The 288,358-nt window shown below is 38.6% G+C and overlaps 3 protein-coding genes, 1 long non-coding RNA gene and 1 pseudogene across 6 annotated transcripts; 4 read left to right on the top strand and 1 right to left on the bottom strand.

Moving 5' to 3' along the window:
* The first annotated feature begins 68,310 nt into the window (after positions 1 to 68,310).
* Positions 68,311 to 68,582, top strand: LOC131825637 (non-histone chromosomal protein HMG-17-like; annotated as a pseudogene).
* A 23,207-nt stretch (positions 68,583 to 91,789) lies between these two features.
* LOC131825211 (uncharacterized) lies at positions 91,790 to 122,818 on the bottom strand. The gene is made up of 3 exons (XR_009351161.1): positions 122,733 to 122,818; positions 100,198 to 100,288; positions 91,790 to 92,825 (listed from the first exon to the last, which is right to left on the bottom strand). It is a non-coding gene; the product is annotated as an uncharacterized LOC131825211 (long non-coding RNA).
* On the top strand, positions 122,606 to 285,209 carry COL8A1 (collagen type VIII alpha 1 chain). 3 transcript variants are annotated; one of them, XM_059164368.1, is made up of 5 exons: positions 122,606 to 122,812; positions 199,190 to 199,364; positions 223,449 to 223,569; positions 277,526 to 277,856; positions 280,530 to 285,209. In XM_059164368.1, exons 4-5 carry the CDS (start codon positions 277,529 to 277,531, stop codon positions 282,437 to 282,439), a joined length of 2,238 nt encoding a protein of 745 aa, XP_059020351.1. In that variant the 5' UTR covers positions 122,606 to 122,812; positions 199,190 to 199,364; positions 223,449 to 223,569; positions 277,526 to 277,528; the 3' UTR covers positions 282,440 to 285,209. The 3 variants fall into 3 exon arrangements, with proteins under 3 accessions (XP_059020351.1, XP_059020350.1, XP_059020352.1); XM_059164367.1 differs by lacking the exon at positions 199,190 to 199,364; XM_059164369.1 differs by lacking the exon at positions 199,190 to 199,364 and having other exon boundaries at positions 122,607 to 122,812; positions 280,533 to 285,209.
* Positions 225,427 to 226,158, top strand: LOC131825208 (large ribosomal subunit protein uL6-like). Its single transcript, XM_059164371.1, has one exon. The coding sequence runs from the start codon at positions 225,480 to 225,482 to the stop codon at positions 226,056 to 226,058; it is 579 nt and encodes a 192-aa protein (XP_059020354.1). The 5' UTR covers positions 225,427 to 225,479; the 3' UTR covers positions 226,059 to 226,158.
* A 35-nt stretch (positions 285,210 to 285,244) lies between the features above and the next one.
* Positions 285,245 to 287,001, top strand: LOC131825205 (keratin, type II cytoskeletal 8-like). Its single transcript, XM_059164370.1, has one exon. The coding sequence runs from the start codon at positions 285,306 to 285,308 to the stop codon at positions 286,773 to 286,775; it is 1,470 nt and encodes a 489-aa protein (XP_059020353.1). The 5' UTR covers positions 285,245 to 285,305; the 3' UTR covers positions 286,776 to 287,001.
* Positions 287,002 to 288,358: the final 1,357 nt, after the last annotated feature.

Raw genomic sequence — 288,358 nt, 5'->3', positions numbered from 1 at the left:
ATAATATCCTGTTTTTTAATTCTTATGACAAACACTGTGAAGAGAAGAGGTAGCATTTATAACCTCATATATAGACAATAAAATTGAATAAATAAAATTAGGCAATCTGCCTAAAGTCACCCAGCTTATGAATAATAAGTTGAGACTTATTATTAAGTATCTCTCTTCATACTTAGTTTGCTATTTCTTCCACGCACCATTGCGCATCTCCTTAGCGGGAGAATCTCCCCAAAGAAAGGTCTAATTTTCCCCTAAGGGATCAGGAAACACGCATTTCAGAACTCCAGATAACTAAGCTGATGCTAGGATAGTTGGGAATTTAAAAAGATAAAGCTAGATACCCTATTCTAGTATATTCTGCATACTACTGCCTGCCAGGTTGGACACTTCTTCCCTAGTATTCTTTTTTACACTAATAGAAACTCTGAATTTTATCTGGATGCCTGGCCTCTCCACTCCTGTTTTCTGCAGCAGACTTGGCGAAGTGGAGGAAAGCTGTCATGGATCATGTGGACTGTACCTAGGACAAGTTTTAGGGATGGTGAAGCAGCAGGATAGAAGGGTCATGGAGCTCTCACTCTATGAAATCAACCTACCAGTAAAGATTGTTTTAAGCCTAGCCTGTCAATAGACTAAGAAATAAAATTTAATCTTCTTTAAGCCATTGTAATTGTTGGTTCGCTTCCACCAGCTAAATCTGCACTTTCACTAATATGCTTGTTTTCCAAAATCACTCTTTAGCATATGTTCATATTTAACCATTAACAGTTCTCTATTTCTTACAGAATGAAATCTGAACCTGGCATTCAAGGGCTTTTACAATTTGGCCCCCACTTACCTTCCCCACATTATTTTCACTATTTCTTTTCATTCCAGCCATATTGATGGACTCACTGTTTCTTGAACATTCTTCCACTATCCCTCCTCCCCAAAGACTCTTCAAAGAACTCTAATTTCTAAAACTCATCTTGTTCTTTCAATGCATTGTGTATAGCCTTTGAACCACAGTATCTTTATGCCTAGAAAATGCTTAATAAAGACTCTTGTTGAAAAAGAGAAGGCAGAGAAGGAGAGCTGAGGAAGGAGAAAGAAAAGTAAAAGGGGGAGTAGAAGAACATAATAATAAAGAAGAGAAACAAAAACAATTGGAAATGGGTGAATCTTTTTTTTGTTAATGTCGATAGTAATGGATATGATTGGTTCACACCTGTAAAAACTATGAAAGCACGGAAGGAAACCCTGTGGCCATGACCATGTCTTGTACCTTTCATGAACTTTTTATTTGATTGTTTATTATTTAGTCCTTGGGAAAACAATTAGGCGAATGAGAAACATTAAGAAATTGGTTTCCATTCATTTACAGAGCTATTTTCTCTTCATGCCGAGTAATTTGAATAAACCACAAATTAATTTTCTATCGATGGTGCCAAAATGTCTCAGAGCATTTTAGGATATTCAGAGTGGTTATTTGAAACTGTATTTATTTTTCAGGGCAGTCTTATTGAAAGTAAAAGCCCCAGCATATTGGTATATTTGAAAGGAATGCTATTCTGTTTTCACTTAGGACTCTGTGTTGTTTTCCCTGACATAAAATAACAGCTGTATCTAGGCAGCATCCTAAATAACCCCTATTATGAAGGAAAGTTTATATGAAATATTGAAAAGGAGAATATTGGTAAGGAGAACTAGCAGAAGGTTCCCATGAGAAAGAGTAAGTTCAATTAAAGGAAGACTTTGAAGTGATTGTTAACAAAATGCTATGAACTTCATCCACAGTGTAAATAAGACTGAACCTTTGCAATTTTTTTTTCTAACTTCAAGTTTCCAAGTCCTTATCCCTAGCTTTTATTTCTAAGTATTTTCAATGTTCTTGAAGAGTGTGAGAGTGTACCTTCATGGTGATTCCTATAGGGAAAGAAGTTTCCTCCCATAACCCCCAATAATGTCTCTCTCCTATGATAGCTGGAAGAATTAAGTACTATCTGTCTCTCTACATGAAGAACAGCTTCTCTTGTGAAGCACTGGACTGAAAGCAACTGCTTGTGCAGTCTCCTTTGTACCAGATTTAGCCCAAGGATAAATTTAGCCAGAAGATATGTAAGCCAACTTGGGGCAGAGCCAGGGAGATCCTCTTGCTCTCAGTGACCAGGAAATGCCCAAGCCCTCTAAAGAGCAAGACTTAAACCATGCATTTTACTGTGTAGATAACAAAGTCTGTCACAATACCTTTAAATTAGGTTGCCTGCATTCCAAGTTTGCTCTAGATTTGTTTTCCAGGCCCACTACATTCTACCATGATTTACTGAGATATAAATCAGAGATACAAATACCTGACACTCCCTACTTCACAAGACTAAAATTATGATTCATGATTTAATACCAACAACTCTTGCTATGTTACAGAGGATTCTTTTAGAATAACATCTTACATTTGTATCACATTTTACAGTTTCACATTCATTATTTCAAAATGCAGTGTGTTATTCCTTTGTGATTGCCTTGTTAAACTTTTGGGAAATGTGTCATTTTGTGTTGCCAATATTTTTATTTAATACACATTTAATTGAACAAGCACTAATTGAGCACCTACTATTTTCCAAGCCTATGTCATACTCTAAACACATTTACTAAAGTTAACCAAACTATTTTTCCATTACAACCTTAGATATGTGGATCCATTATATCATCAATCTCATGTCTACCTCATTAACAAACTATGCTTCCCTATATAACTTTCCAGTCAGAGAAAGGAGGTTAAGAACATTATCAAGAACAATTAAGCTTTGGATGACTTTTTTTTTTTTTAAATATGGTTCTATAAACTGGGGTAAGTTTATAGGCTCTTTCTGCTTGAAGCAGCTACCCATTTCCAGTCACCAAATACATCATAGAAGAGCTCTGATGTCATGTTCAACGTAGATTACCAAAAACTGTATTGCAATAAGGCAAAAGCAACATTGTTTTCTTTTACACAGGGAGTGTTTTCCTCTGATACTTTGGGTTAGCATAAATCTCTGGATGGTTCTCACAGCCGGAAGCTATCCTTATGTACCCTCAGTTTTTGTAACTACTTACTACCCACTGTTCTTGTTCCACAGTCACGCCTTCAGGTCTTTTAGCCAATTTTTGTCTCCCAGTTGACCCCTTCCCTGGAATACACCCTAGTCTCGTCTTTTGCTCCCAGATAATCTGCTCTTCTCCATAGACAGTATGTCCAAACAACTCCAATTTGTATTCCATGACCTTTCCAACAACCCACACACCCTCTTAAATGAATGTTTTACTCATATAATCATGATGCTTTTGTTTCCCTAGGATTTTCTATATTAGATAGTTTAGAGAGCAGTGTCCTGGTTTTTAAATCATAGGCTTAAGGGCTAAGATTTATTGGATGCTTGCATTGTGCTAGGTGCCATGATAGAAATCTCATTTAAGTTCTATTACAATTTTGGAAGTATGAATTCACAATATGAATGAGAAAACATCCTCAGAGACTTAAATGACTTGCCCAGGCAGATTGCTCATGATGGGTCAAAAGTAGACTTTAACTTACATTTCTCAGATTCAGCATCATTCATGGTACAGCCAGAGGACAAATTCCTGTTCCTGGTAATTTTTTTTTTTTAAGATTTTATTTATTTATTTGACAGGCAGAGATCACAAGTAGGCGGAGAGGCAAGCAGAGAGAGAGGAGGAAGCAAGCTCCCTGCTGAGCAGAGAGTCTGATGCCGGGGCTCCATCCCAGGACCCTGGGATTGTGACCTGAGCCAAAGGCAGAGGCTTTAACCCACTGAGCCACCCAGGCACCCCATGTTCCTGGTAATTTAATAGAGGGAGTTTTCTAAGGAATATTTGTTACAGAATAATTAGAAGAGCCCAAACAGAAAACACTGAAGGGGAGGCAACCAGGAATTTCTAACTACAAGAGGCTGCAATTATCCCCAGAGTTGGATGGGTAAAGGGACGTGGCGATATCACCAGAACTCAGGGGCTGAAGACATGCAGAAGCTGGAACCTAACAGGCTCGGAAAATGGGAGTTGGGGCCATAGACGAACAAGCTGTCTGGCAGGAGCTGAAGCTTCAGAAGAAAGAGTCCCTATTAAAGATATCCCTGAAGCAGAGAGAGGTGAAGACAAGTATCTTTTGGATTATCCCTTGCTCTATCCCTCCTATTTCTTGCCAGTGCCTACCAGTGCCACCCCTAGGGAGGAGCTGAATGGCAAAGTTTGGGAAATAACAAGGACAGCTTCTCCGTAATACAGAGGGGGAAGCAGGGGAAGGACAGGAAATGGATTTGAGGATAAACAGGCAACTGATTCCAAAGTCCATTCTAACTTCACTAAGACACAACTGGGGCCCTCTATCATTTGCATCCAATACTGGTAACAGAGTACAGCCTACAGCTGAGACAATCATCCATTAATGACCATTTCTCATCGTAAGCACTGTCAAGCCACTCACACAGCCGCTAGAACATAGTGGGCACTCAGTGACAGTCTGTTTTCTTCTCTCTCTCAAAAGTGGACTAAGACAATCAAATAATCTACAGCTATCATACTGTAAACATAAGACTTGGATCTTGAGAGCAACTAAAAAGAGAGGTAATTCTCATGATTCAAGGAAGATAAGAGAACAGAATATTTTTTTCCCCATTTTTGGCCTTAAGTGACATTATTTTATTAACTTATTGCTAAATCAATTCCATGGCTCAGGTGACTAGGAGTTCACCATGCAACCCAAAAAGCTATCTAGGTAGCCTGGGAGGCCTTCAGAAAGTTAATTGTCACTTACTAGCTAACCCCAACTTCTCTCCTCTGAAGAGAAGAAAACACCAATTTAAGCTGACAAAAGTCACTTGCTCAGCTTCTTCCTTCCACCAGTTGATATTATTGTTGGAATACATTACTTCTCAAGTGTCCCCTCTTTAATCTATTTCACATTCATAAGAAGTATGTAATCCAAAACCAACACAGATTCAAATATACTCATTACTTGATCTTAAATGTAATTCCCAAACATATGGAAGAAGGAATATTTGGGGAAAATGTCAATGAGTCTGGAGCATCAGAGTGACAGAGTTCCCAATGTTGCATACTCATCCAAACATATTTAATCCCCTTCATTATAAAAATTACAAGAGAAATTTCATAAGAACCATCTTACTAGCAGAATTCTAGGTATTTCCTGTTCCCAAGGGCAGAGAAATATTGCAAAATCAACATTTTTTAAATGACATTTCAGTACTGTCTCTCTTGGCTGAAAACAGAAAAAGCAAGAGACACATGAAAAAGGGAAAAAAAGGTTAATTTAAAAATTTCAGTCCTTAAATAGCTGATTTTTATCTTAAACCTTTAGGCCAATTTGTATTTTATCCAAACGAGCTTGCCTCTCTGTGGTGACAACATCATGAATAAATAAAAATAAACATATATGCCTCCTCTAAGTCTAATTCTTCCATGATAACTATAGTAAGACATGAATATTACTATTTCAGTGTGAAGACTGAGCACCACTTGATTGAATTATTTGGTTACTTGTACACCTTAGAACAAAACTCTATCTGTTACTACTCATTTGGAATACAGTCTTAGATTAGCTCATTTGAACTGGTGGCAAAATCTAATGTTTTATTAAAGTCTGTGAAATAAATTCATTGTTGAATATGATCCTTTGGTCTGAAAACCGACTATCAAGCCAGCATAAACTTCAACTCTTCTGGCAAGAAAGTTAAGAATTTCTCTCAACTTCAGACTATCCGCCACCCCCCATCCCTACCCTACAACACACACACACACACACACACACACACACACACACACACACACACACACCTTTCCTCCATCGTATTACCCAGAAGGCTACTACTGCAGGGAGTGTGTTGAGCCTTGGTCTGTTGGTCTCAAATCCATTCATCTCCTTTCCTCTGCACCTTTCTGTAACAAGGAGGTGCTGCCCACTGCAGGTTACATTCCCTGAATTTTCAGCTCCCTCTGGCGTCAGCTAAGGAGAGGCAGCTTGTGGGAACATTGGAAAGCAGAAGAAAATGAAAATCCTGGGCATTTCTACCTCTTTTTTTTGCCTCAGGCTGCTTCTCCCACATGGCTTCATGGCAAGAAAAGTCAGTTGCAGTTCTAAATTCCACTTCATGACGGCAACCCTTAGGATTCAGCAAAAATCATATTGCAATACATAAATGTATCAAATCAACCCTTGTATGTATACCTTACACTTATACAATGTTATATGTCAGTTATATCTCATTAAAAAAAAAAAAACTCTCCCTTTTTTTCTCCTATTGTTGCTTTCTATTTTGCTGCTAATCTCTGGCTTGCCACTCTATCTCCTATTTAGCTTCTCAGATCTTCCATCTTATCTTCAACCAATTCGTCATATTAAATTCCTACTATTTTAAATACTTCTGGTGATTTGTATTTTCCTGGTTTAATATTGACTGATGGGAGCAGTTTAAATTAAAGTTTATAGGGGTTATAACCCACTGTTTTCTATTATCCCTCTCATAGGCTTCATAGAAACCAAAACCCTGAGTGAGAGGAAGAATAGAGGAGAAAACAGGGCTGGACAGGAAGAGAAAAGGGAAAGAGAGGAGAAAAGAAGGGAAAATGGAAGAGGAGAGAAGAGAGGAGAGAAGGGGATGAAAGGAGTTAACTCTCTTCCCATGTGACTCCATAAAATTCAGTGTTGTTCTATGGAGAGATTACTATCTGGCTCTTTTTGTTTCTTCATCACTTATTCCAAAATGGAAACAAGTCTGGCTAATACTGGCCCTAACATCCCCTACCACCACTGTATATTTTCTTTTTTCTTCCTATAATCAAAAAAGTCCAGCCTTCAACACAGTTCCCACAAAATTTCACTTCTCACAGCAAAGAAAGGGACATGGCTGGCTGGTCCATCTGAGGTTTTGTGCTAGAAGCCATGTAGCAAGAATCTTCCATGAATTTCAAGGGAAAGTTCAACTCCATAAAGCTATAGCGTGATATCCTGGGAAGTATACCCCCAGGCCTGAGAAGCCCCACTTCTGGCACTGCTAACTCTAAGAACTCCAATATGCCTGCCAAGAGAGCTGCCCCCTGCTTTCTGTCTGCAGGTACAAGACCATTCCTACCTAATTCTGCATCTCACTTTCTACCTGGGTTCCAAGAAATTTCTGCCAGCCAGAATCTTCAAAACTCTCTTAAATAGCCAGTTCTTTGGCACTCCTGTAATAGGAATTGCAAGTAATCCCTGAACCAAATAGAAGCAGACGATCATCCCCTCTGTTCCCCCACTTTACTTGCTTAGCCCTGGGCCAACATGGAAGAATCCAGGCCAGCGGTGGGGGCAGAGAGAGTGGGCCTCTGTTCTTACCCTTTTGCCAGATCACTTATAGTAAACACTGGGGATTCAGAGAATATTAGAATATCTGGAGGCAGGGGTTTCAAGATGAAGGGGTAGAAAGATAGGAGAAACTTATAGCTACATATAGAATAATTTTCCTCTGAAAAGGATCTGAGAACTAGATAAATAGCATTCCCACAACAGAAGAGATGCAGAGACACAGTCTCCCCAGGCTCCCACCCCAGAGGTGGTGATCCCATAATCAGAAATAATCCCCCAAATATGGAACTCTTCCTTGAGAAGCAAAGGGATTGTGCCACATATCAGACACTCTGACCCTGGGAGCCAGCACTGGAAAGAGAATCCCCCCAAAATGTTTATTTTTGCAAATCAATAGGGATTAAGACCAGGAGAATCCTAGGACTTGAGGGAATAGACATCCCACTCTTAAAAGAGTTTGAGAGAAAACCCACTCACTCTGAGATCAAGGTAAAATGCAAGATTGAAAACCATCTAGACCATAAGCAAGGAAGACCCACTTACTATTTTTATACCAACTGCTAGAGAGGGAGGGACTTATAGGGAATTTATCCAGTGAAAAAGCACTATTGGAGTCCATTTTTACATTCTCATCCTAAGTAGCTGGTGACCAAGCCCATGAGCACCATGTTTGGTCCTCTCTTTCTAGCCTGCTAGCACCAGAGAGCATGATCTCCCTACCCCACAACATAGCCAGGATGGGCAAGTGTCCCAAGGCTTATGAACCTACCTATCCCTCAATAGGGCCAGGTAAGATCAAAGTCCCACCCAGCCCACCCAGAGACTGAACTGCAACTGGGACAAGCAAGCATCCTGAGCCTCATCCACTCCAGGCAATAGAAAGACAAAAATGAGTGACGATCCCACAACCAGGACAGGTGAACACCCCAAGCCCTGCTATCCCCACACAGCAGTCATCTCAAAACTAGACTGGATACACAATCTGAGCACCACCCAACCTATACAGAAAATGAGCCCCATCCCTCACTGCACAGACAGTGAGCTGCAACCCAGATGGGCAAGTAACTTGAACCCAGTTCTACCAACAATGACAAACCATAACCAGGCCTGAGAACTGCTTTGCCCAAAACTCCACATATAGCAGACATGGCCCTATCATAACTGGCAAGTATATGCCGCCACATAAGGGGTGAACATAGAGCGGTGGACAGGAGAGATTGTACTGCTGTCACAGACTACAACTGCTATACAAGACCACTTCTTCAAGAGAGGAAGGTGGCTAATTAATCTAACACATATAGACAAACACAGAAAGAGAAGCAAAATGAGGAGACAGAGGAATATAAGCAAACTACCAGATAAAGACTTCAAAATAATGGTCATAGTAAAGCCCACCAGTTTTGGGAGAAGAATGGGTGAACTTTCCCAAAGATAGAAATTATAAGAAAGAACCAAACAGAAGTTATAACAAAACTGAAAAATAAGCTAAAAGGGTTTCAATGTCAGAATGTATTAAATAGAATCAGCAAGCTAGAAGACAAGGCAACAGAAAATAACCAGACAGTGCAACAAAACTAAAAAAAAAAAAAAAAAAGGAGTTAAAATAAGTGAGATTATTTTAAGGGACCCCTGGGACATGATTAAGCAGAATAGCATTTGCATTTTAGGGGTCCCAGAAAGAGAAAAGAGAGATAAAGGATAAGAAAAATGACTTGAAGTAATAATAGCCAAAAACTTTCCTAATATGGAAAGGAAACAGACATCCAAGACTAGGAAGCCCAGAGAATTCTAAATAAGATGAACCCAAAGACAAACACACTGAGATACATTATAATTAAAATGGTAGAAGAATATTCCATCCAAAAACAGCAGAATAGACATTCTTTTCCAGTGCACATGAAACATTCTCCAGCATTGATCACACGCTATGCCACAAAACAAGTTTCAATAAGTTCACAAAAATCTTTTGACCACAAGAATGACACAGAAATCAATTAAAAGAAGAGAAATAGAAAAAACACAAAGAACCTAAATAACATGCTATTAATGAACCAATGAATCAATAAGGAAATTAAAAAGAAAATTTTAAAAAATACCTTGAGAAAAATGAAAATGGAAACACAAAGTTTCAAAAATCTTTGGGATGAAGTAAAAGCAGTTCTAAGAGGAAAATTCACAGCAACACAGGTAAATCTCAGGAAACAAAAATCCCAAGTAAGCAATTTAACTTTATATTTAAAGGATCTAGAGAAAACCAAAGCCTTACATTAGTAAAAGGAAGGAAGTAAGAAAGACCAGAGCAGAAATAAATGAAATGGAATCTAAAAAGACAGTGGAAAAGATCATTGAAACTATGAGCTGATTCTTTGAAAAATAAACAACTTGACCAAGCTTTATCCAGACTCATCAAGAAAAAAAGGAACCCAAATAAATAAAATCAGAAAGAGGAAAATTACTATTGGTATCACAAGAAAAAAATCATAAGAGAATACTATAAATAATTATATGCCAACAAATTAGATGACCTAGAAGAAATGAAAATATTCCAAAAACACAATCTTCCAAGACTGAATCATGAAGAAATAGAAATCTGAATAGGCCAATTACTACTCATGAAAGAATCAGTAATCAAAAAAACTGCCAACAAGGGATGCCTGAGTGACATAGTTAGTTATGCATCCAGATGGTGGTTTCGGCTCTGGTCAGTGATCTCAGGATGTGGGACTGACCTCAATGTCTGACTCCACGCTCACCATGGAGTCTGCTTGGGATTCTCTCTCCCTCCTTCCTACTCCTTCTGTCTCTCTCTTTCTTTCTCTCTCTCTCTCTCTTGATCCCAAATAAATAATCTTTAAAATTAAACAACAAACTGCCAACAAACAAAAGTCCAAGTCCAGATGACTTCACAGGTGAATTCAGCAAACATTTAAAGAAGGGTTAATAACTATTCTCTTCAAATTATTAACAAAATTCTAGAGTAAGGAACACTTTTTTTTTAAATTTCTTTTCAGTGTAACAGTATTCATTGTTTTTGCACCACACCCAGTGCTCCATGCAATCCATGCCCTCTCTAATCCACACCACCTGGTTCCTCCAACCTCCCATCCCCCACCCCTTCAAAACCCTCAGATTGTTTTTCAGAGTCCATAGTCTCTCATGGTTCATCTCCCCCTCCAATTTCCCTCAACTCCCTTCTCCTCTCCACTCCCCTTGTCCTCCATGCTATTTGTTATGCTCCACAAATAAGTGAAACCATATAATAATTAACTCTCTCTGCTTGACTTATTTCACTCAGCATAATCTCTTCCAGTCCCGTCCATGTTGCTACAAAAGTTGGGCATTCATCCTTTCTGATGGAGGCATAATACTCCATAGTGTATATGGACCACATCTTCCTTATCCATGAGTAAGGAACACTTTCATACTCATTTACTGAGCCCAACATTATGCTGATACCAAAATCAGACAAAAACACTAAAAAGGGGGGGGGGATTAAAGGTCAATATCCTTGATGAAATAATGCAAAAATCCTCAACAGAAGATTAGCAAACCAAATCCAAGATTACATGAAGAGCATCATACAACTTGACCAAGTGGTATTCATTTCAGGAATGCAAGGACAGTTTAATATTTGCAAATCCATCAACAAGATAGATCACATTAACAAAATGAAGGATAAAAATCATACAGTCATCTGCACGGAGAACAAGCATTTGACAAAATTCAACATTCATTTATGATTTAAAAAAAAATCTCAACAAAGTAGGTATAGATGAAAGCTACCTAAACATAATAAAGGCAATATACAAAAAGTCAGTACTTAACAACATATTCATTGGTGAGAAAATTAAAGCTTTTCTTCTAAGATCAGAAACAAGACCAAGATGTCCACTTTAACCTTTGTTACTCAGCATAATATTGAAAATTCTAACCAGAGCAATTAGGCAAGAAAAAGAAACAAAAGGAATCCAAATTGGAAGGGACAACTGTCCAATTGGAAAGGTACAACTATCATGATGTGCAGATGATATGATAGTATGTGGAGAAAACCCTAAAGATTCCCATCAAAACCTGTTAGGACTAATACATGAATTCAGTAAATTTACAGGATATGAATTAAATATACACATCAGTTGCATTTCTATACACTAATCACAAACTACTAGAAAGAGAAATTAAGAAATTGATGCTATTTACAATTGCATCAAAACGAATAAAATACTTAGGAATAAATCTAACCACAGAGGTGAAAGACCTATATATTAAAATCTTTAAGACGTTAATGACAGAAATTAAAGTTGGCACAAATAAATGAAAGACTTACTATACACATAAACTGGAAGAATTAATATTATTAAAATGTCCATACTACTCAAAGCAGTGTATGGAGTCAATGCAATCCCTACCCAAATACTAATGGCATTTTTCACAGAACTAGAACAAGAATCCTAAAATTTGCATGGAACCACACAAGACCCTGAATAGCCAAAGCAATCTTGAGAAGGAATGAAGTTGGAGGTATCACAATCCTAGAATTAAAGACATATTACAAAGCTATAGTAATCAAACAGTATAGCACAAGCACAAAAAGAGACATGTAGATCAATGGAAAAGAATAGAAGGCCCAGAAATACATGCATGCTTATAAGGTCAATTAATCTATGACAAAGGAGGCAAGAATATTCAATGGGGAAAGACAATCTCTTCAATAAAGGGTGCTGGGAAACCTGGGTATGTCCAAAAGAATGAAACTGGACCCTTTCTTACTCTATACACAAAATTTTTAAAGTCCAAATAGATTAAAGACTTAAATGTAAGACCTGCCATTAAACTGTTAGAAGAAAACGTAGTATGCTCTTTGACATTGGTCTTATCAATATATTTTTGGGTCTATCTCCCAAGGAAGAGCAACAAAAGCAAAACTAAACAAATGAGATCACATCAAACTTAAAAGTATTTGCACAGCAAAGGAAACCATCAACAAAATGAAAGGCAACTTACTAAATAGAAGATCCTTGCCAACAATATATTTTATAAGGGGTTAACATCCAAAAAATATAAAGAACTCATACAACTCAATGACAATAACAGAAAAAAAAAAAAAAACCTCAATAAAATATATGTGGAGGACCTGAACAGACACTATTCCAAAGATGACATACAGATGGCCAACAGGCATGTGAAAAGATTTTCAATAGCATCAGAGATATGCAAATCAAAGTCACAGTGAGATATCACTTCACACTTAACAGAATGGTTATTATCAAGAGGGCAAGAAATAACAAGTGTAAGCAAGGATATGGAGAAAAGGGAACCCTCATACACTGATGGTGGAAATGTATTGATGTAGCCATCATGGAAAACAGTATGGAGATTCCTCAAAAAGTTAAGAGAAAACTACCATACAATCCAGCAATTTTACTTCTGGTATTTGTCTGAAGAAAATAAAAACACTAATTCAAAAATCTGTATGTACCCCTGGGTTCACTACAGCATTATTTACAATAGCCAAGATATAAATGTTCTCAGTGTCTACTGAAAGATGAATACACACACACAGACACATGTGTACACATGCATGTGCATACACACACACACACACACACAGAGGAATATTACTCAGCCATAGAAAAGAATAAAATCTTGCCATTTGTGACATCATGGACAAACACACAGTATATTATGCTAAGTGAAATAAGCCAAACAAAGAAACACATAAACTTTATTATTTTAGTTGTATCTGGAATCTAAAAATCAAAAACATACTCAGAACAAACTGGTGACTGACAAAGAGGAGGAGGGGAGATGGGCAAAATAGGTAAAGGGGATTAAAAGGTATAAACTTCCAGTTAGAAGGTAAATAAGTTATGGGGATATTCTGTACAGCACAGGGAACATAGCTAATAATATGGTAATAAATTTGTATGGTGACAAATGGTAATGAGACCTCTGGAAGTAATCATTTAATAATGTATCAAAATATCAAATCAATATCTTATGTATCTGAAACCAATATAATATTGTATGCCAATTATAATTCAAAAAAATTGTTATAGCTATTAAAAAAAAAAAAGCAAGTCTGACATTTATTTAAAAATCTCATTTACTGGGCACCTGGGTGGCTCAGTTAGTTAAGCATCTGCCTTTGGCTCCAGTCATGATCCCAGAGGCCTGGGATTGAGTCCTGCGTCAGGCTCCCAGCTCTGCAGGGAGTCTGCTTCTCCCTCAGCCCCTCTTTCCACTTATTCTCTCAATCTCTCTCTCTCTCTCTCTCTCTCTCAAATAAATATATAAAATATATTTTTTTTTAAATCTCATCTACTTTAGCCATAGGAATTAAAAGAATTCAATTACTCTTTTATGTTTCTCAGTTCCCTTGGGGTTTTTATTGTCATTATTTTTATTTATTTTTCATAAAACTTGAATTCTATGGGAAAATTCTAAGTGTATTTACTGCACACAGATGTTCTTATTGCCAAAATTTCTTGCTGTGAGAAATACTACAAAGTAGAAGAATCTGGTAAAAGACAAACTAATTCTGGGTTCATGGACCTGATTATATATTTCTAATTTGAGAGGCTTTAATGAAATTCTCTGATTTCCTTTCTTCTGGTGGGTTTTCCTCTATTTTTAATAATAAAGGTGTCAATATTTATAACTTATTCATGACTGTGTTAATTAAATATAATAGCATGGACATTCAGGTCTTGAATATCCAGTTGATCCCAGTTTTTGACTAGTCAGTTGATTATTAGATTTAGCACTCACAAACTCCCACCTGTTCTCATCCAATGAATTCTTTCTTGTTATTATTGTTCCCACTGATGCTGTAAAATTCCAATGAAGGCATAATCTTTAACAAACACATAGTTAGAATGCTTTATTCCTTAGCTGCATGAACATTTAGCTTATGAAAAAGAACGATACTCACAGTAATGTGAGGAACTTCCGGAAGGGTCTCTATGAGCCTAGATTTCCATATTAGTCCTTTTTGGGGGGGAAAAAAACAAGTCTAGGTTGCATACTTGAAATGTTTTCAATCGGCAGCTTCACATGCCAAGCTAAATCCGCTTTCTACTTCCCTGGTCAAATCTCTGAGATTTGTAAGGACAGTAGACTTTTTCAACTGGTCAGTCCCTTTATGGAGTCAGATGTTCTTATCCTAAGCTCTCAGTCAGTTTACTAGGACAAAACTGGCCACTTAGACCGTGGACAGCTTTCTGTCTGGTGGGTTTATGTGGGCTCAATCTCTAGCATATAAACTTGGATTGGGGTATTTGAAAAATCATACCAGGGCCTTCTCTGGAACTCTAAGTAAGTCCATTTTTTCATATTAGGACCTGTACTGCAAAAATTATTATGAAAGCTAAAGATTTTAAAAACTAAGACTGACAGTTGCTATTATTAGTAGTAGCAGTATGGCATTTTAAATGGAAAAAAATAAATAGATTTCTATTAAATAATAGTACAACTGATAAAATATGCAGATGGGAACATAGAGCAGACAGATCTCTAGGCCCAGGCTTCACCTAGGTACCAGCAGAAATTCTGTGTCCATGTTCTGGAAAGTCTATATAGCCTTCCCTGAAAATGCAAAGAACACACTGTTGGAATGATATACCAAGAATGATCTGCAGTTGAAGATGGTATGAATAACATAACACTTTCAGCCCCCAATCTGATGGAGTACAATAGCAGCTTTTCACTGAATAAGAGAGAAAAGAGTCTTTTCTATTTTAGTGATGGACAGTGTGATGTCTGGCTAGGGTTGGGAAAAGTCCACGGCAGGAAACACAGTGGCGTTCACACTCCAGACTACCTCAAATTCCATGAGTCGGGTTTCACAAGAACAATATTTTGGAAGAACAGTTGTCATCTTGTTATTTAAACAATATTTTGTTTTTATTTGTTTTGGCTGATTTTTAAAGCAACCTTCCTAACTTTACTCATAATTTTTCTTTTCTTATTGATCTTAATGAGTATTCCTATAAACAACTTAACAATTATATGCATAGTCATGGATGCGTCTATTAGATAAGGATTATAAGTAAGGGAAACACATGTGAAAGTGCTACAACATCCTTGCTCTTTTGGCTCTTCTGACAACTATGCTTATCTTCAAATAGCTTTCCCAGGCACATGGCTCTGAACTCAGTTTAAACTCAATAAAATATTCTGGAACCTCTGCTGAAATTAAGGACACACTCTGCCCTTTTCTAACTGACAACATTACAGTTGTTTTGGAAATTATATTATTTTCCAGTCATCAAATCTTCCCATTATTACAGACCAGACAGGTATATACTAACAAATGCTAGAACCATCCTTCAGCTCCCGGTGTAGGTTCATGTTTGAACACTGTCCGTATAACAGCTTATAATTTGTAGGCAGCAAAAATGACACCATTGAGAAAGATAACCGTAGGCCACAAATAAAACAGTAAATTATTACCCCAGATGTTCCTTCTGAGTTTTCAAGTTTTAAATGAGTCATTTACCCAAGGCTATAAGGTTTATTACAACTACAAAGGTTTCATTTTTAATATATAATGAAAATATTTTTTATGTCTATCAAACCTATAGTATCCTCCAGATGATCCTGAATCATCAAGTTTTCAATGTGTTTGGGCATTTTGCCACATGAACGTGGCATTTACTGGGCCAATCTCTGTCCTATACCAGGAAAGGGAGGGAGGTTGAAATAGAGTTGAAAAAGCCACCAAAATGTCAAACTAAAAATATAATGGCCAGAGTAAAAAACATTCAGGTAGAATATTTTTACCTACATGGTAAAGATCAGTTTAATATTTCAGATATCTACTGAGTAGTTCAGAGCTAAAAACTATGGATAGAAATTCAGGGCCAAGAAATGTCTGTTTATGTATAATGTGACACTTAAGGTCATACCTTAATTACACTTAGAAAACTTAAGGCCAACTGGAAAATGAGCTAGCCTAATTTTGAGTAAAATTGAATGGATGTTTTAGGGGAAAATAATGAACAAAACTGTCCCCACTGAATCACTAGCTGTAAACATTTTTACTGAATATTCAGAAGTCTTTATGTAGCTACCAAACATATATCTATTTCCATTTTTACATAAAGAATTTAGAAAAATTCACCTAACATGACATTCATGACTTGGGACTCAAATCTGTCTCTTATTAAGGTAAGCCCAGAGGAGACTCTACTATTAAATAAGTAGCTTACACCTGCAGTTCTGGAAGTTTGATCCATGGTCTTGCAGCATCAGCATCTCCTGGGAACTAGTTAGAAATGCAAACTCTAGGGTCCCACATTGGACCCATTAACATGTAGTTTCATGTTTCAGAAGCTCTGGGGGTGGACTTAACATACTGTGTTAAAAACAACTTAACAGAGGAGCCTGGGTGGCTCAGTGGGTTAAGCCTCTGGTTTCAGCTTGGGCCATGATCTCAGGGTCCTGGGATCCCCAGATTGGGCTCTCTGCTAGCGGGAAGCCTGCTTCTGCCTCTCTACCTGCTTCTGCCTCTCTACCTGCTTGTGTCAAATAAATGAATTTTTTTTAAAGCAGTTTAACAACCAGTGGTTTGCAGACAGTTAAGATTGCAAAGTAAGTGTACTTCTACTTCTATTTTCTTCTCTGAAACTAGCTGAAAAGAACAATAAGGAAGAAAAAGAAGGAAATTCCATCTTAAATGATAATAGGTACTATAATAACAAACCAAAAACTATGAGGAATACAGTAAGATTTGAATTCAATTGAGCATAATAGATGCATACCTTAACAGACCTAAGGCAGAGCATGGAATTCTACAAAGGAAGGAGACAAAGCCCTGAGGCACCTGACCAGTGATTTCTTGTTTGAATCAGCAAGTGGTGGAAAGTGACAGGCAATGTGGAACCAAATGAAGAATGAGGTAGACCTATCATCTTTGCAACTAGTAGTTTGGCAATACAGCAAAGAGATGGGGACTGACAATCAGTTGCTATTTTTATAGTTGCTATTCAAAACTGGAAAAGTAAAATTAATAAATATTACATGAATTCAACTTAAAATTTACACAATATCCCAACACATTGCTTCATTGCAAGATAAACAAACTGAATGGGCATATCCTTACAGAAGTGGACAAAATTCTGTCATCTACCAAAAATTTTAGAAAGAGAACCGAGATAGCTTAAGTATAATAAAACTGTCTTCTACCCAGCTTACTCCCCAGTCCTTTCTCAAACTGCTGTTCAGCAAATGGCTAGCCCTGAAGGAGTGACCCCATTTAAAGATGAGAAAAATAGCAGAAAGAGAATATTATAAAGCCCACATATAAGGATATATGAAAAAAATGAAAAATACAAAAACACAAAAATCACACATAGCAATTATTGAAAAAGAGATGATTCCCCCCAAATACTTCTCAGTGACTTTTTAAAAATAAAATAAAACAGTCTTTTTGAGGAAAAAATATTTAGAACAAGAAAGAATGGCTCCAAAAAGAAAAGATAAGCCAATAGAGGGATATTAAAAGTGACCTGGCATAATTCAGCAAGGAAATAGAATACATAAATATGACCTTTAGTCATAAAATCCATTTTAGAAGAGAAATTTTTAAAATGGATACCACCAAAAATACAGACGATCAGACTTGAGAAAATGAAGTAAAATGAACAGTACAAGAATAAAGATTTATAAAGTATTAGAGAAAATAATTAAGAGCCATTTAAAAGGGTATGGAAGACAAAGAAGTTCCCACATGTACCTATATTATATTCTCCATGAAAAAAAAGAAAACAAATAACAACAAAAAAAAAGTTATATTAGAGCAAAACATTTCAAGGTCATATTACTAAATAATAACGTTTGAATTCAGGGCAAAAAGCATGAAATTAGCCTAAGAAAAGGATTTCATAATGAAGAAGTATACAGTCTATAATGAAGATCTAACTATCCTGAATTTATTTTAAAAAACATAGAGGGGTGCCTGGGTGGCTCAATCAGTTAAGCAGCTGCCTTCGCCCTGGGGTCATGCTCCCAAAGTCCTGGGATTGAGCCCTGCTTCAGGCTCCTTACACAATGGAGAGCCTGCTTCTCCCTCACCCTCTGCCCACCACTCTGCCTACTTGTGCTCTCTCTCTCTCTCTCTGTGTCAAATAAATAAATAAAATCTTTAAAAAAAATACATAAAGCAAAAACTTCTAAAAATTCAAGACCTGTGTACTGTACCCACTTCCCAGACGTCCTTGTATCTGCCACTTTCTCTGGAATTGTATTTTCTAATAAATGACATTTTAGAAAAATGAAAAAAAAATTCAAGGAATATACATAAATGAATAGTAATAGAAAACATATATAGTCTCTGACAGATGGTATACATTAAAAATTAGTACCAACACAGAAAACTAAAAGCCATAATAATGTGAATGTGTCACACACACACACACCCCTAAATAAAATTTACAAGGCAATATTTAAGGATTCATGGAAAATAAAGTTGGCAGTTTAACAAGCCCTAAATAATATCTCAAGCTTTCCAAAGTGAAATACTTAGGCAATATTTTCTGACTAAAATGCCTTGACATTAGAAATGTATAATAAAAATTAATCAATATATTGTATACCTACACCTTACACAATGATATATGTAAATTCTATCTCAATATAATAATAATAAAATTAAGGCTACTACATCCATAAATGAAACATTCTCTAACAACTCTTGAATCAAACAGGAAATTAAACTGAAATAGCCAGATAAGGAGACCCGAGACCTCAAGGATCCTTAGCTCTATTTCCCAGGAAAGGCCACCAGGTAAAAGCCTGGAAATAATTTCAAAAAGAAAATAAGGAAATAAATGAGATTAGAAATAATAATGTTCATATATAAAATTAATTGCTGTCCCATAATAACAATGAACTTTAAAATACAAGAAAATTTCATTTTCAATAGCAATTTTGTCAGGGCCTAAGTAGCAAAATAGAGTCCTGACATAATTAAATATAGAGAATAAAAGAACTAATTGTGAAGGTATTAGAATTGCTTAAAGAGCAACATGGAAAAGTGTTGCCAAAACATCAGTAACAGCACAAAGCTGCTAATGTCCCTAGTCTGGAAGGCCAATGGGAGGGGATGATATTCCTGGAGTCTAGGTCCGTGCCAAGGAAACTGAACTTGACAGGACTGCCTGTTGGAAGCTATGTCTATGGAAGGAGCTAGAGTCACAGAGGAGACTCAACCAGAGAAATTATCAGGAGTATATGGTTGAGGAGAGCTACCCTAGCCTTTTTCCTGCTTCTTCTTTCCATTGTCTTTCCTATGCCTTCCACTAGTGAAATAGAAGACAACTGTTAAGGGAACATAGGAATGTAGTTTATATGGTGACCTACTCCATAAATGCAAATTCAGTAGAAAGGAGAGAAATGGATCTGAAAGCAATGGATAAAAAACCAAGCACAGCAACCGAAAGAAAGAAAGAAAGAAAGAAAGAAAGAAAGAAAGAAAATAAATTAGGAGAGAAAGTGGAAATTAGCTCTATTTCCCATACTTAAAGGCCCTCAATAGGATATATGGGATAGACACTACACGTTTATTTAGTTATTTTTAAATATGAAAAAAGCACATTGTATAAAAATGGTATATATAAGAAGTGAGTTTTTCTTTCACCCCATACCTTCAGTATCTATCCACAGAGGTGGCCACTGTTAATTATTTTGTGCATACTTGTGGAAAATTTCCATATATATGTGAATATTTGTAAATGTCCTCAAGCACAATATACATATTATTTTTCCTCAGGTTTCTTTTTCACTTAACAGTTTACATTGGAAACCTCATAATAATTCATTTTTCAAAGTCTCCATTTGATGAATGTTTCTAGTTTTTTGTTATTGTGAACAATATATCATAAGGGTGAGGGAATACTGATAAAACTGTTCAGCTTTTGACTTTACATGTCAGGTCCCTGAACTGATTCAGTGAGCATGTGTTGGGCCAGAGGCAATACAACTGAAAGTAGAACGTAAGTGGAATATGGGATTTAAAATTAAGTCACTGCAGCATGGAGCTCATTTCATATATATCACACAATAAGTGTTACTTATGAGTCATACCCATATGTAAGAGAGTATTTAGAAGGATATGCAGATGTAACCAATATGTGCATCTTTACCCCCAAGGCATTTACACATACCAATGCTCTTATGCCTCTGAAACTAAATAAAACCTGATCCCCTCTGTATTGACCACATCAATGCGATTGCCTCTGAAAATTTTCAGGTTTTTGAGATTGCTTGGCTGGACGACCATGGACAAGGCTTTAATTTCTGTGGTCCTGTTTCCTCATGATTATAACAAGGCTGTCTATTCCAACTCCTAAAATTTCAACAATTCTGCTTTTCTCAGCTCTCACTGTTAACATTTTTAAGAGTAAAGAAGAAATGAAATGCCCTCTCCTTTCTTTTCCCCACTTTTTTTTTTTTTTTTTGGATTAAGTTTTAAAGTTAAGGAGAAGTCATCTTGGGAACTGATTCCCTAATATTTTGGGATTTTTACACTGGCCTCTAACTGCAATCCCTGTATTCTCTCCCTGATCCTTGTGAAGCATTAGAGGTTCTTTAAATCTCCTCTCAGGAAGTAAATTAAAAGAATAAAATGTTGGAGAAAGAGACCATGAGGGTGAAACTCGAACATTACCATAATTTTCTATTGCTGTTGTTTTACAGTCTTCAAAAATTATAATGCAGCCTTAAATAAAAGCTCTATATGCAGTCAACTGCAGTCACATGACAGGTCATGCTGAATTAAGGCAGAAGAAATTGCCAAATTTCAGAAAATATCATAGAAGATGCAAAGTTAAGAGTTTAAGGGAATATATAGGTCTCAACATATTATCAGGCAAATTCTAAGCATCTGGTCATTTAAAGCTCTTAGGAAGTTGTTTAATTTCCAGTGACTTGTAACTCAATTAAGAAAAAAAGCAAAAGGGGCACCTGGGTGGCTCAGTGGGTTAAAACCTCTGCCTTCGGCTCTCAGGTCATAATCCCAAGGGTCCTGGGATCAAGTCCCACATCAGGCTCTCTGCTCAGCAGGGAGCCTGCTTCCTCCTTTCTCTTTGCCTGCCTCTCTGTCTACCTGTGATCTCTGTCAAATAAATAAATAAAAATCTTAAAAAAAAAAAAAGAAAAGAAAAAAGCAAAAATTTGAGTTTAACCAAAGAGAAAATTAAAATACAATTCTAGAAGCCCTCAACACATTTCAAAATCACTCAATCAATTCTAAAGGTATAACTGCCTAAATTACCAGTATGGATTATGAAAAACCATATCATGACTGCAAGTACCACTACCAAAGATAATCCTATAGAATCTTTAGGAATATGAAAAAAAGCATAGAACAAATTTTAAAATGTTAAAGAAAAGTGGTATGTAGATTTTCCTTTAACAGTTAAATATTCTTAATTTAAAAGTTGTGTGTGCATTAACTATAATGTTTTCCCTAGAAAGATTGTATTAAATAAATATTTAAGTTTAGAAGAAATGACAGTTGGCTGAGATATGTTTCAGTGGCATATTACTGAGCTAAAAAATCTAAAGAAATACAGTAAGGACATAGAATTGGCAATCTCAAAGGAGTGATTCATTAATTCAGCTCAGGAGAGTCAAGAAAGTTTCAATATAATATGCCAAATTTTAAATACATTTGGAAGGATAATACATAGATTCCCAGTCATAGAAGAGGGGAAGGGCATTTCAGGAAGAGAAAATGGAAGGTACAAATGCACTGAGAACTGCTTGGAAAAGAAGGGAAAAATTTAGTATAATTTCTACAACATAGTATATGTGTATAACAGGAAGAGGCAAGGCAAGAATATATGGTAGGACCACAATGTATGGTGGAGTTTGACACATGCTCAAACACCCTGACTTCTTTAATAACAAGCATCCATGCTAAACTATAGACCCATGTGTTTTATCATAGCATTTAATGACCACATGTTAAAAAGGAAGCTGAAAAATAACCATTGGCTATGGCAATGACTCAAACATTCTCTATTTCAGTCTTCAGAGCACCAGCATGCAAGATGACATTTGGGAATATAATCTCTCTCTCGCTCTCTCTTTCTCTGTCTCTCTTTTCTTTTTAATTTGAATGTAGTTAGTTAACATGCAGTGCAATATTGGTTTTTGGAGTAGAATTCAGTGGTTCATCACTTACATACAACATCCAGTGCTCATCAGAACAAGTACCCTCCTTAATCCCCATCACCTCTCTGGCCCATCTCCCATCCACCTCTCTCCATCAACCCTTAGTTTGTTCTCTATCATTAAAAGTCCCTTATGGCTTGTTTCCCTCTCTCTTTTTTTACCTTTCCCACTTCCCATATGTTCATTCACTCTCTTACTTAAATTCCACTTATGAGTGAGATTGTATGGTATTTGTCTTTCTCCGATTGACTTGTTTCACTTAGTGTAATATATTTTTATCTCCAACCATGTCATTGAAAATGACAAGATTTCATTCTTTTTGATGGTTGAGTAATATTCCATTGTGTGCGTATGTGTATGACCACACACACACACACACACATTCCCACATCTTCTTTATCCATTCATCAATCAATGGATACTTGGGTTTTCTCCATAGTTTGGCTATTATTGATAACACTGCTATAAACATCAGGGTGCATGTACCCCTTCAAATCTGTATTTTTATAGCATTTGGGTAAATACCTAGTAGTGCAATTGCTGGATTGTAAGGTAGTTCTATTTTTAACTTTTTGAGAAACCTCCAAACTTTCTCTAGAGTGGCTGTACCAATTTATATTTCCACCAACAGTGCAAAAGTGTTCCCTTTCTCCCCATCCTTGCCAACACCTATTGTTTCTTGTGTTGTTAATTTTAGCCATTCTGACAGGTGTGAGGTAGTATCTCACTGTGGTTTTGATTTGTATTTCCCTGATAATGAGTGATGTTGAGAATCTTTTCATGTGTCTGTTAGCCATCTCTATGCCTTCATTGGAAAAATGTCTACTCCTGTCGTCTGCCCATTTCTTAACTGGATTATTTGGTTTTGGGGTGATGAATTTGATAAGCTCTTTATACATTTTGGATACAAGCCCTCTATCAGATATGTCATTTGCAAATATCTTCTGGGAGTATACTTTCTTTACATCATATTAAAATAAGCAAAAGTCCAGCTATTCTAACAAAAGTTAGATTGTAGATTTCCACATCTTTACAATGACTACTGGAACTGCATCCATGAGGTATGTAGATAACACAGTAGTAAAAAATCCCAAAGAAATTAAAATCCTAAAAGAAATTAAAAATAGAGCTTCCCTATGACCCTGCAATTGCACTACTGGGTATTTACCCCAAAGATACAGATGTCGTGAAAAGAAGGGCCATCTGTACCCCAATGTTTATAGCAGTAATGGCCATGGTCGCCAAACTGTGGAAAGAACCAAGATGACCTTCAACAGATGAATGGATAAGGAAGATGTGATCCATATACACTATGGAGTATTATGCCTCCATCAGAAAGGATGAATATCCAACTTTTGTAGCAACATGGACAGGACTGGAGGAGATTATGCTGAGTGAAATAAGTCAAGCAGAGAGAGTCAATTATCATATGGTTTCACTTATTTGTGGAGCATAACAAATAGCATGGAGAACAAGGGGAGATGGAGAGAAGGGAGTAGGGAAATTGGCAGGGGAGGTGAACCATGAGAGACTATGGACTCTGAAAAACAACCTGAGGGTTGTGAAGGGGTGGGGGGTGGGAGATTGGGGGAACCAGGTGGTGGGTTTTAGCAAGGGCACGGATTGCATGGAGCACTGGGTGTGGTGCAAAAACAATGAATACTGTTATGCTGAAAAGAAATAAAAAATTAAAAAAAAGACAAAAAAAAAATCCCCAAATACTCATGGTCTCAAGACTTTGTAGCTTTAAAAGTTAAAGTAGCTTTAACTTTTTTTAAGACTCTATGTGTTTTCTCCAGCTATATTCCCCCTTTCCCTAGCCTATTGGTATATTTACTCTTACCCATACATAACCTGGGTTTTGCCAAATTCTGTGTTCATACTATTCTCAAAATCTTCTTTGCCTAATCTATCTGCTCAAATTCTACTGATTCCTCTCCCCTTAGCTTGAACATTACTGAGCATATACAGGAAGCAAGAAATGTGTTTGATGGCATGCGGTGATGGTTAAAAAAAAAAAAAGGAATGGAACAAATATATACTGAATGCCTAGAACACACCTATCACTGGAGAGAGTTTCAGATCATTAATTTTATGTAATCCTGTGCTAAGAACTATCAGTGCTCTGGAGTCTAGAGCCAAATGCCTGCCAATTTCCCCTTCACTGTTTTAGTCTTATGCAACTCTATCCTCTCCCTCATATCCCTTCTATGATGCTTTCACTAGATTTATTAATATTCTTGTGTTCCCTACTTCCTTGATAGCAATTTTTTCTTCAAACACTCCTTATCCTTTAGTGAACTCAAACTTTTCCATGGTAACCTCAAAGCCCTAAAAATATATATCTAAAATTAAGGATTTTTTTTGAAAAAGCATTATTGCTACCATTACAAAAGGTTCCTATGATTCATTTCTGTCAGCTAACAAAAGAAAAAATTTTCAGGATCATTTCACTAGCCTTTCTTGGATATTTGGTAGTAAATAAGAATTTTTGGCAAGACAAAGAAATAAAAGGCGTCCAAAACAGAAAGGAATAAAGTTATCACTGTTTGCAGATTATATGATTTTGTGTATAGAAAATCCCAAAGACGTAACCAAGAACAGTTGGAACTTATCAACAATTTCAGTAAATTTGTAGGATGCAAAATCAACATATAGTAGTCAGCTGCATATCTACATACTAACAATGAAACTTCTAAAAACGAAATAAAGAAAACTAGCCCATATGCAATAGCATCAAAAAAAAAAAAAAAAAAAAGACTCAGGAATGTAACCAAGTGAAAAATCTGTACAATGAAAGCCATAAGATTTTGCTGAAAGAAATCAAAGGTACAAACAAATGGAAAGACATCTCATATTCATGAATCAGAATTAATGTGGCTAAAATGTCCAAACTACACAAAGCTATCTATAGATTCGATATAATTCCATCAAAATACTAATGGCATTCTTCACAGAAATAGAAAAAACTATCCTAAAATTTGTGTGAAAACACAAAACCCAAATAGCCAATGCAATCCTGAGGATAAAGAACAAAGTTAGAGATATTACACTTCCTGATTTCAAACTATGCTACAAAACTATAGAAATAAAAACAGTATGGTATTGGGCGCCTGGGTGGCTCAGTGGGTTAAGCCGCTGCCTTCGGCTCAGGTCATGATCTCAGGGTCCTAGGATCGAGTCCGGCATCGGGCTCTCTGTTCAGCAGGGAGCCTGATTCCCTCTCTCTCTCTGCCTGCCTCTCTGTGTACTTGTGATCTCTCTCTGTCAAATAAATAAATAAAATCTTAAAAAAAAAAAAAAACACAGCATGGTATTGGCATGAAAATAGACAGGGACCAATGGAACCGTATAGAAAGCCCAGAATTAAATCCCAGAAAATATGATCAACTATTATCAGACAAAAGAACCAAGAATACCCAAAGGGGAAAGGATAGTCTTATCAAAAAATGGTGCTACAGGGACGCCTGGGTGGCTCAGTTGGTTAAGCAGCTGCCTTCAGCTCAGGTCATGATCCCAGCGTCCTGGGATCGAGTCCCACATCAGGATCCTTGCTCCGCAGGGAACCTGCTTCTCCCTCTGACTCTGCCTTCCACTCTGTCTGCCTGTGCTCGCTCTCGCTCACTCTCTCTCTGACAAATAAATAAATAAAATCTTTAAAAAAAAAAATGGTGCTACAGAACTGGAAAAAGACATGTAGAGCAATAAAACTGGATCTCTATCTCACACTACTCACAAAAATTAACTTGAAATGGTTTAAAGGCTTAAACATAAAACCTGATACTGAACTACTCCTAGAAGAGAATGCAGGGAAGAAACTCTTTGCAATTGGATATGACATCAAAAACACAAAGAACAAAAGCAAAAATCAGCAAATGGAACTACATCAAACTTTAAAGCTTTTGCACAGTAAAATAAACAATAAAATGAAAGGCAACCAACAAAATGGGAGAAAAATTTTACAAACCATAGACCAAATAAGGAGTTAACATCCGAAATACATAAAAAAATTCATTCAGCCCAGTAACAACGAAAAAAAAAAAAATCTGATTAAAAAATAAGCAGAGGAACTAGACATTATTCTAAAGAAGATAAAATGGCCAACAGGTATATGAAAATATACGCAATATCATTAAGCATGAGCAAAATGCAAATCAAAACCACAATAAGACATCACATCACATCTGTTAGAATGTCTACCACCAAAAAGACAATAGAGAACAAGTGCTGGTGAGGCTGGAGAGAAAAGGGAAGCCCTGTGCACTATTGGTGAAAAGGTAAATTGGTTCAGACACTATGACATGGAGGTTCATCAAAAAATTAAAAATAAATCTATGATATGATCCAACAATTCCACTTCTGGGGATATACTCAAAAGAAATTAGAATACTAAAGAGATATATGCGCTTCTGTGTTTGTTATAATTTTCACAGTAGCCAAGATACGAAAATAATCTAAGGGTTTAGCAATGGATGAATAGAAAAAGAAGATTCTGTATATATCTATACAATTCAATATTACTCACCCATGAGAAAGGAAGACACTCTGCCATTTGTGACAATATGAATAGATCTGGAGCACATTACACTTAATGAAATATCAGATGGAGGAAGACAAATACTGTATGTTATCACTTATATGTGGAATCTAAAAAGACCAAAAAAAAAAAAAAAAACTTTAAAAGCATAAGCTGGTGGTTACCAAGAGATGGGGTTGCAGGAGATAGCAAAGATGTTTAAGAGTACAACTTGCAAGGTATAGAACATAAGCCCTAGAGATCTAATGCACAGTGTGGTGAATATAAACAATGATATTATATTATAATCATCCAACTTGCTACGAGACTAGACCTAGTTACTCCAAACACTAAAAAGAAAGGTTCATTATGTAATAGGATAGAGGTGCTTATTATCACTACAATGACAATCATATTAATATATATAATTATATCATATTAACATGCCGTACATCTCAAATTTGCAAGCTATATGTCAAGTATATTTCAATTAAAAAATTAAAAGAGTTCCGCTAAAGTTCCGTGTAATCAATACATTATGGTCCTGATTTCTTAGAAATGATGACTCAATTACTTCTTAATGAATTCTGGAAGAGAACACTAGGTATGGAAAGGTTGAGGGCACTCTAATCATGATATTATACTCCAAGGCCAAGATAATCATTCATTCAAGTGTTTCAGACTCCAAGTATTTTCCCTGCTGGGTAAGTCGACAAGCCACAGGGACTCATTCAAATGACAAGTGGGACCCAAAGATATTAAAACTGACATCAAAGATCAGATGGTTAGGGTCAACGGCCTATTGAGTATGAACTTCTGCATTTTGATGATGAAACTGGGCCATTTTGAATTTCAAAATCTGGTGAAGTTAGGTTTTTTTTTTTTTTTTTTTTTTAAATTTTTTATTTTTTATAAACATATATTTTTTATAAACATATATTTTTATCCCCAGGTCTGTGAATCACCAGGTTTACACACTTCACAGCACTCACCAAATCACATACCCTCCCCAATGTCCATAATCCCACCCCCTTCTCCCCAACCCCCTCCCCCCGGCAACCCTCAGTTTGTTTTGTGAGATTAAGAGTCACTTATGGTTTGTCTCCCTCCCAATCCCATCTTGTTTCATTTATTCTTCTACCCACTTAAGCCTCCATGTTGCATCACCACTTCCTCATATCAGGGAGATCATATGATAGTTGTCTTTCTCTGCTTGACTTATTTCGCTAAGCATGATACGCTCTAGTTCCATCCACGTTGTTGCAAATGGCAAGATTTCATTTCTTTTGATGGCTGCATAGTATTCCATTGTGTATATATACCACATCTTCTTGATCCATTCATCTGTTGATGGACATCTAGGTTCTTTCCATAGTTTGGCTATTGTGGACATTGCTGCTATAAACATTCGGGTGCATGTGTCCCTTTGGATCACTACATTTGTATCTTTAGGGTAAATACCCAATAGTGCAATTGCTGGGTCATAGGGCAGTTCTATTTTCAACATTTTGAGGAACCTCCATGCTGTTTTCCAGAGTGGCTACTATGAGCAACTCTACGGCAATAAATTTGACAATCTGGAAGAAATGGATGCATTCCTAGAAACATATAAACTACCACAACTGAACCAGGAAGAAATAGAAAGCCTGAACAGACCCATAACCAGTAAGGAGATTGAAACAGTCATTAAAAATCTCCAAACAAACAAAAGCCCAGGGCCAGACGGCTTCCCGGGGGAATTCTACCAAACATTTAAAGAAGAACTAATTCCTATTCTCCTGAAACTGTTCCAAAAAATAGAAATGGAAGGAAAACTTCCAAACTCATTTTATGAGGCCAGCATCACCTTGATCCCAAAACCAGACAAGGATCCCACCAAAAAAGAGAGCTATAGACCGATATCCTTGATGAACACAGATGCGAAAATACTCAACAAAATACTAGCCAATAGGATTCAACAGTACATTAAAAGGATTATTCACCACGACCAAGTGGGATTTATTCCAGGGCTACAAGGTTGGTTCAACATCCGCAAATCAGTCAATGTGATACAACACATCAATAAAAGTAAGAACAAGAACCATATGATACTCTCAATAGATGCTGAAAAAGCATTTGACAAAGTACAACATCCCTTCCTGATCAAAACTCTTCAAAGTGTAGGGATAGAGGGCACATACCTCAATATCATCAAAGCCATCTATGAAAAACCCACCGCAAATATCATTCTCAATGGAGAAAAACTGAAGTTAGGTTTTTAAAACAGTAGTGTTTGTCAGACAAAATTTGTTTTAAGGACTTGGTTACAAAATCTTGCCAGAAACCAGAATCTGGTCTCTAGAGAAATAATAAACTCTGTTTATTCTAGAGTCACATGAAAGCATATTCCAGTGGGGGAAAATTAGTATTAGTAAAATCAGGTAATAAATGGTTCTTCAGAAACTGTGGTGTGAATCATATGAGTCTGCAGTATTTCTGCAACACATTATTGGTTGAGACATCTTGTCTCATTTTGGCCATTGCCGTCATGCCCCCTCTATTTTTCTGTCATCTTAGAGACTAAAAAGGTAACTATGAGAATTTTTTCCATGAGAAAACCCCAAACCAAGGAACTATGGAAGTTGAACTTGAATTTTTTAATCAAGTTTGAGGGTTGTTGGGCAACACAAAGGTAAAGCTGACAAAAGCATGTGTTGGAATAGAAGCAAAAATGAAAAGCAAAGTCATTTCCACACTTTCCACAGACTCAAGAAATGAAAGCAGCTGAAATGAGAACAATTCTCCTTGCTTACCCTTCAGAGACAAAGCAGCAGGAAATTGTGAGATTCCTCCCAGAGCCCCACTTGCGAGGAAGCCCATTTAGCAAGTGGTATGAGATGTGGGATCTGTTGTTATTGGTTTTCTTCCCTGGGAACACAGCACATTGGGGATTCAGCCGTACCACAAAACGGTCTCTAAACCCTCAGACTTGTCAAATGCAGACTGAGAACTACTCCTTATGGGTTTGCAAAGAGTCATAACTCTCCTTTTTGGCTCCTCATTCTTGGCACTCTCGAATTGCTAGAAGAAAGCTTTTGAACCCAACTTGGTATTATGGGCCACCATTAGCTCAGCCTCCTAACATCTGTTCTGTGTTTTTGTTGCATAGGGAACCTGAAGACTTCAAAATGCAAGTGACAAGCCAGGAACTAAGCCAGGGAGATTCTTCAAGGAGAGAAGCACCCAAATATAGCTTCCATCTTACTACTTACCAAAATTAAGTCACAGTTTTCATACTTGACTGAAGTTCTTCTAAATACAAAAAGGAAACAGGGGCGCCTAGGTGGCTGTCAGTTAAATATCTGCCTGTGGCTCTGGTTATGAGCCCTGGGACTGAGCCCTGCATTGGGCTCCCTGATCAGCCAGAAACCTATTTCTCCCTCTCACTCGGCCCTTCTCCCCAACTTGTATTCTATCTTGCTCTCTCTCTCTCTCTCTCTCTCTCTCTCTCTCAAATAAGTAAATAAAAATCTGGGTGGGGAGGAACACCAAAAGGAAAAAAGAAACTCTAAAATAATTTACTAAAACAGAAATATAAATAAAAGCAATTCCCAAATGCATATATTTCAGGGGGTGGGGGTGGATTTCATTATGTATAACATCTAATATTTATTGTTAGTGCCTGCTATAAACCAAGCACTACTATAAGTATTTTATGGGTATGAACTATGTAATTCCCACAATAAGCCACAATAAATTAGCTGGGTGGATATCGGTATCATCTCTGTTTTCCTGGTGAAAGAACTGAGACACGCCTCATGTCGAAGGTCCCAAAACTAAAAGTAGCAGAGCTGTGATTTTAATACATGTGTAGACTGGTTCCAATATCCATATTCCTAGCCATTTGACCATACTGTCTTTCCTGCTTACAAAAGCATAGAAAGTCAAAGAAATGAAAATCAAGTTCAAAGGTTTAAAAACCTCCTAATTTTTACATACTGGTAATTACTCCCACAGGAATCTATGAATATCCAATTTCTTTTCAGGACTCCATATATAGATACACAAGCCGACTGAAAGGTACAGAAGGCATCTTTAGGTTCCTTCTCTTTCATAGACGGGGCATTGCTGGACCACAGCAGGCAGTGGTAATTCTCACTGTGCTACCCAGACTTATGTGAGAGCGAAAGCGAAGGATTAATATGCAGCTAGAGAATCATTCTCTTGTTGATAATAAGCCATGTCCGTTAGGAACTGTGTCTCTTTGGTTCACTCTTTGTACGTCAGTGTTCTTTAGAGAAACGGAATCGATAGATTAGATAGATGATAGAAAGATTGATAGATCGATCCTAGTAAATATATGCATACACAGATTATGAGGAATTGGCTCATGGAATTGTTGAGGCTGTTCAGCACAGTCCACCTTCTTCATGTTGGAGATCTAGGAAAACCAGTGGTATCATTCCAATCTAAGGCAAAACACCCAAGAACCAGGGGAGCAGTGGTGAAAATCCCAGTCCAAGGACAGGGGAAGACGGATATCCCAGTTTAAGCAAACACACAAGAAGCAAAAGGGTTAAATTCCTCCTTCCTCCAGCTTTTTGTCCTATTCAGGTCCTCAACAGATTGGACGATACCCACCCCCACTAGGGAGGTCAAGCTGCTTACTGAATCCACTAATACAAATGCTAAGCTCCTCAAGAAACATCCTCACAGGCATGCCAGATATCATGTTTAATCTATGCACCCTGTGGCACAGTCCAAGCGACACGTAAAATTAACCACAACTGCTGTATCCCCAGTGTCCAATACAGTGCTTGATATATAGTAGCCATTCAGTCACTATTTGTTAGGTGAGTGAATTCAATCATGTGTGTATATGTAGCACATGGATGCCCCATAGGGTGATCTGGGACTATATCATGCACCTGTATCTTTAATTTATTATGGAGAGTTTTAGACAATTGTGCATTCACAGAAAATGCAAACATTACACTTGGTGAAATGCCCAAATAGAAGCAGACAAGACTGTGAACATGTTATTTTTAAAGGAGAAGGAATGCCTGTTTAGATCTAGGTGAAATTAGCCTGACATAGATCAATAGGAAATGGTAAAATATAGATGCTACCTCATTAAAGCATTTTTAATATAAATTATGGACCCAAAATAAATTAAGAGTCTCTCCTTATAATTTTTATCTGCCAACTGTTTATTAGAAAGATTTAACTTGGAGATATTGTTTTTACATACCATCTTTACTGCCAACAGTTTTGAAAAATATAGTTGATTAAAGAGGATAATTATTCCTATTGAAGACTGCACCAAAATGGTAAAAAATATATCAGTTGTATGTCATCCAGAACAAAAAGAGATTAAATTTACCTCATCCCTGGATGTGGTATTTGGCCCCAATTGCATTTTTGCAGCAGGGTGGAGTTTGAGATCAAAAACACAAGAAATATTATGCATTTAATGAAAGCCAATCTTCTGGCAACTAGGCTAAGCACTCTTTTGTCCTATTTCTGTGGAATTTTGTTCATATTCCAGAGAGCAGATATTCTTTATTCCTACAGAACTATAGCCTGAAGAAAGATGGACACCATATCTGCAGTAATGTTTGAAGGCCAGGTTCTTCATTTGTGAAATAAAAGTACATATGAATACTCAAGCAGAAAACATTATACATTTAGCCCTTTCACTTTAAAAATGAACACAGAGGGGCAACTGGGTGGCTCAGTCGGTGGAGCGTCTGATTTTGGCTCGGGTCATGATCTCAGGGTTCTGGGATCAAGCCCCGCATCGGGCTCCCTGCTCAGTGGAAAGCCTGCTTCTCCTTCTGCCTGCTGCGCCCCCTGCTTGTGTTTTCTCTCTCTCACTCTCATTCTATCTCAAATAGATACAAATCTTTTAAAAAATGAACATAGAAGTTTTTCCTGAAAGAAAAAGAAGAAGGATCATTATTGCCTGTCAAAACTATAAAACCATTAATATTTTTAGAGCTCAGAGGACCTTGGAAATAATCTAGTCCCATCTCCCATCTCCTTGGAATAATCTAGTTCATAAGCAAAGAAACCAGAGTACTAAAAAGTACAATGATTGATCCATAATCTCAGACCTACTGGACAAACCTGAGACCAAGATCCAGGCCTTCTATGTATAGTCCAGACATTTTCTATTGTAATATGCTGTCTCCCTGCAGTGCTTTCCGTCCCACCCTCACACGATTGCTAAGTGGCTTGGTATCCCCAGTCTCTAGTAAGAGTTTCAGGACTGCTTCTCATGTCCAGAGACAAGGCAGTGCCCTGGAAACCCGGCACCAAGTATCCTGGAAACCCGGCACCAAGTATCCTGGGGTCTCTTTAGAGTTGTTGTCAGCACCACCACCAGGACATTGACCAGTATATAGAAGTTTTATTTCCTTACAGTTTCCTTATAATTCTCATTCCGTTGTGAAACCTTGGGTCAGATCCACAACACGACCATGTTTAATTTGTTCTATTTTATGAAAGAAAGAGTTCTTTAAGACAATGACCTAAAAGGCACCTTTCAATTTCAACTTTGTGTGTTGAGTGTGTGTGCGTGTATGTTTTCCTGAATAGCCAAATTTACCCACTGTCTGAAAAGAAACCACTTAACAAACTGCCCTCTGGATAGTTCTTTCACATCTTTTTTTCTTTCTTAATATCTCATTGACTTTTCCTGGAAATCAGATCTATGATAGAGCAGCACATATCGGAGCCAGAAAGACAAAACTCCTGTGCAGCAAAGAAGCTGTAAAGGCTTGAGTTGATTTCCATGGTGCTCTTCATCATATGATTTAAACTGAACCACAATCCCCAAGTCAGGCGGGTTGATCCTCATGGCATCAGGCCACTAAGATCAACTTTGTCCCCACTGACGTTCCTGGCACTCTAGCCTACAGATGCCCAGTGTTCTACAACGTAGTGATGGCTGGGTAGTAGGCATACTCATGTCCATGTGCATCGAACTACTGACACTCTCATCTAGAAAATAAATTCCTTGTAGAATAAAGAATTAACTGGATCTCCTTTATTCTACAATAACTGGAGATTAATAGAATGGAACAAGGTACAACATATGTGATTATAATGAGGAAAGACCCCCTAGAGCTTAAAGTGAATCCCAACACTGTTTTGTAGTAGTTCAATTTCCTAGAACAGATGTAGGTACCATTTAGAGATGCAAAAAGCTGGAGGCTGAAGTAACCATCAACAACTGCCTCAACCCTTGGTTTTGATTGAGTTCCAGGGCTTCAGTTCTGAGAACTGAGGGACTTAGATTATGATACCAGCCTGGTTTCTCATGTGCCTGCCCACAATAAGCCCCTTCATGGTCACATGGTTTTCATATCTACCAACAGAATATAACATCCGCTTTCTCTCAAAAATCCATGTAAATTTTGAAAATCAGTGGGAAAAACGTCTCTGAGACGTTTTAATAATCCTGACATGGAGATGTCAGGATTATTATTGCAAATCCTCAGTTCTACCTATTGGATCTTAACAGAAATTCCAGTTTCATAAAAATTATTGGTAAGGGAGACTAGAGTGACATTTACAAGTTCTTTCCATAACACTTTATGGTTTTGCACATTATAATTCAGTAGTAAGGAGAAAAGAAGAAAACACTGCATATTTTCTCTCATAACTATTCAGAATCTTCAAAATTCTTATGAGAAATTACCAATTTCTATTTTTATGAAATAACCTTAGCCACAACCCATTCTATAAAGGTAGTATTTAATTAAAAATCATTTCCAAATTACTGTAATTATTGACAATAATGACAAATAATTCTTCAGAATATTCTAGCAGAAAACTGTGGAACTTCATTCTCTTTTTCACATATTTAGCTCTTCATTCACTAGTTTTATTCTTATAATTTACAACGCAGAATAGTTATTGTGATTCATTTAATTTTGTGCTTATTTTAATCAAGGTCCACACAAAAGCATTCCCCAAACTTTTTTTTTGTAATCTTATTTTATTTTTTTCAGTGCTCCCCAAACCTTGTAATTTGTTAATAATTTTCAATTTTTTTTAAAGATTTTATTTATTTGACAGACAGAGATCACAAGTAGACAGAGAGCAGGCAGAGAAAGAGGAGGAAGCAGGCTCCTGAGGAGCAGAGAGCCCAATGCGGGGCTCGATCCCAGAACCCTGGGATCATGACCTGAGCCGAAGGCAGAGGTTTTAACCCACTGAGCCACCCAGGCGCCCCAATAATTTCCAAATTTTTAAAACTGTTTGGAGGAGGTAATTCACAGGTACAAAAGGAGCACTTACCTTAATATGCAGAAATATCTCAAAAGGGATAGCAGCTAACTTAGCCAACTCAAAATGAATCAAGGTATCTAAACCTGATGTGGATTTGAGGTTGAAGAGGAAGAATCATACTGATTGGGGTGGAGGAGTGTGGTCTTTGTAACTATCAGGAATTCCTCTCATTACTTACTATCGCTATCATTTGTATTATGTGCCAAACTCTGTATCAAGTCCTTCACATGGAATTTCATCACTCAATTTTCACAATAAACTCTATGGAATAGGTACCCATTTTACTGATGGTGTGCTTAAAGATCTAAGAGGTAAATTGTCCACTAAGCAACAAAGTCAAGAAACGAACCCAAGCTCTCTGAATCCAAGATCAAGATCTTACCTTCTCAGAGTAGGTAAGTCAAGTAAAAAAAGAAGACCCACTCTATCCTTTGACAAAATTTAATTACTAGGAACTGACTGCTACATTATATGTTGAAATCTGGGGTGCCTGGGTGGCTCAGGCATTAGGTGTCTGCCTTTGGCTCTTGAGTTGTGATCCCAGAGTCCGGGATCAAGCCCCACATCAGCCTTCCTGCTCAACGGGAGGCCTGCTTCTCCCTCTCCCACACCCCCTGCTTGGGCTCCCTCTCTCGCTATGTCTCTCTATCAAATAAATAAATAAAATCTTCAAAAAAAAAAAAAAAAGCAAAACAAAAAGATGTTGAAAACTTAAATGGTCAGTTTCAAATAGGTAAGTTCTAAAGGTGGTGCAATGACCCTGAATGTGAGAAAAGATGTTGATTCTCTACTAATTAGGACAATGGAAACTGAAACAACAATGTATTATCTGTTTTTTCATCCATTACTTTTGGATGTAAGAGTTAAAAATGTTAACAATATCTGATTTAGGTGAAGATGCTGGCAAATGGGCTTTTCTTCCCTGTACTATTAATTGTGACTAATGCTAAGTAAGACATTTTTTTTAAGAGGAAATTCAACACTTGCAGTTTAGAAAGACATTTAACATTTTGGATGGAAAGAAAAAAATGAAATGTTGATGAAGGATAATATTTCTCAATATTTACCTATTTTCCCTGCATGCTCTTTTACAATTTTTACTCTCCATATTTCTGGTTATCTTACTCTTTAACAGGAAGAATATAGTCATATTATCCTTATGTAATTTAAGACATTTAGACTAAAGAGTAGATCATGAGGGTTCCATCAGCTAAATTGTATCTACTTTTCATTTACCATATTCTTTAATCGCCATTTCCTGTTATTCCTGGGATATCTGGGGGAGATTCCAGCTTCCCCTTTTCCTGCCAATCAGAAAAAGTGCTAGTATCAGGGTTCCCTCAGTCTGTTAACACAAAGACCCCCATGGCTAGCCCCTCTATCCGTCCTAAATGGAAAGAAGATACTGAAATTGATCTGAGTTGATTTTCTACTGAAATAGACATACATCAGAAGCCCCTAGAAATACCCACTCCTCTGCCATTGTTGCAAGACTGGGTGGGCTTTTAGGCTTTGTAGTGACATGGTATCTGTTCAAGGCTCAGGATGACCAACATGCTCCCAGGAGAGAGCCCTACACCCTGATCAGCAAACACTTACAGGCTGTGACTCTGACTCTAAGGTTACTTCTTTTCTACCTGCCAAGTTCCAGGTTTTAGATGGTTTATTCCTTCCTGTCAAGTGTCTGCTTATTCCTTCCTTCCTTTGGCACTCAATACTGCTATCTAACTTACCTACAGTGCCTACAAGACTCTCCTTCTCACACAAATTCTCCTGGCCACCACTGCCCCTGAGGGCCTGCCCATCCTCGTATTCCAGACTTTGGGGCTTCAAGAATCTGCAAATTAAACACAAAAATAAAGTAGAGAATTGGCAGAAGGTGGCCAAAGTACCAAGTTTGCCAGGATTGTAATCAGAACAAGTAATACCATCTATTGTCACCATCATTTTATGGAAGAAAGGCATGCTAAAATGGAAAAAGTTTGTAATCTCAGTAAAATAAAAATCTATCTTAATTACAACAATTAGGTGACTGTGGGGAAAGATCTGAGGTGGTGTAGGGACATACAACAAGAAGCTAGCTTACTGAAAAAATAGCCCAGACTATTTGTCTAGCATAGGGGACCCTCTTGGAACCTAGATGGAAGCCATGGGGAATGCAACACTTCCCCTCACAGCTTAAGGTCAATATCAGTGAGTTCCCCGTGCTAAGTTAAGGAGTCACACTAGTTGCTCTTCTCTCTCAGAAAACTCCATCTGTCCATCATCAGCTGCCTGCAGGCCACACTGGAAAATGTCTAGAAAAAAGAAGCTCACTCAAGCCCAGAATTTGCTGCCCCCTTCCCCAATTCAAAGGCAGCTCACAGACTCTTGTGTTTTACAGCCTGGAATACTTTAAGCCCCCCTTGAAGTTCTTGTCCTGCAAAAGGCTGCAGAGGTATGGAGGAAAAGCCCCAGCAGAAGTACATGGCTGAAACTAGACAGTGGCGCCCCTGCAGTGCTCATTCTTGTAATGGACATGAACCTGTCCATGCAAAAGTTTTTAGGGCAATCACTGACACATGAGCACTGTGAGACTCTAAAGTCCAAAATGTACTTACTACGGACATTTTCTTTTTAGGTGAACACAGTTCTTGAAATGCAGTTCTTTTACATTTAATAAAATCTATTTTAATATTCACCCTGGTAACTCATCACATATTTGTTCTAAAGTCAAAGGCTAAGTGCCAAAATGGCTTTTTTTTTTCCTCTCTTTCCTAAAAGCCTAATTTCCAACTACTTTACCTAGATTGCCAGCAGTAGAAATATCCTAACCCTCTCAGGCCTCAGGGAACCATATCCCTGACTTTTTATCAGGAATCTGTGAAAGGGAAGAAAAGGAATGGGGGTAGGCCCAGAGCCAAAAAGGAGTTTCAGTTATGAGATAATTGGTCAATTTCAGTGCACACAAGAGCGTCCACAAAGGACAGATTGCATAGATGCTCCTCACTTCCTTGTACAGCAAGGAGATACTAATGGTCAGTTTTTACAGTGGTTACGGCTTATTTGCTCCAGTAACATTTGGTGGAAGAGGCACTGCCTTCCACCCAGGCTTATTGCTAAATAATACAGAAGCTAGAAGGAAATGCACCAAGAAAGTTGAGAATGTGAAACATGTGGTGAGGTCAGGACACAGACTCCCACATGCCCACATAACACATGACTTTGCACTTTCCTCTATCACTCTGAACGTGAATGCCATTTCTATCACCATCATTAATTAAAATAAAAGTTCTTAAAACTTGCTGCGCCATTCATCTCTAAAGCTAAGTAGGATTATTCCAGGCTTTCAGCCTGAGTTTTCAAAAAGCCTTGCTGATTAGAAGGCTAAACATTTATATTTTGCCAGCACTGACTATACTGATTGCTAGCAAGTGTTTATGTGATAACCAAGACCTAGCACAGAGATGCAGAAAAGGACAGTGAGCACAATACACATACGTAAGGGGTACCCAACAGGAACAGAGCTGACTCCTCTTTGGCAAAGGAAGGAGGTTAACTCACAGACTTTGAGGCACTTTCTAGAGCTAACATTTTCTGGCTCTGATTAACAGCCAACTTTTCAGAAGGCATCTACTGCTGAGTAATAGGAGGTTCAAAATCATTCAAAGGCTGGTTATCAATTCTTAGTGCCCCATATTCTTTTTTTTTTCCCTTCCTGCCTTTTCCCATGTACTCATTTCTCCTTGATACTGCTAATTAAAGAGGAAAGAAAGAGTTCTGGTAAGTCAAATCGAATGGAATAGAAAGCTGAAGTTCTGAGGTTACCACAGAGTTCTCTACATACTTAAGTTCTCTGAAAGACCTTTTTCTTCTGTGACACCCAGCAGAAAGAATTAGCTGGGGTTGGGACTCTACCAACGCCTAGAGATTTGTCACAAAAGTACCTCTGAAGGAAAAATCTAGGAGGGAATGCAGTCTACTTCTGCGAGAGACCCCACCACAGCTGGCAACCGGGAAATCCGTGGGGTTTGTGATAAGAATGAAAGCAACCAATAGTCTTTCCTCTAAAAAACAAAACAAACCCTGAAGCAATGACTTGCAAGTTTATAGCAAGCTTATCTCCTTCAGTTCAGGAAAATTTGTCTGCCAACTAAGTGTTACTTGTTACAAATACGAAGTTAAATCAACAACTTTCTTGGCATTCATGACACCGGTAGGTAAAAGAATCTGTGATATGTGGAATTAACTTTTCAGGTTCTGAAAGGGATTCATCAATTTTAGAAAAATAAACCATTTGATGAGTGTTTTGCCGGCTCATTTACACTCCATTCCCAATCATAACTGTTGACTCCCCAAGCAAAGAAATAGAAAGGAAGTGTATTGTGTTCAGAACAGAACTGAGTGCTACTTGGAATAGGGGTTAAACACATATACATTTATTTTTACCATTACTTCCTACTACCATTGTTACTATTATTAACGTTGTACATTAAATAGTTTACCAAGTGCTTTCACATATTTTTCCCATTGGTGCATGACTCTCCCAATCCTGTGATGTAGATAAAATACCTATCTCAAGTAATTTAGCATCTGTCACCATTCCCACCATCACTGGCATCTAGTGACCACTAACTGCATCCCAAGTTGTACACTCAATTTTTTATGTGGATCATCTCATTTAATCCTCACAACGACCTTAAGCAACTGCGAGTATTATCTCTATTTTAAAGATGAAAAAACATGGTTGATTGGGGCCTGGAATCTGGGGCTTAGGAGTCCAAGTCCAGTGTTCTTTTCACATTGTTTTAATAATAGAGTTAAGAAAGAACAAAGAGAATGCTAAAGTTTCCAGTTCATTTCATATCAGTTCCCTTCAGACAGAAATAAAGCAAGAAAGGGACCATGAAAAGAAAGTTAAATTTGCAGCCTCTTCCCAAAATAAATACTTACAAAAATGAAAAATGCAGCAGACAAAAGTATTTGCCAAATCTTCTGGAGCTTTTATAAATTGCAGTAATGTTGCAACTCCACTATACTAGCAGCTAAATGCAAAATTCTACTTTTAATTCTCTTCCTGATCAAAATACCAAACAAACAAACAAGAAAGCTATTAAAATAGAAAATAAAGAGGACTTTGTTAAGAAGCCTGACCATATGGGGTGGCCTACCATGACTGATAAAACTCTTGGGTTTTCAAACCACCCCAGTTGCAGCCTGGTTGGTCTTTGACTCTACCAGATTCAATTTCTACTCAGAAGTATTTAACAAGCACCGATCGCATGTGTGGTGTTATAGGATATAGAAATGAATAAAACACTTATTGTTCCTGACTTTTTGGAGGTTATTATGAAATAAAGACAAAGACAGATAGGAGACTAATTACAGTGTAATAAGTTCCAGAATAAGGGATTTATCCCAGTACTGGGAATTAGAGGAAGCTTCCCTGAAAAAAAGTGGTATTTAGATGAAACCTGAAGGAACACCAGAAGTTAATCTGATGAAGAGGTAGTGTGAGGACTCAGGGGAGAGGGAAGATGAAAAGCAAGGTATCCCCCACAAACCTGAAAGATAATCTATATCCTCCAGAAGGTGGAGGTTTCCATCATCTATCTAACCCAGAATGTAAGTTCAGAAGAGAGCAGGTTATATAGAGAGTCCATCTTTAAAACATTTCTCTTACTCAGCCAAGAATTCCCATACTCTTAAGGAACTAGCTTGTACCTCCCCAGCTCTGAAAGGACTGCAAAGGAAACACACTGATCGTTTCTCAGCTCATTACAGCAGTACTTTCACGAATGTCAGAAAAAAGGGAGGAGATGAGATAGTCATTTAACAGGACAGGGGAGGAGGGTGCCTGGGTGGCTCAGTCAGTTAAGTGACTGACTCCTGATTTCATAATCTCAGGGTCTTGAGATCAAGCCCAGTGTCAGGCTCCACACTGGGCATGGAACATGCTTAAGATTCACTCTCTCCCTCTCCCCCCCCCACCCCCCAAAAAAAAATTAAAAAAAAAAATGAGAGACAGAGAAAGAAAAATAATTGGGGTAGGGATGTAAAAAAGGAAGGCATACCCTAAAAGAAATAGACCACAGCAATGAAAAGTTTAAGAATTTATTAAGATGAGCTCTCAGTTACATACCTCTGGCTTAAAGAACTTATAACACATTATTCCAGATTCATTTATACTGTACTTGGGACCACCAGTGTAGCAGATTTACTTTCCTACTTTCTGCTTAGGTTTGTTAAGCATGTGGATGAGAAGCAACACACTAGAAGCCTTTGTTTCATTCTTTTACTTGGTACATCAGTTCCTTAATTCATTTTAACACTCACACAAAAATTAGTGGTTTGTTTTGCTTTTGTTTTTTAATATGAATTGCTAAGGACACCAAATGACAAGATAAGAAAACAGCCCCAGGAGCACTAGGAAAGAAGTAATTCATGTGCTAAATATTCTCCATCTCTCCCTCTAGATACACATATCAATCTTTTCCACCCTGCTCTGTGTTTCAGAGGTTGACCTGCCTCAAGGAGTTCCCGTGAGGTTTCTTTCAGTCAGCTGTGGTCAATGGGAGGCACCAATAGGAGATCAGAGAAGAGGGATCCGCGATTTTGAGGTACTTTGTCATCCCTCATTGGTTTCCATTAACCTTGCTCACACCTTGAAATAGCCCCTTCGTTCATCCCTCCTTACTGGCTTAAGTTGCATCTGCCACTTCTCTCCCCAACCCCACCCCTCAAAAAGGAAAAAGACACTTTAGTCACACAGAAGTACAATGCAAGCTCAGGGAAAGCATGATTGGCAAGAAAAAGGTATATTTATGAGAATAGTATGTTAGAGCAAGAAACCCATTTGAAAATGTGTTTGGAGCATATCCATTGAATTCCTCCTCTGTAGCAAGGAGAGAGAAATAACAGTGCATTGGGAGGAGATGAGAAAAGATACAGCCAGAACAATTTTAGACAATGATTCAGGATAACCACCAAGGGATAGGACACCCAGAGGAAATATTTGGGAGGCATTGATAAGGACACGGGACTTTTCTGAAGCCCCCCAAAATAATAAAACCTTCTAAGTATTCACCTCTGCACATTTCCAGAACTCGTTTCCCTCTTGGACTAAGGTAACCCTGGCTAAGACAACCTCAGTGGCCTCACTCTAACCCTTCTTTCCAAAAATGAAGATTTTATAAGAATACTTATCAATTCATCAATGATTTTGTTAAGTTATAGATGACAGGCTGTTAATAGTATTGTGAGAAAAGAAGAAATTCTTATCTCTTTATTACAACAACTATGGTAAAGTTCTACTGGCTTTTCTCAATTACATGCATTAAGGAATACAAATTTAGCTAAAAGTCGAGTACTAGTCAATCAGTGAATTCCTCTCTAATGGGCTTGAGCCAATCACCAAATATTTATTAACTATCTCTTTTTCTTAGATGAAAAAACACATATTATACTATTCAAGGTAAAGCTGCTCATTTTAATTTCTGCCATCTTCCTGTGCCGTTCCTTAAGTAACAATGACAGCTAAATTATTTTTTCTCAGCCCAAGAGTAATGTGTTGGGCTTCCTTTTTAATGACAACAATCTTTTTGTTGCCAAATGCTTCACGTCTTAAATAATGGCTTGAATCTTGGCTGCAATTATAAGATAAGCTTGTTCTCATAACCTTTTCACAATGGATTTTCATCAGCTCCTTTATAAAGGAAATTAAAATTTGCATTTAACTTCAAGTTCATGTGTCTGAAATTGGACACACCATTAGCACATTCAGACATGGCATTTATAAAGAAATAATAATTGCTTTATATGGTTTTGATTAATGTTTTATCTCTCAAGGAAAAGAGAAGGAAAATCTAACTGAAATTAATGAAGAATCAACAGAGGTAGAATGAGAGGGTAACTCAGAAGTGAAGATAATGTATTTCTGTAAATTCTGTAAATATAATGTGCTAACTTCTAAATACACCTCAAGGAAAATCTATTTACCTTCCAAAATTACTCAGTAACATCTGAGATCCAGACAACATAACCACAAGCAGGTTTGATGTATAACAGAATGTAATTTTGCCAGACAATAAAGGCCACAATAGGTATACAGTGAGTGACATGACATCCTCATTGCTCAGGATAGACAGCACAAGAATAGCTATGGTCTAATAAAAGCAAGATGTCCCCAGGAATTAACAAGAAACTCCTTTCAGACAACATTTTCAGCTCATTTTTTCCAGAACCCAAGCTGGGACTTTGCATAACCTGAGAGTAAACATCCCTCATGCCAGGACTTGAGAAATACCAAACTCCAAACTTGTGGAGAAGTATCTATCCATGATCCAGGACTCCAGGTCCCTGGCTTGCCCCAAATGTCTCCTTCCTTTAATGTTGAGCAAGGACTGCCAACTTTGATAGTAGGTGGGATTTGCCCATAATACAGTCTCAAACAGGAGAAAGCATTCAAAACTAAATGAGACAATGGCTAATTCAAAGGCAACATCTGTGGGAAATATGATTGCAGACTAGGAAAGCAAGTTGTCTATCAGGAGACGAGTGATTCATAAATGTTTCTGGCAGGGTCTCACACAGATGGAGTCGTGCACACATGCTATTTTTTTCCTGCTAGGATTTTTGCCCAACAGAGTAAGTGATTGCAGACCTGAGTGACTATGCATTGTGATCGAAAGCAAATGTAATGAACTTTCTGATCAAAGCACCATTGAATCTCTTTCCTTGTGATATTTCCTATTCTGGCTCCTTCCCTTCAGTAGGCAACTTGGGGAGGTTCTTGACTGAAATGTTTGTGCAGATGCAAATGCTGTGACTTCCCTCCTGGCAGGAATTTCAACCCCAAGAGGATACTGCGAAAAGAAAAATCCCAGTATCTACCTCCGCGCAGCTCTGGAAAAAAAATGCCATCAGTCCTGTTTGGGCCAAATGAAGTACAGGAGTTGGTCTTTAGTGCAAAGATACTATGCACACAGAATTTGAGAATGTTAGAATTGGGATCTTAAGGCTCACAGTCCAAACTTCTCATTGTACGGTGACTGAGACCCAAGGAGATCAAAAGGACTTGCCAAATGTCTCCTAACTACTCAATGACAGAACCAGGATTACAACCCAGTTCCTTTGATTCTAAATTTAGTGGGCTTTCCCTCCATTGTGACATAGAAATTTTTTCATTCATTAATTCATTTATACTTCAAAATATTTATTCAGTGCCCACCATATGACAATCAATGTTCTTAGTGCTAGAATAAGAACAAGGAACAAGAGAGAGAAAATCTTTTACCTCAATCAGCTTACATTCTAGCAAGAGAGAATAACAAAATTCAGATAAACAAATAAATATATAATGTTATGTCAGGTAGTGGCAAATGCTTCAGAGAAAATAAAGGTTAAGGGGTGGGGTGGGGGCAGCTATTTAAAAAATGGTGCTTGGGGAAACTCTCAGCAGTGATATTTGAGCAGGGTCTGAGTGGAGTTATGGTGTATGCCACACAAATAGCTGAGGGAAGAACTTTCCAGGCAGAGAGAACAGTATCTACAAAGTTCAGGAAGCTGGAATGACCTTAGAGTGCTTGGGTGGTAGGGTGGGGAAGGGGTTTTTGCCTGGACTAAATGAAAGGTAACAGTGGGAGTGAAGTCAGAGAGGCCACTAAAGGGCTTTCAGCAGGGGAACAACTTGATCTTTGATTTTTTTAACAGGTTTGATGTTACGTGAACAAACTGAAGAGAGGGGAGACAGAAAGGGACCAGGGAGTCCAATAAGAAGACACTTCTGTAAGGCAGAATTTAAGTTCTTGGAGAGCAGAGATTTTTATGTAGCTTGTTCACTGCTGCAAAATCAGCACCAAGAATTGTGCCAGGCACATTACTGAGGTGTTGGAGATGTTTGCTAAATGGACGGATGCCTGAGCCGTGAGATAGAGGGAAAATTGACAGTGCCTTGGATTAAGGTAACAGCAGTAGAGACAGTGAGAAATGGGTATATTTGGTAATATTTTGAAAACAGAAGTAACGAAAAGCTTCAATGTTGGATATGTATACTTAGTAAGAAAGAACTGAAAAGTTGCTCCTAGGTTTTTTGACTTAAGCCCTCCAGGTGAATAGAGGTAAATTCTCAGAGAGAAACAGATTCCTTGGGGATAATTGAGAATTCTGTCTTGACCATGTTACATTTGGCCTGTATATTGCTCTTTCAAATGGAAATACTGCGTCGGGTAAGCAGCTGGACTGTCTGGAACTCATGGAAGATATTAATGTTAGAGATATAAGTGGATACCACTTAAAACCACTGAACACAACAATGTCACCAAAAAAATAAGTATTGATGAGGAACTGATAGCATCCAAGGAGTCCAGAACATCCCAATGTTTCTGGGTGGGTAGTGGAAGAAGAACCAGCAAAAGCTTTTGGCCTAAGATGAAGTGGTACAGGCAAAAAAAAGCCTGACAATAGGAAAACTTTTTGGTTTACATCAATTTTTGTTGAGGTATCCCAGAAGCCAAGCAAGGAAAGACTTTGAGTGATAAATTGTTTCAGTTATTCCTGAAAGGTCAGGGTGAGGTCTGATAGTTAATCATGGTATTTGTCCACACAGGTCATTGGTGACACTAACAACTCTAATTTCATTGGCATGATAGAGACAAAACCCTCACTGGAATGAGTTCAAAAGGAAAGGAGAGAAAAGGAAGGGGATGGTATAAGAATAGATCATCTTCCTCAGTAATTTGTTATAAAACGTATAAAGACATGAGGAATGATTTGGAGAAGATGAGGAAATCAAAGGAAGGTTGGGTTTATTTTTTAGGTGACAGTCATTACAACAAGCTTGTATGCTGATAGGAAGATCCCTTAGAAAGGGAGGAGTTCATGGACAGAAACAGGATACATACAAGAGAGAAGTCCAGGTTAGACAAAAGAAAATGAAATCCACTACACAAGTAGAGACCTTACCTTTAGAACAAGAGCAGGTTTAGTTCATCTGGAAGGGAGTAAAGGCAGAGAACTGGTGAAGGTAGGATTCGGTGGCACCAAAGACAGCAGGTCCCGTTCTGAATGTTGGTTTGGTTTTTTTTTTTTGTTTTTTTCCCCCCCGTGAAATAACAAGGTCATCTACTGAGAACATGGGGAAGGAAGGGGCATCTGAAATTTAAAGAGGAAGAGATGAGGTGGCAGCTGTAGGAGACTGATTCCCAGCAAGATACTCTGTGCAGCACCGGCACAGAACGGAATACCATTAGAGAATATTAACAGTCATCCAGGTTCCAAAAAAAAAAAAAAAAATAGTACCACTGGCAGAACCAGGTGTGGGCAGTTAGGGGAAAGAAATGGCTCCAAGCAAAAAAGACATGTAGAAAGAGGCAGCAGGAGGTGTTTTAAACAATACTGTAGCAGCCTTATAAATTTCAAAGAGAACGTCAAGATGGAATAGATCAATGTTGCTTTTCATGGAGATGCAAATATTAAAGAGTAATAAATCATTTTTTCCAGGAGGAAAACATTTGCTACCTAAAAGCATTAGTTCTTTCATTTATTAACTTGCAGTGAAATAAGACAGAGCCACACTTTGAACCAGCAACCCTGCATATGTATTAGGACATTTAATTATATAATAATATATCCTGTACTGGACAGAAGGTTAATAACTTGTTAAGTTGAAGCAATTATCTAACAATAATAATTGCAACAGTGACAGAATTATATGTTCAGAGTGCTTAAGAGTGTAGGGACTGGAACACTCATTTAATCTGAAGAGTTCTATTGTTTATTCTCTATGGTAGTTTTTATTTTTAGCTGCCTGCTTTTTTGTGGAAGGTTTTAATTAATCCCTTTTACTGTTTTAAAAATCTCTCTCTTAAGTACAGTTTTAGATAACACTGCAATTCAAATCTTTGAGTAGTTTGAAGGTTTCCTTTTTCCTTCAACACTTTTAAAACACATAAGTTCCACTGTGAGAGATCCAAAAAAAGCAATATAAATAGCTTAACAATTCTGGACCTTCTTTGGGTTAAAGGAACCATAACACTGCCTTTTTTTAAATTGGTTTCTCACCCTACTTTGTGAGGGAGGTATCAAACCACACACACACACACACACACACACACACACACACACACACACAGTCTTAGTTCTATCGGGCTGTTATAACAAAAATATCATATACTGGGTAGCTTAAACAACAAATACTTAACATTTATTTCTCATAGTTCTGGAGGCTGGGAAGTATCAGGGCAGGGTGCCAGCATGGTTGGGTGTCTGGTTCAGACTGTTGACTTCTTGCTGGGTCTTCATATGGTCGTTGCACATGGTAGAAGAGGTGAAGGAGCTCTCTGGGGTTCTCTTTTATGAAGGTTCAAGTCATGAAAGCTCCATCTTCATGACATAACCACTAATCCTGATTACCTGCCAAAATTCACATCTGCTAATATCATCACATTAGAGGGTAGGATTTAAACATATGAATTTGGGGAGACACAAACACTCAGTCCATAACACACACACAACACACAACACACACACACACACACACACACACACACACACACACACACACCCCTTACAGCTTTTTTTCCAAACTCAAATGTATTTAGGGCAAGTAACTGCCTATTCTTTAGATTTCATTGCAAGGAAGTGCCCTCATAATTTACTTTTGTTTTTATTCTGAATTTAAAAATGAACTTTCTATTTGAAACATCTTGTATTGTGCTAACCCAGGTCTTAATAGAATATTTTCAAAATGGTTCAGTATATTCTACTAAGTTGAATTTTTTTTCTTTCAAAAGAAAACCTGATCTTCATTTCCACTATTAAATGTCTTTCTTTTTCTACTGATCCACTATCACATTGAGTTTCTGGAAGAACATCACTATCACCTTTGTAGATCCATCAGATTTCCTTGGATGAAGTAGAAGCCCACTTGTCCCACACAATCAAGACCATGGCTAGGTGTCTAATTTTTTGAACGAGCTGATCTCAACAGGACAAAAAACACAAAAGGATTATTGTTCTATGGTGTTCACTTCTGTTGTGATCAATGTCCTCTCTCTGTGCTGCTGTAATCAAGTAAATTGCACAATCTCAGGGCTAACCAGGAATCTGAGAGGACAAAGTGGGGAGGGGGAGGTAAGATAAAGGCTTACAAGTCCAACTTAGTTACAGAAACAGGCCTGGATTGAGATAATTAGCTAATAACCCAAGGTTACATAATGTTAAAAGCTTAGTGTTTGGCATCGGGACTATATTCAAGTCCTAGCCATACAGTTTGGTGGATGTTTAACCTTTAAAATGTCATTAATTTTTTCTGACACTAACTGTCAAGTGAAGATAATGGCCTTACCTCAGAGACTTGTGAGAATTTAAAAAAGAAGAAGAAGAAAAAGATGTTTCATGTAAGGAATTAGCATAAAAAGCCTATGTTATGATTTTTTTTTTTTTTTGGCTCAGTTTGTAGAGAATGGATCTCAGCTAATACTCAAAACAGTCCTACAGGTAGACTCTATTATTACCATCTCTGTTTTATAGACAAATAAGTGTCGAAGTACAGAGAGTGTGAGTAAATTACTGAAGGACACAGAGCTAGTCAGAGTTAGAGACAAAATCTAAACCCAGATACAGAATGGTTCTGGAGTCTGTCTTAACCTCTATACTAAATTGTTCCTCATAGCTCTTTGTTCTGAAAGATCTGTTGAAATAGGAGTTAAAACTGTGATTAGAGTCAGTCAGTTGGTAGAAAACAGTGATAACAGGCAGAAGTCAATTTTAGCACCCAAATAGGCATTATGTGCTGTTATGGGTGATATGTCCATACAAAAATGGACATCAGACAATAGGTCAAAGTCCAGGAAAGACTGGCAGAATCTTTTGGAGGAGGGGAATCAATACTATCCAGTGTCCAGCTCTCATAGAATAAAACTTCAAAGCCATGAATACACATGCAGACAATGTTTCAACTGTAGGATGTGAGGGAAGAAATCTTCTCTTTATTGCCCTGCACCTTAAGTCTGATTGGTGGAGGAAATGACTTGGTACACATCAGATAGCTACAGACCTCAAAGAAAGAGAATCAAAGTAAGGACGGACACCATCCATAAAATAGCAAGATTTATTGAGACATTTCCCATCAGCAGCATATTTTATACTTTCTTTCCTCTGTTTAGCACTTTATGGTTACAGATGTAGAATATTAGCCTGGATATGCTTGGCTGAGTTTGCTTAACAGCAACATGACTAGTAGTTCCAGATGAGACACAAATGATTATGCTGGCTTGACCTTTTTTATAAACTGCTGAATGCCTATATCCTTTTGTAGAATTTCCACCCTCTCTTCTTAAATTGGACAGTAGCTTGTAACTGCAAAGTTGTAACTAAATTTCCTTTGATTATGGTTCTGACTTCTCAGAAAGTTGTTTCCTTCAGTGGTTGTTAGATACATGGCAAAACAATTCCAGGACCAGGTTGTCCCTGATTTTCCTCGCATAGTCAAGCTGACACTGGAATTCTCTCTTGATTAGCTGCAAAGGGACTAGAAAAAAACAGCTGCTAAACTGAACATCTTTACCCAGTTCATATTTACACCTATGCTATTCCTCTCCATTCCTTTCTTCTCCCCTCTTCTCCTCTTCTCTCCTCAGATGTCTCTAGATAAGACTCACCAAGACTACCAGCTGATTAACACACACTTCTGTTCCCTGTAGGGCAAACAAGCTGTGGGCAGTCAGCACCAAAACCAGGGACAGCTCCTTTCCCTGGGGCTTCCCAGCCTGGTTCCCAGTTGTGGTTTTACTGCAGGGCTGTAGTTGGTAGCTAGGAGGTTCTCCAATCTCCCACCCTCACTGTGGCTTTTAATATTAGAGTCTGTCTGAACTGTTAAGTTTATCTGCTATAATATTTTCAGAGCTCTCAAGGTCTAGTGATAGATCAGTAGAGTCAGCAGGCAGTTACAGGAAATGCTTGATCCAGTCTTAAGTTAGCATTTACAAATCAAAGCTTCTCTACTCCTATTTGTTAATCTAATAAATCTCATATGGTTGCTTGGGTACACTCACAATTATGGAAGGGGTGGGGAAATAATAATTTCTGCATCAGTGTTTCAGAGTCTATCCTGTATGAGTTGAATTTGCTAGGCTGAGCTCCTGGAATACCTACCTCACTGTTTCTAGGGTCTCAATAAGTTCTTCTGATGCTTATATAAACTTTTAAGAGGACAGGAGTTACAGTTCCAGTACTGTCTGGACATAACTTAAAAGCTTAAACTGGCAATTCTAGAGTTATCTGAGCATGCATTGGGACATACCCTATGTTTGGGGGGATATTTTAGATAGTCTCTGGCATTCCCATCATCTCAGACTTATATGATGCAACTACAAGTGACTGAGTTGGAATGTGGTTCAGATGCAAGGGATGTTACATCTTGGAGAGTCGGTGTTCCCTGGGGAAGCTCAGGGAGCCACTTAAGACTTCATTGCTACTAGAAGATACTCTAGTTTGGGAACATTAGTTTCTCCAAGTATAACACAGAGTACTGAGTTGTTGCTGAGTAATCACTAGATTCTTCAACCTACCTGCCCTAGCTCATGGATAGCTTTGTGTCCTGTCTTAAGGGGATTTCAAGTATTTATTTATCTTTTTCTATCAGAATAATAAAGCACTTGAAGATTCTTTTTAGAATCTCATGCTTAGGTCTAATATATAGATATATACATATATATATGATATATATATATATATGTTATATGATATGACATACATATAATACATAATATCATATATAAATGAAACTAAGCAGGAGCACACCCAGTATGGACTTCATTAGCTAAAAACAGTTTCTACACCAAATGGCTTTCCCAGATTCAATGTGTTCAGCTGAGACCATGGCAGACAGTGCCAAGTGGGCAGACTGACATTTGCTCTCAAATAATACAGGATTCAGTTACTGTAACATGTTTGAAGGAATTCAGAAAATGAGAAGAAGCTAGATACATCAGCTAAAGGACACTGAGTTTATAGTCACGGATCAAGGACTCAGTAGTATGAGTCCAGCTATAAGAATAAGCCCTGTTTAGGGGCACCTGGGTAATGCTACCAGTTAAATATTCAACCCTTGATCTAGCTTAGTCTTGATCTCAGGGTTTTGAGTTCCAGCCCCACACAGGGCTCCACACTGGCATGGAGCCTACTTAAAAGAAAAGTAAAAAGAAAAAAAGAATGGGCCTTGTTTGGCCATATATAGGTTGAGGAGGGAGACACATTTTATCAATCTCAGGAATTCCAAGGAACCTCTAGATCTAGATTCTCCTGGCCAAGGTAAATCTCGATTTAGAAGTATTTACTACTGCTGGTGGATCAAGGCATTTTTCAGGGACAGTATATGTCCAACTATAGGTTACTGTATACTCCAGAGATCTCAATAGATGGAGAAGGGCCTCCCTTACCATGTACTTTTACTGAAGCAGCATACTCGTATTTGGCCAAGATGTGGCACACTCACAAGTGAGTTTCTTCTGTGAGATATCATGAACTTATTACAAAGTAGGTACTGTACAGCATGGTGATTGTGATCCTAGATTTTTAGGATCTACTCCTAGATAATTCCAGAAATACCACCTAGGGGAAAAAGTTTCTCCTACAGGAATTATACTAATTGTGTCAATATTTTCCATATACACAATGATAACTTCTTCATATGTCAAAATTACTTGAGGTAATGTCTTTGAATGTTTTTACAATTCAGCTGATTCTAACATGAAACCTTCTGTAATCTCAGACATGGTAAGGGAAGGCCGGAACTAGTGAAGGTACATCCATGGAAACTGACTTGACTATAGATGAAGTCTTGGCCAGACAAGCTGAACACATTTATTTTAGAATTATAAGTATAGATACTCTGCCAGACTTGACCTCTGTTTGAAGTCCCTGTGAACCCCAGAAAGAGGAGACACATGGATTTAGAGCTCAAGACTAAAACCAGAGCTCCAATTATATCTTTCATTTCATTGACAAAACAAGGTAAGTTTCCAAAATCTGACAGGGCCAGGAAATGTCTTGAAAAGCATAAGTGGATTTGGAGGGCCTGTCAGTCAGTTAATACTGCAATAAATCTGCATAACAAACCCACAAAACATCACTGACAGAGAACAATAAGCACTTACTTAGCTCATGCAATGCAAGTTGACTGGAAGTTAGCTAATTCAGATTGGACTTGGCTGGACAGCTCTGTTCCGCATGTCTCTCAACATTCTCCTGGGACTAGCATTAGTCTGGGAATGTTCTCATAAATACAGCAGAAGCACAAAAAAGCAACTGGCACACTGGACTTAGCACCCAATGCTATTGCCCAAAACAAGGCTTATGACCAATCCCAAAGTAAGGGGACAGGGAGGCAAACTGTAGACCTTTAATGGTAGAAACTGAACATAGCAAAGAAGATGAGTACAGGGAAGTTTATCAGCCACAAAGGTGATCAACAAGCATACTGAAAGATAAGGGACCATAATGGGACTTCTGCACAGATGTAAAGATTACCAGCAGACCTGCTTTCCCAAGTCAGAGGTGCCCCTGCAAAATGAATTCCCTTCATGTGATACCTGGCCTCTATTACTACTGACTCTAGAATAAGAAGAATGAATATGGAGTTAAATTTCCTCTGGCCAAGGCATACCTTCCAAAACAGCTCTTCAAGAATGAAATGGTGCTCATCATTCCCCTTAAACATTATTCTTTAAATTCACTTAGCATACAACTAATATGTGAATAAGTAAAAATATTCCAAATACCTTACAAATCCTTTATTATCTGGACTCAGAGTGGTACACACTAGTTATTGTACAATATTTACATGGAAAATAAACAACCACTATGTCTTTGCCAGGCTTTAACAATCTGACCATCTGGGTGTGGACAGAATGAACTTTGAAATTAATCTTCAGGGACGTCCAAATGCATTAAATTCTCAGTAGGCTTGGCAGTAATTGTAGAAATTACTGTGTTATGACTACCAAGTAAGAAATCTAGGTCTATCATTTGGATACAATGAAATTATTATAAAATTAAAAGCAATTCAATAAGGCTTTGGCAACCTAATATCATGTCCTTGAATTCTGAACAGTGTGTGAATCCATGCAAATTGGCCTTCTCTAGTATGATTTTGTATAATCATAGAGGAATTAAGACAACACTTGACATTACTTTGATTTTTGGACCATACCTTAAAGATTGTTCTGTGTCTTCACAAACTTTCGTACTTGTTTTTCTCTTTTATGTGTCTTGCCAGAATATTTTATCTCAGAATATTTAACCAAGTGCAACTCTGCAGCTGTTCTCAGTTAATATCTTCAGGTTAAATCAGTACACACACTGCAAACTAAACCTGCTTGGGGTGTTTGTTTTTAAAGTCAGCAAGTGCATGCACAGCTTTGAGACTTGTATTTTCCTCCCAGCATTCTCCAAATCAGAATGTTCCAAAGAGATCGAATAGGTCATTGCACCTAGAAGAGTGGGCATATATTTCAAGGACATAATCATCATTAAGGAAAAATATGATGCACATTGTGTTGGTTGCCCAGATTATCAATGATTGTTACTAGAAGAAACGGATCTGCCTGTAAAGCCATAAACACATCTAGAGATCATTAAATTTCATTCTTTAGATAATCCCCTTTATTTTCCTAAACACAGCATGCCACCTAGCCTTAAATAAATATTTAAAAATATTTTCTCTATCATGGCAGCTAACAAATATAAGCTGACCCTATACAGCTAAATTATATGCAGGTTATTTTGACATTTTAATATTTGTTAAAGTAAAAAGTTAGGCCACCAAAAAATTCCACAGGGCATTTGTGACAGTGCAAGCAGAAGTCACAGTGGTAACGAACTCATCAGTCTATGCACCCACTGGCCTAGAGCAGTAGCTTCCACTCTTTGACTATGACACACTGTAAACACACATTTAACATCACAACTCAATACATACGTACTTACATTCTCACACACACATAACTGAAATAATGGTTTTAGGAAATGGTTCTTAAACTCACTATATGATGCACACTCATAATTTTGCTTCTCTATTTCATTATGTTTTCAAATGCTGATAGCAATGTACTGAAAATTATTTCATAGCCCCCTAATAGATTGGGACATTTTTTTGAGTTTTGGAGAAGTTGTGCTTTCATGGATGTGAAAGCCCAGGTTTTCTGGAAATCTGACCCCATGGCAAAGCTTTAGTGCTTTGGAAGTTTTATCTCAGGAAGGCAAGAGAGAGGGGAAAAGGAAGAGAGCCGGGGGAAACAGAAGAACACATATAAAATGGTGCCTTACTGAACTGGCTGCAGCTTCATAGGACAGCACAGCTGGTTGTCTTGTCACAGAGGACAGACATCTCCACCAAGTCTGCATGGACCGATCTGTGGAGCATGAAGGAGGAAGGCAAGCTATTAATGGCTAGCTTACTTCCATGTGTATTCTCTACTTGGTCAAAATTTGCTCCATTTCAACCCCCCCCACACACACACACACACACATTTCTGCATTATGTCACCCAGTTCTTCTGGGGCAGACTCTCTTCCACTAAGGTCGACCCCAAGCTAAGACTGCTGGGGCACTGCTCTTGGAAGAGATGCTGATATCCAGATCTTGCCCCCAAGGGTGCCTGAGATGGAGGGATGAATATGACAGCTGGTATTTTAAGAACCTGGAGATGCCTCAAGTTGTCATTGTTCTCTAGCCAGGAAGCGGGATGGGTAGCCAAGGTCCAGGAGTCATATAGGGCTGACCACACCAAAATCAGGGCCACAGTATATGGAAAAGCACAGATCTTCGAGGTGGAAAACCTAAGTTCATATCCCTCTACCTCCACTTCCCATGTATGTGATATCTATGTAAGTTGCTTTACCTCTTTGATGGATATTAGTACCCTTGCAGAGCTGCTATAAAAACTAGAGATAATGTATAGTTTACTCCAAAAAGACCTTTTATATCTTTTATTAGACTTAGTCCTAAATAGGTTATATTTTTACGCTACTATAAAAGGAATCTTTTTCTTTTCATTAATGCAATTAAATTTATATACAGCAAACTTGCTAAGAATTATTCATTTTAGTTTTTATCTGTAGTTTTCTATTCTCTATACAAAGAATCAATATCTGTTAATGACACTTTTGCTTAGTACTTTGCAATATTAATGTCTTTTTTTCAGTTTTACTTCCTTTATTAATTTTTTTCAGTCTTCCAAAATTCATTGTTTTTTTTTAAAGATTTTATTTATTTATTTGACAGAGAGAGATCACAAGTAGGCAGAGATGCAGGCAGAGAGAGAGAGAGGAGGAAGCAGGCTCCCTGCTGAGCAGAGAGCCCGATGTGGGACTCGATCCCAGGACCCTGAGGTCATGACCTGAGCCGAAGGCAGCAGCTTAACCCACTGAGCCACCCAGGCGCCCCCAAAATTCATTGTTAATGCATCACACCCAGTGCTCCATGCAATACGTGCCCTCCTTAATACCCACCACCAGGCCCACCCAATCCCTACCCACCCTCCCCTCCAAAACCCTCAGTTTGTTTCTCAAAATCCACAGTCTCTCGTGTTTTGTCTTTCCCTCTGATTTCCCCCAACTCACTTCTCCTCAGTTCTACTTTCTGTGCTAGCTAGAGCCTTCAGTACAACATTGAATAGACACAAAAATAGGCACACTTGTCTTGTGCCTAATATGGAAGGGAAAACTTACAGTATTTCATTTTAAGATTTTATTTATTTGAGAAAGAGAAAGTGTGAGAGGGGAGAAGGTCAGAGGGAGAAGCAGACTCCCCATGGAGCTGGGAGTCCGATGCGGGACTTAGTCCCTGGATCCCTCCAGGATCATGACCTGAGCCAAAGGCAGTCACTTAACCAACTGAGCCACGCAGACACTCTCAGTGTTTCATTAAATTTGTTATGTGCTGCACACTTTTAAAAAATTCAATTTAATCCAAGGATGACAAACTCCTTTTCATTTCTAATGTGCTAAGAGGTTTTTGTGGGGTTTTTGGGGTGAATGGTTTTTGAGTTCTAAGCAATTATTTTTCAGTGAGCATTGATACATGATTAATTTCTTATCTGTTAATGTGGAGAATAACACTGATTTTTCTCTTTTTTAAAAAATACCCTGCATTCTAGGATGAGCACAACTAAATATCTATACTGTATTTTTTTTAGACATAATTGAATCAGCTTTCCTAATTACTGTATCTATATTCCTGAATGAGATTCACCAGCAATTTTTCTTTCTTCCATTGCCCCTATCAGGTTTGGGGGTTCAAGGTTACATGAGCACCATAAAATGAGTTGGGAAATGTTCCTTCTTTACCCTATTTTGGAACAGTTCCTGTAAAATTGAAAGTATTTTTTCTCTGAATGTTTGGTTGGGCTCCATGGTAAGACCACCTAAGGCCTGAGTTTTCTCTATGGGAAGATCCTCGACTACTTGTCAATTTCATTAGTGGTTAGATGACTTTTCATGTGCTCTATTTCTTCTTGACTCAGTTTCATTACGTTAAATTTTCCTAGGAATTTATCCATTTCATACAAATTTTCAAATTAACTGGCATAAAGTTGTTCATACTATCCTTTTATTATCTCCTTAATGCTGGCAGTTACAATTACGATCTTCGTATTGCTTAGTTGGAACAGTTCTTTTTTCCTGATCAATCTTGACAAAAATTTGTCAATTTTATTAGACTTTCCAAACAACGAAGTTTTTGTTCATCCTTTTTATTAAATGCTTCTTTTCCATTACATATTTTGGCCCAGATCTTCATTATTTCCTTTCTTCCAAATTATTTGCATATATTCTGTTCTTCTTTTCCTATCCTCTTAATATACCACTCATTGGGTTTTAATCTGTGTTTTTGTTTTAATATAATCATCAAGAGTTAAAATTTCTAACTGCTGCTTTATCAGCATCTCATAAGTTCTTGAGAGCAACACTTTCACTATCACTCCATCCTAACTGTTTTCTAACCTCATTATGATATTTTCTTTGACTTGTGCTTGATTTACTTAAATGTATTTTTTTTTAAACAAGAGGGAGTCGCTCTGCAACAATAGTTTCCTTTTTTTTTTTTTTTTTTTTTTAAAGAGTATGAGAGGGTGGGGAGGAAGGACAGAGGGAGAGGAAGATAATTTTAAGCAGGCTCCACATGCAGCTCTGAGCCCCATACAGAGCTTGATCCCACAACTCTGAGATCACAACCTGAGCCAAAATCAAGAATTAGATGCTTAACTAACTGAGCCACCAAGGTGCCCCACTTAAATGTATTTCTTAATTTCTCTCCATATGGAATCTCACTGGTTATCTTTTGGTTATTGATTTCCAGCTTAACTACAGTGTGTTCAAAGAACGATACAGAACTTTGAAAATTATTAATCATATAATTATTAAAATTATATGATCAATTTTTACAAATGTCCTTTGTGTTCTTGTACTGAACGTATATTATGCATTGCGTGGGCATGCTTTTGTAGATGGCCATCAAAACATGATTTTTAATCATATTCTTTACTTTGCTTACTGATTTCCTATCTGTACCATCAGTTTCTGACAGGTATATTAAAACCTTCTACAACTGTGAACTTATTTATTTCTTTATTAGTTCTGTCAATTTTTGTTTTATTCATTTTGCGATATGCCATCAGGTACATACAAATTTTAAATTATTATATTTTCCCAGTGAATTAAATGTCTATTACTAGGGGAAGAGATTAATTATGTTTTATACTTTAAAACACATTTTTGTGATATAAAAATAGCTACAGCATCTTTCTTTTGGCTGGACTTTGTCTGATTCATTTTTCCATCTTCCTTTTATCTACCAGTCTAACAATCTTCATATTTTAGCTAAATAATTTATTTCATATAAATTGACATTTTTACTTAATACCTACTATTTTGATAGGTATTTTCTATATATTCTGTTTTTTCCCCATTCCTTTCCTTCTCATTTATTACCTTTTAAAAAATTGATTATTTTTTTTCTTTTATTTTCCTTTGGTAGCTTGTGTAGTGTTTCTATTTTTTTTAGTGGTCTTCCTAGAAATTACAGCAAATGTGACATCAAAATCAATGTCTTTACTCCTCATATGACACAATTTTAACTTTAGTCACTTCCCTTCCAACTCAAGTTCTATCATTTTCCAATATATTACTTTTGCTATTTCAGTATTTTAGTTTTAACCTACTTCTCATCCTCTTCTTTAAGTTTACCATTATCTTTGTTCACTTTTCTCTTACTGAATCTGATTTTCCATCTAGAATCATTTTCATCATTCCTGAAATATATCCTTTAGAAATTACTTTAGATAATCTTTTGGAAGTAATCTGGATACAGGTTTGCCTGCAAATGTTAGTCTGCCTTTGTTTTTATAGGATACTCTTACTGAGTTAAGAATTTCTAGGGGTGCCTGGGTAGCTTAGTCAGATATAGTCAAAGGGAACTTAAGGCTTCAGGAGAGTCACACAGATATGGCCAGTTTCTAGAGGTAATTTCTGTATATTAAGATCATTCTGGGAACTTATTAAAATGCATATTCTGGGGGTGCATGGGTGGCTCTGTCGGTTCAGCTTCTGTCTTCAGCTCAGGTCAAGATCTCAGGGTCCTGGGATTGATCCCCATGGCAGGATTTCTGCTCAAGCAGGGAGCCTGCTTCTCCCTCTTCCTCTGCCTGCTATTCCCACTGCTTGTGCTCTTTCTATCAAATAAATAAATAAAATATTTAAAATAATAGTTTTTAAAAGAATTTATTTTTATTATTATGGTGATTATTGTTATATACTACTGAGAACCTGAGTAAATCTCTCGAGAATTATTTTGAATGAAAAGTCTAACCTCAAAAGCTTAAATACTGTGCTATTCCATTTATATGGTATTATTAAAATAACAAAATTATAGAAATGAAAAACATATTATTGGTTGCTAGGGGTTAAGTAGGAACTGGAATGTGGGAGGAAGTAGGTATAACTATAAAAGGGCAATAGGAGGTATCTTTGCAGAGATGGAAACATTCTTTACCTTGACTTCAATGTCAACATCATGGTTGTTGCTACTCTATATGGTTGTACAGATTTTAATATGTTATCACTGGGATAAACAATGTAAAACATATAAGGGATCTCTCTGTAGTATTTCTCACAACTATTGTTGTGAGATTTGGAAACTACAACCACATGAAAATTAATGTTTAATTTAAAAATGACTTTAAAATGCATGATGTATACTACTATTTATAGAAAATTAAATATGTGCATACTAAAAAATAATTCCTCATTGGCAATTATTTCTTCTTGGCAAACTGAAGATACTATTTCACTGGCTTCTGGCTTTCATAACTGCTGTAAGAAATAAGCTGTCAATCATCCCTTTTTAGTGACCCATTTGTTCCTCCTGACTGCCTTACAGATATTTTCTCTTTTGTGTTCTCTGGTTTCAAGCTAATGTGTTTTGGTGAATATTCTTCTTTAATACCTGCTTTGGATTCATTGACTTTATGTATCTGAGGATGTATGTCTTTCAATAATTCTGATTCTCCCATTCTTTTTATTGGCTCATTATGAAACTCAAATTAATCTTGTGGCAGATATCTCACTCTCTCCTTTGTGTCTCTTAATATTTTTCATATGCTCTGTGCATTTATCTCATTGGTAAAATATCAACCATATGACTAGCTTTTGAAGTGTCAGGATAATGGTAACATTTAACACTTCTCAAGGGAATATGTCAAAGAGAGACCCAAACTGTTACTTAATACCGTTGCCCCTTTTCAGATGCGAAGCTATAATTCCAAGGACAGCAGTACTTCAAGAGTGGCACATCTGTAAAAACAGAATCAATCATGATAGAATAGTTCTTTTATTTGTTTGGTTGGTTTTACCATATTTGTTATATGGATCAAAATGTTATTGAAACCCTAAACTCTTACAGCTCTGAATTATGAAACAGTCATTAGTTATCCTATGGAAGGATATGAAAAGTTATGAACACTTGGATATTTCTTCACAAGTACAGGAACCAAAAGGAAAGAGAAGCTTGGGGTCATGTAAGGTGCATCCCCATTCTCAATGGAGAGATGGCCAGTAAAAGGAGGAGAAGTAAGCCAGTCAGGAGACAGTTTGGAGTTAGTGTGAAGTGTACCGAACCACTTGTTTGCAAGTTCCCAAAACCAGCCCCAGGAGAGGAACTGATAAATGGAACTAGAAGAGATCAAAAGAGTGAGGAGGCAGACTTCAGACACCTGCCTGTCATATGTGTGAACTTTATTCTAGAGAATCAAAATGCAACAGCAGGACCAGGACCACCATGTACAATCTGCAACAGTTATAGGAGGACAAATATTGGTAACTAGATTGAACACCAGTATGAGTCACACTAAGGGAAAAGCACTAGTTATGCATAATTATATTAAATTTTTGAGAAGCAGATATGATTGCAGAGTTTGCTGATTTCTAAACCTGCTCCTACTCTTAAACCTGAATCATAAGCTAATGGGTGGGGCATTTGAATCATGAGCCATAAGGACTCATAGTTTATCCTAGTTCCAGAACCAAAGTAGGAATTCTGTATTTTAAGTGGGGGGCAATTCATCTTTACATACAATATAAATTGAAAGTTAAACAAGGAACCAGAAAACATTCTTTAAAGAATGCTTTCCAATGTACATAAAGTCCTTAGCTTTTCACTCTCTAACACTGCTTGCTGTTGAACCAACAGTATTGTAAAACCATTCAGTTGAGAAGAACAAATAGGAGCTGATACCTAAAGTGTGCCAAGAAGTCTTCACAAGACAGACAAATAAGACATGATCCTTACCACTGGAGAAAACATTCTTTATCAAGAGGCCATAAAGCCTCTTAAAAGGAGCCTTGTACAATTTCTTACTTTTAGTATTTAGTGTTTGTATCCATGTGACTCTAAGACATGTAGTCACAAGGCAGAGGCACCATAAATGTTATTAAATTAAAAAGTACCACTCATTTGGCCTATGTATTAGTTTTCTATAGCCACTGTAACAAATAACCACAAATTCAGCAACTTAAAACAATAGTCACTATCTCACAATTCTGTGGGTCAGAAGTTCAGCATAATATCTCCCCAGGTATCTCTACTAAGAGATCGTGAGGCAGAAATCAAGGAGTTAGGTGGGCTGGGATTTAATCTAGAAGTTCTAGGGGAGATTCCACTTTGAGGTAATTTCCCTGCTGATGTAGGACTAAGATTCTCATTTCCTTGACATGTGGCCCTTTCGTCTTCAATCCAACAATAGCACCTGAAATCTCTGACTTACTCCTCTGCTAGGAGGCAGAGAAAAATGTCTGCTTTTTAGGGTTTATGTGATTATATTAGTCCTGCCCCAAATAATTCAGGATAATCTCCTTATTTTAAGTCTAGCTGATCAGTGACCTTAATTATATTTGTAAAGTCCCTTTTTCTATGTAACATAATATTCATAGGAGTAACATCAGAGAACCAAAATGTTCTGCCTACCACAAATCATTTGATTCCAAGTGATATAAATTATAGTTTAAGCCAAAAGGGAGCTTATTGACTAACTGGGAAATTAGGAAATAATGCTGCCTTCATCCAGGGCAAAACCATGCCTGAAGATTTAGAACTCTGAATCTATCTCTCAGCTTTGTCCCCTGGTGGGTATGGGGGAAGGGCTTCATTTTCTCCTACTGTAGATGGATTTGCTTCAGTTCCTATTTTCTATGTTCCCAGATTAGTGACCCACAGAAAAAGGGAAATTTTCTATTCTGAAGTCCACTTAGAGCCGCATTTTCTGGACTTTGAATTTAAGCAGAGTATTTCAGTAATGGGAAAGTGGTTGGTGCTCATTTATTCTAATACCATAATAACTCATTTTTATACTGAGACCCACTATATCTCTTGGAGCACTCTGGGTCATGACCTTTCCTGACTCTTACCTTCTTGCCCTCCTATAGTAGATGCTGTGGTACCCCATCTATATCTCTTTTACCAGCCGGTGTATTTACTACACAGACTCTTAACAGCTTTATACCTGCAACTTTCTCCAGAATATTGCCCTTGACTGACTGGGATATCTCATTCAGAAATGCCTGGGAGGGTTCAGTATCCCCCACTCCAAGGCAACCAATGATTGACCGATAGGGAGGAATGAAAGTCCAGTCTAAAATACACACTTCCTAACTAAACACAGACTTTACCTAAGATCACATCCTTATGTAGCTCTTTGTTCTTACCTAGACTACTTTCTTCAGTTTCTTACAAGTTTTCCTGAAGAGCAATCCCTCAATAAACCATGGGAACTTCAATCCCCATGTCAGGTTCTGCTTTTAGGGAACCTACCAAAATACTTCCTGACTTTAACTGCCTTGATACCCCACCCAAATTCTCATTTTTGCTCACCTCACCCAGAGTTCATTTCTATTGCCTAAAATCTAAGAATTCCAACTAATATGCTATGAATAGGGAGAGGGAGGAGAGGAGAGAGTGCTTCATGACCACACCACCACTAGGGCCACATAAAGTGAAAAAACAGGTTGTGGTGAGAAAGTTGGTTATTTTTGAGTGTCTTAAATCCCTGACTAGTTCGTATGATTCAAGAGAGCAAGAACCATGTGCTAATCACCTTTTATATCTTCCAGAGCATATAGCACAAGGCCTTGAACAAAACAGATGTTTAATAAATATGAGTGGATCAATTTCACAAAGGTAAATTCTCTAAAGTGATTATGGTTTCAAAAGATAATGTGGAAACAGGTCTGTTGGAAAGGAATGAAAGTGTTTTTCTTATATGGGTCATATTAATTATAATTAATATTTACCTAGTAAATTATAGTTCACAAAGTTCATCTGCATATATTATTTAATTTACCCATTTCAACAATCATGCAAGTTTGAGTTTTAATAATAGCCCCACTTTACAGATGACCTTCAAGGAAGTAGACTTGCCCAAACAGCATATTTCATAAACATTTAACAAGAACATCTGCCCCAAATCCTGTATTTCTTCTTCTGAGCATGATCTCCCTGGCAAAGCGGGTCACCCACACACACCTACATGGTCTTGTATTTTTCCAGAAAGGACCTAGTGCTTGTTGTTCTTGACACCTGAGATGAAAGAGAGTGACTAGACTGAGGTGATGACAAAGTATGTGGTGCTCTGCAGTCTGTCACTTTTTTTCAAAAAGGAGATTAATAGCAGCAAAAAGTCAAGCCATAGAGGATGCCTAAATTATGTGTGGAAGACAGCAAGGGATGAAGCAATCAGGGGTATATGAAAAAGCAAGGGAAACTTTGCCCCATTCACAGCTTTCAGTCAGATTTTATTATTGCTCTCTTCTGATTCCTGGCATCTATTGTTTCAGCTGGTGAACACTCTGAGTTTCTCCCCCTGCAGAAAAAAGCAAAGCCAATCCAATTTCTCTTCAATTAAAAAGTTTCAATCACATTCTTTAAAACATAATTAATGAGAATGGTGTGTGGCCACTTCCAGACCAGGAGCCAAAACTTTTCCTTTAACTATTAGGAAAACACCTCTCACCCAGAGAGATAGCTCTCCTACCTTGTTCTCAATGTCAAAAAGCAGAGAGTGAGAACAGGTCATCTGTCTCTAGTCTATAAGTATCATATGGGCCCCTTGTCTGGTCCTTGGGGTCTGACAAAACACAGAATTTATCTGATTAGTTGTTGGAAGATTCTCTGCAAATCTGTTTGAAACTGTCTGCTTGCTGGAGCTTCCACATTCACACTGATGGTGTCTGATTTTCCATCCTTGTTTTTAATAAAACTTTCCAACTAGGGCCACTGATATCAAGCCAGTTGGTTCTAGGGCTGTTAGGCTTCATTCCAGCTGAAAAAAAACAGGCAAACCTTTCCTGGGTACGACATTTGTCCTGTTAGCCCACCATGCACCTAAAGACACCAGAAGTCACTCTCTTCTTGCCTGGCAATGTCCTCAATGTCAGCCAGAAGATCCTACCAAGTAGATTCCAAGCATACACAGAAGACAAAAATCATTCTCCTTGATATATTTGTCCTTTGACCTAGAATTTTAAAGCACCTTCCCAAGAACCCAAAAATGAAATCTCCCTCCTAAGATCCCATTTTATTGGCCAGTATTCTTCCAGCCAAAATGGTGTCAGTCACACATTTGCTTACATTCTGATTTAAAGGTCAAAGAAGTTAAGGGGTGTACTCAAAATCATCCAGGGGCTCAGCAGTCAAGGGTAGAGTTTCCTGTCCACACTACCCTTCCTAAGTCTTAGCATGGTTGTTTACAAAGACTATTTTCTTTGAAAGAGCTTGTAAGTTTTTTTCATAAGTCAAACCAATAATCTTAGTGCCAAATTCCAAATATAGGGACACTTCACCACTTTTTTTGTCTTTTATCTTCTCTATTTAAGAAATTACTACTTTTAACTACAAGAACATCTAATGATGTTATTTCATGGAGAGAGGATGTAGGGTTGAGGAAAGGGAAACTAAATCCATTGGTGGTCCCAGGAAGAAAGTAAAGACCTACTCAAAGTAGAATAATTCAGAGGGAGATATTTCAGCAAGATGATTCACTAATGCATGGATTTAGGAGTTACAAAGGTGAGTGCAATAACCTGGGGACAGTGACAGCTGAGGTTTCACCACCAGTGGACCAGAAGAAAAAGGAAAGGAAGCAGTTACCAGAATTCAGCAAGAGAGTTCTGTGTAGTCCACTATCTTGTGAACAATTTTGATGTTTTGGTAGAGGAACACAGCCAGGTCTCACAGGGAAGGGGACAAGGAAGTATATCCCTGAGCTATCATCCCCCTCACACAGCTTCCTGCAAGGGCTTCCGTTTGGCCAAACCTGAAAGAAAGCCTGCAGTCTTGGAGAGCCCTGATGACATAGTTCATACAGCTCAGCCTCTCATGGCTGACAATTTTGCTAGGTTATGTGATGCTTGCAAACAATAATAACAAACTGTGTATAGCCTTCCTGATATGTACCAGGTACCCCTACTTTATTTCTTCTAACCCCTCCACCATCCTCTATTACAGGCATTTTATATCAGTCTTAGAGATGTGGAAAGTGAGGTTCAGAGACTTTCAATAACTTGCCCAGTGTTGTCACACAACTGGTAAGTGCCCTTCTGGTTTTGAACTTCATTCTGTCTACCACCAAAAGAACTATTCTCTCTGGTATGTCCCATAGCATGTTAAGTACCCATCATTGTATTTAGTACATAATAAGTTTCAGTAAATGATAGCTTGGCAGATAATACCATTAATGATAACAAAAGAGCTGCCTCTTATCATGCAATCGCTATGTGCTATGTGCTGTGCTAAACCCTTTATATATCTCAGTTAATCTTTATAACCACCAATAGATTTTGTCCAAGAAAAAAAATTTCACTTATCACTGGAGAGATACACAAATTTTTAATCATGGGCTGTGTTAGCCATTAAAATATACTTCTCAGATCTCCTTCTTCAGGAGCATAATTAACTAAGAGTCCAGGGCTGCATTCTGAAATCTCACTACTATCTTTGCTCTGAGGTCACAATTTCCACCTACTCCCAATCAATGACCGAGTGCAATAGAGACACTAAAATCGGGCCCTCTCCTGGGAGATGTCAAATTCCTCTGATAAATAACTTTGGCTTGAAGACTTCTCCGTGGCCTCACCAAACTCTTCTTAAACTTGCAGTTTGGTCTAAGATGTTTCTGGCCAAACTTCATTACAGGGCAGACATGCATTATAGTCTGAAGTTTCTCCCAGGCTTTCCCAGCTTCTTCCCCTTTTTTTGTTCACAGGCATTTACCCCTAAAATTTGCTACAAGTTTAATTCTGCCTTGGTATTTTTTTTTTTTTTTTGGCAGATCTGTTTCTTAGCAGACCCTGCTAACACAGTAGTCTCACTGAAATTATAGTCTCAAATATACTGTTTTATAGATAATTATTGAGTATCTGTTGTTTACAGAGTTGTATAAAAGATAACTTAATTCAGCACCTATCTACAAGTAGCTTACAGTCTAGCAATACATTTGGTATGTCCAAAGATATGCTGTTGCTGGTTACCTGATATGCCAGAAGGAGAGACCATCGTGGGTGGTCAGATTCCATCCTTTTGTGTTTTGTTCTATTATCAGTGGGAATTCCATGCATGTTCCCTGGCAATGTGTTTCTTTGAAAACGGTTCTAAATCCAATATCAAACTGTGGTTTTTTTGAATTATAAGTGGAAATGGCTTGGCAGAAAGAAAAAATGAACCAGCTGTCCTTGTCCAACTGTTTGAAATATGGATTTTCCAAGTATCCATTCTTTCCACTATTTTTTTTCCCCCAACAAAGACCCCACAAAATATGTTTACACTCAGGAAATCCTCCATTCCTTTGAGGTAAATGAAGGCAGAAACAAAGTCACTGACCTAAAGCATTCTTTTTATTTATAGAACAGTCTACTATCTATGTGCATCCCCCCACCCAAAAAAAAAAAAAAATCTTTCCCTGAGATTTTCTTATGTAGATATTTAACCAGTATTCTTTTCTTTCCTCATAAAAAGCTTTGGGATGTATAGATGTATGTAACACACACACACATCAGAAACACACAAAGAGAAAGATAATTCTGGTTGCCTCTCTTTTTGAGTCTGAGAATTTAAAAATGGAAGACAATTCCAAATTTCTATAATTTTCTTGCCAGAGGGAAATCATGGGATTTTATTTTCAAAAAAATAGCCATGAAGTCCTAAAAACTAACAAGCACCTTTTTAACAGGCATGAGTCTGTAACAACTGATGAATCATTCTGGAGGCAGGATGAAGGGTGATATAGCTCACTTTAGTAACCTCTAGTTATGCTAAATTAGTTTAATGATTCAACTGATTTCTCTCCTTTGATATGTTATTGAAAAACAAACACATAAAAATTTAGTCAAACTCAGGGCACCTGGATGGCTCAGTGGGTTAAATCCTCTGCCTTCAGCTCGGGTCATGATCCCAGGGTCCTGGGATCGAGCCCCCGCATCAGGCTCTCTGCTCAGCAGGGAGCCTGTTTCCTCCTCTCTCTCTCTCTCTCTGCCTGCCTCTCTGCCTACTTGTGATCTCTGCCTATCAAATAAATAAATAAAAATCTAAAAAAAAAAAAAATTATTCAAACTACTGAAGGGAAAGAAAGCCTCCAAAACTTTAAGATGTCTTCCCATGGACTGAGGTACCTCTGTTTATACCGAAAACAGCCTACCAAATGTAAGAGGTTAATGGAGAAAGTCTCTGTTTTCTAGGGCTCTTTAAATGATCTGGCCACAGGTCTTCAGTTATTATATTTGTGGCATCTAGCTGATTCTGAGAATCCCAGCATGAGTTCTGATAAGTACTCAAAGAAACATGGGTCTCAAGTTGTTATCCCTTCAACAACTGAAGGGATCTCAGTGATATCTCACCAGCCTGACCAATCAGAGGTCTCTGTCAGTTGCCTGGCATGCAGGACACCTATTTAGCTGAAGGAGCAGAATCTGCTCTATCTTAGGTTTCACTCCAAATAATCACCCTTATTTGAAAATAATTCTTGACAGAAATAGAAGAAAAATAAGAGAGTGTTGAAAACAATGAAATGAGTAAAATTTCATGAACTTTATTAAATCTCAAGAAAAGCCTTTGTCTTTTACAGAACCTTGTCTCCCTTCTCTGTGGTCTGTAAACTTTCACAGTCCTAGCACATACAGTAGTTCCCCCATATCTGTGAGGGTAATTTCCAAGACCCCCAGTGGATACCTGAAACCTCAAATAGAATCAAACCCCACATATATTATAAGTTTTCCTATACATACATACTTATGGTAAAGTTTAATTTATAAATTAGGAGTAAGAGATTAATAACAGTAACTAACGATAAAAGAATTACTTTAATAAAATGTATGTGGAGTAGTATGAATAAGTAGAGGTAAGAATGACCCATGCATGGACTGACCAAAGCCCACACTCTGCCACATGCCTGTGTCCGGTGCTTATGTCCACTGCTGTCACCACCATGCCCAAGAGAAAGTCTGAAGGAAGATGCTAAAGGAGATAGAGCCAACGGGAAAGATGAGCCACAGAGAAGATCTGCAAACTTATCTCCTAAACCTGTTCCTCCAAAGCCAGAGCCTAAACCTAAAAAGGCCCCTTCAAAGAAGGGAGGGAAGGTACCCAAAGGGAAAAGAGGGAAAGCTGATGCTAGCAAGGGTGGGAAGAATCCCACCAAACAGAGATGCCAAAACAGACCAGACACAGAAGGCTGATGGTACTGGAGACACTACGTGAAGCATGTGCAGTTTTGATAACTGTGTACTTCTGATGTCTCTATGCTTGAAATACCATTTTTTATCAAGTTTTATAAAAATGCAGAATATTTTTGGTGGGGTTTTTTTTTTTTAAGATTTTTTTATTATTTATTTATTTGACAGAGAGAGAGATCACAGGTAGGTAGAGAGGCTGGCAGAGAGAGAGGGAAGCAGGCTCCCTGATGAACAGAGAGCCCGATGTGGGACTCGATCCCAGGACTTGGAGATCATGACCTGAGCCGAAGGCAGCGGCTTAACCCACTGAGCCACCCAGACACCCCTGGTGGGTTTGTTTTTTTTTTCAAGCTATGTTGTTAGCCCCAGAACATTTCATTGCTATCTTGGGGAGAGGGCATATGTCACTAATAGAATAGCTCCAAAGCTAGATTGATGCAGGAGAGAAACACCTTTCCTTTCTGGTTTTGAGAAACTTCCTCTTGGTTCCCAGGAAGAGGAATTCCTTGGTGTTGGTTCACATTAACCACCTTGTCTTATGGTGTGGAAAAACTAAGATTCATTCTTGTGTCCTCTTTGCTCTCTGCCTTCAGCATAGATTTGATTCTCTTAAACCCAGAGACCTGTTGGAACCTGATGCCAAGTAAGGTTCCCAGTGTGTCAGGTAATCTGGAATTTCCAGTGTCAACCACTGGTGTCAACCAGTGTCAACCTTAAAAGACTTCTTTTCTTAGCTTGTGGATCTTCAGATTGATAAATCTGCCATTTTCACATCATTTCCTGAAAGTCAGGGCTGGCTTGTGAAATGTGTTGAACAACATGCTAAATGTGAACTGTCCGCCCTCACTCTAAACTTTCCCTGCTCAGAGCATCACATGAAGACTTCATGGGGTTTTATGATGGCTTTCTAATTTTGGTAGTCCACTGAAGAATGGCATTTGAAAGCTGCTGTATACTCTTTTTTTAATTAGTTTCAGAGGTAGAATTTAGTGATTCATCAGTTGTGTACAAGAGCCAGTGCTCATCACATCACGTGTCTTCCTTAATGCCCATCCCCCAATTACCCCTTCCTCCTCCCCTCCAGCAACATTGTTTGTTTCATAGAGTTCAGCATCTCTTATGGTTTACCTCCCTCTCATTTTCATCTTATTTTATTTTTCCTTCCCTTCCCCTATATTCATCTGTTTTGTTTCTTAAATCCCACGAGTGAAATTTGTTATATACGCTTAACGATTGTCCATGTCCTGCCTGAAATACCATGATTGTTTATAAAAAATATCTTTCATAAGATGGATACTTTTTTTTTTTGGAAAAAAAAAAGTTGCATGAACGTGTCTCCTTTTCTCAAAATACTGTATTGTATTCACACATCCCGTGATGATGTGAGATGAGAAAATGCCCGCGTGATGAGACGAAGTGAGGTGAAAGATGTAGACACAGTGATGTAGCATCCTGCTACTCATGACCTCATGAAAGGAAGTCAGAAGAAGGATCACCTGCTTCCAGACAGAAGCTGACTGCAGGTAACTGATATTGGGGGAGTGAGGGATGGGGAGAGGGAGGCGCAGCAGGAAACTACTATAATTTAGTCCCAATCTGTTTTTTGTTTTTTTTTTAAGTGAGCTATTCTTATCTTCCTTTACCTTGAGTGTAGGAATCAGCATGTGTGTCCATCCCTATGATCCATCCCACTCAGGAAAATATGCAGTGATTTGCACATAAACCAATAAATAGAAAATGAAAATTGGATGGCCTAGGAAAAATAAATCAATTATTTTTGCTTTCACATATATTTTAACTTTCTGGACTACTGGTGATCAAATTAGTAAAAGAGAAATATTTCAAAAATTCACAAAGTTCTTTTCTATAATATATATTATAGAATATAATATATATATGTGTGTGTGTATATATATATACACATACACAGATACAGACATTTGTAAACTGAACAATATTTGTCTTTAAATTTCTATGACCAAACTATCTATGTGACCACAGAATTGTTAACTGGTTGTTTTTGTCAGGTAGAGTCTTTTTTTTTTTTTTTTAATCTCTTTCTTTCCTGGCTCACCTTCTTTCCTTAAGTCTTTCTGGGAAATTTCCCTTTCAGATTAGGTCAAAAGGCCGTGGACTTTCTACTTTCTGTGAGACAGCCCTCTGGAGGAAAACACTAACTGACCAGGATGGGCAGAGATAAGATTCCCCTGAGGAATATAGCTGAGCTTCAAGAGGCATTTCCCAGGGTTATATGGCATGACATTTCAAGGTGGTTGAGTCAGAATTGTAGCAGTTGGAAGGAATCAAGATTCTAGCAGGAAGGTTAAAGCACTTAAGAGCTGAGGCAGCGGTGATCAGAATTTAAGGGGCCATCTGGGAAGCAATTCTGACTCCACAAGCAGCAGTCTCCAGCCTACCCTTTTTGTTTCATGCCCAGAATTTTTGGAGCCGAGTTGATAAGAGGAGAAGCTGTGCAGGAAGAAAGAAAGTGCTTGCCATGCCAGTGGCTTTTCTCTTCCTTTTATGCTCCTTAACTCAGCAACAAGCCATAGTCCTTATTAAGCACAAATACAACAGGGGTCATTTTCACCTGACAAGAATTGCACTCTGTAACTGAAAGCTATCATACACTTTTGCTAGCACATTTAGTATTACTAATGACCTGGAATACTGAAAGATTTTTTTCCAATCCCTCAGACAAAAACAGAAGTGGCCACATCAGTTAGGCAGCACTACAGAGAATTTTGAGCATCTGGATATTTAAGTAATTAAGATGGCCCAGAATACTTCAGTCTATTATTAAATGCAGACCAAAAAACGAAGTAGCTTCCACAGTTCACAGATATATCCCCTGCCTTATCTTACTTGAGTATTCTGCAGGCTGAGCACTGGACTCAGAGACCCAAGAACTGCAAATGAGCCCTGGTATCACTTACTATTTTGCAACGTGGGCAAATTACTTAGTCTCTTCAAGCCTGATTTTTCCCATCTACAAAACTGAATTATTTTTATTTGCCTTAGACAAAAGATCTTGTAAGGCTCAAAAGGGGTCATAGATTTGAAAGCATCTTACAAATTCTAAATCATGATGCAAGAGATGTTGTTAAAGGAATTAGCTAGTAGTGGGGGTCCTTTGCTGATCTTTGCTTGAGTTCCATTAACCATCTAACATTTGGGTGGTCCTGACCTGACCACTATGCAGTCCTCAGGCAGACCTTTCATTGTCTGAATCCAGTATTGGGTGGAGCACAAATGAATTGAAATCAAATCAAATCTGCGTTCCGCTTGTTCCTGACAGACCTCCTGGTAATTAGCATTCCAGAATTGTTTTCAAAGATGAGAATTGCAAGAGAAATAAAAATCACATGGCTTTAGGTCCCTAAACTATAGGGAATTGTCTTTCCCATGTATTCTGTTATTTTGGACCATCCAAATTAAATGATATCAGTTTATGTATTCCGTAAGAATCTACATAAATATTCATGTTCTTTGCTCAAGTTCTAAAAAACTGTAGGGAAAAGTTTTCCCTTGCTCCTTGGATCTCAGAAAAGATGTTTTAGCCTTCCTACTAAATCATTTCAAATTATGTTCCGTGCCCACAGTGTGCATTATATATCCTGCCAGTCAATAGCTAGACTGCAAGGGCACTCATCCAGATTCTCATTTTTACATAAATGGCTTTAAAACACGTTCTCTATATTACATCCTAATCTCATGCTGGCCCAGCAAAATATACATGATTCAATATAATGCAAATAATATTATGATGAGAAAAAGTTACCAAGGAGTCAAAATGTGTTATAAAGACTTACTATAAAATCCATATGCTCACTCTGAAAATGTTCCAAATAAGCCCTAGAAACTGACAGTTTAATGTGGTACTGAAAAGGTCAGATCAAGAAGCAGGAAGGCTCATGAAACCAAAGCACATGCAAAAGAAATAGCCAAACGAGTATCATGACTCCCATAAAGAATTCCATATAACATGAGGTCCAAATTTCTAGTACCAAACTTAATTTACTTCTGTTCATATCAGAGACAAAATGTCTTTTATGAGAAACACTGAAAAAGCAGAGAAACGTAGCTATCGTGTTTTGCGCTAATCTAAATCAATGGAAAATATAGCCACAAAATACCTTCCTTAGAATAAATGTGAACACCTACATTTTAAATCTTCCCACATACCAAAATTTTACATGTCCATCTGCCATTTAATTCAGTTGTCTGATGAGAATTCTCCATGTGCATCACACTTGACTATGTTTTCTATATAGTTTGCAGCTGGCTTTCTAGAATAATGTTTCAGGTATGATTATTGGTTTATATAATCTTCTGGTGTTTTTTCAGAATGTACATCTTAAATAATTTTTGCTTACATAAGTGTAGCTTCAAATATGCATCTTTTAAAAAAAGATTGAAAGATTTGCCAACACCTTCTAATTCAAACTTCTGGCCTATCACACCATTCCTGTATTGTATCACATTCCTATAGTCCAGATGGAGAAACTGAGGCAGAAAGGGGAGACTCTGATCCAAAATATTCAGTGATTGAGTCCAGCAAAAGAACTCCTGTTTTCAAATTCCTTTTATTATAATAGTTTTCTTAAGTTGCCTTAGAAGATCTTCCTCCAGGCATGATCAGAACTCTGACAAACAATGAACTACTTTGAAAAACAACAAATTGTCTGCTGGAATGCCTTCAAACTGGCATATGTGAAATCAAAAGCCAATAGGACCAAATAACCTTCACTCAGGCTGCATGACCATTCCAACAGTAAAACTCTGAAACACAAACATGCAACCGTTCAGAAAAAAATAAGAGCTTCAACATTTCTCTCAATCCAACATAAATCAAAACAAACAATAATAGTCATGAGAGGCTTCAAAACCATCCTGGACAAAGCAAATCACTAAGCTCCAATGTAAAATAATTGCAGACAAGCTCTCTTCTCTGAATCAAGCAGCAAACCCAGGGGAACATATCCCTTCCTCTTCTACTTTTCCCACCAATAGAGCCACCTAATCAATGTGAACTGGGGGTATACCCACTCCAGGGGGAAGTGGAATCCAACCCCCACCCTGCATTTAAATTATAATAGGGGCCAACAAAATATTTGATCACATATTTTTTGCATTGAGGGAAAGCACAAGAAAATCAAAAAGGAACACAGAAATCATAGGCAGAAAGCAGGCTAAGCCAGCATTCTCCTAACTCTAGAACGAGAACTTGGAACAATGACAGGGAAAGATTGAATTCTGAAGATACTTTGGCTTGTGGCTACTGCTAAGTACCCTTATATTTTGATTCAAAAGCTATTTATTAATTCTCATAGCAACACTAGTAGCAATGTGCACTTAGGAATTTGGCCTTCCTTTTAAAATCCAAAATTGATAGACTATTTCTGTCTCAAAAATATAAAGTGAGAATCAGTAAAAGACAAACAACAGTGTCACAGCAATCAGTTATAAGTCAGCAAAAATAGTAACAAAGGAAACAAAAATCCTCACTTGCTAGCTGAGAGACACCACTCCCTCCCTTCAATAATGTTTGTTACAGTATAGGTATAATTTTATGTTTATGTTGCAATTACTTCATGACAAGTTCTTCCTCAGTCTAGGAGTCATTTTGGAAATGTTTTGAATGGCGAAGTGTGTTTTGAATCATTCAGGAATTCATAGCAAATTAAAGTATGCAAAACTAAATTTCATACATCTTCTAGACCTATTTCTAAACTGAGAGTCATTCAAAGAAATTATGTGTTCATGTATATTTCATCTGTTACAAATTCATGACTTTTTGAAAGGAAAATGTTTATAACCGGCATAGAATCATAGGCTTGTAAGCTAAAAGGCTTTGGAGACCACCTACTACAGTGTACTCAACAGAAAAGGAGATGGGGTTAATAGGCCAAACCCTAACCTTCAACATGACAGTTTCAAATAGAAAATAAATCTATTAAGACATTGCCAATTACTTTGTAAGTCATATTGCAAGCTATGACATTAAAGCCTTGTTCCAATCCTTTCTCACTAACTCCAAAAGAGAAGTCAGATTTGATATTTTATAATTTATTTCCTAAATATAAGAAGCCATATGTACACACAGCAAGCCCTTTATAATTCTGATTTTCATATATTATTTGTATTTTTTTATTCCTGATGATAGCATTTTCAAAATTGTGAGTAGGAAATATGTGTTTGTCTTTAAGAAATATCGTGTGCACAGAGGAAATTTGAGAAGGTGCCTCTCTGTAGCCTCTGCAGAGAGCAAGAATTAATATTCATAGTTGCATGTAATGAATTTTCACTGTCAAAATCATTGTGACATTTCAAGGGGAAAAAGTTCCACAGTTTCTGAATACCTATAGTGAATGTACAATTTATGATATTACACCAACTGATTTATACTTTCTTTCTGCAAAGAGAATAAACTGAATGGGTGGGTAACAGCAAACGTATCAAAATGGGCCATTTCCTGGATCTCCTTTCACTCTAATTGATAACTAGTCTTTTATGCCAAATAAACTCAGATCTTAAGAACCCTTATTTCAGTAGTTAAAGGGCAGATACAAAACAGCCTGATTCCTGCCGATCCTTCAAAATTTATCTGTTAAGGAACTGCCGAATCCTAAACTTGAGACCATCTTGTTTAACATCTTCGTTCCCAAGATGAGAAACCTCCATCTAGAGAGACAAAGAGCCTCGCTCAATGCCCCAGACAATAAAGTATGGTTTATAACTAGAACTCCAAAGGCCAGTGTTCCTGATTGGCTCTTCTGAATGATAAGTGCAATGAGACAACATAAGAGAAGTGTCTAGGGGGCTTCCTCCTCAAATCAGAATGTGACCTCCATGTATACTCACATCTTTTCATCTGTCATTTCTGGTTGGTACTCAACTATCCCATTGAGTTGATATTCACATGTTTATAAAATAAACCTAAATTCAACTCCTCTAGACTATTACTACTTAAAACACACATTTTGTTTCTTCAGACTCCAAAACCTTGCTCTTAAAACTTTCACGTAAAAGTCTCATCTGTAATTTAAAGATATCCTACATCCGTCTCCTCCAGGATGATGTCCTACAGGCTTCAGCCAAAAAAGGAAACTTCTAAGCCCTAGGATATCCCACTCACACCTCTTCTTTAGCATTTGTCACATGCTTCTTCTCTGTAGTGATGTTTTCTATGTGCATTTCATCTGCCCCACCTTGTCTAAAACACTTTAAAGTTAAGCCAGGACAGTATTCCTCCTTCAGTTACAGTCTTAAAGCACACCATTTATCTTTTGGGGAAGCATATCAGCCCCTGTGAGATCACAGGGACTGATGTGTATTACAGTGAATTATTTATGAATCTGGATCCTGCAATAAATTAAGAAGCCCTCATTCTTTGGGGTTATGTTTGTTTTTAAAAGCTCTCATTACACTTAATCTATTAATTAATTAATTAATTTAGGACTTTTACCCTAAAAATCACCCGTCTGTACAAAATCGTACAATAAAAACTACGAGGCTTCTCTTGGTATGGGGTTAGGGGTACAACTTCAAAAAAAAAAAAAAAGACAGTATTTAAAAAGAGAAAGGAAATAATAAAAACAATGGTAGCACAATTTTATACATAAGTGGTTAAGAAATACATAAATACAATAGATATGGCAAAAAAAAGACCTGACATTTGCTTGAGGAAGTGGGCATCAGAAGCACTGTCGCTTGTGAGTTATTATAAAGTGGTAGAAGGAGGGTTATCTGGAATCAGATGGAAAGTTTAACACCAGATGTAGACGGGTGTGGCGCCTAACGCACACAGAGAACTGAGGTAGTTGGAGATGTATGAGGTGTCTATGTTTTGTGTTTTCCCAGGCAGCTTGGTTCAGCTGGGTGCAGTTTCCTGCCATCCCTTAGTATTTCTTGCAAAGGAAATTGTGCATAAGCCAAAGAAAAATTCATGTTATGCTCAAAGTGTTCCCTAATATATCAATTGCATTGGAACAAGTTCACATTTTTAAAGTAAAGTGTTATAACAGAAGTGACTGCTTATGTACCTTTAGATGCCAGCGCTTTCATTCCTATGGATTAGATTTCCAGGATAAAGATTGATGGGTTGATGGATTTGTATCTGTGTTTATTTTGTTTTGTTTTGTTTGTTTTCTTAAATATTGCCAGATTGCACCCCAAACAGTTTTAACAAGATATTTTCTATTTTCACAACCTTAGAGAAAACAATTCAATCCCATACCATACATCCCGTGCTTTTCTCAGTTTGAGATAACAACTGTGTGACTGAGTGAGATTTCCAGGAAAGGATCCTGGATCCTGCTTTGTACTAACCAAAGCAGCCAAATGGTTAACCTAAAAGAACTAAGCTTTTCCTAGGACAGCTAGGGAAAAGAGCTACTCCTACTCATCTGCCATTTACCTCCATCTATATAACTCAGGACGTAAAGAAGATTCTTAGAAGATACTTCAGACCCCAAGGTACTTTTTAAAATAACGTTTTTCAGGTTATAAAAATTTGAAGATTCTCTTTGGGGCAGTGCTAAACATATTTTAAAAAGAAAGGGAAAATAATATTTACTTATGACTCCACCAGGTGGAGATAGCCAATTTTAATATATTGGTGAAATCTCTCATCTGTTGACATAATGACATTTAATTCTACCTTTACTATTTTCATGTCACAATTATTATTAAGGTATTTTATAATTAGCACTATATACTTGTACAATACCCCATTTTATAATACATTTTAAATTTAGACATTTTTCTACCATTAAAAATTAGATTTTTTTCAAGTGTATTCTATTATAAATATCTCTTCCATTTTTGTGTGCATATAAATATAGGTATTTATATGTATATATATATACACACACATATATGTAGTCTACATATATTATATACATGTAACTATTTCTTTAGAATACTTTACAAGGAGAATTCCTGGAGTAACATAAAAATATGTTTAAGGCTACTGACATACTTTGCAAAATTCCTTTTCCAAAAAGGTACACCATTTACAATTCTACTAGTCCAGCCTTATTAGATTTTAATATTTTTTGTAAGCCTATCCTAACTTGAAATACTACATTTCATTTAATTTGCATTTCTATTACTTACAAGAATAATTTCTTTTTTAATTTCTAATAGTCACTTTTTTTTTTTAAGATTTTTTTATTTATTTGAAACAGAGAGAGAGAGGTCACAAGTATGCAGAGAGGCAGAGGCAGGCATAGAGGAGAAAGCAGGCTCCCCGCTGAGCAGAGAGCCTGATGCGGGCCTCGATCCCAGGACCCTGAGATCATGACCTAAGCCGAAGGCAGAGGCTTAACCCACTGAGCCACCCAGGTGCCCGTCACTGTCTTTCTTTTTCTGAAAATTTTCAGGTTCTATTTTGTGCCTTTTAATTAGAGACATACTTAATCTTGACATATTCATTATATTAGTCCTTTGTCTATTATATTTACTGCAAATATTTTAACTATTTATCTTTTTATATTTTGAAGTTTTTTATATTACTGACATTTTACTAAAGTTTTAAATTTTTATCTCATTAAATTTATCAAAGTTTCCCTTGGGTCATCTCAACTTCTTTGCAATTTGAGATTTTTTTTTCCATTTACGGTCGGTAAAATTCACCCTTGGTGATATAGGGTTCTATGGGTATCAAAAAATAAACGGAGCCCTTTAATACCACCACAGCTGAGACAGAAAACCATTTCACCACAGCATTTCCCTCACGCGCCACCTCTAACCCTGAGCCCTAATTCCTGGCAATCACTGATCTATTTTCCATCCATGCAGAATTGCTAAGATGTTATATGATGGAATCACAACATGTAACCTTTGGGGTCTGGCTGCCTTCAGTTAGCAAGGCAAATTTGAGATTCATCTTTGCTGTGTTAGTCATAATTCATTCTTTCTGTTGCCCAGTAGTAGTTCCTGGTACAAATGTACCACAGTTCGTTCATCCGTTTACTACATGAGGGACAACTTAGTTGTTTATAGTTTGAGGCAAATATGAATGAAGGTACATTACCTTCATTACACATTACACATTACCACACAGACTGTGTGAATGCAAGTTTCCACTGCTCTCCGATAAATACCTAGAAGGATATCTACATCATATGGTAAGTTCATGTTCAACTTTGTAAGAAACTGCAAATCTCTTTTCCAAGTGACTGTAGGTTTCTGCATATCTATGAGCAGCGGCTGGCAGTGGCAGTTGTTCTAATCAAGGTCAGTACTTGGTATTATCAGTTACTTGTTTTTAGCCATTCCAATATATAAAGTGGCCTCTTATTGTGGTTTTAATTTGCATCCCCCTAATGACTAATGAAGTTGAGCATATTCTCATATGCTTATTTACCACTGTGTATTTTTGGAAAAGGGTGTGTTCAGAGGTTTGTTGTTGTTATGGTTACCCTCAACACACCTCATTCTTTGAATACTTTAACAATACCTTTAGGGTACAGACACGTTTTCTAGAGGGATTTTTATCAGTATCTCATCATCCCTCAGTCTTAGACTACCCTTTGCATTTACCTCAGAGAAGGGATGGCTCCATATTGTTGCAACCAACCCCACCTCACCCAGGAGTTTTCAGCTGGTATTTGTAACTTGATACTCAACTGCACTGCAGGAGGGGTGGTATGGAAGCTTCTGTTCTAATGAACACTTGGTGTTAGACATGCTCTCTGTCACTGGGTCTGGAATCTGTTACTTTCAATGCTCCTATCCCTTCTCCAGCCATAGTTCTAGACCTGGGACAAATATATACATGTGCTTCCTTCAGAGATAGAGGATTTTTTCTGTTCACTTCCGCCAGATGCAAAAGCTTTTTACCATTGCCCTTCCCCACACACACATTAAGGCTTTTGCTTTATAGAGGATGTAGGAAAGAAGTGTCCTGGTGAGGTTTTGGTCATTCTGCAGTGACAGTAGCTCGATCAGTCTTAGGGAGTGAGATCCCATACTGTTGGACTTAGACATAACCTCCAACCCTGGCACCATAGCTCTTTGTGCCAGTACTGGGAGACCAGTGACAAAGGCTAGCTGACAATTGGCCAAGACATTGTGTCCATTGTGTTTAGTACTGATTCCTTGGGTGATGCCTTCTGGTAAGAGTTAACATTTCATAAAAGGACGTCCATACTATTTTCCCACCTGCTAGTTCTACCATGCTAGTTCTAGTTCTACCATGTGCCTCTTTCCCAGACATCCTTTTCTCTAATATCCCAATATTTCTCCTTTCACCATATCCACCATCACCCTGGTCCAACCACCAAACCATTAGCTACAACTCAGAAGTCCATGCATTTCCTTATCTCTGGCTGCTTTTCTTTCTACACAAAGTGAATTATGGAAGCTCTGCTTATTAGGAGAATTTTCCCTCACTACTCTCTTTCAGAGTTATCCCAAATGGGATAGCAGGAATCCTTTTATAGCCTGCCTTAATATATCAAGCCTACACATATGTGAAATAAGCTCTTCTTTCATTCTCCCTCCTTTGGTTGATCTTAAGGAATACCTCATGATTGTAAAATGAATGAGAGGCTCTGAAACAAGTTTTAGATGGCATGTGTCTATGGACAACCAATTCATTCCTGACCCTAGATATGCTACTCCCTTCTTAAAATGTTTTACTGTTTTCTGGCTGACCTGATAGCTTTATGAGTCTGATATTATTCTGCTAAAGATGATCAGCCCTTGTGACAAGATCACCCTATGTCTCAAGGTAAGACAATCTACCTCCACTCATACTCAGCAGCAAACCAAGAGCTATTTCCAAATGGCTTATAGTTATCCACCACAAATGCATTACAACATCTACTGCAGTACAATAATTGTAGATGGTATGTCACTACTTCAAAACCAAAGGTCTACATTGTGATTCCCCTACTGGAGCTTTCCATAATCTCCACGGGATATCTTCTCCTACCACAGGTACTTTATGACCAAAAGGTCTGCTGAACTGCAGGCCCAAGTGGCAGGGCTTATAAAATAGCTTGAGCTGCCACCAAAGCCTTTCCTCCTCTGGGCCTCACTCAAAGCCAGCCGTCTTCTGTGTCAGCTGGGAAATGTTATCACAGTAGTATGTGTGAAATATGAAAAGTATGAAATATACTGCTTTTGAACCAGAGAGGCCATCAAGGTACTTTGCTTCATTCTTAATGGTAGGAGTTTCTTTCATATTGGAGGGATATTCTGGTCACCTCACTAATGTGCTGGGAAAATGAATGAATCCACAGTGTTTATTTCCTACCATGTATGTTAGCAAGGCCTCGAACGTACTTGTTTGGTCCAAGTAACATGGTATTATCAATAAATAGGTGTGATATTTTATGAGACCTCCAGGTGGTCCAGGTCCTATTGGACCACATTATGACAGAAGATGGTAAAGTTAACAGGACTCTGGGGTAAAAACAGAGATGTATACTGTTGTTTCCCTCATGGGAATTAGACCTGCTTCTATCTTCCTACTAGGTATAGAAAATAATGCATTTTTCAGATCAGCCTTGAACCTAAGGTTCTGCTCTAGCAAAGATATGGAAGCTATAATTGGAACTACCCTTTGGTTGAATTTACTATCCTCTAAGATCGAATCTGGTTTTTGTAGGGGCCAGAGAGGTGAATTAAATGAAGATGTGATAAGGAACTCCTCCTCTGCATCCTTTAACTCTCCAAAGGTGACATTAATATCTGTCACCACCCCTCTACTCAAGATATATGTTTTTAATTCACAATTTTGACAGTGGAGTGGAGGACAGTTTCAGATGCGTCCACTAAATCTTTTCAGTGGAAATTATAATAACAGTTTACCCCACAGGCTTAGAACCCAGTATGTATACACTGCCAGCTACCAAGTATGTCTATTCCAACTATACATTCAGCGACTAGGGAAATAACAAGGTGACTCTATGTCTCCAGTGAATCCATGTGATCTAGTCCTAGATCAGGACTCCATCTCTTACCTGGCCTCCACTCTGACAAGGGTACATGATGATGTTTCAGGTACCTAGGTATCAATGTCGACTGGACACTGTCCACCAATTCTCAAAGTGTTTAGGTACTACCCATTTCCCAGTGGAAATAGCCTGAGCTGCCACCAAAGCCTGTGTAAATAGTCCAAGTCCCTTTGGGAAACGATTAAGGGAACTATTACTGTATATAATTGCCATGGTGTTGTGGACTCCTTCCTCATGGGGCTCAGGCTTCTACCTGTGTCAGTGGGTCTTAAAAGTACAACTTTCTTTTGGATGTCATTGGCATCTTTGATCATCCATTCTTGATTTCTTTATTTAGTATAAATTAATATTCTTATAAGAAATATTCTACCCATCTATTTTCCCCCGAGCTCTATCTTGCACCAGAGCTCTATGCAGGTCAGGTCCCCTGGCTGCCAAGCTGACCATGCTATTCATTAAGATAACTACACATACCTTATTTAGAGTTCAGTGCTCCCACCTGGTCTTTTTTACCAGCCTGTACTTAAACAGGACAGTGATCAATCAGCTTCTCATCCATGCAGGTGCATGTCTTTCAAATTCCTCACCACTTTAGTGGATAACATGTCCATCAGGTCTTCCTGAAGTATAGTCAGCTGGTGGATGTTTCAAACTTAATTTAGATATCTACTTGAGCAAGCCCTGATCTCCCAGCCTTTTGATCCCTGCCTCTGTGGTCTGCCATAGGAGTCCAGACATTTCTACTTCATTTAACATGGGTTCTCATTTCTCCCAAGATTCCAAGAGCCATCTGAGCAGCACATTTTCTTCATCTTCTGAGTTTCTTGAAATGTGTTAAATCTTATAACCTGGAGGAATGTTCTCATGTAGATAAATTCTCCCTTATCCAGCATGATGATCTACCTCTACCCCTTGATCCAACATCCTCAGGATATAAATATATTACACACACCCTCCTGGCTCCCACCAGTACATATTAGCCTGGACCTATAGTTCCTTGGGTATATATTGTCTTTGCTCCTTTAGTAGACCCAGCACTCCCTAGCTGGATTAAGTTGTAAATTAACCCTAGTTCTTGATCCAGGAATGTAGGTAAGGGTAGTTCCTGAAGGGAGTGTGTGTTGTCTTTGAAATCCTGTGTGTCATCTTCAAGAAGCAAGGAGCACTAGCATTTAACAGTGTGGAATGGGCCACTTTCATGGTTCCAGAGCTAAGAAGATCTGAAGATTCAAGGCTTCTAAAGACATAAACACAGATATCCCCATTTCTAGTCTCAGGATCCTACTGCTTTCTAACCAGAGCCCTAATCTTGTTAAAGGAAACTTGTTGGGGTTGAAAATTCAATCTTCTCTGAAGTTCCACTATGCATATAATCAAACCCTGGACTTGATCCTCAAATTTTTCCTCCTCTGGTTGTAAGAGATAAAAATTCTCTGCTGCCAAGGCAGTCCTCTGGTTTGCACACTATACCTTAAATTTGTGATTAACCATCCTTAGCTTTTAATTGATTTTTTTTTCCCAATGCATCGCTTGCACATAGCAAAAACCAGCCGATTTCACTGGCCAAATAATCGCTAATTTACTGTAACTTCTCAAATGCCTGAGATACTGACCCTACCAGAATATTCCCTTTCCTTGTATCCCATCTCAATTCACCACTTGAGAATGTTCTAACTGCATTGCTACAGCATGCCAGAGGTTCAGTGTCTAACACACCATTAGAGATGGGGTTGTCATTGTCCTCCTGCCAGTAGTGATTCAGCTCCAAAATTCCATTGTAGAGTCTCAGACCACTTCCGACCAACTAGTATTTAAGCTGGGTTCCCCAGAAAACAGATGCACAGGCTGAACAACACTCACATATGAGTAAGTTGGACTGTAGTACAGTTGTAACAGGGGCCTTAGCCAATCCTATAAGAAGCCCTGGAGCTAAAATATCTATTCAGAGCTTTCTAGAATTGAACCAAGGAAGCAGAGTCTTTGTACCTCCACATAGGTCAATGTGACCTGTCTCCAGGGACAAAGGTACCCTTAAACAAGGCGGCTCCCTTTGTTCTAGAGCAACTTCCAGAGATACTCAGGTGTAAGGCGTCCACAGCCATTACTCCCCACAGGTGTGGGAATGGGTGCCACAGACCCTTACAGGATGAATCTAGATGATACATTAAAGTACTCATTACACACTTCCACAACAACAACAAAATTGTAGTTGGAAGATATTTCTAAAAGTCAGTATACTCTCTCTCCAAAATAAATAAATAAATCTTTAAAAACAAAATCAGTTTAATGATCAGGTAGGAGAACAAATAATGTTCTAAGTGGGGAATTTCACATGCCCAAGCAAAAGCAGGGTCTGACTATTACAATTATCAGTAAAAACCTTTCATAGAAGTCCACAAAATGAACAGGTATGAGAATAACTGTTATAAGTGGAAAAATTAATATCATACAGTCACTAGTAAATAAAAATAGGAAGGGACCAAACAAACGCATGCTGAGAGATGCGCTCTCATGGCACAGGTCGGCAGTGTTCGTCACACAGCCTCTGCCAACCCTGAATCCATCTCCACCTTTCAGCTGGTACACTGGGTCTAAACAAATAAACCCTGCCTATCTTCCCTGCTACCACTGCCTGTGTTCTCCCTCAAGGGCAGGGCAGACATGGTGGGAGGTCTGATTCCAAAACGGATATTGTTCTGCGCAATTACATCAAGAAATACTCTTCCGTCAGCTCTCTACTTTCACTGGGAAAAACCAGCAGAGAAGAGGTGGAGGAGGGGCATCTAGCTGCCGGTACCTCGCACAAGTAGCTTAGAAGCCACCACTCTGTCCCAACAGCAAGCAAAAAGCTGAACAGACTTAAAAATCAACATCTCCTCTTGTATCTGTAATAGAAGAGAGAGCACAGGGCAAACCGCTGCCTCCATTAGTCAGAGGCAAATAGTGGGAGTGACGGCTTCCTGAACGGAGACCTACCTTGGAAACCAAGTGCGGCCTAGGAAACAAGGAACCGTCATGGTCGAATTGTCAGAGGCTCCGCCCCGACAAGTCTGAGAGCTAAAAACTCCACAGGGATCCGGTCATAAGGGGACACCACAATATTGTGAGAGCATCCAGGAGCACCGAGCAGATTCCCTTAGAAAATACCAGGGGAAAAATTCTCTTGTGCTTCCAGCAGAGAGGAAGAAAGGAACCATTTTGAAATACGCCAGCATGCTCTCTGTTCTTCTCGGACACGGAAGGGGAAACACCCAACTTCAGCCCACACTAGCCATCCTGTACCACCTAAGAGGGTAGAAAAAGACCGGCAAAACTCTTGTGAAATTCCCGGTCCAGGGGCAGAGGCTCACTCAAAGACTGAAACCTAATCATAGGACTGTGGAATGCTTCCCGTCCCCCCACGCCCAACCATCACCTTACTAAAGATTCATTCTACAGCAGTTTCTTTTGTCTAGTACATCATGTCCAGCTACAGAGAAAAAATTATAAAGCATACCAAAGAGCAAAAAAAAAAAACCAATTTGAAGAAGCAGAGCTAAATCAGAACCAGACATGGCAGGGGTATTAAATTATCAGCCCAGGAATGGAAAACTATTATTAACATGCTAAGAGTTCTAATAGATAAAGTAGACAACATGCATACAAAGCAAAATAAACAGAGAAATGGAAATCCTAAGAACCAAAGAAAAAAAAGTACTAGAGCAAAAACACTATAACAGAAATAAAGCAGGCCTTTGGGACACCTGGGTGGTTCAGTCAATTAAGCATCTGACTCTTGGTTTCAGCTCAGGTCATGATTTTAAAAAAAGAGAATGCCTTTGATCGGTTTATTAGTAGACTAGACACAGCTGAGGAAAAATCTGTGCGCTTGAGGACATCTCAATAGAAACCTTCAAAACTGAAAAACAAAGAGAAGCCTTAAAAAAACAATATCCAAGGACTGCATGACAATTACAAAAGGTGTAGCTCTTGTGTAATGGGAATACCAGAATGAGAAGAAAGGAACAGAAGAAATGTTGGAAAAAAAGACTGGCAATGTCTCCAAGTTCATGTCAGATACAAAACCACCAAATCCAGCAAGCTCAGAGAATACCAAGCAAGATAAATACCCAAGAAAAGAGACTGAAATTACTTGAGTACATCCCTTCCCTCTGTCCAATTAATCAGCATAGATTATAGAAAGCATGCATTTCAGAATTCTGACCATTATCTAGATCAGTCTTCTTCATTCCATTTGATGTGTCAGTTACTCTAATCAGAGACTCCTGAGATCCACCAACCCCACTTCTCCTGCTGGCCTTGCCAAAGAAACTTCTTAGCCCTGTTAATGGTAGGAAAAGTACAGTTTTAAATAAACAGAGCTGAATGAGGTGGCTCCTGGACTTTATTAAATGCACAGATAAATTATCATGCTACAAAAAGCATAGAAATTGTTATATTGTAAATATAAATATTCTACTAACCCATTCAAGGCCAACTTTAAACTCAGAACTGGCAATATGGGCCAGCAGTGATCTTTGGCTTTAAATAAACCTAAATTCAAGTCCTGGCTCTGCTTCCCTATAACTTTGTTTTCATGGGCAAATTATTTAACTGGACTAAGCTTCTGTTGCCTCATCCATAAAATAAATACATTAATGACACCAACTTCACTGAGTGCAATAAGGATAATTTTGCAAAAGCATATGCAAATAGCACCGGACACAGCACTTAACTCCTTAATTAATGATACCTATGCTAATTTATTATTATTGGTATTACTATTAGCCACTATGTAAGCAGTCTCCTTTCCCTGTGTTATGGGTTTGTCAGAACACAGCCTACCAACAACAAGAGTTGGTTTTTTAGTATTTTAAATTGTGGCCCTCCAGAGGACCAGGAACCCAACTGTTCTTGTTTAATGTGGTTTGTTCTGCACCATATGCGTGTGGGCTTTTAATAAATGCTATTTGATGATGATGATGAGTTCCTGGAGACAGAGCTGTGTTCGGCAGAGTCACTACATTATGCTTGGCCTAACATTCTGCTACTCAACTCCAGGAATGCTCTTCTGAACAGTACAGAAACTTCTGAAATTTCCATTTGAGGTGAAGTACCACTGCCAGGAAACCTCACAAAGGGAGTCATTAACCCTCACCTTTTCTTCTTGTGGCCCCTTCCAAACTGACCCTCAGAAAAGCTTTCTCAGCAGGCTTCCCTGGAGCTCTCAGCAGTCCTGTGCATTCCACAGCCCTGCTATCTGCATGCTTCCCGGGAAAGCAAGGGGCTCAAAGCCACTGAGCTCAGTGCGCCAACTCCCAAAGTCCAAACTGTGGAGAACAGTTTATGACAACTCCACCAAAAGGAAAAACACAACCAAGGACTCAGACTTCAGCCCCTAATCAATACAAAATGAGTTTACAGCTTCAGGGATTAAACTCAAACAAGGATTAAACTTTTTAAGAACAATGTTTGCATTAAAAACAGTGATGTATTAAAACACCAAGCCTGAAAACTAAGATCAAAAGACTTTTTTTCCTCATAACTTACATTAAAGTGACTGAGGCAGGGGGGCAGGTAGGAAGGGTTTTTTATCCAATGTGGATCAGGCCCTTTAAAGGGCACAAGCTCTTTTCATAAGTAGTTTGTATTCCAACCCAGGAGGGCTTGGGTGTTCTGTTGGTAAGTTCTCCTCACTGCTATAAATCTAGATATGCCAGCTACATTTGAATTAAGTCTTTTTTGTTTCAGATGTGCCCCCTTTATTTTTGGAAGATAAAGAATTTCTTCTTGGGTGAAATGTAAAATTTCTTAACCTATGAAATTTCTACCCTCCTGCCCAAAAGTTGAGTTGGAAAGGGTCTAGTGACCCTTGGTCCATCCTTTCCAAGTAGGATGCTTTGAACAGAGTGCTGTCAATGAACAATGCTTCCTTTCAGACAACCTGGCTTTTCCAAACATAGAGATAGCTGTGATGCTTTGCCAGACCAAGAGAGAGCCCTGAGTTTCACAGTGATGACCTGGACTTGAAGCAAAGTTATGAGCTTTGCAGACAGTCTGTCTATGCAAGCTTAGACCTGGTTCCCAAGGTTCGTTGAGTCTACTCCTTATAGCAGGGAAGAATGAAAAGAGATTCAAGAAAGTAGAAGGACATCAAATTACATTTGAGGGCAAAGAAGATACAGGGAGTGGCCTGAGATCACTTGTCTCTCCGTGGAAAACAACAAGACTATGAATTTAATATTGCAAAAGTCATAGAAAAGAGAAATCTTGCCTTAGTGCTCCTAAATTTATGTTTGTTGTTATATTCCAAGCCATTTAATCAAATTTTACAGTCACTTGATCAATCATTTCATCAAGTTTTTAAATTCATCCACAGAGATTTTGCAACAATATCTTGGAGTTTTTTGGGGTTTTGGTTTTTTTTTTTTTTTTTTTTTTTTTTTTGCATTGTGGACAAGCTGTTGTTACTGGCAATGTGTGTAGGAACTAGTCCTGGTGACCTCTCTGTGAACCTACCAAAAGTCAAAATTTGCAATTTCTTGTTCAGTGTAAAGCTGAGCTTTGACCTTGAGGACTTTGTTGTGGTGGCTTTCCCCAGGAAATCAAAGAGACTGGTCATTTCCCAAGTCCCCAGAAGCAGTTCTGTTGTCAGAATCTCTTAGGGGCCTCTGAGTAAGCATCTTTCAACTTAATGGTTCAAGTACAAATTTTTCATTGGTATAGAGAAGCTAGCTTCTAAATTTCAAGTCTTGCAAGAGGTATCAGGAAGACAAAAAGGAAGTAGGGAAAAAAGGGAACTGGTTTTGAGAAAAGAAGTGAGAGGCTATAAAGTATGAGAGGAGGGGGTCTCTTTGTGCTGTATCAGTCTTTCCATCTTTTTTATTCCAATCTTTTTGGAATGTCTCCCTTCTTTTGTCAGGTACCTTCCATTGTTCTTGCTGGCTCTTCTCAAGTAGAGAGTAAATACTTTTCCTGCCAATTACAACTGAATGTCTCACACCTCTGCTGAGAACATTCTGTAGGTTGGACTTCATTCCAATTTACTTGGATGCCCTTCCTGTTGACCTTATTTTCCTTGTGTCTCCCGTATCAGCCCTCCCCAAAAAGCCAGGTACTGCTAATCTACAGATGTTGACATAACTTTTGTCACCAGCGATTTTACTTGTCAAGAGCAGTTGTGCGTGCTATCAGATGTCCAGAGCCCAGAGGATCTTCCTTAGGATAAACTTCAGTGAGACGTTCAATTTGTAGATTTATTCACCCATTTCCTCTTCCTCTTGTTTACCTGGCCCATGGGACAATTTTTCTCTCTAAGAAGCACATGGCTTTGTGAAGGCCAACATCAGTAAGACCGTATTAATTGAAAGAGCATCCATTATTTGCCAAACTTTGTGAGAAAAACAAAATGTACCTCATGCACAGAGCTGAAAAGGACCCTACAGCTTCAGTCTAAAAGTATTATGTCTCAAACAAAGAAATTGGGATCCAAAAAATAATTTTTTCAAATCATCTTACAATATTGTGGTAGAACTAAATAAAAAAACAGTTCTTATCACAGTTGCTGGTCTCTCACATGCTCATGGGTCTTTCAGTTGCAATGACAAATTCTGTAACATTCTTAAATTATGTAACATTATTTTTATAAATTAATTTATTTTCAGAAAAACAGTATTCATTATTTTTAAATTATGTAACATTATAGCCTATTTCCATATAAACTCACATGGTTCCTCTAGTTTAAAAAAAAATCTATGCTGTTTGAAAATGTTTATTGATGGCTCATCTTCCTGATGTTCTCTATAAAAGCAAACTCTAAAGAGTTGATGCATTATTCTATTCTTTCCAATATTCAAATTCTCACAAACCTCATAGGTCCCAGAAAGTCCTTTCTATCAACAGTCCTAAAAGAGTCATAAAAGAACATACAAGTCAGCAGTGACCTCAGTGAATACAAAACTGCATATGACAGGAAGTCTGAATGGAAAGCTTCAGAATTATATGTAATAATTGAAAGATGGTAACTCTTATTCTGATCAGTAAAAATTATGGTAAATTAGGCTTAGTAAAGCATTCAGTAGTGTCCACATTTTTTTTTAATTTTTTAACAAATTTTCCAGGTATTTTTTTCATTTTTTTATTTAAATTCAATTAATTAACATATAATGTATTTGTTGGTTTCAGAGATAGAGGTCAGTGATTCATCAGTCTCATATAATACACAATGCTCATTTCATCACATGCCCGCCTTAATGTCCACCACCCAGTTATCGCATTCCTCCACCTCCCTCCCCTCCAGCAACTGTCAGGTTATTTCCTATGATTAAGGGTCTCTTATGATTTGTCTCCCTCCCTGGTTTCATCTTCTTTTATTTTTTCCTCTCTTCCCCTATGATCCTTTATTGTGTTTCTTAAATTCCACGTATCAGTGAGATCATATGATAGTTGTCTTTCTCTGATTCACTTATTTTGCTTGCCATAATACCCTTTACTTCCATCCACATTGTTGCAAATGGTAAGATTTCATTTATTTTGATGGCTGAGTAACATTCCATTGTGTGTGTTTGTGTGTGTGTGTGTGTGTGTGTGTGTATACCACATCTTCTCTATCCACTTACTCCAAACATTGCTTCCAAATTTTTAATCCAAATAATCCATTTACTACTAAACACATGTGTCTCAAGTCTGTCCAGAATTCCTTTGAAGGAAGCATGTGTGTATGCATGCACATGCATGCATGAAACTTTCACTTAGTGAGACTTTGTGGAATAACTACAACATGTAGAATAGAGGGACTTAGAGAAAAAACAAGAAAGCACATTCTCTGTTTTAGAAGCCATGTTGCTCAGCCCTCAATGTACCTGCCTTCATCCAAGTGTCTCATCTTTTGACTTGGACTACATACACCCCAGGTGTTGGGAAGAAAACATATAAATAACAGTCCTCACTTCAAGTTTTTCCTCCCAATACCTAGTCTATGCTGAAGTTCATTCTCGCTTCCAGTGTGTGTGGTACTACTTTTCACATCTTTTGAGTTCAAATTCTCAACTTCTTGTACAGACTCTTGGCCAATATTACTAATGCTGTATTTTCTGATACTATCTGGACCCTGAGTTCTTAGAGTCTCTCTATTTCCTGGCTTGTGTTCACTGTCTCTGCAGCCCCCATTTCTTACTGACTTTAACTCAAGATATCTATTTGCTATCTATAGTCTTCACCAATGGTGCCCTTGATACTATCATTGCTAGACCTTTCAGACTTTCCAGTATCTTCTATTCCTGATATTTTAAAAAGAAATTAATCATAACAAATAAGACATATGAGTGAGGTCTTTAAAAATATCAAGGTGCATCTGATCTAAAAAAAAAAATTTTTTAAATCAAGGTGTAGAAGAAAACCCTCTGGGGCATAAGCATGATCAAAAGTCATTCATTAAATTTAGAACTGCCCATAAACTAGCAGACCTACATAACTCTGACTTTCAAACAATCCAAACATTTGTGTAGTATTTTCAACATTTTTTCAGAAAAATTAAAAGGCATTAAAACAAACTTACATAAGGAATTTGGTCTAAAAATTTTCTCCCAGATATATGTCCTGGGGTCAGTAAATATTCAGAATGATCTCTTGCATTCTATCTAGTCAGTTCCAGAATCTCACACCAATGAGCCTAGAGCAATGACAGTCATTTCTTCATTGATTTAGGATTAAAATGGCCCTATGGCCTCACGTAGACAAAAAATAGTAGCAGACATTGATGTATGTTGAAATAATTTTCAATACTAAAAGTTTGATCCCTTTATTTTTCAGAAAAAAATTAGACAATATTAACTTCTAACATTCCAGCTGAGATTTTTAAATATTGAATACAATGGAAATCTATTATAACCTGCTGTATTAAATACTTGGGTATCTGAAAAATGAGTGTCAGTTCCCTAAAATATGCCTGGTGTTGAGATAATATCACTAATCCTGCATCCACCAGTAATTATATTTTATCAAATAATTTAAAGTCTTTAAGCTTCAATCCTCTCATGTGTAAAATAGGAAGGTATTTGTTCAAGTGAATGGAATTTAAAGTCCTTCCAATTTTGAAGTTATTTGATTATGTATATTTTATAACATTATTTGTATCACCCAAATTTTAGTCCTGTCCTTTGGCAAAAATAAAAAAAAAATTTAAATAAGCATAAAGTGAAGTTTCATACAATGTCTCCATGTGCTAAAAGCCTGTAATTCTCATTGACTCTGAAAGGAGTTCTGCAGATGTGGAAGGAAGAACATAAATACTGTGCCTCTGTGAAGTGAAACTGAATGACTGTGAACCAGCCAGCTGCATCAAGAATGACTTCACTTGAGCTGTGCTCTGGTGCCTTGCACTCAAACCAACTGTGCCACAGTCTTGTATCCAATTTTATTTAGGATGAGAAAGTGTTAGGAGAGACAAGAGAAACTATTTGCCTGCAGAAGATGAGAGACTGAGAGATATCACAACTAACTGGCAAGTCATTGGTGATTAGGAAATTTCGCAGAGACATCGGCTAGGTTTTTGTGTTTTGTTTTATTTTGTTTCAAAGTAATATCCAGTTGAATATCAACATATACCAGACTCCATAGGAACAGAAGGATAAATAAGATCTAACTCTTGCCTTCAACTCTGTATGGAAATAAGACATATACAAATAGATATAGCACAGTGCAGTAGAGACTGATCCACAAATAACTGATAGAACATTCTCCAAGAACTCCAAATAGGTCTTAGGCTAATCATCATCAAGTCACTGTGATATGCATCACATATACATAAATGATATGCACACACACACACACACTTATTGTAAGCCAAGAAAAATGACCATGGTAATTAAATATTTTTAAAATAAAAATACTGAGCTGGATAAACTTGGGGAACATTCAGTGAGGCATATAATTATAACCTTAATGACCCATTTTACCTCATTAATAAAAGTGTTGGCATTTGTTGTTCTAGCAGAGATCAATAAACCTGTTCAAAGCAGACATTTCATACATGCCCCCGTATTAAATGAAATGTTTCATGGAAACACTAACCTAAAAGCAAAATGGGTGACTCCATCCCAACACACTGTTCCTTGGAATTCCTGATAATCTTGTTTAAAAATTAAAGCATTAGAGGGGTGCCTGGGTGACTCAGTCATTAAGTTTCTGCCTTCGGCTCAGGTCATTGTTTTAGGGTCCTGGGATCAAGTCCCGTGTCAGGCTCCCTACTCAGCGGAAAGCCTGCTTCTCCTTCTCCTTCTGCCATTGCTTGTGTTTCTTCTCTCGCTGTCTCTCTCTTTCTGTCAAATAAATAAATAAAATCTTTTTTAAAAAATTAAAAATTTCTAATTTTTATTGTTCTTTTCATGTATATAAGTTTTCAATGGAATCTTTAATATCTAATGGAAATGGCACATTTAGTAGAAAATACAAAATAAACCTGAATGTCTGTAACAGTTTAAACTTCCTTGTAAGACTGGCCACACACATATAACTCCTCTTTCCAACAACATGCTCAAATGTCAGTAAAGGAATAAAAAGATGTACATATTAGAAAAACAAAAATAATGAGAAAGAGAAGAACAGAGTATGAGAGAGTTCAACAACTTATTAGAACACTGCTGGGCAGTGTTTATTAAGGTAATTAATAACTGATTAAGGAATAGTAATTAAATTAACTACAATCTGAAGTGCTTGCAAAGGAGGGCCTGAAGTCACGTTCCTTAGAAGCAGAGACTGAAAGAGGAATTCCTGCACAAATCATTTACTGATAGTCCACTCTCAGGAGAAACTTATAGAGGCAATGAAGCTAAATCAAGCTAAAGCAGAAGAAAAGGCAAGTCAGCCATGTGAATTTAGAGGACATCTAGCCTCACCCACAGAGTACACTGGAGGATAAAGTGTATTAAAAGGTTCTCCTATCCAGAAAGAAAGGCTGGGCTGTTATATCCCCGCATAGTTACTGCATGGCCATGGGACTGTCCCAGGCAGAGAGAGAAAAGTGCCATCTCCCTCAGTCCTGGATCATTCTGCAAAGAACAATGTGCAGGTGTGAGCCATAAGCAGTCAGAATCTGCAGCAGCAGGGCGCCGGTGTACATACACTCCTAGTAAAAGCGATCTGAGAAGGGTGCCACCAGCATCTTGTACAGTCCTACCCTTGCCCAGCTCAGTCTGCTGGCTTCTCACTTAAGTTTACCCCATCTGGTCCCTGCTTTTCCAAGATTCTAGTTGGCTGCAGTTTCCAATACAACTTACAGGAGAAGAGTTAGTGGGATGAGCTATTGTATCCCTGCTGAAGTTGCCCCAAAATCACAACTGACATACATCTCCTTCTGCTATTGATATATACAACAATGCAACAACATGGCTGAAATTCAGCATAATTATGCTAAGTGAAAGAAGACATACACACACCAAAAAAAAAAAAAATTAGCACAAGTGTTATGAATCCCCTTATAGAAAACTCTAGAAAATAAAATCTAATTACTAAAAGAAAGATTAAGTGTTGCCTGGAGAGAAGTTATATGGACAGAAGAAGGAGGAAGTTATTTTTTTTTTAAATGACCAGCATCCTCCCATTTTCTTTTTCTTTAATTAATTTTTTTAATTTTTTTATAAACATATAATGTATTTTTATCCCCAGGGGTACAGGTCTGTGAATTGCCAGGTTTACACACTTCACAGCACTCACCATAGCACACACCCTCCCCAATGTCCATAACCCCACCACCCTCTCTCGACCCCCCTCCCCCCAGCAACCCTCAGTTTGTTTTGTGAGATTAAAAATCACATATGGTTTGTCTCCCTCCCAATCTGATCTTGTTTCATTTATTCTTTTCCTACCTCCCAAAACCCCCACATTGCATCTCCACTTGGAGGAAGAGATTATAAGGGAGCAAGAGGAAATTTTGCAGAGCAATATATGTGTTCACCATCTTGGTTGTGATAATAGTTTCATGAGTGTACATATCTAAACTTATCAAATTTTACATTATAAATATACACAGGTGACTGTAGTCAATGAAAACTCAATAAGGCTCTCAAAAATACACTCAAAAATAAGGGGGTGGGATTATGGACATTGGGGAGGGTATGTGCTTTGGTGAGTGCTGTGAAGTGTGTAAACCTGGTGATTCACAGACCTGTACCCCTGGGGATAAAAATATATGTTTATAAAAAATAAAAAATTTTTAAAAAATGAATAATTTTTAAATAAATACAGAAGTAAATAACCCATTTTATTCCAATGTCATTAATTCATTCATTTGATGGTTACCATATAGTTCCATTCTGTGAGACATTGTGCTAGATGTTGGGAGCAGAAATATTTCTAGGTTATGATTTCATTTCCTAAGGACTTCACAAATTTCTGAAATAATAGTCACCTAATATTTGAGAAAAATTAGCTATGATATTTGTTTCAAAGATGGTAGTTAATGTTCCTTACATTTCCCTTATATCAAAATATTGAATAAACTCAATAAATAATGTTAGCAGTCCTTTTCACGTAAAACCTTCTTGTATTAGTAGCTGTTTCTGTGTTTCACTTTACTAACCATTGCTCTTGGGGTGTCAATAGTATCTTCCCCTTTTAATGCTAGTATATTTATGTTCCAAAATTATCACAACTTATTGACCATCACTAATGATGCAGCCAACTCTTGATCCGTATTTTGACAGTGGATTTTCCAGAAACCTAGCTTTCGTCTTTGCACCCTTCTGCATTTGGGGACATTTCATTGCTTGTTAGCTCCTCCATCAAGGGTATTCATTAGGAAAGAAAAAGCAAACAATCCATCCAAAAATTCTGCCAAGAATAATAAAATATTAACATTGGAAGTAATCTCCAAAGTAATCTATTCCAACAATTATGCAGTGCTAGAACTTCCTCTAGCCTGTCCCTGATATAGTCATCTAAACTAGATCCTGCTTGAACATTCTGAATAATAACAGAGCCAATGCTTGTTTACTACATTAAGAGCATTTACAGTGCCCTGGTTTTGCTCACCTTCATGTTAGCAGTTCAAATAGAAGCTCCAAGGTGGTTGGAAACAATTTTAAATTTGGTTAGGAAATAGTAATAGGTATGTTAGTTATCATACATACACACACGCCATCACACAATGTTTGGAGGAAGGAAGGAAGGGAGAGAGAGAAAAGGAGTGAAGAAGGAAGGAAGAAAGAGAGAGAGAGGTTGGGAGGGAGGGATGAAGGAAGGAAGACAGGCAGAGAGATGGGAGGAAAGAAAGAAAAGAAATAAAAAAAAGAAAAGAGGAAGGAAGGAAAGAAAAAGAGAGATAAGAGATAAAGAGGAAGGAATGAAGGAAGATAGGAGGGAAGATAGAAAGATGGAAGAGAGGAAGGGAAAGGGAAGGAAAGTGAGGGGAAGGGAGAAAGAAAGAGGGAGAAGGAAGGAAAGGAGGAGAGGGAATGAGGAGAGAAAGAGAGGGAGGGGAGAAGAGGGGAGAGGAGAGAAGAGGAGAGGAGAGGAGAGGGGAAGGGAAAGATGGAGGAAATGTTAAACTAAAGAACAAGTCCATTAGTTCTATGGGCTGAACTGTATCCCCTCCAAATCCTCTTGCTGAAGCCCTAATCCTCAGTGTGACTGAATTTGGAGATAGCGCTTTTGGGTTCAAAGAATTTATAGGGGAAATTTCCTAATGTGATAGGATCAAGGGCCTTATAAGGAGAGGGAGAAGAAAAAGATCTCTCTGTCTCTCTCTACTCTGTGAGGACACAGCAAGGAAGTGGCCATCTGTAAGGCAAGAAGAAGGCCCTCAGCAGAAACTGACCAGGATCTCAGACTTCCAGCCCTCAGAAATGTAAGAAAATAAAATTTCTTTTGTCCAAGCCACTCAGTCTATGATATTTTGTTATTGCAACTCTAGCTTTTTACTAACAAATTCAGTCTCAGGAAGACATTTTGGAAGTCCATTAAGGCATTTGAGAGCTCAAAATACTCTTTGTATACCTCAAGCCAACTGAAAAAATGTTTAAGATTCACTTTTGTTCACACCACTTATTCAATCTTAACTTGATTTGGGGGTGGGGGGAGAAAACAAAAAGAATATGGGAGAGAAAGGAACCCGTAAAAGGGGAGATTGGACACCAGGATTCTGGACAATATCCTCTGACATAACTGACGCTCAGTTGCTCTTCTATAAAATGTACGGCTGAAATCTTAAGTGACTCCAAAGCTTTCCTCCATTTACAGACTCTCCAAACCTTTCAATCTTAAAGGACCCTGTAATATTGGAGGAAAAGGAACAGATTTGTAGCCAGTTTGGCTAAATGTATAAAGGACTTTCTAACCAGATAAGAGGGAATGATAACTACTTACTAACAATGAGCATTATAGAATTCTCCATAAGGAAGCTCAATTTCTCCTATTAAGGATTAAAGTGCTCTAAAAGTAAACCTTATTATTATTTGAAGCTCAAGTGTGAAAAGAAAAATTATACTTGAGGCCTCCAAAAGTTTAGCCTGTAATTTCCCCTTCTATATAAAATGATTCATTCATCCAACATACACTAGAGACTTAAAGTTAGCTTGACTGAGAGTCAAGAACTGGAAAGCACTCTATTATTAGTTTTTCTAATGAACTCAATAAATATTAATAATTGGAGGTATATATATTTTGATGTACAAATATAATCTTTCTATTTAATATAAAAAAATATGTGCACTGAAAGAGAAGGATACCCTCGATTCAGGGAATTTAAATGTGGGAAGACACTTCAATTACACTCTTTCCTGAAATCACCTCAGATGGCTTCAGAGATAGCAAGGTGCCCCCTTGTTGGAGCTTCCAACAAGGAGCTTCCAACTGGAGCTTCCAGTATTTGATTCTCTCCCCTGTAACTGCATCTTGTTACATTATAATATCCATTTAAATATGTCTAGAGAGTGTGGTGCCTGGGTGGTTAAATGTTCAACTCTTGATTTCAGCTCAAGTCATGAGGCTGACGCTCACAACTACTTGTCCAAGGTCTAACAGACAGATGTGACAGAGCCAGATCTAGGCCCCAGATCTAAGTCTCAAAGTTCAGTTTTCCTGCCTTCAAAATAGCTTGCAGGAGGGACACCTCAGTGGCTCAGTCAGTTAAGCATCCAACTCTTAGTCTTGGCACAGGTCATGATCTCAGGGTTCTGAGATGGAGGCCGACACTGTGCTGAGCTTAAAGCCTGCCTAAGATTCTCTCCCTCTCCCTCTGCCTCTCCCTTACCCCCACCCCTCCCCCAAAATGAAAAAATATCATGCAGATAAGAAACTGGTACCTCACTCAAACCCCACTTCTGTGTTCACTTGAGAATAACCAGGAAAACTAGCAATATAAAGAAAAACAACAAAATTTAAAACAAGAGGAGATGGTGTAAAAAGAAACTGATTTGAATAGAAACTTCTCTAATAAAGAAGATATAGAAAAGATCAATAAGCATATAAAAAGATGCTCAGCATCATTAGTCACCATGGAAATCCAAATAAAAACCCTAACAAGTACTACTTCATACTCACTAATATGGCTGTAGTCAGAAGACAAACAATAGGGTCATAATAAAAAAGGTAGCAGGTGTTGACAAGAATTTGGAGAAATTGGAACCACTATGCATTGCTCGTGGAAGTGTAAAATAGTGCAGCCATTTAGAAAACAGTCCAACATTTCCTCAAACAGTGACTTGTTACCGCAATGCATAGAAACTCCACTCCTAGGATATACCTAAGAGAAATGAAAACATATGACCACACAAATCACATACATCAATGTTCATAACAGCCAAATAGTGGAAACAATCTTAATGTCTATCAACTTATGAATGGATAAACAAAAATAGGGTATATATCCATGCAATGGAAAGGTAGCATAGCAATAAAAATGTGGTACAAAGTACCAATGCTAAGCACATACATGCTACAACATGAATGAACCTTGAAAACATATGCTAAGTGAAAGAATCCAGACTGAAAAGACCACAGATTGCATGATTCCATTTATATAAAGTGTCTAGGACAAGCAAGTCCATACAGAAAGAAAGTAGGTTAGTGAGTGGTTACCAGGGACTTGGAGAAGGACAGAATGTCAGGTGACTTCTAATGGTCTTTTGGGAGTGATGAAATGTCATGTAATTAAATGGGTTACACAATTTAATTAATATAACAATCACAAAAATATCTCAAAAACATGAATTTTATAGTATGTAAATTATATCTCAATAAAAAATGTCAAAAAAGGAAAGGAAACTACATAAAATGGCCAAACTTATATGAAATAAATTTCTTTATGAGATAACTTTTTAATGGTGCTCTGTAGAATCTGGTACAAAGTAAAATGAAATATTAGTTACTATTAAGTCTCACAAAAGAAACTGAAGGAACCCAGTGTTTATTTAGAGCCTGATTATGCCAGTCCCAAGATAAGGGCATTTTCTACATTTATCTCATTCATCTTTTGAGCACTATATTACACATTTTATAAACAAGAAAACAAAGTCTCAGATAGATTAACTAATTTTCCCAAGATCACACAGTAATGTAGGGGAGACCTGGGAATTCATTTCAGATATACCTAACCCCAAAGCACGTATTCTTTCCACTCTAGCACATGCTTCCTCAGATAGTTTTCAAATTCTATAAAATTCCATTTCTTGTAAGTTCCTCCAGAAGTTCTGAAGTAAACTAGAACAAACTTATCTTCAAAGGCCTATACAAATCCTGGGCAAAACTGATAAGCTCAATGCACTCCTTTATTTGTCCTACCTGCCTTCTTGATCATCAACTTCATGATTGCCAAAGTTGGGGAGAGCAGTTTACCACAAAGCCCCTTCCCATACCTGTATCCCTGCAGGACATCTAGTTCATCATTATGGTTCCCAAGCCTTTAACTATACTCTGCATTCAGTAGGAGTTCCACATGTAATTGTGGCAATTGAATGAATAAACCTTTTCTTCCCTTTACGTTCTCGTAATCCTTTAGGGAGAAAAGTTGAGGCTATAGTAAAGTTAACCATTTACTCTTTCAGGACCAGATGCATCCCAACAAACTTTCTTTGCAGGAACACGTAACTATGGACAGACTTGGTAGATGGGAAGTCGTTCCCCAGTCCTTCTTGTAGAGGGTTACAGACTGATAGCAATGGCCATTGTCCACGTAATTGATGGGGTTATACCCTTTAGTCCTCTCTGGCAGGATCATGTGGCCAGTTCTGGAGAACAGGATGAAAGTCAAAGGAACAGATATTACCTGTTGCTTGAACATAATTCCTGATTTCCTACACTCCTCTCAGCAACTGCTGAGGTGGTAGCTGCTCCCTCAGGCACAGGAAAAAGTGTAGAAAAGAGCCCTCAACTGACCCACGTGGACATTTCATTAACCACTGAAATACTGAGGTTGTCTTTCTTTCTACAGCATGACCTAGCCTATCCTGACTAATTCAAGACTCTGAAGTCAAGATTATGTGTGAGAAGAGTGAGCAGTACAATTTAACCGGAACATGCTTGACTATGAAGAACTGGAGAAGGCAGGGTCAGGAAGATAGCTTGGGTCAGAAAATGCAAAGTCTTGAAACTCAAACTAATTTAGAAAGTGTTTTGAAAGAGGAAAGTATTACAAAAAGGAAGAATAGTTAGAGAGGTTAGAGAAACTATTGGCAGAAAACAAATAAATGAACAAACCTAAAAGAAGAAGAATGCACAATCAGTAGCAGACATCAAGACATGGGAGATGCCTTCGCTTTGAAAGTCAAGAAGGGTTGAAGGTAGACATCTGAGGAGAGAAAGCAGGCAGGCATTAGGCAGAAAATGCTAAAAATCAATCTGAAAAGTACAAAAGGCCATGGCTAGAAACAGAGCTGCATTAATTGCCTATTGCTACTGTGTCAAGTTACCACAAATTAGTGCTTTATAAACACACAAATGTATTACTTTACAGATCTGTAAATTAGAAGTCTGACTTGGACCTCACTGTATAAAATGAAGGAATCAGCATGTCTTTGTCCCTTTCTAAAGGCTCTACAGGATAATACATTTCCTTACATTTCTTAGCTTCTAGCCACCATTTGCATTGCTTGGCATGGTCTTCAAAGTTAGCAAGGTAGCATCTCTCTGACCTTTCTTCTTTTGTTGACATCTTTTTCTCTTAACACAGCTAGGAAAGGTTCTCTCTCTTTTTTAATTAATTAATTAATTAATTTTATTTATTCATTGTTTATGCATCACACCCAGTGCTCCATGCAATACGTGCCCTCCTTAATACCCACCACCAGGCTCACCCATTCCCCCCACCGTCTCCCCTCTAAAACCCTCAGTTTGTTTGTGAGAGTCCACAGTCTCTCATGCTTCATCTCTCACTCCAATTTCCCCTACTTCAGTTCTCTGTTTTTAAAGGCTCATGTAATCAGATTGGGCCCACTCAGATAACCAAGATAACCCCATCTCAAGGTGCTTAATGACATCTGCAGAGTCTCTCAAGCCACACAAGGCAATGTATTCACTGGATTTGGGGATTAAGATATAGTCATCTTTGGGAAGCCATTATTCTGCCTACCCCTGTAACCAATCATAAAGAGTGAGAGGAGTCAAACAACCAAGAAACAAGATTGAGGTACTAGACAGGAGAATGGCTCTATTTTAATGTACTCCAAGCTACAGCAGGCCAGCCCACTGTGCACGGTGGCTCTTACTCTGAGTCCCCAAAACAGGAAGTTCAATGGTTGGAATGAGAAGGGATTAGCTTCTACTTTGGTAGTAAAAGGGAATGTGTAGGACAGACAGCAGTGTCCATGATGCCCTGAGATTAACCCTTGGCATGCACAACACATAGGTTCCATAAATACAGGCTGAATGAATGGATATATGAATGAAATGTTGACTAAATAAACAGGACTCAGCAGTAGTCTGGATACAGAAGGCACCAGAAAGAGAAGAATAAAAATATTTGACAGTCAGTGAAGCAGCTAGGAGAGGTACAGGGCTAGACTTTAAAGAAAACATGGGAGAGAATTACATGGAATTTCTTCCCAGCTGCGCTCTGAAAACTTTATTGTTTTGCAGAATTTAATTTCTTCTACATAGCTGAAGGAGCAGATATGCTGGCAAATAGATGTAAGCTAGAGAACTGTAAGAAATCATATTAACTATATGTTTAGAAAAGGATTATTGGGCACATATTTTCCAGGAAACCAAAACTAGACATAATATTTGTGAGAAAGAATTGGGGAAACTCCTAATTAGAAGAATGGGATCATTTTTAAAGGAGATTTTATCTTTAAAGAGATCTAAAGAGATAGGACCATGTTTTAATTATGAAACAATGTTTCTGAATGCGTGTGCCTTAGATCTCTCCAGTGGAGGTATTCTGCATCTGGGTCTATTGACTCAGTAACATGTAGTGAAAACTGAAAACTATAATAAATCACAATCCCTGTGGGCAACACCCGATTAGATTTCTTTCTGGCCTTTGCACGATGGTGGCAATGGCTGTAACCCAAAACATAAACAAAAACTCACATGGAAGCAACAAACACATTTTTTAAAATTATATTATTCCCCAGTCCAAAGCACTTTTTGTCTAAGACTTAGTCTGTGGTTTATTTATATTACTGAGTAACTCCACCCAGTGAACATAAAGCACAGATGACTCCAAAAAGGCAGCATTTATGTAGTCTAATGGTTCCCATGTATGGATGATAAATGTGCACTCCAAGAAGTTTGGTAATTCCTTTTAGGAAATTGACTTAATAAGATGGTGACAAGTGAAGTGTACACATGGTCAGTCCCATGATAACCCAGACATTTCTGTTCTCATCTCAGGAAAAGCAAGCCATTCGTTCTCCATTACCAATGTGCTGTAAAGCAACATGTAAATAATGGGCAAACTGCCACAAGTTAGATTTGCTAAAAACAGTCCCATGGTATAAATAGAAACCAGAGCTACAACCATTGCTAATGCAATATGATAGTTGATGAGAATGACACAGTCTTAAACCTCTTGTTTCTCGAAACAGTCTAGAGAACTGACAAACGGTGATAAAACAAGAACCAGAAAGAATCAATTTGGCCTGTCGCTTGAATTATGAGTTTTTCCAGACATCCACATTCGTTATCCTACTAATGTAAATTGTCTCTGGTTAAACTTTAACCTTACAATGGTTTTCCCCACCACTCAATATATTTCTTGTTTACTGGGCATCTGGGTATGACTGTGCTACTTACCTAGGAGCACTACCTAGCGCCTGTCATTTTTATTTATCAATATATACTTTTCCATAAATATTTATTGAAAATGACTGTGTGTACAGGCACCATGGCAGGTACTGGAAATGTATTGGAGAACAAGACACAGGTGTTTGACTCTCAACTTTCCCTCACAGTTTGAATCTTAGCCTGATTCCTCCACTTATGCCCCCTCCTCATCTCAAATAGTTCAATGCCACAAGAGGACTCCATGGTGCACTACCCCAGCACTGATCATTGGGCAAGCATCCCGCCCAAGATGTCCTTTTTCCTCCAATGGGGACACAAAAGACATTTGTACAATGACAGGACCTCTGCCCTAGATTGGCACTGGACTTTCTCCCTTTGGTGTTGAGGCAGATGCTATGAAGCATTTGTAGCCACTCACCCTGTAATTTCTCAAAGGTTAATGTTGAAACTATATTGAAGAACTCCACTGCACTTATTTTTTTTTTACATTGGTAACTTTTTAATTTGTGCTCTTAATAGTTTTGTATAAATGGATGTCATTCTGGAGCATCAGGAGATGGTTCTCTTGTGCACTACTCACTCCCCTTACACAATACCAGTGTCTTCTGCTTCAAAGGGAGGGGTATGTGCATGGAAGAAATGGATTATGTATAGAAAGAAATGCCTTTTTAGATGTCCAGAAGACTCACAGTCCCCTTCCTCTCTGTCTCTCCAAACATCCCTTCAAGGGAAAAACAAAAACAAAAAACTCTGGTTACTAAACCAAGTCTACAGACTCAGATAATTAACTGCTGCTTAACTTTTGCTTGCCCAACATGTTTACACCCATCCAAAGAAAGTAACCTCATGATACTATCAAATGGGAAAAAAAAATCATACACAATAATGAGAATTTAGTGCAAACTACACATATCCAAAATATAGGAATTTCCAAATATAAATTAGGAACAGAGGGAAGTTTCCAAGATTTTATTTATTTATTTGACAGAGAGAGAGAGAGACAGTAAGAGAGGGAACATGAGCAGGGGGAGTGGGAGAGGGAGAAGCAGGCTTTGCTGCTGCACAGGGATCCTCATGTAGGGCTCAATCCCAGGAGCCTGGTATCATGACCTGAGCTGAAGGCAGATACTTAACATCTGAGCCACCCAGGCACCCCCAAGGTAAGTTCTAAACCATCCAGTGAGTTGTCCATGTTAAGAATTTCTAACAAATATGCACAAAATTCTCTTCTATAATAAAAATGCTTTGACTAAATTTCAAACCTTGTCTCCAATTTTCTCCCAATTATATTACAGTCTAATACTGAGTCAGTCTGTTTTACACAGACAAATGTCATACTGACATGGAGTCAAATTACCTGTAGTCTATCTCCCTCCACACGGGACAGTATCTGAAATTATGTGGATATTACCTCACAGAGTAGAAAACATTTCTCTGGGCAGTGTTTAAAGGGAACAAAATGTTGGCAAAATAAAAGCAGGAAAAAAATCCTACCCTTACAATCCCAAGGATTCTCTAGCCAAGCACCTGTGTTCTCTTTACCTCTACCCAAACCAATGATTTTCTGACACACTAAGGCAGAAAATACTGAAATAATGTATCTCTTCTCTCATCCACTGGGCTTCCCTACATCAATCACAGGTAATGAAAATGAAATGACATAATACATATGAAAATGCTTTGAAAAGCCTTAAGTGCTATCTATACTTAAGAGGGAGTGGAGATAGTGATGTTCCTAGAGGCAGGAATGTGGCAATTTCTTTGACAATGTTTCCCAATTTAGGGCATACAGAGAACTAGTTTTGTGAAAAGACTCTTGGAAAGGCAGTTCAGTGTGGGGTTGCATCAGTAACCAAATGATCCTAGAATTAACACTATGTAGAAGCCAGATGGTGGAGGAGTAGAAAACTGATATAGCATTAGGTCCCAGGAGTTCAGCTGGTAGTTATCAAACCATTCTGAACACCTACAGGTTCCTAACTTAATAGGATATAAAAGAGAAGAAGAGCAGCAATTCTAGAAACAGAAAATCAACCACTTTCAGGAAGGTAGGATGTGCAGAGATGTGAATCTGAAGCCACAGGTAGATAGACCATGGAGAGAGGGGCTGGCTCCCTGCAAGTGGTGGAGCAGCAGAGCACAAAATCAGAACTTTTATAAGGCTGCTCACTGAAGGACATGGCTCCAGAAGCTAAGTGGGGGTGAAGCCCTTGCAGAGACAGTGGGGGCTCAGAACCAGCCAGGTCACAGGAAGACCAAAAGTGACTGAGTGTGGCAGAGCTTTCAGGTATCAGAGCAGAGAAGTGGGCTACAGAGACAGAGCATAGCAGTGCACTCTCTGCTCGGGATGACCTTAAACCGTGATCCAAGGCACAGTGAGGCCACTGCTCTTCGTGCAGGGACCCCACAAGTGGCAGATCTGGGGAAACTCACCTTCTTCCTCTGGGAAGACTGCCACAGAAGCATGGCAGGAATCTGCTGGGTTTAGAGATGCCAAACAAGGCCATGCATGAGAGACAGAAATGCTGGGTCACAGGCTGGGTGAGCACAGAGTGTTGCCAGAGACTAGAGAGATGGGAGGGATTGACTGCTTTTCTCTGAGGGCATAGTGAAGAGTGGAGCCCTGACCTCTCGGCTCTTACAGACTGGAGATTCAGAGGCCACCGATTTCATTCCCATCCTCCAAAGCTCTACAGAAATTGTTCAGGGAATAAAAGCTACTGAGAGTGAACCCAAGCAGATTACTTAGCTGGCCCCGGCAAAGGCGGTGCAATTCCGCCTCCAGCAAAGACATTTGAGAAGCACTGCAATAGGCTCCTCCCCCAGAAGATCAGCAAGAACATCCAGCCAAGACCAAGTTCACCAATCAATGAGAACTGTGGAACTCCAGAACTAGGGGAAAGCAACACATGGAATTCATGGCTTTTCCCCCATGATCTTTTAGTATTGGAAAGTTAATTTTTTTTTATTTTGTTTTTTTCTTATTCTATTTTTTTAACCTCTCCTCTCTCCTCTGTTAACATTTCTTAACTATTTCATCATATCAATAGCTTGTTTTAAAAAATCCTTTTAAATTTTCAGCGTTATAGTCATATTTTATCCATTCATTGTATTTAACCTTATTTTTTGTAAACATTTAGGTTTTGTTGTTTTTTGTTTTTTCTAAAAATTTTGGGATACAATTTCTTCTAATAGATCAAAATATACCTTAAATATAGCTCCAGCCTGATCACATTGTCATCTTTTTTTTTCCAACCAATTTATCTTATCAATTCCTTTTTTTACAGTCCCCTTTAATTTTTTTCTTTACAGTCATATCCCATCCCTTCATCATCTTTACCCTTATTTTTGTGTATATATATATAAGATTTTCTTTAATTAAAATCTTGGGAGGTAGTTCCTTCTAAGACACCAGAATACTTCCAAAATCAAGTGGGTGGCTCTGTTCTATTCACCAGTCTAATACATATATTTTTTTATTTTATTTTTTTTCCCCCTTCCTTCTCCCCCTGTTTTGGGTCTCTTCTGATTTCATTAGCATATATTTTTCTGGTGTCTTTGTCATCCTTTTAGTATTTTACTCTCTCATTAATATATTCCTTTTTTTTAATATTTTATTTATTTATTTATCAGAGAGATATATCAGAAATAGGCAGAGAAGCAGGCAGAGAGAGGGGGGAAGCAGGCTCCCCACTGAGCAGAGAGCCCAATGCAGGTCTTGATTCCAGGACCCTGAGATCATGACCTGAGCAGAAGGCAGAGGCTTAAACCCACTGAGTCACCCAGGTGGCCCTCATTCATATATTCTTATCTGGATAAAATGACAAGGTGGAAAAACTCACCACAAAAAGAAGAACTAGAGCCAATAACTACAGCTAGGGACCTAGTCAACATGGACATTGGTAATATGTCAGAACTAGAGTTCAGAATGACGATTCTCAAGGTGCTAGCTGGGCTTGAAGAAGGCATGGAAGATATTAGAGAATCCCTGTCTGCATAAATAAAATCCCTTTCTGGAGAAATAAAAGAACTAAAATCAAACCAAGTTGAAATTTAAAAAGCTATCAATGAGATGCAATAAAAAATGGAGTCTCTTACTCCTAGGATAAATGAGGCAGAAGAGAGAATTACTGATATAGAAGACCAAATGACAGAGAAAAAGAAGCTGAGCAAAAGAGAGACAAACAATTACTGGCCCACAAGGAGAGAATTCAAGATATATGTGATACTATAAAATGAAACAATATTAGAATAATTGGGACCCCAGAAGAAGAAGAAAGACAGAGAGGGGCAGAAGGTATATTGGAGTAAATTATATTAGAGAATTTCCCTAATATGGCAAGGGGAACAAGCATCAAAATCTAGGAGGCACAGAGAACTCCCCTCAAAATCAATAAAAATAGGTCCACACCCCATCATCTAATAATAAAGCATACAAGTCTCCTGAAAGCAGCTGAGGACAAGGGATTTGTAACATAAAATGGTAGATAGATTAGATTGGCAGCAGACTTATCCACAGAGACATGGCCAGCCAGAAAGGATAGGCATGATATATTCAGAGCACTAAATGAGAAAAATCTGTAGCCAAGAATACTATAGCCAGGTAGGCTGTCATGGACAATAAAGAAGAGATAAAAAGCTTCCAGGACAAACAGAAACTAAAAGAATTTGCAAACACCAAACCAGCTCTACAGGAAATATTGAAAGGGGTCCTCTAATCAAACAGAGAGCCTAAAAGTAACAGACCAGAAAGGAACAGAGAAAATAGACAGTAACAGTCATGTTACAGGCAATACAATAGCAATAAATTATTACCTTTCAATAGTTACCCTGAATGTAAATGAGCTAAATGCCCCAATCAAAAGACACAGGTATCAAGGGAAAAAAAAAAAAAAAAAAAAGGACCCATCGAAATGCTGTCTACAAGAAACTCATTTTAGATCCAAAGACACCTCCAGATTTAAAATGAGGGGGTGGAAAACAATTTACTATGCTAATGGACATCAAAAGAAAGCTGGGGTGGCAATCCTTATATCAGATCACTTCGATTTTAAGCCAAAGACTATAATAAGAGATGAGGAAGAACACTATATCATACTTAAATGGTCTGTCCAACAAGAAGATCTAACAAATTTAAATATCTATGCCCCTAATATGGGAGCAGCCAATTATACAAACCAATTTTTAACAATATCAAAGAAACACATCAACAATAATACAGTAATATTAGGGGATTTTAATACACTCCCACACTGAAATGAACAGATCATCTAAGCAAAAGATTAACAAGGAAATAAAGGCTTTAAATGGCACACTGGATCAGATGGACATCACAGATATATTCAGAACATTCCCTCCCAAAGCAACAGAATACACATTCTTCTCTAGTGCACATGGAACATTCTCTAGAGTAGATAACATCCTGGGTCACAAATCAGGTCTCAACCAGTATGAAAAGACTGGGATCATTCCCTGAATATTTTTAGACCACAATGCCTGAAGCTAGAGCTCAATCACAAGAGGAGAGTTGGAAAGAACTCAAATACATGGAGGCTAAAGAGCATCCTACTAAAGAATGAATGAGTCAACCAGTAACTTAAGAAGAATTGAAAAAATTCATGGAAACAAATGAAAATGAAAACACAACTGTTCAAAATCTTTGGAACATAGCAAAGGCCGTCCTGAGAGGAAAGTATATAGGGATACAAGGCTTTTTTCAAGAAACAAGAAAGGTCTCAAGTACACAACCTAACCCTACACCTAAAGGAGCTGGAGAAAGAACACCATGGAAAACCCCAAACCCATCAGGAGAAAAGATATCATAAAGACCAGAGCAAAAATCAATGCAATAAAAATTAAAAACACTAGAACAAATCAATGAAGCTAGGAGCTGGTTATTTAAAAGAATCAATAAGATTGATAAAGCCCTGGTCAGACTTATCAAAAAGAAAAGAGAAAGGACCCAAATAAATAAAATCATGAATGAAAGAGGAGAGGTCACAACCAACACCAAAGAAATACAAACAATTAAAAGAACATATTATGAGCAAAAATACACCAGCAATTTTGACAATCTTGAAGAAATGGATGCATTCCTAAAGACATACAAACTACCAAAATGGAACCAGGAAAAAATAGAAAACCTGAACAGACCCATAAACAGGAAGGAGATTGAAGCAGTCATCAAAAATCTCCCAAAAAACAAGAGCCCAAGGCCAGACACCTTCCCAGGGGAATTCTACCAAACATTTAAAGAATAATTAATACCTATTCTCCTAGAATAAATGAAACAAGATGGGATTGGGAGGGAGACAAACCATAAGTGACTCTTAATCTCACAAAACAAACTGAGGGTTGCTGTAGGGAGGGGGTTTGGGAGAAGGGGGCAGGGTTATGGACATTGGGGAGGGTATGTGCTTTGGTGAGGGCTGTGAAGTGTATAAACCTGGCAATTCACAGACCTGTACCCCTGGGGATAAAAATATATTATATGTTTTAAAAAATTAAAAATTAAAAATTAAAAAAAAAATACCTATTCTCCTAAACCTGTTCCAAAAAATAGAAATGGAAGAAAAACTGCCAAACTCATTTTATGAGGCCAGCATTACCTTGAACCCAAAACCAGACAAAGACCCCATCAAAAAGGAGAATTACAGACCAATATCCTTGATGGACATGGATGCAAAAATTCTCACCAAAATACTAGCCAATAGGACCCAACAGTACATTAAAAGGATTATTCACCACAACCAAGTGGGATTTATTCCAGGGCTGCAAGTTTGGTTCAACATCCACAAATCAATGTGATACAATACATTAATAAAAGAAAAAAACAAGAACCATATGATACTCTCAATAGATGCTAAAAAAGCATTTGACAAGGTATAGCATACTTTCTTGATCGAAAGTCTTCAAAATGTAGGGATAGAGGATACATTCCTCAATATCATCAAAGCCATCTATGAAAACCCACAGCCAATATCTTTCTCAATGAGAAAAAAACTGAGAGCTTTTCCGCTAAGATTAGGAGCACAGCAGGGATGTCCATTATCACCACTGCTAATCAATACAGTGCTAGAATTCATAGCCTCAGCAATCAGACAACAAAAAGAAATTAAAGGCATCCAAATCAGCAAAGAAGAAGTCAAACTATCACTCTTTGCAAATGATATGCTACTTTATGTGGAAAACCCAAAGACTCCACTCCAAAACTGTTAGAACTCATACAGGAATTCAGTAAAGTGTCAGGATATAAAATCAATACACAGAGCCCTCCTACACTGTTGGTGGGAATGCAAGCTGGTGCAACCGCTCTGGAAAACAGCATGGAGGTTCCTCAAAAAGGTGAAAATAGAACTACCCTATGACCCAGCAACTGCACTACTGGTTATTTACCCTAAAGATACAAACATAGTGATCCGAAGGAGCACGTGCACCCCAATGTTTATAGCAACAATGTTTACTATAGCCAAACTATGGAAAGACCGTAGATGTCCAACAACAGATGAATGGATAAAGAAGAGGTGATATATATACACAATGTAATACTATGCAGCCATCAAAAGAAATGAAATCTTGCCATTTGCGATGACGTGGATAGAACTAGAGGGTATCATGCTTAGCGAAATAAGTCAAGCATGGAAAGACAACTATCATATGATCTCCCTGATATGAGGAAGTGGAGATGCAACATGGGGGCTTAAGGGCGTAGGAGAAGAAACAAGATGGGACTGGGAGGGAGACAAACCATAAGTGACTCTTAATCTCACAAAACAAACTGAGGGTTGCTGGGGGGAGGGGGTTTGGGAGAAGGGGGTGGGATTATGGACATTGGGGAGGGTATGTGCTTTGGTGAGTGCTGTGAAGTGTGTAAACCTGGTGATTCACAAACCTGTACCCCTGGGGATAAAAATATATTATATGTTTATAAAAAATTTTAAAAAATTTTTAAAAAATCAATGCACAGAAATCAGTTGCATTTCTCTACACCAATAGCAGGACAGAAGAAAGAGAAATTAAGGAGTTGATCCCATTTACATTTGCACCCAAAACCATAAGATACCTAGTAATAAACCTAACCAAAGAGGCAAAGAGTCTGTACTCAGAGAACTATAAAGTACTCAAAAAAGAAATTGAGGAAGACACAAAGAAATGGAAAAACATTCCATGCTCATGGATTGGAAAGACAAATATTGTGAAAATGTCTATGCGACCTAAAGCAATCTACACATTTAATGCAATCCCTATCAAAATCCCATCCATTTTTTTTCAAAGAAATGGAACAAATAATCCTAAATTTTATATGGAACCAGAAAATACGCCAAATAGAGGAATGTTGCAAAAGAAAGCCAAAGTTGATGGTATCACAATTCCAGACTTCAAGCTCTAATATAAAGCTGTCATCATCAAGACAGTATGGTATTGGCACAAAAACAGACACATAGATCAATGGATAAGAATAGAGTACCAAGGAATAAACCCTCAACTAACCTTCAACAAAACAGGAAAGAATGTCCAATGGAAAAAAGACAGTCTCTTCAACAAATGGTGTTAGGAAAATTGGACAGCCACATGCAGAAAAATGAAACTGGGCCATTTCCCTACACCCACACAAAAATAGGCTCAAAATGCTTGAAAGACCTCAATGTGACCTTCATCAAAATCCTTGAAGAGAACACAGTCAGCAACCTCTTCGTCATCAACTGCAGCAACTTCTTCCTGGAAACATCACCAAAGGCAAGGGAAGCAAGGGCAAAAATGAACTATTGGGACTTCATCAAGATCAAAAGCTTTTGCACAGCAAAAGAAACAGTCAACAAAACCAAAAGACAACTGACAGAGTGGGAGAAGATATTTGCAAATGACATAACAGATCAAACAGTATCCAAAATCTATAAAGAACTTACCAACTCAATACCCAAAGAACAAATAATCCAATCAAGAAATGGGCAGAAGACAGGAACAGACATTTTGGCAAAGAAAACATCCAAATGGCCAAAAGACACATGAAAAGGTGTTCAACATCACTCAGCATCAGGGAAATACAAATCAAACCTCAATGAGATACCACCTCACACCAGTCAGAATGGCTAAAATTAACAAATCAGGAAATGACATGTTGGTGAGGATGCAGAGAAAGGGGACCCTCCTATACTGTTGGTGGGGATGCAAGCTGGTGCAATCGCTCTGAAAAACAGCATGGAGGTTCCTCAAGAAATTGAATATAGAGCTATCCCATGACCCAGCAATCGCACTGCTGGGTATTTACCCTAAAGATACAAATGTAGTGCACGAGAATGCTTACAGCAGCAATGTCCATAATAGCCAAACTATGGAAAGAACCAAGATGTCCATCAATAGAATGGATAAAGAAGAAGTGATATATATATACAATGGAATACTCTGCAGTCATCAAAAGAAATCTTGCCATTTTCGTTGATGTGAATGGAACTAGAGGGTATTATGCTGAGCAAAATAAGTTAATCAGAGAAAGACAATATTCATGTGATCTCTCTGATATGAGGAATTTGAGAGGCAGGGCAGGGGTTTATGGGGGTAGAGCAGGAAAAAATGAATCAAGATGGGATCGGGAGGGAGACAAACCATAAGAGACTTTCAATATCACAAAACAAACTGAGAGTTGCTGGGAGTTGGAGGGGGAGGGATAGGGTAGTTGGGTTATGGACATTGGGGAAGGTATGGGGTATGGTAAGTGCTGGGAAATGTGTAAGCCTGATGATTCACAGACCTGTCTGTACAGGGACAAATAATACATTATATGCTATGGGACAAATAATACATTATATGCTATTATATTATATGTTAATAAAAACAGTTTAAAAAAAAAAAGAATTAACACTATGTATAATGTCTACCTTTCAGAACTTGAAAAGACAAATTAGCCATTGAAGGTTTGAAATAGCCCTGCAATGATGAAATCTGCCTAATCTCAATAATTCAAAATTTCTGCAACACAAATGCTTTCAACATATTTTTTCTACATAACATTTAGTAATATTCCTAGGGCTAGGGGCGCTTGGGTGGCTCAGTCAGTTAAGCATCTGACTCTTTCTCTCACCTCAGTAGTGATCTCAGAGTCCTGGGATAGAGCCCCACGGTGGTTGGGCTCCACACTCAGTGGGGAAACTGTGTGAGAATTCTCTTCCCTGTCTACGGCCATACCACCCTGAACACACCCAATCTTGTCTAATCTCAGAAGCTAAGCAGGGTCGGGCCTGGTTAGTACTTGGATGGGAGAATTCTCTTCCCCTCCCTCTACTCCTCCCCCTGCTGGTGTGCTCGCTCGCTCGCTCTCTCTCTCTTTCAAATAAATAAAATATATCTTAAAAAATATTCCTAGACACTGGACTCCCACAGAGTGTTACTAATATTATTATTACTATTACTATTGTTATTATTATTTATAAGGAACAAAGAATTAGATTCTTACCTCACTGAATAGGCTAACTTCTTGCCCTCATGAGACCCCAAATTCTTGCCTAACAACATGATAGGTGGAATTCTTAATTTATGAGTTAAATTAGTGAGCCTGATATTCCCATGGGGCGCCTGGGTGGCTCAGTGGGTTAAGCCTCTGCCTTCGGCTCAGGTCATGATCCCAGGGTCCTGGGATTGAGCCCCACATCGGGCTCTGTGCTCAGCAGGGAGCCTGCTTCCTCCTCTCTCTCTGCCTGCCTCTTTGCCTACTTGTGATCTCTGTCTGTCAAGTAAATAAATAAAATCTTTAAAAAAAATAATAAATTATAAATAAATAAATAAATAAATAAAATTAAGACCCAGATTAGGACCTAAAAGCATTGTCCCAAAACCCAAAATTGATCATTTTTTATGCATATGCCTATATATATTTTTGTTATAAAGAGGAATATTCAGATGAAAATATATTCATAGGTATATTCATGGATTTAAAGATGGTAGTCTTCATAATCTCAAAATGGAAATTAACCAACAAAAGTTTACTAGTGCAGTTAACCCTATGCTAGTGTTTTGAGCAACACAGTTTTCTGCTTTCAAGGAGCTCGCAGTCTTTTTGACTTCTCAAGATGTGGAATTTATAATCCAGAAGGCAGAAGATAGCACAAGATAACACAAATTAAAATAGCAAATAATATTCATTTGTGTTGATACAAATATGTCTTATCCTTATTAATGTCCAGTAAGAAACCCTCTCAGTCTAGTCAGTGAAAGTGGGAATGGGGAAGCCCAGCTGATCCTGAACAATGGTCTTCCTGTGCCACATGGCCAGATGCGATATCCGTATCCACCTGAAACTCTCTGATTAGTATAGCATGGAAGTCTAATAAAAATTAAGGTTCCAGAAAGGATGCAAAATATACACAACAAAATAACCTAAACTGAAAACCAAGATAATGAAGAATTAGAAGATAGAAGAAATGAGGATGGGAAAAATCAGATGAAACCAATACAGAGTGACACACTCCTTCTCTAATGTCCAATGGAAATAAAGCTGTAAGAAACAACTTACAAGAATTTCAAGGGACCACTTTTTGCACAGAAATTTAAGTCTCACTTCTTAACAGGTCATTTCTCTTCCAACCCCATTTCATAGTAATCCAAGGCCCATTTAACCAGGTGTCAATAACTGTGATGCTTTTAAGGTTTCTTGCACATAGATTTAACCATTTCCTTTTGCACTGAGTGAAACTCCACGATTGTGACTTTCCTTCTAAAAAAACAAACAGGCTGCCAGAGATGAAGAGATCTGGTATGGGCATACTGAGTGTACTCACAAAGCCATATGACGGCCTTAAGCAGAGGTGGTAAGGGATAACCATTATGTGTTCACATTTAAGAAATAAATTATGAATAACATAGTAGTCAAGATATGTAGGACTCTAAATTGCTCCCCTTGTTGTCATGGAGGCTCTATAAGGATATCTTGTAATATGTTTCCCTTACAAGAAAATAGATGAGAACGAGAAACCATGAGATGATATTTAGCCATCATGGAGGGTCCAAAAATAAGTGGCCACAGTTCTTAAGTGCATTCAGCATTAGCTGCAGTCTATTTTCCATTCATTCAGTCAATCAAATGGATTATAATGTGGGGCATCTGGGTGGCTCAGTGGGTTAGGCCTCTGCTTTTGGCTTCGGTCAGGATCTCAGGGTCCTGGGATCGAACCCTACATCGGGATCTCTGCTAAACAGGGAGCCTGCTTCCCCTTCTCTCTCTGCCTGCCTCTCTGCCTACTTGTTATCACTCTCTCTGTGTCAAATAAATAAAACCTTAAAAAAAAAGGATTATAATGTGATGGTGTATGCCAGAAGAGTATATTTGGCCCCTTTTTATTTCAAAGAAATACTGAAACACATCTGCTCAAATAACACTTGTACTTCTACTGACTTACCAGTCAGGAAGACTCAGTTTTTAGGCCAACATGCAGACTGACCCTCCTTATTTCCAACGAAAAAACATAAAGCTTATATTCTATTTTCACCCTAACAAGTAAGGACGAAGCTTTTCTTTTCTGTGTGTTTCTTGATTCCAACTTCTGACTTACATTTTGCATTCTGAGTTATCATCTCAAAGCTCCTGGTAATGAGTAAAAACCTCCTCTGAGCTCCTGTCATAGAGCCCAGGATTTATCTTGCCCATAGAATTTGCCATGTTGAATATAAAGGATCCATTTACCTCTGCCTCCCTGACAAGATTTTAAATTCCTCAAAAGTGGGAACCAAGCAAATTGGTCTTTGGGACTTCAGCTTGTACAATGATGCCAGAAATATACCAACAGCTCTAAATGTGTTGATGTTGTTGTTGTTGTTGTTTTGTTCAGTTTTTTTGTGTTGTTTTGTTTTGATGAGCTAAATAGGGTGTAAGGGGCTAGGAATATAGAATGGTAGGAGAGAAGTTAATAATTAATTTTTTTTAAAGTTCCACAATCCACAAACTTATATAGACTACCCATTCTATGCTAGGCCTAGTGTCAGGAAAAGGGGTTAAACCTTCAAGAAGAAGGCAGTGAAGTTAAGGAGAAAAGAGATGAGCATATGTAGAAAACTCTAGATAGCAAAAAAAATTTCATAAGAGAAGTGCTTACTTTCCTGGGAGCTTCAGAAAATGGATCAGAAAACAGATCTTCAAAAAGGTGGTATTGAAGTAATAAAGGATGTGAGCATGGGTCCATACGTGGTTCTGGCAACAGGAGCTCCAGGCACCACCACATGGAAGATGAAGAGTCAAGCATTATGAAAAGCTAACTGTCTCTCCTAACAGAAGCATAGGGTATGTGAGTGAGGCTGGAAATGAAGACTGAGCTTGAATCACTGGGCAGGGGGTGGGGGTGAGGACCTTGAATGTCAGAATACAAATTCAGATTTTTTAAAAAATATATTTTATTTATTTATTTGACAGACAGAGATCACAAGTAGGCAGAGCAGCAGGCAGAGAGAGAGAGAGGAGGAAGCAGGCTCCCTGCTGAGCAGAGAGTCCGATGTGGGGCTTGATCCCAGGACCCTGGGATCATGACCTGAGCCGTAGGCAGAGGCTTAACCCACTGAGCCACCCAGGCACCCCCAAATTCAGATTTTTTTAAAAATCAAATAATGTTCTGCCATTAATGGTGTCTGAATGCAGATATGGCATAATCCTTGCGGGATTTAAGGTCATTGCTCTCAAGGCAACATTCAAGGTGATCTGGGGACAGCACATGGCAGTCTAAGGCAAGGGTACTTCTTAGATCTCTCATCGCAGATAAACATTTTTTTTTTAAAGATTTTATTTATTTGACAGAGAGAAAAAGATCACAAGAGAGGCAGGCAGAGACAGAAGGGGAACAGGCTCCCTGCCGAGCAGAGAGCCTGATGTGGGGTTCAGTCCCAGGACCCCGAGATCATGACCTGAGCCGAAGGCAGAGGCTTAACCCACTGAGCCACCCAGGTGCCCCGCAGATAAACATTTTTGCCTGTCAGACTGGAGTTCTTCATGGAAATCTTGTATTAAGATGTAACTAACTCTGATCAGGAAATAGGGGATTTATTATAACTGAACATGAGGTAAATATTAACAAGTACCTAAGAGAGCAAACCACGATCAGAAAGAATGGAGAATAGAAGTTAAAGAAAAGTTAAGAGTTATTTAGCAAGGGCATTCTAGAATCAAGACAATTCCCAGACAGCAGATAGGGTCTAGGGTGCCATAAAGTAAGGGTGAACTATATTTTACTAGTACCCTGGAAGGCCTATACTTTTCCACTCCTGAATAAGAAATAATCCCTGGATTATATCACCCTTTCTTTGCTGCACTGGCCCCATGAAAGAATTTCTACAATGAAATTTTTTTAAGGTATAAAAAAAGAATAGTGACTCTAGTTGTCACTGGTTATGGGGAAGGTGAGAGCCAGAAAAAGGCTCACAGACCCTAGTAAAAATCTAATCATTTGGGAAACTAAAAGAGCTATAAAAAATTTAGACTATATTGAAAAGGGCAACCAAGATTTTCCCCATTAAAGAAATAAAGAGGTAAGGCACTGGGGAGAGAGAGGACTATCTAGTGAGAGACCCTTAGAGAGATTCTTAGGAAATTAAATCAATTAATATCCAAATTAATTAATTTGGATATCAAGTATATCTTGGACAATGGACAGTGTTTCCAGAAACCAGGGATAGGTGTGGTGTGGTCCCATTTCCAACAGGCAAAATGAGAATTACTCCTTGATTCAGAGAAAGAGAGTTGAAATGCTTCCAGGTTTAGAGGCTGACAGCTAACATAGGAGACTTCCACCAGTCCCTACCACTGAGAGCAGCAGTGCTTACAGGTAAGGGCTAGCTAAGTGGCTATGGTACACCACTCTTAGGGATTCTGTACCTGAAATACAGACAAGGTTTGATATTGGGGTGTAATCCCCTTATAGCAAGCACTGGATTCATGCATTATGAACTCTTACTCCCAGTCGTAAAGCTAAGCATGTGCATCACTGAATGTTGGATTGACTTCACGAGGAAGAATAAAAGGATCATCTACCCGACTGGCACAGAGCAGACCTCTGAAGTGTGGCAAGACATTTGGAGAATGCCTGGTTAAGCCTTCTTATTTTGCATACAGACACTAAATCCAAAAAAGGATAAAACACCGCCCCAAGTTTTCACGGGTAGTTAGTGGTTGAGTTGGGACTAAACCCCAGATTTCCTGACTCTCTGTCCAGTGCTCTTTACAAAGCCAGCAGGAGTTGTGAGGCAGTCTTCTGTAGTATCACCCGAGTCAGCTCTCTACCATCTGGGCCAACAGGAAAACAGTGACTCACAGAATCCAGCATTCCTTTGGAGTGCAGGAGAGGTGTGCCTTTCTTCTACATTCTGAGCCTTTTCAATTTCTGTAAATAAAACCCTATTTTAAATGCCCTGGGAGAGTTGGCAATCGTGAGTTCCCCGCAGGTCAAGATCATATTTAGAACATTAGAACAAGCTTAGGCTGACTGACTGATAGATCCTTTGATAGATGAAGAGCAAATGACTGTACATCAAACTCCAAATTGTCAATAATTTTTGCTTAGACTAACAGCCATGTTCATGCATTTTGAAGCACTTAGGAGTGGCACAAAGAATGAGAGCCTGAAATTTGCCAAGGGTAACACATGTAAAATCATTGCAAGTTAGCTGTTTAGAAGCATACATGTGAAGGTATAGCTTTTAATGTCAGGTTCCACTGTTCTTTAATCCAGGACACCTTGAAAACTCATGATCTCATTCATCAGACCAACTATCAGAGAGTGGGTACTTTCTGAGAGCTTTAAAACTGCCACGGGTAAATGACACACAGAGCGGACACCACCCTTCACATTAATTGCATCCATCATCCTGGCTGTACTCTGGGAGAGCCCTGCCTTTTTCTCTCCTTACAACCGCACAGGGCACTGAGAGCAATAGTCACCACTCTTTCTGCCACCTCTCATAGGCCTCCAAATCCGCAGGACATAAGACACTCTGATTTCTTTATTTCTAAGTATGATAGTAGCCCTAACCATATCCCTCGCATGTATCTGCAAAGCTACTGTAAAGACAATATTCAAAGAAAAGCAAAATTTAATAGTATGCCATTCTACTGTTCAAAAGTGCTCAATGACTTCTCACTGCCTACAGTACACAGCTCAGACTACTGAGGTGACACATAAAGCCTCCAGCAGGCTGATCCCACCTCTCCTTTCCTGTTTCTTAGCCTCATTATTCTGCTACATAGACCCTTCCCTCTTAATCATGCTGGTCAATTCACTGTTCCCCCAAATAATCTTGTGCCTTCCTCAGCTGAACACATCCTCCTCCTTGCTGTTCTTCTGTTCATCACCCAGGTATCCAAATGTGACTTTCCATGGCTCAGCTCCCTGCTAACTTCTCCTCTTTGCTACCCAACTAATAAAATTTCATGCTTCTTTTCTTCCATGAGAACAGATCTACATTCTTGTTTTCTTCTGCTTTGAATCTCCCACACTGTCTGGTATCCATTTTTAATAAACATGTGTTAATTGATTAATTCCAAAAAGGGGGGGGTCCATATTTAAGGCTCTTTAAAATATGGTAATAATCTGGAGCTGTTATTATATTATCCACACAATGGAAACTTCAGAGCATCTAGTATGTTGTCATTGGATTCCTTTCTTTCCACAGAAAACCAAACTAGGTCATTTCAAACCTCAGTCACCTTCAGAGAGATTCTAGGAGGGCACGCTAAGAACCAGCAAAGAAATCACATTCCTGGATTCCTTACTTGTTGTCCAGATCTGCTACTGAATCAGATTCAGGCAAGTGTGAACTGGAGAAATGAACTAATCATTAGCACCAACCAAACAAAATGAAAGGAGCTCTTTTGTTATGTTGGCTGGATATTCAGGTTTGAAAGGAGGGAGTGAAGGAAGAAAAAGGAGAAGAAAACTAACAGCCATCAACTGTCTTCCCTTTGAGTGTACCTTTCTTGCCTTTTCTGTTTATTTATTTTTTTTACAACTATGTGATAGAACTGGAATATTTGGAAGGCATAAAATTGGAATTGAAAAGGTGATTTGCTGTAATCTAATGAGGATAATTCCTAACATGTTTACCACCCAGATGCTCCTCTAACTGGGTCTTGTTTAGTTTGCCCAGAATACATTTCTTTGCTAAATTAAAAAGTGCCTAAAGTGGTACCCTGCCTATAAAATGACATCTGATTTCAGGAGTCACGCCAGAGTAGTCAATGCAGTCCTGCTTGTAGGTCTAGTAACAAGGGTTATTTATTTCATAAATTTAATTTCATGGGTTTGGCCACATCCTTAAAAGACAAACATACTATTTGGAAATAGGAAAACTGAGTTATTAAGGATGAGAAAAGAATAAAACCAAAGAGCAAATAGGCAAAAAAAAGTTAATGTGAATATTCTAGCTTCCTAAGCATTCATTAATTCTTTTTTTTTTCATTCATTAAACTAATAAATAGTAGTCACTTTCTATGTATCCATGTTCCATAGTGTCATTTGTTCAATTATATTATATATATCCATTGAGTACTTGTTTTCTGCCAGCTAGTTAACCACTAGATATAACTTCTTTGCAGCCTAAAAGTTACTGAAAATAATGCAAATTTGGGGATATATATGAAAGATTATAAATATTAAAGAAACAATTTCAAAAAAAATCATACCATCTGGAATAATTGTTCCAAGGTCAAATTTGTCTATGATAAATTTTAAATTTTTCATCTGGTATATCACTAATCTTTCTTCATAGCCCCAGCACATGGGGTTCTACTTTGTTAATTTCCACATGTATCCAATTGAGAATAAGCTTAGTTACAAAAGAAGCAATGGAAGCCTTGGGCTCCAGAGGCAAACAGATGGGAATATGGCTATGGGAAAAACTAAATCCAGAGTAAACTTCACGCATGTAGCATGTAGCATGTAGTATTATTTTTACCCAAATGCCACTGTTGGGCATTTTCTTAATGGAATTCTTTTTTTTTCTTAATAAAATTTTATTTATTTATTTATTTATTTATTTGAGAGAGAGAGATCACAAGTAGGCAGAGAGGCAGGCAGAGAGGCAGGCTCCCTGCTGAGCAGAGAGCAATGCTGGGCTGATCCCAGGGTCCTAAAATCATGACCTGAGCCACCAAGGCACCCCTTAATGGAATTCTTTAAATCCTTTTTTTATAGTTGTGACCTTCTTTAGACCAATGATTCTTATAGGGAGGAGAGAATTTTGCCTCCCTACTCCAAAGACATTTGTCTAAGTGTAGGGACATTTTCAATTTCACCACTTAGGAAGGAGGAAGATATTGGCATCAGGTCTGTAGAAACCAGAGAGGCTGCCCATCACTATGCAGTGCAAGGGGGGAAGTCCCCACAACATAAAATTATCCAGCCCAAGATGTCATAGTACCCAGTTTGAGAAACCCTGCTCTTGACCATCATTTTTCCTTCTCTTGGAGCCTGGTAACCCTCAAAGACATCAGGATCTAACCAGAGACCGGGCTAGGTGTTTTGTTTTGTTTTGTTTTGTTTTGTTTTGTTTTGTTTTTATGACAGTCTGGTGCCCAGCTCACAAGCTTTGAAAGCTCAGTAGCTGTGACATCTTGTAAGTTTGAGCTAGTGGCTTAATCCCTTTAAGATTCCGTTCTTTAAAAAACAAACAAAGCGAAGTAAACAAACAAAAAAACACTACATAATACCTCATAAGGTCGTGGTGAACACTAAATCAAGTTTTCTATCTATCTATAGGTAGATATATTTATGTAAAGACCTAATCAGTGAAAGCCCTCTCGTTCTTCCCGGTCCACTCACCCCACCCGACTCCTTTCTTTCCCCTCTCAATATCCCCCATCCTCAAGGCTCAGGTTCTCCCCTTTAAAAGGTTTTAATTCCTTTGGTGGCTGAGATCAAGTTTGGGCTGGGAAGTGAGTCACCGCTCAGCAGCTAAAGGAGCTTGTTTTTCTTTCTCTGAATGTATTTCTTAAGAATTTCAGCCTGATCCTTCAGCCGTTTGTTGGTCGAATCCTTTCTTAATGTTCAAGACACACAGAGAGTGAGCTATGGCACTAAGACGGTTTCCAATTGTTAGGAATGAAAGTTTTTTAAATACCGAAAATAACCAGAGGGCAGAGTCCCGAAATCCTGTTACATAAGCAGACGTTGGAAGACCGAGGTTGATTTTGAGGTTCCTTCCTCCACAAGCCAATCTCAGCTGATCCTCCCCAACCTTTGCTGGATTTACCTTAATGCTGCAGAAGTCTCAACAGGGGCCTCTGGATGCTGCACGCTACCGGCAGCACAGGGAGACCTTTCTTGACAAATAAGCACTGCCGGGAGTGAGGAGCGGAGGCGGGTTTTACCCGCGGACCGACCGGGGCTGCGGGCGCAAGCTGCACCCGCTCCGCGCCGCGCGCTCGGCTCCGCGCCCTGGGCTCCGCGCCGCTGCCGGGCGGGCGTCCGCCAGCACTTGGGCTGTGCTCCTCGGACGCCCAGCGGCCCCTCCTTGGCCTCGCTTAGGAACCCTTCCGTTTTCCTGAACCGTTATTTAGTTTTTCAAATTCACAGAAAACACCTTTAGTGCTAACAGTCACCCACAAAAAATAATAATAATAATAATAATAATAATAATAATAATATATTTTTTAAAAAAAGTCACACAAAAGCAAAAAATAATCCAGTTCTCCTTTCCTTCCAGACCTTGCGTGTTTGTCTCTCTCTGTCCCCTATTCATCTTTTCCCCAACCCATTTGCCGTCTTTGGTCTACATCCCTTTCTCTGTTGTTCTTCGTTCCCCCTTTTTTCTTTCTCTTTCTCCCTCCCTCTCCCGTTTCCATTCCTTCCACCGCTTCTACAGCCTCCTCCCGTCGCGTCTCTCCTCCCTCTTTCGGGCTCCTGCTCTGCCCTCTCCGCCCCTCCCCAGAGAAGAGTGTCCAGCTCCTCCCGGGGCTACCCGCCCGCCGCTCCTTTCCTGCCCACCTACTATGAGGAGCAGCTCCTCCCACCTGCCCATAAAAGCCAAGTGCATGTTACCAGCCGCGGATCAGAGCACTTTCCCGGTCCTCTCCTGTGGGAGCCCCCTGAGCCTTTCTCCTGGATCTTACGTGCTCAAGGTAAGACAACACTTCTGCAGGCATATGACCTACTAGGGGTTGCTGCGGGGGTGGGGAGTAAGTCTCCTCTGGTCAACACGCTTACTGTTTGGTTTGAGCTGACTCCTACGGATGCCAGATCAGCTGCTCCTTTAACTAGCAACTGGTTTAAAAACAAACTTCTGTTTGAACGGTAAAATAAAAGTTCATTTGGGGCAGAAACAGCAGCACAAATACTGCAAAAACCTTCTCTTTTTAAATCACTCTTCCCCCTTTGCCGACTGTTGCTGAAGTTAAAATGTATCTGTGTGGGGTGTTTTACTGACGTTTTTCATTGTAAATATTTCCTATATCAGTGGGGGCAAGGAAAACTTTGTCCCATTGTCAAAAATGTACTTTAAAAGAACACAATTAGTTTCCTAAAAATAGCACAGTCAAAAGGTCTGCTAACAATTTAGCAATGTTTTCGAACCCCCAAAGACAGCTTCTGTGAGTCCTTTAAAAAGTATCTTTCCAGGTTTAAGTGCTTGGAAAAAATGATGTGAACGGGTGCCCTTTGCACAGAGACGGTAATCAGGTGGCTGGTAGATAGGAAAGAACAAATCCAAATTTACAAGCTGGGGCAAAATGTGCTCTCACAAAGCTATCTTTTCAAGACTTTTCTAAAATGAGAATGGTGTTGGAACCAAGAAAGTATATAAAAGAACTTCATGAATTTCTATACATACACCTAAACATAAAGCGTTTCAATATGTTTCACAGCAAGAGAAAAATACAGGCCAGATTATACAATTCTTCTGTGTACACCAGACGGTTGTAAAGAAAGATCAGCTCAAAGGCTTTGGAAGTTTGAACCCTACTTGCCACCTTCTTTTCCCTCATCTAGTAAATTAAAATCCACCTGACTAGCACCCGGTTCTCAGAGTTATCCAGTGTTTAAGTTCCATCCCAGGTGAAGACTGCTGTATCTTCCCATTTCTGAGGTCAAAGAAAGAGTCCCATGCACCTGTGACAGGAAAAACATACTCTACAGCTACTTCTGTAAAAACCAGACACTTGGTACATGAAGTTTGCCGTCAAAATCTGTGGGCTGTGTGGGATGAAACTCTCTCATGTGGGAGAAAAACCCTCTTCAAATATTTCCTCTGGGGAATTAATTGCACAAGACCACATAGAGACGACAAACCAAAGCTGGCAGTCAGGAAACCAAACCACTATTTCAACCCTTAAGGTTCTTAAAGTAAAAGGGGAAGAGTTTCACTTTTTTTTTCTTTTTTGTTTGTTTATATCATTTCACTTAAAAAGGGGAAACTCACCAAAGCTGTCAATAAAACTTCACCATTAAAGAAAGTACAATCATCAGAAGTTTAACGGAGGGTCTTTCAAAGCTATTCTCCATATCTTTTGCATATCAAAAGAAATAATAAAGATATACTAAAATTCTGTTGGCATGGAGGGAATGCAGGGCTATTATTCAAATGAAAGACTTACCCGGAAAGCTTTGTGTCATGCAAAATTTTGCTTCATTGGAAAAAGTTATTGCAAGGAGTATGGTTTCCTTAAAGAAAATGATATAAAATTACTATTGGCCAATAGTATGTGACCTGAGCATATTAAAATACCTTTCATCTGGAGCCACAACGCAGACTGCTTGCTTCATATCTGATGTTAACTGGGTAACCAACCACGACAAGAGCACAGGTATGGGACAAGGCCAAACCAAATGTGTGGCGTGTCCAAGTTAATTCTTCTTTTATGGTAGTACCGAACTCATGCTATCATCACAAGGGTGAAAAGACACTACTTCATTCACCAGATTTCCCTTGAGGGAAGTTATCTTTCCAGAAAGAAAAAAAGAGACAGAGAGAGAGAGAGAAAGTGCTCCCAACGTAAAAGAGCTCCTGTTATTCCTAAATTTGGGGATGAAAAGTGTTCTCCCAGAGTTAGCTTCTGCTTTTCCTGGCAGCTGATCCATTCTACCAGCTTTGAACCACTTAAGAATAACGGCCTCCCCCTTGTGCCATCAAGTTCAGCACCCTAAATAACTGGGTGAGATCATGGAGATCACTCATGACCTAACTTTCCCAGGGCCCTTTACTGGACTCTTAAAGTGATTCTTTCCCTATAGCATACACATCAGGCATGATGATTCTTCTCTTAAGTTTTTAGGAAAAGCAGTGCCGGGGTTTCATTTAGTTACTTCAGTATCTCCCCTTTGCACCCTGTATGGAGACCTCACGTGAGTCTTCTCTTTGTGCCATTATATAGCTGCTCCTGGATTGAGTTCATGGCCATAACCTAAGTGACACCGTTCCAGCAGGCTTGCTGGGCTCCTTTAATGGTTCTCAAAAAAGGAAAAAGGAGCAGCTGCCTGTTTCACTAGAGACACAGGGAAGGTGTACCACCAATTGCAAGGGCCTGCTACACCTAGGGAAACACACATTTGAGATTTTCTACGACTCACAATTCTAAAACGATATTCTTTCCATGACCAGCAAGTATATCCCACTTTCTTCCATTCATGCTACAAAAGTCAAAGAGAAGAGAATGGGGATGAGAGCTGAGAGTGAAGCCAGGAGGAATCTCTCATAGAAAGTGCTGTAGAAGAAGAGAAAGAGCAGAATCTCTTCCCAATGCAACTTCTTTTTGCTTTAACTGATGTGGGACATGAAGAGATGCAGAGGGGCAAATATTCATACGTGATCTTGGCTTCTGTCTTAAATTAGTAAAAGTATTTCTACTAATACATTAAAATCTATCTCTGCCGTGTCCTTCTGGAACAGAGGAGAATAGCCCAGTTCTATGGACCAAACGATTTCAGGTCTGCCCCCCATTAAAACCCGTAGGACCTTAACAGTTACAATTTTAAAAACTATACGATGAGTACAAAACAGAACATTAATGGGTGGTTTACATCAACAAACCCACTTTCCCAAAGGGCCCAATGGTGGGTAATTATTTGCAAGTGAGAAGTTAGAAGCAACGGTGTACTCCTTTTTATCTGTGGTCACCCACTTCTGGTATGGCAACTTGCAGAGTGATGGAGATGTGGACCTATTTCCCCACCTCTGGTCCTCCCAGTAATCCTTTCTTCCTGCATTGGCTTCTTTCTCTTCCACTGAGGCTTCATAACCATACATACATATAATTTAAAGAAAGTACAGATCTTGGGCGCCTGGGTGGCTCAGTGGGTTAAGCCGCTGCCTTCGGCTCAGGTCATGATCTCGGGGTCCTGGGATCGAGTCCCGCATCGGGCTCTCTGCTCAGCAGGGAGCCTGCTTCCTCCTCTCTCTCTGCCTGCCTCTCTGCCTACTTGTGATCTCTCTCTGTCAAATAAATAAATAAATAATCTAAAAAAAATAATAAAAAATAAAAAATAAAAAAAGAAAGTACAGATCTTGAGACTAGAACTCAGTCTTCTGAGAGGTGCACTGTTCTCATTTATTGAGTGAAAAGGAAAACAAAAGGAGAGGAAAGGAAAAGATGAAGGGGATGAATGAATGTTCTTTGGAACTTAGAGAATGTTTTACTTTAGCATTTTGTGAAATGGACCTCTTAGTAACCAAAGCATCCAGAATTTTAAAAAAATAATAATTTTTTTAAAAGATCAACTCACTAGTTGCTACAAAATGCTAAGGTTATAATGAAAAAGATCTTCAATGACCTGGCAATCATTAACAGCAGTTTAGACCCCCAGTACTGAATGAAAGCTCTGCGAAACTTGCCTTTTCCAGAGTGAAGAGTGAGAAAGAAAATTAACCACATTTCAGCACCAACAGAGAAGCCACTAATCAAACATTCCACTATTGCTTTGGTAACTGTGTTTGCTGTTTGAGGAAGGAGGTTCTTTATAGTCTATTCTCAAGCAAATAGTTGTGCAGTAAAGGGGTTAGAGGGGGCCCTTAATCTGGGGGCCCTGTAGACACAAATCCACAAAGCCACTGAAATTGTGTGACACCCACTGAAGTGACTGAAACAAAAATGTTCCTGAAAACTGATTACAGAGAGTAATTAGCTAAAATAATACTGAATTCTAACTGTTCAATGTGGCATAACAGCAAAAGCACCTCACAGCACCTCTAGCTGATTATATATGATATTAAAATACACCTGAGGGTTCACATTCAACCTCCTCTATTAATTTTGGGTTCATTGCCATCCTTCTTCCTAGAAAATGAAAACTTCCATTCTCCCCTTCAGCATAAGATCTCTCTTCAATTACTACAGATTAAGTTCCTGGAGTACCACTCATACTTGTGGATTTTCTCATTACCAAAAGTCTCATACTTCTCTTAAACAGGATGTAAATTTTCACTCCGGCAAATAAGAAGGCTTTACATTTTTGTAAACCTTAATTCATCTATCTAGAAGAAAGGTAATTTAAAATTGCCATTGCCTCCAACAGGCCCTTCTGAATGACGTTTCTAAACACTCTAGTCCCTATTCTAATTTCTTGGGTATTATACTGAGAGAATAACAGAGTATAAACGCTGGAAGGATCTTTGGAGCTAATTTTAACTGAAGTTAATTTAACAGGTGAGAAAAGGTCAGGGAGGTTGATGTCATGCCGAAGTTCACCCAGACAGGTGTAGCAGAACTCGGGCTCCAGTTCAGCTCTAGGTAGCTAGACTCTTTGAACAGTGCTCTATCTTGGCTAACCAGAGTGTGTTTTCCCAATACAGTATGTGTCAAAGATGTCTTAAAGTCTCATTAAAATATTTATGTGACAGAACAAATGTATTATTTTGTGATGGTTTAATAGCATAACATTCTTCTTCTCCCACCGAGTAGGCAGTGTGTTGGCCTTATAATCACCTTACTCCTTCCCAGGTCTTTAATGAGAAAAAAAGGCAAAATATGCATAAAGAACAACCAGAGGAAACTTTGAGAAACAGACAGATTGAGGAATATAAGCATGAAATATGTTCTGTCAGAGGAGAGGGGTCAATGACCCAAGAATATAGAGACAAGATAGTGCAGCAAAGAGGGCTCATTCCATCTTCGATAGAAGAGGGAGAAACTTGGTAGAATTTTGAGATACTAGAGAAGAGATTTTTAATATGCCTGATCCAAGAGTCTCTCAAATGTTTGGGAGATAAAATCCTCTTTGGGTCAGGCTCCTTTCAGTACAATGCCATTTGAGGACTGACTCACAGGGGTAAAAGCTTTACAAGTATTACATCTTGTTAAAATTCTTCTTAACCCTTGACTGGGAAAAGAGCCTCATTTGACCTCTAATTCAACTGACTTAGCATACTAACTCTATAGATGTCAAGGCATCAAAATGTTTTTCTGCTAAGATAACGATATAATTTGGGGTGATACATAAAGTTATTCCAATATAGAAAATGATGAAGGTAGAAAAGAATATTCTTGTATCATTTCTGGAAATAATTTACCCTGAATAAGTGGACAGATGTTACCCCAGATGCTTCTTCACTTTCCTCTAAAGCCTGACAATTGTTTGCATATCTTTGAAATAGTACTTGTGTTTCTGAAATTGATTTATTGTATGTTAAAATTTACATAGTCTATGACAGCATCATCGTGAAAACATTCTTTTAAGTAAGTCTCTTGAAGACTGCCTCTCTTAAGCTCTCTATTGATGTGTTTACATCACAGGATATTTAGGCATTGGCATCATTTGATGTGCTGAGATTAAAGACAATCACTTCATGTGCTACTTTTCCAACTCTAACTGAATAGGCTTGGGTGTGGGTGTCAGCTGTTGGCTTCTCCAGGAAATAAAATGTGTCCAGCCTGTTACGGCGCTTCCCCAGTCCTCTCTGTTAGCTAGATAAAACAGCTGTTTTGTCACTGGGCCAGTGACCTCCATACTTCAGGCTTCGTACCAGGGCAACTATGGCTGGTTTATGCAGAAATTTTATGCTACCCAGCAGCAGAGTGGGTAAGTCACAACTGCCTTCAGATCAACAGGAAGACAGTGAATCCTAAGAACTGGTTTGAGAGCATTGTCCTGGGGCAGCTGGGAAACATTTTGGCAACTATTATCCTGTTTGGTTCCTCCAGCTATCCTGCCATGCGCACTCAAAAGATAATCTAAACTTGGTTCATAAGTTCAAAGTGATGACTGTACATTATTCTATCTCTTTAAAGATCTTTACTTACTGATAATCTAGTCTTAAAATCCAGCCGTCATGGTGTTCATCCATGCTATAAATCCAAAGAAGTGGCCTCCTGTTAAAAGGCAGATGCAAAGTAAGTCCAAGACTGATGTGAAGCGAGACACTAGGTTGGGCTAAAAATCTGTGGCTTAGGTGGCCAAAATAGAGGTTGGGAAAAATAGCAGATAAAAAGAGAGGTACAGAGAAAGTATGCTATTGGATCTATAACTCCTGATTTAACCGGAGTTCCCTTCCTAGCTCCCAGTTTATTCTAACCCAATGTTCAAATGAGTGGGGAGGAAAGTCAATGACCAGTAGAGGGAGCCACGGGGCTGAGTGTCTCAAAAACAAACAAAACAAACAAAAAACCTGACTTGTACCAGAGGGGGCCTTTAGAGTTGAATTTTTCCTGATAAAAGGCAGTGACAGGTGTCCTTTGTAGCCAGTGGCTAAGATATACTAAAGGAGTGTATCACATTGTGGTTTTCTTTAAAAAAAAAAAAAAAATAATAATAATAATAATAATAATAATAACCAATATAAGCCTCTAGGAATAAATCACCTGCATTTCAGCAATGCCAGAAATGTCCAGGCTTGTAGAGGTTTGTTTGAAAGAAAACCAAAGCAATCTTAGAAAATGGTCTTTCCAAGGCCACCACTAGCCAAGACTAAATGCCCACGACTAAATGCTCAACTCAGTAAAAAACAAACCCTGGCAGCTGGGGGTCGGTGAGAGGAGGGCAGGGAAGCTCAGGCGCTTGAAAGATCATGAGCTAACAAAGGGAGTCCTGGTGCCCTGCCATGACTAGTCCTTCCTGATAACAGGAGCAGGAAGGGATCTGGGAGGAAGAAGGAGGCAGAAATGGGCCAAACAAGGTTCTCTGAGATGGCCTCAAACCTGCACTGTTGGATCCAGGTCTCTCCAAGGAGAGGCCAGGGCCTTGCCGAGACCGAAGTGAATACCTTTCCGTTGAACATTTCCATTGCACAGCTGTGTTGGGGATGGCTTGTTAAGACTTGAGACACTTGCATAATTCAGAACCCTTTGGGGGATAGAGATCAATTAGGACCATAAAAGAAAAATCCCTGGCACACCAGAGAAGGGCTGCTTGCTTTGTACAATTTATGACATTCACAGGAATACAGAGCAATCCTCTAAGTCTATGTCTGATGTCAGCAGAGATGAACCTATGAAGTTGGTACGCAGAGGCCTACGAAGTCCCCATTTGAGAAAATCATGTGTTTTAATCTCAAAAACACCTTGACTCTTTCTGGGGTCTTAGGAAAGTCATTAATCATCTCTGTGTCTTAATGTATTTATCTTAAATAGGAGAACAGTTTTCAAATAACCACTCTCTTTATCATTTAGAGACACTTGAGGTCTTGCCAGTTATTTTACGGAATGATGCTGCTTAAAGCATACATTGTTTCTGTTACTTATGTAGTGAGTGGATTATACTCAGAACACCTGGTAATGGCTCACAGTGTTGTAAACAAAATCAAGTCAAAATGGAATAAAATTCCAACAAAGCACTTAACCTTTCAAGACACAGCACAAGCATTTTTGTTTCTTAAAATACAAAGGACAATTCCTTATGTCTCAAAGAGCCAGACAAGGTCAAGTGTAAGTAGAAAAGGGAAGAGAAAGAATTAAATTATGGCTTAAGAGTCTCAAAAGACCTCTGTGTTCACTTGTCCATAGTTTGACATTAATTAAAAACTAATTCTCCCCGCACAAAAAAGTTTTTTGTTTTAAAATTCTGTTGTAACTAAAGAAAGATATTTTTAATAATGATATTATATTATGTAAAATCTGAATGTTGCTTCTTCAACATTTTCCAAAGTGTGTTTCAAAAACAGCAGTACCTGGGATATTAACATGTGTTTATACAGAAAAAGCTTCTATGGTCAAATAATTTTAGAAATACTCAATGAAACAATATGATCAGTTCAATTCACTGCAAGTTTCACAAAGACCTTACTATGCTAATTATATTTTCATTTTTCAAAAATGTGACAGTAAATAGTGTGCCCTAAACTTATTTGCTGACAAATCTTCCCAACCTGAAAGCATCTCTTGGGACTGGTATTCTGTGGAACAACTTGGGAACAGTTTAGGAATCACCGTCCTCTTCATTATCTGAAATCTACTGGGACATGGTAATTTCAGTGTTGCTAGTTATTATGTAATACACATTGAGTGTTAGTATAGATTATGTGCTATGCCAAATCATAAAGTAAGGAACTATCCCAATGTAACTTCCATAACCAGTTGAAAAAGAAACAAAAGAAGATGAATGTGTCTTGGTTCAATGGCTCAGTTCTTCATAATAAAAATAATAGCAGAAATGCCAGAATAATTTAAGTGTTTTGAAAATCTAGAAAGATAGATGATGGAAGAGAAGAAGGAAGGAAGGAGGAGGGAAGGGACATTGGACAGATTTAAATGATCTATTCCTTCCTTCTTCTTTCCCATTGTCTAGATATTGTGTGTAGAGAAATGACCATCAATAAGCAATAAATTCAGTAAACGAGGAGCCTGCGTAATTTCACAAATTAGCTCAGCAATCTCTGATCTGGTAATTCTGTGTCACAAATTAGCTCAGCAATCTCTGATCTGGTAATTCTGTGTCACCTTAACCACTGGTAAGGATCTCTAGCCAAACTTCTTCCTTGAGCATTTACTTTCTCACCATAAATAGGAATCTAATTCCCATAACAGGATCACACTAACTGGTATCCTAGTGTATCTTGCTCTATCAGGGATTATTTGGCTTATTGATGACAGTCAGACCTCCAACTCCTATTAAATTTCCTGTTTCTCTTAGGGCCATACTCTGGGAATTCTCTTTCCCCTCCACAAAGATAATGCCCAGAGGTCAGTATCCTAAAAATGTGAGACTGGAGCATCCTCTCCTTTAAGAAAATAAGTATTTCATAGTCATCCAAACGAGTAACTCAAACTCATCATTAGTAGTTATAAAAATAGATACTATTGATTAAGTGTCTAACAGGATCTGACATTGTATCATTATCTCTGTTCCTTATATCAATCCTATGACAGCAGTATTATCATTCTCAATTTTCTTAATTTTTAGTTAATTATTTATTAGAGGGAGAGAGAGTGAGCCCAAGTAGGGTAGAGCAGAGGGAGAGGGAGAAGCAGATGCCCCACTGAGCAGGGAGCCAGTGTAGGCTCGATCCCAGGACCCTGAGATCATGACCCAAGCCAAAGGCAGGTGCTTAACCAACTGAGTCACCCAGTCTCCCCATCATTCTCAGTTTAGAGATGAGAGAAATGGAGCCTCTACTTGGCCAAGAGGCTTGCCCAGGGTCACACAAGTAGCAGGTGGCAGAGCCAGTATTCCCATCGAGGTCACACTCCACACTGCTCCTCCACACTGCCTTTCATAGTGTCTTCTAGTGTCACAAAAGGGAGAAAAAACATCAATTCCCTGTGACAATGCCTCTGACTCATAAAGAAAGTGAGAGAATTCCAGTGGCTCTGTTCCTAGACACTGCCGACTGGCTCTGTTTCTTGTTTAGTACTGTGATTTTAATTTCTTTCTCTTTTCTGTATTTTTTTCCTAAAAGCATGCTGTCATTTTGGAGCCAAAAAAGTAAGGGCTGTGTAACTAGAAAAACCAAAAAAAAGCTATCATTTCTCCCTAGAGTAATTTGTAAGGGCTAAGGTTTCTCCATAAATTCTCCCCAAGTGATCCCAAGTTGCTTGGCATCAGTCTAGAAGAGAGAGTGACAACCTAGCATGTCATTCCTAAGGCGGTAGAAATTCCCATGATTATATGAGGAACAGACAGAACAAAAGCATTACAACATGTTAAACGAACTTGAATCTGGCTCGTCAGATCATTCTCTTTGGCGTTACTTTTATTATCATCCATAGCCAGATGATGAGAGTCAAAACAACTTAAATGATTCCCTCAAGCCATGAGAGTCACCTAGAAAAATGTCTATATTGTCTACACCTGCTGCTTAACTGATATATATGGGTATATATGGAAATAAGTATACCTCGAAGCCTTCCTCTGTGTCGTGCCAAAGACTTGAGAAGAAACAAGGGCTAGTTCTTTCCATATGGTCACATCCTGCATACTTTTTTTTTGCCTTTGTCCTTGACCTTCCCTTTCTGCATGTGGTTTTTCCTAGTTAATCTACAAAATTAAGATTCCTCCTCCAAGTTTCAGATCCTCCAAGATCTGAATCAGGTATCTTCTGCTTTGAGAAGACATGCTTACTCCCTGCCTGCCCCAGGGTCCACTGTACAGCTCTGCCATGCTCCCTAGCCCCCTGGGCATGGCCCTGTCATGGCCATGTCCACGCTGTGATAGCATTGGCCTCTTCTATGTGCAAGACCGGGAGCTCTTTGCCAAAGGCTTCAGGTCCTGCTTATCTCTGCACCCTCAATACTTAGCACATAATAGAAACCTAATAAATGTGAAAAGGAGGAAAGGAAAAAGGGACGAGGCAATAGAATACAGTGACGGTGAATGAGAAGCCTTTAAATGCTCTTTTCTCTATCTCCATAGATTGTTCCAAGAAGACACAATTTTACCTAAGTCCATTCACACCCGGGCACACATAATTAGGTTACCAGTATGACACTTTTTATAGTGTTAAACTTCTGGAGCTAACCATGGCGCATGGGATGAACTTCCATTGGCATGCTAATATTAAATATTAACCTTCTATCTACTAAATTACATAAAGAAAAATTTGTTGGGTGATGCCACAATCCCAGGACTGTTAGTACTCTGCTCATAAATATTAGTGGCATCATGAAACATGGAACAAACACCTTAACTTGCCAGTTAAGCTCAGGTACCTCAACCTCTCTCAACCCAAACCACCTTTCCATCTTCAACCCTCTCTGGTCTACAGCAGGAATCAGGCCTAAACCACAAACATTATTATTCCCCAAAAATCCTCTTTACTTTTCTCTACTGAATGTCCCTCATTGCTCTTAACACTTGACAAAATAACCATAAATTCAAGGTCTCATTAAAGTCTTCCCAAATATTGCAGCCTGCACTGATTCTGGTTTATTCTCAACTGACAAGCAGTTGCTACAAATGTCACTTACATGTTGCCTGTACACAAATCAGAGCTGTCTGCTAGACTATTCTGTAGTGAAGAAATGTGCCCTATCTGAGCTGCACAGAATGATAGCCACCAACCACATACTGGGAACTGAGCACTTGAAATGTGGCTAATGCAAGTCAGGTCCTAAATTTTTAAATTCTATTTTATTATAATCTCCTTAAATTTAAAATCAAATAACCACAGGTGGATAGTGCCTACTGTATTGGACAACACAAAATATTTACATTTTCATGTGCCATGTCTTGTATTCCTTGATGACCACATAAACTACTCAAAAGATGCTTTTCTGTATCCTGAGTGAATGTCACGACCACAGTAGTGTTCTTTAAATATTGTGTTCAGTGCATGGCTTTCCTACCATGCCTAGCATACATTATCTTAATGTATGTATGTATGTATGTATCTACATATATAATTTTAATAAAATACTACAGATGGTATTTCCTTTTTTTTTTTTTTTTAGTTGCTTTAACTCACAGAGAACGGCACTGTAGTGTTATCTAGATCCTTTATCACTATACAAACAAAATGAGATAAAGAATGATTTGAACCGAGTCTTTCAAAGAGAAAGTTCCATTATACACTGCCATCTCTTTTCCCTTTTATAGGAAAAAACACGTTTTATATACCTGTTCATAGAATTGCTTCAATTTTCAATACGACTATTTCTACAGATAAAAACTGTCCCGGGGTATCCAAAACAAGTTCAGTAAGAGATTTTTGCCTCTATCTCCCTCTGAAATCCCATGACTCTCTGAAGGAAAGTAGTTCTTTATCATAGATTTTCCCAGAGCATTTTTGTCCCTATTTCTAGTGATCAAGCTGAGACTCTTTGAAGAAGGCTAAACCCTCTACCAGAAGGTCAAGGGAGGTCACATGTCTTTGGAATTTAACAATGATGTGCCCCTGGCACTTGCTGGCTTACCAAGTCATCATGCCAACAGGCCAACCACGCAATAAAATCCTGTGCCTGGCAAAGCCAAGAGCAAAGTGATCAAACAGTCTGGCTGCAGATTAGATTCTAACTTATTAATAAGCCTTCAGAAAATAAACCAGAGTGAGTCTTTAACAGCAACAGTTTACAGGAGATGTTTAAAGATTTCGGAGGTCCGCCACACCACATGCCTTCCTTCTGACTCAGGGAAGAGCAGGATAGGGCAGAAGACACGCTCAAGAAGCCAGAGCCATCAGCTGTATCTTTTCCATTTACAGCTAAGTCTATCTGGAGTGACTGGAAAAATTTTCAATGAAAACTTTTTTAAAATAATAAAATAAAAGAATTTACCCAGCTATCATGAGCCAGACAACATCAAGAAATAATTATGAGTGTGTATTTTCCCCTGCCTTGTAAAGTATTTACAAATTATAGCATGAACAAACTCTAAAGTAAATGGTAAAGATAGCAATAACATTTAACTTGTAAATTTTTTATATTTAGCCATAAAAGAATCACCATGTGTTTAAATTACATTTGAATACATATAAATAAAATTCTCATCTGTAGACATGAGCCACTGGCTGCAGAAAGAATCCATGACTCCTTTTTAACATGGCAAGAACACTGGAGAGGCTTAGTACCTGGTTTTTATAAAATAGAATTCATTATCACCAGGTCAGCAAAAGTGTTAGTAAGTATCTTAATTTGGAAACTTTAACAAATGAAGAGAGTGATACTGATAATAATAAACTCTGTAGAGAAATTTACTGTTTATGATGTATTTTATATACATTCCTTCATTTGAATTAGACAGAGGAAGATTTTATCTATGTTTTACACATAAGACAGTGGAGGCTTAGAAAGATTAAGTAAATTTCACATCATTTAGATAGTGAATGTTTTGAGCTACAATATGAAGCTGAATCATTGAATCCTCAAACGGACCCCCCGTGAGTGCATATCCCCAGCTCAGGGCTCAATCCTAGAACCCTGAGGTTATGACCTGAACCGCAACCAACCGACTGAACCAAACAATCCATTTTAAACCTGCCTATAATTGTTGAAGCCCCCTTTTCATTAATGCCAAAATAATGTCCTTTAAGGGGGAAGAAAAGAAAAGATCTTAAATCATCTATGAAAAACGACTGTAGTGTCACAAATAAAAGTGCTGAGCTAGACATGAAAAGTCATGGGATCAAGTCCCACTTTTGCCACCTAAAAAATGCAGCCACCCTAGCCAAGTCAGTGAGTCTCACTGAGTCTTTCTTTCCTCTGCTCCAAAATAAGTCTGCCTCTCCTGACTGTAATGGATGTTAAATGAGATAATATGTGAGAAAATGTCCGAAGCTCATAAGGTGTTCAGTAAACGTCATTTGATAGTAATCACTACAAATTACAGAATGCTTACTTAAGTGTCAGCATAATGGCCCCTTTCCTGAGTAGAAGCTTCGAGCCTTTCTTTCTATATATTGCAGATAAGGGCACTAAGGACCTTTATGCCTTGTAGTTCATTTGATGAACTCTGTACTCCCACTCTAGGATGAGGCTGTGAACATGTCATGGTGGCAGTGTGGGCTTTTTATGGTCTGATCTGTATCTCTGGTCTTTGGGGTTTGGAGTTGGGGGAAGGTAGAAGGGTTGTTTTTTGTTTTGTTTTTGTTGTTGTTTGTTTGCTTGCTTGCATTAAATGGCACCGCATCCCTCTTCCCCCAAGGGAGGAAAGTCCATGATTGCACAGCCCCTTCCCAGTTCAAGGCCTCCTCCTTCTCGTGGCAAAATCCATCATGCGCAGACAGCTGTGGCATCATCAGGAAAAAGATGGCTGTCCTGGGTGTCTCATCTAAGGTCTTAGCTCATTCTACAGTCTTTCTGGAGTTTTATGCTGCTGTATCCTTCAGTCCTCCCACCGAGGCTGCCAGGGTTCCAAATGCATCCTGGTCCCTGCATTTTGATGCAGAAATATGCCTCCTTAAGCCAAATACATGCTCCCCATAGCATTCAATTGGCATTGAACATCAAATCCTCCCTTACACATGAAAAATCCTCCCTTACATACGTTTCATTTTCCTGATAAAAATGTCCTATTTTTTTTAATCCCTATGCCTCAATTATCAAGAAATCTTTCAATCCAGGTTCCTTCCAAAAATGGTTCTAAGAAACCCAAAGTTAGAATAAGGAAAATTGTAAGCTATAGTGGAAGGCATTTTAGTTCATAAAGACAAAAGAAGACAGACCACAAGAGTTTTAAGACTTTGTCAAATTCAGTTACCCTAGTTTCATTTCTTTAGGACTCCAGTCTCAACCTCACTTGTTCATTCCTTCAACACATAGATACTGGGGACCTACCATGTGCCAGGCCCTGTACTAGACACATCTGCACTCAAGATCTGCCACTGAAAGGCATAGGAACCAACAGAAAGTATAAATGCACAGAGAATCTAAGAACCCCCTTCTTTATCTTCAAAGGGAAGGTCTTTTTCTACACTAATCAAAGTGCTCTGAGTATTCTCTGAAGCCATTGTCCTCTTACATCCCCATTCAGTGAAGATTCTGACTCAATGTCAAGGATAATAAATTTGAAACCCATTCTGCTCATAAGGTGCCAAAAAAGTGATAAATCAGCACTTTAATAAGCGTATCTCAGACATGCAACACACATACATATTAATGTACAAAAGAGTAAACTTTTAATTGATATTCTTTCAAGCAAAATTAATGTGAATTTTTAATTTTGTTGCCAGAGAGATGCAATTAATACTAATGGTCCTAGAAAGGACAGTGAGAGATCCCAAGGTCCTGGAATAGAGTCAGATTCTTTATTTCCAATAAACCCTTGTTGGATGAAAACTATCTGAATCACTGAGAAAAAATAGCTTTTCCCAAGCCAAGTCGTAAATTAAAATGTATGTAACGTACATTTTCATAACCTAGAATTTTAATTTCTGAGAACTTCAGCCCTACAGAATACAACTGAAGACAAAAAAGAAGTCAAACATGCTCAGTGGTTTGAAACAGAGTGGTCCTTAAGGTTCATACTCATAAGCCATTACATGAACTTCTCACTTCAAAACTATTTGCTTCCACTTTGCAAGTCATCATAATGAATTTGGTTCTCTGAGTCCTCAGATCAGAGCTGTCTTGAGGTACCTCATTAGAATAGGGAAAAGGGCTACAATAAAATAAATGCAATTCCATGGAAGTTTGGAAGCCTAACAATAAGGGAGGAGAAAAGGAAACTGTAAAAAGATAAGTGTATCTAAAGCATAATGGCATTCATTGAGGAGACAAATAGCCATATAGCCTTAGGAAGTTTTTCTTTCTTTCTTTCTTTCTTTTTTTTTTTTTTTTTTTTGTAGTATTTTATTTATTTATTTATTTAAGAGAGAGAGAATGCATGCACGCACACACAAGTGGGAGGGGCAGAGGGAGAGGGAGAGAGAAAATTTCAAGCGGACTCCCCGCTGAGCCAGAGCGTCTGACATGGGACTCTATCTTATGACCCTGAAATCATGACCTGAGTCAGATGCTTAACCATCTGAGCAACCCAGGCACCCTGTTTGGGAAGTTGCTGAGGGAATCACTAAATCACAGCTGAATATAATTATTGACATACTTAGTGATGTCTTTAAGAATTAAGAAAATTTCATGTTTTTAAATAGATCCTATCAAAAGAAACATCTTGGTGCTCACAGATGTAAAAATACCAGCTTCGGGAAATGTTTAATTATCCAAAATGTCTCATTCTCTAAAGATTTGGGGCAGCTGAGTAAGCACATACATCCACAATTATGCATATGAATTATATGAAGTAGAATTCATGGTAAGCTAGAAAATTTCATGTCCCTAACACAAAGTATAACGGATTATTAACTTTTTGGTTGTCAGCTTCCAATAAAGGCATGATCAAAGTGGTTACCTGGAATCCAAAACCTTGAGTTCATGCTTTCTTTTCATCTACTGCAGCCGAGACCAGGGAAATTACCTCACTGCTCAGTGACTCAATTTATCTATTTGTATAATGAGAAAAACAAAAGCTTACCTCACAAGGGTCTGGTGGTCTTTGTTCCTGTTTCAAAGCTTGGAAATGCTTAATATAAATCCCAATAATAGCGTGGTTTGGGGTTATTATTTTTTAAGCAAACACCCCTCACGGAAAAGATGCAAACTAGTCCTTCCCTGCTTTTCTTTCCTTGCAATCTTTCCTTTCCAAAGATCACCACAAAGAAACAAAGAGCCAAACACACTGACTCACTGTCTTTTTCTAATAGTGTTGTGGTCAATTTGCTCCTGCATAAAAAAGTAGTAGTGCAGCTTTGAACTCTGGGTTTTGGAAGGCCAAGAGTGGAAAAATGTCTTTAGCAGCAAGAGCGGCACATTCCAAATCTGTCCAAATCTGTCCAGTGTTAGAAAAGTCCGATTGAGCGTGCAGTTCCCATTGAAGTCTTTTCTGTTATCAGAACTTTCTGACAGAAGAAGGGGCTGAATTTTGCCTTTTGATGAAATGTGGAGTCGGGTATTTTTTTGTCATGTCAGACCTTACTCATTCAAGCCTTAAGATGGTTTCTCAGTTTGAACTTGCCTTTAGGACTGATGGGAAAATGGAGTGACTTTATGCCTGGAAAAGCTGGCTCCATCCTTCTTTGGGAGGAAAAGTTCTATATGGTTCAGAAAGCTGAAGATGTACTAAGAGTCTTCACACAAATTTCTAATTCTGATTACATTCCATCATTGATCAGATGTCATGCTTTTTTTTTTTCTTAGATGTTGCTCTCTTAAAGTCTTTCACAATCTAACATAGTCATATAACTTTATAGTCCTATAATTTTATGAGAGTACATTTGCAATTGGAAATATATGTGTATATAAGTCTTGATACATTCCTAAGTGGCTGGTGAAGTTCTTTGTCTATTAAGGTTGAGCAGCTGGCCTATCCTACATATCACCCAACTGAAGAATTTATCTCAGTACTAAAATCTTATCACCTAAAGTACTTGAAGGACATCTCGGGTGTCTTCACTCTTTTCTCTCTGGGAGGAAATTTCCATAAAAACACTTTCAACGTACTGTTCCCCACCACATACCTTACCTGCAGACCATCCTGCCCTTTGCCCCTTCCCTCCTGTTACAGTGGAAGAGATATTCCTCCCATATTCCCTGGGTGTTCCTTAGCCACCCTGCCTGCCTTCTGGGGGTTTCACTCTGAATCATTTGCATCACCTGTCTATGGTAGCTGTAGTGCTCTTTTTCAGCACAACCCAGATAGTGACTCACCTCTGTTTGAAATCTTTAAGAGGTATTTCATGGCTCTCAAATTGAGAGTCTGGACTCTTGCACAGGATTTACAAGACCTCTTATGGTCTAGGCCTGCCCATCTTTCCAGATCTTTTCCTTGTCATGCCTCCCATTGTCCCCAACCCCACTCTACAGTCACTTTCTTTTCAGTGCCATAGCTCTTCTATTTTAGGGTTTTCTTCCACACTGTCCTGTCATTCTGCCTAGAACACTCTTCCTTCTCATCACCTCCCAACTACCTGATCATTCCAGAAGTCTTCCTTAACTCCAGGACTGGATTAGCTGGCTCCGTTGTAGGCTCTCACATTGTCCCAACACCTCTCTATGGCATCAAACACTTTCACGGTGAATGTTTCCTTAACTGACTGTCTCTTTGGCTGGTCTATAAAGGCTGTTATTACCTGAATTGAATCTGTCTTCTAAGCAGTGTGTCCCCAGCACAGGAGTCTGAGTACAGATTTTCAGTATTTGTTGAATGACAAAACAAATGAAGGATATATAAATGATCGTCAGAGGAACACAGTTAAGAGACAAAGCAGCAGATCTGAGGATTAACCAGAGTTTTAGAAAAGGAGAGTGGTCAAAAGCCTGGCCAAAAAGTCAGAAATCAAGAAGTCTTGCAACCAACAGTGCAAGATTGGAATAAAAGGTCAAAGACAGGTTCTTAGCAATAATATATTGTAAGCAAAAACTGATAATCACAATACCCAGCCAGACTCTCTTATCCGCACCTTGGGCAAAGTTTCCTAGAGTGCGTCATGGCATGGCCCAAGGAGTACTACGTCGGGTCCACACCCCTCAACTTGTCCTACTGACTCAGTATTTCATAGGGCGGGCCAGAAACATACATTTTAATCAGTATCCCTGGGGATACTAATGCACCTAAGGTTCTAAGCTTGAAGTGAGGACAGTTACAACAACTGATCAAGTAGGAAGAACAAGAATAAGAAGCAAATACCCTTCCCAGTGGTGGTTGAGTATTGTGAACTTCCAGCTGCTCTACATGAGGTATGTGACTCCTGTAAAAGGACATCTTTCACTTGGTTCATTGACGAGGAGCAAATGCATATCTGTCTCATGGTTGGCCCTTAGAAGTTCCAACAAGTCATATGTATTGGCGGAGGGCTGCTTTCATGGCATTTTAGTCATAATTCCCACTTAACTTCTCACTGTGACCTCCCTTCTCCTGTTTGAATCATAGCCTAGTCTAATCCATCTATGCATTCCATCTGGACTAATGAGTACTTAACCAACATTCAATGAAACAATATTTCCTTGTCCATGACCTGGACAAAGGGCTAATAATAAATAACTATGAAAAATTCATTGTAAGCTATTACTTCTCTGAGAAAAACAAAAATGCCCCCTTTATCCCCAATGAGCCTGTGGTTTTAAAGGCCTTTCCAATTTTGCATTATTGTCAAAGAAAAATAATTAGATATGCCTGACTAAAAAAAAAACACAAAAAAAAACCAACAAAAAAAAACATCTAGAAAGCTCTATCTGAGGAAAAGAAGCTCACCTCAAACCAACATTTCCTGTTATGGTCATATGCTCCAAGCAGTCTCATTTTTTCCTTTGGGTTTCACATATAGTTTTGTCATTTATGGGCATGGCTATAATCTGTCATGCTCACAATGAGTCCAGAATAAACACTGACTTTTGTTGCTATTCTATCATTTATAGCTTAAGATTACTCTTCACCTTTCTCCCAAGACTCTGTTCTATCACTGGCCATTTGACGTCAGTACACTGTACCTTAAGTCCTCCATAAACCAGAATGTATGTGATGTGGGCAGGGAAAAAACTACATCTTGACTTTCCCAAAGTAGTTTGAATCAAATGTTTTAAGTATAATTGAAAACATATTTTTATAAGCAAATAGAGCCAATAAACTAGAAAAGCCATATGGAAACACCAGGCCCCACTTCTCTGGTTTTTAATCAACTGCAGCAGAGGTCCTTAGGAAGAGTGAGACACTCATGTGCCAGCATGGAATCACACAGAAGGACAAGTGCTCCTCCACCAGCATGGTTCATCTGTTGCAAGTGCTCTGGGCGGAAACTTTAGCAAGGAAAGAAGAAACATGAAGGCCACCATGACTTTTTATAACCTTCCTAATGTCAGTGTGGGGATCTCATGGGGCCTTACACAGCTAGTATGATTGAAGGGGAGAACATGCCTGCCTTTGTCCCCTTCTGGTCCCCAGATATAAAACCCTTACTATCTTCCTATAATTAGTACTTTAAAAAATATAACTACAAAGGAAATATCCTCTGGACCTGGTCCTTTTCTCAATTGCTGTGACATGACTCCTACCAAAAGCGTGGGTCACCGTTGCTCTTCATCCCAATGCTAGCTGGCTTGGCCTCTCTAGTCCCTAAAACTAGAAGTCTCTGGTGCTGCAGTGGGACTGGCAATGGGAAAGGATTCTGGGTTAAGAGACTGAATCCTTGGCATACACTGACTCATTTGGCATACTGGTCTCCTCTATAATTTCTCTCACTATGAATTGGAGTGGATTTATTTACTCAATTTATAAAACGGCACCATTCATTCAAGTAAATCACTTGAGGTAAAAGAACTAATTATAGAGCTTTTAGTCAAAGTAAAGTAAAAGCTTTTACCTCTAGGCCTGGGGGCTCAATGTCTGAGTTATAGGTTTTTACTGCATGTGTTAAAGTTCCAAGGGACATGATTTGACCCAAATTTGTTGAATCGCTAACCATGATGTAACGGGCTCTTACTGTTTGAAAAACAGAGTAGCTATGTATAAAAATATCCCTATCAATGTCTACATCAATTTTTTAAATCTGTCTTATGCAGTGCTGACAAGGGAATGGAGATGGGGGAATGGTCCTACATTTATTGGTAAGATTCTAACTTGATACAACTTTCAGAAGTTAAAATAGCAATTCCACCCAAGAATCTATCTTACAGAAATACTCACATGTTTGCCTTAGGTCATAAGAATAATAATATTCATCAAAAGATAAAATTCAGAGTGAAAAGGAAGCCTATAGAATGGTAGGAAACATTGGTAAATCACGTATTTGATAAGGGGTTATTAGAGAACTGCTACAACTGAACAATCAACAAAAACAACAAAATTTTTAATGGGCAAAGGCTTGAATAGACAGTTCTCTAAAGAAGATAAACAAATAGCCAATAAGTACATGCATAATGAGATGCTCAGCATCACTAATCAGTAAGAAAACACAAATTAAAACCACAATACGACACCCTTCACACCCATTAGCATATCTAGTATTTTAAAAAAATAAAACCGAAAATAACAAGTGTTGGTGAGGATGTGGCGATATCAGAACCTTACACACTGTTGGTGGGAATATAAAATGCATAGCCCCTGTGGAAAACAGTATGGCAGTTCCTCAAAAAATTAAAAATAGAATTACCATATGACCCAGTATATACTCCACCTCCACCCAAAATAATTAAAATCATGATCCCGAAGATATATTTGACACTCATGTTTGCTACATAGTACCACAATTCATTCACAATAGACAAAAAATGGAAGTAACCAAAGTATCCACTGATGGAGGGATGAAAGGATAAATTAAAGATGGTATACATATATAATGAAATATTATTTAGCCTTAAAAAAGAAAAAAATACTCACACATGCTATAACTTGGATGAAACTTGAAGACATTACACTAAGTGAAACAAGCGAGCCACAAAAAACAAATATTGTATGATTCTACTTACATGAGGTACCCTTGAATAGTCAAATTCATAGAGACAGAGAGAAGAATGGTTGTTGCCAGGAACCGCAAGAGATGGGGAATGGAGAGTTATGGTTTAATGGGTATGGAATGATAGTTTTGTAAGATGAAAAGAGTTGGGGATTGATCGTACACCAAAATGAATGTACTTAACACTCCTGAACTATACACTTAAAAATGGTTAAGATGGTAAATTTTAGGTTGTATTTTACCACAATTAAAAAAAAAAAAGAAAAATGGTGTTGATTATAGTAATAGCACCCATTGAAAAGATGTTGTATATATACATGTATTAACTTAGAAGAATGTAAAGATCTATGTTTTGAATTAAAAATCAATTTTTAGGACATGATTATAATGACTGTATTAGTTTGCTGGGGCTGCCATAACAAAGTACCACAAACTGGGTGACTCAGAACAATAGAAATGTATTGTCTCACACTTCCAGAGGCCAGAAGGCCAAGATCAAGATGTCTAAAAAGTTAGTTCTTTTGGAAGGTTGTTAGTGAGAACATGTTCCATGCCTCTGTGTTAACTTCTAATGGTCTTCTGGCAATTTTCAGCATTCCTTTGCTCATAGATGATGCATCACCCTCTCCCTTTATCTTCACGTGGTATTCTTGTGTGCATGTTTAGCTTTGTGTCCAAATCTCCCCTTTGTATAAATAAGGACACCAGTTGTATTGGATTAGGGGCTCACCCTACTCCAATATGAGCTCATTTTAACTAATTATATTTGCAGCAAACTTATTCCCAAATAAGGCCACGTTCTAAGGTATTGGGAGTTAGAAGTTCAACACATGAATTTTGAGAAGACACAAGTCAACTCAACAATGATGTTATATATGAATATAGGAAGGCCTGAATGGTACCTATCAAACCACTAACTTGAGTTACCCCCTGGGAAATGGGAAGTGAGGAGAGTGCATAGGCAATCCTTACACTTTAATCTCCACACTTTTGAATGGATTGAAAAGTGTTCAACAAGCATGTATAACTATTGCAAATATAAGCAAGCAACTTAAAAGCTTTTAAGGCACTTTGTAGATGTCCATCACGGTAGATATTAGGCTGCCTTGGAGATAAGTGACAGCAACAATTAAGTGATCCAAAACTGCTAGAATACTTTTCAGATATCAATGTGCAAAGCAGTAGTATTTTATATGTTCACTAAAAAAAAAAAAAAAAAAAAAATGGAAGAAGAAAGAAAGAAAGAATGTGAGTCAGTGGTAGAGTGGAAATAGCACTGCACTAGAGGTCCAGAGAGCTAGATGGAGTTCCATTTCTGGCAGTAGCTGGCCATGCGACCGTAGGTTCTTAACCACACTGGAATTTGCATTTCTGTCTTTAAGTATTTATATAAATTTCAGATATACAGTACCTTGTCCTATGTTTATTCACATCTGGCTGATATATGTATGTTGTGCATCAGCACAAAATTTGACTGAGCCTAAAAATATACAACCATCACCTCTAGACAATGATCTGAATGAACATAGGAGGCCACTGACCTGACCTACGTGCTTGAAGGACAGTATTTCGATGTTATATGATCAGACAGCCCAATTCTTCTGTTCTGCCTCTCCAAAGAGTCTATACCACTTCCACTATTGCTAAGGGAAGGGCAGGTTCCACCTCAGACCCATATGACAAACAGCTGAATTCTTTAAACTTGTGTCACTCCTCCAGAGCTTCTCTTCATTCCTCCATTTAATTGGGAAATCATTATTAAGTACCCACTATAATAAGCCAAGACTATACTAGGCCCTGGGGATTTCATGATCAGAAAAAATAAACTAGGCCCTTACTCAGTTCCACTAAGGTCAAGAAAACAATGTGAAATGCATTTTGGTAAAGGAATTACACGGTGTCCTGGGTGGGATGGGGAGAACGGCCTGCTCTCTGCATTCGGGGCTCCTAATGCAGACTTAAGACTTGAAAAGTTTTCCAAAGACTTCTCTTCCCATAATGGCATCAACTCAAGCTTTGAAATCATGAGGTAACTTAGCTTACTCCCCACCAGCTTTCCAAGAAGTCTGTTTTCCAGTTGTCTCTATGGCTCCTAGAGAAGGACATGGCTCGAGCTGGGAGTAACCAAGCCATTGTGGTTCAGCTGCTCAAAGAAAGACAGTGGCATCTCTGACCAAAATGTATTAGCTGTTCAGGTAGGAGAATCCATTCTGCCGAGTCCAGGTATAAAGGGTTTCAGGTATTTGACCATAAGACAAGAGAATAATGAGGAATACTGATTCTTTCCTTGTCAAAGTCAGTATCTACCATAGACTAGCCTCACTTTTACTAAACATTCCATCAAACACAAAGTATCCATTTGGAAGTCCTCAGAGTACATGTTTATCCATTTCTCCAGGCATAGCACATACCAAGGTGATAGGGCTCACATCCCTTCTCTGTTTTTCTCCAAGTCGCTTCAGAATTCTTGTTTCCTGTCCTCATAATGTTTTCTTTAACATTGGGTTACAAAGCTCAAGTAAATACACAGTTGTTGATTTGTTGTTGTTGTTGTTGTTGTTTTAGATTTCTTTATTTTTAGAGAGAGAAAGTGCTAGATCAGGGAGATGGACAGAGAGAAAGGGAAAGAAAGAATCCTCAAACAGACTCCCAATTCAGTGGAGAGCCCAGTGTGCGGGGCTCAATCCTAGGACCCTGGAATCATGACATGAGCTGAAATCCAGAGTTGGCCGCCTGATCAGCTGAGCCATGCAGGTGCTCTGTTGTTGATTTTTGAAGGAGTCATGATCAAAGAGGTGGAGGCAGTGTTTTGTTTTGTCTTTCCACTGCAATATGCTTGATAAATTTACCAAATCCTAATTAAGCTTATGTCTCAGTCTTTGACATTTAACTCTTATTTTCCAGCAACAACCATTGTCATTTTTTCCTATAATTGATTTCTAAAATCATGAAAAACTTACACTAGAGGAAACAAGCTTGATGAGAAGGGGATGAAGATGGTTACGTTTTTGTTTGTTTGTTTGTTTGTTTGTTTTTTCTCCCTCAGAAAGAGATTTACCTGGATCCCTTACAGAAGCCAGGTTTCTCTGAAACTTCTAAAAATTTAGAATATTTTTTAAAAATTTTCCTAACACACATTTCTTTTAAATAATCAGTTTAAGTTTTTTTCTAATCCTGTTCCCATTCTGTAAATTCATCTACCACTGTTTTGTTTGTTTTTTTGTTTTTTTGTGGGTTTCTTTATACAGCAGAAATTACATCAAATTCATTTATTTAGAGATTCTGGGTGCCCCTTCCTGCAGGCATTCTCAACTTTCACATGAGGTTCTTGGAGCTCCTAGCTCTCTGGCCTTTGGGGAGTGGAAAGCATCCCCCAGCTCCCTCCTTCACACAGGAAAAGCTTCTTACCATGAGCACTGCCTCCCCCATGAGCTGATGTTCTCAGTTCCTACCTCCCCATCTCAGGTCCTACCTAGTTTCTCAGATAAAGTGGGATTGGGGTAAGGGCTGATGGGGAGAAGGAGAAATGTTAAGCTTGATTACCCCATGGATGGTACTTCTGGGGTCACCTTAGTCTGGACACATTGGGGTGTGAGAAGCAATTGGTGAATTATTTTATTACCACTTCTCTGTTTTCTGCTGGGACCCCACGCATCAATTTCAGTGCAACAGGAAAAGTCCCATCGACATCTTGATATTTGTGGTACCAAAAAAAAAAAAAAAAAATGGTCTGTCTTTTATTCCCATCACTCAGAGCCTAGCATAGTACCTTGTTCTGTGAGCAGTGATGGAAACACTCAAAATACTTCTTAATTCTTATTATGGAATTAGGTATTTGAGACAGTGACCAGAAACTCTAGATCTCAACCTGAAAAACCTGCTGAAATTAGATTGTAGGTATCATGTAATGTATCCTGATGAAGTCACAGAGACATCCCACCCAGGAGGGAATTCCTAAACCCCACTCTGAACCTTCCCAGGGTTGTCTCAATCAACAGAAAAATCTCCCATATGGAGAAAGAACAGGGGCCATGTTTTAAAAATGAAATGCATGCTTACTGAGAAATGAAAAACAGAAACTTGATGAGACCATCTTTTATCTCTTTTTGAGCAAGCTCCTTGAACTTCAGAACATTTCCTTAGCTCCTGGAATCTAATGTCACCAGAGTCCCAAATGGGAAACATTTTGCCACAACTCATAATTCGTAAGTAAGAATTCTCCTCCTTAAGATTTGATTCATATTGTGGGCCTCCTCACTGGGTTTTCTCCCTTTCACAACTCAGATAAATAAAGTGTGTCTGTCCATGTGGTTGTATTTTAATACTCACAGCTTCAGTGAACATTTTTGGGTCATCACTGAACACATTAGATACATCCCTCTGTAATGTATGCACTCAGAGAACAAAAACAAACTAGTGTGGAAGTTTTGGGAGAGGGGTGGATTTATCTAATTTTGTTGGTTTCAGCTTCCTATCGAAACTCATTTCACATCCTTATATAAACCAATTTTCCTCTCTGTACTTCCCTCACTCTCCCAGTAATAAGGGACACGTCTACTTTTATCAAACAAGTGCCACAGCAATTCAAGAAAAAAGTAGTTTGGGGACACCTGGAGGGCTTAGTTGGTTAAGCGCCTGTCTTCAGCTCAGGTCATGATCTCAGGGTCCTGGGATCAAGCCTGAGTCAGGCTGTCTGCCCAACGGGGAGCCTGTTTCTCCCTATCCCTCTGTGCTCTCTCTTGCTCTCACTTTCTCTCAAACAAACAAAGAAATAAAAATTTTTTAAGAGAAAAAAAGAGTTTTAAAATAAAACTGAGTTTATGGAAGAAATCCTCTTTGTTCCATCAAAAATTTTGCAATTAACCATGTGCCCCTGGAATGTCTTCACCTCCAGTCTTCATTTTCCTCATCTATCAATGTAAAGCCAGGCTAATTTATTATCCATTGATTGCTTATTCTATAATAATTCCATGGAGGGCACTTACCATATGTTACCATTTTTATTTTGTATTCACAATAATGCTATATGAAAGGAATCCTAATCTGTATTTTATAGATGAAGAAATAGGTGCAGGAAGGTTAATAGCTTGCACAGCACATGAATAATTGCAAAACCTGATTCAAACCTTCATTCATTCAATTTTAAAGCCCTGGTTCTATGTGCTATAATATGCTATCACCTAATTGAGCTCTGTACTCCCTAAACTATTCCTTTAGTTCTAGTTCTGAGCCATGAACTCATTTCAAGAGGCATCATTGGTAAATTATTATTGTTGGTTTTATTTATAATAAAAATAGTATACCTTAATATTTTGTAACAACTGTCATGCCATGAATGGTGGGGAAAAAAGAAATACACAGCCTCCTCAGAAGACCATCTTTACTGTTGGGAAGAGGTTTTTCTCCATCTGTGTCTCCCTTCTATTCCAATTTATTGTTTGTACTTTAGAGTGAATTTGATCATTGTTTCCTATCCCTCTCTTATGATGGGAAATATTAGAACAGGATGCGCTTAGGGGGAGATACAAAAATATTGTATTGAGACACTGCAAGGAATGTTAATTCCTTCTTTCAGTCACCGTTTCAGGAGTTGTCTGTACAGATTAAAAATAGAAGGAATGAAATGTCCATAGATGGACACATGAGGAGCCCAAGGCTTATGTAAAAGGGTTCTTCATCATCTACTCTTTTTGTTTTTTTCAATTTTTTTTTCTTGTGACGAGAACTTGCAAGATGTCTTTTAACAACTTTCAAATATGCAGCATTGTATTAGTAACTATAGTCAGTTTGCTGTACATTCCATTCCATGACTTATTTATTTTCTAACTTGAAGGTTGTTCCTTTTGACCTATTTAGCCTACCTTCCGTCCTCCACCCCCCAATTCTAGCAGCCACCAATCTAGTCTCTGTAGCTATGCCTTCTTCTCCTCTTTTAAATAGCAAAAATTCAATATCATCTGTGCCTACTTTTTTTGCCCTTGGAGAAATAATGGTTAAGGAAGAGGGTGGAGAGGAAGGAAAGGTAGCTCCAACTGATAATTAACTGATTTAATCACAAATTATCTAATGTGCTTAGTAAGAATTATCTTCTCCATATGTGCTGGCTCAAAAAATGAAACACATCTTGTCCATCATGATTTTCCTATCAGCTAAACACTCGGTGAAAGGGAAGAAATATTTGTAAAGATAATACAGCACTTAAAAAAAAATAAGAAATGAATGAGAATTTGTAGACCTCTTTTTTAACTTTGGCAAAGCTATTATAAATAGCATTTTTAAAAACCGTCTGGCTAAAACAAAACAAATGTTTCCTGTCAGTATGGAAAAAGAAATTCCTGTCTAAAATTATGTTATCATGTTATCTGGCTTTTAGTCCACTTAATGAAGAAAGCTGTTAAATGTCATGCTACATGTCATCAAATGCCCTTTTTAAAACTGATTTCAGTTTTTCATGAGTTCATTCCAGTTTTGTGTTTTCACTACTTAATTCTTTAGGGTTTTTTTTAAGTAAAGAATCATTTTTAGAAGTCAAAGATACACTAGTCTTGCCATAATTACTTTTTGCATATCAGAGTTTAAAAGATATCCTAATATAGAAATACACTGAAGACCAAGTCGTCTACTAAAATATGATATAGCTTCACACATAGTATTACTACTTACTTTTAAAGAGAAAAAAAGATACAGAAATTGCTTGACCTGAGTTGAGCTACATTAAGTCTAACCCTCTAATTTTTCACATTAAAAAAAATTTGAGGTTCAGAATTTGAATGAAATAAAGTTACAAAATTGGTGGCAGAAAGCTGAGTTCCTTTCTGCAAGTTGTGGACTTGCTTCATGACTACAGTCTTTAAGAAACTTTATTAAGCCACTACTATGTGCCAGGTACTGGGTTAGGTTCTCATGATACAAAAGTAAACAAACAAACAAAGTAAACAACACAGGGCATCCAATCTGAAGAAGCTTATAATCCAATGGGAGAGTAAATAAATAAATTGATAATAAGTAAGTTTTTATTTAAGAATCTACTTAAAACCTTAGCAGCTTAAAACAATCTGCAATATACTTTTGTTATTTCACAGATTCAGTGGGTCAGGGATTGGGCATGATTTAGCTGATTCTCTGCTTCAGCATCTCTCACAAGGCTGCAATCAAGGTATTAGCCAGAGCTGAGGTCTCATCTGAAAACTCAACTGGAGAAGGGTTCACTTTCAAGATCATGTGGTTGTTGGCAGGATTCAGTTCCTGCAGCCTTTTAGACTGAGTTCCTCACTTTCTTGCTGGCTATTATCCAAAGGCTATCCCCAAAACCTTACAACATGGATCTCCCCAACATGGTGGCTTCTTTTATCAAAAAATGCAAGTCCAGAGGGCAACAGAGAAAGTTTACTAAACAAGTGGATTCAGGGATAATTGGCGCCATTTTAGAGTTTATCCACCACAGAGTTTCATAGTAAAACATGATTAATGCTGTGAAAGAGAAAGGCATGAGGGCAGTGGGAGTACAGGGGTTAGACTTTGAACCAGACTAAGGAGGCTGGGCTGTCATTTGAGTTGAATTTAAAGGATGAGTATTTATCAGATCAATGAAGAGGAAATGAAAGTGACTCTGGACAAGAGCAAGGTCTGTAAATGCATAGTATAGACTCTAGATGGTGAAAAAAGTCTCAGAGACATTAAGGCTAGCACATGGTAAATATTTAATAAACATCAAATGAATGAACAAAATGCTTTTGTAGCACTAGAAATGAGATTCCTCTCTAATATGCCACATAATAACCATATAAGTCAATCTCCATATCTTTAAGAAAGAAGAGAGAAAATGACAAGTGTTAGGAGATAGAAGGAAGATATGTTTTATAGTAAGGAGAATTCTTGAGAAAGCCAGAAACAAATGAAAAAGGAACAAAGTTTAGATTTCAATTCTAATATCTACTTAAATAGAAATAAATGAGGGAATTGCTGTGGTGTCATACCAGCTGGCTTTTTGTGGGGAGGGGAGGCATGGAATGTTTTACAGGAACATAAGATCATAATGAAATCTTTACAAATAGTTGTCACTCCATTCCAGGAGGAAAAAAGTTTTCTAAAGCTTTTTCGAGCTCACCAAAATCCTGTACAATTTCTGACTCAAACACATAGGTAATACATCACCTCTAGGACCCAAGACAAGAGATGATGTATAGTTCACATGTTTATATCAGATTTAGTATTTTGCCTTGATATGCAATATATATATTTCTACTCTAGCTGAAGAGCATATTTTTCAAATAAGGTAAAAAAAAGAGTATTATCACTTATATTAGCAGTAATTACATAAAAGGCTAATATCTTTAAGTTATAACCATTATAGAAATGTTTTGATTGAAAAGCTGAGTGATAATCATATTTCTTTTTGCATGTCAAGTATGATTATATGAAATATATTGAATAGGACTACACATTATGGTCCTTCCATTCATATAAAGTCAGACTTAAAATATTAGTCAAAGTTAGTCATACTGTTGTCCAATGGTGATGGGTAATCACACGTGGCACCAGTTTTCAGAAAAAAAGCAGCAGGCTCTTAGAGTCCATTAGTGAAGATATCCTCTTTTTACTGCCTCTTCGAATGCTGAATTCTTTGCCTTCTTTTCTTCACCACTGTGGCACACGCAATCTCTTCTGATTGTGTGTGTGTGTGTGTGTGTGGGAGAGAGAGAGAGAGAGAGAGAGATACTTTGTAAGTGGGCATAGAGAGAAATTTAAAAAGTACAGTTCCTTTCTGCCAATTCTCCACAAATCTGCAACAGAACCAAAATCCTTGAAGTAAAAAAATTTTTATAGAATATGGAGCATGGACCAGTGGGAAAGAAGATAATTTCATTATTTTTAAAATATAAAAATAAAGGTAATATTTAAGACATAGGTGATATCAAAACATTCTTTGAGAGTATTATAGAAAAGACAAAATCTTCAGGTGACTTAAGGTTCAGAAATATTTTTTAATTTCTTTGATGTGAGGATGTTCTAAGGTAGAAAACTTAACAGCTCTTGATTATGTACACCAAATTTTGAAAGAACTATGTATTCAATTATGTAGACTATCTCTCTTAAACCTGCTATAAAGGAAAAAGGCAGGACTTTGGGAACTTTAGCCAGTTTATTAATCTATAGAACACGCTAATTGAATTATAAGGAGTTAATTCATTTTAGAGACTAAGAGCTTTTAACAGGGAAAAGACACAAGTAACCTAGAAATGGTAAAACCTAGAAGGCTCTGGTGAGGCATACACAAAACAAACTAATCCATAGGGAGTCTCCCCAGCTCAGGGTAGGAAAATTTATTTAATAACTCCTGCATTTTGAAAAAAAGTTATTGAAAACCTATTCACTATTTCAGAGTCTAAATTTCCTAGATGACATCACTTGTTTTATGGAAAAAATAACTATTGCTTTGATTTATAAGTAAGATTTTGTTCCCTCTGTTAGATGTGTGTTGAAGCTGCCCATCCCTGACTTCCATGCTTTCTTAACTCCTCTCTTCCATCTCTTTATGTCTTCAGATTGCATTTTGAGTGCTTTCCTCATGCCTTCAGTTTATCTAGTCCTTGGTTTAGCCCATCTCTTGAGGTCTTATTTTAATAACATATTTTCATTTTTAACAAACACATGGCATTTCTGTAATTGGTATTTGATTTTTTTTTAATCTGCCCTTTTGTACAATATGCCCTTCTTTTCTTTCAGGATTTTCTTCATTCTTTTATCACTAATCATTTTTTTTCATAGTTTATGTGCTTTTTTTTGTTTTGAAATGTCACTTTAGGGGTGCCTGGGTGGCTCAGTAGGTTAAGCCTCTGCCTTCGGCTCAGGTCATGATCTCACGGTCCTGGGATCAAGCCCAGCATCGGGCTCTTTGCTCAGCAGGGAGCCTGCTTCCCCCTCTCTCTACCTGCCTCTCTGCCTACCTGTGATCTCTCTGTCAAATAAAAAAATAAATAAGAAATGTTACTTTAAATATTTCTGCTATCATTTATTCCTCACAATACTACATGTATTTTTTAAGGCTTTAATTTTTATTGTTTTTATTGGATACTAAATATATAAAAATAACTGTGACTTGTGTGTAAGGCTTAAGAATAACAATACCATGAACATTCCTATATTCACTCTCTAGTTTTAAAATGACTGTTAATCAGAACAAAGACTTGGAGCCAGATTTACTGTGTGGGCCCCTCCAGTTCCTTCCCTCTCTCTTCTTCCCCAGGTAACCATGATCCTGAATTTTATGCTTATTTTTCTTTATGATTTTATCATTCCTAACACAATTATTTTTACATGTATTTCAAGCATCTTTTAGATAACTACACTATCAACAGTTTAATTTATCTTATAGAATCCTTCCATTGGTTGCCTCAACTAACTCTCTCTTAAGCAGTGAGTTCCTGCTTGTGCCTTATAATTTCTGTCTGTGAGCTTGACCTCAGAGAAAGCTGCCTCTCAACGTCATCCTGATTACACCCTGAAGTATAGAGATGGCTTTTGGAGACTAGCTTTGCATTTCTTCTTCTGGAGCTCTACAAGTTTCTCCAGTTCACCCCAGCTTTATCTTAAACTGCACCACTTGGATTATTCCAGTTCAGGTCCCACAGGCAGCCTAGACTGGATTTCCAATTTCCAGGGGTCCTTCTACCCACGGCGCAGAGCAGACAATCTGTTTCCATGCTGCATCACCATGCAATATACCAGGCCTGTCTCTGGACCAGAGTTTCCTAGCTCCCTCGATGAACTGAAAAAACTATTTCCAGATCTATTTCCCATTGTACAAAGAGCTTTAGACATTAGCTTTATATATCCATGCAACTACCTTTAACCTGCCTGGCATCAATCATCACTCATTATTATGAATTAAGTTCTCTCCCTTTCCTGTGACTTAGAGATACTCTGTTCTGACATTTGAACTCAGCTTTATAGCTAATATTTTATAACTTCTTTTGTAGCTTTTATAACTTCTTTTATATTTCAAGTTAGAAGATACCTTCCTTACATCTGCTTAGTCAACCAACCTTTCCAGAAATCAATACTGGAACTAAAAAAGTAAATTTGGGGATCTTTATAGGATTTTGCTTAATACTTTCTTGAAGTACTGCTTTGTAAGAAATAGACTCATTTATCTGAATTATCAAACTTCCGTTTCTGTTGAATCTTCTGGGTTTTTTTGTGAACTTCTTTATTAACATTAAGAAACACTGTTGGGACACCTGAGTGGCGCAGTCAGTTAAGCGGTTGCCTTCTGCTTAAGTCATGATCCCAGGCTCCTGGGATTGAGTCCCACATCAGGCTGCTTGCTCTCGGGGGAAACTGCTTCTCTCTCTGCCTCTCTGCTTGTGCTTCCTTGCACACGTGCTCTCTCACTCTCTCTCTGACAAATAAAAAAGAAAGAAAGAAACACTTTGTTGTGAAAAATGATACAAGATCTTAAGTCTGTTTAAATTACTACATGTGATTAGTAAGTGGCCAACACATAGTTGAATATCACTTACTTTGGCACACAAAATATGAGGGAGAAGGGCTTGCTTGCTCTTCTTCGTTAATAGTTCAAATCTTTAAGTCTTCTACTAAAGAGAGATCTGAGTGAATTTTCGGACTCAGATATTGGGGACATCCTTCCTCCTTTCAAAAGCCATATGAAACTACCACCTATGAATTTGTCTAAGTCATTTTATGTATCTTTATATATCGAAACAGTTTTTGCCTTTGGTGTGACTAACATGTCCAGTATTCACCCTATTAATCTATTTCCCTATTATAAGTCCTTAACATAAATATGTGAAAGTAGATTTTGAAAAACACTACTTTGAGAGAAAATATTTTTCTTCTTCTTTTTTACTATTATTTTATTTTCCTGCCTTCTGATTTGGGGGCAATTGCTGATTTGGGGGTATTTCTTCTAAAAATCTCATTTTATGTGCCATTTTTTAAAGAAGTAGCAAGCATATGTGTTAAGATTCCCAGTTCTGGGGACACCTGGGTGGCTCAGTGGGTTAAGCTGCTGCCTTCAGCTCAGGTCATGATCCCAGGACCCTGGGATGGAGCCCTGATGGGGCTCCTTGCTCAGCAGGGAGCCTGCCTCTCTCTCTGCCTATGCCTGCCTCTCTGCCTGCTTGTGTGCTTTCTCTCTCTCTTTTTCTTACAAATAAATAAATAAAATCTTTAAAAAAAAAAAAAGAAAAGAAAAGATTCCCATTTCTGGGGTCGGACTGCCTATGTTTCTAATCAGCCTCTACCACTTACTATGAATTGAGTTACCATAGCAAGCTTTTTATTTTTATTTATTTTTTTAAGACTTTATTTATTTATTCAACAGACAGAGATCACAAATAGGCAGAGAGACAGGCAGAGAGAGAGGAGGAAGCAGGCTCCCTGCTGAGCAGAGAGGCCGATGCGGGGCTCCATCCCAGGACCCTGGGATCATGACCTGAGCCAAAGGCTTTAACCCACTGAGCCACCCAGGCATCCCCATAGCAAGCTTTTTAGCCCTTGTGTTCTCATATTCTGCATCAAGAAAATAGGAATGATGATGCTAGTAATGATAGAGCCTACCACATAGGGCTGTTACAAGGACTAAATGAATTAATACACATAAAGCACTTAGAACAGCCCTAAGTTTATGTTAATTATTATTATTATATTTCAAATATCTGTAATGCTTTTTGCACAGGCATCTCTAGAAAGTGTTCCTAGCCATAATCTAGCCTAATGATTTTGTAGTTTTATGGGAAATCTCAAGGCACAATATCTTGAGGGATATAGAAACAATCCTGTGTTACCACTTTTCATGATCTCTTGCTTTTTTCATGAATGGATGCCTTAAAGGTAATGAATCCAAATAACCCTCATTTTTTTTTTTTTTAAATCAAAACCCTTTGTTGAGACTATTTACAGGAACTCTCTTGGGAATGGAGGGAGTTGAGGCAACAGAAGAACCCTTCAGCTTTGTGGCCAGAGAGGGCCCTCACCCCAGCCCTACTGGTCCTGTGGGCCAAGATAAACATGCTTGGCAAGAAGTGCCTTGCTCACTCCACCCTGTCAACTCAGAGGTGAAGGTTTTGGACTGTGGTATTGCTACTCCACCCAACTTCTGTTCCATTTTTAATATACCTTTGTGATAAAATGTATTGTACCCATTTAAAAAAATGTCTTGAAGGTGTGGTTGACAAGAAGAAAAGCAATATCCTGCCACTGCCTCAGACATGAAAGGCACTCCAGCCCCAGCTCATGGCCCACCCTCTCTACTTGGCTGTACAGTTCAGACTCCACATTTTGTTCAATAAAAGCAACAACATTCACATACTTCACCACCTGGGAAAATGCCATAAATTGTCCCAGTCATGTGTGCCCTGGCAAACACCCAGGTATTTCACTGAGCCCTCAATAGCCAATCACAGAAAGAATATCAGCACACCTTGCTTTTCTTAAAAAAATGTGTTGCTAAAACTCTATGAAAATAAGATGTCTGCAAGTTAAATCACTTCTTAAATGCATTAAGTATTTTCTGCTTAATGAATTCTTTGGAGGACTATTCACTGAATAATAAAATTCCTTTGTAAATTAATAGTGACCTTATTTTGTAAATCTGATTTTCCTTAAAGCATGATGTACCAATAATTCTAGCTTCTCCAGTGTAGGTGTCATGTAATCTTTGGGTGATCAGTTTTCTTTAGGGGAATATTAGGGCACAAGATTCAATGGCCTCTGCAAGTAACTTCAAGCTCAAAATGCACTGTCTTCCTAAGGCAGTCTAGGAATAATTAGAGGAATGTCCTTTTGTTTGCTTATTCTTTCTGATTTATCATTCTCTCTGTAGTCCAGGGAGTGTGAACTTTCTACTAGCAGTTTCTCAGACAGCTCCATCTGATACTTCAGGATGGGACTGGCCCGAATGCCTTGAGGACATAAGAGAGAGAATAAGAACCATGGTAAACTGACATTCTGTGGCTCCCTCAGAAATCTCTTTCCATGACTATCTTTCCATTTTGGCACAAAGAATAAATCATTAAAGGTCAGGAGTGCCTTTAACAATTTTATAGGTTAGGACCTTCTTTCTGGATGATTCCAGAAGCATAAGATATTACATACAATATTTCATCATTTGCCATGAGCATCGGTGATGTCCAAAAGGAAAACTGTATTAACTCCCCTTCAGATGCTGGAAAAAAGTACCATGAGGTAATTAGGTTACTTGCCCTAGAGGCTAAAGATGCTGAATTTTGTGACAGAACTACTAAACTATGCTGCCTCATGTTGAAATGTCTGACACCAGAAGAATTTTAGTTAATAACTTCCCCTGTCACCCCCACTGAACATCACAGTCTTCATGCAGGAATTCATAAATTCACCCACTCACCACTGGAATAATCTCAAAAGCAAAAGACAGCTGAAAAGGTAATATTTTAAGCATTAATGAGATATTGGTGAACCTCAGTTCACCCAAGCCACAAGCCTCCAAACACAAACATAACTAGTATTTTAACTCCCCCTCTGGCTAAAGAAACACTTCCATTAGTAGAAACATTTGAAATCACAGAGATAAAAAGAATGTGTGATTCACATAAGTATTATTTCATCTCATCTAATGACATAAATAAATGTGATAATCAATATGAAATGGCTTGGCAGGCTTCAAAGAATGAAGAATCATTTTTGGCATTATTAGTGGTTGTATGAATAATAGCATTGTAAACTATAGGCTGACATTAAAAAGACTATTCAAAGAAATTATAAAACACTTTATGCCAGTAAATATGACAACTTATAAGAAGGTATTATCGAACTGACAAAATAGGAAATCTGAATGGTTCAATTACATTAAAGAATTTGAACTTCTTTTTATAAACCTTTCCACAAAGAAAACTCTACAACAAGATAGTTCACCTGTAAATTATCACAGAACTTGAAGAATAAATAACTCCAATATAACACAAACACTTCCAGGGATAGAAGAAAAAGGTAAGAAACACTTCTCTATTATGTATGAGCCCAGCATAATCCTGATGCCAAAACCTGACAAGGATGTTGCAAGAAAGAAAAACAGCAGACACATAGATGCAAAAATCATAAACAATATTAGCCTGACCTAGTGGGCTTTATTCCAGGAATGCAAGATGGTTTATGATTCAAAAACCAATGTAATTTACCACATGAACATTAAAAAGCAGAAAATTACATACCAAACTCAAATTCAGAAAAAGCACTTGATAAAATTCAACACCCATTGATGATAAAAGTGTCTATAAATTAAAGGGAATTTTTTAATATGATAGCATACTTAGCAAAATTTCTTCAGCAGACATTGTCCATGCTTGTAACTTTGGGGACAAAACAAGAATGCCCACTATCGCCAATTTTTTTTAATTATACTGGAGGCCCTAGTCAGTACAATAAGGAAAGAAACAGGAATAAAAGGTATAATAATTGAAAAGTAAAAAAATATATATACTACTTCCATAAATCATTATTGCAAGGAAGAAGTGCATTTATCATGTCTATTGAGTACAAGGGCCAATGTTCAAAAAGTGATTAGCTTCTATATACAAACATTAGACAAATAGAAACTGAAATTTTTAAAAGATGCCATTCACAATAGCATTGAAAACACCCATTTAGCATGTATGTGCAAAGGAATTTAAAAAATAAGGATCAAGAAATTACTATTATCAGAGTAATAATAATCTGATGAGACCAGCGCTTCAAAATAAATCCATATTCTGGGAAACAGTATGGAGATTCCTCAAGAAGCTAAAAATAGAACTACCATATGACCCAGCAATTGTACTACTGGGTATTTACTCTGAAGATACAGATGTAGTGAAAAGAAGGGGCACCTGCACCCCAATGTTCATAGCAGCAATGTCCACAATAGACAAACAGTGGAAGGAGCTGAGATGGTCTTCAACAGATGAATGGGTAAAGACGATGTGGTTCATACATATAATGGACTACTACTCAGCCATCCAAAAGGACGAATACCTCCATTTACATCAACATGGATGGAATTGGAGGGCATTATTCTAAGTAAAATCAGAGAGGGAGAAAAGTCATGACAGACTCTTGACTCTGGGAACCAAACTGAGGGTTGCAGAATGGGGGGCTGGGGAGATGGAGTAACCAGGTGATGGGCAGTAAGGAGGGCATGTGTTGTGATGAGCACTGGGTGAAATATGCAACTAATGAATCATTGAACACTACATTGAAAACTAATGATGTATTATATGTTGGCTAATTGAATTTAAACTTAAAACAAAATTTCTGTAAACATAACCAATTTTTCATAATTATTTTTTAAAACCAATATCCAAATCTTTCCTTTTCCTCCTCCTCTCTTTTGTTTTCTGCTACATTTCTTAAAAGCAAGATATCACAGTTATTTGAAAATTCACCAGTGATTCCCTAATGACAGCAGAAAATAGAAATGGAATTCAGGAAACTTTTCATAGAAACCACTGTTTTTACATTGGCTTCCTGTTTTACAAGGACACTACCAAAAAAGACTGAATTAATCTATGACAGTCACAGGTTACTCTGGCTTTCTTAGAAGTATAATCCTCCTCTTAATCAGATAGCTTCTTCATACAGAACATATTATAGTATATCACATGAAAGTATACAAGATGTCTAAAGAAGCAATTTTGAACTAATAGATAACTTCTGAATACCCCCTTGGGCAAACTCTACTCAAATATTTTGTGACTTTCTGATGAAGATGCTGGACACTGAGGCCTTCTGTACTCTTCCATACAATTCTGCACTCAGAACAGCTCCAGCTGTCTATGGGAAGCCTCTGAAAGACAAAGAACTAGGATTTGGCTGTTTACACATAGAGCATAAATGAATTACCCAGAGTGTGTTGGCAGAGAGATCTGAACTTAAGGACATGGGACAATCTGCACAGGTTGCCAATGGTTGTGAGTTGTGAGAATAGAAAAGAGAAAAATTTTTAAAAAATCTCGCTGGCGTAATTTACATTGGACCACATGAGCACATTCCAGTCAACCCACTTCATAGACATGATCTCACTGGTCTCCCCAACATCCCTACAAGGAAATGAGGGGGACAAGTGTGACTCCACCCTTAGGCCAAAAGCCCCATCCTTCCCTCCCACTTGTGGCTAGGAGTGGGTGGAACACATTTATACAGAAGAGCAAATTACCATCTTCCTTGTTTTCGGTCCCCTCAACATGTGGGTGAACAAGTTTGCCTTTCATTGCTTGAGGCCATACAATTCCCAAAACAACTTGTCTGAAAAGTTGGGGGCTGAGTCACTGGCCAGTGATAATTCTCAAACAACTGCTGGTTTGTTTCTCAATTATTGTTTGGCCTTGCTGACTTAGATTCAATACACCATGTAATATAAGTGGCTGGGAGGAAATTTTCCTCATTGACCTAGAGGAAGTTTTTGTTTTTTGTTTTGCTTTGTTTTGGTTTTTCTGAAAAGTAGCTCCTTAATGTTTTATTGTTGTTGTTGTTTTTGTTGTTGTTGTTATTTGAATATAGCTGACACACAATGTTATATTAGTTTCAGGTGTAAAACAGAGTGGTTCAACATCTCTCTATGTTATGCTATGCTCACCACAAGTGTAGCTACCATTCGTCACCAGGCAACACTATTACAATATTATTAACTAGGTTCCCTGTGCTGTACCTTTTACTCCCATGATTTATTCATTCCACTGAAAGGGAAGACAATAGTGAATTTGGAAGGTGGGACACTTTACACCTTTGCCCAAGAGGATATGTTGATAGCCCTATGCTCATCTAGAAGATGAGATTTAAAACCAGAAAGTAAATACATTGGGCGTCCAGAAGTTCTCCCAAATGATAGACTTGGTCTCCATTTTTCTGTTGTTGGGGTTTCTTTCTGTAACTCTATCAACCATTCAAAACCTCACTCTCCTCATGGGTGATTAAAAGAAAAAATCTGTGGCAGAATTATTCAAATTCTCCATCAAAACCTATACAATCAAAATTGTAATTTTGAGGAAAGGTCATTGAGAAAGAGAAGAGCATATCAAAAATATATATATATTGGATAGTATTTTTCACGTTGGGAAATACAAGTTAATTTATTTAAAAATCAACTCCTTAGGATTCATGTTTGATCTCTTTTACTTAAAAATATGTTTGGATTCTTCTTTTTCCCACTACAAATAAAAAATGTCCCAAATATTAAGGAATGAAAAGTACAAAAGATCATTTTCCATACAAATATTGATACACATACTCACTGTACCAACATATGGCTATGTCTTACAGATATAGAACTCAGCAGCATAGAGCAGTTTTCTGAGATGAGCACCATATGTGACATAATAATGCATTATTTCACTAAAGCTTTCAAAGCTTAAGAAAATAGCCTGAGGAATAAGACTGCTCCTTTCTGAGCCAAGGTTGCAATCTTCTAAGTCCAAGACGTGCTTGAAAACGGTCATTAGGTAATTGTAAAAGCCAAGGGAAATCAGTTTAAGAATATGAAATAATATTACTACTGACTGCCCTTTTCTGTGTTCAATCCAAATGGAAGCTGGGCACGTGGGAAGTGACATTTGTAAGAACAGCAAAGAAAAAGAGAAGGAGCAACCTTCCTATCTATGCTTTCTTTGTAGGGATTTATTACTATCTGCTCTTTCTAATGCCCAGAAAATGGGACTATTTTTTCTGTTCAATAGGTTATGGAAATCCTCCCTCTGTCTTTTTATGGCATAGTTTTATTTTATTGTTAGGAAATTTCATTTCACATATCAATAGTAGCCTATTAGCTTATTCAAGTCAACAACATGAAAAGGATATCTTGGTATCAAATAAAGAGCCTTCAGTGGAAATCCGAATAGTTCACTTTCACTAACTTGGTGTATGACCTTGAGCAAGTCACTTAACATCTCTAAGCCTTGCTTAACTGTCTGTCAAATGAGAAAGATGAAAAAAAATTATCTCCCCTGGTCTTTCCAGAATTGTTCTATTCTATTCACAAATCAATTTCTGTTTGCAGAAAGGGTTCAATCTGTTTCTGGCACAGCAATGACCAAGTTAGAATCTCTATTTGGGATAGTGAGAAAAATAGTCCGTCACATTTACAAGATGAATTACTGCAGCCAAAAGATACATAAATATGGACTGAGTCTATTTTTAATATCCAGAGAAATTTCCATCTCTGAATTACTTCATTAGCAACTGTTACTTCACCAATCCCTGGCTGAGATTTTCCAGTAACACCAGGTCAGCAATTGTAGACTCTATTTTCTATGAAAAATCTGTATTTTCCATCTGCAAAATTTTCACACCAATGGTCTTGTTCCTTAAGGGTCCAATGGAGACTGAAAGATTAGAGGGAGAGAAAAAACAAGGTTTATGTAGAAAGAGTTTCTCACTTGGGAGTGTATTTAGTCCAGAAACAAAAACTCTGAAGTGTGGCTGGCTTGGTAAAAGTCATCAAGAATATGAAGGACCAGCTGCTCTATATTTCCTCAGAGACTAGAACCTGAGGAAACTGCTTTCAATTACAGCAGAAGGCTGTGCTTTGAGTTGGACCCAAAGAATTTCCTAGGTTAGGTCTCTGAAATAAGTCATTAAGGGAGATTTTCATCATCCTCAAGGATATCTTGAGACTTGGGACAGCTATCACCAAGTGTTAGTCCATGTGTGTTCAGGGCTCCTATATTCAGCCTCTATACCAAGCACATTGTTTTTGCTATCTACTTTTTTTTCCTATTATTTATTTTTAAATTTAAATCCAATTAATTAACATATAATGTATTATCGGTTACAGAGGTACAGGTCTGTGATTCATTAGTCCTATATATTTGCTATCTACTTTTATCAGCATGACAGCCCAGGAGAGAAATGTTATTGTTATTCTCACTTTATTGATGAGAAAACTACAGGGTTTTGAGGGTGGGGGGTTGTTTTTTGTTTTTTTGGTAGCCAGCAAGCAGAGGTGTTGAGATTTTGAACCCAGAGCCGGGTCTGTTCACCATTAGCTTCTAATGTCTCTCTGCAGTGGATTGACTCTCACCTACTTAGTTGCAGTTTTATTGGGAATAACAAAACAAAGCTACTGGATTTGACCAAATGTAGGAACACCTTTTATACAAAGAAATACAACCTGATGTTCTTCATCTCTACCAATTCCAAAATCACTGCAAATTTAGTGGCTTGGAGTTGTATAAAGACCACAGAACATGATAATTTACTAGCTTTGTGACCTCAGGCATGTCACTTAACCTCTCTAATGTTCAGTTTCCTCTTATTTTTTTTTTAAAGATTTTTAAAAATTCATGTATTTGTCAGAGAGAGAGAGTATACAAGCAGAGGGTGTGGCAGGCAGAGGGAGAAAAAGGTTCCCCACTGAGAAAGGAGCCTAATTCAGGACTCGATCTTAAGACTTGGGTCATGACTTGGACCAAAGACAGATGCTTAACTGACTGAGCCACTCAAGGGTCCCCAGCTTTTTATTCCACCTATTCAACACTATTTACTGAGTACCTACTTACATCAGAAATTCAATGGTGAATAAAATATGGAAAATGAAAAAAAATACAAGTACCCCCTCTACATTGCTGTGTTTCCCATTCGGTCAGTGTGCCTTCCTTTCCCACTATCCCTCCTACACGAGGGACTTATGTCATGGAAGGAAGAACTTCCTGACATTAAGTATTGTGAAATATGCTTCTAAATATAGAAAGGGAGAATAAAGAATTGTTATCTTCTGAATGAAAGGTCCTTTTCCAGAGAGAAAAAATACCAGCAAAGGTTTACTTCCTTTCTCCTCTGTACTCTCAGGGAATGTTTTCATCTATTATACTGTTTGTCATATTTAAGTTATTCTTTTTCATGTCTTCCTTCCTCATGAGACTCTAAATTCTAGAAGACAAAGTCTATCCTTTGCTCCTTTCTGTATTTACCAAGATCATACCAAGCCCTGGGTCTGGCACACCATGCACACATAAAATATTTGTTGAATGAATGAATAGATAAGTAGGTAGATGGGCAGGTATATGGATGGATGGATAGATAGATAGATAGATGATAGCTAGAGGTTCCCGATTAGAAAAATGAGAATAAAATCACAGGAGAGAAAATAAGATTTGAAACTTGCTTCACATGCTAAGACTAGTAGACCATTTGTAGTTTTTGCTTTATTTCAATGAATAAGAGCTATACCTAAGCAAGATACATAGTGTCCTTCATGAGTGTTTGAAACTTCCAGAATTCCCTTCTCAGCAGTGTTTGGAGGGACAAGATAAATTCTAGTTTGTGAAAGGAGTGGGTGGTCCTACTGGGAAGCAGGTGGATGGAGCTACATGATTTCTTCCAGCCTGAGAGCATCAGTGACTCAGTAATTCCAAATGAACCCTCGGGAATCCTTCCAATCAAATGATTTTTTCCAGTTACTCAGACTGGGCCTTAAACAAGCTCACCTTGAAAGAACCCAAACATTTAACCCAATATTGTTATGTTGCAAAAATTGTTTTTACATCAGTGATTTCCCTAGGAAAGAGAAAGTGCTGTGAATGTGGGCAGGGAGAGGCTGTGACTTTGTCTTTAGGAAATCAAAACAGGCTGAAAAGTTGAACATTTCATGAAACGAGATTTGGAAGCCATGATCTGAAATGAGCTAGTTTTTTTCTTTTTAAGTGAATTCATGAAGTAAACTCTTCAGAACAGTCAAACAGGTTGGAGTCCTGGGATCTCATATCAGTGACATCAGATCTGAAATCCTCCAGTCTTCCTGCATTCACACAGGCCATTCAGCGGCAGACGATGCAAGCCAGCCATACCAACAGGGACCACACTTAGAATACGAATTTAGAAGAAGGACTCTCTTCTCAAGTTTAATCACTGGGTATCAAGTGCCTCCTGAGTGCCTAGGGCTTTTCTAAACATTTTACATATTCTGACTAGAACCCTAAAAACAATCCTAGAAGGTAGGGCTCATTATTCCCATTCTATCTGGAGAAATGAGGCTTCAGAAAGGTTATACAAACTGCCAGTGCTCCTCAGCCACCAAGTTAGAGTCAGGATTTAAGTCCAGTGAATCTCTCTGCTTCCCTTCCTAAATTAGTTGGCGGATTGTTGGATTATTTACAAGCATTTGAGCTTAAATGCTGTGAAAAGATAGACCAGTAAACCCAAAGCCTTATTTTATGAGTCGTTGCTATTCTTTAATAAGAGTTTGTCATTTGGTTCAAACCAGTTGTACATCTTTTTCCTACTGAAATGGAGAGTTGTCGAGCCTCAATAACCCATTTCCCGCTGCTATTTGCAAATTGTCAGTATTGTTTTATGATAGAATCATTTCTTAACATAGAGTTGTGTGTTTGCTTTTTAATGTCTGAATTTGGCACCTTGTAGAATAATTTTCTGAACGGGAATTGTGCTTCCATTACCTAATTGCAAAAAGTTGCCAAAATTTTAAAAGGCTCTGGGAAGGGGAGGCAATACAAGAATTCAAGTGACCTCAAGGTCTGCCTTTTAAAAGAAATGGAAATATTTTTGGACTGGATCTTCATCCTATTTGTTGGTATAACTACAGCTGGAAAGGGAGAAGAAAAGGCAGTATTTTTCTCCCCACTTTCTCCAGTGACACCTCGGGCTGAATTATGCTATTCATAAAGAGAATATTTCCGGGTAATTTGCAAATTTTACCATCTTCTAAAACAATGTTAATGTACTCACTTAATACCTCACTCTGAGGAAGAAATAAATTTATTCTTAATGTAATAAAGACTCTACGGGAAAAAATGCCAACCAACTAAAGTGAAAGCTCAGGGAGTAAGAAGACAAATGTGAGTAATGCAAAGTATGGTGTCAAAAGCTGATGGAGGGGCGCCTGGGTGGCTCAATGGTTTAAGCCTCTGCCTTCAGCTCAGGTCATGATCTCAGGGTCCTGAGTCGAGCCCCGCATCGGGCTCTCCGCTCAGCGGGGAGCCTGCTTCCCCCTCTCTCTCTGCCTGCCTCTCTGCCTACTTGTGATCTCTCTCTGTCTATCAAATAAATAAATAAAAATCTTAAAAAAAAAAAAAGCTGATGGACAGAGATACCATTCACACTGTCTTGCTATCATCAAAAGAACAGAGAGGAAAGAATCAGAATTTGCATACCCTTGATGTACCCAAAACATGAATATCCTCCAAATGCAACACATTTCAGCCTTTTAGTTTGGATTTTATTTTATGTACATACCAATGAAATAATATTAAGTTAATCACATTCTACTGGATAATAAAATTAGTATGTTATTATTTCCATCCTCACTAATCTGTCTTTCTCAGTTTCCTAATGAACTTAAAAATTTGCCAAATAAAAATGCGTCAGTACGAAGAAAAGAAATGAGACAAACCCTTCCCTGTACAGTCTATGACATACCTTGTGCCCATTGTGCACTTTTCTCCCCTTTTCTCTATGTTGTAGAATTTTAGAGTTTTCTTAAAAGTTTTCCTGTATTGGTTTTCTATTTATAATTCTTCTGATGGCTTTCCACCAAGAATAAAAGATTTTGCCCTGATTACTAAATGCCTATGTCCAAGTCATGTTGACTTTGCTTATTTAAGTCTGTAATATCGTCACAAATTAAATAGATTCTTAGTAAGAGGGCTAATTCATCCACCAGAGCAGTTTTCTGTGACTAAGAAAATATGGCTGTAAGGGTCGGGCTACCTTACCCATGTGAGGTACTCAGCTGGGGAATTGAAAACAGTCTCAATCATAGAAGTGCTTTTGGTTTTGTCTTTTTTGTTTTCAATATTACATAAAAGAGTTTTACCTCTAATAAACATCTTAATATCCTTCTTCTTCATCAAATGCTGGCGCCAAAATCCCCCAAAGGTTGCTACTTTTAAAAATTTCACAACCTCGCTTCATTAGAACTAATCTTGTAGCCCTAAATTGATCCTACAATTTCCCAGAAAAGGCAAAAAACATTTAAAGAACATGTTGCATCTTTAAAGCAATAGTAGAATGAAGGGTTACGTATTTTACCAAAGACCTGCACTGAGCTTTTAATAGAATTACCACAATACCATATAATATTAGTGATAAAACTTTGGTATTTGGTATAAGACATTTTAAAGCATATGAAAATGAAGAAAGAGAACAATTAAGGAGTTGATCATTTATTTCACTTTCATGTTGGTTTATTTAATAGGTTTCAGAGATGTAAGTCTATTAAATGGTCCACAAAGTAAGAAGCAGAAGAGCCTAGGGAAAGGATTGTACTAAAGCCAGAAGCCAGAGAAATATTTTCTCCCCCTAGCCTAAGAACAGTGAAGTTTCGAGAGGAGACCTCCGAAGATCCAGAGGCAGAGAAATAGAGTCTTAAAAGCAGGAGAACATTAGAGGCCAGCTGTCTGGGCCACATAGCAGGGCTCTCCTGTCCCAAATGTTCAGTGTGACCACCACAATGTACTTGGCTGAGCTCTAGCCCTGTCCCTTTCTGCATGTCCAAATGCCCATGAAGGAAAGCTTGAGTTAGCTTGAGTCTATCCACCAGCTGTTACACCCACCAGCATATGCTCATCTGTATGATCATCGATGTTGATGCAAAACCCCAAAGTGCCTCCCATACCCTTAGAGAAAAATATCCCAAATAACTATCGGTTTAACTGCATTTTGTGTTCTAATACACTAAAAATCTGAAATCTGACCTTCCTGCTTCCCTTTTCTCAGGACCCTTGCGGTTAGCTTGGGCCCATCCAGACAATTCAAGATAATCTTCCCATCTCAAGATCCTTAACTTAATCACATCTGCAGAATCCTTTTGCTTTGTGAAATAATACATTCCCAGGCCCCAGGGATTAAGTCATGGACATTTTGAGGGTCCAGTGTCCAGCATACCACAGATAGTTTATTGTGTTATCATTACTTTTTCCCTGAAGGAAAAGAGTGCATTGGAAGCATTAAAAATTTGGTCAAATACATCAAGTGAGCCTGTGATTGAGCTCTGCAGTCATTATGCCGAGTTGTTCCTGCCCTGTCAGTCTAGCCTAAGTTCTCTCACGCTTAACACTATTGGCATTTAGGACTAGATAGTTCTTTGTCGTGGGTGGCTGTCCCATTCATTCTGGGAGTTTTAGAAACACGCGTGGTGTTTACCCACTAGACCCAGGAGCTCTGCCCCCACAGTTGTGACAACCAAAAATGTGTTCCTATATCACTCAGTGTAGCCTGGGTGGAAAAGTATTCTCAGTAGAGAAGTATTCATCTAACAGAAAGCAGCCAAATTATTGTAATGGTCTCTTTGACTCACAGAAGGCAAAAGATCTGATGGCATTTTTTTAGATTGATTTATTCATTCTGGAAAGCATGAGCAGGTTGTGGAAGCAGAGGGAGAGGGAAAGAAGCAGTCTCCCCACTGAGCACAGAGCCCAACACAGGCTTGATCTCAGGAGATCAAGACCTGAGCCAAAACCAAGAGTCCTACACTTAAATGACTGAGGCACCCAGGTGCCCCAAAAGATCAGGTGGGGTATTAATTGATGGCCAGTCTTAAGGGGCCAAATGTGGGTTATTTATCTCAGCACTGTAAGCTAAATTTACCATTTATTTTATTTGTCCCAAAGATAAAAACTCAGAGTTAAGTCCTATTCATTGACCCCAACCCATCTATGTAATGTGTCCAGTGTAGGTTGTGTATGAAGCTTTCAATTCTTTGGCAATCAGGCTGAGAGTGGCATCTCACTATGCTCTGTCTTCCAAAAGTTGTGAGCTCTTCAGTGGTAGAAACCGTGTCTTATTATGCTTCTTTCCATGGACCATAATCTCCTCAACCTGGGTACAGGAACCTTTTCATTATACTAGGGTGCTCCTCAAACATAGGGATGTTGGTTTTTCTAGAAGGATACAGGCCAGGCCCTAGCATTTGCATCTTGGCTAATTCCCCAGGCATTGGTGCCCAAGCTTTAACCATTTGTACTCCTCCTTCACAATTTCTTTTTGCCATTTTTTACTTGGCATTTGTCTTCAAATCTACGTATGTTTTTCAAACATAAATTCTACTTTAGCGATTGTATATATTAAATCATGTTTCAGAATGCTATTATAATTTTTCTAAAATGCATTAAATTAAATATATAACTATAAAATATTTCTTGTTTGTCCATGTGCCATTTAAAAGAAGCTCACTGTTAGATACACGTATGATACTTCAAGACATATTGCAGTAATGGACAATCAGGTAGGTGAAGGGGATTAAGAGGTGTAATATTGCAGTAATAAAATAGACAAAACATGGGGATATAATATACAGCATAGAGAATATAGTCCATAATATTGTAACTTTTTGTATGGTGATGGATGGTAACTAGGCTTATTATAATGATCATTTCATAATGTGTACTTATAAAAACTCTGCTGTACACCTAAAACTAATATAATATTGTATGTCAGTTATTATTCAATAAAAAAAATACATTGTCCTGGAGACAACTAACTTCAGCAAAAGCAGACATTTATTTCTAATTCTAAAGATGTTTTCCCATCTGTTCAACTTCCTCACAAGTGAGGAAACATCAAAGTACAACAAACCATTCTGCTCACAGAGAGATGGTTTAAGTTCTCACAATGGAGGGAAAAGTTCAGGCTACTATTTACACTGTTTCTTAAAAATATTCCTTCTCATTTTTCTTTAAAATATTCAATAGTTAAAATATATGCCCTTACAAAACAGTATTACCAAGTAGTTTGTCCTGATATATTTAATGTAAGATATTAGCCAGATAACCACAGAAAAAGCAAACTAAAAATAAATTGGGAAAAGTAATCCAGACCAGTGTTTCCCAAAGTGCATCTCATAGAAGAGTAGTTCTACAAAATCTTAATAGACATTACATGAAAGGAAAAAAAAAAAAGATAAGGGGGAAGTTTGGGGGAGATCTACAGTCATATAATTTTGGGAAATTCTTTTAAACAAAATGAAAAGAACTTTTTTATTGCAAGACTTTTCAGAGATTTTCATATTCTAATGTGCTTTGTGAAACTTAAGAGAAGTGTGTATTAAACAGACAGTCCTAAATTTACTTAATGACAAAATCCTTTTTTATTTCTTGGGGCTAGTGTTCTAAGGAATGTATTTTGGGAAATGCTGATCTATCTAGATTAGAGAAAATTTTGCTTTCCTGAGATGAAGAAGAACAAACTTCAGGGTAATGGATATTTAAAAATGCATGCTATCTTATTTTTCTGAAGTATATAGAAGTATAGATTATCTTTCCTGGATTAGTTTTGTTTATCACTACCTTGTGCCCCCAAGGACTCAGAAGACCATTACTGGATATTAATGATAAATGAACATAAAAGGCAACATGGAAATTCTCTTACTGGCTATAGCATGGTTTATATACTTCTTTGCTTTGAGAAGTAATTAACTTCTTTTTATATTAACACATAAAGCTCCACAAAATATGGGCCCTGACCATCTAAAAACCCTTGCTGGTCTTGAATGGCACAGTTGGTTGAGCATCCAGCTCTTGGTTTTGGCTCTGATCATATCTCAGGGTGCTGGGATAGAGCCCTGAACTGGGCTCCCAGCTCAGGGTGGCGTCTGCTTGGGGTTCTCTCTCCTCCCAGTGCTCTCCTGTTTGTGGGCTCATACATGTGCATGGTCTTTCTTTCTCTCTCAAATAAATAAATTAATTTAAAAAAAAAAACACTTGGGGGGCTCAGTCTTTAAGCGTCTGCCTTTGACCTGAGCCTCAGGTCCTGTTCCCAGGATCCTGAGGTCAAGCCAGGCATCGGGGCTTCCTTCTTGGTGGGAAGCCTCCTTCTCCCTTTCCCACTTCCCCTGCTTGCGTTCTCTCTCTCACTGTGTCTCTCTGTGTCAAATAAATAAATAAAGTCTTAAAAAAAAAAAAAACTTTGCTTAAGCTGATATCACCTGAATAGCATTAATGGACAGCTGTTAAAATTCATGGAATCAAAACAAAAAAATTCATGGAATCAGCAAATAGGAATTTTCCTTAGCAGACTCTTATTTTCTCTCCATGCACAGTGTATAAATATGCAAGTGTCATTCTAAATGAAGATTAAGTCCATAAATTGAAAATTAGTTAATTTGTCAAATTTAATATTTCTAGCCACTACTACACAGGGTTTGACATGATACTGAAAGTGAATGAGATAATGTGGCCAAAACAACACTAAGCCCAGAGGCTCCTAAGAAATCTGAAGCCACCAAATATTGTCACCTAGAGTGTTAGCATGGGGAAGGATCTCAGAGATGTAGAAAGAGACATTGTCATCAAATTGCTAGTGCTAATATCAGGAATTCTTGTACAGGGTGCACCATTCAATTATTGTGTGAGTTTGGGAAAATCACTTTGCCTGTGTAGGACCCATTTTTACCTGTTGAATGAGAAGGCTGGAGGGGAGGGGAGTTCATCTAGCACCTTGCTCCTCAAAGTGTGGTGCCTGGTCCAGTGGCATCAACATCACCTAGGATCTTGTTAGACACGTAGAAACTCGGGCCTCACCCCAGATCTACTGAGTCAGAATCTGCATTTTAACAAGATCCCCTGATGAACAAGTAACACTGGTTTTCTAGCACTGTTCCTAGCACCTCAAATCACCCCTCTCTACAAACCCTCTCTACCACCCAACTACCCTCGTGGACAGGGAACCTAAGGGCAGAATCAGCAGAAGGGATTAATTTTTTTAAAAAAGCTCTGGTAAAACCCTCTCTTTAGACAGATAAGAAAACTGAGACCCAGAGAAGTAAAGCAGATTTCCTGAAACCACACAGTCAATTAGCAACAGAATGCAGATTTTATTATTAGCTTTTCCAGTGTAGTTAATTGTATTGCTTCACAAAAAGGTTACTAAAATGGTGGGATTAAATTGCCAAGTGTTAATGTTACAACAAAGGAACAGGAGTGCTTTTCTTCTCTTGGAAAAAAACTTCTTTTTCAAGTTTAAAAATGACTGCTTTTTAATGAAATTGTGTTATTCCTGGAGGTACTTAGAGAAGAATCAAGTTACAGGGTGTCTCATTTCTCTTCCAGGCAGTAGAAAGGCCTCTATACTCAGGCCAGACACTTACTCGCCCCTTTCCTCCCTCTCTCAACACCCACTCAACCCTCCCACGCACCCGCACGTGCACACACACACACACTCACACGCAGACAAATACTCCACAATGATGACATATAATTCAATTATGAATAACTACAGAAACCACATGAGCCCTGATCCAGGATGCCCACAAGTCCAGTTTTAGTGAATAACCTCTTAGCAACCAGCAACCTTGTCTGAAACAACTAAAACCTCTGTGGCTTGAAAACCAAATGGATCTCAAATAACCACGGGAAATGGATGAGAATATTATGATTATGTTTAAACAAATTTCACTAATTGAACACTGAGTTATACAGAAGTCCTTCTCCCTTACCTAAGACCCCCAGAGGATGCCCGAAACCAAACAGGACCAAATCCTTTATATGTATATACCATGTTTCTTCCTATACAGACACACATATGATAAAGTTTAATTTATAAATTAGGTACAATAAAAGATTAATAAGAATAACCAATAATAAAATAGAACAACTTTAATAATATTCTGTAATAGAAGTTATGTGAATGTGGTCTCTCTTGCTCAAAAGATCTTATTGTACTGTACTCACCCTTCTTGGGAGGACATGAGATGATAAAATGCCTACGTGATGAGACCAAGAGAGGTGAATGACATAGGCATGGTGACATAGTGTTAGGTTACTGCTGACTTCTCACAATATGTCAGAGGAGGATCATCTGCTTCTCGATGGAGGATAACTATGAGTATGGGAAGAGAAACTGTGGAGAAGGGCAGACTACTGTAATGGGCATTTGTATGTGCCCCAGAGACAAATTTCTCTTTTCACCTTAGGACGATCTTTTCTCTTCTGTTTTGTTCCCACTCCTCTCTTCACTATTTTCACTGAGTGTTGGCCTGGGAACAAACGATCTTAGACTGCCAAAGCCAGGAAGAATAATGAAACCATTTGAATGAACAATTGAGCATACTGTATCTGGCCTTAGTAATACTGTCAGATACTTTCTTTAATTTGCCTCCAGACCATTCTGGGTTTTGCCTGGAATTAAAGTCCCAGGAACTATATTTAAAACAAAGCAGAGGGGCACCTGCATGGCTCCGTCAGGTAAGCACCTGCCTTACGCTCAGGTCGTGATTCCAGGATCCTGGGATTGAACCCCACGTTGGGCTCCCTGCTCAGCAGTGAGTCCGTTTCCCCCCATGCTCATGTTCTCTTTCCCTCTCCTCCCTTTCTCTCTCGGTCTCTCTTTCAAATAAATAAATAAAAATCTTTTTTAAAAATGGGAAAAATAATTACATGGTGCCATGTTTACCCTTTGAAAATGATTTTTTCATTTCCTTCTCCTTCATACCATTATATCATCTGGGAAATGTCAAACCAAATGTGTCAAAACAAAAGTTAATTTCAGTATTTCTTTCATGTTTGATAAATCATAAATATCCTTCTCACTCTTCAATTCTTTACTCTCTATAAATCCTTGTAAGCATGGGGGATTCTTGTTCTTAATCTCTTTTTCTTATATAGAATTGTGAGATTTTTTGATAGACCTGCAGCAATGAGCATGACAAGATTAGGTCACTAACAAAGTATAGCCAAATAATACAAATATCTAGCATATGGACAGGAAGCAAGGAATAGATCATAATGCATACTCCCTCTTTTCAAGAAATTTTTGTCTACTGGCAGAAGTAAAAACTGCAGTGGATTTTTATAAAAGATGTTAGGGGATATAATTAACATCCACTCTAACCAAATTATATATTTGTCTTCTTTTTTGTAGTAATTGTTAGGGTGTACATCTTAAATTAGAATACATCTAAAAATAAACAAATTTTCATTTCCAAGATTCTATAGAAGTCAACTCAATAGAAATGTGAGAGTCATATATGTAATTAAGAGTTTTCTTACAACCACATTTAAAAAATAAAGTGAAACAGGTAAAATTAGTTTTGGTAATATATTTTATTTAATTCAATATGTCTAAGATATTATCATTTCAACATGTAATCAGAATTAAAAATTACTAATGAAGTGTTTCACTTTAGTCATGGTAGCCTTGACATAGCATGCTAATCTTACAAGATTAGAGGGAGAAAATTGTTATAATTTAGAAAAAAAAAAATGTAGGATTTTTAAGCTTGCCCTCCTGCCTGACATATGAGAATCACTCAATACTTGTTAAAATAATTTAAAAAACAAATTAAGGAGCATCAGCTAGATCAATTTAAATTATAGGCAAAGATCTTTTTTCATTAACAATATACCTAGAATTCTAAATATTACCTATCCTAATGTCTGAATTGGGGGAAAAAAAAAAAGCAGAGCGAGTCAATGTATCACAATTTTCAACTTCAATTGGATATTTTAAAATAATTTCTTCTTCCAAATGTCAAGATTAACAAGATTTAAAGCTTGTCTGGGTCCCACCCCCCCAGGGTTAGGAAGGATCTGCTAAGAACAACTACATGAGAAGCCTGGACCAAGGAGTACAGTTCCGAGAGTTGAGATACTTCCACCCAGAGCACCCAAGGGCAGCTCAATCAGGGAGAAACCCTGAGACGTGGTCAAAGGTGGAACCAAAACAGGTCTGAGTGAACATCTGAATAATCTGTCTGAGAAGACAGACAGAGAGCACAATGTCTAGAAGGGTTGGGAGCCTGTTTGCATGTAGCCAGTGGCTCACCAGAGACTAGAACTGCCAGGTCCCTCTGCATAGACACCCAGAAATCTCTCCTCGGGCCCCAGGGTGACAGGGTTACTACACCATCATACCAGAAATGAACACCAGGCATGCTCACACCAGATTATGACTACCAGACCTTAAGATGCTAACCAAGGTAAAAACAGGAGTATTTACTTTGGAATTCATGTGACAGATTTCAGCATAACTGATTCAGAGCTGTTCTGTCATACTTTCATCATCTTCCTCTCTGACCCACTTTTTTCTTGAGTTTTTTCATTTAAGAGATTTCCTATATAGTAATTTAGTCAGTTTGTCATTCACCTGAAATATATAAAGACATAAAATCACATATAAAAATCTGCAGGCCTATTTGAAGTTTGAAATATTTCCTGTCAACCCCATGAGAAATTAAAGGATGATTACATCTGTTAATAAACTTTATAGGTTTATGTCTCAGAATTAAATTAGTCAGATTAGAAAGTTAAAAGGAAAATAACCAAATTGTTTAAAATGCTGGCATTACTAAAAAGATCAGGAAAGCTGAGATAAAAGCATGTTTTAGGGAGTTTACTGGAAATACTTTGGCACAAGAGAGGTGGTTTGAGAATCTTTCAGCACCTAGGAGTGACTCTAGCTTGAAAAATACACAATTCTAACAATGAGGGTTATAAATTCTCACTGACAACAGAAAAAGGAGCCTGGAGATACTCAGGAGTCATGTACTGCTTACATCTAGAAGGCCAGTTTCTTTGGGAAGATTTGTGAATACACATCTGTGCATTTCTTCACTTCCTAACATACAATCCTCTTCATACCAAACTATATTTTCCTCCATAGTGATACCACTACTGCTATCTGGCCAGCAAAAAATACAAATATTAGTATATAGGAAATACCAGAGTTGGTCATAGAAAAGGATCTAGAGTAAAGCATTCAACAGTCATTTATTCAAAAAAAGAAATCTGATTAAGATCTGACTCTGTCATCAGTAGGGTATACTGTTATGAAAGATGCCAAAATAACATAGAACTGGCCTACCCCTGGCAGTGACTAAATGGCTCAGATGTTTGAGCATCCAGCTCTTGGTTTCTGCTCTGGTCATGATCTCAGGGTTGTGGGATCGAGCCCCTTCAGACTCCACACTCAGTGAAGAGTCTGCTTAAAATTCTCTCTCCCTCTTCCTCTGCCCCTCCCACCACTCTTTCTCTCTCTCTCTCTCTCTCTCTCTCTCTTTCTCTCTCTCTCTCTCTGTCTCAAATAAATAAATCAATCTTTAAAAAAATACTGACCTACTCTTAGGAACTTATAGTCCAGTTGGGAGAGAGAAAACAGCTACAAGCTAAAGCACTCCATTAAAAAAAACTCAGTTTCTATTACATTACTTTGTTTTATTGTCACTATGTGAAGCTGCCTTATATATTTATTTATTGTATCTTTATTTGTTGCTTATGATGTATCTCTCCCATCAGAATGTAAGCTTCATGTGGAGAGGGACACAGTCTGTGTTCCCAGGGCCTGGAAACAGAACATTAGTTGGATGAGTGTATCAACAATGAATGAAACAGACCACCTGCAGCTGTATATCATTAAGTACTTGATGAGTGATAAAGGACAATAAGAGCTCCGAGCATTTGGCTTAAGAATAGAATGAGATTTTATTGTCGAGGAAAGCTCCATAGAAGAGGGAAAAGCCTTTGAAGATAAATCCGATGTAAAGAAGTGGAGAAGGAGGACCATTGCCAAAGTGAGGTAGGAAGTTAAAAAGAGAAACAAGTATTACTGGCAGGATTGCTGTAGGTAAGCTCCCGAATTTCTCCACGTGATAACTGTCTGCTGTTAAAACCTCCCCTTGCTTCATCCCTCTGCTCTTTAAAAATGCCATTTTTAAATATGGCACCACATATGCTCACAGCTCTGTGGCCACCTAAGACTCCTGTCCACCCTTCATTACTGCCCTGGAGGCAAGGAGTCCCCAAGTTCTAGAGAAGACTACTCCAGCCGTCTCTCATTCTTCTCTACCCTCTCCTCTACTCACACTGCCAACATCTTGACCAAGCCCTCATTAGCATTTATTTGAACCGGTCTTCAAAACCCCGAATATTACTTTCTAAGACGTGATTGTTTATCCCAGCTCTGTCTCTACCTGTGTGACTCTGGATGGAGATCACCAGTCTGTCTAAGACTTAGTCTTTTCATCTGTACAGAGAGGACCTGGGATGGACTAGACCATCTCCATGGTCCCTTCTTTTTCTCACACCTTAGAATTTTAGACTCCTTGGATATCTGTCCTCTGCAAACCCAGCATTGTGCTTTGGAAAGAAGGAATGCACAAAGCTTATTTAATAATTAATTAATTAATTAATTAATTGAATTGCATGTCATTTTTCAGATACTGCTGAAAAATTATTTTAGAATTTCAAATCAAAGACCCTTTAAACATTATTTTCCTAGGCTTTATTTTACTTTTTCAAATATATTTTCACTCTAAGCACAGGTCTATCTCTATTCTAAGAAAAACAAGTTTTCACTCTAAATAAAAAAAAAGTCAAGTAAAAAAAGTTTAAAAGTTTAATTTTTAAAAACCTGGCTATTTCTCTATTTTACATAAAAATTTCTCCCACATTCTCTATTGCACATACACATGCACACACAATCACACACACACACGTTCTTACTCCATTTAAGTGTAGATTTTAATCTAGTCATGATCAATATAGAGTCATGCTTATAATGTGTTAATGATTTTTGATTAAATAAATTAGATGAATAAAAAAGAACATCAGAGCAATGCCTTTTAAACATTAATGTGCACATGAACCATCTCTGGGTGTCATTAAAAGACAGATAATGATGCACTTAGTCTGGGCTGAGGCCTCAGATGGCATTTCTGATGAGCTCCCAAGTGATATTGACGCTGCTGCTCCAAGAACCAAGGTGCTAGCCACAAGGTGTGAGAATACGGGGACCTTTAGAGATCATTATACTAAACTTCCTCATTTCCACAGGAAAGTTGAGGCCTAGATTGGTGAAAGAGTGTGCCCCAGTCCCTCCAGAAAAGGAAGCCAAGCACAGATGCACAGACACACAGACCTCCCACTGGGGCCATGCCCCCATGCTGCCAGCGCAGAGTGCCACCGTATACTGCTCTCCCATATGACCCATGTGGTATAAGAGGTTACACTCTTGCAAGACAGCATGTTTCTTACCACCTTCAACGGTGAGAGGAGATAAGTCCTCAAATCTCATCTTCTTCACTTACTAGCATTAACCTTCAACCCACCAAAGGCAGAATCAGAAGGAATATTCTTAATTCTGCCCAATCAGCTGAGCTGCTTTTTCTCTATTTTTATCAAAAACTTGATAGAAAAATACGACTTCTTGAATTGCCAGATTCCTTGTCAGACTGCTTCTGAATCCCATGACACTGTAACCTAAGGTATTTATGAAAACTTATGGCCACTTCCTTTCCCCCTCCTTATATAAAAAGTAGGGGGCGCCTGGGGAGTACAGTCGGTAAAGCGTCCGACTCTTGGTTTCAGCTCAGGTCTGATCCCAGTATAGTGAGCTGGAACCCCGCTTTAGCTGTGCTCAGCCTAGAGTCTGGTTGAGTTTCTCTCTCCCTCCTCTTCTGCCCCTACCCCCACTCATGTGCTTTCTCTCTCTCAAATAAGTAAATCTTTTTTAAAAAACCTCAGCTATCAACTTGCACTTAATTATGGAACTCTAAAGATCATTAATTTTAGCTCTGGAAAATCATTGGACATCATATCACATGCATGTGGGACTGAGGCCTTTAGCAGTGAAATAGTAATATTTCTTAATTAGAGGCAGGATGAGAACTTCTAACTCACAATCCTATGCTGTTTTCACTGTATCCGTTTTACAAGAAAGAATGAAAGCGTTAACTGGAGAGTGCTTTGGTGTTATTGGAGTCTATTATTGACTTCTGCCCTCCCATACCTGTTATTCAGAAGGAGTAAGCTTGTAAGTTAAGAATGAGGTGATTGAGGGCCAGGAATTCTCCCCAATAATGTCACTCAAAGTGCAGTGGGAAGATTTGCTTCTCTGCCTCCCCAGTTCTACCACATTCCAACAGCTTCTACCTTTAGGGATTCTGAGCATCAGGTTGAGTATTACTCTGTCCCTACTGTCCTATCTTCAAATTCAAACATTCTGAGAGAGATGATATTTTAAATCACTAACAGCTAACTTTGAATTTGTTTACAGGGCAACTTCTCTCCAGGATGGGAGAAGTAAGACTTAGTCTAAGTGACAGAAAGCTCAGTAAAGAGAGAAAAGTTAAGGGGCACCTGGGTGGCTTAGTGGGTTAAGCCTCTGCCTTTGGCTCAGGTCATGATCTCAAGGTCTTGAGATGGAGCCCTGCATCGGGTTCTCTGCTCAGCGGGAATCCTGCTTCCCTCCCTCTCTCTCTGCCTACTTGTGATCTCTCACTTTCTCAGTCAAATAAATAAAATCTTAAAAAAGAAAAAGAGAGAGAGAGAAAGGTTCAGAAAAGAGAGATGAAGTATGCCAAACTTTACTGCTTCACTCTTACATAAGCCAGGACTTGACCATATTAAAACCCTGTTGACATGTCATAATACACAAGGCACAAAATCCACATAGATTCTAGTTGCCTCTAGTACTATAGCTAAGGACTGACGAGTACCCAAAGAGAATGTAAAGATCAGTAGTCATCTGCAATTGACAAAAAAATTTTTTGGCAACTAACATTCCAGAGAAAATCCAGGGGAGATTGCACTTCATGTGAGATAATTAATAAAGATGGTGATGACAGTGATAACAACAGGTACCCTCAGGTATGGCAGGTACTATCTTGAGTATATTCATTAATTCATTTATTCATTCATTCATTCATTAAATGCTCATTCAGTACTACTTTCTGTGTGTAAGGCATTGTTATGGATCCTGAGGATTTAGTGGCAAAAGAAAAAGAAACATCTTACCTTGATGAAGCTTGCATTCTAATGGGAGGCAGATAAGAAGCAAACATTTAGATGCATTACATGTCAGATGGTATAAAGTGCTATGGAGAAAGGAAAGGAAACAAGTGTTGTTAGATGGAATTGCTTTATCTTTTTTTTAAATTATTTGATTTGTTAGATAATGATAGGAAAGGAACAAACAATAGGCAAACATCCCAAGATTCCTAAATTTGGTTACGTGGGTTTTTTTGACCTTTTTAAAAATTTTTTTAAATTAATTCATTTTATTTAAACTAAAAAAAAAAAAAAAAAATCACCCACTTCTCACACTTCCATCTCTTACAAACCGCAATCTGTTCTCTGTATCTACGAGCTTGGTTTTTATGTAGTTTTTGGATTTTACAGGTAAGAGAGAGCATATGGTATTTGTCTTTCTCTGATTTATTTCACTTAGTATAATGCGCTCAACGTCCAACTGTATTGTTGCAAATGGCAAGATTACATTTTTTTATGACTGAAATATATATATATATATATATTACATATATACATATATATACACACATTCATATACATATGTATATGCATGCATACACAAAGGTATGTACATATATACAAATACATATGACTAATATATATACATACACATACATCAAAAATTCTTTTTCCATTCATTCATTGATGAACATAAACACTGGTTCCATATCTTGGCTATTGTAAATAATGTTGCAATGAACATAGGAGTGCATATATCTTTTTTTTTTTTTAAAGATTTTTATTTATTTTATGACAGAGAGAGATCACAAATAGGCAGAGAGGCAGGCAGAGAGAGAGAGAGAAAAGGAAGCAGGCTCCCCGCTGAGCAGAGAGCCCGATGCGGGACTCGATCCCAGGACCCTGAGATCATGACCTGAGCCGAAGGCAGCGGCTTAACCCACTGAGCCACCCAGGCGCCCCTTGAATTAGTATTTTCACCTTCTTCAAATAAATACCCAAAGTGGAATTGCTGAATCACATGGTAGTTCATTTTTAATTTTTTGAAGAAACTCCGTATCATTTTGCACAGTGGTTACACTGATTTATATTCCCACCAACAGTGCAACAATTCCCTTTTGTCCACATCACTACCACCATTTGTTATTTCTTGTCTTTCTAATAATCGCCATTCTAACAAGTGTGAGGTGACATCTCACTGTGGGTTTGATTTGCTTTTCTCTGATGATTAATGATATGGAGCATCTTTTCATGTATCTATTGGCCATTTGTATGTCTCCTCAGAAAAATGCCTATTCTGATCGTCTGTCCATTTTTTAATCGGATTGTTTGTTTCTTGGCTATTGAGTTGTATGCAAATTTTTATATTTTGGATATTAGTCACGTATCAGATATATGATTTGCAAATATTTTCTCCCATTCAGTAGGTTGCCTTCTCATTTTACTGATGGTTTCCTTTGCTATGCAGAAGATATTTAGTGTGATGTCCCACTTATTAGTTTTTGCCTTTGTTACTTTTGCTTTTTGTGTCAGATTTAAAAAATCATCACCATGATCTATGTTAAGGAATTTACTTGCCTATGCTTTCTTCTAGAAATAGAACACAACAAATTTTTGTGTATTGATCTTGTATTTTACAACTTTACCAAATTCATTTTTTTAAGATTTTTAAAAATTTGACAAAGGGAGAGAGTATAATCGGTGGGGTGGAGGGGGCAGGCAGAGGGAGAGGGAGAAGCAGACTCCCCATGGAGCAGGGAACCCAATGCAAAGTTTGATCCCAGGACCCTGGGATCATGACCTGAGCCAAACGCAAACACTTAACCAACTAAGCCACCTAGGCATAACACCAAATTTGTTAATTAGTTTTAATAGTGGCGCGGCCAGGGCGATGAATTGACCAGGGTAACCGTGGGGGCTAAGAGGATGATGAAGAAAGGTTAAGAGATAAAGAGATGGGGGCAGGAGGGACACTGATGAAGATCATGTCCAACAGTGCCAAATTTATTCCACGTCTTACAAGCATTTATAAAACAGACCAGAATAGGAGTAGCATTACATCAGTACCTAGTCAGATGACCGCAAGTTCCTATAACAAGTTTACATTAACTACAAGCAAACCTCATGAGGCCAGGTAGTTTAGGCTAAACCCATTAGCAAGACAATCAACCAGGGAGTGGATCTTGGGAGGTACAGAACAACAAGGATTAACTAAGAACTCAGGACTCTGGCCACATTGTTCCCTACTGCAGGGAGAGTGTGTGGGAAGTCACGTAGGCGAGAGCACTCAACTTTCCCGTCCTTAACGTTGTCAAGGTGTCCGGACTTTGAAGGAGACACAAGTCAGGGCCTGGTTTGATCCTCGACTCCAGCCGTGGCCTCCAACAAATAGTTTTTTAATGGAGCCTTTAGGATTTTCTATATGAAAATATGCCATCTGTAAATAGTGACAGTTTTACTTCTTCCTATCCAATGTGGATTACTTTTATTTCTTTTTCTTGCTTAATTACTCAGGCTAGGCTTCCAATGCTATGTTGAATAAAAGTGATGAGAGTAGACATCATTGTCTTTTTCATAATATTAGAGGAAAACTTTCAGCTTTTTACCATTGAGTATTATGTTACCTCTAGGCTTGTCACATATGGCCTTTATTCTGTTGAAGTACATCCTCTCTATGCTCTCTTTGTTGAGTTTTTATCGTAAATGAACATGAAATATTGTCAAATGCTTTTTCTGCATCTATTGAAATAATTACATGATTTTTATCCTTCATTTTGTTAGTGTAGTGTAACACATTTACTGATTTATAGAATGTTGAACAATCCTTTCAACCCTCGAATAAGCTTTACTTGATCTTGGTGTATAATCCTTTTAATGTATTGGTGAATTTAGGTTGCTGATATTTTGCTGATGATTTTTGCAACATTCATCAGAGCTACTGGCCTGTAATTTCTGTGTGTGTGGTTGTGTGTCATCTATGTTTGATTTTGATAACAGGATCATTATAGCTTCATAAAATGTATCTGAAAGACATCCACCTAATGTCCCCCTCTCTGACCCTGTTCTGCTTTTTGGAAGACACTAAAAAGGGTTGGTATTAATTCTTTGAATGTTTCATAGAATTAACCTTAGAAGCTGTCTGGTCCTGGAATTTTGTTAATTGGGAGAGGGTTTTTGTTTTTGTTTTGTTTTGGGTTTTGTTTGTTTGTTAAGATTTTATTTATTTCTTTGAAGAGAGGGGAGAAGGTCAGAAGAAGAAGCAGATACCCCATGGAGCTGGGAGCCTAGTGTAGGACTCCAGGATCATGACCTGAGCCAAAGGCAGTCACTTAACCAACTGAGTCTCCCAGATGCCCAACTGGGGGGTTTTTGACTACTGATTCAATCTCCCTGCTAGTAATTGTTCTGTTCAGGTTTTCTATTTCATCATGATTCAGTCTTGGTAGGTAGTACATTTCTAGAAATTTATCCATTTCTTCTAGGTCATCCAGTTCATTGGCATATAAATGTTTATAGTAATCTCGTGATCCTTTGCACTTTTGTTAAGTAAATTGTATCATCTCCCCTCTTATTTCTGATTTTATTTAAGTGCTCTACTTTTCTTGGTGGGTCTAGCTAAAGGTTTGTCAATTTTGTTTATCCTTTCAAAGAAATAGCTCTTAGTTTTGTTGATATTTTCTATTGTCTTTTTAGAATTTATCTCATTTATTTCTACTTTCACCTTTATTTTCCTCCATTCAACTTCGGGCTTTGTTCTTGTTTTAGTTCTATGAGGTGCAAAGTTTGGTGGTTTATTTGAGAATTTTATTTCTTTAAGTAGGCATTTAGCATTATGAATTTCCCTCTTAAAACTGCTTTAGTTATATCACATAAATTTTGGTATATTACATTTCTATTTTTGTTTGTCTCAAGATATTTTCTGATTTTGATTTGATTTCTTCTTTGACCCACTGGTTGTTTGTAATATGTTGTTTAATATCTATATATTTGTAAACTTTCTAGTTTTCTTCATGTTATTAATTTCTAGTTTCATACCATTGTGGATGGAAAAGAAGCTTAGTATGATTTCAGTCCTTTTAAATTTATTGAGACTTATTTTGTGGCTAACATATGATCTATCTTGGAAAATGTTCCATGTGTACTTGAGAGGATGTATATTCTGTTGCTCTGGGATAGAATGGTCTATAAATATATGCTAAGTCTATCTGGTCTAACATATCATATAAGGCTGATGTTTCCTTATCAGTTTTCTGTTTGGATGATCTATCCATCAGTAGTAGAATATTGAAGTCCCCTACTAATATCATATTGTTGGGCATTTCTCCCTTTAAGGTCTGTTAGTATCATATATATATATATATATATATATATATATATATATATATATATGGTCCTACATTAGGTGCATAAATATTTACAAATGTTATATCCTTTTGTTGGGTTGACACCTTTATTGTTATGTAACGTCCTTCTTTGTCTATTAAACAGTCTTTGTTTTAAAGTCTATTTTGTCTGACATAAATATAGCTACTCCAGCTTTATTTTGGTTTCATTCACATAGAATATCTTTTTCTACCCCTTCATTTTCAGTCTGTGCATATCCTTACACCTAAAGTGTGTTTTTTCTAGGCAGCATCTAGATGGGTCTTATTTTTTTATTCACTCTTCCACTATATGTCTACTGATTGGAGAATTTAGTCCATTTACATTTAAAGTAGTTATTGATAGGTATGTGCTTACACATAATTTTGTTCATTGTGTTCTGGCTGTATTTGTAGTTCCTCTGTTCCTTTCTTCTTGTTTTGATCTCCTCCATTGTGGTTTGATCATTTGTATTCTTTATACTTTCTCTTTTGTGTATTTTCTGCAGGTTCTCACTCTGTGGTTACCATGAGGCTTATATATAGCATCTTGTATCTATAATAATCTATTTTAAGTTGATAATAACTTAAGTTTGATCCCATTCTATGGTTTAAAATTTTCACTCTCCTCCACCCTATTTCTTATGTTTATGTTGTCACATTTACATCTTTTTGCCTTGTGCTATTCTTATCAAATTATTACAGTCATATTATTTTTACTATTTTTGTCTTTTGACTCTCATACTAGCTTTATAAGTAATTGATCCACCATCTTTCCTATTTTTTTTTCACTTTTCCAGTGAGATTTGTTGTTCATTTGTGTTCTTGCTACTTATCAGTATCCTTTCCTATAAGATTATGTCTTATAAAATCAGTTTAGTGATGATAGATTTTGTTTGTCTGGAAAACTCTCTCTTGCAATTCTGAATGTTTTCTTTGCCAGGTAAAACACTTTTGGTTGGAAGTTTTTTCTTTCAGCACTTAGAATATACAGTACCACTCCCTTCTGGCCTGTAAAGTTTCTAAATTTTTAAAAAAAAAAATTTTTTTTAAATGCTGATCATCTTATGGGAGTTCTTCTGTATGTAAGAAATTGTTTTCCTGTTGCTGCTTTTAAGTTTCTCTCCTTGTCTTTAACTTTTGACATTTGGTTTATAATGTGTCTTGGTGTGTGTCTCTTTAGATTCATCTTATTTGGTTGAAACTCTATGGGATTCCTGAATCTGGATGTCTGTTTCCTTCCCCAAGTTAGACAGTTTCAACTACAATTTTTTCAAATAAGATTTCTTTACCTCTCTCCCTTCTCCTTCTGAGAGTCCTGTAATGCAAGTGTTAGTCTGTTTTATGCTGTCACATAACTCCCTTAATCTATCTTCATTTTTTTATTCTTTTTTCTGCTCTGATAAGTTCCACTGCCCTGTCTTTAAATTCACTAATTCTTTCTTTTGCTTCATCTAAAACCCTGCTAGTGCATTTTTTTCAGTTCAGTCACTGTGCACTTCAGCTCTGTGACTTCTGTTTGGTACTTTCTTGTGTCTTCCAACTCTTTGTTGAAGTTCTCACCATATTCATCCATTCTTCTCCCAAATTCTGTGATCATCTTTGTGACCATTTAAAATCTTTATCAGATAAACTACTTACCTCCATTTTGTTAAGGTTTCTTTCTGAAGTTTTATCTTGTTCTTTCACTTCAAACATATTCCTCATTTCTTCATTGTGCTTAATGCTCTGTTGTAGTTTTAACAGAGTATATGAAACAATCCCCTCTCCAAGTCTTGAAGGAGTGAACTCATGTAGGAGATGAAACTTTTGTTCAGCCCTACCCCAGCTCTTGGTCATTTTTTTAAACCCTTATGTTTGTTTAAGTGGCTTAATATATTGTTAATAGTGCCTAGTAGCTGAGAGTGTGCCAAGACCTGTCAGCATCCCAGAGGGGAGGGTCTTAGCACCTAGGTTCAGGCTGACTAGAAGCTATACCTACAAGGAGAAGCTTTAAAGTACACAAATATATATGTCCTGAGAAGCCACAGCATAATCCCTGCTGGCCACCAGAGAGAGGCAATCTTGAGGTGTTCCCTTGGTAACAATCACAAATACTGGGGCTCCAGTGTATAAGCAAGCTTCTCTGAAGAGCTAGAACAAAGCAAAGGGAGAGTACCAAGATGGCATCCATAGCCTACACTTCTTGAAAGTAGCTCCACTAAATGTGTGCCAAATCTGAAGCTTACCTCTCAGTCTGAAGTCCCAGGACAAGCAAAATAATCTCCTTCACAGAAAGATTGGAAGGTGTGCCTCAATCCACTATCTGTGCAATGCTGTGGAAGTGGTAGCCTGCCAAGAACTGTCTTGCCTTGTCTTTTGGGGCCCAGGAACATAAGCCTTTCTGGCAACCAGAGCTAAGTGATCAAGAAGCATTCCATAGGTATTAGCAGCAAAAAGTAAACACCAGATGTATGTAAAGTTCACCCAAGGAGATAGTGGCACTCTGGAACATGGCAGAGAGTGAGCATGAAGATATCACTCACCCTCTGAGGTCTCTGGAAATAACTGTAGTCAGTCCTTGGGTGTGTGTTTAATTAGAAATCTGTCATTCGGGTCATAGTCATGATGATTACCTAATATGCCTCCCTCACAGAAAGAGTCATCTCCCAGGTCTGTTGCTTCTTGCTGTATCCTGGAAGGGTGCTAGCTGTTTAAGAACTCTCTCTAATTGGTTATTATCCTATAGGACCCATGAGCATAAGTCCCACTGGACACCAGAGCCAACTGATACAGAGGAAACAGTCATAAAACTCAACATACCAGACAGGGGTATGAGATCCTTTCTGGGTAAACCAACTATTACAGTCACATGTGACCAGGAACACAAGCCCCCCTGACCTCCAGAGTCAGGCAACCAGGAGCATTCCCTGGATAGCACAAGCTCTCTTGTAAGGGTCTCTTCCAGAGGATACTGGTGTTTTAGAGTGTGGCAAAAGAGCAATTAAAAATTGTACCCGCCAACCAGTCTCTATCTCTGGAGAATACTCCAGCAGATCCCAGATGTGTGTATTAAATCAGAAGGCTGCCTATCAGGCCAAGGTTTTAATATAAACAGGCGAGCCTCATCTACTTCAGTTCTAGGTGGGATTTGTTATCTCTGAGCTGGGCCCTGGGCTGGGTGAGTCTGAGCACACAGGGTCCTTTAAGATCTGTTTTCCAGACTGCCATTTTGTGGATTTTGGCACATCTGCCCCATGTTCAAAATTTTAGATGTTTTAGGGTAAAATAGATGAAGGGGATTAAGAGTACACTTACTGGGACACCTGGGTGGCTCAGTAGGTTGTGTCTGCCTTCAGCTCAGGTCATGATCTTGGAGTCCTAGGATCAAGTCCTACATCCAGCTCCTTGCTCAGCAGCGAGCCTGCTTCTCCCTCTGCCTGCTGATCCCCTTATTTGTGCATGCTCTCTCTTTCTGACAAATAAATAAATAAAATATTAAAAAACAAAAGTACACACTTATTGTGTTGAGACTAAGTAATATATAGAATGACTGAATTCCTATATTGTGCACCTGAAACTAATACAACACTATACATTAACTATACTAGAATTAAAATAAAAATAAAATAAAATTGATATTTTGAGGATTCATCTCTCAAATGCTTGTCTTAAATGTTGAGGTGCCCAATGTGAGGTTTAAATACTTTACTCCTCAGGGAGAAGCTCCATGTTTTGAGTTCCCTCCAGTTGTGGGTGAGTGTGGTAGAGGTGGGGTTTATGACAAGATTGTGTCTCAACCTCTTCAACAGTCTTTGATGTACTTTTCTTCTCATTTGTTCAAGGCATAGTTATCACTCAGTCTGATTTAGGTTTTTTAAGAGAAAATTGTTCCATATGTAGCTTTAGAATCAATGTGTCTGGAGTACATGAGTTCAGAAACCAGAACCTGAAGTTGTTTTTTTATAGACATAATCAAGGAAGGCCTCAGTGTAAAGGTCACATTTAAGCAAAGATCTAAAGGAAACAGAGGGAGCTCTGAATATTTCCAGGGAAGAGTGTTTTCAAGAAGAGGGAATAGCAAGGACAAATCTCCTGAACAGGGGTGTATGCTTGGTGTGTTTGAAGAATAGCAAGAAAGCCAGAGAAACTAGAGTTTCATAAGCAAGGAGAAGAATGGTAGAAGCTGAAGCCAGAGAGATCCAAGCAGATCCTTATAAACCATCACCAGGACTTTGGCTTTCACCCTAACTGACATGGGGATTCTGTGGGAGTGTTGAGTAGAAGAGTGATTGGATCTGACTCATGCTTTAAAAAAATCACTCTGGCTGCTCTGTTTAGATTAGACTTTAAATATCTAAGGACAGATGCTTGTATTAACTCACGAAGTATCATGAGTTATGAGATTTGTGCTATTTTCCATTTTGCGCATGACAAAACTGAGAAAAGACAGATTGTAACTGGCAAAACCAGGATAATAGCCCAGGCCAACCTGGCTCCAAAGGTCATGTGTTTAATTTCTCCACTCTACCACTTCTCAAGATAGACATCAAAGGCTGAGGGGAGGAAAATTTATGCAAATGTCATTGGAAGGAGACCACTAGGGGTAGTCCTAATTGAGACATTTTGCTTCATTCCACTCCCATTATCTCATGGACTGTATTGCACTTTGTAGACAGTGAGTCAGAAAGACATGCCTGGGTCAAATTGTTTTTTTTTTTTTTTTAAGTCTATTACAAGTCAGGAATATAGGAGTTATTGGCAGAACCAAGTAATAACTTTGTAGCAGGTATCTAACCTGTCAATTACAAGAGTGGAAGGGTACCTTGTCCATTTCCTTGCTTGCACCTGTCCAAAGTTAAGCAAAACATGGAAAGGACAAGATTCCTTTTCAATGATCACTCTGTCAATATTACTTATAAGGGATTCTCACCATTCATTCCCAGATAACCCAGATTTCTCCAATTATTTAAAACTTATAAAGAAATTCTTCACAAAATTTGTATTATAATTCTGCCAAATCTCCTCTATAATACTTTTAAAGGTTAGACACCTGTCAAAATTTTGATGAGAAAGTTATCATCATTAAATCTTTTTACCACCACCCTTGCTCACAAGGAAGCATAATTAAATTAGCTCCTTCTGTGATATCCCAGAGTTTTAGATCTCTCAAAATTAGAATTCATAATATTATTAAAAAGCCCTCTTTTTTACATAAATAATTATGTAAAATGTTTATCTAAATTGTTAGGTTAAAATGTGGTTACTTGTACATAAATAATTATGTAATAAAGGTTATACTTCAAGCATGGTGTTTTCTTCTCATTCATTTTTTAAAGATTGCCAAGTCAATTAAGTAAATCCCACCACACAACCAAAACCCAGTTCAGCTCAACGAGAATCTGCTGAGTGCCTTAACACTTTGAAGGAGACACTAAAAAAGTACTACATGGAGGGTTTTCCTAAACTCAAGAAATTTACAACCTGATCACAGAGCAAGTGTATATATCTTATATCAAAAATGAGGAGGGGTACCTGGGTAACTCCATTGGTTAAGCATCTGACTCTTGGTTTCAGCTCAGGTTGTGATCAAAGGGTTGTAAGATAGAGCCCCACATAGGGAACCATGCTCAGTGAGATGTCTGCTTAAGATTCTCTCTCCTGCTCCCCCTTGCCCCAACTTGCACAAGCACTCATGCTCTAGCAAAAAAAAAAAAAAAAAAAAAAAAAAGGAAAAATGCAAAGATAGTAGTTAATAACAGTCTTGAATATGCAGTTCAGCTGACCCTGTTCCTCAGAGCAGTCCTGGACTCAGCTTCCAGGCAGCTCAGCGCTAACTCTGCATTCACTCCCTCCTGCCAGCAGGATACCTCTATTCTCTCTCCAAGCCCTACAGACTATGGACAATCTGTTTCATGTCATATTATTACACTTCTGCATTATCCTTCTAAATCTTGAAAATTACATACATACACCTTAGGAATGTGCCTCTTTCCTCCTCTCATCGTTAGAGCACCCCTCCACTGATAGAACAGGAGTTTTGATAGAATTGAGAGAAGAAAGAGGCACCAGTACTTTTGAACATGGATACCAAGAACAGGTATCCATCACAGTCCGCGGCCAGGTACGGTGGAGGCAGCTTAGGACAGCAAGAAGGTAGGTGCTAGTTGTTGGGAGTTTGGGAAAGAAGATATTAAAAGATAAAAGAGTTACCCAGCAAGGCATGTAGGTGGGTGTTCTTTCAGATTTGACAGGCAGGACCCTCTACCTAGGAAACAGATAGCAACTTTATATGTTATTCTGCTCCTGGTCCCCACAAAACAAGCTAATGGTAGAGTTATTTGATTCCTAAACCTGATTTCCTATTACAATCCTCAGGTAGTTCTAGTGGACTGACTCACTGTGAGAGTTTATTTATTCATTTAACAAATGTATGGATCTCTATTATGAATTAAGTATGCCTCAGCGAACCAGATTGGTGCCCAACCTCCATACTTCTATAGGCAGTCAATGTTTTGAGTTCCCGACCACTGATTTCCCAACAACCATTGGGAAGTCTTCTCAGAAGTAAATAGAAGGTTTCTTATATTCTTTCTCTATTAGAATTTGCATGTTGCCTTCTTAATTTAAGGACATCACGAAAGTCCAGAAGAAGGGTACACCACTTGATTTTATTTATTTCTCTCCCTTTGTATTTGAATTATTTGAATGATGGGAAAAGCTCATGTGACATCATTTTTTAAAGATCCCAAGACAGAGATCTATCACAGTAGGGATTGAGAAAACTGCAATACAAGGCAGATCATTTGATTTCCATAGTAGTCTGCCCATAAAGAATATGGTTTATGTTTTAAAAATCGAAAGAAGTCATAAGTTCACTTTTCTTTAAAAAGCAGGATTTCATTCTGATTTGCTTGAATAAACCCCTGCCCCCAGGTATAATCTTTCTGGGAGCATAATAAACAAAGTAAAAGATGAATAATTTTTTATTTATTCAATTCACCCAATTTTAACATCTTTCCAGCACAGAGCAAACATTATGATAAATAATAATACCTATTTTTAAATGTCAGTATATTTTTTCATAGCATACAATATTTTTTTTTCTCTTTCTATAAACATGTTAGGCATTTTAGGAAAAAGTCCAAATTGTATGGTTCTTAATCATAACTATAGTGAACTGGATGACAGGTAAGTAAATTACTGTTAGGTCAGGAAAAAATGTAGGCCATGTACATACTTAAGCGGAGCAAAGGGCAACCTAGTCTTGTCCTCTCTACAACCCCCCAAAAAACCACACACATTTGTGTTTGCAGTTGCCCTCATTAGTACTGGAAAAACAGTAACTGCGAACTCTTGACAGAAACATCAGAAAAGATGTTAATCTCCAAGTTCAGGTCTTCTATTTTCCTAACATAATCTTATTTGAAAGAGCAAGGAAATTTTTCTCAATGAAAACCAGCTTTGTTTCCAGAGTGGTTTTCTCCTCTTCTTTTTTTTCTCCTTAGTTAGAACCCAGCTAAGTAGAGTGGAAAGTTCAGATCCTTTTTCTAAAACACAGTGTACTCAACCACACTTGATATGGTCATTCTCCCAAGGAAAAATGGAGAAAAGTTGCTGAACTCTGGACAGTATTCCAGAGTGAGAATTCCAAAACTCTAAACAAATTTTCAGACTGATGGCCTTGTGTTCTTACAAGATGACCCTTCTGTTTGATCATTATGAACAGTTCTCCTTAACTTGGTTAGGACAGTTAAGTTTGGAATCAGCCAGCTGCCATGTCCATAGAACACAAGTTACATCAATTCAGTCACCTAAATGTGCATATTTTCATGTCATTTTAAAATAATTAACTCAGACCTTGGACATTTATACCTCTACACTGGTAGATTTAATAACTACTTAAGAAAGGTATATAAATGTGGCTGTTCACTAGTAATAACTGGATTTACTTGATATCTCTGCAAAGGGGACATTCTCATATAAAATGCCAAGAGAGAGAGCTAAATTTATGTAAGGGAGTTCCCAGGATCCTCATCAATCTCCCTGAATGACCAACACCTTGGATTGACTTAACATAATATATGTTTTTTAAATGTTTTGCCTTCCCTGTTCCTTGGGGCAGCTTTTAATGAAGCAGACAATGCAGTAAGATCGATTAGGTTAAAGAGAAAGGAAGAAGAGGAGTCAAAGAGGAAATAGGAGTAGAAAAGTAAAAGGGAGTGTGGAGAAAGAAGGTACACCAAATGCACATCATGACAGGCTGTATAACTGTGAGGGGTAGGTCATGCATCAGGCCTGGATCTTCCCAGCAGACCCTGTGCAAAGGGAAACACTATCAGTTATAAAAATTCACACACACACACACACACACACACACACACACAAAACTAACCCTTTGCTCATACCATTGCTGATACCAAGAGGTAGAGCTGTGCTGGTGTGAGGAGAGGATTACAGCACACCAGTCTGGGCCAAAGAACCAGACCCTCAGGCCCTGAGATGACATCAGGTGCCAGTTCAATTTCACATCTCACGGAAGAGGACCTTCCTCTTTGTAATTCTGGTGAAACCCCAACTCCTCAAAACCTCAGCAAGCTGAGCATTATCCTCCTTCTTCATCCTGTAGCAACCCATCATTTCTTAGAAAGAGCAGGTGCACAGCTCCCTCCCAGAGAAGCCTTGTGGGCAGCTTCAGGAAGAGGTCACTGCGCTGTCTCTTGCTTTCATTTTGTTTTGGTCCTGATGCATTAGACAGGGGTGTAGGAAAGTCACTCTGATCCATATGATGGGGCCCAGGTCCTGCTTAACATGGGGCATTATTCCAAGAGAGAAATTTGGAGAAAGTGCCAACAAGTAAGGAAAATATAAAATAAAGAAAAACAAATAAATAACTAAATTAAATGACTGCTAGTCTACATCAATGTACATATGTTTAACAAAATTATAGTAGGCACCTATTAAGCACTTCTTGGTGCACATACTGCTCTAAGAACTTTGCATTCATTCATTTAATCCTCCCGACAGCCCTGTGAGGTAGATATACTATTACATGTTTTGCAGATCCATACCTGAAGCACAGAGGATGGGTTTTCTCCACAACTCACACTGTTAGTAAGAAATGCAGCCAGGTTTAGAACCCTATGGGTCTCACACCAGAGCAGAGCTTTCCCATCTGTGAACTCCAATATCCACTTCTCCTCATCCTTCAGCCTCTGACACACATTCCTGAGGCTACCACTTCGGACCTCATTTCTTCTTGGGTTAGCCTGATTTCCCCAACATTGAAAAAAAAAGAAAGGAGGGGTGCCTGGGTGGCTCAGGTGGCTAAGCCTCCTACTCTGAATTTCACCTCAGGACATGATCTCAGGGTTAAAAGATGGAGCCCTTCATGGGGCTCCCCACTCAGTGGGGAGTCTGCTTAAAAGTCTCTCCTCTGCCCCGCCTCCCAGCCACAGCCACATACACACACACACAGGTGTGCTCTCTGTCTAAAAAAAAAAAATTAAAAAGAAGAAGAAATGTTAAGAGAAAACCTTGGAATGTTATTTGTGCTGCCCATACATCATCCCCAACATTCTTCTCAAAGACACAGCTGCTGGTGATATGTAATGAGCAGGCAACTGAGGAAGGACTGAGCAAGTTCTGTTCTAGAACTGGAAACTGGAAAGAATGCCAGAGACCTCAAGACAGTCTGTGGTCAGGGACGTAACTTGGATGAGAGTGGCTATCCCTAATTCTTTATTTCTCCTTCACTGCTGGGTCTCCATTCCTCTTTGCCTCACATGATATAACTTAGAGATTCACTTTTCTCTCTTGGCCCAATGACCTGCCTTGCCAGAAACTCACCAGCTTGAATTCTTCTGATGGCAAAACCTTCCTCCTGAGGTAGAGCCCACTTCTTCCACCCATCTTTGACCTCTGCAGAATTTCTCTTTTTTGGAAAAACCATATGGGCAAACACAGCAAACATCTTCCACATACTTGAGATTCTACAGCAGCTGTTTTGGAACCCCACTGAATTTTACATGTTTCAGTAGAGCTCTGATGGAGAGAGCCCCCAGAGACCTGTTGACACCTCATGGCAGAGTTTCACAAAATGTTCTAGGAAGAGATAATTTTCTGATTATACCACCAAATCCTGCTTATGAAGGCATTTTCCAACCACTTCATTTCCAGTGATGGGAATGTCTGAGGGTGAAATTAGACCCATGGTGCATACTTTCCTTTCTCCCTGTCATTTTTTGGTGTGCGCGTGTGTGTGTGTGTGTGTGTGTGTGTGTGTGTGTGTGTTTCCATTTTGGTGTTAGGAAGTTCTGCCTGAAAAGCTAGGCCTTGCTTTCCAAGCAACCCTACAAAATGTTCTTTTTCTCAAACATCTGGAAGCAATGGAACTAGGAGTTTCTCCCTGGACGTACTGTGTTCAAGTCCCCCTACAAAGGAATTCCATCATTCTGTGTCCCTTTTGCCCCTCTGTAACATATTTCTTCCTTCTCTTGCCTGACTGGACAGCTCTTCTTCAACCACCAGTTAGAAAGGCAACTCCTGCTCACCCCTTAGACCTTGGTTGAACTTCAATACTCAAGGCAGCCTTTCCTGAGCCACTCCAGCAGTGTTTCCAAAGTGTGGCCCATGGACTACTACATAAGAATGACCAGGGACCAGAAAAACAAATTATAATAAATTCCTAGGCGATTCATATGCACAGGAAAGTTTAAGAATCTCTGCTCTATACTGAATTAATTCCCATGCTCTACCCTCCCCTAGTCCCTGTCTACTCCTTCCTCATACTGGTAATTGACTTGTTCAACATCCTCATTCTGTATCAGACTATAATATATATTCAGGGACATTCCTGAATTTTAAGACTTTGGCATTTTCTAGTTTATAGTATATGTTCAATACATATTTGTTGAGTTGAACTGAAGCAAATCAATTTCTTAGAACTGTTCTTTTAAGTAATCTTTAATTTGAGGAACTAATCTACTTCCTTTTTTTTAAGATTTTATTTATTTATTTGACAGACAGAGATCACAAGTAGGCGGAGAGAGAGAGAGGGAGGAAGCAGGTTCCCTGCTAAGCAAAGAGCCAGATGTGGGACTCGATCCCAGGACCCCAGGACCATGATCTGAACCGAAGGCAGAGGCTTTAACCCACTGCCACCCAGGCTCCCCTCTACTTCCATTTTTAACAAAAAGTGATAAAGCAAATAAAACAACTTGATATGAACAATTTAGTCACATACCAGAACCAACAGGGTGATCATGTCTTTCTATGTTGAATTTGACTTCCCATCCATTCTGTTTGGTCTATGTGATCACCACCAATGTTCTGAATGGCAACAGAGGCATTATCTGGTAATTAAAAAGTAATTTTTACCCAGAAGATAAACTTTTGTCATAATGTATTTTGAAAGATTTTCAAGAACAAAGCTTAAAACAAAGCATTTTTTTAATGAAAATATAGTTAAAGAATGACAGTGATGCAGAAGGAAATTCTTTTTAATCACACATCCAAATCCCTTTTCTTATGTGAGGAGAGACTGGCTATTTAACTCACTAAAATGTCATAGCTCAAAAATTAACCAGTCAGGAAATAAGAGGTGTTGGCAAAGATTAAGAGAAAAGGGGAACCCTCCTATACTATTGATGGGAATGCAAGCTGGTGCAGCCACTCTAGAAAAGAGTATGGAGGTTCCTCAAGAAGTTGAAAATAGTGCTACCCTATAACCCAGCAATTGCACTACTGGATATTTACCTTAAAGATACAAATGTAGTGATCCAAAGGGGCACATGCACCCCAATATTTATAGCAGCAATGTCCACAATAGCCAAACTATGGAAAGAGCCTAGATGTCCATCAACAGATGAATGGATAAAGAAGAGGTCATACACACACACACACACACACACACACACACACACACACACACACGAATACTATGCAGCCATCAAAAAGAGAATCTTGCCATTTGCAACAATGTAGGTGGAACTAGAGGGTATTATGCTAAACGAAATAAGTCAATCAGAGAAAGATAATTATGTATGATCTCACTGATATGAGGAATTTGAGAAACAAGATGGAGGATCATAGGGGAAGGGAGGGGAAAATGAAACAAGATGAAACCAGAGAGGGAGACAAACCACAATAGACTTAATCTCAGGAAACAATTTGAGGGTTACTGGAGGAAAGGGGAGTGGAAGGGATGGGGTGGCTGGATGATGGACATTGGGGAGGGTATGCACTATGGTGAATGCTATGAATTGTGTAAGACTGATGAATCACAGACCTGTACTCATGAAACAAATAATACAGTATATATTTTTTAAAGATTTTATTTATTTATTTATTTGACAGGCAGAGATCACAAGCAGACAGAGAGAGAGGGAGGAAGCAGACTCCCTGCTGAGCAGAGAGCCCAATGCGGGGCTTAATCCCAGGACCCTGAGATCATGACCTGAGCTGAAGGTGGAGGCTTTAACCCACTGAGCCACCCAGGCGCCCCTACAGTATATGTTAATTTTAAAAATATCAAAGAAAAATGTCATAGCCCAGAAACAGAATTCTGGATTATGTATTAATCCAGAGAAAGATGACCAAGGAATTCTGAAGCAAAGCACTGTCATCTATGAATCTGGGATAATTCCCAGACCTTGATGGGGACTCCCCAAATATTCTCTCTCCACACACCAACTCAAAAGGAAAGTAGCATCCATGGGGGAGGAGCAGGTGGTGACAGAAGAAAAACCACAGTACATATAAAATAAACCAGCTCTGTTATGTTCCTGTATTCTCCAAGTACCAATAACAGGATTTAGTACAGAAAAATAATAAAATTATAAAAAAAAATTTTAATGCTAGTATCCACATAGATGTAAATGGTAAGTATTCACCCTTTCTGGTGACTGAGTAATATTCCATGGTAGGTAGATATATAGATACAGATAGCTATAGCTATAGCTATAGAAATAGATATACAACATCTTCTTTATCCATTCACCTGTCAGTGGACATCTCAGCTCTTTCCACAGTTTAGCTATTGTGGACATTGCTGCTATAAACATTGGGATGAATGTGCCCTCCAGATCACTATGTTTGTATCTTTGGGGTAAATATTATAGGAAATAAACTGAGGGTTGCTAGAGGGGAAATCGGTGGGTGGTGAAGTAATTGGGTGATGGACATTAAGAAGAGCACATGATGTGATGAGCACGGGGTGTTTTTTTTTTTTTTTTTTTAAGAATTTATTTATTTGGGGCACCTGGATAGCTCAGGGGGTTAAGCCTCTGCCTTTGGCTCAGGTCATGATCCCAGGGTCCTGGGATTGAGACCTGCATCGGGCTCTCTGCTCAGCGGGGAGCCTGCTTCCCCCTCTCTCTCTGCCTCTGCCTCTCTGCCTACTTGTGATCTCTGTCAAATAAATAAAATCTTTTAAAAAAAGAATTTTTTATTTATTAAAGACAGAGTGAGCAAGCAAGAGAGAGCAAGTAAGCACTAGTGGGGAAAGAGGGAGAAGGCAGACTTCCTACTGAGCAGGGGGCCCAACATGGGACTCAATCCTGAGACTCTGGAATTATGATTTGAGCTGAAGGCAGACATTTAATTGATTGAGTCACCCAAGCACCTGAACACTGGCTGTTATATGCAACTGATGAATTATTGAATGTTACATCTGAAACTAATAATGTACTATATGTTGGTTAATTGAATTTAAATTTTAAAAAAAGAAAAAAAACAATATTGCACTATATGTTAACTAAGTAAAAATTTAATTTCACTCTTTTCTATTTCTATTTTAAATAGAATAGATTCTTTTCTATTTCTATTTTAAGTGAAATTTTTAAAAATAAACTAAAATAAAATAAAATGCCAGTTGTGTCCAAATTAGAAGGACTTTGTTACTGGACATTATTTCCAGTACCCCATAAATAAAATCCCCAAAACACAGAATGAACCAAAGCTGAAGAAACACAAGCATAGAGGGAGAGGTTTTCACTGACCTTCCAAGAGTTAAATCTACTTGGTAACTATTGTCAGGAGGACCGATCAGTCTGTTGACTTTTAATAATAATGTTAATAATGTTAATGTTAGTAATAATAATGTTAATAATAATGTTTGGGCCAGGCACTGGAATTATTATTATCATTATTACTACTACTCTTGTAATTATTCTTATTTTATAGGTGAGACAATAGAGTTAGAGACTCTAAGTATCTGGCCCACAGTCACACAAATGGAAAGTGGTAGAGTTAATATCCTGGCTCTATGAGACGAGGGCCCATGCTGTCTGCACTGTGAAGGACTTGGGAAACTTCCGCTGTTAAGTCATAATTTCTTGATGAACTGGGGAAATGTAAGGTAGGAAAAAAATACCATATTTTGTTCTATGATTTCTGGTCCCCTCTGGGGTCTCACCAATGGGAGATGACATTCACCATTTTGGAATTCTTTCCGGGTACTAAAAGGCAAACCTGTCCTCAAGTCAGAAATGGTGAAAGGTCCTGAGGAACTTTGGTTGCCTAGGCAATTTATTATGACAATTCTAAGACTCTTTTCTAGGTATTTTTCCCCCAATGTCAAATCTTTGCAGTTGACGGGGCACTGATTAAGCACTGCCCTTTCACTTCTTTATCCCACATATGAAATCACATCCTTTTCTGGTTCAGGATTAAGAAGGCAATTTTTAAATCTTTTTTTTTGACTTGGAGAAACAACAATAACAAAAGTGAGAGGAACAAAGAAAATGACTTGTGATAGCCATTCAGTAATTACAGAAAAATGGAATTAAATTTTAGTCTAAAAATGCAGAGAAAGTGAGCCACCTTAATAGAAACAAGTGTAGTCACCATATGATTAATTGTTTTGTTTTCAGCCCTCTAAAAACCTTTGTCTTGTCTTCTCAAAACCCTTTCCCCTTTCTTTCTTTTTTTCAAAACTCCTGGGATTTTTTTTTTTTTTTTTTTTTTGCACATCTGCAAAACCAATGTTAGTTCCAGGTTCCTATTCTGGTGATGAACCAATCTGGCTTCCAGTCTCAGAAAAGAAGCCAGTTCTGGCCAGACAAACAAATGGAGGTGACCTAATACCTGGGGGAAGTGGGAGGTGGGGCCTCTTACTGATAAACTGCAAAGGATTTCAGGCCCGTCTGGTCCTCAGACCACAGACAAACTGAACCACATCAGAGCTCAGAGGCCATTGATGGCATTGTGGAAAAACAGGTGAATTTTACTTTCAAAGCACAGGGAGAGAATATGGCTAGAGAAAAATTCTAAGAATAAGCTAGGAGAATAGTTCTTTTTTTTTCTTCAAGACTTTATTTAAATTCCAGTTAGTTAACATACAGTGTATTGTTAGTTTCAGGTATACAATATCTCCATAATGATGATTTATGCCTTCAAACTAAGGCTGATTTAAAAAAACAAACAAACAAACAGCATTTGATGCTAACAATAAAGAGAAGTAATGTTCTTGGTTTGTGACTTCTCTTTACACTAATAAAAATATTTGAGTCTGTCAGGTTTTTGTTGACCTCTATTAAATTCAGGTAAACTTGGAAGCGAACAAAACTGAAAATCTGTACTCTTTGGAAAGGGACAAAATTATACTTTGGAATAAGAGATTTTTAAAGGTCAGAAGAGAATGCTCTTAGGGCCTTTGGGGCAGAAACCAAAATCAGGTTTATTCTCCTCACCAGTGAAGAAAAACTAAGCTATTTGTGACTATCAGAGTGGTACTTTCTTTGAGGAAAAAGATTGCAAACAATTCTTGGAAACGCTACCTCTCTAAGAAGATGGCATTTTTATGAATTGAGGGAAAAGGCATGAGCAACATATGGAGTACATTTCCCCTTATAACACTGATCTGTTTAAAATTGAGGGGAAAACCTCTTGGCAAGGTGTACTGGCCAAGCCAATGGCAAAAGTCATTTCAGTTTATCCTGATTCCTTTCCATGGTCCACCTCCCAGCCTGCCGGACATCCGGGCTCTTGATTTACAAGCACTGAATTAAAAAACAAGCCGCTGAAGATGCCTAGAGAACCCCTCTTTCCCTTGGCCTGTGTTGTGTTTTTGCCCCATGTCTGCTGATGATGTAAGGGAAAAGATCTAAAGATTTTCCAGAAACAAAGTGAATTTCAAAGAGCATCAGAAGTGACTGGTTTTTGAAGTGTTGCCTAGCCTAAGGAAGACCTCACAGAATGGGGAATCTGGTGTGGGACATTTCCAAAGGCAGTGACTGCCCAGTGCAGTTTGCCCTGGTCTCTCCTGGTTTGGGCACTGAAGGTCTGGTGTCCCTGGAAACTTCTCAGTCCCAGACAAACTGGGACAGTCAGTCACCCCAGTAGGAGCCTCTGGATGTCTTTGTGTCTCAGATGTTGAGAAAGAAAAGTCTTAGCAGTGATCAGAACAACTTGTCTAATCTGAACGAGGGAGAAAATAGAAATAAAAACTTTGAGAATAGCAGTTCACATTCATAGAGTCCTTGTTTTGTGTCAGGACTCTGCTGGATGCTTTGTAAACATTATTTCAGTTAGTTCTGCTTACATCATTGAGAGTTATTTATTATTGTCCCCATGTTGCAGATAAGGAAAGTGAGGAACAGAAACATTCAATTAACTTGCCCAAATTCACACAACCAGTAAGGAGAGGGCCAGAATGAATATCATAAAGTACCCTGAACTAGACCAAGAGTGATCTCTCCCACCCAAATTCAAAGTCTCCTCACACCCCATGTGCAGCCTGTTTAAGCTTTAAGATGGAAATGGAACAGACATATTTCTTCTTTTTTTGCTATCCTAGGAACTGCTAAATGCCCGATGCCCCCTAAAGGACAGAATCCATAAGTTTCTATGGAAGAAAGCTTTAAACTCTTACAGCAAGTTTACTTGAGTTCTGCATCAGTTAAGACCTTCAGTACCTTCTCTCTGAAACATTCTTTTGGTTGTTGATCCTGGGCACTGGGCAACCTCTTGAGAGCTAAGTACCCTGCCAGACGGCTGCCTGGGAGCCCTGTGTAATCCCTCTCTCAAGGAGCAGTGGTGTTGTTTGAGTAAAGTTGCCACCATAATCCCTTGGCTTACTGTTTAAGAGTATTACGGGTTCTTGGAATAGACTTGTGGAGAAAATACAATTAAAAGAAATGTTAACAGTGTTGTATTCGAATACAGAATGTGTAGTTGCGCAGGAGGAGACAGCTTGCCCCAGACTGGCCACCAGAGGATTTACTTAGGGAGAGAAGCTGTTTTACTTAATCTGGTTTCCTACATAAAAACAGAATGCCAGGAGCTTGTGGCTCTGATAGGAGGGAAGGAGAAAAGGCATTTTGGATGTTTCTCCAGGTTAACACTTAAAATTGGGCAAATGGAAAACACATCCAACTGGGAGTCTAACCATAGATATGTTTGAATGGCAAATTCAGACTTTCACATTTTAAATGAGAGCCCTTGACATCTCTCTCTCTCTCTCTCTCCCTCTCTACATGTCTAAAAACACATGTATCGATGACTCGTGGGCCAGAGACCACCACCACGCATTTGTAGTGTAATGCAAGTGGCTCTATTCTTTTTTGTATCCAGACCATCTGTTTTTGACTTAGTGCTCTATTTGACTTCCGAAAACTTGACCCACCTCAACGTCATGACATTCTATTTCCCCCAAGGGCACCCTCCACTATGAAAGTAAAGCAGAAGCATTAGGAGCAGCTGGCTTGAAGGAAGCACTTTCTAAAGCCAGTCTCATAAAGTTTCCAGATTCTCAAGGAAACAAATGACTCATGGAGCTCTTGGTGTAGGCATCTAGTGCTTCCCAAAATTTCCACAGACGTAATGATGAAATGGAATCTATCTGAGGAACCGACCTTTGTTCTGGGGCTATTACAACTTAAATACACTTCTGCATCTTACTGGCCACCTGTGAGCAGCTCCCTTTATGTTTGTTGGCCACAGTCTCAGGGATCTATTTCCATCCATCTGTCTGTCATTCATCTCTCCCTTCACCCACCCATTCATTCATTTAACAAACATTTAGGGCCTGATTATAGGTGCTGGGAGTATAACAAAGAATAAGACAGATAAGGTTTATTCTCTAAAGTAGTTCAGAGTCTAGTAGAGAGACATTAAACAAGGAAACAATTAAATAAACAAAATGTTTTCAATTAAATAAACAAGTGCCATAAAGAACAAATAAAGGGAATGCTATAGAGAATGATGTGGGGGAGAAGGAGCCTCTTTACACAGGGAATGCCCTTTTAAGGAAATGACATTTGGGTTCAGATGGGAATCAATTAAAATTTTGAAAGATGGAAATCACAGGCCAAAAGAATTATAAATGCAAAGTTCTTGGGGACAGCAATAATCTTGGTGAGTTACTGGAACAGCAAGAAGGTCATCATGATTATAGGAAAATGAGCATAGTTGAGTCAGGTATTCGATGGAGCTGGAGGTTCATATAGGGCTTTTTAGGCTAAGGGGAGTTTGCATTTTATTTTAAGTGCATCAAAAATTCATTAAAAGGTTTGGGGGTAGAAGAGTGATATGATCTAACTTATAATTTTAATGATGCTATACAGCTGCTAGGTGGAGAATGAGAGGTCGTGTGATGGGGGTACAAGAATGATTGAAGGAAGAACATCTAAGACACTATTAGAGTAAACAAATGAGAAATGACAGTGACTTGGACTTATAGTAGAGACCGTAAGAGGTGAATATGTTAGTAATAGGTTTGAGATAAACCTGACAGGTTTACCATGATCTAGATACGGGAGATGAGACAAGAGGAGAATCAAGGATTACTCTGAAGTAGTGGGTTTATGCTCTTGGGTAGGTGGTATTGCCATTTCATTGCTCCCCATCAAAAATCTTAAGCGGTAGGTAGAATGAGTCCTGCTAATTTTTCTCCCCTTTATTCCATGTTGTCTTGGGATGCAAGAGGTTATTTATGCTTCCTGTGGTTAATATCTATAGTGAAAGCCTTCCAATGCAATCTATTTCTACACATATCTCACAACAAGCAAAAACTTGTTGGGGCCAGAGCTACATAAACTGTCAACAGAAAGGGATCTGAGAACATGAGAGAATGAACAAAGGGTGGCATTCTGATTCTGCAGTCCTCCTTTGCTCCTTGAAAGAAGTAATTTGATTGAGTCATTAGTAAGTGGGAATGCTAAAAGTGACATTGGGCGACAACCTGAAATGTTTTTTCTCCAGACTAATCTCCAAAGCCTAATAGACTCCCAGAGACTGCTTCTCTGAAGAAAGTATTATATTTCCATATTTCATGTAGTTTAAGAGAGAATATAAAAGGTCTTGTGCATTCACTCTGGGGGCACTTCTCAGATTGCCTTTATTAAAATAATTACTCTTCATACTAGTATAACCCTTTTCTTCTAAAGGTGGAAAATTTTGTGGTCTGCAAACTCCTTACTATGTGATATCCATTTGAATCTAAATTAATTTCATTTTACCATACTCTGGCACTTACAGAGGTTGGTAACCAGAGACCAGAAGTAACCCGGTACAGGAATAGTTCTCTAGTAGACTTATGAACTGCAACCAATTGGTGCATGAAGTAGGCAAAAGACTTCTCTGAGAGCATTCTAAATTCTCCTGTTGGTTGGGAGCACCCTGTTTATCTGAATTCCTTCAGCCAGCAAAATTTCATCCATCAGCTCAGCATCTTGAATAAGCACCCAGGGAGTTGCACTGGAAAAAATTACTTCTAAGACAAACATTCCATCAGAATGACTAGAACCAAAATGCAAAATCATTGACTCCATGAAGATAATACCTAGAGCCATTTAATAATCCTGGCAGTGGAATTTTTATATGCATGCTTTAAAATGTGCCACAAAAAAGAAGGCTTTTTAAATAGAATTTCAATCTGCATGCCTTGTCGACAATATTGGAAAAAATAGAAACCCAGGTAGAAAATGTAATAGGTAGCCTTTCTGATATAGCAGATGACTCATGACCACCCCCCTCCTCAGAAATCTCTTAAAGGCATAAGCCACAATTATAGCCAGTCCTCAGCATTGCTTTGCATGACATTTGAACTTAGAAAAAAGAGTATTATGCTAACCCCTTGGTGCTGAATGTTTGACCTTGAGGCTTACTCTTGCTCCTTTTTTGTCTCAATCCTCGTGACTGCAAATGCTATTATTAGTCATAAGATTGCTCAGTCACTTTTAAATTCCAGCCATGATATTTGACTCTCTGGCCTAAATATATAAGGGAACTCAAACTCTTAATTATTTCTAAGGGGCTAATTCTTTTAATCTTTCCTATATACTCTAAATTTTCCCAGCTCCCTATGGAACTGGGAACATAGTTTTTAGCAATGTATGCCATTAATCCTTCACTGAGCAGAGAAAAAAATGCAGAGGACATTCAGCATTGATACCAATGAGTTAAGTTACTTGAGGAAAGTCATGAAACCTCTGTTTCACATAATAAATAGAAGATAATATGTACATGAAGGGTTATTATATAAATGATATATATTACATGTAAAATTCCTGGCACACAAAAAAGCATTCACTAATTAGCATATATTAGTGATTATTACTATATCGTTTCATTTATGTAAAGGTAGGAGCTGACTGAACATGATTTTCCATTTTAGTCTATGTCTGGTAAGGCTTATTTTAGCCTTAAAATCTCTTATATTATGACTTTACTTTTCATGACCACACAAAATCATAACACATTCAATATGCTATTTAGAACAATCTGTTTAAGAGAAACTCTATTAACTAAGTTTAGTCTGAAAGTCTATCCCAGTCCATCCATAAAACATCATACAAGTGCAAAAATGCAAAAAGAACCATAAAGTCATGAATCTTAGAGTTCAAAGTATTGTTAGAAATCAAATAGTTCAAAGCCTATTACCTACAGATGTTGAAACTGAGGCCCTTTATAAAGATAAGCAACTTTGGGGCACCTGGGTGGCTCAGTGGGTTAAAGCCTCTGCCTTTCGCTCAGGTCATGATCCCGGGGTCCTGGGATCAAGCCCCGCATCGGGCTCTCTGCTCAGCAGGGAGCCTGCTTCCTTTCCTCTCTCTCTGCCTACCTGTGATTTCTGTCTGTCTAAATAAATAAAATTTAAAAAATTAAAAAAAAGATAAGCAACTTTTACAAGACCATGGGACTTAGTGGTGAGATAATATCAGAAGACTAAGCCCCAGTTAGGTTTATAACTAGAAACCTCTCCTACTCTTTTAACCTAATGATAATCTTTCAGAGAGCTTGACTTGCATGGTATTACAAATCAGTGATAAATTTGGGGCTAGATCATTTGTTATCAGTGAGAATTACCCAATTCAGATACTCTCCAAGGGTTCATCTAGCTCTAAATATTTTATTATTCATCTGTTTGTTATTCAAGGATACCCTTCACAACATGGACACATGTTGTTCATCAACCTCCAAAATATTCTGCTCTTCTAGCCAGACATTGTCTTATGATCCCACAAATATTTATTCCATTGCCAAATCTTTCCCCATATGCATAATAACCTCCACTTTCTTCTTTGTTTATACAACTCCTATTCATTCTGCAAAACCCAGTTTCCCACCTCCTCCCCAATACCTTTCATTTCTCTGGCTCTCATGACTCTTCCTCTCTTCTGAACTCTTATAGTCTCCAAGGTGTGTCTATATAACTAAGAACACAATTATCTACTGTGTAGGACATCCTCCCCAATTGTTTCTTGTGTACATCTTATCTTCCCAAATAGATTGGCTGCCCCATGAAGACAAGTACCACAGTTTAGGCTTATCTAATTGCAGTAAAGCAGAACACTGAGATGAATGCTCATAGCAGGTACTCAATTAACATTCAGTTGATTGGGCAAGGGGGCAGAGAGGAGAATAAACACTTTCTTGTTTCTCTAACCATTCTCAATAAACTTGAAACAGCTAAGTTTGATTGAGGTTTTGAAATAATTACAACTAATAAGGAAGGATAGGGAAGAACAGCACTTAGGCTACTTATAATCCTATCCTACAATCTTTTCTTTGAAATGTAGAGAATATTCAGTTGAGAATGCCCAAGGGGCTGATCGTTGTTTCTAAAGGAGGTGTCCACTTCTGCATCATCAGTTTCTGGTGATAAGTCTTACCCTTGGAAGCATAACTTATTTTCTGGGGTAAGAAAAACCTTATTGAATCCCATGTGATGAAAGATGAATAATATGGAGCTCTATGAGCCAAAATTAGTAAAAGCAAACAAACAAAGCATACTCGTTCATATCAGAATGCCACACCTTCATTATATAAGCATGAAGTAGCATCAGGCACATCTTAGGAAAAGAGTTCTTATTCCAGCTTCTTTTTATTTTTTATGTATTTACTGAGTGCCTCATGATAATAATAATGGAATATTAAGTATTAAATAAATATAATTCAAAAGTTAAGAGGCCCAGTGCAAGAGTCAAACAGTCTTGTATTCTGGGCCTATAACTTGGTAACTTTATGGGCAAGTTGCTTAACATGTCTGTACTTTACTTTCCTCACCTATAAGTAGGAATAATAATAATACAAATTTAAAGGTTTGTTGTAAAGATTAAAATGAGCTAACACATGAAAAAACATGGAATTAAGTATGTAGCACTTAGTAAACACTCAGTAAATTTTATTTATCATTATTAGTATTAAATATAATGTCATACACTGTGCTTGGCAATTAGTATATATTTATTAGATATAAAATTTGTAAAAGTTTATGAGTGTGCTCATTGATATATTCCAACACTAAGAGGAGATCCTAGCCCATGGGAGGCACTGAGTGAATAATTGTTAAATGGATGACTGGTTTCATTTGCTCCACACAACGGCCTTACAATATGGTAGTCTCTCAGAATACAACGCTGAGCAAGACAGAGGCCTAACCTTCAGGTCTAGTGCAGAGAAAGAGAAGGACATGCAAGGAAGGCAGAGAAGTCAACAGACGAGTCGTATACAGGGTAAGCGCTCTGATAAGGTAATATAGTGCATTTGGGTAGAGGTATAATGAATACCTAATTTAAACTCAAGGGAACAAACAAGGCTTTCTGAAGGAAATGACGGCCATACTGACATGTAAAAAGTAACTCAGAGTTTGTCTGGGAAATTAGAATTACAGCAGTCCCCCCTTATACAAGCGGGTTATGTTCCTAGACCCTCAGTGGATGCCTGAAGTGGTGGATAGTATTGAGCTCTATATATACTATGTTTTTTCCCACCCATACATACCTATGATAAAGTTTAATTTATAAATTAGGCACAGCAAGAGATTAACAATCACTAGATTGTTAATCACCAGAGCAATTATAACAATACACTGTAATTTGGTCTCTCTCAAAATGTCTTATACTATACTCACCCTTCTTCTTGTGATGATGGAGATGACCAAATGACTGTGTGATGAGATGACATAAGGTGAATGACACAGTTGTGACATAGCATTAGGCTACTGTTGACCTTCTGACCACACACATAAGAGGATCATCTGCTTCTGCACTGCAGTTGACCTTGGGTAACTGAAATCCAGGAAAGCAAAACTCCAGATGAAGATACTGCAACAGCATAGAGTCAGTCCAGAAGGTGAGAGAGTGGGTCACTTTCTTTAACTGTATGTAGCTCAGTATAGATGCAGTGAGAGGGGAGAGAGGAGAAAGGACACTGCAGAGGTCAGCAGGGTGCTGAGTATAGTGCCAGGGATGTGGACTTGATTCTGATGGCCATGGGACTGCTTCAGTGGGCTTTAGAATTGTCACTGATGGCTTCCTCCCTTTCACTGGGTTCTCAGAGTCCTAACAGTGACCCTGAGCTAGATTAACCTTGGTATTCATTTGCATATTTGTGAGTCCACATTGCTAGAATTATAATAGTTTATGGCCTATTTTTTACCATCTTTGTGTTAGAGATCTCTAAGACCAAAACTATCTTGAGTCTTACAGAGGTTGGTGGTACTTATCAAGAGTAGATCCAATTGGATCCGTTACTCGTGTCACAGAACTTGTCACTTGGCTATCTCACTAATACCATATTATGATTCAGTCAGTTGATCTCTCTGGGCTAAGTTTATAGCAAGGGTGGCAAGTTAACTTATTGTTCTTGGTTGATTCAGCCTCAGAAAGAGTATGTTTCATATTATTTTGTAGTATTAAATGTCAGTGGAGAATTTTCAGGGAAGAAAGTGAGTGACAAGATGTGGAACAAAAAAGTTCCAGAATCCTGTATACCTTTCATTTAACATGTTCTTGATGCCAAGCTTTAATGTGCATGAATACTGTATTACTCTGGATGACTTTCTAAGTTGTCCTCCAGCCAACCTGAAATTCTCTTTATCAGAATTCAAGGTGACAATGTTACGTAAGGAGAATACTAACAGATCTTCAGCAGGGGATTTCGAGGGAATTATATTCACCAAAAGCAGACTTTCATGTAAATGGATCATATAAATTGGCATAAATATCTGACAGAATCTAAATTAAAACAATCCTTTGCCGTCACCCTGAGCCATATGTGAACTGGTGTATCATTGAAGAATGAGCTGGTTACTGGTTAATGTCTCGGGAAAATTAAAGAACAGGGCATGTGTTCAAAACTGGAATCTGGTCCTGGACTATGAGCTAAGAAAAGGCAAGCTTTGTTTCTGGAATTAAAAACTGGGGGTATGGGCACCTGGGTGGCTCAGTGGGTTAGGCCGCTGCCTTCGGCTCAGGTCATGATCTCAGGGTCCTGGGATCGAGTCCCGCATCGGGCTCTCTGCTCAGCAGGGAGCCTGCTTCCCTGTCTCTCTCTCTGCCTGCCTCTCCGTCTACTTGTGATTTCTCTCTGTCAAATAAATAAATAAAATCTTAAAAAAAAAAAAAAAAGAAAACTGGGGGTAAATATCATATAAGTTGTGACCTTAGAAGGATAATGAGGAGGAGCACATGGTCAGTCAAGCGTCTGCCTTTGGCTCAGGTCATGATCCTGGGGTCCTGGGATTGAACAAGCACATCAAGCACCACCTTGGCTTCCTGCTCAGTCGAGCTCCCTGCTCAGCCTGGGATCCTGCTTCTCTCTCTTCCTCTTGTGCTCTCACATGGGTGTACTCTTTCTCAGATAAATAAATAAGATCCAAAAAAAAAAAAAAAAGGATGGTAAGGAGCTTCAGAGAACCTAAACAAATAAGGGGGAAAATCCTTTTGATGATTCTCTGAGCCCCACTTCCCCCTCACTATTATGTTTTGATTCCAGAGTGATGAGAGGAATGAGGGCTGGGAGACATAGGAGGGAGCAAGGGTGGGGAACTGGAGGTAAAGAAAGGAATGACAAGATGAAAGGAGTGGTGGAGAGCATTCTCTAAACCATTCAGAATTTAGGGAGTAGAACTGAAGATAGGGGAGCGCAAGCGTGCCATTCCCCTTGCTCACCACCAACACGAACACCAAGCCAGGAGGCACGCCTACTGGTTGAAAGTACAAATGTCACTCAGGGACAAGTAGGGTCAGCTATGTGGTGCGAGACGGGACAAAACATGAGAAGAACCATTAGAAATGTCAGCTGACGGCTAAGAAGACCCGTCAGCCAGCCAGTGAGTCCAGAGCACTTGCTTTGTGTTCCGTTGCTACAAAAGCCACCACTGCAGCAGCCTCCATGGACAGGGCTGAGAGAGGCCTGAGCAGAGGAGCACGGTGAGGCCCAGAGTGTGGGGGAGGCAGTGGCTTATAACCCAGATAGATGTGTTGTTTGAAGCAGGCAATAAATTGCTAGCACTCTCCTAATAGAAAGAATGGCTCAAATGTGTACCATTTCATTCATCCCATTTTGATATCTGGAATATGATAAAATTCAGACTTCCCTTGTTTAATTAGCCATTAGGCTTGATGAAGAACATTTTTCAGGTTACACAAAAAATGATGGAAAAGTAAGGTGTGTCTGCCAGAGAAGAGGCAAAGGAAGGCCAGCCTGAAAAGGCAAAAGAACAGAAGAAAATAGCCACCTTTACTCTAAAATCCCTGAGAACATTTCAGCAGACACTGGGATTTTTAACTGAAGGAGGTGATATGGCTAATCCTGATGTGCCTTCGGATGCTTAATTCAAAGTTCAGCAAAAGTTTAAAAGGAAATGAAGTGAAAATTGATCACTTGGTATATAATCACTGGAGAAAGAGATCCACCCCAAAAATATTTCTGCCATGGAATTTTTTCAATGTCCTACTTTTGAGAATTCTTTCAATAATAGAATTTTTTTTTAATTCCATACTAAAGTGTTTGAAATAAAGGAATTATCTTTTAAAGGGAACTCGCTGTGTCATTGTATTCTCAAAATGCTCATTTTTGTTTGTATGTGCTTTAAAAGATTACAGGGCATAAAAGATGGGGAATATATCCATGGGGATAAAGATGGAGAATTACAGACTCCTTTCCAGTAGACTGGAAGCTAGTTAATAAAAATACCCATATATAATATCAGTGGCCTTGCAAAAACATTTAGGTAGTAAACTGAAAAATGATTTATCACAGGGAAAAACTTGTATCCTTTGACATTAGTGCATAATATAAGCAGGAGTATGTACCCGAGAGGACTTGTGTTAACATATGTAAGTAATACCGTAATAAAAATTTTTTGAATAGTAACTAGAGGTTCTGGCTTGAGAAATCAGTAATAGGGTGATGCACATTGGCCATTGTGAATAAGAATCAGGGTAGTTAAGGGGGAATAGCTCTCCTTTTTTTGGCCAAAGAACTACTTAAAACATAATCTTAGCCTTTTGGAACATTAAAGGTGATTAAGACTTTAAAATTATTTTGTTCACCCCATTTTATAGTTGTGAAAAAAGGCAAGGCATTCCCCGTGTTGTGATATCTAGAGGTAAATTGCTTGCCTGAGGTGCTAAGGGCTAGGAAGCGGCCATTAATAGATTGAGACTATCATCTCGCCCTTTCCAAGAAAGCATACAATATAAATTCCAATGTGCTTCTAGATTTTCATGACCTAATACATAAGATCTGATTGAAATTACAGAAATGGGACATCTTAACATGCCAATGTTTGTAGAATGAACCTCACAAAATCATTATGGAAATACATAATGTTAAGGGATCTTAACTTGAGAAAACAGAAGCCAATGGTGGGGGGGAAGACATTATAAATAGATAACATCTGAAACAGAACTCCTTTAGGTCCAGGAAGGAAGCCTGAGGTGGGTATTCAACAGCTGTATTTAGAGGAATGACTACTGGGGGTAGTACTCTCCTCCTAATGAGGAAAGAAGAGGAAATGAATTTAAATTACAACCGAAGGAATTTAAGTTAGATGGAAAGATCTTATTGGCAGTGAAGGTTTCATGAACCCTGGAAAAGATTCCTGGGGAGGTTTTCAGATTCCCTATCTGGATATATTTAAAAGAAGAGAGATCTCTATCAGCCCAGGGTGGTTGAGGTAGAAACCTGCCTGGAATTCGCTTTCAGCTGAATTCTGTAAATCCAGATTAACTCCTGACGATGCTGACGATGTCAGAGACGGTAAATGCTAGGCAATGGCAAGAAACTTGTCCCTTAAAAAAACAAAAATCTCACCCAAAGTAATCATTTCCTTGAAAAATCAACTGGCGTGTGCTAGTTGGTTATAAGTGGAATGAACAAGTATAATACATTCTGGCTTTTATTTTCTTTTTAATCTGGTTTCCAATGGAAAGAAGCCTTATGAAATCTCTCTGGCAGTCTATGCCCTGCTTAATGCATTTTTAGTTTTCTTCTTTAGGCTGGTTACAACCAAATCTCTTAGAAGAAACTAGCCTAGATAGCGATATATGTGCCCCGGAGTAAACAATTTCAGAGGAAATGACCTCTCCCCAACACTCTAAAAGAAAACTTCTTTCCCTCCTAATTGAAAGAAACATGAGCAGCTGATTCCTCTACTATTATCATCTCTCCTTCCTTACCCTCACGCAGGCTCCAGCAACTTCTCTGCAACTTACAGAATTTCCCCTTATTTCCAGCGTATGAACAGCACCTACACTCACAGTTCATACCAAAATTCTCTCATTTGTTGTACTTGTCTGTTTATACAGCTGTGCGTCTATTTGCCCCATTGTGTTAACCCCCTCTATTGTCTGTTTTTTATTGTGAGCTCCTGGAGGCGAGGAATGAAGTCTGTTTAATTTGGTTTGCACAATGCTGCGTGGACACAGGTGGACCCTGTGTGACTGTGCTTGACGGTGATGGTTCCTGGCATGACTAGATGCTCCAAAAAATAATGATAAAATGTAAACGTCATGGGATAATCAAAGTTGGAGAGAGAGGACTCAATTCAAAGAGTCTGTGTCATACCATGATCCTCCTATATGCAGTACACGAATGACATAATGGGTGTCAGGGACCACATTAAGCAGTGTGGACAAAGGTCCAGTCAACAACTGGACAGTCTATTAAGTAAGGGTCTGAAACCACAGAAAACAAGATTGAGTTTATTTGGAAGCTCGCCCTTTATCACGGCCATCCTTTCCCTTGTTACATAAGCCCAGTCTTGCTGGGATTCACAGCTCAGAGCATCATCTGTCAATGCCCACTGCCATATTTGACACTCCATGGAAGACTACCAAGGTCATACAGTATCTTGACCTTCTGACTTCTTTGCTTATACCCCAGAAAGAACAAAAGTTATTTTCACCATAACTAATAATTCTTCCTTCCTACCAATCAATTACTGCACAACCCCCTCCAACCTAACTTAACACCAGTCTTCCTCCCTGACCCAAGAGGAGAGAGACAAGTTGATCCATGATTCTTAGTTGCGTTAAAAATTTCCTGTGCCTATTCATTCCTAAGAGTCTCAAAGTTACATCAAAGAGCAAAATGATTGATGAAAACCCTTCCCTCAGGGGATGCAAAGGAAATGACATTTCATTTAATTCAACAAATATTCTCTAGGCACCAATTATTTTTAGGCACACTTGTTGTGGCTAGGGAGGGAGAAGGGAGCAAAACATACTCAATCTTCAAAATGTGTGTGTGTGTGTGTGTGTGTGTGTGTATGTGAGTTAATTTAAGGTTTAAACAATCTTAAATATAATAAGAGTGCTTTATTGTAGAATCATGGTGAACATTAGATGATGCAATATATATGTAAAATATAGTTAGCACAGAGCCCATCACATAAGTCATTCTCAGTAAGTAATAGCTGTTACTATTATCACTGAGTTATGGTTTCTTTTAGAGTCATTTCTTTTAGAGGTCTCCCTTGGAAACCAAACTTGACTTTAGAATATGAGCAATATAACGGTTAGGGGAGCCATCACATTCAAGTGCAAAAATAACCTATCATCTAGAACATGGAAGTAAATATCTATCCACCAAAATTGGAGCTCAGCCATATCTTGATGTCCGGAGACAGTCTGGTTCTCATCCTGTTTTTCTTATGAAGCTTCTGGAGTGTTTCAGAATCTCAGTCATATCCCCAAAACACACATATTTTCCTTCCTGCTTCCTCCTACATGCTTTGGAGCATGGTTATTCCATAAGACAAGTGACTAGAAAGACACACTTACTTCAAAGGTATATTTTTAGGGCATGATTTTAATTAGTTGGCTGTTACTCAATCAGTATCATCAATTCGAGTTAGACAAGAATCAGTCCACTTTTGGGTCACCTGGGTGGCTCAGTTGGCTGAGCTCTACCTTCAGCTTAGGTCATGGTTCCAGGGACCTGGAATTGAGCCCTGCATCGGGCTCCTTGCTCAGAGGGGAGTCTGCTTCTCCCTCTCCCTCTACCCCTTCTCCCACTTGTGCTCTCTCTGTCTCTCTCTCTGTGCTCTCTTACTCACTCTCTCTCTCTCTCTCTCTCAAATAAATAAATAAAATCTTAAAAAAAATAAAAGAATAAATCAACTTTGGGGGGACCTGGGTGGCTCAGTTGGTTAAATGTCTGCCTTTGGCTCAGGTCGTGATCTAAGAGTCCTGGGATCCAATCCCATGTCAGCCTCCCTGCTTGGCAGGAAGTCCGCTTCCTTCCCACCCTGCTCATATTCTCACTCTCTCTCTCTCTCAAAAAAATGAATAAAATCTTCTTTTTTTTTTAAAGAATAAATCAACTTTTTTTAAAATGTACTTTTTTATTAATTATTTTTATTAAAATATAATGTATTATTTGTCCCAGGTGTACAGGTCTGTGAATCGTCAGGCTTACACAGTTCACAGCACTCACCATAGCACATACCCTCCACAGTGTTTAAAAGAATAAATCAACTTTTCACTGGAAATAAAACAAAGTCAAATTTTAATCACCCAAGATTTTTTTTTTTTTAAAGAATGGCAATTTTTTTTTTAAGATTTATTTATTTATTTATTCTTCAGGGAGAGAGGGAGAGAGAGCGAGCACAGGCAGACAGAATGGCAGGCAGAGGCAGAGGGAGAAGCAGGCTTGCTGCTGAGCAAGGAGCCCGATGTGGGACTCGATCCCAGGACACTGGGATCATGACCTGAGCCGAAGGCAGCTGCTTAACCAACTGAGCCACCCAGGCGTCCCGAGATATTTTTTTTTTAAACTTGCCCAAAACAAATTGCTTCACAGGTCAACTTGATGAGGTATAGTGTTTAACTTACCAATTACTCAATTGCATAGTTAAACATATGAATGGACCATAATGCAAATGGCAGGATGATTGAATCCAAGGATGTCATAACAGAGTTAGCCCAAACAAAGGAATCCACTAACTTTGTATTTTTTGGTTCAATTTCAGCAGTGCCCTTTAGTGCCAAATATCTGGATAACCAAAAATAGACTTCAAGCTAGGAGAGCTCATACGTGTACTTCATACATGACCACACCTTAAGTCACCATGATAGTACCAATATTTTATCCTGTCTGAAGTTTTATCCAATGGCTTCATATGAAAAGTGCTATAATTTCTTGGCAAGGACGAGGAATTTCTGGGAAATACTTAATATATTTCTATCTGTTGCAAAAGTATTAGAAAGATGACCTTGAATGAAAATATCAGACCATTTTCTGTCAAATATCACCTCTTAAGATGTATGAGGAGGGCCTAATTTTCAATTTCAACCCATGAAGCTGCAGCTCTCCAGTTTTCTGAACTAAAGTCACTATTTCTCAATTTATTCATCTATTGAAGTGTTAATTTCTCACTTCTACTTTCCTGATTCCAAAATAATAGAATCCAAAGATTTCAGATATACTTTAGCTATTTAGATCTTTTCCATCCTTTCATCTATCAGATCATTTAGATTTGGCTTCTTTGAACTGTGTGATCATAATGTGGATCTTATAAACAAAGGAAAATCTCCAATGATAATGTACTTAAAAGAAGACCAGTGATCCAGCAAAGTAGACCTTCAGTAATGGCTTTGTACAAGCTCAGAAGATTGTTTTTTTCTCTTCCAATTTCTCAGGACTCGTTGATAATCATAGTTGATCTTATTTTAGTAGAAATGGAACTCACAATCCTAGTTTTTGTCTTAGGAATACAAGCTTAAGTTTTTGTAGAAATCAGCTGAAGGATGAAGTCGTTCCTTCAAAGAAGGAAGACTTGGGGAAGAAAGGAAAATGAGCCCTTATACCCTCCAGTTCTCCAAACATTATTACTGAAATCAAATCAGACACACTACTCTATGAGAAGATAAAAATAGCTTCCAGATGAAATCAGAGAGAGAGGCAAACCATAAGAACTCTTAATTATGGGAAAGAAACTGAGGGTTGCTGGAGGAGAGGAAGGTGAGAGACTGGAATAACTGGGTGATGGGCATTAAAGAGGGCCCTGATGGAATGAGCACTGGGTATGGTATGCAACAGATGAATCACTAAACTCTACTTCTGCAACTAATAATACAGTATATGTTAATTAAATTGATTTTAAGTTAATAAAAACAGAAAGAGAAAAAAAATAGCTTCCAGAAACCCCAAATTGCCTCACCCAATTGTTTTTTTCTAAACCCTGGCATTTTTAAATAATTCAGATGCACAGTTTTAAGAAACTCAGATGCCCAATTTAATAACATTATTAATCAATGAACATTTACCTTGCTCCAGACAACTGCCTGCATTAGTAAAGTAAAACACAGTGTTGAAAAATTTGGAACTAAACCCTGGGATAATATCAGTAGGATAAGAACAGGCCGTTCCTTCATTTGCCAATTCCTGATTCACTGACCTTCTTCCACACTGTGTAAAAGAATAGGATCTGTCTTCTCATTGCCTTTATTCATTTTTTGCACAGTTATAAGGATTAAATGAAACCATACAGATAACACAATTAGTACAACTGGCCCAAAAGACATGTTTAATAAACATGTATTTCCTTTCTCTTCAAGAATCATAAGAATGTGGCCAGCCTGCTTTGTGGAGGAAATTCAAAACTGGTGAGGACAGACTATGTTGAAACACTTATCCAAACTTGCGCCTGAGTGTCTGAATGTTATATAATTTTCTGAAATGGTATGGCATACCTATAAATAGCAATTCAGATTTTTCTCGTGGATTTTATAGAAATGGATCTAATTACTGTAGAATCTGTGATCGTCCCTGACACTGAGGCCCAGCCACTGAGGGCTTGCCATCCCCAGATTGAGTGACAAGAGGAGCATTTTTAACTCCCGTCCACCCAACGGGATACTTATGACATCTCTGCGTTCTAGAGGCTTGTACTTAACCAGCCTCAAAACAGAAACCCTGTTTTCAACACTTTCAGTGCTGAAAGAGGATCTTTTACGAAGACTTGTTCCCTATCCAGTAAATAAATCACATGCCTTGTAGCGGTAAAAATATTGGTAGGAGGTGCGTATCCTTCATTTCAAAGCAAGAAGCCTGTTGAGTGGTGGTAGGGTTTTAAAAGTATCTTATTTGACAGGAGAGCTCTCATCACACTCCTGAAATAATTTTACACTGTTATGATTTTGTTTGCAGTTTTTTCTTTTTTCAAAATTGAAGCAATGTACTTAACTTTAATCAGAACCATCAAAGCTTTAAAAAATGCCCATATAACTTAAAATTTCTGGGCTTTTTTTTTTTAATGATGTCAAATCCTGTTTCTTTTGCACTGCTAAGCTATGTTTCCAAACTACAAGAAATATTTCCAATGCATCCAGCAAATATTTGTGGAAGGCCTACCATGTGCCAGGCCTACTTCTCGTTGCAAGGGATGTAAATATCCCTTGCAGGAAACACACAAGTTCCCTGCTCACAAGGTGGGGTGGAGAGAGAGGAAGCATTGGTGTTGAGGCAGATTATAAATGAGTAAAAATGCATAATTAAGCAAGGACGATAAAACTGCTACTCTGCAACTAAAGAAGATTAGATTAGAGATACATGAAGATGAGCCGTTGACTTCAGGTTGAATGGTGAAGAGAAACCTCTCTAAGGAAACAATATTCACAGTGAGATTTAAGTGGCGAAAGGCCCAGCTATGCATGGTTCTGGGGAGAGAGCTTTTCAGACAAGGAAGAGCAAAGGCCTGAAGGTGGGGCCCAGCAAAATGTTTTCTATAAGGAGAAGACCAGTGTGGCTGGAGAATAAGGGATAAGGGGCAGAAGGGGTAAAATCAGGAGGTGGGCCAAGTAGGAATCATATTGGTCATGGAAGCCAGAAAAAAAGTGTAGGTCTGTTCTAAGTGCTATGAGGAGCTATTGGGTGCAAAGGGCTGGGTGGTTAAGCAGAAGAATAGCATGATCTGATTTACTTTTCCAACATTCACCCCATCTGCTGTGTGGAGATTGGGGCAAGAATAGATACATTTTATTTTTATTTTTTTTTTAAATGCAACTAGAATCATTGAAGGATGGTAAGCAAGAAAATTGATGGGATTGCGTTTGCTTTTGTTTTTGAGATTTCTCTAACGTGTAAGGACAAGACAATGGTGGAAAGCGATGTAAAGAGGGAACCAGAGTGGAAGAAATTTTAGTAAACTGGGAATTAATGTGAATTTGGATATGGAGCTCAGATGATGCCTCAGATTGTAAGAAAAGAAACAACACATATTAAGAAACTACTATGCTTATTTTTACAAAAGTAATCTCTTTTAATTATCACCACCACCAGTGGTATAGTTACTTAGCCCCATTTTTCTTATCTGAAAACTGAAACTTGGGAAGAGATAAATCAAATTTCCAAATATCCAGTCAAAGTAAATGGCAAATCCGTGATTCAAAGTTTGGTCTATGTGACTTAAAGCCCTGGTATTTTTGTGCTCTAATATGGTATCCCTAGGTCAGAATCAACAAAATATCTTTGAAATTTTATTCTAAATAATAAAATAATATTTTGTATTATAAAATACATGGTTTCTTTAATGGTACTGATTGACATTTAGCTTGTTTCTATATTTTTGTTCCTATAAACTGTGAAAAACGTTTTATATGTTATTTTACTTCATTTCTGATTACTTTCTCATCCAAATTCCTAGATTCTAGTGGTATCAAAGAATAGGATATTCTTAAAACTCTACTCATGTAATATCAATTTATTTTCTAGAAAACTTGTGCCATTTAAACTGCCACTTAACATTAAATACAATTTTTTATCTTTGCCAGTTTGATAACAAAACTTTTAACTCTATTACTTAATTCACACTTGCTTTACTTTCTAATGAGATTGGACATTTTTTACATGTTTCTTAGCCTTTTCATTTTTCTTTTGTGGATTTTATGTTCACTTAATTGTCCATTTTCCTACATGGTATTGCTATTTCTTTCTTGGTGATTTGTAAGAGCTCTTTATATAAGAAGAATACTAAGACTGCCTTTAACTAATCAACTTTTGCAAATAACATCCCAGAGAATATTTCACTTTAATTTTTAAATTTTCATTGTAAAAATACCATACATACAAGAGGCTATGCTCCAGTTACCTATTGCTGCATAACAAGTCATATCAACATGCGGTGGCTTCAAACAAACATTATATTTTTATCTCATAATTTTATGGGTCTCGGCTGGTTACTTCTTCTGCTCTTATGGCTTACTCGCCTGGCAGATCGGCTGTTCTAGAGAGCCCCAAATGGCTTGACTCATAGGTTTAGTGATCTGGTGAGGGTAGAAGGAAGACCGAGTTCTGCCGGCCTGGTCACCTGCAGCACCAGCGCATGGCTGCCCAGCCACATGGCCTCAGGGGGAGTGACACGTGTTCCTTAGAGGCCCAGGACTCCAAAAGACAGCATCTTAGAAACCAGGCAGCATCTTTGTTGCTGGGCTTGTATGAGCCTTATATGAGCCAAGCTCACAGGTCATATAGTAACATCTCCACTGCACCCTATTGGTCTAAGCAGTCACTAGTTCTCCCAGATTCGATGAGAGGGAACACAGAGAAGGACCAAAGAATCTGTGGCGATGTTTTCAAACCCTCGAGAGGGTATCAAATTGCTTAAAGAAGTAAGCAAACTCCCCTCTACCTTTTAATTTTGTTCATAATTTTTTTAAATTTTTTAAATTTCTTTTCAGTGTTCCAGAATTCATTGTTTATGCACCACACCAGTGCTCCATGCTACATGCCCTGCATAATACCCACCACCAGGCTCACCCAACTTCCCAACCCCCGCCTCCTCAAAACCCTCAGATTGTTTTTCAGAGTCCAGAGTCTCTCATGGTTCATCTCCCCCACCATAATGTTTTTATATGCAACTGGTTTTTAAGAATTTATATCACTCATCTCTTTTTCCTTTGTGATATTTTCCATTGCTTTGTAATTCATTTCTTTAAATTATTTCCCAAGTGTCTGTCTACAAAATCAAGGACATTATCAAATGACATATTTGGAGAAATGACTTTAAGGTCTTTAGATACTTTATTATGTATTGTAGCTGGATTCACTTAATTTAATTCATAATCCTTTTCATCCTTAAATTGCCATCACTGACACATTTGAAAATTCAATTAAATATGCAGGTTGAACCATACATCTAATTATGCGGTTGCTGTGTGGAGGCAAAGAAAAAAAAAGAAGTCTAGCTAACTAGTTCATGCTTAGTACTTGGCCACATTTCTGGCTCACGCTTTCGAAATGAACTAAAATACAATGAGCTACTTTTGGCCCATGTAGCCAGTAGTTCTTTTCAGGTCTTACAATCCATGTTTGAATATTGAATAATTTGATTTATTTTTTGAGTGGTGATGGTAGCATACTCTCTTACAGTGTTTTAATTGGCAAAGAAAAAAAAGTGTTATCCATAACAGCAACAAAAAAGCAATAATTATTTTAAAGGACATTCTTCTGGCTACTAGAGAGGAAAGAACTCATTTTAAACATGTTGTAAACACTCAATAAATGCTAAGTGATGATACTCATCTCATGTTCTAAAAATGCCATTGGGGTCTTTTCTTTTATTTTCTCTGCTTCCAGAGTTGCATTTCAAAAACTGGTTTTGTCATCTATCTGGGTGCGGAACCATGAAAACTAGAGAGAGATGTAAAAGGAATAAGATGTATGACACACACCTGATAGTGATGCTCAGCATTTCTGTCCATCCTGTGTATCTTTCTCCTGTTTTATTTTCATCGTATCTAGGAAAAAATGAATTTTGGAAGAAGATACTGGAAAATAATACAGTTAACTACCATGAGAGCAGAGGGCTCAATTTTTTTCCCAACATTTATGCACTGTGCCTTGTACATAGCAGTGCTCTGTGAATATTTATTGAGGAATAATTTGGGCAAAGGCACAGAAGAATTATCAGTCTGCTCCTCCTGTCCAGTGTGAATCTGAAGAGTTTCTTTTTCATGGAGGCAGCTGTTGGGCCAGTATCTCCTTCACGCCTGTCCTTGTTAACTGCCAGTCACACTACACAGCAACAAACTGGAAGTCAATCCTTGAGTCCACTTACCATCATTGACCTTTATTGCAAGGGATCATTTGAGATCCCGCAGTTTTCTAGAGTCTGTGTTCTCAAGTTACCTGTGGTGAACCCAAACTTGAGTCTAAGCATCCACAAGTTGAGCCAAAGTTCTGAGTGTTGGTGCATCCAGCCATCAGGCCTATGTACATGAGTCAGAGCCCGGGCCTTGTGTTTTGGGAACACTTAGGTTTTATTGACATTTAGCGGCTAGAACACATTCAAGTACTTCTTCATTTTATGTTAAATACAGAATACAAAAAATTCTAGATCTATAGTCTCCATTAGCCACAAGTAGATCTTTCCATTTAAGTTTATTAAAATGAAATAAAACCAAAAACTCAGTTCCTCACTCATACTAGCTACCTTTCAAGAACTCAGTAGTCATATGCAACTAGTGGCTAACACAGAGAATAGTGAGTTACGTAACATTTCCCTTATCACAGAAAGTTTTACTGACTATTACTACTCTAGAATATATCACATATATCACACTGCAGAAATTCTAAATTGGATACCCAATTCTCCACTTACTTCTTTTTTTTTTAATTTCTTTTCAGCATAACAGTATTCATTGTTTATGCACCACACCCAGTGCTCCATGCAATATGTGCCCTCCCTAATACCCACCACCTGGTTCCCCCAACCTCCCACCCCCACCCCTTCAAAACCCTCAGGTTGTTTTTCAGAGTCCATAGTCTCTCATGGTTCACCTCCCCTTCCAATTTCCCTCAACTCCCTTCTCCTCTCCATCTCCTCATGTCCTCCATGTATCCAACCAATAATGACTTTCAAACCTTTTTAATTATCTAAATGTCTGAAGTTGTTCCTGTTTAAATCTTTTTTGAGAAACAAATGCAGAGAATATTTCCTAAACAAGTCTCTGTGAAATATATCAAAATAAGTTAGAGAGTATCTATTACACAGTTAAATTTCTGAAAATTAAGTTCATGTCGAGAGAAGTCCATATGATTTGTAAAAAGTCTAAATTACAGATGACTTAAAAAGCACATTTAATTAATTAAATTAAAGCAAAAGCTTAAATGAAAACCTGAAAGTGTTGCCAAATTAAAGTTCTATCAGATCTGACTTGATAAATAACAAAGAACAATTTCTAACTCAAATGCTGTTGTATGCAAATTAGATGGAAACCTGTTGCTGGAAAAATTTACTTTTCTTAAATAAGTTTAACTTTTCTCCCTTAGGCATTACTTCCTCATAAATTTGCTTCCTCTGTAGCAAATGCCAAATCCTTTCTAAATTATCTTAAATCTGTATTAATGGGAATTAAATGAATGAGAACTTAACACATAATATAACCATGAAAACCAATAAAGGCATACAATAGATTGAGCATCTGGACAAAAACCTCTATAAAGTACATGTATTAAAATAAATAAATCTATATTTGTATATGTAGAAACACAAAGAATTATTCTCTCCTAATTACTTTACGAGAATCTCTGTATCTTCTAAATGTACACTTACATTTTGGTAAATAATATTTTTTACCGAAGCATGTACTTAAACAATCTTATTATATAATTTCTCCTTTGACCCCAAAACAATATACTTTGATAATTACTCAGCTTCTTGTTGTCTTCCAAATGAGTAGAATTATCTTCTTTTTTCCTACCTCAGAAGCTATTCTGGAAAGTGAAGCAGCATCTGGAGAAGAAAAAGAAACCAGCTGTAGGCGTGCCACAAGAAAGCACAAGCAAGGACACCGGTTCTTGATTCCACAGGCTGGCCAAGTCTAAATGTAAGTGTGAGAAGCAATGGTGGGTGGTGCAGTGGCCCGGCCCTGGGTGGTCCACAGGCCAACTGCAGACTGAAGTCACTATCCCTGAGCACAGGAGCCATTGGCAGACACTGGGGTATCCGGCCTACCTGCAGTTCCTATGTTCCATCCACATCTTCACTGCCGCAAAAAGCCTGGAGACCATCACTAATGCCAGGTTTTAAAATCCCCCAGGGTAAAATACATGTGCAGAGTGTGATTCTAGCTGATTTTTAAGCCCAAGCATGTTGAATAGAGTCTTAAAATAATTACTTCCATAGGACCTGACTAGGTATCCAAGTGTTCACCAGATGCTAGCAGCTAGATTTTGCAGAGGAAAATTGCTAACTTAAGCTTCTTTTCATGATTCAGCAGAGGGTTTTAAGTAATAAAAGATCTGGAGATTTGTAAAATAAATAATTCCAGTGCAAATGGGAAAATTAAAATAATCTTATCATCTCCCAGTCATGTCTGTATGTGCTTTTCTACCATTATCAAATTTCTCTTAATTGGGCCAAGGTTTTGTTGGCTTTTGGGGGGGGGGGGTCTGGCTGATACTTTATAGTTTTGAGTTATGAGCTGAAATGAAGAAATGATGCCTTTAAGATGACTGAAGTGACATGTATTAAATTTCCCTAATGACAATCTAGGATGTGTGAAACAGAGTGAGATATAACAAATGCAGCTTTATTCATATAATATTGAGTATATCCACAATTAAAAACCAACAACATGCCAATATTTCTTATTCTTTGATTGATCTCTTAGTTGAAACAATTAAAACATCAAGTACACCATTAACTTCTGAACTTTGACTGGAAAAAGGAAAAACACCATTCATTTCTGACGAGTAGACATTATTTCATAGTATCCGCAGCCATCCCATGGTTCTTACCATTGCCTGGTCTTAAGTGTGACTTTTGGATACCCAAATCAATATTTCCTGATATTCAATAGCACAATGGCTTTTCATAGTCTATTTCATTTTATTTGGTAATTTGAAGACTAAAGAGTTAAGATTCCTCAGATTTTTACATCTTTGCTCAAGGTGCACTTGAACAAAAAGAAAAGCATAGCATCGGACCCTACGGCTAATGCCACAGGACCACATCCTGTCTAGAACGAATCCGTTCAGAATTTTTGAAGAAATGCAAATACTTTAATGATTTTCCTAAGGTATCACATTTTTACTACAGGTACCTCTAATTGTTTTGGCTGGATTCCATCAAAGCCAGATGTTAATCAAATAAAATATTTATAATGCAAAACCATTGAGTAAAAAATAGATGTCCGTTTAAGCAAAGCTTAGAGGACTCAAACCAATCATGTATTTTGGAAAAGCTGATGAAGGAGGAATGACTCTGTTACATTCATAATGTCAGGGTAAGGCTCTGAACTCAATCCAAAGAAATGTTATAATTGTTGCAATCAACTACAGGCTCGGCTTCTGGATTTCTGCTAACAAAATCTTGCTGCCAAGGACATTGATGGGCTCACCCAGTAAAAAATTATAATAATAATGTTGAACTAAATCATAAAAATACAGGAGGTGGTTATTATAGGGTAGAGGAGAGGAATTGCTTGTAAAGTTATGGTGGAAATATCAAAAATACATTTTATTGGACTTTTTAAAAATTAAGCTTTGTTTTTACACCAGAGTGCAAAAGCAATAAAATGTAAAGGTTACTCAAAAAACGATTTCATTCAATAGTCAACAGCAATGATTCAGCAAATGAAAATAAAAATTACATTCATTCAACATAGTCATCAACTCAGGCAGGCCAAAGTTTATATGTGATAACTTTCTAATAAAAATAACCAGCGAGGGCCCAGAAGGGTTACAAGAACGTGATGACGAACGACGCTCTCTCTTTGCCGCATCTACTGCGAGGATGAAGACCATTCTCAGCAATCAGACGGTCGACATCCCGGAGAATGTCGACATCACCCTGAAGGGACGCACAGTGATCGTGAAGGGCCCCAGAGGAACCCTGCGAAGGGACTTCAACCATATCAACGTAGAACTCAGTCTTCTTGGAAAGAAAAAGAAGAGGCTCCGAGTTGACAAATGGTGGGGGAACAGAAAAGAGCTGGCTACGGTTCGCACCATCTGTAGTCACGTGCAGAACATGATCAAGGGCGTTACACTGGGCTTCCGATACAAGATGAGGTCTGTGTATGCTCACTTCCCCATCAACGTTGTTATTCAGGAGAATGGTTCTCTTGTTGAAATCCGAAATTTCTTGGGTGAAAAATACATCCACAGGGTTCGGATGAGGCCAGGTGTTGCTTGTTCTGTATCTCAAGCCCAAAAAGATGAGTTAATTCTTGAAGGAAATCACATTGAACTTGTATCGAACTCAGCTGCTTTGATTCAGCAAGCCACAACTGTTAAAAACAAGGATATCAGAAAATTTTTGGATGGTATCTATGTTTCTGAAAAAGGAACAGTTCAGCAGGCTGATGAATAAGATCTGAGTTGTCCATCTGCAGAAACAGCAAGAAGCCGGATCATTTTTCAGACTTATTTGTGATATTTTAAATATGCAATAAAAGCTATACTGATTTGTGGCTTAAAAAAATAAATAAATAAAATAACCAGCTGAAAGTCATTTTATTTATTTATTTTTTTAATAGCACATTTATTTTTTTATTTTTTTTTTATTTTTTTATTTTTTATAAACATATATTTTTATCCCCAGGGGTACAGGTCTGTGAATCACCAGGTTTACACACTTCACAGCACTCACCAAATCACATGCCCTCCCCAATGTCCATAATCCCAACCCCTTCTCCCAAACCCCCTCCCCCCGGCAAACCTCAGTTTGTTTTGTGAGATTAAGAGTCACTTATGGTTTGTCTCCCTCCCAATCCCATCTTGTTTCATTTATTCTTCTTCTACCCAATTAAGCCTCCATGTTGCATCACCACTTCCTCATATCAGGGAGATCATATGATAGTTGTCTTTCTCTGCTTGACTTATTTCGCTAAGCATGATACGCTCTAGTTCCATCCATGTTGTTGCAAATGGCAAGATTTCATTTCTTTTGATGGCTGCATAGTATTCCATTGTGTATATATACCACATCTTCTTGATCCATTCATCTGTTGATGGACATCTAGGTTCTTTCCATAGTTTGGCTATTGTGGACATTGCTGCTATAAACATTCGGGTGCATGTGCCCCTTTGGATCACTACATTTGTATCTTTAGGGTAAATACCCAATAGTGCAATTGCTGGGTCATAGGGCAGTTCTATTTTCAACATTTTGAGGAACCTCCATGCTGTTTTCCAGAGTGGCTGCACCAGCTTGCATTCCCACCAACAGTGTAGGAGGGTTCCCCTTTCTCCGCATCCTCGCCAGCATCTGTCATTTCCTGACTTGTTGATTTTAGCCATTCTGACTGGTGTGAGGTGATATCTCATTGTGGTTTTGATTTGTATTTCCCTGATGCCGAGTGATATGGAGCACTTTTTCATGTGTCTGTTCGCCATTTGGATGTCTTCTTTGCAGAAATGTCTGTTCATGTCCTCTGCCCATTTCTTGATTGGATTATTTGTTCTTTGGGTGTTGAGTTTGCTAAGTTCTTTATAGATTCTGGACACTAGTCCTTTATCTGATATGTCGTTTGCAAATATCTTCTCCCATTCTGTCAGTTGTCTTTTGATTTTGTTAACTGTTTCCTTTGCTGTGCAAAAGCTTTTGATCTTGATGAAATCCCAGTAGTTCATTTTTTCCCTTGCTTCCCTTGCCTTTTGCGTTGTTCCTAGGAAGATGTTGCTGCGGCAGAGGTCGAAGAGGCTGCTGCCCGTGTTCTCCTCAAGGATTTTGATGGATTCCTTTCGTACATTGAGGTCCTTCATCCATTTTGAGTCTATTTTTGTGTGTGGTGTAAGGAAATGGTCCAATTTCATTTTTCTGCATGTGGCTGTCCAATTTTCCCAGCACCATTTATTGAAAAGGCTGTCTTTTTTCCATTGGACATTCTTTCCTGCTTTGTCGAAGATTAGTTGACCATAGATTTGAGGGTCTATTTCTGGGCTCTCTATTCTGTTCCATTGATCTATGTGTCTGTTTTTGTGCCAGTACCATGCTGTCTTGATGATGACAGCTTTGTAATAGAGCTTGAAGTCCGGAATTGTGATGCCACCAACGTTGGCTTTCTTTTTCAATATCCCTTTGGCTATTCGAGGTCTTTTCTGGTTCCATATAAATTTTAGCATTATTTGTTCCATTTCTTTGAAAAAGATGGATGGTACTTTGATAGGAATTGCATTAAATGTGTAGATTGCTTTAGGTAGCATAGACATTTTCACAATATTTATTCTTCCAATCCAGGAGCATGGAACATTTTTCCATTTCTTTGTGTCTTCCTCAATTTCTTTCATGAGTACTTTATAGTTTTCTGAGTATAGATTCTGTGTCTCTTTGGTTAGGTTTATTCCTAGGTATCTTATGGTTTTGGATGCAATTGTAAATGGGAATGACTCCTTAATATCTCTTTCTTCTGTCTTGCTGTTGGTGTAGAGAAATGCAACTGATTTCTGTGCATTGATTTTATATCCTGACACTTTACTGAATTCCTGTTTAAGTTCTAGCAGTTTTGGAGTGGAGTCTTTTGGGTTTTCCACATATAGTATCATATCATCTGCGAAGAGTGATAATTTGACTTCTTCTTTGCCGATTTGGATGCCTTTAATTTCCTTTTGTTGTCTGATTGCTGAGGCTAGGACCTCTAGTACGATGTTGAATAGCAGTGGTGATAATGGACATCCCTGCCGTGTTCCTGACCTTAGCGGAAAAGCTTTCAGTTTTTCTCCATTGAGAATGATATTTGCGGTGGGTTTTTCATAGATGGCTTTGATGATATTGAGGTATGTGCCCTCTATCCCTACACTTTGAAGAGTTTTGATCAGGAAGGGATGTTGTACTTTGTCAAATGCTTTTTCAGCATCTATTGAGAGTATCATATGGTTCTTGTTCTTACTTTTATCGATGTGTTGTATCACATTGACTGATTTGCGGATGTTGAACCAACCTTGCAGCCCTGGAATAAATCCCACTTGGTCGTGGTGAATAATCTTTTTAATGTACTGTTGAATCCTATTGGCTAGTATTTTGTTGAGTATTTTCGCATCTGTGTTCATCAAGGATATTGGTCTATAGCTCTCTTTTTTGGTGGGATCCTTGTCTGGTTTTGGGATCAAGGTGATGCTGGCTTCATAAAATGAGTTTGGAAGTTTTCCTTCCATTTCTATTTTTTGGAACAGTTTCAGGAGAATAGGAATTAGTTCTTCTTTAAATGTTTGGTAGAATTCCCCCGGGAAGCCGTCTGGCCATGGGCTTTTGTTTGTTTGGAGATTTTTAATGACTGTTTCAATCTCCTTACTGGTTATGGGTCTGTTCAGGCTTTCTATTTCTTCCTGGTTCAGTTGTGGTAGTTTATATGTTTCTAGGAATGCATCCATTTCTTCCAGATTGTCAAATTTATTGCCGTAGAGTTGCTCATAGTATGTTCTTATAATAGTTTGTATTTCTTTGGTGTTAGTTGTGATCTCTCCTCTTTCATTCATGATTTTATTTATTTGGGTCCTTTCTCTTTTCTTTTTGATAAGTCGGGCCAGGGGTTTATCAATTTTATTAATTCTTTCAAAGAACCAGCTCCTAGTTTCGTTGATTTGTTCTATTGTTTTTTTGGTTTCTATTTCATTGATTTCTGCTCTGATCTTTATGATTTCTCTTCTCCTGCTGGGCTTAGGGTTTCTTTCTTGTTCTTTCTCCAGCTCCTTTAGGTGTAGGGTTAGGTTGTGTACCTGAGACCTTTCTTGTTTCTTGAGAAAGGCTTGTATCGCTATATATTTTCCTCTCAGGACTGCCTTTGTTGTGTCCCACAGATTTTGAACCGTTGTATTTTCATTATCATTTGTTTCCATGATTTTTTTTCAATTCTTCTTTAATTTCCCGGTTGACCCATTCATTCTTTAGAAGGATACTGTTTAGTCTCCATGTATTTGGGTTCTTTTCAAACTTCCTTTTGTGGTTGAGTTCTAGCTTTAGAGCATTGTGGTCTGAAAATATGCAGGGAATGATCCCAATCTTTTGATACCGGTTGAGTCCTGATTTAGGACCCAGGATGTGATCTATTCTGGAGAATGTTCCATGTGCACTAGAGAAGAATGTGTATTCTGTTGCTTTGGGATGAAATGCTCTGAATATATCTGTGATGTCCATCTGGTCCAGTGTGTCGTTTAAGGCCTTTATTTCCTTGCTGATCTTTTGCTTGGATGACCTGTCTATTTCAGTGAGGGGAGTGTTAAAGTCCCCTACTATTATTGTATTATTGTTGATGTGTTTCTTTGATTTTGTTATTAATTGGTTTATATAGTTGGCTGCTCCCACATTGGGGGCATAGATATTTAAAATTGTTAAATCTTCTTGTTGGACAGACCCTTTGAGTATGATATAGTGTCCTTCCTCATCTCTTATTATAGTCTTTGGCTTAAAATCTAATTGATCTGATATAAGGATTGCCACTCCTGCTTTCTTCTGATGTCCATTAGCATGGTAAATTCTTTTCCACCCCCTCACTTTAAATCTGGAGGTGTCTTCGGGCTTAAAATGTGTTTCTTGGAGGCAACATATAGATGGGTTTTGGTTTTTTATCCATTCTGATACCCTGTGTCTTTTGACAGGGGCATTTAGCCCATTCACATTCAGGGTAACTATTGAGAGATATGAATTTAGTGCCATTGTATTGCCTGTAAGGTGACTGTTACTGTATATGGTCTCTGTTCCTTTCTGATCTACCACTTGTAGGCTCTCTCTTTGCTTAGAGGACCCCTTTCAATATTTCCTGTAGAGCTGGTTTGGTATTTGCAAATTCTTTCAGTTGTTGTTTGTCCTGGAAGCTTTTAATCTCTCCTTCTATTTTCAATGATAGCCTAGCTGGATATAGTATTCTTGGCTGCATGTTTTTCTCGTTTAGTGCTCTGAAAATATCATGCCAGCTCTTTCTGGCCTGCCAGGTCTCTGTGGATAAGTCAGCTGCCAATGTAATATTTTTACCATTGTATGCTACAGACTTCTTTTCCCGGGCTGCTTTCAGGATTTTCTCTTTGTCATTGAGACTTGTAAATTTTACTATTAGGTGACGGGGTGTGGGCCTATTCTTATTGATTTTGAGGGGCGTTCTCTGAACCTCCTGAATTTTGATGCTCGTTTCCTTTGCCATATTGGGGAAATTCTCCCCAATAATTCTCTCCAGTATACCTTCTGCTCCCCTCTCACTTTCTTCTTCTTCTGGAATCCCAATTATTCTAATGTTGTTTCGTCTTATGGTGTCACTTATCTCTCGAATTCTCCCCTCGTGGTCCAGTAGCTGTTTGTCCCTCTTTTGCTCAGCTTCTTTATTCTCTGTCATTTGGTCTTCTATATCACTAATTCTTTCTTCTGCCTCATTTATCCTAGCAGTTAGAGCCTCCATTTTTTATTGCACCTCATTAATAGCTTTTTTGATTTCACCTTGGTTAGATTTTAGTTCTTTTATTTCTCCAGAAAGGGCTTTTATATCTCTCGAGAGGGTTTCTCTAATATCTTCCATGCCTTTTTCGAGCCCGGCTAGAACCTTGAGAATTGTCATTCTGAACTCTAGATCTGACATATTACCGATATCTGTATTGATTAGGTCCCTAGCCTTCGGTACTGCCTCTTGTTCTTTTTTTTGTGTTGAATTTTTCCGTCTTGTCATTTTGTCCAGATAAGAGTAAATGAAGGGGCAAGTAAAATACTAAAAGGGTGGCAACAACCCCAGGAAAATATGCTTTAACCAAATTAGAAGAGATCCAAAATCGTGAGTGGGGAGAAAGGGGATAAAAAGAGGTTCAAAAAGGAAGAAAGAAAAAAAAAAACAAAAAGAAAAGAAAAAAAAAAAAAAGAAAAGAAAAGAATTTTTAAAAAAAGAAAACACCTAAGAAAAATGTAAAAAAGAAAAAATATATATATTAGATAAACTAGTAAAAAATCGTTAAAAAAGAAAAAGGTAACAGTTAAAAAAAAAATTTTACCCGAAGGCGAGAAAAAAAAAAATGAAAAAGAAAAAATTAAATTAACTGCAAGACTAAAAAAAATCACAGGAAAAAAGCCATGAGTTCCGTGTTTGGCTTTCTCCTCCTCTGGAATTCTGCTGCTCTCCTTGGTATTGAAACCGCACTCCTTGGTAGGTGAACTTGGTCTCGGCTGGATTTCTTGTTGATCTTCTGGAGGAGGGGCCTGCTGTAGTGATTCTCAAGTGTCTTTGCCCCAGGCGGAATTACACCGCCCTTACCCGGGGCCGGGGTGAGTAATCCGCTCGGGTTTGCTTTCAGGAGCTTTTGTTACCTGAGCGCTTTCCGTAGAGTTCCGGAGGACGGGAATACAAATGGCGGCCTCCTGGTCTCTGGCCGGGAGGAGCCAAGAGCCCAGGGCCCCACTCCTCAGTGCGCCCTCAGAGAACAGCGCCCAGTTACTCCCGTCTGCCTGACCTCCGGCCGCGCTCCGAGCTCACCGAGCCTGCGACCGGTTCAAGGTAACACCGAGCTGCGAGCTTACTGTCGGCTCTGTCTCTGTAGCCGGCTTTCCCGTTCCAATACCCGCAAGCTCTGCGACACTCAGACACCCCTGATCCTTCTGTGACCCTGCGGGACCTGAGGCCACGCTGACCCCGCGTGGGCTTCGCCCCGGTTTAGCCTTGGAGCGATGTCCCTCAGCGGAACAGACTTTTAAAAGTCCTGATTTTGTGCGCGGTTGCTCCGCTGCTTGCCGGGAGCCGGCCCCTCCCCCCGGGGTCTATCTTCCCAGTTGCTTTGGATTCACTTCTCCGCCGGTCCTACCTTTCAGAAAGTGGTTGTTTTTCTGTTTCCAGAATTGCTGTTCTTCTTCTCTTTGATCTGCCGATGGATTTTCAGGTGTTTGCAATCTTTAGATAAGCTATCTAGCTGATTTCCGGCTAGCTGAAGCAGTCTCAGCTTGCTACTTCTCCACCATCTTGACTCCTCCTTCTGAAAGTCATTTTAAAGAAAGAATTTTGACAGATAAAAGAATAAAGAACTTTTTTTTTAAGATTTTATTTCTTTATTTGACAGAGAGAGATCACAAGTAGGCAGAGAGATAGAGAGAGGAGGAAGCAGGCTTCCCGCTGAGCAGAGAGCCCAATACGGGACTCCATCCCAGGACCCTGAGACCATGACCTGAGCCGAAGGCAGCGGCTTAACCCACTGAGCCACCCAGGCGCCCCAAAAATAAAGAACTTGTTGAATGGGTTTCTTCTCAGTGAAAACAAACTTTGTTTGTACCTAATTTCGTATAGTATACAGCTCTAGATATTTTGTGTGGTTTTTCAAGTTCCATGATGAAATTCATTTGAAATGAATTTAGAAAAAAAAAATGTAAATATAAAAACCATGATAGACTTACAGTTAGAAAAATGGAAATAACTCATGATAGCTAATCCTCTGTGTGCTCTCCAAAAGTAAAGAATGCTGGGACGCCTGGGTGGCTCAGTTGGTTGGACGACTGCCTTCGGCTCAGGTCATGATCCCGGAGTCCTGGGATCGAGTCCCGCATCGGGCTCCCAGCTCCACGGGGAGTCTGCTTCTCCCTCTGACCTTCTCCTCGCTCATGTTCTCTCTCACTGTCTCTCTCTCAAATGAATAAATAAAATCTTTAAAAAAAAAAAAAAAAGTAAAGAATGCTAAATTTTAAATTATTGAATAATCTGGAGTTACCCTTCTGATCATCTTTTTACTTTCTGAAAATATAGATTATGGAATCATATGGCATAGACATTTTGGCAGAGATTTCCATATTTTCTTCAAGTTAAATAACATATATCTCTTAGTGACAATTATCATGGAAATAAACTGCTTTCACTCATTAAAATACCTAATGGGCCTTACACACACTTAAATAGTATGGATTGAACAGAATTATTCTCACTTTCTGTTCAGAGATAAATGTATCTCTTGCATTGACACTAGAGAGGTATCTCACATGTGAGAATTCATGAGCTATATCTGTAACCGAAAATATCCATGGAAAATCTGCTAAATTGATCCATATCTGTTTCATTAATCAAGCCCACTGCAGAAGGGCTTTCTTGTGGTTCTACTATATTTTGGAGGTAAATAGAGTAGGGAAACAACAGTTCAATTTAGAAGTTTTCTGAAATATTGAAGAACATAGGGTTTTAGACTATATGACAGCAATAAAGTCCAATCCTTGATGGTTGTAATTCTGATATCTAAGTATATAAATATCTTATATGTATCATTTTAACTTCAGAACATTATGAAAATTGTCAAGAAGACCCTAACTATTTAAGATGGAATTTACTTCTTACTGACACTCTCTTCCTTATTTCTTTTTTGAAGTAGAAAAGTTTGGAGTTTTTTTGTTTTGTTTTGTTTTTCTAAAGCTGGCTTGGTACGAACAACTTTAGTTGAAGCAGATGGCTAGAAGTCAGAATCCCCAGATTCTATCCTTGATTCTCCTACCAACGGGGAATGTGGCCTTCGGCAAGTCATGAGAGTAAATCTACAATAACAGGGCTAATAATGCCTTACATATGTATGGTGCTTTCTGATCTAACAGAGCACTTACACACACAGTATCTTACTTAATCTTACACCCAGCCTCCTAAGAGGAGTATTGCAGTTACTAACAACCTCCATTACAGAGAGCAGAAATTTGAGGCCCAGAGACACTAAATCACTGTTCACAGCCACTTCGATATCAAATGTCAGAACCAAGAACAGACACACAAGATTCCAAGCTGGTCTCTGTCTCCTCACCTTTACGCCATGCTGCCAGCCTCTGGTGCCTCCAAAGCTGAAATGATTAGAGCAGCACTGCCCAATATGGTAGCCATGAGCCACATGGCTTGAGCACTTGAAATGTGGCTAGTCCCAGTTGAGATGTATTGTGAGTGTAAGACACACGTGAGATTTCTAAGACTTTGAATGAAAACACAAAGAATGTAAAATATCTCAATACCTCTTATATCGATTGTACATTAAGACGATCATATTTTGGGGACGCCTGGGTGGCTCAGTTGGTTGCATGACTGCCTTCAGCTCAGGTCATGATCCCGGAGTCCTGGGATCGGGTCCCGCATCGGGCTCCCAGCTCAATGTGGAGTCTGCTTCTCTCTCTGGCCTTCTCCTTGCTCATGCTCTCTCTCACTGTCTCTCTCTCAAATAAATAAATAAATAAAATCTTTAAAAAAAAAAAAAAAGATGACCATATTTTGGATATCTTGTGTTAAATAAAACATATTTAAATTTATCTCACCTGTTTATTTTAACTTTTTTTTAAAAAAGATTTTATTTATTTATTTGTCAGAGAGAGAGAGCACAGGCAGACAGAGGCAGAGAGAGAAGCAGGCTCCCTGCCAAGCAAGGAGCCCGATGTGGGACTCAATCCCAGGACGCTGGGATCATGACCAGAGCCGAAGGCAGTTGCTTAACCAACTGAGCCACCCAGGCATCCCTGTTTTAATTTTCTAATGTGGCTACTAGAAGATGTGAAGTCTTATATGTTTCTCTTTGTTTCTGTTGTCTGAAAGTCTTTCATCGTTTCTACCGGATAGAGCTGGACTAGAAGATTCCAATGTTCAGAATTTCACGGTACTGGGCTTGTTTATGCATCTGTCTTGATATGTTTGAGGCAAATTTCCAAAGATTCTGTCACACATAGAACAATGCAGATTCACAGCTGTAATTTGGTCATCAATTTGGTAATTCTCATATATCTTCCATATGTAGGGGAAATGTCAGGCATCATTAGCTGATGCTTCAAATTACTCATTCATTGAAAGGGGTCATATTATACTTGCTGAATGCTTGAAAGGCTTAGAGTACGAGAACCATGGAAAGAACTATAAATTATATTTATGACTCTGCAGCACACTATTTTAAAATATGTTCCCATTAAACATTATGAGTGAATGAGACATTGGAGTATTAGGTGATACAGGCAATGTAAAATAGCAATTACATATAAATTTATTATAAAATATGGCATATTTTATTCTCCCTACCAACTCTGTAAGACATTTTATATATAACCCCTGAAGCAGGAACTTATTCCTGTTTTGAAAAATCTAACTGAAAGTCCTCAGGAAAAAAAATGGATTCTTATTCAGGAGAAAAAAATATATATATAGTTAAAAAAAATAGCCCAATCACTGAAAGCTAACATCTATTTGGCATTTATTATGTGGACTCAGCACTCTGCTGAGAATTAGACCAAGATTATCTCATTTGGGAATTTGAAAATCCACAATGGGGAGCAGAAGCTAAGCTCTTAACCATTGCTGTCTGTTACTGCAATGCTATTAGGAATCACAGAGAAACCTATCAAAAAATATTCAAATATTTGGAATTTAGTCTCTTTTATCCATTTTAAATCCACAAGCATTTATCCAGCAAATACAGTGGATCAGCTCTAGACATTGAACGAATATTGAGTCATAAGACCAGAGCCCTGCCCTCAAAGAGTAGAGAGTTGGTAGGCTTGAGAACAGGTTTTTGAAAAATACATACCACCAAACAAGATTATATGAAGGTGGAGTTACTTTTTACTTTTTAAAGGTTGCAATAAAAATCTTTGTTATTTTCTTGATGTTACAATGTTTTTTTTCTATCTTGATGTTACAATGTTTTTTTCTATAGTTATGACAGAAATCTTTTTAACACTGCTCTCAGTGTGTTGAAACTTGCCGTTGTTTATAAAGCAAAGGTCTCAGGTTAAAAAGCAAAAACCCACAAAACCCCAAAACAGTGTGGTATGAATTTCAGAGGTGCAATTCCCTCTCTATTTTATATCCACTTGGAAGAAAGTGGGCTGAAATGATCTTAAATATTTTCTGGAAAAAGGAAAATTAAAACGAACAAACAGAAAGGGACTTAAATCAAAATGTCACTGAAAATCACAAAACAGTGAAAACTAAAGAGTTTTATAACTTTTTGTACGATGATAGTAATATGTTACCTTTGAAGGTAGGGATTAAAAGTTGTGTAAATTAGCTAATTATATATTAATTTTTCAAAGAATTTGTCAAATTGCCAATTCTCTAGTGTTCTTGCTTACCTAGAATAAAAGAAAAACAAAATAACCAACTGTGGGTGGCAGAATTGTAGACATCTCAATGTCCCTAATTACACTTTTCTGTAATAGTTTCAGAATAAATATACATTGCTTTTATAATAAGTGAGTAGAAAAACTTCTGTAATCAACTCCAAAAGTGCCTATAAATGAAAAAGGCAAAAATTGAGAGGAGTAAAATGCAAATTTTGTTCTTAATCACAAAATTTATAAATAATAATACATTTTATAGGTTCTTCTTTCAGGCATTATTACCCTTCCTTTATTGAAGATAAATCACCTTGTGTACTATTCAAATTCTCTAGACAAGAAAGGTGAAAATTGGGTTAGGTTTTCTAGACTTTTTTAAGAAAGTGGTTTGCCCTCAGCTGTGAATACAAATGTTAAGATCAAGGTCACAATAAGAGCTCTGAAGCTCTGAACTATTATTGCAGCAATCAGAAAAGGACAGCACCATGTAAAATGCAACTTGTCCACCTTGAAACAAATTGACCATTCATCATTGCCAAAGGCGTCTGCCTAAAACTGGCCTTGGTTCTTAGGCCAGGAGATGTGTGAAATGTCATGTGAGAATATGTCATATAATCACATCTTTGAGCTGGATAGGTTCTTAGAGAGCCTCAAAGGTGAAATGTAAAGTATTTAGGCATCCCATTTAAAAATTCCTGGAGAAATATTTGGTTTGAAAACTTCTTTTATGGAAACAAAACTAAAATTTTACTACAAAAAAAAAAAAAAAAACCCTCAGAAATGAGTTCTTTGGGCCATTTAATCATTAAATCATAAATCCACCGAAAGGAGCCTTCTCAATTATCTCATCCAATATCAATATTTTGCAGATGAGAAAACTAAGGAGCAAAAAAATTAATTTCTCAGGAAATTCCTTGAGTTAAAAAAGAAAGGCTATCAAAATCCTCCTGATTTTATGCATTTATGAAAAATACACTTATAATAAAATTATATGTATTAAAAACATTCCTCTCACCTCAAAACTATATACTTACTATGCATTATGGAGATTGTTGTGGAACAAGTAAATATCAAAACTCTTTTTCCAAGTTCAATATCTGTCTAAGAAATGGAAAATAGTAACACTTGATTTTAAGGAAAACAGAACAGTACATGTGTTTCTATTATCCTCTATAAAATAGGAATAAGAGTAGAGGATCACAAAGTTGTTTAAGAATTAAACTAATAGGGGTGCCTGGCTGGCTTAGTGGGTTAAGGCACTGCCTTCAGCTCAGGTCTTGATCTCAGGATCCTGGGATTGAGTCCCACATCGAGCTCTCTGCCCGGCAAGGAGCCTGCTTCCTCCTCTCTCTTTCTCTGCCTGACTCTCTGCCTACTTGTGATCTCTCTCTGTCAAATAAATAAATAAAATCTTAAAAAAAAAAAAAAGAATTAAACTAATAATACATGTAAGATGTTTAGTGCAATACTTGCTGCATAGTTAAATTCAGTAAGTGTCAGCTATTAGTAGTAGTAGTGATGTCATTATTATTTATAACATGGTAATTCCTCCACCTCCATACACCCTACCCCTCCATCAACCCCAACTCTTGTGATTCACCACACTGTTTCATGGCCCCACACCCTTACACATGCTGGTCTCTTTTTTTTTAATTTGGTCTCTTTCCCTGCTTCTCCTGGTGAATTCCTACCCACCACCCCAAAGTTCAGCTCTGAAGCTTCCTCCTCTTACATATCTTCCCTAAGATAGGTAAGATACTGTCTTTGCCTATCTTATTTACTCTCATCCATTTTCCAGGGTACTCTGCATATAAGCCTCTCCTATCAATTGAGAATGTGGCTTTTTTTTACTTGATCCTCTTGATCACTTCCAACACACACACGCACACGCAAACACACACACACTTAGGATTGAAAATGCATCACACTCCATTTTTTATCCCTGTAGAAATGTCAGTTGTAACGAATGAACCAACTCCTGTATAAGAAGATACTTTTTTTTTTTCCCCTTCGTGAGTAGGAATAAGGCTAGAATGTGTACTTGGTAGCCTTAGTTGTGAGGGGGAAATTGGGTGAGGGTTGGAAAAACCGGGGAATGCAACTTGGCAGCCCCGGGACCTGGCTCTGCCACAAGCTTAACCCTGTGGTCTTTAGTGAGTCATTTAACTTCTCTGGACTCAGTTTCCTTCTCAGCAAAATGAGCGGGTTGTGCAAAATATCCTCTGAGGAACCGCCCAGTGCCAACATGTATTTGATGTTGAACAGTGATTCATCTCAGTGGTTCCCTAACTTTAGCAGACGTCAGAATCATCAGGAGGACTTGTTAAAACACTGATTCCTGGTCAGCAGGTCTGAGATGGGGAACAAGTATTTACATGTTAACAAGTTCCCAGGTGATGCTGAGAGACCCATTTGGAGAATCACTGATGAACCTTATTAACACAGGACGGGGACACTGTCCTGTAGTTACCTGGCTAAGAGCATTCCTGATACGCAAATTCACGATAGGATGGAGGCAGGGAAATGCAGTCTTCTGTGACACACCATAAGGAGGACTGGGAGCCTGTGGGTACGTCCCAAAAGTGGCCAGAGAAGGCAAATTTTGCTGATCGAAACTGTTCTGTTAAAGACCCACCTTGTGGGGAAGAGGCAGCCTGAGTTCGCAATGCTGTGAGGCACTGAAAATAGACTCCAAGGTTTGACCCATCTGCTAAAACCCACGGCTGCTGAAGTCACAGTGGATTACAGTTGCCATCTAGCGATGGTTTTCAATTACTACATCTAGAGACGACAATGAAGAGTTTTCTTTGGAACAATGCTTCCCCCCCGCCAAAAACTGTGTTCAAGATGAGAACCCCTAAGAATAGGCTCTAATGCACTTCAGTATTGTCAACGTTTGTATCCAGGTATAAATGTAAATATGTATCTAGCACTTCCTAGGTACCAGGCACTGCTCTAATACTTAATATATGTTCAGTTATACATAGCAGCCCAGTGAGTTCGATACAATTATTATTCCTGTTTTCCCAGAAAGGAAATATAACAAGATTTTTTTTTTAAATTTTAAAAATTTAAGAACCTTGCCTGAGGCTGCCCAACCAGTAAAGCAATACAGCTGGAATTGAACCTAGACCACTCCCAGAGAGAGATTGCTCTCTTATACTGGCAATTTAAAACAGTTACCCAAACAATCATTACCTGTAAATAGTTATGAGGTCCCAGGTCAATGTCTGAAAAAACTCATAAAATATATTCTGACGCAAGAGTTTTTTCTGATTCTTTCAAATAAAATCAATTGATGTAGATAAAGACGTGCTTCTACCCACACAAAAAGAGGACCAACTTGGAATTAATTTCCAACTTGTTATGCATCCTTAGACAACTCATTTAACCTCTCTGGGCTCCACTTTCTTCATCTATAAAGTAGTGGAAAAATTAAAATGTAATTTACATTTTGGGGGAGTTCTTTAAAACAAGACTGAATTTTAGAGTTAGAGTTATCCAGGGTATGTGATCACAAAAGAAAATACCGAGAGGATGGGCAGTGACTGTATGGGTTTTTCTTAAATGGTCCTACATGTGGGAAAAGAGCCAGGATGGAAGATTTGATCTTCAGGTCTATTGCCCAGAAGTGCAGTAAATAGCAACACTCATGGAATTTGTAGTGAAGTGAAGAGCTCATCCAGTTTTGCATGTCTTCCGGGATGCTGCCCTTGTCCTGTGCACCTGAACTCTGTGCTCCTGCCTGTTTCAGCCTCCCAAGAGTCCTCACCAAAGGGCTCCTGCAAAACACTCGTGTCTTTGCTGATGGATTTAAATTCAACCCCACTCACTTCAGATTCTTTTATTGGAGATTTGCTTGGATTTAAAAACCTGGCCCTTGCTAATTCTTTGAGCTTCTTGTGTAAGACTTCTGATACTAAACTATTTCTTACCTCAATAACCCAAACACTACAGAACAGTTACCAAAACAAAGTCCTAGTGGTTTCTTTATATTGTGTATTTATAATATGCTAAGATATTCTGATATAAAGATTCTTGATAATGAAGGAAAATAAACATGTAGACAGAGCTATAGAAACAAAGGGTAATAATTTAAATAGAGTAAAATATCACTATCTCACTTTAATAGATTTTTATGTCATTCCAAGTATATGCATATATTTAAATCAACACAGCAAACTCAGAATTAAGCTAGAAAAAGTTTATTTGAGAGCTTTATTTGAGAAATGAAGGAAATTGAAGCACAGAAATTTTAGATTATTGATTTATTTATCTGACAGAGAGACACACAGTGAGAGAGGTAACACAAGCAAGAAGAGAGGAAAGGAAGAAGCAGGCTTCCTGCTGAGCAGGGAGCCCAACCCAGAACTTGATCCCAGAACCCTGGGATCATGATGGGAGTGGAAGGCAGACACTTAACGATTGAGCCATCCAGGTGCCCCAAAGCACACAAATTTTAAATAGCTTCAGAAAAATAAGGTCCATATAATCCCAATTTTTAGGTCTCTGCTTACCCCCAAATTATGGTTTCTTTCAACAATAAAATCTTGACACAAGATGACTACCCTCTGACACTTTGAATGAGAAAGAAGTTCCTTGTACAAATATGGTAGAAGTAAAAGATTAATTAGACCTTAAGCATAGTAAAAAGTATTAATTCACTCAACAAACATGTGTTGAGAATCTACTATGTGCCTGGCACTGTTTTAAGTTTAGGGGATTTAGCAGTGAATGAAGTCAAAAATGACATTCTAGCTTCAGAGCTTACATTCTATCTAGTTGAAGAAAAGATAATAAATAAAAAAACAAATAAATATGTAATACTGTGTCTGGTAATGAAGAAAAAACATTACCAGGGGCATAGAGAGGATCACTTTAAATCGAATGATCCAGGTAGACCTCTCTGTGATGACATTTGATCAGGGGTCTGAAGGAGGCTAGCTTGTGCAGAGATCTGGAAGGGAAGGCAGAGAGAGAAGCAAGTGGAAAGTCCCAGGGTTGGGAGCCAGCGGGGCTTGCTCCAGAATAGCAAGGAGACCACGGGCCAGAGCACAATGACTAACAAGATGGTGTTCGGGAAGAGGGCAGGGCCATGCCTTGTGGGCTGTGGAGGCAACTTGGAGTTCACAGAAATTCAATAGGGAGACATGGGATGGTTTTGACAGGGCCTGGTCTACACCATTAAATCATCATTCTCGTTTCTCTGGGCAGATTAGACCGGGGCAAGAGTGGAAACAGAGGCTTCAGTGAGGGATTATAACAATGATCCAGGCAAAACATGATGGTGCCTTAGTAATAGTGGCTCAGGTTGCATTTTTATGAAGAGGTCCTAAAACTGGCTGATGCACTGGCTGTGTGAGAGAAGGACATCTCAAGCACAATTCCTATGTATCTATGTATCTAAAATAGTCCATTCATAGAAGCAGAACAGAATGGTGGTTGCCAGGCACTGGGGGGAAGAGGAAATGGAAAGTTGTTATTAATTATGTATAAAGGGTCAGCTGTTCAAGATGAGTAAGTTCTAGAGATCTGTGATATCATGTTGTGCTTATTGTTAACCATATTGTCTTACATTCCTAAAATTTCTTAAAATTTTATTAAGAAAGTACTAATAAATATAATTAATATAATTAATAAATTTATTTTGTTTATGAATTAATAAATTGATAGAATATAATTAATAAAATAATAAAATAATTTAAAAATTAAAAATTATTAAGAAAGTAAATCCCATGTTACTTGTTCTTACCACAATGAAGAAGGAGGAGGAAGGTGGGGAGAAGGAGGAGGAGGAGGAGAGAAAAAAAGAGAGGAAGGGGAGAAGAAAAAAAGTGTTGTTGTTCTCCAAATAACACCAGACTTAAAAACTGCAGTAAGTCTGAGAAATTCTTTTTTTAGGGAAATGAAAGAGTTTTTCAACATCTTCTTTTGTGAGTCATGCAATGTCATTTAATCATAGCTTACCTCAAAACTTAAAATTGGAATGTTATTATGCATTTATCAAAATAAATATAAATTTGAAAAAGGGCTATATAAACTTTCAGAATCTTTGATGGAAAAAAAAAAAAAATGAATGTCTCCTAAACTTGGAGCCTGAACTAGAGAAGTAGTAATATCATTTTCCAAAGTAGGAAAGCCTGAGGTACAATTAGTTTTCCAAAACTTGTAGCCCTTTAACTCTCTAATTGTATTAGTTAATCTGATTTCAGAGTTTTAAATTCAAGAATCTTTAAGCTACATTACCACTTTTTAAAGAATGAGCCATGTACAGTACCAGTGATACCAGGCTACCACAGGGAATTGCACTCTGAGAGAATTCTGAACCAGACAATTAGCCGGAGCTGCTGTGATATTTCTAAATGTTCTTTTGTAAAATAGTTTCAAAGACCCATGACTAGAGAATTATAAAACCATGCCTTCTGTTTACGACATGTTTAGAAATATGAATAATGGAAGCAGAGCTCTCCAGGCTCTCGAGAAGCACAAGGTACAAATCCATGGTTCAGTTCAAAGGAATGTTAAATATCGGCCTGAGATTTATACTCTTGAGAAAGAAATGCTACAGTGGAATCAGGGAAGAAATGTGCTGGGTTTGTGAGCCAACAGCTCTTTCGTGGGAAGCACCATCTTCATCTGAGTCAGGCAGCTGTGCGGTACTGATTTGGCCTCAAAGGTTTGGGGACAGTGCCACCATATCACTCATGCCTGATTGATAAGAGCAAGAAAACACTTTTGGAGTGCAAGGACTTAACCAAAATCACCAGTAAATCTAGGATAGAGGCAAAACTGAGTGAACAGTAGTTGTTAAATGGACACAGAAATTACTGGATTCATATGTAGAGAAAACCAAAGGGACACTGAATTCCAAGGAAATTGGGACTATGGTTCCTTTGTCAGGTCCCCACTCATACAGAGAATGGCTCCTTTCAACATTTTCGCTTGCCTGGTGGATACTAACTACCTATGATCATTTTTGTAGAAGAAAAAGAAATGGAATTTAATGGCATATAAATTGTATAAAGACAGAGGCCTGTCTTTAGTGTTGTGTCCCCAGCAGTTAGAACTGTCCTTGGTACCCACTGAGCACTGAGCAAATCTTCACTGAATGAATAATTAAAACCTAAAAGCTGGAAAAAATGGTTAAATCTAAGGAAGGAAAAGCATCGTTTTATTTGTATATAAAAAAAAAAAAAAAAGCCCCGTTGTCAGGTGAAGCCTAATTAAAATGACAAGAGAAAAGTGTCTGTGGGAGCAAGACTGGCCTAATATACTCTTTACTTCTGGTGTCACAACAGAGTTCTCATTGTCCTATATATTTACGTCATTCACTGACATGGACCGAGCCTTAGTGGGTCTTTATCTTTCACTGGTTTTTATGTGGTTCACATTTCCCATCCCTTCTCCATACTCTTCGGTGACAGGGATTACCAACCTGAAGAGATAAAAAAGAAAACTGAACAATTGACTGGCTGTAGCTCTTGACCTTGGGTTTTTGGGGTTTTTTTTGTTTTGTTTTGTTTTGTTTTTTTGGTTGTTTGGGTTTTTTATGACCATCGTCTCAACTCTAAGAGTCTCAGATCTGTGTCTAAGACTCAAATTTGCCTTAAGCTTACATCACTTCATTCACCCTGACCACTTCTGACCTCATCCTCTGGGGCAGCCTTCTTTCCATTGTCATCATTCTATCTGGTCATTCTGTTGAGTGGCTAAAGATGGAAACGAGTAAGGGCAGAAAAATAAGAGCTTAAAAGGGAACTAAATGGGTTACATCCGTTCCCAGACCAAGACCTCTTCAGGAAAACATTGGCAGCCTCTCTTATAGCTAAGCTGGCCTGGAATCCAGTCTGGGTGTAAAAGGCTGTTAGCACTCAGCCTTGAGCAGGAATCTGTCCTTATATCAAATATTCTTCGAGATCTTTACATCTAAGACCTTTTAGAAATGGATGTAAGTCATTCTAAAGTGAGAAAACAAATGGGATGCAGTCTAGTCTAGAAAGCCACGGAGAGATAATAAAATAAATCTTTCCCATATCCCTTTTTGATGACATTACACTTTACACTTTAAAAATAGGTACAGGGAGGAGCCCACAGGAGGAATTTCAGTTAGGCAAATTTACTTACAAGTAGAATTTCTTCCAGGATACAAGAGCCTTGGCAAACATTGGTTGGCACATTCTTCCTAAAAGGTAAAAGCCATTTTTTTTTTCTGGCAGGTTTTAAATGACACTTAAGAGTGTCAGACAAACCTTCCAAACCATAGCCAAAAGCAGATTTATCCAAAACACACAACATCCTCAGCCAGCTCAACATCAACAAAAAAGTTAAGCCTAACCATTACAGAATGTTAATTGTGAAACAAAATTCCATGATATTTAGGTTCCATAAACTGGACAAAGCTACTCTTGAGTACTAAGAAGTATTCCTTTCTGTGGGACAACTACTCATATTTGATGCTGTAACACATGCTGCATTACAGAGAACCATGAGTTGGTCACAATCTGTGCGTGGACGTGGTTCTCTACTTTTAATGAACCCAAGAAGGAACAGGAGCAAGCTTACAGAAAATGTGCATTTCTAGTCCAGTCTCCACACCTATCCAGATGGATTCTGTTAGGGAGAGGACCGGAAAAAAGGAAAGCCAGTGAGTAAGGGGCAGATGATCCATAAACCAGAATCGATTGAGAATCACTGCACCAGAGTCTGAAGTGAACCTCCTGAAGTGGGGACGGTCTCCACGCAACCCTTAACTCCTTGCACCTGGCCCTGACACTGGCACCTGGAAGATATTTAATGTTTAATAAATGAAAAGCAGTTAGCATTTATGGATGCCAGGCACTGTTCTAAGCATTTTATACATATTAACTCCTTTAATCCTCACCATAAGGGACTGTTATTCGCCTCGACACTTGTTAGGCACACTGCCTGCTCACGGTCCAGTGTCCCATGGCTGGTTCCTTTGTTCCATTCAGCCGCCCCCTCCTCAAAAGACTCCCACTGTCTGTCTAAAATTGCATCGATCCCACTCCCATCCAATCACAAGATCCTGTTCCTTTCCTCTATAGCCCTTGCCTCTATGTAAAATTATCTGGTTTGGCTTATTGTTTGAATAATAAGCCCTCCACTGAAATACAAGCACCACGAAAACAAGAATCTTGCACGTCTTATTTGTCACTATATCTCTAATGCTTAATTCATAGTAGACACCAAAGAAATAATATGATAAATGCAAAACAAGGGAATTGTGTTTGCCATGTAATTCCTTAGTTCTCTCAGAGCTTCCAGATTTTACGACGGTAAGTGTAAAAATCAAAGGAAAGACTTTCTAACCTTCCAATGTCCTCAAAATAACTCCCTAATCTCCTTTGTCCCAAGTCATAGCATGGACGTGAGGAAAAGTAAAAACTAAGTAAGTGAAAGTGGAAGGTTTGGATAGATTTCTCACTCTATGATTTCAGTATTTTATTTGAAATGAACTCTTAGGACATCAGACACTCCCATGGTCAAACATAAGTAGAAAATACATTCCAAGATCAATTTAGATTAACCTGTTTTTATTAGCTACACAATGACGCGGCTTTCCTAGTTCAGAAGACTCTCCGTGTGACACCAAAAGAGCTAGTTATAGCAGTGAAACAAAAACCAATTACCTTAATAGTAAAAAGAATGGATATACCAATTCACTCCACATGGCAAATGTGTCAGAATCATTGATTTTATCCTGTGCCAACAAAATCAAAATCAGGAACTGACTGTAGACTAAGGAGAAAGGAAGAAACTCATTTTAAATGGGTTTCGCATGCAGTATGTCTCAAAACCATAGTTCCTTTGAAGAGAGTCACTTGCTAGTTGACCTCATATCAAAGCTAGCCAAGCCTGTGGAGGATTCTGACCGTGGATGTTCAAAATGATCTCCTCTTCATGTGTGGTGTAGGTCTCAGACAAACGAGAGCTAGGACAGAGGGATTGCTGCTGAATGAAGCTTTTTGTTCCAAGTAATTTTTACCACTTCTACTAAAATGCAAGAGAGTGAATGCTGTCGTGATGTTGTTGGATAAAGCACAATCAAAAGCAACTAGAAACTTTAAAAAAGAAGAAGGAAAAGAAGGAGAAGAAGAAGATGAAGAAGAAGAAGAAGAAGAAGAAGAAAAGAAGGAGAAGTTTTCCTCATTTTGGGTTTTTTTGTTGTTGTTGTTTTTGGTTTTTTGTTTGTTTTGTTGTTGTTGTTGTTGTTTTGGGAATATCTTTTCGCTGTGATCATGCAGGAAGTTAGCCAGACTGGGTTGGAGTCATTAGTCATCTCAGATAATGTAGCTAGGTCTTGGGAAAATCTTTTGATTTTTGAAGAATTGCTGATCCCAAATCATATTCTTTTAGGTCAGTCACTGGGTCTTAGTATGAAACTTGGAAGTACCAAAGTAGATGTGGGAACGGGATGGAGGAAGCAACGGGACCAACACTGAGGTCTCTTCCTACTACAGGAAGGTGACGATCCTTTACAAAGACTTCACCTAGAACAAATTTTGCTGCTGCTGCTCCTCCCCCATAATCGAAAAAGATTTAATCAGAATATTTTAAAAGATAGAGAAGAATTTATTTTCATCCTAAAAATGTACAAGTGCAATCCAGTCAAAAGCAAAGATGATTTCTGAATTCACTACCCAAGCCCTCAAAACCATCTGGGTTAACTCAAAGCCAGAGTTAGCACATTTTGCTTTCCATTTTGTGAGAAAAACATGATTTGGATTACAAATTTCTCAGAGGTTCATGCATATAGCTGTGAGATGCTGTCATTTCCTTATCAAAAGCAACAGGAGAAATTCCAAATATGAAGAATCACAGAGATTTATTGCCTCAATTCCCAGCCTGACACTTGGCTCAGCACAGAGGGTAAGCAGCCAAAAAGAAGTCCTTTGCTAAGGTAGGAAAGGAATTGGCTGCTTGTGAAGTCCAGACGTGGGAGTGACAGAAACGGGGGTTTGGGTTTTTACACAGCCAGCAAAACCTAGTCTGCTTGAAGTCGGATCAATTGATTTCTTGAACATTTCAAATAAGCAAAATTCTGCAGGAAATGGAAGCCAGATGCATTTTTAACTCAGGAGATCCTTGGAAGACAGGCAGAAAGTAATCAAACAACATCCTCTCGTTTCATTTCGGCCGTCCTCCTAAGACTTCCTCTCCATGCTATACATCCTACATGACGTAGAGACAATGAATGACTAAGTCTGGGGAGGGGGAGGGGTACAAGTAGACATTTACTTTCTAGATCATTTAAATATATTTAAATAAGAATTTTAAATTAATTCACACGTTCATTTTAGTAAATTAAGAAAGGAAGAGTATGTGTTTGATATAAATGTATACCAATTTTAAAACATTATGCTATCTGGAAGAGGATCTGAAACATTTTAGGAAGCATCTGTTGGTGAAGCAGGCACTGTGCTGGCAAATTTCACAATAACCCCCTGAGGGAGCCTGTTAGTGTCATGGCGCACACAAAGAGAGAGGCTAACTGAGATTCTGGTGATTTGCCAGAGGCCACAATGATTATAAACAGAGAGGCTGAGATGGACTTATCAAAGGAGTCCCCAGCTGAGCCTCAGGACTGAAATCTACAAGGAAAGAATCTGGTTTTTGAGACTAGGTTTCTTCTACACTAGCAATTGCTGATTTCCCTCTCCTAGTGCATGGTACGGGAATCAACTAGCCACTGGTGTTGAAGCTGGAATCACCAGGTTAGGAGTAGTTGATACTTGTGTGCATACCAGGAATAATACCACCATGCCAAGTAGGCACCTGTAACTCTCCCCCAGGAGCTCTACTGGGAGAAGGAAGGGCTACTCTCATCTCTCCAGTAAGCTTCGGCTTCAGACATTTACAGGAAATAAAAGAAACCTGAAAAGAAGAAACAGGCTCACCCTGCCACGCCCAACTGCTACCTTGTTAACTAACACCTTGTTCTTCGTACTTGTGACTTTCACAGAAGACAGAATAGTTCTTTCCTCTTAACTTCACATATGCTGTCCAGAAGCCCCCAGGTTTCCTGGAACTTTCGTTAAGAATTCCAGCTATTTCAGCAATAATTTTCAGACACCAAGCTTTGGCTGACAGAGAACAGATAGAACCAATGTCTGGGGATTTTCCCTCCGCTTTCTTCTACTTTCTCTTCCAATGAAACTGTCCCATTATTGACTTTGATTTATTCACTGTGATCATACCTTCCTTTCCAGAGCCCTTTCTTTGCAAGACAAAGAAAGAATAAAAATAGTAATGGATAGTCATCCACGGTATTTTTTTAGTTTTTCTCGGCTCTTGCTTTTGAACTGTCTGCTGTTTCTTGGCCACTTCTGTGTCAGTAAAGAAAATCATGGCCATGGGACTTTTTTTTAATGTGTACCTGCATTAATTGGGTCCACCCCTAATACTTGTGATGCTTTAGGCAAAAGTACAAATGGAGGCCCACATACTATACATTTAAATCTTTAAAAGTTAAGAATCAAGCCAACTGTTAAATAGTTTGTGTTCTATCCCTCCACCTTGGCCAATCCACATTCATAACAACATGAAAGGCCATGTTCAAATTTAGAATTCTCTGACTCCTTGAATTGCTACAGCAGAATGTAGAGGCTCAGAGAGATCAGCCTACTCTGGGTTCATTTTTTCCCAACTCCAGCTTGGTCCTTGACTATGAAACATAGACCATGGAGGTTTCACAACCATGCATGTGAATGCCCTATCTGTACAGCCAACTGCATCCATGATCCCTAACAAACTGCTACTCCCAGCCTTGTTTAGGACCCAGAGGTTGCACAGCCCAGGAGGACAGTTCATCTCCGGAAGGTGAACCCTGAGAAAAAGCCTCTGTAGTCACTGGAATGAGCTCAGGATCCTTTGGGTAAAGAATTCTAAGGTCTTGCATATCCAGAGTAGGGTCTAGAGGAGTATGGGCTCCGGAAAGCACAATTCCTTGGCTCCTCACCCCCATGGCAGTTGGAGGAGGCACAGTTTCAGGAAGGTCAGGGCAGAGGCTCCTGTTGGCCTTAAGTGGTCCTCAGAGTTAACATCCCGCTGTTGTAATGGCTAAGTGAGAATTAACCTTATTGACTGGACACTTTTCATCCATAGCTTCCAAGTAAGAGTGAAAGGCCTCTGAGAAGAAGATTTAGAACCAGAGGCCCAAGATCCTACTTTCACATAAAGCAAGGCATCTGTACCTCAGTATCACTGAGGATTATGCAATTTGCTCTTTGAATTGCAAGTACAGTCATCTGATTTCCTGCTCCAGTTTCCATGGTCCCAGGCCAAAGAAGAAACAGAATCTGTTAAATATTTGAGAGGTGACATCATTAACAATGAATTATTTTCTAACATGGAAGTAACTTTAATTAAGAGAAGGGAGTACACACACATATTTCATTGTCGTGCATGTCTTTAGAAGATGAAACAAGCAGGAATCAGAGAAATGTACTCTAGGAGATGAGAGGAAGAGAGGCACGGTTCCTTGGGTTTATATTTCTTCCATGTGAGGTAGGCTATTCTTCTCCCTGCCCATCTAATCCCCTGGACCCGCTCCTACCTCTATCAGTGGTGATAGCAACAATACTTAGCTAATACTTACATACCACTTACTCTGTGCAGGACATCATTCAAGGCACCTTACCTGTTTTACTTATTTAATTTGTACAAAAGCCCTATGAGATAGGTATTTGTATTACTGTTTTCACTTTAAGAAGAGGGAATTGAGGCATAAGAAGATTTTTTTAAAGCAACAAACTTTGCCTGGGGCACCTGGGTGGCTCAGTCATTAAGTGTCTGCCTTCTGCCCAGGTCATGATCCCAGGATCCTGGGATAGAGCCCTGCATCAGGCTCCTTGCTCAGGGGGAAGCCTGCTTCTCCCTCTCCCACTCCCCTTGCTTGTGTTTGCTCTCTGAGTGTCTCTCTCTCTCTGTCGAATAAATTTATTTATTTGATAGAGATCACAAGTAGGCAGAGAGGCAGGCAGAGAGAGAAGAGGATGCAGGTTCTCTGCTGAGCTGAGAGCCCGATGGGGGGCTCGATCTTAGGACCCTAAGACCATGACCCGAGCCGAAGGCAGAGGCCTTAACACACTAAGACACCCAGGCGCCCCAATAAATACAATCTTTTAAAAAATTTTTGAAAAACCTTGCCTAAGGTCTTATAGGAGGTCCAGAGCTGAGATTTGAACACAAGAGGACCCTTAGAGTCTGTGCACTCAGCCACATGTCCTACTGCTTCTTGAGATGGTCAACCACACAGGGACTGGCCAGCTCAGCTATTAGTCACTCTCCACTCACCCTGCTTCTCCAAGTAAATGTGCACTTGCCCTTAGTAGTTTCAGGTTTGACTTGGAAGATCAGTTATCTCTTTGGCTAACCTGGAACTTTCCATTTCCTGTGGGATAAGGACAGCTTCCCTCTTCTAAAGCCCAATGGCCATCACCCACCAGGGGCACAGAAACCATAACAACCTCCAATTTTCTCAACATCTAACTAGACTTTTTTTTTAAGCTTTTATTTTTTTAGGGGTGCAGTGATGGGGAGGGAGAGAGACAGAGAGAGCAAAAGGTAGAGAGAAACCCAAGCAAACTCCACGCTGAGTATGGAGCTGAACAGAGGGTTCGAGCTCACAACCCTCAGATCATGACCTGAGGAGAAACCGGGAGTCAGATGCTTAACCAGCTGCACCCAGGCACCTCTTAACTGGGCTTTTCTAAGAGGAATTTTGTATATGAGAATTTACTTATTCTCTTGTCTTTAAGGTCCCCAAAAGAGTAGGGGTTGTGCCTTATTTTTATTTCCTATTCTTATTAGTGTTCTTTATTTGTAAGAGGTGTTCAGAAGTATTTACATAAATGAGGTTTACTGTATTCTTCAATAAACCTTAATTTTAATCTGGCAACTCAATGAATATAAAGAGCAGAAAATTTTCAAATTCAGGGTGCCTGCATGGCTCAGTCAGTTAAGCATCCAACTCTTGATTTTGGCTCAGGTCATGATCTCAGAGCTGTGGGATGAAGCCAGATGTCAGGCTCTAAGGCTAGGCATAGAGCTTGTTTAAGATTCTCTCTCTCCATCATCTCCCTCTCCCCTTCTCCTCTCACCACCCCCCCACAAAAAAAGTCCAATTTCAATCATTACAGGTGGGCATGAATATGGAAACTTTATAGATATATAGATAGATAGATAGATAGATAGATAGATAGATAGATAGATATCTCCCAGAGTCTATTCTGTACTTGAAATTCCTATTCCAAGAGGTGATATGGCATGGTAGTTGGGTGCCTAGACCCTGGTGGCAACTTCCCTGAGTTCAAATTCCAATCTTGCTCCTTACTAGCTATGGGACTGGTGATAAGTTGTTTAAACCCACTGAGGGTCAGTTCCTTCATAGGTAAATAGGAATGGTTATGGTAACAGTCTCCATTTCAGGGAGATTTTTCTGAAGATTAAATAAATTAATAAACACAAGGTGATTAAATGAATTAATCAGTATAATGTGGGTTCACTACTACTTGTCAAATAGGAAGTCCTTCATGAATGCTGGCTGTCATACCACGCCATCCCATAATTTAAACACAAAAACGTAACTTTTAACACATAAAATAGTTGTATTTTTAAGGGATTAGTAAAGTAGTTAACAATATTTTCTCTTTATGGTTATCAGAGAATAGTTATTATTAACAATAGTTAACAGGATACAACCAGGAATAACAGAATATAATCCCTGCTGCATTGGCCTCCAAGTGTAGGCATTGTAATAAGTTTGTAATAAGTTATGTTATGAAAATATAGTTCACAGAGGCATGGTCTTGGCTGTCAGAGAATCAGCTGATTCCCTAACCTCTCTCCTCTGATCGGGCTTCACCTTCCTGAGCTTATAAGAAACAAGGATGAGGGCACCTGGGTGGCTCAGTCAGTTAAGCATCTGCCTTAGGCTCAGGCCATGATCTCAAGGTCCTGGGATAGAGTCCTGCATTTGGCTACTTGCTCAGCAGGAAGCCTGCTTCTCTCTCTCCTTCCGCACCACACCCCCCCATGCATGCCTGTGCTCTCTTGCTTTCTCTAAAATAAATAAAATATTTAAAGAAAAAGACGAAGGAGAAGAAGAAAGAGGAGCAGAAGGAGAAGAAGAAATGACATCAATCTCAACTGTAGTCAGCTACAATTGCTTCAACTCACACCAATAAACACCAAGGGGATAAACATTGCCAGACCAACATCCCATCCATTCAGCAAGGGTAACTTGTGAGACAGGTCACGCAATGGGAATCCACAAGCATGTACTTTTTTTGTTGACATTTTCTACAACGAAGCCAGATGGCATTACAGCAGGACAGCAATATTCAAAATGGACTAAAACATACACAACAGTTTAAATCCTTTTTTGAGCCCAAATTCCTTCCCTCATGATCTTGACCCTTGCTATACAAATTCTTCCCAAATTCCTTCAGAGGCCATTCTTCAAGGTGAAGCTTGGAGCATTTATTGTACTATACCTACTTATTGTTTACTTCATTGGCATGTGGTTTTTCTCATTATAATATCATTAGCATAAGTCAGGGGGTTCTTGCTGACAAAGTGACCAGAGTAATGTTTCGTTGGTCCTTTAAATCCTTCTGGTCACATCCATGTTCTTGGATTCCAGTCTAAGAATGTTAACGTTTCATAGCTTCCTCCTATTTCTTTCATGTATTTCTCCATATAGTCTCATTGGCCTATTACTGGTTTTCCTAAATTATTAACATTTCATTTTATTTTTATAAGGTATCCTCAATACCTTTCTCTTCTCCAACACAACAGATTTCTCTTCTGATGCCTACCCAAAAGCATGAAGGTTAAATTTTTCTTTCAGGAGAGCATCCCAAACATCCCTCAATGCAAGCATTTATATATCAGATGCTAGTTCAGCAAACCCAGATCAGATTATTTCTTTTAAAGATGGTTTTGTTTATGATTTAGCCTAAGGTACCAGAATTTGTCGTTAAAAGATCCATTAATATCCTATTGGTTCCTGGAACTATAGTCATAGCAAGAATGTAGAGCTATATAAAGTTTATTATAATAACTACCCTTTATTGAATTTCCACTAGTTGTCAGGTAACTGTCAGACATTTGTTATCAAATAATATCCCAATAAAAATGATCATTCTCATTTTCTAGGCTAGGAAATGGATGTTGCAAAAGTTACACACCTTGTAAATGACAGAGCCAGGATCCAAATCTGGGTGGTCCGGACCCCTCAGCCTACAGACTATCGCTATTTTGCAGGCTGCTTGTCAGCACTTCCCCTATCACTGCAACACACTTGGAAAGGAAGAACTGAAAACCCAAAGAGCTCAGCCCATCTGTGCATTCAAAGCTAGGAAGCAAAGGATCACTAGCATTAACCTAGAAATAAAAACTTAACTTTTTATATTCCTGATTCATTATATAATCCTTCAACAATATTTTATTTTCCTCTAGTGTTTTTCTTGAAAAAGATAATAAATCTCAATGGAAAATATGGTGCTATTAAAATTAATACTCACCATAATAATTGGATACAACTTTTGGAAGCCAGTGCTACTGATGGTTAAAGATGATGTCCTCTAAGGGAAGAAACCCTCTTACAGCATTGCATTGCACATTTGTGCAAAGCATTAACTGCTTTGGTTCTTTCAAATGTTTTTGTATGTATGCACTAGTTTAATAGTAAGTGTAGTACCATGAAGCCCTTAAAGAGATGGTGAGTTCTCCAAGCCTAAAACAATCTATGATCAATCTTTTTCCTGTGTGTTTTATCCCACAGCTGAGAATGTGACACTATGTCCAATACAACCCCATTTCTCTTAGAGATGTTTTTCCTCTGATGATTTGGGATCTTACCTATTTTGCTACAGTTTATTAATCCTGGAGTTTCTTAGACACAAGGTTTTCATTTAATATTTAACTTTGGCACAGAGACATAGTCAAGTTTCTCCAGCCCAAAACTTGGAAAAGAGCTCAAGAAAAGTAGCCAGGAGAACTCTACAACAATATTTTTTAAAACTTCATATGTCCAGATTTAAAAATACATACATTTATCTTTTCTTCAGGAATAGCAATAACTCTTCGATGACAAGATTTTTAATAATCCTCTTGGTAACAGCTGGCAGACCCAACATGTTTTTTTTTTAAAAGAAAGGAAGAAAAAGGAAAGGTTGGAGGGAGAGAGGATGGAAGGAAGGAAGGAAAGAAGGAAGGAAGGAGTAACCTCAAATACCTCCTATTTACCCATGATGAGCTGGCTCAGTCCTGGAGAGAACTAGGAGCATTTATTTCATAAGGTCATATTTCTTTTTTTTTTTTTTAAGATTTTATTTATTTGTTTGACAGACAGGGATCACAAGTAGGCAGAGAGGCAGGCGGTGAGGGGTGGGCAGGAGCAGGCTCTCTGCTGAGCAGAAAGCCCGATGCAGGGCTCAATCCCAGGACCCTGAGACCATGACGTGAGCTGAAGGCAGAGGCTTTAACCCACGGAGCCACCCAGGCGCCCCATAACGTCATATTTCAATAGGATGAATGTTCTGCTCAACCCAGCTGCATTGCAGATCATCATTACTATTTCAATTGATTATCCAAAAGCAGATTGACACATAATGCCTTCTGCCACTGGGCCTCTAAATCATGATGTGCAAAGTATGGAAGTATATGATCTTTCAAAAACTAAAGAAGATGTCCCAAAATAAAGGAGTGAAAAGTAAAGACAATACTAATAATGATCATGAGATGTATTTCTTAGAATTAACGGGGATGAGAAACCAATACTACAAGAATGATTTGAATTCTAGGACCTGTGAAAAGAATATTGCCACATTCTCCTTTTGAATGTGAGGTAAGGAGATTGTCACAAACTCTAAAATGCAGTGAAACTCATCAGCACATATTAAAATTTGGTTAAGATTGATGCATAATTAATCTCATTTCAAATGAGATAAGCTATTACAAATAGTTGAAAAATTTTTTTTTCAAACTAAAAAATTGATTGGTAACATTAAGGTAAATTAAATGAGTTGTAAGAGTACAATTGAAGTTCCTTTGAGAAAAAAAGATCTTACAGTCCTAGCTATGGGGTCTCCACAAACCCAAACTCTAGAAAAGCTAACCTCCAAAAGGTTCTACTCTCCCTTTCTCCTTTTTTCTGTGTAATTGTCCCCACAATCAAGCACCAAAACACGCAGTCTGATTCTACCTATTCCTAAATGACCACATAAGATGCACTGCTTGTAATCTGCTGATAGCAGAGGGGGACCCTCAGGTGGTTATGGGCAACTGCTCACCAAAGGCTGACATTTATGGATTACCAGCTACAAGGTACTATAAGAGCACTGTATACAGAAAAACCTCATGTACTCCTCACAACACCCAAGTGTCATATGCATAGAGATAAAAAATTACACAAGGTCACACAGACTGTGAGCATCACAGGCAGCTGTGCCTCATACCGCCCTTCCAGTCAGCCTACCAGTCAGACTTCCCAGTAAACTGCCTTCTGAATACCTGATACAAAAATGTCAGTGTAGACCCAGTTCAGTTAAGTTCCCAGACCATTGCCCTTACCTTTTTCATGGCCCCAAGCCTCTTACTCCACCCAGGTGTTTCCCCTGAAGGGCCTCACCTTAAAATATTTTCCATCTGCCCAGCCCTACATTCCTACCCATAACTTCTCATGGGATAATGACTTCTATTTGAGAATAAGTAAAAGTCAATCTTACCAAAATTACTAACACTAAGGTGTAGATGACTTAGGAGGGTAACTCTATCACAGTATTTGCATTTCAGAAAAGGGTTTTATTAACCCAGATGAATCCCTGGCGGGGGGGGGGGGAGGGGGCGGCATTCTGTTATTTGGTAGTTTTATGGTGTCTATGTCATGAAGAGCACAGCATTTGGAGTCAGAAAGAAGTTGAAATCCTAGTTCTGCCAATATCAGCTCTGTAACGTTAGGCAAGCAAGTCAATCTTCTGAGTCTTTGGTTTTTTATTCACTTTTTTAAAAAGGGCAATAACTTTTAACAATTAAATAAGATGCTGTATGTCTAGCACCTAACATACTATCTAGTACATGGTAGGCATTTAATCAATATCAGTCCTTGTGCTTTTCTGCTAGCACTTTCCAGAACACCAGAACTATGAAGCTAACCCTTGCCATAGACCATCATAATTTTACAGAGGAAACCAGACTGACAAGGCTTCTTGTTGTTGGTATGGGCAGACATTCTGCTATCTGCCTTGTTGGCAGCCTGCCCTCCATTCATGCACTTACTGAAAAAGGAAAATGAGTCAGCAGGGACTTTGAAAGACTGGTGAAATTACAGCTTTGCTAGAGATTAGTGTTCATGATGTTGGCATTGTGTTGGATTATACACCAACAGGGCATAACCTGTTTTTTAAAGAGATTCATCAGCATTGCCCACAAACTTAGCCATTCACTCAACAATATGTATTCACCAATGACTGTGTGCCAAATGCTGTGTGCCAAAAGCCCCCGGGAATACAGAAATAAAGGTGGATAAAAGTGGTCAACGAACTGCCATGTGCTACCTGATAGCAGAGGTGACAACAAAAAAGAGAATGGAAAAGAAGGGCTTCCTTCTAGAGGTGAGAACATGCAGGCGCACACACTCACAAGACAGAGTCATACCCAGAGAACATGGACTGCCATTCATGGTGTCATTCATTCAATTATTCATTCTCCAAACTTTTACTGAGTATGCATCATGGGCCAAAACCTGTGGGGATACCACAGTGAACAAGATAGGCCAGGTCCCTTCTCCAGCAGAGGCATGGCAAGGGAGACAGACAATGAATAAATCTCTCTTCGCCGTTTGCTCTGTGTGGAGAGCAGTGTTTCCAGCCTTCCTGACAGTATTTGTAGTGATGGAAACAAACAACCCAAACATAGCAATGATCCTAGGATATATTTTAACTTAGTTGGACTGTCTTCCTTAAGCATTGATGGCTCTGATTCTTCTAGTAGCTTTAATCCAGAGTAGTCCTAAAGAGTGAAGCCACTGAAGTTAGGCCATCAGATTTGATCCTGCTATGCTACCTACTAGCTGTGTGACAGTCTCAAGAAAGTTACTTAAACTCTTAGGGTCCTCATTTTCTTGTCTATAAAATAAATATAATAGCATCTGCCTCCCAGAGTTGTCTGGGTTGTATTAAATGACATCATTGTACAGTGTCTGGTACTTGTATACACTTATTCAGAGTTTGTTACTCTTGATATTGTTAATATTAATAGAGTCAAACTGTGTTTAAAAACCCACAAGGAATATGTGCTCAATGAATTAATAATAACAAGAATTCAGTTAACCCCTGATAGTGCCAAGGTCGGGGCAAAGGATAATACCTGGTTTCCATGTCCCAGTGAGCAAATTATTCCAGATGTTGAGGGCAGTGGTAGCCAAGAATGAGTCAAGTTCTCCTTTAACAAGATTCTGCTGCACTTCACATGGTGGTGCTTCTCTCATTGTTCTCCATATCTACATGTCTCATGAATCCAACAGGACATGAAATAAGTGAAAATCCAGGCTATTATAATTACTATTCACTAAAGAGCTTTCCTTGAGGATCTTTACTTTAAAAATAACTTTATAGAAACTTGAGCTCTTTGAAGGAAAAGCCTCACATAAACTGTAAGACATAACTGTATTTTCTGTGTTTATTCCAAAGGATCCTTTAACAGATGCTGCAAATACCCAAGTCCATATGCAACCAGAGCTCAGAACTAAATAAATAGCCAACCTGTGTGCCTCTGTATCCCTATGACCACATTGATAACTACAGGTAGATGGGGAGAGAAATGATAGACTGGAAAATAAATAGGTAGTGGGAAGATGATAGACATATCTAAAGAAGAATTTTCTTCTTTACGTTACGTTATCATTTGATTGGGGTAGAAGCTAAAATAAGTAAGTGTTCAGCAGTAGGAACCTAGTAAGATTCCTCTGGGAAAAAAAAAAATCCAGAGTATCATTATATACTAAATAACCCATAGGTTTAGCTCTTCTTTGCCTGCCTCAGACTTCTTATGGATAATTCGCTTTTTTAATGTTCTTCTGTACAAGACCAGATGCTCATAGAGATAATTCAAAAATTATCTATGTTTGTTAGCCAATGTCTTGTATTTGCATTCTTTGCAAGTCTTGTTGAGACGGATATTAAAATAAGTTTGTTTTTTGTGGATACACATCAAGGACTAGAGTGCAGAAAAGGCCTAATCACATGCTGGAAGATGGAGGCAAGCCAGTGTGAGATTGTAAAAATGCTGGCAATTATCACGCAAGTAAGTCGGTCAGCCCAAGACACATGAACAGGAGTTGCATGTTTCCCTGTGACTAATTTCACAGAGATGGAAACTGATGCAGGGAAGGAGTCTGGGCAGTCAGTTCCTCAGCCAGCCAACCCTTCTAGCCTGTGAGTCATTCTAGGACAGGGACCTCATTCTCCACTCACTGTTGTGTCTACAGTGCCTGGCACTTGCTAAGGACTGAACAGTGTTGAATGAATGGATCAATGAATTAATCAGTTAATGGGTGAGAGCATTTCTCTACAGTCTTTTTATCTTGGATCTCTAATCACCAAGGAGAGCACTGAGGTAGGGCCTGGAGGCTGTTGTGCAAACAAAGGCAAAGGGCCAAGCAGGGTTTATCAGGGAACGTTTACAGAGAGAGAAGCAGTAGCACGTATGAGGGTGCTGTGTTGTCCTTAGCACATTCCAGGCTAGCATCATGCACAGATGTCCGGCAGGCCTGGAAGTCAGACTCCAGGAGGAGAAGCGTGCCCTTTGGACTTCAGGCATTTAAACTGTATGACGAGGGAAACACCAGCCCTTCCCCTGGTGTGATCAGAGCCCAAGATGTAATATCAGTATCATATGGCAAAACTTTGGCTCCAGACCTCTCCAGGCTTCCCATCAGTCATGGCTGAAGAGAGTGCCAGCCCTTCTCCTAACTGGAAGACGGGGTTTGGGCCTTATAAATAATTAGGATTATTGTCTTAAGCACAAATTTAGAGCTGGGTTGTAACGAGTTTCCACAGAGCTTTTCTGAAGGTCAGTTCCCTTCCTGAGAGTCCAACCTAAAGGGGATCCCTCTTGAATGTATAAACTCTTGCCTCCCAGTGATAATGTGGTAGACACAAATTAATCATGCCATCATGACCAACCATTCTCTTCAGGAGCTGCTGAACTTGTGACAAGGCTAGGAGTCCTGCCTCCATTTCATGCTTCTGACTTCCCTAAGATACCTGTTACTTTGCTCCTCCACGTTACTCTCTACCCATTCCCAGCCAGACCCCCTAGAGAGCTCCAGGCCCCATTCTCCTAAATTCTCTGAGTCCTAAGTCCTTGGGCCCTGTTCTCCATTATCAATCAGCCACTTGTTTAAAAAAAAACCTTTGGAATGTATTAAATTTCCCAGATTCTGAAACTTCAACAGAAATTTTGGGCACTCAGCAGACTATGGCAGAAGTATTTTGGTTATAGATAAGGATGGGTGCTTTTTAGTGCCACCCTAGTGATACCCCAGTGATATTTATTCTTTGCTTATAAGAAGTATGCCCTTGAATCCAGAGAGAAAGGAAGGTGATTTGATCCATGCACCCACTGTGGCCCTTGAAGACACTAGTTTTTATCTGGGCTCAGGTTCAGAATGGGCTGAAGAGGTTATAAATTCCAGGTGAAACTCAAAACCTGGAAAAGAGCAAAGGAATTATGGATAGAGTTGGGAAAGGACGAGGAAAAGGGAACATATATGACAGAAAAGGAGGAAACAATGCCAGGAAGGAAGAAAGGAAGAAGGACCCATTTCTTTGTCTTTTTTAAATACATTTGTCTTTGCATCGCATTGCCATTGAGGCAGAAATGACATCTTAGTCAGGCTTGAATCCTCTAGAGTTGCTAGCCTGGGGGTTCAAAATATGTTTATGAATGGGATGAACAAGAAAACTGAAGTGGAATGTGAGGATGAGCTTAGGTCATAATGACACCCCCCCAATCCTCACGGCATGTTAGCTTCACTTTTTAAGCAAGCAAAAGAGAGAATTAATGAAAATAGCTTATCCTAGTGATAATTTCCATGACAGTAGCTGAAACCCCTGTCTCTGGGGATTTCCCCCCTCCCCCTCATATCCAGATTCTATTACTCTTAGAGCAGAGAAGCCTGAAACCCAGAAAAACTGAAACTGGCTTATCCAAGGCCACACAAAGGTAAGTGTCAGGCTCAGGACAAATACTCATCTTTTCCAACTCTCAGGGCTAGGACTGTAAGAAGAGGAAACTGAATCTCACAGGGTGTTCTGCTCAGAGCAGACAGAGATTAAATATAAGATTCAGATGAATTAATAAAATATAAAATGTGGGGAAATTAAAAATAAATTGCAGACTACACAAAGTTGAAATGGGATCATGATACCCGATCCGTAATCTGTTTGCTATTAGGGTGGAGAACAAGATCATGTTCTGCTCTTCTGGAATTCAGACACATTTTCTATTTATTATTTATAAATTTAAAGATTTAAAGGAATACGAGGAAAGCTCACATGGGCTGGGCCTCTTTGTAATGTAAATACCTTTCCAGCGGGGTGGGGTGGGGAATACTGAAAGATGGTAAGTTTGTCTTCTGATAATATTTCCCAGACATTTTTTATTATTAGCAAAGCTCTCTTGGAGTGTAACTAAGAGTTTCTGAGGAATGGTAATTTTAAAGCAAAGGAAAGGAAAATTTCAATAAGAACCAAACTACCCCAACTCCCCCTTTATTTTTAAACAGAACCATCAAAGGGCAGCTAACGGAAATATACTTAAGTGGCATTAATTCATCCCTAAGAGGACTCTCCAAGAGTTTTATTGCTACATAAGGGAAAGCCATAAACCAGCAGGAGGAGAAAGCAAAGAAAATAAGTATGGGGAGTCGTCTTGTGTAAGAAAGTGAGCAGGTGGTCAATAATGTGTCCTTGGCTGGCTTCCACAGCAAGGAGACAGAAATTCATGGCAAAGATGTGGCCCACAAAAGAGGCAGTCACAGGAGAAAGAACCACTGAACTTCGAAAAGTACTCTTGAAGGGTTTCCATGAACATGAAAATGGTAAAATGCCCCATCTCTCCTCCTCTTCTCACCACCCACCCAGTTTCATATACTTGACTTCACAACCTGTTGTCTGCCTCTTGCTGGTCTCTGATATGATTAGGACAGATCGAAAAAGGACTAGGTTGGATACGGCCCAGGAGAATGAACTTTTAGACTGAAAAGTAATAACAATGATCATTTAGTCCAATACTCTTAAGTTTTACAGACAAGGAAATGGGTTCTCAGAGATGCTCTCATGGAGAGAGAGAACTTCAGAGATTTTCCCCTGAGGTCTAAAGCCCTAAACAGGATGTGAAAACTGGGGATTCAGAAAAATACTTCCATTATACAGTCATTCAGCTCAAGCCAAATCAAAGACCTTCAGAGTAGCCACAGAAAGACTGCAATGAGTGAAAATGATCAACAATCACACAGTTATTTTACCTTCAACTAATACTTCCTTTTCTTTAAAAGGTTTTTTGTTCAATCAAAAAGGGCATTCCTCATTAATTTCTAAGGAAGAATGGCTATTAGGTAGGATTTTCCATTCTTGTGAGCTGGCAGCAGACACCTGGACACAAATTCAGGAGGATAAGAACGATAATAGTAGACAGAGAGAAGAGTAACATTGATTCAGTGTCGGGAAACTGTGAGGTCCTTCACTCAGTCTTCCCACTACTCAAGATCTTATTTTATTAGAAAAGAGGGGAGGGCGGGGATGCCTGGGTGACTCAGTCAGTAGAGCGTCTGACTCTTGGTTTTGGTTCAGGTCATGATCTCAGTGTTGTGAAATTGATCCCTGCCTCAGGCTCCATGCTCAGCCCAAGGGTATGCTTGAGATTCTCTCTCCCTCGCCCTTGCCCCTCCCCACATATATGTACACACACACACACAGACACACACGTACTCTCTCTCTGTCTCTCAAATAAACCTTAAAAAAAGAAAAGAGGGGAGGAGATAAGGATGGAAATATGGCACCATTCATATATTCATTCAACAATAATTTATAAAGCCTACTTTGTATACAGTTATGAACTTGATATGGAGAGAAGTCTCAGAGATAAAAGTCTGATTGGAGTCCTCTAGACCCTTGAGAGAGCTCTTACATGAGGATTTCCTCCTCATAACCAGCTCCCAGAATTTATGACCAAATTCCTCTTTCAAAATAAAATAAACTATGGATTTGCTTCATTATTTGGGAAACTGATGTTCTCTATTTAAATAAGTGCTTGTGGCTAAACACAGTTTGGGATTTATTGGGCATTTTGGTTTGAGGTTACCTTTGCACTAACTACAAGTGAAGTGTGTGTTAAACTGAATCTGTATTTTTGGGATACAAAACTCAGTATAGTTTTGAATTGAGCCAGGGTCTTGGCTTACTGGATCTATGATGAGGGCTGGGGTACAAGAATCTTTCAGACACTAGAATATGGTAAACACTAAATAAGTGTTAGTTATAGCAATATTGTTATTATTCCAATCTCCAAAAATAGCATGAAAAAGCTTCTTTAAAAAGTAACCATGAGCTGATTATTTCTCTGACTTAAAAGTCTATTACTATTATTACACTTGTAAATTTTACTTCCCTTCAGCAATAAAATTAGTTTAACCCTGCAGTGGCTCCCACAAGGCCAACCTGCTGCTATATCACCTGCAAGAAGTGGCTTAGGCTTTCTGAATTTCAAAGCCAAGCCCTTTGCAGTCAGTACAGAAACCAGTTTCTCAGGGGTCAGGTCACTGAGGGAAGTGGAAAGATATCCAACATTGGAACTGGAGATCTAGTGAGACAGGAGGGTAGGGTACAGGTCACACTGAGAGGCGGGAACTCAGACACAATACTTGCTATCCACTTATGAGGAGCTGTTTTTACCTAAATGTCCTTAGACTCTCAACTAATTTTCATAACAGGTCTGGGACAGAGTGAGGACATAAGTCATCATCTTTCAAATCTTCAAAAAGAGGACAGCAGTAAAGCGAAGAAAGTGTCATGGAGTGTGTGCTCATGATCTCCTCTGCTATGACTGCTTCTCCTCCTCCTTCTCCTTGAAGTACCAGCTAACACCTATGAAGTGCTTCTATGTCTAGGCACTGTTTTAAGCATTTTATGTGTACCAATTCCTTTTATCTCCTCCGCAATCTCATGAGACATGTAATGTTATCAACATCCAGGTAGGCAATGGAGGCACAGAGAAGTCAACTAACTTGCCTAAGATCACAAAGCTGGTAAGTGACAGAATCGGGATTTAATTCAGGAAGGTTAGCTCAGTATTACCCTCTCTCCCCCACCCTCACAGCTGCTCTTTACCAGTTTTAAATGCCAATGCCTGCTTTTAGAAAATTTTGAGGAAGGACATGAAATGTCCTTCATTCACTCTCCTCCTTCTGCTGCTGGACAATTCTTATTTATCCATCAACCTTTAGTTCTAAACAGTGTCCCTCAAGGACCCTGTGTCTGACCAGTGCTATCCATCCACCCACTATATCCAGGTTAAGATGTATTCTACTTGAGTGAGACACTCATACTAGATCAAGATCTGACTTTCAACAGTTGACTGGAAACTTCCTGAGCGTAGATCTTTGTTTTACCTGCACTTATTTTTATATATTTCCAGCCACTAATGGGGTAGTGCTTAAAATTTCAATATAACATTGTTGAATTTAGTAATTAAACTAAGCAACCAATGTTGAGTAGAGAAACCATGCCACTTAGAAATTTAAGCAAATGGAAAGCATGGGAGAACCCCATACAGTCTTTTAGAACAAGAGAGATGTTTAAGACCATTTGGTATAAAAGTACCAGCCTTGGTTCAAAGCTGGATGGGGCAGAGCTCCCTCATTCATCACAAACTCTGGCCAGTCAACTCCCTCACTCCTCTCGCTCCTTGCTTCTCCAGGTACTTGGCCCCCTCTTCCCTTTGATTCATTTTTCTCATTTTATAGGTTAGGAAAATGAGGCCCTGAAAGTCTCACAAGGGTGTCATGTCAGAGTGACTATACCCCAAGTCTCTCATCTCTGACTCAGTTTTCTACTCATGCTGTAGGCCCTAAGAAATAACATTTGTGAAGCATGTTTATCAATGAAGTTCCATGTTTCTATGAATTCTTGGGCCTCATAGCAACGTTCAGTCATAAAAAGAAGTTTCTTACCCACTCCCAGCCTCCTTCCCAGATGTATCCCCAAGAACTGGCATGGATTACATAATTCTTTGTCCTTTCCTCTCGCCACTGCCATTTGCTCTGAAAAATGTTTAGTGAATTAACTGTGAAAACCTTGTGATTTTTCCTCCCAGACAGCACATCCATCTCTCTCTCCTTCAAAATAAATTCCACCCTTAGAAAAATGGAACTTTCAATACCAAGATAGCTGTGGTTTGGTTGCTTCCAGTGTTCTGCCTGTATTCAAAGGGCTGGATGTGATCACATGGGCTAATTACTTAGATGGAGCTGTGGTAGAAAAGTAGTGGATTTCAGAGGCCGTCCTCTGCATGGCTGACAATTTATCACAATTTGGTGTTTTAGGCTTAGCCCCAGCTTGAGAACTAAAAAAAAAAAAAAAAATTTTTTTTAATTTAAATTCACTTTTGGGAACAGTCTTATGGAATGATCTCTGCTACTCTTGAACTGTGTAACAGAGAAAGAACAAATTCACATTTTTACTGACCAAGAAATTGTCGAGATTTTTTTTAGTTCTTTTACTAAAGTTTGGAAATTTCCAGGGCTAAAGATCTCAACTCCAGTAGGGTTACTCTTTTGACTAGAAACTAGTTCAGGGTGGATGTTGGGGGGCAATTTTGGAAGACATTGATTAATTATTTTTATTTCCAAGTGCTGTTGATTTAATGTTTTGCCCATGTGGGATAGAAATTCTAGGGCTTGACTTTTAATATTAAGTCATTCAAGGTTATGTGGCTCAGGGCACTTTTAGCTAAATAAAACTTCAACACTTGAACCCAAAAAATAACCAGCTCAAAAATGAAAAAGAAAAGCCAATAATTGGCTGCCTCATGCCCTGTACCTCTTGTCTTTAAACCCACAAAGACACATATGCACCACATAGTAATTTAATTAATAAATATTTCAGTATTATGGAAGATGGGAAAGACTAGGATTTTGTTCCTTGGTTCAAGGAATTTTGTTTGTTTCACAGTTTTCTATAAAAATACCAAAATGAACTATCTACTGCCATAAAAGCCTGCTAATAAAAAGAAAATGCTAACACAGGATGTTGGCTTGCTCACTTAATCTTCTGGATATACTGATAGAGAAGTACTAAATGCCAATCAGAGTGGGACAGGGAAAAAAAAAAGATATTTCCATACTTTTCCATCCTTCCTTGTAACCATTTTAGGGAAGTACTGGCAGAAACATCTATGGTGGTAAAGGGCTTTCTCTCCTGCTTCCAGGAAGCACACATGTTGGCTGGGAACTGAGCACAATGTTCTTTTTATTTCAACTTTCTCAATTTTCAGAACTTTCGCCATAAGTTTTTGTTGTAGAACAACCACTAACTCATTTGAGTTTCATGTAACCTTTCAACCTTTCTTAAGAATAAGAATGCCGGGGTGGCTCAGCCGGTTAAATGGCTGCCTTCAGCTCAGGTCATGATCCCAGGGTACTGGGATCTAGTCCCGCATCAGGCTCCTTGCTCAGAGGGGGGCGTGCTTCTCCCTCTGCCTCTGCAAACCACCCTGCCTGCTTGCGCTCTCTCTCTGGCAAATAAATAAATAAAGTCTTTAAAAAAAAGAAGATGCTGAAGAATAGGGAAGCATCTAGAAGGCATACAGAATTATAGAAGAGTAGAAAAGGCAAGAGCTTCTAATACGTCAGTCTTTCTCAGAAAGCTGGAGTCCATAAGCAAGCCATCTACTCCTCTCCTCCCTCCCACATCTAGAGATTGTCCTAGGACCCCAACCTCTTACACTTCAGCACCTCGATGGCCATTCAGGTCTATGTACTCCTGTCTTTTTGCCCAGCTTGGTTTAAACTTTCTATTCTCTACAACCTTAGATATTTCAGGAATGAGCATAATTTTATCAGTTTATTTTGTTCAGTTCACTTGTTACTTACTTACAAAAACCTACTTCGAACACAACTACTAAGTTTTAACTGTCCCTGTGACAAGGATATTGCTGAGTTCCGTTTGGTTGAAATTCACTCATAATCCCATTGGTCTGAAGACGGGTTTCAGGGCGAGATCAAGGTGTTTGTAGTGAAAGGAAGCAAGAAAGCAAAAAAAAGGAAGGAAGGAAGGAAGGACGGACGGACGGTAAGAAGGAGAGGAAGAGAGAGAAAGGGAGAAAGAATAAGAGAGACAGAGAAAGAAACAAAGAAAGAAAGAAAGGAGAGAATAAAGAAAAAAGTGTTTGCAGTGTACAAATGTTCCATGGAATTTTTATTTTGTATAATAGATCATAGCCATTTGCTCTAAATAGTAATTTTACAATGTCCAGTTTGATGGATTACATTAGATGAACCTTTCCCATACATTGTCCCTTGCAATGGCCTAAAAACAGCTTTAGTTCACATTGTATGATTGACATAAACTGTAGTAGTACAGAGAAGACAGAAAGATGCTCTCCAGAGTGCTCACCAGGCCTCTTCGGGACTCTGCCAGGAAGGAACTAACTCTGCTGCATATCACCAGACCCATAGGATGAGGAGGACCTTATTCTTGGGATGCTCTCATCACAGCCACTTTACTACAGAACTGTCTTTAAGTTTTACATCTTCAGTTTTTCTTACAAAATGAGCATTATTCCTCCTAAACACATGACTATGTCACACTATTCACTGCCCATTTCTTCTTCCCAAGATGCATATTCTGTATTCATTTCTCGTTTCTCTGACAAGAGGCATACATCAATACTTGCTAAATGACTCCAAGGGAATTTCTGAGCTCACACACTGTACAGGACAGGAAGATTTCATTTGAGTTTAAACATTAAACTCACACACTGTAATGTTAAGAAGTTTTGTTTTTGTTTTTTTAATCATTTGTAGCCACTTTTAAAAGATTTAAGTAAGCTTCAATTTTTATCCAACCTTTAAATATGTAAAAATATATATATGTATATATAAATCAAGGCGCCTGGGTGGCTCAGGGGATTAAAGCCTCTGCCTTCGGCTCAGGTCATGATCCCAAGGGTCTGGGATCGAGCCCCAAATCGGGCTCTTTCTGCTCAGCGGGGAGCCTGCTTCCCCCTCTCTCTCTGCCTGCTTCTCTGCCTACTTGTGATCTCTCTCTGTCAAATAAATAAATAAAATCTTTAAAAAAAAATATATATATATATATATATCAGATTTTTATCCCTAAACTTCATTTTTTATTGAGGTCCTTCTTTTTGTTTCTAGTCAGGTGTGGCTCATTTCATCAGAGGAATACTTACAGGGAGGGGACATTACTCAAACTCTTCCTGTTCCATCTCCAACTGTAAGAAGGGAGAGAGAAATGTTGAAAGGTAAAGGAAGTGTGAGATTAATTAGCTTTATGACATCCAAAAGGCTTGAGCCTGTACATTCATGAAATCATTTATCTACGAAGTATGGGTATGTATTTCATGTCCCCAGCTACCTTAGAATTTTAGAACTAGAGGAGACCTTGAAGTCATCTAGCCAGTGTTCCCATTCTGCAAATGAGGAAATTCATGCCTCAGCAGAACAGGTGCCTACATCAGAACTAGAATTTAGGTGCTCTATGCTCTGAGAACAGTGCTTGGTCATGTTATGGGGAGAAAAGCAAAACAAGGCTAAAAAAGGAATCCACTTTAGAACTTTCTCTTTTAAGAATCCTCTCAAGTATTTTATAAACTATTTGGCAGATGACATGATTCCATTTAGAGAGACAAAAGGAGTTAATTGCAGACTTCAAATATGTGAACTATTATTTTAAGAAAAACATTCTCCAGACGTTTCCTACCTCCTTTGAGAATGGAAAAGAAGAAATGAGTTTAAAGTTCAGCAAGAAAGATCCCGATTAGATATTAAGAAATGTAGGTCTATGAAATCCTACAGTTGGTTACTGGGGAATGTGGTGAAATTTCCTCTTCTGGAGACCTTGTGGAACGTGGGGATTGGTCATTTGTTTCAGAGGGTTATGTGGGTGGCCCATTTCTAGAGGTGAGGACACAACCTAATGGACATCTCAAGTTCTGTAGGTCCCATGACATATGGTCTGCCAATAGCTAGTAGGTGAGCTTGTTGGCTGCTTTTGGTTATAGCAGATTCATCAGTGAAGCATTTAATTCAAGCTGTTTTATATTTATATCAGTCCTGATAGATGTAAATGGGCAGATTAATTAAAACTAATGAGTGCTTATGGGATGATCTTACCCATGGCCTTCACTGATAGGTTTATTTCTTTAGGATCTATCCTAGCATATTCACCTTATGTTAGTGGCTTTCTAACTTCATGAATACCTTCCAAGCTTGTGTCCTTAATCCAAAAAGAACAAAGGAAGGGATCCAGTCCAGTATCACATCCTATATAACAGAGAAATTCTTTCTTTCAGCTAAAAAGTCAGTCTTGGTATTTGGAGGACAAGATGGAGAAAAGTAACAGTATAGTTAGATCTGTACCTTGTAAAACAAAGTAAAAAAAAATTGTTAGCTAATGTATTGGGTGACAGCTCCTTAAAATAATCATTTAAGAAGTTAACAATTTTAACTCGGATTCTAATAGTCTCCAATTTCAGTAAAATAGTCAATTTTATAAATACAGGACAGGAAGATTTCATTTGAGTTTAACATTAAAAAATCTTAGTAAGTGGACATAATAACAACAATAACATAAAAGCGTAAGTAAAAACATAATAACAATGTACTTGAAGTATGATCATGGTGCTGGCATAAAGTAAGTGCTCAAAAACATAGCCAATATTATTACAACTTTTATGTTCATTGGCCTGACTCACCCAGCCATCCTCTGGTTCTGGTTTTCTGATATTCAGTCACCAATTTTACCCTTGTCACCCTGGAGCAGCACTGAACCATTCTTCCACCTAACTCCCCAAAATCCATCCCCACGAAAGAATTAGGTTTTCTTCAGAACAATTAGGGTTTCTTCATCTCTGAGGATATAAAGGAGGGATTTACAACCTATAGCCTATAATAAACATAAAAAGCTTGTCTGAAACGAGTTTTTCTTTTCTTAACTGCTCCTCTACTGGCGGTCTATCTTTTCTGGCACTCTCCTCCATGTTGCAATCAACTCTGCTCACATTTAATCTCCTCCAGAATCCCCCAGAATTTCTCCATCCTCTTTTAGAGTTGCTTCCTTTAAAACCCAGGGGCCAGCCCACTCAAGCACAGAAGACTCAGTTTCTATAGTAAAATGGGTTTCAAAGAACATAACCTCAACAAATAATAACCATCTACCTCCTTACCTAACCTCTCCTGCTTTGTTTTTCTCCATACTATCCAATGCTGCCTGTATTTAGGTTTTTGATTTTTTTGTGTGTCCCACACAGAATTCTCATTCACAAATGAACATGTCAAAGTTTTATTTAACATGATGACAAAGTGGGTTTGAAATAAAATATTATAAACCTGGGTTTTTTTATTGTAATGAGCTTGTTAAAAAGAATGCTGAGATAATGCTAAGTTAGATAAAATATTGGTTAACATAGTAAAGGGCAGTAGAACCAAATCCTGGTCAACATAGTTTAGAGTTAATATCTGTAATGTTAATCAATTATGCAATAAATTTCCATATCCCTAAGATGATCCTAAGGTGGGCTTATTGGCCTGATATTAAAAGGTCATGTAATTATTCCTTTTTTGCCTTAGCCAATTTGGTGATGTATTTTTAATGTTCCTTTCCCAGCTCCCACTAAAAGTAAGCCACATGTGCACTGCCATTCTGAATCAGCTGCTCAGGTAATAAAAATAACAACAGAAATTGTATGACATGGGGCGCCTGTGTGGCTCAGTCAGTTAAGTGACTGACTCTTCGTTTTGGCTCAGGTCATAACCTGAAGGTCATGAGATAGAGCTCCACATTCGTTTCCATGCTCAGCAGGGAGTCTGCTTGAGATTCTCCCCTCTTCTCCCCTTATGCCCCTTCCCTATTTGTGCTCTTTCTCTCTCCAAAATAAACAAATTAAAAAAAAAAAAAAAAGTTGCACATGATAATAGGTTGCTTTATGAATGTTTCTACCATTATTAATATTCAAGTTGGAAATATGAGGGCTTTCTGTCAGCAACTGTTGTATACAGGATTCTAAATGCAGAGTGAGGCTGAAGGAGATGTTTTCTAACGCACCTATCAATACCAAGAGTTTCGACTGTCAAGCTCTTTCAATAAATATAAGAAAATCCAAAGAATATCACATATTTTCCTTGTCCTCAGGAAGTTTGCAATCATGTTGGGGTCCTGTGGACAAAAAAAAAAAAAAACAATAGGAAAAAACACACTGTTGATGAGCTGCATTTAACTTTTGTTGAATTTTCAGTAGGACAAGTAAGATAATGATGGTTAAGGTGGGGAAGACTTCACAGAAGAGGTAGGAATTAGGTTGCTCTAGAGGAATGGTTGATGATATGGGCTGAGTTTTGTCCCCCTCGTTCCTATATTGTAGTCCTAACCCTTAGTACATCCAAATGTGACTGTATTTGTTTTTGTTTTTGTTTTTTAAGATTTTATTTATTTGACAGACAGAGAGGCAGAGAGAGGAAGGGAAGCAAGCTCCTGGCCAAGGAGAGAGCCCAATTTAGGGCTCAATCCCAGGCCCCTGGGATCATGACCTAAGCCGAAGGCAGAGGCTTTAACCCACTGAGCCACCCAGGCGCCCCATGTATATGAAGAGAGGTTTTTTAAAAGAGGAAATCAAGTTAAAATGAGGTCAGTAGGAGAGGCTCTGACTGAACATGACTGGTGTCCTTATAAAGGAAAGATCATGTGAAGATCATGTGAAGACATGGAGAGAAGATGGCCATCTACAAGCCAAGGAGAGAGGTCTCAGAAGAAACCCACCATGCCAACATCTTGTTCTCTGATTTTTAGTCTCCACAACTGGGGGAAAACAAATTTTTGTTGTTTAAACCACCCAGTCTAAGATACTTGGCTATGACAGCCCTAGCAAACCTATACAATAGGGCTGAAATCTGGAGAAAGATTAAAAAGAAAAAAAGAAGAAACCTCCCGGGAAAAAAAAGAATACAATAGAGAAGTCAAAATGAGGATAGCTGAAGATGAAGAATTAAGTTTTGAAACAATGGTTTACATTAGTGAAGGTCACCTATAACTACCATTTTGATAAATAGGACTTTCTGGGGGTTTTTAGTATTGTGTCTTGAAAGACAAATAAGCCTCCCAACTTTCACATCTCTAACCAAAATTGGCTTTCTCAGAGGTGTCTTCCACCACCCTTTCCAAAGCAGCGTCTTCTACCTCGAGTCATTTTTGAACCCTTCCCCCTGCTTTGTCTTCTTCACAGCACTCAAATCTAAAATTGAAAAATTTATCTTCCAGTTGTTTATTATTGCCTGTCTCCCCCCACTGGAATGTGAGTTCAACTAATTCACTCCTTTCTCTAGTACCCCTCACGGTAACAATTAATAGGCACTCCTTACCTACCTACGCCGAATGAATGAATTGCTCCGAGAAATGCAAACAGGACAGAACTTTCTTTAAGAGGCATGGGAAAGCCAGGAAGACAATTCTGGTGAATATTGCAGGGGTAGTATTCTGTCTGACTGCCCCTTGCTTCAGGAGCGATAAATCTGAGGATGTGAGAAACCATAAATCCTGCGTGAAGGGCTGCCCAGCAACAGATGAGAGAAGCTTGTTCACAACACTCACACACACACACACACACACACACACACGCACACATGCAAACACACACATGTGCGGATATGCACACAGTTTTAGCACCATGTGAAAGGGAAAGTTGGACTTAGGGCAAGAACTGAAGGTTCAAATACTTAAACATTCTTCTGCATAGCAAGCCAAAATCTCACAGGGATAAATGTACAAATAAAATGCTGAGGAGCGTCTAAAATAATATGTATCACATTATTCTGTTATATACATTACAGGTCACATGAGGAAACTGAAACTCTCTGCAGCCCTTCCCAAATACAGGGAACTATTTAGGGCTGTTCAAAATGATTAGGATTGGCGATTCTGACACCAGAATGAATAACTGCCTTGGTTCAGCTGTTCTTTTTTGCCATTTTTAACAAGTACATTTTAATGGCCATTATTGTTTTATTCATCTTAGGTTTATCATTACTGCAGTTAACCTCACATTTATTTTGGCTAGTACCCTTCTTTGAAAGTCTTTGACATTTCATTTGGTTTTGATTTGTCTTTTTGGTCACAATCCATTAATAATAACTTAAATTTGAATGGTGCTTTTCAGCTTACAAAAAAATTCATATTATCATTCGTGTCCTTGAACAGCTCTGTGGGAGAGGCTGAGATGATCATTTCTTTTTTTATAGTTGCTCTTTTATAGGGAAGGAAACTGAGGCTTAGTAAAGATAAGGGACTTGCCCCAAGTCGTAGACACAGTGAATGGCAGCACTACAACTCAGCTCCAGGTCTTTGGTTTCTTCTACATAATGACATGAAACCCATCACTGGTTGGGCTGACTGGCAAAGATCCACTGTCCACACACATTATGTATGTTTATGTTCATGCGTAGTCAAGTGCGCACACACACACACACACACATGCATGTTATCAAATAGAAATCTAAGAAAACAGTGACTGGAACAGCAACTAGAACACAAATCTAAGAAAACAGCATTATTCTGTTGTGCATCCCCAGAAAAAGGAAAAAGAGGCAAGAAAACCCATTACCACCATTTCTCCCAGCAGAAATTCCAAGGCTCCTTCCCGCCACCAGGTGTTTGTATAGCATTAAACAAATCTGATGTTCTTTTGAGTGATTTGGGGAGAACCACCAAACCACTTTGACCACCAAAAATATCCTCAGGGACAAGAGGGAAATTAGTAAGGATAAGTCAAGCGGTAAATTCTAACCACGGCCCCTATATAAATACTCAAGTTGAAACTGAACAAAGTTTATTTAAATAAAGAGCCAAAGAAATGGCAGATGGCAGACCAAAGGAGGTGGTTTTCAGGAGAGAAAGGCCAAGCCTGCAAGAGGAAATAATTGTAGTAAAGTAGGATCCCACTGGGCCATTGGTATTCAACTGGTCTTCCCAGGCATTTCACTTCCTTCCAGTTTTCCAATGTTTCATTAGATTGTCCTGGTTTAAAGATTATTAAGTATAATCCAACACATTCACGGAACTGATGGAAAGGTGAAGAGCCAAACATGCTAGTTTATTCTTAAAGACATCTCCCCAAGTTCAGGATTTAGTAATTAAATTCCGTCATCCCCAAAGATAGAATTAAGTCCCAGCTTAGACATCACCAGGTATCACCATACATTTCTGGTCTGGGTTAGCATGTTCAACTCTCTAGTGACTGCCTTAGACACTGAATGTTAAGGACGTTAGAGAACAACCGGGTCTTATTTTTAACAAATAAGAAAGTTGAAGGGATCTGTTCAGATACATAAAACTGAGAAATAAGGTCTGAAGTTCCAGTTTTCTGAGTGGACAAAGAAAAGAATAGTGGTATGTATAGTATACTGTAATTTGTGTCCTAAAGGTGTGTGTAGTATATATGCATATTCTTAGAACATCTCCAGAAACATATGAGGAAAATGGGAAAAGCTGTTACTTCCAAGGGAAGGGATTGAAGCCACTAGATGGAAGTGGGTGGGAAATTTACTTTTGTTGTGGATATCCCTTGCTACTCATGAATAGTTTATACATCTGTCATGACTACTAAAAAAGTATAACTTCTGTGGGGGCAGGCCCCATTGACCATTTTATATTTACCTTTGTAGTCCCTGGATGGGTTTAGCATTGTGTTTGGTAAGTAGTTAATAAATTTATCATTGAGTACTTACACATGTTCTTCTTTTCCCATCTAGAATAAAACTGACTATTACCAACTATAAATCAATACTAATTTTGTAGCTCTTTCCAAATGGTTTATAGTAATTATTCTTAGACAGAAAATAACTACTTTCTATCTCCTCCCATTTACCAACACATGTATTATTTCGAGCACATTTGAATCAAACAGTTCTTGAGACTTTATGAAATGGAGAACATTTTATAAATCATTTTGCTGACAGATGTTTTGGGGGGAAATGACTAGTTAGTATACTGAGAAAAATTGTAAAGCAGTGACTTTTGTGGTAGAGATTCCATTAAATATTTTCTTAGGTGCTTTTTATTAACCAATTCTTCTTCTTCTTCTTCTTCTTCTTCTTCTTCTTCTTTTTAAAGATTTCATTTATTTATTTGACAGAGAGAGATCACAAGCAGGCAGAGAGGCAGGCAGAGAGAGAGGAAGGGAAGCAGGCTCCCTGCTGAGCAGAGAGACATGGGGCTCCATCCCAGGACCCTGAGACCACACCCGAGCTGAAGACAGAGGCTTTAACCCACTGAGCCACCCAGGTGCCCCTTAACCAATTCTTCTGTAGCCTGTTCACACTCTTGGCATTACTCTTGAATAGGATGTTGCAAAGTCAACACATATTTTCTAAGAAGTGGAAAACTATGATCCAGAATTAAGTAAGACAGAAGCAAAGAAAACAAACTCACAGAATGGAAATTACAGTTATTTAGAGATAGGAGTTTATTCAAAGTTCTTACATTAAAAATTACGAAAACCTTGCCATTTCTTTCTCCAGCATAATCATGACACTCCACTGAGGATTCAGATTTTCATCAAGACCTTTCAAAAGGTGTGGGAAGCGCCTTACAATGCCCAGTACTCGGGAGAACAGACTTCAATATGTGCCACACTTGCCCTCTAGTGGGCCTTTGTGGGCATTGCAGTTCCCTGGGTTTTTGGGTTTTCAGCCAGAGGTCTTTTTGAGGTGTTTTTTTTTTTTTTTTTTAAATTTTTTATTTTTTATAAACATATATTTTTTATATACATATATTTTTATCCCCAGGTCTGTGAATCACCAGGTTTACACACTTCACAGCACTCACCAAATCACATACCCTCCCCAATGTCCATAATCCCACCCCCTTCTCCCCAACCCCCTCCCCCCGGCAACCCTCAGTTTGTTTTGTGAGATTAAGAGTCATTTATGGTTTGTCTCCCTCCCAATCCCATCTTGTTTCATTTATTCTTCTACCCACTTAAGCCTCCATGTTGTATCACCACTTCCTCATATCAGGGAGATCATATGATAGTTGTCTTTCTCTGCTTGACTTATTTCGCTAAGCATGATACGCTCTAGTTCCATCCACGTTGTTGCAAATGGCAAGATTTCATTTCTTTTGATGGCTGCATAGTATTCCATTGTGTATATATACCACATCTTCTTGATCCATTCATCTGTTGATGGACATCTAGGTTCTTTCCATAGTTTGGCTATTGTGGACATTGCTGCTATAAACATTCGGGTGCATGTGTCCGTCCAGCTGGATATAGTGTTGAGGTGTTTTTTTAATAAACATAAGCCCCAATAATATTTATTCCACTAACTGTTAAATTGCAAAGGATGCTGTTAAAGGGATTTTCCAGTTCATTCTCATGAGTGGCTAAATATCGTTGTTTTATTTACACAACTAGTTTGCCTTGTAAACTCCTTTCTTTCGTAAAAGTTTCTTTCATAAAAGAAAAACTTCAGTGCACTCCAGGTCCAATGAGGCAAATTCCAAATTAACGACTTTATAGTATTTAAGTAGAACAAAATGGCATTCCATTATGTGAGTAATTATAATAGTGATTTTTTAAATATTTTGGGACTGTCACATGAAGTACCTTCCTTCCAATTCAGAAGACTTGTGCAGTTTTCATTATTGTTGTTTGCTTGCTATTTAACACTTACATTAATTTGTGACCGCACCAAAGCAAAGGACAGATGAAAAATCTCAGCCTATCAATTACTGTTTCCACTTAGAATAGAATTTCGGCACGTACTAACAAATTCCAACTTACCACCAAGTTTGCCTCCTTTTGGCCAACGTAACCTAACTATTAGGAATAAGTTTAGTGTAAATGTGTGACACTCAAAATAACAGTAATTTAAAGATGATGATAAACCTTTAGCTCTTTATTGTGTAAACAAATTTCAAACCTAAGAATTAATAGGGGCCTTCATGCTCAGCAAAGGCTGAGGTTTATTCTAGCTTGTTACTAAACCATGCGCAGTACATGAATTTCACTTCCTGGTCCATGGTTTCTGATCTGTTTCCAGGTAACATATCCACCCAGCAGCCAGCAGCAAGGAAGAGGAAAAACAGGGCCACTCTTCTTTAGGATCCTTCTTGGAAGTTGTACCCATTACAACTACATCCAATTGGACAGAACTTTTTCACATCACCACACCCGGCTAAAATGTCTTTATTCTGGGTTGCTCTGTTCCAGCTAAAAAATCAAGAGTTCCAATACTATGGAAGAAAGCAGAATTGATATCTGGGGACACACAGCAGTATTTCCCACAGTTTATAATCCCACTGATTGCCTTCATTTGACAGTTCCTACTCTTTTCTGTTTTTTGCATGTTTTCTACTGAGAGGTAACACCGTTCTTCTTTTCGTTTGTCTTCCACAGGGGACGTTCTGATGATAAAAATTGTTTCCTTTTTCTCCCTCTTCTTTCTCTAAGTAAACTTGTCACTTGGCCTGCCAGTTTTCACCATGTTGGTGCATTCATTCCTTCCACAGGCGATGGCTGTACCACCTGGCCCTCTGCAGCTGCTGGGAGTGCTGCTTACCATTTCCCTGGGCTCCATCAGGCTCATTCAGGCTGGCGCTTACTATGGGATCAAGCCGCTGCCACCACAAATTCCTCCTCAGATCCCACCACAAATTCCACAATACCAGCCTCTGGGCCAGCAAGTACCTCACATGCCTTTGGGCAAAGATGGCCTTAGCATGGGCAAGGAGCTGCCCCACATGCAGTATGGCAAAGAGTATCCACATCTACCCCAATATATGAAGGAAATTCAGCCAGTGCCAAGAATGGGCAAGGAAGCAGCACCTAAGAAAGGCAAAGGTAACATCATATTCCTGTCCTGTTAGGAAACACCAGTTTTCTAAAATCTGAAACTATAAGATCAGGGGGAGAAGCTAAATTTTAGAAATTTTTATTTTGGAAAGTGTTACTGACAGTCATTGTTTATGGTGCCCTCAACTTTATCCTTGAAAAGTTCAGGACTCAAAAATACAAACAAAATTACTGTTTTATGTTGTGCTTTATTATTTTAACAGCATTAAATGGCACAAAACATATTTTTACTCCCTTATTCATTATCTCTTCCAACATTTCGCAACTATTTAATGAGCATCTATTTTTGTGTCAGAAGCTGGGCCAGATGCGGGGGAATTAAAGCAGGCAGGGGTGGGGGCAGTGGCAAGCCTACAGGAAGCTGCTGGAAGGTGCAGAGAGCAGGAGTGCTCTGGCCTCTTCCAAACTTGTCTTCCCTGACCCTGAGGGAAACCAATCCAGATTCACTCCCTCTCACTGACACTCACGCAAAAAGGACACCTCTGCTTAAGACGGTTGAAACTAGAGATGAGCAGGTTTTCAATGAAATTTTCTCCGCATGACGCACGAAGCCCTCGAGTGAAAAATCACACATGACTCAGTGCAGCAATATATTATCAGTAAGAATTAAAAAACAAAAACAAAAACAAAAAAACAATGGACATTGGGGAGGGTATGTGCTATGGTGAGTGCTGTGAAGTATACTGTAAACCTGATGATTCACAGACCTGTACCCCTGGGGCTAATAATACATTATATGTTTATAAAATTTTTTTTTTAAATTATAAAAAAGAAAAAAGAAATCCATTATCTTAAAGAAACAGCTTTCAAATGCTTTTCGGCGGTTTTTCAAGAGCACAAGATTTGAAATAGGAATAAATTCTAGTTCTTAAGAACCAACAGCCTTAAAAGATTTTGAGGAAAGTTTACAGCATCATCTAGTGTACAAAGAAAAACTTGTGCTAGAATACCTTTTAAAAAGTATCTTTGAATACCATTAAAACTGCGTTTTCCCCAACAAGTACCTGGCTGACTTGTTTCTGCTTCAGTAAATAACTTTGGAAAACTCAAAATTAAAAAAAGTGACTAGTCAGTCTTCTTTAATGGGAGAGCAATGTTGTTAAAGACCTACTATGTTAGGAATATATAAATATAAATGTAAATATAAATATATATATTTATATATATGTCTATATGAATGAAAGCACTTTGTGAACCAGGTGCTGGATAAATGCCAGTGTTTTGAAGAGTGCTTTCATTAAGCTACTACACCTATTAACCAATAAACTGAGAGGAGACCGTGAAGGCTAAGGACTGAATGTAGAGATGACAATTTTTCCCACTGTCTTCTAGCCATATTCACTCGTTATTCAACACCTACAAAATGCTTATCACTGTGAGAGACACTTTCTTAAAACTTCATGAGGTTCATCTGGATTCCTAAGAAACTCAGCATTTGTAGGAAAGGAATTGCATCAACATAGCAATTCCCTTTGAGGAGGTAGAGGCCATTCCTACTGGTCCCTAAAAAGGCAGGAACTCTAGGTCTGGGGTACTAGTGAATTTGGTGTTAAGAGGCTTAGAGGCCAGAAATGAAAGACCTGGAAATAACATAATACTGTATGTAAACCATATTTCAATTAAAAAAAAAAAAAAAACACCTCTCTGAAACTAGTTGTCTTCGTCAGTAAAATAAGATTTGTTGAGAAAATCAATGGCATGGGTAATTAAAAATGCTAAGTAAATATTAAAGCATCATAAAAACTTTTGAGTTGCTAGAGCTGGTCATTCAGGAAACCCTAGCTAAGAACAGAGTACATGCCAGGCACTGTGCTGGACACCCAGGACTCCTGATGAGGAAGACATGACCCTGCTCTAGATGCTCTTGATATCGTAGTATGTCCTACACACTGCTTAGAAATAACATGCTGTTATCGTACGAGACTGTCTACTTAGCATAAATGAAGTATTCCCAATTTGCTTCTCTTTGGGAGCTGATATTCCACTTCGGGGATTATCTCAGCCATTTCTTTCCCTTCCTTTCTTGGGGGGCCTGCCTGACTTTTGCATCATACTATATTTCAACACAAAAGGAAATATTATTTAGCCACAAGCTATTATATAAAAAAAATCAAGGACATGAAAAAATACAGCATTATGTAGATAAACTAATAAAAAAATAAAAATGGAGAATGACTCCATTCTTTAAAATACACACACACAGACACACACGCACATACACACCCACACCTAGAACACATGAGATGGAAATACATATAAATATCAAGTGATTACAGGCAAATTTGATTTTTCTTTATCTCTTTTTCAATTTTCCAAAATCCCCATACAGAACACACCATAACAAAGGTTTTGTACTTAGAAAAATGTTTCTTCCTTATTTTTTTAGCTTTTCTCCTTAACCAATGTTGATAAAAGCAGCTACAGATATCAGTTCTCAAACACTATTTCAAACATAACAAAGCAATTATTAGCTTGATTGTTCTAAGTACTGATAGTCCTGGAAGACGAACACATTATTCCTAGTGTTTCCTCTCGATAAGTAATAGACTAAGGTGTCAGAACTAAATAATGATCATCATGACTTCCTTGAAGAATAATAACTATTAATTTTTCTCTCTTTTTCCCCCTTCTCCCTCCTCCCTCTCCCACTCTCTCTCCCAGTAGAAATACCATTAGCCAGCTTACGAGGGGAGCAAGGTCCCCGTGGAGAGCCTGGCCCAAGAGGACCACCTGGGCCCCCCGGCTTACCAGGTCATGGGATACCTGGAACCAAAGGAAAACCAGGGCCACAGGGATATCCTGGAATTGGAAAACCAGGTATGCCTGGAATGCCAGGAAAGCCAGGAGCCATGGGAATGCCTGGAGCAAAAGGTGAAATTGGACCTAAAGGGGAGATCGGGCCTATGGGGATCCCAGGGCCGCAAGGACCTCCAGGGCCTCACGGACTTCCTGGCATTGGAAAACCAGGTGGTCCAGGGTTACCAGGGCAACCAGGTGCAAAGGGAGAGCGAGGACCAAAAGGACCACCAGGACCTCCAGGCCTTCAGGGTCCTAAAGGAGAGAAGGGCTTTGGGATGCCAGGTTTGCCAGGCCTAAAGGGTCCTCCAGGGATGCATGGCCCTCCTGGTCCTGTTGGACTTCCAGGAGTGGGCAAACCCGGAGTGACAGGCTTCCCTGGGCCTCAAGGCCCCCTGGGAAAGCCAGGTCCTCCAGGGGAACCTGGGCCCCAAGGCCCTGTTGGAGTCCCAGGAGTTCAAGGACCTCCTGGGATACCTGGAGTTGGGAAACCAGGCCAGGACGGGATCCCTGGCCAGCCAGGATTTCCAGGTGGCAAAGGGGAGCAAGGACTGCCAGGGCTGCCGGGACCCCCAGGCCTTCCAGGAATTGGAAAACCAGGCTTCCCAGGACCCAAAGGTGACAAGGGCATAGGGGGTCTTCCTGGGGCTCTAGGACCAAGAGGGGAGAAAGGACCAATAGGTGCCCCTGGAATAGGGGGTCCCCCAGGAGAGCCAGGCCTGCCTGGAATCCCAGGTCCTATGGGTCCTCCAGGTGCTATTGGTTTCCCTGGACCCAAAGGAGAAGGTGGGGTTGTAGGGCCACAGGGGCCACCAGGTCCCAAGGGTGAGCCAGGGCTTCAGGGCTTCCCAGGAAAGCCTGGTTTCCTTGGTGAAGTAGGGCCCCCTGGCATGAGGGGTTTGCCAGGTCCCATAGGGCCCAAGGGGGAAGCTGGTCATAAAGGTTTACCAGGGCTCCCTGGTGCTCCAGGGCTGCTGGGACCAAAGGGAGAACCAGGAATCCCAGGGGACCAGGGTTTACAGGGCCCTCCAGGAATCCCAGGGATCGCAGGCCCAAGTGGGCCCATTGGACCACCTGGAATGCCAGGCCCCAAAGGAGAACCTGGCATCCCAGGGCCCCCTGGGTTCCCTGGAGTAGGGAAGCCTGGGGTAGCAGGACTTCATGGGCCCCCGGGGAAGCCTGGTGCCCTTGGTCCTCAAGGCCAGCCGGGACTTCCAGGGCCCCCAGGCCCGCCAGGGCCCCCCGGACCCCCAGCTGTGATGCCCCCTACACCACCACCCCATGGAGAGTATCTGCCCGATATGGGGCTGGGAATTGATGGAGTGAAACCCCCCCATGCCTATGGGGCTAAGAAGGGCAAGAATGGAGGGCCTGCCTACGAGATGCCTGCTTTTACAGCTGAGCTGACTGCGCCTTTCCCACCTGTGGGGGCCCCCGTGAAGTTTGACAAACTGCTCTATAATGGCAGACAGAACTACAACCCCCAGACGGGCATCTTCACCTGCGAGGTTCCTGGGGTCTACTACTTCGCCTACCACATCCACTGCAAGGGGGGCAACGTGTGGGTTGCTCTGTTCAAGAACAACGAGCCCATGATGTACACATATGATGAGTACAAAAAGGGTTTTCTGGACCAGGCGTCTGGGAGTGCAGTGCTGCTGCTCAGGCCAGGAGACCGAGTGTTCCTCCAAATGCCCTCAGAACAGGCTGCAGGACTATATGCTGGGCAGTATGTCCATTCCTCCTTTTCAGGATATTTATTGTATCCCATGTAAGAAAAAAAAAGAAAAGAAAGAAAGAAAGAAAGAAAAGAGATTTAAAGAAGAAAATGGCACACCGAAAATATCCAAATGAAAAACATAATTGCTTCAAAACATTTATATAGTTGGAAAGTTATATTTAAGTGAAAATCTAAACCATCATGTACAAATAAAAACTAAGATGCATGTTGAATGCTCTGCATAGCAGCCTGTAATTAAAAATGATGGGATAGATTTATGTATCAAGTACTGACACTTGTGTTGTACCCACTGGAATCATATTAGCTGTTGTATTGTTATATGCTTCCATGATAACCTGCTTATTCAGATCAGTCAATATATTTCAGTATGGAAGATCATAGCTAATGAAAGTCACTTGCTCATATTGTTTAAAGATTTCTAAATATGGCTTAAGGAAATGTCCATGATAACAATTACCGTATTTATTTGCATAATTTCCTCTGTCTTTGGGCAGATGTTTTGCCAGGAAGGTGGGGGAGGAGTCCTGTTGTGTGATAGCCCCAGTGAGAGGGAGTCAGGAGAGCAGAAGGTTTTTAGCCCAAAGGCTATTTCCCTCCTGTCAGAGGCTGTGTCTTTTATGGATGCCAAGTCCTCCTCAGAACTGTGTATCTCCTGTCTCTAAAAGAATAAGTGAGCCAGTCACCTGTGGTGTAATTTACTCAGTAAATTCTGTGTGCATTGCACTGGATGAGACATGTGAGGGACATAAGACAGTGCCCCAAAAGGAGCTAAAAAAAAACACTTGGGAGACAGGAGCCATAATTAATTCACTTATTTCTCAAGGATCTTTTTTGTTTTGTTTTCTATAATTTTTTTTCCTTCCTTCCATGTAATTTCCATGATGACTCAACTAATATAAACTTGTGGAAGTCTTAAGAAAAAAATAATAACTTTCCAGTTTTGTGGAATGTTCATTATCAACATCAGTTTTTAATTGTGTTTACATGGGTATAAAAATTCCCTTCCTTTCCCTACCATTCAAATGACTACAATGAGGTTTCACCCATGAAGGGACTATTGCTATTTTTCAGTAGCGGTTGAATTTTGAAGAAATTTCTTGGTGTAGTATCTATGCAAATTGGAATGTTGTCTCAGGTTCCAAACTCAATTTCCAAAATCCAAGCCATTCTTTATTTGGGGAAAAAAAATTTTTCAGAATTACATAGGAAAATAACTTTTTGAAAAAATAATTTCTTAAGTTTTAAATTTAAAAATGGATCTACTACTTCTGAGTGTAGGTACTAAAATTGTAGGAAAAGAAGTTTGCTTCTTTATAAGCAAACTGTGGAAGAGCTATGTGAAATGTCAAAGGGCATAAGAGCCCATGCTGCTTCTGTCCCCTTATACTCAGCACAAGTCAAGAGTCAATAGAAGTTTAAAGAGAAAAATAAGTATCTTTTTTTCTAGGTTTTTACTTAGGTACATACTAACCACTGCAGGCATTCAAATATGGTTTCAAAACATAGGCAAAATATTTCAGTCAGCTATGAGTCTGCTGCTGATACTACAAGCAAAGGGGGAAATGATGTGGGGCTGTGGTGGTAGAATCTTGTATCTGTTTCTCAAAATTAAAAGTGAGAAGTTAAGGGGAAAGATACAGATGGAAAAATACACAAATAAATACGGTATATACACACATGGAAATGTGTCTCTGTCAAATCTGAATTACTTTAACCATCAAGAAAATTCTCATTAACCTAATAAGTGTCTTTCCCTTATATGGTATATGAGCACCATTTCTTCTCAAATTCTTAAGAAGAGAAATGAGTTCATTACCAGAGGGTTTCTTATTCACTGCTTTTACATGACAAACTTTTTTCATCAAAAGATATCTGACCCAACCTTCATTTTCAAAGCAGACAGCGTCTATGTGGTCAAACATCCTTCAAGTTGGTCTTGAGGATACTGGTTTTGGACTGATGACTATGGGAGGCAACAGGGATCCATTGGGCTCCTTCTGCTGTATAGCTGCATTGAAACGGCTTGGAAGCAAGTCTGATCAGCTGATCTGTAAATCCGTATTTATCTGTACATGTATGGGCTTTTTATTTCCACCAAGTTAAGAGAGACAGTACCTCTTTAGTTAAGATCAAACTTCTTTTAAAAATACCTTCCAACTTATTTATTGGTTGTTACTCAATTGCATATGTATATATATATATATATATGTATTATATATATATACATATATATATATATATAAAACTGTGCGTGAGTGAGTGTGTTAATTATCAGGCATATGCTTCTAACTTTTAGATGGGGAGGAGCAAAATCTATGCCAGATACTGTGTATTCTATAATGGTGCTAATCTCAGAGCTAAATGAATTACTCCATTTAATTAAAAAAAAGAGTTTTAAATAATTATCTATGTGTCTGTGTTTCCCTTTTCAGTGTTGCACATTATGCTAACACATTAGTGTAAAAGCAGATGAAACAACCACATGTTCAAAAGTCTAGGGATAGTGCTTTAATCCCTATTTAATTCAAAACCAACTAGAACTTTTCCATGTGAAATGGACCAAACTGGCATTATGTTATTTAAACACAGAGTATTAATGCAGTATGACATCCCACAGAGGAAAATAATGTCTGTAGTGGGTAACTGTTCTCAAATATTTTATAGAACACCATGAAAGGTGACCATACTGGTGACTTTTTTGAGTTTCCATGATTAGATTTGAGACTTGTCAATAGCAAATCATTTTTGTATTTAAATTTTTGTACAGATTTGAAAAAAAGACATATTAAATATCTTTAAAAGTATGTTTCTCACCTAGAAGCAGCTTCTCGGCCCCTTGTAGAACCTCTGTCAGGTTCAGCCTACTCGCCTCTACTCCAGCCTCCACTCGGGCCTCCACCATGTCCGTCAGGGTGACCCAGAAGTCCTACAAGGTGTCCACCTCCGGCCCCCGGGCCTTCAGCAGCCGCTCCTACACCAGCGGGCCTGGCTCCCGCATCAGCTCGTCCGCCTTCTCCCGGGTGGGCGGCAGCTTCCGGGGGGGCCTGAACAGCAGCATGAGTGTGGTCGGGGGCTACGGCGGCGGGGCCGGGGGTATGGGGGGCATCACGGCCGTCTCAGTGAACCAGAGCCTGCTGAGCCCCCTTAAGCTGGAAGTGGATCCCAACATCCAAGCTGTGCGCACTCAGGAGAAGGAGCAGATCAAGACCCTCAACAACAAATTTGCCTCTTTCATCGACAAGGTGAGGCACCTGGAGCAGCAGAACAAAGTTCTGGAGACCAAGTGGAGCCTCCTACAGCAGCAGAAGACCGCGCGGAGCAACATAGACAACATGTTCGAGAGCTACATCAGCAACCTCCGGCGGCAGCTGGACACCCTGGGCCAGGAGAAGCTGAAGCTGGAGGTGGAGCTTGGCAACATGCAGGGGCTGGTGGAGGACTTCAAGAATAAATATGAGGAGGAGATCAAAGAGCGTGCAGACATGGAGAATGAATTTGTCCTCATCAAGAAGGATGTGGACGAAGCTTATATGAACAAGGTAGAACTCGAGTCCCGCCTGGAAGGGCTGACCGACGAGATCAACTTCTTAAGGCAGCTGTATGAAGAGGAGATCCGTGAGCTGCAGTCCCAGATCTCGGACACGTCTGTGGTCCTATCCATGGACAACAGCCGCTCCCTGGACCTGGACGGCATCATCTCCGAGGTCAAGGCCCAGTATGAGGACATCGCCAACCGTAGCTGGGCTGAGGCTGAGACCATGTACCAGATCAAGTACGAGGAGCTGCAGACATTGGATGGGAAGCACGGGGATGACCTCCGTCGCACGAAGACGGAGATTTCTGAGATGAATCGGAGCATCAGCCGACTCCAGGCTGAGATCGAGGCCCTCAAAAACCAGAGGGCTGCACTGGAGGCTGCCATTGCTGATGCTGAGCAGCGCGGGGAGCTGGCCATTAAGGATGCCGATGGCAAGGTGGCCGAGCTGGAGGCCGCCCTGCAGCGAGCCAAGCAGGACATGGCCCGGCAGCTGCGCGAGTACCAGGAGCTCATGAATGTCAAGTTGGCCCTGGACATTGAGATTGCCACCTACCGCAAGCTGCTGGAGGGCGAGGAGAGCCGGCTGGAGTCTGGGATGCAGAACATGAGTATCCATACTAAGACCACCAGCGGCTTTTCAGGTGGCCTGAGCTCGACCTATGGGGCCCTCCCAAGCCCTAGCCTCAACTATGGCCTGAGCTCCTTTCAGTCCAGCTTTGGCCCCTCCGGGTCCTTCAGCCGTGGCAGCTCCTCCAAGGCTGTGGTGGTGAAGAAGATTGAGACCCGTGACGGGAAGCTGGTGTCTGAGTCGTCTGATGTCCTGTCCAAGTGAACAACCACTGTGGTCCCACCCAGCCTCCCAGCTCTCATGGCTGCCATAGAGCCTTTGGGGGAAGGAGCTGTGCAGGGAAGCATTGGGAACAGGAGACTCACCTAAGACTCAATCAGTCCCAGTCCTCAGCCTGCCCCTGGGGGCGGTTCTGCTGCCCTGGGTTCCCCTTCTTGTCCATGCCTCCAACTAAAAGCCAATTTGAGTGTCTTGTCCCAAATAAAGTCTCAGCCGGCTCAAAAAAAAAAAAAAAAAAAAAAAAAGTATGTTTCTCATCTTGTTCATATCACTGAGTGGACACTGAACCTCATACTTTTTTTATCCCGTCGTATACTGAAGAGCTGCTGAAACAGAGACCAAAAACAATCGCAGCTTAAACAGGACAGTTATTCCTCTTTGACATAATAGCTCTGAGCATCAGCAGTCCAGGGCTCATGTAGTAGTACCTTGCTGCTTTTCTGCCCCAAAGTTGTTGCCCTCATCCCCAAAGTCAGGACAGCTAACCATCACAGCCACATTCCAGCCATTGGGAAGGATCAAAAATCAGGAAGGGGAGGGCATGCTCCCTAATTAAAGAACTCAAGTCAGGGGTCCCTGGGTGGCTCAGGGGGTTAAGCCTCTGCCTTTGGCTCAGGTCATGATCTCAGGGTCCTGGGATCGAGCCCCGCATCGGGCTCTCTGCTCAGCGGGGAGCCTGCTTCCTCCCTGCCTCTCTGCCTACCTGTGATCTCTGTCTGTCAAATAAAGAAATAAAATCTTAAAAAAAAAAAAAAAGAAAGAACTCAAGTCAGTAGCTGCTTAGTCCTTCCTCCCACATTCTATTGCACTGAATTTAGTCACACTGCCCAAAGCTGCCAAGAAAGTGAGGGAATTTGAATAATTATTCAGGGTAACAACATGTCCAGCTGAAATTCAGGGACTCCCTTAACATGGAAGAAAGGAGAATAGATACTAGGGGATAATTAGCTGCTGCTAATTATCTGTCACACCCATCATAAAAGAAGTGCCACAAACCTCTCTTCCTCCAGAAGAAACCAGTCTTCAAATACAGTATTCTATTTTAATTGGCCACAGTACAGCCAACTATTCTGAGGGGAGAGAGTGGTGAGCAGAGGCAGACCTGCTTCAAGAACCTAAGAGTCTTAAAAAACATCATTGATAAGGAGAGAATTCTGCTGTGATGACTCATCAAGCTCAAGATGATTGTAACTATGTCTAGAATATTATAAAAGGATTATTCAAACCATTCCATAAGCAATTATCATGTCTGTGGCTGATTAACTCACTTGCCTAAGCCATCAATGTGGAAGCTTAAGACCATAGCTTCCATTCCCATTTAGCCCAATTAGTTCTATTTCTTTCCACAGCTAAAGACTCTTTTATAACATGGATCAATCATCTTGTATGTGCATAGTGTTGGTCACAAAAATAAACAGAAGGATTGATACAGGAGACACAGGCAGGGAAGAATAAACAGTTGGAATTCATAGTGCTAGAGGAGCAGAGCAAACCCATCATCACAATGGCACCCAGGCATTCTTTTATGTTAAAAGAAAATGCAAAGTAGTCCCTACTTTGCACTCAAT

This window comes from Mustela lutreola, chromosome 2, assembly GCF_030435805.1.
Source record: "Mustela lutreola isolate mMusLut2 chromosome 2, mMusLut2.pri, whole genome shotgun sequence".
NCBI classification, from domain to species: Eukaryota; Metazoa; Chordata; class Mammalia; order Carnivora; family Mustelidae; genus Mustela; species Mustela lutreola.
Note: the sequence above shows the minus strand (reverse complement) of the source record. Positions and strands in the feature narration are given on the sequence as shown.

Excerpts from the sequence above, each read along its gene's own strand:
- LOC131825208 (XM_059164371.1), top strand. The coding sequence starts at position 225,480 with ATGAAGACCATTCTCAGCAATCAGACGGTCGACATCCCGGAGAATGTC.
- COL8A1 (XM_059164367.1), top strand. The coding sequence starts at position 277,529 with ATGGCTGTACCACCTGGCCCTCTGCAGCTGCTGGGAGTGCTGCTTACC. Across the intron at positions 277,857-280,529 it reads AGCACCTAAGAAAGGCAAAG|TAGAAATACCATTAGCCAGC; the intron begins GTAACATCATAT and ends TCTCTCTCCCAG.
- LOC131825205 (XM_059164370.1), top strand. The coding sequence starts at position 285,306 with ATGTCCGTCAGGGTGACCCAGAAGTCCTACAAGGTGTCCACCTCCGGC.